This window comes from Pagrus major, chromosome 5 (genome assembly GCF_040436345.1).
Source record: "Pagrus major chromosome 5, Pma_NU_1.0".
Classification (NCBI taxonomy): domain Eukaryota; kingdom Metazoa; phylum Chordata; class Actinopteri; order Spariformes; family Sparidae; genus Pagrus; species Pagrus major.
Window position 1 is genome coordinate 4,705,241 of NC_133219.1, and position 288,358 is coordinate 4,993,598.

General features: G+C 40.6%; 4 protein-coding genes and 1 long non-coding RNA gene across 6 annotated transcripts; 2 read left to right on the forward strand and 3 right to left on the reverse strand.

Moving 5' to 3' along the window:
* Positions 1-3,223: 3,223 nt before the first annotated feature.
* On the reverse strand, positions 3,224-39,058 carry npr3 (natriuretic peptide receptor 3). Its single transcript, XM_073466606.1, has 8 exons — positions 38,132-39,058; positions 17,988-18,110; positions 15,857-16,032; positions 14,041-14,176; positions 7,259-7,353; positions 7,030-7,147; positions 6,844-6,928; positions 3,224-6,343 (listed from the first exon to the last, which is right to left on the reverse strand). The coding sequence occupies exons 1-8, from the start codon at positions 38,793-38,795 to the stop codon at positions 6,232-6,234; spliced, it is 1,509 nt and encodes a 502-aa protein (XP_073322707.1). The 5' UTR covers positions 38,796-39,058; the 3' UTR covers positions 3,224-6,231.
* Positions 39,059-46,999: 7,941 nt separating this feature from the next.
* On the reverse strand, positions 47,000-152,194 carry pdzd2 (PDZ domain containing 2). Of its 2 annotated transcripts, none has more exons than XM_073465315.1 (26): positions 151,867-152,194; positions 124,231-124,459; positions 116,674-117,146; positions 112,120-112,624; positions 105,479-105,624; positions 104,248-104,380; positions 103,531-103,683; positions 103,150-103,249; positions 77,775-77,920; positions 73,444-73,563; positions 72,665-72,779; positions 72,455-72,528; positions 71,872-72,094; positions 70,810-70,927; positions 70,446-70,578; positions 67,173-67,242; positions 66,878-66,981; positions 63,611-63,773; positions 62,442-63,337; positions 61,978-62,134; positions 55,724-58,406; positions 54,539-54,656; positions 53,667-53,768; positions 50,504-50,768; positions 49,963-50,097; positions 47,000-48,338 (listed from the first exon to the last, which is right to left on the reverse strand). In XM_073465315.1, the coding sequence occupies exons 2-26, from the start codon at positions 124,348-124,350 to the stop codon at positions 48,178-48,180; spliced, it is 7,413 nt and encodes a 2,470-aa protein (XP_073321416.1). In that variant the 5' UTR covers positions 124,351-124,459; positions 151,867-152,194; the 3' UTR covers positions 47,000-48,177. The 2 variants fall into 2 exon arrangements, with proteins under 2 accessions (XP_073321416.1, XP_073321415.1); XM_073465314.1 differs by having other exon boundaries at positions 63,611-63,776.
* Positions 152,195-152,739: 545 nt separating this feature from the next.
* golph3a (golgi phosphoprotein 3a) lies at positions 152,740-163,992 on the forward strand. Its single transcript, XM_073466083.1, has 4 exons — positions 152,740-153,148; positions 158,075-158,206; positions 158,957-159,071; positions 160,688-163,992. The coding sequence occupies exons 1-4, from the start codon at positions 152,939-152,941 to the stop codon at positions 161,110-161,112; spliced, it is 882 nt and encodes a 293-aa protein (XP_073322184.1). The 5' UTR covers positions 152,740-152,938; the 3' UTR covers positions 161,113-163,992.
* An 11,044-nt stretch (positions 163,993-175,036) lies between these two features.
* On the forward strand, positions 175,037-176,662 carry LOC140996207 (uncharacterized). The gene is made up of 2 exons (XR_012178797.1): positions 175,037-175,207; positions 176,548-176,662. It is a non-coding gene; the product is annotated as an uncharacterized lncRNA (long non-coding RNA).
* Positions 176,663-179,088: 2,426 nt separating this feature from the next.
* On the reverse strand, positions 179,089-186,936 carry LOC140996077 (E3 ubiquitin-protein ligase DTX3L). Its single transcript, XM_073466313.1, has 4 exons — positions 186,931-186,936; positions 182,591-183,583; positions 180,355-180,572; positions 179,089-180,108 (listed from the first exon to the last, which is right to left on the reverse strand). The coding sequence occupies exons 1-4, from the start codon at positions 186,934-186,936 to the stop codon at positions 180,039-180,041; spliced, it is 1,287 nt and encodes a 428-aa protein (XP_073322414.1). The 3' UTR covers positions 179,089-180,038.
* Positions 186,937-288,358: the final 101,422 nt, after the last annotated feature.

Consider the following 288,358-nt stretch of genomic DNA (forward strand, 5'->3'; position numbering starts at 1 on the left):
TATCTTTTTCCAGACAGCGTGCAGGGTGAACAGACTGTGGCTGGGTGGGTATTGTCTTTTAGTATCCTTTGGGCTCTGTACAGACATCTCACCTCACAGATATCATTGATGCTTGTGAGCAATGTTGTTTTTGGTAGTTTTAATCACCCACCACAGAGCCTTCCTGTCCCGAGCCATACACAAACCATGCCAATTCATAATGTTTACAGTCTGGATGGCTTATATCACTATCTATCAAGGCATTCTATCGATTAAATGTCATGTTACATTGTTAAAACTTAAATATGTGTAATGGCAGTGAGAGAATGATAAGGATAATGGTTAGCATTGGTGCACACTTGCTGATAGTCTTATGGGGACTGTCAAAGTGTGGCAAAACCAAGTCCACAGGAACAGCTCTGGGTTGTGCGATGACTTTGACATAGTGGCCACACTGTATGACAGCAGCATGTGACATAAACTGGATTAAAAAGCCTTTTCCCCATACAGAATCATTAGAAGAAAAGCAGCCGTAAAATGAATACGTTTAATATGATTTTATAAATGAACATTTGCATTTGTTCCAATGAAAAAGTTAACCGGAGGAGGTCTTGTGAATGTGAATCAGCCAGCTCGGCTTGAGAATAACTGCAGCACATGTTCCATGGGTCAAAAATGTGGAAGTCTCAAAAAGTTTTTGTCTCCTGTGGCTAATTTAACATCTAACAACAATTAAAAATGTGTTTCTTGACTAACACTGGCACTTTCACATGATGCTGATCAATGTGCATTGAATAATGTGCAGAAAATAAACATGGCCACTGAACAACTGTTTGAAATGGGGCACCATCTTGGAACATGGTTTTCGGTTTCTCTTCATAATGTTTTTGTTACATTGTACATATGTGTGCAAAACCTACATAAGAACAGTAAACAGAGTGGATAACGTGAGGATGCGTCGCCTGGGAGGAGTTTTACAGTTCAACTTTTGTAAATTCTATTTTTTTGATTATATGGGTTGTTTTGAAGTGATTTTATGCCTTTGTATGGTGTGTTTGCTGTGGTTTGTCTCTTAATGCCAAATATACATCCCCCCACTGAAAACCATTGATTGATCCTCACCTGTAGAGATTCTCAATCAGAATGGAACACCCAAAAGAGAGGGACGAGGAAGACAGACGCGAAAACCAACATCTGCTAGGTGGGTGACGAAGCACTGACAAAGGCACTAACCCAAGAGGCTAAAAGGCAGGTGCTACTCCTGTCTCATATTCTATATTTTAGAAATATCCACTTTGGTCTTCTCTCCAGGTCAGAGACCTTGTTCCTATCCAATGCTGGGGATGGCTTAGGAGGAGGTATTAATGCCAGTCACAGCCCTTGACTTACCTGGAGGAAGAGTCCCATAGCTGAAGACGCATTTTCATTTAATATTTACTTATTAATGTGCCATTTGTGCAAAGCATGGACACATTACATTGCACCTTTTGTGTAATATATCACCAATTTCTGAACAAAACCAGGGATTATTCCTGTTTTTGAATTTGAATTTCTTAAAAGGTGCATGCTTGTCTGCAATAGAATTAAATGTTTTAATAAAAAAGTCTAGGGCCAAGGATCAGGAATCGCCATTGTAAACCCAACTGTAGAAAATAAAAGAGACAAAAATATTTGTTCAGAGAAGTGTTTGAAATTCCTTTTGACAGTGATGCATGGTTTGGATCATTGCAACTTTGTGGAACAGATGCATGCTATTTGACAGTGGTCGCTGAAGTGGAGAGGAAAAGCACTGCTAGATTTATAATGCTGAGGTGTATTGGTTAAAATAATATCCATGAATGTGGAAATTTGCATTTCATTAGTGTACAGAGAAAACAAAACAGGTTAGCCTACACAGTCTGGGGTGCTACTGTTTTCAGAAAACTGTGTCAGAGATATCCCTGCTCCTCGCTCTCTGTGATCAATCAGTTGGAAAATGTCTGCATACAATTAAAAGTTTAACTAAAATCTAGAAGTTAAAGTCTGGTGTAACTCTGTGACTGCTGTAGATGTTTACCAGCAGTATTCATGGTTGTGTTTTTCTTTCTTTCTGAGTACGTTTTGTGTTTGGCGTTGAATACAGTTTGATTGCCCTTCTTTTTATTTCTATTCCTGCAATTGTTATACATTTCATGCTACACTGTATATGTACGCACATTTATTCACTTGTTTATTTTATGCATGTCCAAATGTGGATCTGCGCAGCAATCAGGGACTGGACTCAAATTTGTCTGCTGGAACTGTAATGGTCTGAATTAGCCTATCAAAACGTAATCAAACATAGCAAAGCACTTCATCATCTTCAACAATTAGGAGCCTGTATTGTTTTCCATCAAGATATTCATTTAGAAACTTCCAGTCACATTAAACTAAAGAGGAGATGGGTTGGTCAGGTATTTCATTCTGCATTCCAGGGAAAATCCAAGGGTGTAGCAGTTCTGATTCACAAATCTGTTACCTTTGTGTGCTGCAGTGTTATCTCTGATCCTAATGGGAGGTTTGTTTTTATGTAACAGGACAGCTTTATGGTAGTCCAGTCGTTTTTGCTAATGTATACGGTCCTAACTGGGACAATGACAGTTTTTTCTGATTACTTTTGACACAGTTGACATGTCGACACACTTTCTTATCATGGGGGGAGATCTCAACTGTTGGCTTGATTCTGTGTTGGATCGCTTATCTACTAGAACTGGTGTGCCTTTGAGGTCTTCCAAGATTATTTTTATCCTATGTATATATGTTAGCTAAATATATACACACACACATGTAAAATCATATAGTACCTATATAACCCTACACTAATGTTATATATGACCTCAAATGAGGAAAATACCATGAACTCACTGCTGAGTATAACAGAAGTGTTGGTGTAATTTGAAAACAAATGTTTATATGAAGAAACCAAATAGGATTATGTTCAATAAAATCACTATAAATTCAATAATTTAAGCAGATCAAGGTCACCATGCATCACTATGTCCTACCAGATATCAGAAGTTATTATGGTAGTACTACACAGAGCTTTAAATAAAAAAAAGTGAATGTGGTGCTTTAAAATTAATCCTCCAATATTTTTCCCAACTCACAAACTGAAGGAAGGTTTTTTACAAGTTCACTTTCTTTATTTTGTATTTAGAAAAAAAACAAAAAAACAGCTTTTCATTAAATATAGCATGAATAATGAAACCAAAATGACAGAGGTTTGCTGAAAAACAAAAGGTCACTGTGGGGCGTGAAATACCTTTTTTCATGCAGTCACTACTGTTCACAGAAAGCATTTCACACTGCCTTTATAACACAGAAATATAATTATCTATCATGAATATCACAATTATGTTTTGTGACAAGGAATATTTTTAAGAGGTTTATATTTTGGAACTTATATCTTTGGTAATGTCATTTATCAACAAATGTGTCAATAATAAGCCATTAATAAAAGCAACTTCTGTGTTCACACTCCTTCAACAGGAAACTTTCTACCAGGAAACTATCATTTTAACAACAAAAAGGAGAATAAAGGATAAGTATTTTTCATTAACTAGAGACCATCCTGCAATGGGATCACACCAGCTGCGGTACCCCTCAACATGTTCACACTCCATTACCACATTATTGCATGAGATCTGACTTTTCTCCAAACTTAGCCTTCATTTTCATCTGAACTACACACCTTTAAAGATTCATGACTGCATCTTACACGGTTGTGACGTTAGAAAAAAATCTAGACAGACAGACAAAAAGTCAGACAGACAAGGTGAAAACTATACCAGCTGCACTAAAGTGGATGGAAATAACTGGAACTGGGTTTCAGTGATCTGCAACTAAAACAAATTTGGTCCAGGGACTTAAGAGTGGGGGGGCCAATGGCGCCTTTCCAACTTTCTTCCTGCCTAGCTGGTGATGCTTTCACGATGACAGAAATCTGTCCACTGAGTCAGACAAACAGACAGACATGGCAAAATACCCCAAATCACCTCTGTGTTAGTTCACTTTACAATAGGTATCTCCGGGACCACATTTTGCCATCATGACAAACGCACACAGACTCACAAACTGAAAACATTACCAGCCGATGCTGCTGTGGCTGGTAATTGATATTTGTTTGCTTTTTTAATTATATGTTTGTCGGTTTGGTAGGTTATGCTAACATTGTACACACATAAGTAATTGGTAAGATCCCACAAAACAGTTATTTTGCGAAAAAAGAAAAGAAAGGTACAACAGGGCAACAAACGTGAGGGCTCAGAAAATCAATCAGGTCAGATGATCATTAGTGACAGAACCAAAGGCCAGAGCTGTGAAAATCAAACCCACATTGTAATAAAAAATAGTTCAATTAATTTATAGGAGGGTTGACACAATGCAACTCAAGCTGTTCTTATTGCTGGCTTATTACTGATTTATAAAGCATTAGTAAGTAGTTTATTAAGCATTAACAAAGCGTACTTTGTAAAAAATATTCCTTATCGGAAAGTAGTACCATAATTTATTATGCAGATAGCAACTGCGTTTATCAAACTGACTAATTTAAAAAAGTAATACTGTAAATGAGGCAATCTAAAGGCGTCACAGAGATGAACATTCAGGTTATGTGACCCAGTGTTTCTCATTTTAGGAACAATATGCTCAGTCAGGAATTAGGATATTTGTATGGCAGCTGGTTAGCTGACAAACCCTACAATATCAGTAGCTTAATATCAGTAGCTCATAGCCAATAGATATAGATCTAGTAGTCTGGGTGATTTTTCATAAAAGCATGAAACCTGGTATAGTCTAGGGCCCTGAACATTTTCAGAGATAGAGCCATCGCATAAACACCTCATGGCAGCCACTATTCAGTTAATGCTGAATTCAATGACACTGTGAGAGGGAAACTAAAGACCATCTAGCAATCTGAACACACCAGCCACGATGCCAATTAACATGTTGACCTGTGAGTACTCGGTAATCATGGGTCGGACCACAACCATCTTCAAACTTGACCTTGATTTTGATCTCAACTACACACCTGTAAAGTTTCATGACTGCATCTTGCACAGTTGTAATGCTATCACATTGACATAATGTATTCACAGACAGACATATCACCTGGCAAAGTACTCAAAACAGCTTCTGTGGCTATAACAGCAGGTATCATCAAGACCACATTTTGCCCTGATGACACACACACAGATGCACACGTACACACCGAATCCCAAAGTGAAAACATAACCAGCCACACTGTCATGTAATCACAGTATCTGAAAACCTTGGCCACACTTTCTAATTATATAGTGAATTAACCTTTAAATTAAACTATAAATCGAAGATTCAATTCAATATCCAATACAGTATGAACTTGGCAACTTAGCTGAAAGCAACTATAAAACCTCTTGGTCTGGCTAGAACCAATGAATATTTTCAACAGGTCTGTAAATATAATAGATAACCCATTAACTCTTCAACTGAACAATTTATGATGTAGTATACAGTATCATTGTAATCCTTGACCATCAAAACATAGAGGTAGACATAATCTTTTCTGTGTTATTGTGTTTGATTCAGGAAATATGATGCAAAATACATAACTCAGTTAGGGTGGAAAGTAAAATGGCCACCATGGCTACCATGAGGTGTTGTTGTGATGGCTCTATCTCTGAAAATGTTCAGGGCCCCAAACTGTACAGCTGTACCAAGTGTCATGCTTCTATGAAAAAAAGTGAACAATTCACCTCAAATGTGGCCCACACCATCTGGACTATACGAAGCTATATCCTTTTTTACTCAGTTAGCTCTAGCTGTATCATTTCCTGCAAGTTTTACTCTGGTATGATTGTTTACCATGCAACATTAGGCCTCTATCTGTCCTGACAAATGCAATGGAAAAGTTGACCTCACCCACCCTAGTAGTGCAGCCAAAATAGTGTTAGATACACTGTCTGTTCTGATTCATTCACAGAATTACTGAAAAATTAAAGGAAAAAAAGAAAAAAAAGAAACCCTAGATGAAATTAATGGCCAAGTTTTCAGTACACCAATACAATCACATACCTTTTTAAAGAGGAAAATCCAAGTAAGTGGTGCTTTGTGACGGTTAGAACTGTCCTGAGTTACAATAAATCAAGAAAACTTACAGGGTACAAACACAAAATGTCTCAACAGCTTGGCTCCACTGACAACCATAGCAAAGTCTTTGGTCACATTAAGATGTGACGGGACTGCTGCTGCTGCCACTTATGCTGCTGAGAGGTTTGACCGTATGGAGTCCTCTCGTAACTGACGGTGCTTCCCAGTGTCACGCTCTTCACTTTGTGTGCGACGCTCAATGGTAATCCTGTAGTTTTTTCTGTAGAGGAAAGAATCACATTGAGGAAAATAATTCTTGTTTCTCTTCACATTTATTGCTTCTTCACAAAATCTTGCTCACCAAAATCATTGAGAGAGTTATGGAGTTTTATTTATATTATGCAGAGTTTTATTACTTATTTGTTAGAGAAAATCATTACTTTTTAGTGTTAAATGACTATGAAAACAAGACCTGAAATTGTAAAGTCACTGACTTTTACAGTCAATCATGTCAAAGTTGTTTTCAAACTTAAAGTTTAAAGCAACATTATGTAACTTTTTCTAACCCCAAAATATCAGCTTCAAAATCATTTTGATGGTACAGCTTCTTGTAATGGGTGAATGGTGTCTCTGTCACAGCCACTCTGCACCTCTGTCACTCAGAGGAGGGCAGGCAGACCTGTTTAATTGACAGCTGAGCCAGCCAATAGTACTTGACAGAGAGCACTTGAATGTGACAATATCAGTATATATGAGAAGATAAATATCACTTATTGTTACCTGAAAAAGTAGAATGCTATAAGCATTGCAGATCCCAGAACAGCCCCCACTATGACTCCAGTTAAAGCTGATACTCCTAGTCCACCTGTTTGAAAGAGCAGCCATTGGTTGAAACATGTACTCCACCATACATAATGCAGATAACAGAGAAATTAATAATTTCAGTGGACATCAGTGTTAATTTACATGACTTGGCCGGTTTCTCTGCATGTGCTTTAAATCTTCCCCTCAGAGTGAAATGGTCCGTGCTGAAGGCAGGTAGCAGCTGAAAAGTTCCATTTGCACCAAAGTAGTTGGCCACCACCTGTAAGTTCATGTACCATATTATCATTCTGTTGAATTTCAACAAGCACATTTATCATCTTCTGCCTGTAGTGATAGCTCATCTTAATGTCAGAACTAAGGTTTTACTTACCTCATACGTTCCTGCCTCAACATTTGTCATAGCCATCAAAGAGAAATCTCCATTTCTGTCACCATTGACATCCATGGATACCTGGCCAGCGATACCTGTCCACCACCACCATGAAAACAATGAAAACATCAATTAGGAGTCACTTTTTGTCCAGCTGATAGTAAACTCTGACAGCTTGCTAACCCTAACCCTAATGGCTAGTACACAGAGTTTTATCCCAAGACATGTCAGACTGTAACACTCAGTACACAGATTCAAGTGTGGGAGGAGCTCATTGCTCTCAGTGTTACAATTGAAAGAAAACAATTCAGGAAGATAGATGAAAAAGGCAAGGCCAACGAAGCTGAACAAGATACTACTATGTACACACAAGCTGGTAAGAAATAAAGATGTGTACTTATTTATATATGAAATGTATATATGAACAACACACAATGTCTATATGCAAGTCAAATTGTTTCTGTAAACTGCAAACAAAAGTACAATAACGCAACGGTGCAAAGTGCTGGCATGAATATTGAATGGTTAATGTAACAGATTATTTTATATATATATATATATATATATATATATATATATATATATATATATTTTATATATTCAGGGAATGTCTATCAAGTAAATGCTAGCTGAGCCAGTGCTGCTGTAACATTACAAAAACAAAAAGCTATGGTGGCTGAGAAGGGCAAACATGCTGAAACTCAAGAAAACTCATGAAAACACAAGCAAATTAAGAAAACATCATCAATTTGCCACATGTTCAGCATTAAGGGAAAACGCACTGCAAATAAACACACCATAAGCAAATACACGAACAATACAAGAAAAATGTTTCCAATAAATGTAGAAAGTTGTTTGTGGTCCTTTAGTTCTCCTACAGTCAGGCTGACACATTAACTCGCTGGTGAATCAGAAAACAAACTAAATGTAAAACTTGATGCTGATACACTTGAGTTGAATCTGTTATCCGTCTTCACTCCGGTATGAAACTCCAGTCATGTTGTGATGCATCAGATCAGTCTGATCTGCTGAAGCGTCAGTAACTAAGGGGGCGTGTCGGACGGTAAAACACTTCTGTGTGTCCTCGCTCATCGCCCCTTAGAGATCAATCCTCGGAGCACAAATAACCACCACCACCACTGGTCCTTCGACCCGGGTGTAAATGCAAAGTGTACAATTGCACACAAAAGCCCAATCTTAGTGGGTTTAAGTGGGATTTTTGACAAGTGGAAAAGGGGGAGTAGAAAAACATCCAAATACAGAAAAATGCAAAATCAAAAACGAACAAACCTAAAAACGCATGCAACAGTAAACATGCACATTCAGTTACACGACGGAAGTGCTCCAGGCCTCTAGAGGGAGCACTCTCCGCCGACAGCAATTCTGTTAACAGAACACATGTTGTGTGGCTGATGGTGATGCAGCTGCTCACTGGCTAATAATGGCTAGCTAGCTCTCCTCTTGCAGATCTCAATATGAATTTTCAGTGCCCTCTAGGTTTAAAGGAATAGTTCACTCTAAAACAAAATTCAGTCATTATCGACTCACCCTCATGCTGATGAGAAATCCGGTGTAGGTTCTTATTCCTCAAAGTGCAGCTGAAGACCCGTGGGATTATCGTCCTGCAGCAAAAATCCATATAACCAGCGTAAGTGGTGCCCGAGACGAAAAGGTCCATAAAACTACACTTTGTAATATTCCTCCATACTGCTCGTCCGCTGCAATCCAAGTGTCCTGAAGTGGCGACATCCAGAGTTTACTCCGCGCCAGACAAGATGAACGAGACTCGCCATAGATACACACCGGTATTTACTTCCTGCTTTGAGCGACCGAGCGACACACAAACACAAGAGGGATCTGCCTGCACTAGTGATTTGAAACTGTGACACTCACAGCAGGATGTAAATACCGGTGTGTATCTATCGCGAGTCTGGTTCATCTTGTCTGGCGCGGCTTCCGTAGTGCAAACTCTGTGAGGGAGACTCGCGTGAACGCAGAGCCTGCCTCAAGGCAGATATAGCATAGTGACTGTTTAGGCTGTAAAAATGTACTAAATGACGTCGTTTCGAGTAAACTCTGGATCTCGCCACTTCAGGACACTTGGGTTGCAGCAGACGAGCAGTATGGAGGAATATTACAAAGTTTTTGTGTAGTTTTATGGACCTTTTCCTCTCGGGCACAATTGACGCTTGTTATATGGATTATTCCTGCCGGAGGGTAGCCCCACGGGTCTCCAGCTGCACTTTGAGGAATAAGAAACTACACCGGACTTCTCATCAGAATGAGGGTGAGTCGATAATGACTGAATTTCGTTCTAGAGTGAACTATTCCTTTAACACAGACTCATAGCTGTTGACTATGGTAATGATGAGCTGTGCTGTAAGTGCTTCTCTTTAAGTCCACTGTCATCTCCACAGTGTTGAATGTGTTCAGCATCAGGTTGAGCACACCAAACTACTGTTTATATACAGACTCATTGCCATCCCAGATGACCATTGTGTCATAAAGTCCTCGCTTAAGAGTGAATTAGGAAACTTCTTAGAGCAACACTGAGCAAGGAAAAGACAGAAACATTTATCTCAGTGAGGATGTGTGGCTGACCCTGTTGCTAGGTGTGACACATTCTTTTAAAAGCTGTGATTGGTTGATTAAAATAAGAAACACAAATGCACTCTTACTGATAATGGACAGAGAATGGACAGTCAATTGGCCCTATCACATAATTTAGTCTCTATTGACACATGGTGTAATAATGAATAATATTTGATGTAAGGAACTTCTCTGTAGGACCATTTGTAAGCCAGACTTTGAAAGAAGCCTACAAAATGTTTGAAAACGCAGACCTACATGCACAGTAACCTGTTTACATGTTGATAGTTTTTTATTCCTTTACATATATTAACCATGCCGATAATTTTAGTAGGCCTGCTGAATTTATTTGATATTAACAAGCATAAAAGCATTTTAAAGGGAGCGCACTGAGGAGTGCTATACTTGAAGAGGGGAACTGGATGCTCGGTAATTGTTTGTGTGAACATACTTATAATGGAAGATTGCGATATAGAAAAAGTTGTGGCATTATTGCGTTATTGTTTTGGGTTGGAGAGATGAGCGGGTCTCTTATGAGATGGACCACAAACATTCTCCCTGCACAATCTAAACTGTAGTGTTTCATTAACTCAATGTCATTCAGTGTTTGGACAATAGTTCTCCTTCCTCTTTGTTTGCCACCATCTTTTTCTTCTGCTTAAGACACTCACAAGGCTCTTAAAAGTCCTCCTCCCTACCCCGAACAGATTTTCATCTGAGAGGCTCTCTTAAGAACGGAAATGCTTTGTGAATAACTTTTTTCTTTACAAGGATCTAGTCTTAATTTTAAGGAAAAAATCGTATAAAACTTCATTAATGTAAGAATTTTTTTTCTTGCTGCTTGTCCAGGTGCTGAATGTCATTTTTCCCAAGCCTCACCTGGTGCCTCCTGTCGGTCAGGAAGATTGTGATCCACTGTCAGGTGGGATTGCACAATGAACTGGCTCAATTAAGAGCAAGGATATCTGTAATAATTGGTTGAATTGGTTGAAGTCCACAAACAACATCCCAGGCATATGTTTCTAGAGAGTCGAGGTGTTGCAGGATGTACAGCAGTCCCGTGTTGACTTGTCCACTGACCTGTTTTCCCAGTAGGAAAACTGCAGTGGGTCCATCAGGGGGCCTGTGATGTCCTTCAAGCAGGCCAACACCAGTGTCTCAAGGGATTCATGACCACAGATGTCAGGGCGACGGGCCTGGAGTCATGAGCCACTTATAAACAGCCTGCTCAAGGAAGGCATGCTGTGCTGTTATTCTTCCTCCCCATTGTATATAAAATGTACACACATGGAATGGAGGTATAGTTGTTCCACCATTAAGCCAGCAGTGTAGTAACAGAGCCAAATCGACATCTGTTTAATGACTGATGATAATGTGCAATGTGTATGCTGACAGGATAGGACCAACACAGTTACATGTGTTGTTGTGATACACATAACGCCTCTTTTACTTCTGGAATGCCAACATGCTAGAGTCCTGCGCTTACAGATGGATGTTACACATTACGATTGGTAAAACAAAAAAAAAAGCAAATCCAGGTGTGGCAGGAGGAACGGGTCATCCACTAGTTGGAAGGTTCAATCCCTGCATGTCAAAGTGTCTTCGGACAAGATACTGAACGCCAAATTGCTCCTCATGGCTGTTCCATTGATGTTTGAGTGTGTGTGAACGGTTGACCACAGAAATATTGTGGGGTGCTTTTGGATATGAAGCACTGTATCGCTCCTCATGAACAGGTCGGCACTTTGCATGGCAGCCTCCAACATCAGTGTATGAATGTGTGTGTGAATGGGTGAATGTGATGTGTGTAAAGCAGTCAGAGGTTGGTAGACAAAAAAGTGCTATATAAATAAAAGTCAATCAACCATTGCCATTTACCAATGACAGGTCTTCTTTATGACAGTCTTACTGTGTGTTTGAGAGTGCTTGAAGCAGGAGGACTCCAATGAACCTCCATGTGTAAAGATTGGAGCCAGCAGGTCAGAGCAGGCTTTCAGGCAGGAGGTGGCATGCCATCTGGATGTGGTGCCTTCCTTATCTTCTGTCTCTGAAAGAGCTGTCACACACCCTCTTCACAGATCCTGGGTGAAGGTGGGGGGTCAACGTGGAGGGGTGAGGGGGAGAAATTTGTGCTGTGATGTCTGAGTCCCAGTGGGTGAGGGTTGCGAATGGTTAGGTCTTCACAGTGACAGTGTGGGGGGATGGTTTTCTGTAGCTGGTGATGTCCAGCAGGCCACTCTACACTAAAGCAGAGTTGTTGGCTGAAAACCTAGTTTTCAGCTTTTAAGTGTAGCTTCTCTTTGCAACTGTAATCTTAGGCGCCATTAAGACAGAAGCATGGCGGCGAAAAAGTTTTAACAGATACAACTTTGGAGAATCGCAACCCGATGTCACATTGTGCTGCCAGTAGCGTAAGCGGTTGGAGTGTAACGTAATGATTCAAGTGTATCCCGCAGATCAGAGGCAGAGTAGGGCGGGTCAGTCGCGGGCAAACTAGTACAATGGCAAAATGCAACAGGAGGAACACAATGGACATTTCTTTGTGTAATGTTATGTTTCACTGATATTTGCTCATTTGGTTTTGTGCACCAGTTTAAAACCCACCGTAATGATATGCCTTGCATCCTGGTTGTTTATGATTAGTTTTAATCCGTTGATGTGGACAAACAATCAGTAGTAGTACAGGCTGGCAGTAGCAAACTACCTTGAGGTGCATTAACAGTTTAGGGGTTGTTTAAGTGTGTTTATTGTTCATATTGCCGACTTTGTTGTGCTGGAGATCCCGAGTTGGCACAGGGTGTTTAATTTTGACAATGGACCAGATGCACTATACCATTCCGCTGTCTGACTTCCTGTCTAGCTCGATCGGTTCTGTGCAGATTGACATGACTGCAGACCGCCTTCGTCAAAAACTATGTGTGTATTCTCTGTGGAGCAGAGTGGAGAGGCACTTCTGCGACGCTGCTGAAACATGCTGTGGCACAGCTGGTGGAAACACAAGCATTGTCTAGAACGGCCGCCATCTGCTCTGGGAACCATATTGTGCCCACCAAGCATCCGAGACAGGCGTGATGGAATCTGGGGGTTTAGGTTGACAATATTGCGTATTATTTTAGTTAAAATTTAAAATAACCAGGCTTGGGGAGTAACGGAATACATGTAACAGGATTATGTGACTAGGATACAAAAACAACTAACTATATTCTGGTAAAGTTACTGAAAAAAAATGTAATTAGATTACATATACACTCAGTAAAAAAAGGGATTACTAACAGGATTCCAATTATAAAATAAGGAACAATATACTAGTCTGTAACCATGCACATGCGGTCGGGGCTCCATAGTCTTCTTTGGTCTACGGGTAGTTCTTGTGGGGCTTTGGGGTATCTTGGGTCTATGTCCAGCTTCAGCTGCTGACTTGTAGGGTCTGTGGTGAAGATGTTGTCATGCTCGATGGGTGCTGGGTGGGGGCATTCTGGCTGGTGTTCTCAGACTCCACTGTACTGTACGTATTTTACAGTTTACATTTTAATTAATTAATTAATTGTTAATGACAGTGTATTGTCCCTGTATTCTATTAACAACTGTGTTTTATATACGTGTTTAACTCAAGATGGCGCTTCCTCAGTTCTTAAGGTCCTGTTTTTTATTGCCTGCTGTGAACGTATGTATGTGTGGGGGGATTGGTTTGACTGTTCTCATTGTGTAAAGCACTTTGATGTATGAAAAGTGCTATACAAATAAATATTGATTGATTGATTGATTCAGTGATTTATTGATTCATTCATTCATTGATCAATCAACACAACAGATCACACAACAACACACTCGTGTTGAGTGAAACTGAATACACAGTGTGTTTTCCTACAGAACACACACTTGTTTAAGATTAAGATCATCATATTGATATTTCTTTTTTTCTAGTCTTTATTTGCATATGCTTGGTATTGAGGTAATCCAAAAGTAACAGAAAGTAATCAAGTTACATTACTTTAATATTGTTATACTTGGATTACGTTACTGACTACATTTTTAAACAGATACTTAGTAACTGTATCTGAAAACTGTATCTTAAAATAACCCTCCCAACCCTGAAAATAACTACTTCACCACTCTAGCAACACTGATTGTAATGGTGTGGCAGTCATCACTGATTCAGTGTAAGCAGTGAGCAGCTTCAAAAGCAGAGTTACCTTCAAAAGTTCGGTTCCACATACGTGAGGTGATCTCCGTTCCATTCTTCTTTCTGTATCCATTTTTCATTGCTTCATGCAAGGCGATGGCATACAGCAAAATGGCATCATGGAAACCCTCAACAAACATGTTGACCTGAAAAGGAACATAGTCATAAAGAGGAAGTGATTGTACAGTAGCTGCCACCTTATCACTGAAATTAAACTGCATAATATAACATGCATATTATTAGCAGTAGTAGTAGTAATCATACTAGTAGTAGTGGTAGTCATACTAGTAGTACTAGTAGTGGTAGTTGTAGTGGTAGTATTAGTAGTAGTAGAAGTGGCAGTAGTACTAGTAGTGGTACCAGTGATAGATTTGGTAGTGAAAGTAGTTACTAGTAGTAGCAGTAGTGGTAGTTCTACTACTACTACTACTACTACTACTACTACTACTACTACGGGTAGTATATAATATTATAATATTTTTTTTCAGGAATTAAAATGTTTTAATTGATTTTTTCTTTGTGGCTTGTGATTTTGTTGGTTGGAGGCTTCTAGATAAAGGGTTTATTGCTGCATCAGCAACCTTTTAATGATTTAGGTGGGTCATTTTTCACTGTTCAACGATTTCCACTCAGCTTCTGTTTTTAGCTGTTGCCAAGTGTTGCTTTCAGTAGTTTTCACTAGTCATTAACAGCAGGTTACATGAGCTGTAGATAATGAGCATAGTTCCACTATTTGACAACAGGCCAAAAATTAAATTCCCTGTTGTCTGCTGCTTGTGTCCGTACTCAGCCAAGGAACCTTTCTGAGGTACATGAAACATCACTCTGGCAGATCTTCAGTCTGTTTTTTGTAGTCGAACAAGACCAACAGTCATACTATCATTGAAGATCAGCTCAGTAAAAATTATCTTGCTGATCTTTACTTAAAATCTCCAGCATTTGGATCAAGTAGCTGTTGAAAAATAAGGTTTAAAAGGTTAGATCTTTGTTAACCATACTCAATGGCCCATTCATTGATGATTTTTTTTAGAAAAGGTTTTTAACTTACTTCTAGATTCTTATGACTCAAACATAATAATTACCGGTAAGTTGAATTGTTAATTAGATCCCTATTTAGACAGACTATCCTCCCGTCCTCCCCCCAATACTATGTCAGTGAAGGCTCTAAACAATCTGATTAAATCCAGAAATTTAGTTGACGTATGGAGGGTCCAGCTCCTCACTGACAGGGACTATATCTACTATCCGCATGTTCACAAATTGTATAGCAGCATAGATTACTTTCTGGTTGTTCCCATCTAATTTCCCATGTCCAAAGTATGAAATACCACAATATATTAATTTGATCATAGCTTCTTGACAATGTCATTAAATCTTTTTCTTCCTAAACAAACTTATTCCTGGCATCTCAACCCTTCCCTACTTGAAGAAAAGAAATGTGTAGAAGATATTACTACCAAATTAAAAGACTTAATAGAAATAAATGATGATGGTGAGGTGTCGGATTCTCTGGGAAACAATATAATTAATCAATTTAAATCAATTTAATTACAGTGTTTTAAGTTGTAAACCTTTTAATTTACCATCTTCTGCATATATGTTTGTCAGTGTGCATTATAATTATAATGAGCATGATTTTTATAGAAATAAAGATTATTTTCCTGTATTATTGGAGTGGGAATACCTTCAGGTATGAACAGCACTATATAAGGGCATCATTTACTTTGTACATTAGATTGCCCCACCCACATTTTAAATGCTTCTTACGCCCATAATAAGATGTATACATGGTGGAGAAAATAATAGAGATAGACAGACATACGTACACTTCCGCAGTCTTCGCAGTCATGTAACCCAGCTTGTTTGATGGACTTTTTCATTTCCATGGAGAAGTTTTCAAACTCGGGCTTGACTGTCCTGAGCAGTGTCACAGTGTTCAGAGAAGCGTAGGCTTGTCTCGCATCGCTGTCATATTCATCCCCTCTCTTCCACGAGCCATTGCCTGAAATTCAATTTTAGAGGGACAGAACACAGTAGAATTTGCAAATATTGTAGTTAAACATTAGTGTTTGATCAAAATGTATTTTATAAATACTAATCCTTAAAGCTACACTCGGTGTATTTACAGTAAAGCATGACTGCTGAGCTAATAGGCAGCTTACAGAACAGAGGCCTTTAGAACAACAGCAAACGTAAAAAAGTCATAGATAAAACAGCAAAGCAGCAAACAAAATCAGAGGCAGCTGTTTTGGGGAAACAAACTCTAAAGAACCCTGCCCAGTTTCCCTCTGAATTAGTTATCCATCCTTGGCATTAGTGGGTTGGGAAGGTCATTGTGTACGTACGAATGTGACTGTGGTGAAGATGTTGTCATGCTCGATGGGTGCTGGGTGGGGGCATTCTGGCTGGTGTTCTCAGACTCCACTGTACTGTACGTATTTTACAGTTTACATTTTAATTAATTAATTAATTGTTAATGACAGTGTATTGTCCCTGTATTCTATTAACAACTGTGTTTTATATACGTGTTTAACTCAAGATGGCGCTTCCTCAGTTCTTAAGGTCCTGTTTTTTATTGCCTGCTGTGAACGTATGTATGTGTGGGGGGATTGGTTTGACTGTTCTCATTGTGTAAAGCACTTTGATGTATGAAAAGTGCTATACAAATAAATATTGATTGATTGATTGATTCAGTGATTTATTGATTCATTCATTCATTGATCAATCAACACAACAGATCACACAACAACACACTCGTGTTGAGTGAAACTGAATACACAGTGTGTTTTCCTACAGAACACACACTTGTTTAAGATTAAGATCATCATATTGATATTTCTTTTTTTCTAGTCTTTATTTGCATATGCTTGGTATTGAGGTAATCCAAAAGTAACAGAAAGTAATCAAGTTTGATCAAAATGTATTTTATAAATACTAATCCTTAAAGCTACACTCGGTGTATTTACAGTAAAGCATGACTGCTGAGCTAATAGGCAGCTTACAGAACAGAGGCCTTTAGAACAACAGCAAACGTAAAAAAGTCATAGATAAAACAGCAAAGCAGCAAACAAAATCAGAGGCAGCTGTTTTGGGGAAACAAACTCTAAAGAACCCTGCCCAGTTTCCCTCTGAATTAGTTATCCATCCTTGGCATTAGTGGGTTGGGAAGGTCATTGTGTACGTACGAATGTGACTTTCATGCCAGATTGTAATACAGAACATGTTAGAAAACAGTTGTTCCACAGCAGATGTAGAGCAACAATATCATTCATTTGGAGTCTTGTTTGTATCTGCCTCATATATGTCCAAATTCACTCTATTCTTAACTCCGGTTTGATCTCCAACTCTTGAGAGAAATATCTTTTACAATGATGATTGAAAAAAATAAAAGTTGAGATGCTGTGTAAAATATAAATGAAAACAGAATGCAATCATTTGCAAAATAACTGTTACTGACAACAGTGTTATGAAGTGTTTTTGATCCCATGTAGTAATCTCCTTGATACAATCATGTGCTTGACAGAGTGGTGAGAGAGCACTTACAACTACTTACTAGGTGCCAAAATAATGCAAATTGATTTTATTTATATATCTTAATATAATAATATAATATAATAATGTAATATTATCAATGATATAATAATATCTTGTATTTTAAACTGGGTAGCATTTTCACATTGATTAAACTTGGTTTAACTTTGCTTTACATTAATAAACTTTGCTTTACTAAGCAGAGATACAATTTTAATGGCACAACAGAGTTCTGTTTAATTTTAAATCTGGATTCGCTCATTTTAATCCTAGTTTTACTAAACTCTGATTAGAGCTAATCTTAGATTAAATTAATCCTTGTTGGTGCAACCCAGCCTTTGATTTTCATCATTATTTCATCATCAATTACTTTGTAAAAAACAAAAAAACCCCACACATTTAAAAGTAATGTGACATTAATGTTACCATAAGAAGTGGCATTGAAGAGTTCAACATTAAAGAACATATAACTGCCGTTGGTTAGCCGTCGTCTGTGTGCAGCCAGCATGATCTCTCGTATGTTGTCTGCTCCCATGCACATGATCACCACTGCAGGAAAATGACAGAAAAAATGCAGTTTTAGTCATCAGAGCCAGCATTTTGTTTAATTAAGAAATTACACAATCTTTATTCTGTCTCGTTGGCATAACCAATCTCATAATCACATTAAAACTGTATATTTTCAATGATCACTTATCATCTTGTTGAAGAATGTAGAATGAAAGTGGCACTGTCTATTGAAACATGAACACAGGGGTTTGTTTGATTTTAGAAAGGATATATGTGAACATGCTTCAAGCAAATAAAGTGACCAACACTTTTTTGAAATGTTATAGCCTCAATGATGAAAGACCAGAATGTAATCACAACAACAAACTACAGTTTCAGTATGTTTCCACCAACCAGTCAGGTCTGTCCAGACTCATGTAGTGAAGACTTTGAAGGAATTTAATAAGGAGGTATTAAGTGTGTTTTTTGGCAAAATAGAAGTTCTTACTATATTGACATTATAACAATAATAACAGTACATTTTATTTATAGGCGCCGTTCAAGTCTCCCAAGGACACTTTACATTTCAGCTACAAACAGTCAAAACATAAAAAAAGAAAAAAACAATACAAAACAATAATACAAGAAAGCAAACATCATCAATATATACACTACAGATAAAACACAATCATAATATGCACATTACATATTATATTGGAGATATTACATATACATATTGGAGATGTAAAAGACTGGACAGGTAGGGAGGTGCCAGGCCATTTAGAAACGTATTGACCAAAAGAAGAACCTTAAATATTATGCGGTATTTAACTTGAAGCCAGTGCAACTGTTGAAGGGTAAGTGTGATATGCTCCTAGGATCGTGAGTGGCAGAGAACTCTGCAGCTACGTTCTTGACATATTGTAGTTTTTTTAGGCCCCAGGTAGGTAAACCATAGAGTCTGGATGTGATAAATGCATGGATAAGGGACTCAACGGCAGAGTGGGAAAGAGAAGGGCATAGTCTGAAAATGGTCTTCTGTTTTGTGAAAAACAAAAGAACTGATCCAAGTTTAAAGGGGAGATTTTGCAAAATGTGGCTGGGGAGGTAATGAGGAGAGTCTCGGTTTTATCCCGATTAAGCTTGAGGTAATTGTAAGTCCTCCAAGTGTTAATTTCATGTAAGAAGGCAATCAAATTTGATGGTGGTGGAGTGTTTGATGGTTTGGTATGTATGTATAGTTGTGTGCAATCAGTTTAACAATAGAAATTCAGACTGTAGAGGATATTAATAATGAAGAGTAAAGGCCCAAAAAATTGAGGCCTGGGGGACACTGTGAGAGAGGGAAGATGTGTGAGACCTGAAGTTACTAATCAAAACAAACCGTTGTCTTTCTATATGTAGGATTTCGTTAAAGACTATGAGAGACTGTATGAAAAGCCGCAGTAAGATCAAGGAGAATAAGTATTTTGAGGTTCCCAGAGTCAGCAGCTAGGAGCAGGTCATTTGTAACCTTGGTTAGGGCAGCCTCTATACTGTGTTTTCCCTGAAACCTGATTGAAACTCCTCCCATAAGTTGTTAGTTGACATATGGGCCTGGAGCTGGCTGGCAACAGCTCACTCAAGAAGTTTTTACAAGGAATGGGAGATTGGAGATTGGTCGGAAATTGTTGTAATCCTCTAAGTCAGTTCCAGATTTTTTTTAGAGTTAGGGTAATGGCAGCTATTTTTAGACTGAATGGAACAAAACCAGATGAGATGAATTTGTTATCTTTGTCAGCAGGGTGCAGAGCACAGGTAGACAATTTTGATATGAGGAGTGGGCAGGGGTTAAGATGACATGTGGTGGTCCTGGATTTGAAGTGGCTAATTGACTAAGAAACTGCTCATCAATAGGGGAGAAAGCAGAGAAACAGCTAAGTGTAGTAGTTGGGAGGTGATGAAAACATTAAGTTGAGTGGAAATACTATTCTGCAGCTGTCGTGGGTCAAGCTAATTGTGCCTACAAAGAAGTCCATGAAGTTGCAGCACAGTTTAGTAGAAGCAGTCAGGTGAAATTGTTTAGCTAGCTGAAGTAGCTGATTTATGATGAGAAAAGGGGCTCTGGGGTTTCCTTGACCGTTAATGGTCTTTCAAACCATAATGATTAGAGAGTAGTAGGTGGCCTTTCCCTTGTTCAGGGCTTCCTTATATGTTTTAAGATGGTCTTTGTAGACTAGTGCGTGAACAGTTAAAGCAGATTTCCTGCTGATACACACAAGTTGGTAGATCACCAGGAGTAAGAGAGCCAGTGTGAGCCAGCAAATTTTAGAACAAGACATTCAAAAGAGGAATGTTGTTGTAGAGGAACAGTAATGATTTCATATATTCAGCTGTGAAGCTCTGCAAGCCCACCTCCCCATCCGGTTGTGCGTGGCTTGTCGATGTATGCGAACCCTGAGGGGGTAACTTCTTTCACTGTTATGCATTCGTTAGGTAGCTGCCAAGTTTCAGTTAAACATGGAAAGTCAATGCAGTGCTCTGAAATCATACATTTATAAAGAGTGCTTTGTTATTTAAAGATCTCATGTTAAGCAGAGCAAATTTCACATCAGCTGCGTCTCTGTGATTAGATGACTTTGTTGCATTGCATTTACAATAATTACATTTTGTGGGATTACACCTGTAGTCCTTTTCCAGGGCCAAGTACATTTAAGATGGCCCGCTTTTCTGGGTGGGAGGAAGAATAAAGTCATTCAGATTGGTTAAACAGACAGGAATATAAGATAAATTACGTGTAGAATGTGGTTTTAACAGCAGGTGAGTTCCATGCTGATGCATACTGCAAATTAGCAGATAACATTTGACTGCAATATTTGTTTGGATGGATCCCATTACTTCTGTAAAGAGAGCGATGATCCCAAAACAGGTTAAAATTGTCTATGCAGCCCATGTTGTGTAACCTGCTGGCAGACTGGAGCCAGGTGTGATGGCTGAGGAGTCTGCTAAAATGGCACCACTCCGCATCCAAGGGATGGAATTGGGCCGGATTATGAAACTAGACTTGCCAGTATTCTTTTAAAAGTCTAAAAGCAGGTTAAAACAACTATTGGTAAGCTCAATTTTACATTCACATTCATCCCACAATGGACTACGATACGTTTGACAGAAGAGAGGTGTGAGGGCAGTAGGTCCATAAATGTATCCCGTGTGTTGTGGACTGTGGCTCCGGGTAGACAGTGTGCAATTACATTAGCGAAGCCAAGTTCATCATTATAGAGTCACCAATGATTAAAATAGTGTGGGGGAAAGGGGGCGAGGAGAGGGTGCGTATGAACTGCGGGACATGACAGGGGATGCTCAGTTTCATCCTTAGGGCAGCAGGGGCCTTAACAGGATGGACCAGAGCGCCATCCACCAGGAGTGAGTAGTGGCTGGAGAGAGTTATTAGTTGAGGAGACACCTCATTCAATTGAATAATGCAGCCAGGGCATACCACCTCAGTCCAGGACAGCTGGGTCCATGAGTTGGCTTGATATGGGGTGGAGGTGTCTACTAGACCCTTGGCTCTGGTTCCAGTGGGGGCCCCTGAGTGATCAGGTGGAATTAGGATGACCCTACTATCTACTAACTAAGGTACTATCAGCCTAATACCTTTTAAAATGCTGAAGATCGCCCTCCTTTATCTTCCAAACATTATCTTTCAAAGTAATACTATACAAATTATATTTTCAATGCTGTGACTTGTTTCCTAGACACACACAAGCATGAATCTGCAAAATGGTAAACTACAGGTGTCTATTTAATTTCATGGTGATATTAGCGCTATTCTCCATATTTGTATCTACAAAAAGAGGGTCGCACTCTGGAATATGTTTTTTCATGAATTTACTTAATCATCTTGTGATGCAAATACACAAAATGTTTTCAGTCATCCAACAATCACCAGTGTGTACAAATGCAGGAATACAATGCGTTGTACAAATCAAGAGGTATATTGATTACCTGGAAACAATTATTTCTGTGTGATAACCATGAATCAAGGCTGCAAAATTAGCTTTGAGAGCAAGAATAGAAAAGAAAAATGTGGAGAGAGAGTTCTTGCCCATCTCTTACAAAGTAAAATGTTTGTTTAAGAAACTTTTCATTTTATTTAACCACTCAGGTGAGGTTAACCATGGTGAATATCCCAAAATAACTGTTCATAAACAGCATTCCTTTGAAGTTTGAAGAGTAGTTAGGTAGGCTAAAGATAGTTTAGCATTTTAAAGCCCTGATTCATGGTAAGTGCATAGAGACTACCACAACTGTTTCCAGGCAATCATTATGCTACTTGATGTTTGGTTAAAACTCATCATGAAATCAATAGAAATAAGTACATTTTAGCATGTTGCAGCCCAGATTCAGAGTCATTACATAGCGACTACCATAAGACAAACAGCCAAAATAAATAAATAAATGGCTTAATAAATAAATCAATGTTCCACTAAATGCACCAAAAATAGGTGATTGAAGAGGCGTGTCGGGAGGAGATGCCTCACCTGAAACTGATCCACATCAGGGCTTCTACTCCCTATATAACCTGGCAGCATGCAGGGCTTTTGTTTGGTTGTGTTTGGTTAGATTTATGTGCTACACTGCACTACACTTAGACACACACACACACACACACACCCATACACTTCAAACACCATTGATAATACTGACCTACATACTTTATTTTATTTTTTGTATATAGTTGTTTAGTTGGTACAATAAACTCTTTTGTTAATCAAGTGTAATCTCGGTGTGGTCTCCCATATTTTGTCTGAACCCAGAGCTGGTTCATGACAAAGTGGGGGCTCGTCAGCTAAATGGACTAGTGGTTTTTGGCTTGGTCAATTTCAGTGGGGGACTCACACAGATAGTTGTCCTGCTGTTTTGTAAGGAGAGTTTGCATCAGTCCATTGTAACCTTCAAACATTTTGTTTTTCATCAATGCTGGTCATTTATATGGCATTTTGTTTTGGAGTTATGTTCCCCTGGTAGGTTAAGACGGCGGGTTCTGTTTAGGGAACTCGCTGTGTTCTCATCGATAGTGTGGTGGTGAAAGTGGGCAGAGCTGATTCATATAATGCTTTCAGCTCAGGAAGACCACAGTGGCTTCTGGAGGGTCACTGGTTTAACCAGTTGCTTTTCTACCCACTGATTTAGAGTCTATAATAACCACTCGCAAGTAACCACTCGAAGACTAGGGTTGAGGTAGTTAGTTTGGGTGAGATAGTTGGGGGATTGAACTTTTTTGTGTGCCATTTTTTTATTTTAAGTTGGACCATGCACTGTTGACTGTCCTCTACTTTTGGGTAAGAGAACAAAATGGGATCTTTAGAAGAGTGATTCTAGTCAGACATGTAATTACTGCCAGCAGCCAGGGCACTGGAAAAATGAGTGTCCTGCTCTTAAAGCAAAAGCTAGGTTCTCAGGTAGGGCACAAGTAAAACCTGTTGCATTGGCTGCCCCTGTGACTTCTGTAGCACAGTTAGCATTTAAAACTGAGTGCCACCCTGATAGTTTGGGTCCTGCTGTAAGAGAATTTGAGGAAAAATGGTTGGTTGGTAGGTTGGTTTATTAATGGTTGGTTGGTTTGATGATGGTTGGTTGGTTGGTTTGTTGATGGTTGGTTGGTTTGATGATGGTTGGTTGGTTGGTTTGATGGTTGGTTAGTTTGATGATGGTTGGTTAGTTTGATGATGGTTGGTTGGTTTGATGATGGTTGGTTGGTTGGTTTGATGGTTGGTTAGTTTGATGATGGTTGGTTAGTTTGATGATGGTTGGTTGGTTTGATGATGGTTGGTTGGTTTGATGATGGTTGGTTGGTTGGTTTGATGATGGTTGGTTGGTTGGTTTGATGATGGTTGGTTGGTTGGTTTGATGATGGTTGGTTGGTTTGATGATGGTTGGTCAGCAGGATTACACAAAGACTAAACAGGTTGCCTCTACACTTGGGTCGGGGATGGGTCTCGGCCTAGTGTGGACCTCATTGACTTTTGGTGCTGATCTAGAGAAAGAGGCCCTGGCTTTAATTTGGGGGTTACAACATTTTGGTGTTTACACTGGTACACTGATTTTTTGCGCTTACTGCAAAATCCAGACCAATGGTTAATGAGGTGGCTGTTATTTTTGCAACCATACAATCTGGATATTCGCCACATAAAAGGCTCTGAAAATGTAATGGCTGACGGTTTATCTCATGCGTTCTAGTCAGTTATCACATGTACTTGCCTATTTTTGCCTTCATCCATCTGTCTTGGTTTGTCGTGTTCTCTTTAAATTCTTTTATAGGTATCAAGTTGCTGAGGGGTTGAGATGAGGAACTTGGAGGGATTGGTATAGGGTATGTAGAATTAAAATGGGTAATCAGTACATGTAATATGATTCGTCTTCCACAACAGAAAAGTAAACTAATGTTTTTTGGGGGGGATAGAAAGTTTGTACATATCATAGTATTTATGTCACTGTGTCGTAACGGGTTGGCGTAGTACCTGGTGGGTCTCCGCTCTTATGGGGGGGGGGGCTCCACATTAGGGCTCCTCCTCCCTGTATAACCTGGCTATCAAGTCATCTCGGTCTCTCTCTCCTTCCCAGCATGCAGGGCTTTTGTTTGGTTATGTTTGGTTAGATTTATTTGCTACACTGCACTACACTTACACACACACACACACCCATACACTTCAAACACCAGCGATAATACTGACCTACATACTTTATTTTCTTTTTGTTTATAGTTATTTAGTTTGTACAATAAACTCCTTTGTTAATCAATTGAAATCTCAGTGTGGTCTCCCATATTTTGTCTGAACCCAGAGCTGGTTCATGACAGTTGCAACCTTTACAATTACTTCATAAATGTTTTATGAACCATGTTGTTGTTTCTTGCATCCATCCATCCATCCATCCATCCATCCATCCATCTATCTATCTATCTATCTATCTATCTATCCATCTATCTATCTATCTATGTTATTTTTAGCATATAATAAGTTTAAATAAGTTTCATAAATGTAAGTAAAAATTGGCCACATTTGTCACTTATCTTCTTTTTCTGTCAGAATTTGAGTCCAATTTTCATCTATGTGCTGGTGCTGATTATCGGTCCTTTCAAAATGCAGAAAAATGCATAGATTTATACTCCAGTCTTTAAAATGTTCTCGATGTATGGGTGGGGGTGGGGGGGCAGTATTTCTAAAATCCTGGCTACAGCCCTGGAGCGGAGTGTCTCTGGATCTTTATTCACTGATGTTGGTGAAACTGGATCACACTGTATAGAGAAAATAACTTTTAGATTTACCTACAGAGTTTCCTGATGGACAGACAGCTTAAACGTTCTGTGTTGTTAGCTGTGCATTATGACATTTCAGTTGACCCTGCTTGGACAACAGGAGTGTTGGTGTTTAGCTACACTTCTAGCACAAGAGCTTAATACAGCTCGGACAAGGAGGGTTTTAGGCCCGATACGGGGGGACCCAGCAGGAAGAGTCACCTGATAAAACTGCTATAAGCTAATGGAAGCTTACACTACGGTTATCAGCAGCTAGCTGTAACTTTAACAACAGGTGATGTTCTATGTCCATCAGGAAACTTGTAAATCAGTCACAGTTCAGTCAGAGCAGCAGAAGGACATTAGAGGCCAGATCAACTAAATATTTTCTCAACTAAATACGCTGCAGGTCAACATCGTGGCCATGACAGCTGTAAGCCTCCTCAGTGATCCCGAGACTGTCTCTGATAGCATCACTTCTTTTAACCCAAGGCTGTTTCGCCTACTTCCGCCCTACTGTGCCGTGATTGGCTTTGAAAGCCTCATTTGCATAATATAAAAGAAATCCACAAAGAAATGTAAAAGGAAACCTATAATACCTCATTATCAAAAGATTATTATTCCATTGATGTAACCAAATTATTGTTTTATTGCAAATATTGTATTTTTTGCAGGTTACCATAATGTTACCAAAATATTACTATACTATTACTAAATAGTTTCGCCCCATTGCCATCTTTAAATATCTGCCTATTATTACCCTTTGTTTTTGGCACATTGTTACGTAATGTCAGTGTAATAGTAGATAGACCCATTGTTCATACCAAACTTGTACCTGATTAATTCCTCACAGGATATCACTTTATTATAAACTCTTTATTATCAAACTATTATCCCACTACTACCAGTGCTACCAGAACTTCCAGTGTCTTTACTAGGACACTGTTTTTATAGAGGATACACATTTGCATATTCTTTTACACATTTACACATGTGATTACACACACAAGGATTAAGATACAGTTACACAACTCTCAACACACATTTTAAATTTGTTTCACAACAATAATGGCTCAATAACTACGGACCGACCAACAATCCACAAACAGCATTTCCACGAGCCATGGCTGCTGCCAGTGCAGAGGCGTAACAATATGATCCATGACAGACTTCCATAGTGAAATGTTGAAAACTGAACTATGTAGATGGTCAGTTTATACATTTCCACACAGTTCCATTTAATTCTGTTGCAGTATATCTGCCTGCTACGTTCTCACATTTATGGGCTACGCAGACAAAAACGATGAAGCGAGTCTGTGCTGTTGCTCCTCCTCCCTTATGGTCACTAATACCCTCCATAATTGGAAATCTCTCTTTATCTATTCACATGCTTCCAGGTCTCAGGCACTTTGAGCAGTATAGTGAAACACTGCCAGACATCTTAACCGTGACAGAAATCCAGTAGAGCGGCTAGTGCTCCTCATTTGGAGCTGTATTTGTTGTAAACTAAACTTTCCATCATTGAAAGTACTGAAGTGAGCTAAGTGTTTGCCAAAAAATATCAAATGTAAGAATATCCCCTACTGGTTTGATATAAACTTTTCCTATGGTGTCCCAGTGATTAAAAATAAATAAACCAACCAACAAGTAGCTACACAAACAAGGATTGCAACTGAAAACACAGTAACCCCAGCGTCCCTGTTAATAAAGAAGATTCAGAGCCTTGCTGGAACATTCCTCACAACTCTGTCACTTAAACACACCTCCTGAAATATCCCTTGAGTCAGTGGGACAAACTTCACCTCAGTCCTGCCAGCACTATAGCACCCTTTAATTACACTGGGCTCTACACACACTACTAGCCCTGTGTATGCTCTGCAAGCCATTCCATGGGGTAACGTTTGCAGCCAGCAATATTTCAAAACTTCTGGATTTTCCTTTTTGCTAGGGCACTGATGCTAGTTACAAATGAACTCAAGACTGGGGCAGCACATGGTGCTGCTGTGAGTGCCCACAGTGTATTTCAAGTGTCCTGCGTTGGCCATAAACCTTTAAGTTGGAGCATATGCAAACATGGGACTGAAAAATTGTAATGCCATTACTCCAAGAACAGGGATTTATGTAGTTGGATCTGTCTGTCAGAGAGGTGAACAGGAAAAAGAAAAGAGAGTGAGGTGGAGCGAGCTCCTTTAAAGGTGAATGTGTCTCAGTGTGATGATGCCAGACCTTGACATACATGGATACATACATAATTGATTATCAAGCTGAATCAGTGCTGGATACGCTGACTGGTGATTTTCATGTTTGTTGTTCTTAACAGTATTGTTGGTTACATATTGCTGTCCTTGCCCTTTTAGGCTGGACCTTTGTGGACATTTGTGGTCATACAGTAAAGGCGAGTCATTGCCTTACAACTATGCAAAAGTCCAAGGGGAGTTCTCTCCAAACACAAAGACTTCATACAGACTCAGGATGGGAGTGCATGTCTCAGGAGGATTAGCATCAGAAATGGACCAATCACAGAAGAGGTGCTTTATTTCCCCCCCTAAGTGCTTGTTACATGTTGCAATATTGTGCAGTTAATGGTACAAAAATCTGTCGCAAATTGATGAGGGTTTTATTTTTTAATCTTATTTTTTTACCATCAACAAGTGTTGTAAAATGACTAAGAGTGTTAACAAGTATGAATTTTGTGTCGGCTGTGTTGGCTGAAAATGTTAGTGTATGTCCTTCTGAAATGTGAATGAACAGGCAGGTAATGTGTAATGCTTTCACTTCAAATGTGACACTTCAAACATCTTTTTATGTCTCTGCAAATTATTACTAAAAAAAGCATCAAAACATGGCGGTATACCAGAAGAGGAGGAATACTAAACGGATCTGAATTTTAGTGAACATGACATGTCATATCTGGAGCAGACATTTCAAGACAAGGAGATACTTGAGCTTGAAACCAATGGTCACAATGTATTTATAAGGACATCAATACAAGTGGTATCAATCACTCTGAAAATAGGGTTGATGCTAGACTCTCACTTATTAAAAATAATGAACTAATGGATGAAATGTATTCTTCACCTCCTTCTTGTCTGCTACTTTCATATAAGAACACCTTGTGTATTATTGCTTGTATAAACGTGGATAAAGGTGGCTGTGTGACAATAAAATATGAAATCAACAATAGTAAATCACATTAGATCCACTTATTCCCTCTTAAGCACTGTGTTCCCTGCTATGACATACCAAAAGCTGTTGTAATATCAATACAGCAACCCTGACATGATTATATTGCTCCCCAAGCCTGCTTTAACTGTTGAATGTTTAACATGCAAAATAACACTAAAAGCTAAATGAAGGCAACCTTAACTAGACCACATCCTGTCAGTAAAACTGTGCATCAAGAAATGCAACCACAGTCATTACTTAAGAAATGTAAGTAGGCTGAGTCTCTCCACAGGCCAAAATAATGTCATAATTTATTGTCCACTAAAAAATGCATTCTACGATAAAAAATAATAATTGTTTCCTTTCCGACCACAGTCCAGTTTAACTGAAACTGATTCTACTCTATTACATCTTGTTGTTCATCTCAGTCACAGGGCTACCTGTGATGCAATTATAAATGAACAGCCTCAGGCACTACCTTCGCCAGACGTGTTGGACAGAAGCTGATGATGTACTAACAACCGTCTTTGGGAGCCTGTATTTTCCACTAAAGATACATAGAGAGGAGCAGGCGGTGTCGATGATGGTTACTGCTGTAAGGAAAGGAGAGCTCTTTCATCCATCAGTGTTTTTTTTTTTCTTAAAGCTTATTTTTGCATTTTTCACTCGGTTAATTATAGAAATCCTTGTGAGGCCACAAACAAACCAAAAAAAGTCTGGCAGGTCAAGAAACAAGAGCAGTAAGATGATTACACAGCTTGGAAATAAACCAAAAGTTTATCAGGAATATCAAAATCCTTTCATTTGGAGCTCAAACCAAAGTTAAGCAAACAAGAAATACTATATATGTATGTATCTGTATATACTGTACATATATATATACATACTGTATATAAATACAGACATATATATATACATATATACATGTATACACATATACGTTCATATCTATAATAGATCACCATCTTGATGGTGTAAATCTGTGATCCTCCCCTCTCACTGACGTTACAGAGGGCAAAAACAACAGATGGGGGGCAGAGTGGCTGAGACAAAGATACCATTCACCCTATTACAAGACACACTACCATCAAAATGATATTGAAGCTGATATTTTAAGGTGAAACAGTTACATAATGTTACTTTAAAGTGTGTTTGCTGATGATTTAGGTTCTTACATGAGTCAACAAATTATTTTCCAATTGGCATCCCTCCAAAGCCCCTGGGTCCCCAAATAACACCTGCTGAATGTGCAGAGACTTAGCAACTGACAGATAGGAGGAACGTTCTGACACTAAGCTCTTCATCTGACTTTGTTTATCTGATATTTTATAGATCTTGTGAGTAGTAAGCGGTGGGTTCCAATAATCAATCCAATTGGCCTTCATGGAGGAAATACAGAAAATGATGCAGCAGGTAAATCAAAGGTTATAAGCCATCCACTAACTAACACAGAACTAGTATTATCATGGATGTCTCCTAGAACATGAATACCTTAATAAAAAAAACATTTCACTTTTCACAAACAAAAGTCACTAAGTGCTTTACATGGGAATAATATACAGTAAGAAAACATAAAAGACGAAGTTACCACCTGTGCCACAAACATAATGATGATATTAACTAGAGAGGGCAAGTTCTGAAGAACTTGAGGTTGTGAATGCTGGCTGTGAAAAGCTGTTTCTGACCAGCACACATTTTACTACAAGCTGATGTTTATATTATGTAGGTGAAGTGAACATTGTGGGAATAGGAGCCAGTTAAGACAAGGTTTTTAGAATGTTTTACAGCTGAGTCCTCCACTCAGGCTGTCAACATTCTGCCCCATACACACCAATGTTAAAATCTGACAATGGCTGAAAAATGATGAATTTTTGAATTGTAACTCTATGAAAAGTATCAATGATGAAAAAGTCCTAATCTTTGTGAAAAGTTTGAATGGAGTTTCTATGTGAATGTATGAAGGACTGGGAAGAGTTTGAAAATGAGTGGGTTTGAAGGGATTTATAACTAAGCTTCAAAGACAGTTGCATATTATGAAAGGTTTTAATGGGATTTGAAAGATAAATAGTCCCTTTAATGTGCACCAGATGTGAAATATTTAAACGTTTTAATGGTGTTTCTAGCTGAAAGCATGAATGAGCAGTTAACATGGTAAAAGAGGAGTGAGCTGAGTGGTTATTACATTCACAAGTTACATTTATTCCTTTTTTATATCGGCTATTTTACACATTATGAAGACAGCTGTAGCCTAAAAAAATATGTAGTGCTTAGAGGTACACATTATTTCCCGTTGATGTATTGAACACATTTTCCCATTCTGAGTTTCACATTTCATTTTTCCCCTATGCTTATTTCCATTACCATTTACAATTCAATCTTTACAAATGCTTTCAGTTTGAGCATTTCCATTTCAGCTTTTGGATTTTAAATTTTAGTTCAGATTATCATTTTGTTTTTTCAATTTACCTTTTCTTTTTAAGTTCATTTATGACATGAATACTCCTAGTTGTGAAAAATAATTCTCTTTTTAATGTATTTGTTTTACTTTTAATTTCTATTTGGACTATTTGGAAAAATATCTTCCATATAGAGGATGCTCTATCATATTTATATCTAAACAATCAGCGGACTAATGGTTACTTCTAATCATTGAAACGTGTTTGTATAGTTAACTCCGTGACATACCTGAGGTGGATGAGGAAACAAGACTTGAACTCTGAGCTTGGCAGTCTGATGAATTCAGATATCATTCAAAATCCAGCACTGGCCTTGTTTTGCTTTAAAAATGTAACTGCTGCGTCAATATCAGAAAATAACTATTTATTTCTCGAAGTAATTTATTTTTAGCAACACCACCACTAGCTCACTTCATTCCATTGCTGCTCTGTCTCTCTCTGGCTCCCTCGTTGAGGTGTGGAGTCGGTGGCAACTTCTAATAGTGTTTTAATAAAAAGTGGACCCCAAATCCTGCACAGCATGCCTCTAAATTAAGGTTTAATAATGATTAAAGCGTCATCTTCCACCCCCTTCTCATTTCTTCCAAGCAATAGCTCGGTCACTCTTCATGTTTTCACTGTCAGGGGACATCAGTGTGTGGGGAGGTGAGGCCATCAACACAGTGACCTATGTGCATTAACTAACAGCTGAGTGTCCAAAACCCGGAAGAAACTAAAAACTAAACGCTTGCGAGGATCAATTTTGAAAGTCCAATGGCCAATGTGCAAACACCACTGGACTGCCTTGACCCACCAACCACCCACACACCAGGTGTGAACCAGGTTAAGAGAGGTCTTAGTACAAATGACTGAAAATAATGTTTATAGAAGGGGGAGAGTGACCCCTTGATGATTTATGGCAATGTAGTTGCTTCTCTCCCCAAATGAATTTATAAACTAGGGAATGAATCTTTTTTCAGTATCGGGTCATTCCGTACCACCTCCTTTAGGCACATCCAGTTCAATTCATGGAATCTCTTAAAAAAAAAAATGTAAAAACCTCTATTATATTCAGCGGACCTTGCAAACTCATTTAGCTATACTACCATTACTTTATCAGTAAAGAATTTTTGAAGTTTGGCCCTTAGAGCTAAAATTCATCATTTTTGTGATTCTTAGTATGTTTATTCTCACATTATGCCTTATAAGCTTCAGTAACTGCTCATTTTTTGCTTTATTGGGTTGATTTGTCCTGAACATTCTAGAAATCCTAAGGATGATTTGCAAAACGTATTCATTTAAATTGTTGTTTCAGAAAGTTTGCAGTAATCAAAAGTCAGCAGCTAGCCCGTGGACCATCCTGCTAGTTCACCAAACTTTACAAACACAGCCAAGCAATAAGCAAACGCCTCAATTTAAGTGTATAGCCATGCCATCGATAAAAAGCATAGATTCTCGTAATTCTATTAATGCAAACTATTTCAAGATAACACATCAGCAAACTACAATTAACAAACAAACAAGCTAACAAACTAGCATGTACAAAGTTTTGCCAACTCACCAAAAAAGTGTCCAACTCCAATAAAAACCATCTTCTCTTATTTCCAAAAGTCCAGTAGATCCATTTCAGTAATACATTTAGTCCAAAACACAGTATTCCCTCATTAAAAGGTGACAAAATGTAAAAAAATGTAATAAAAAAAAAAAATGTGATTACAGATGATTTTTCATGCTCTTATAAAGCTCCCCTTATTTCACAGCAGACTCAATTAACCCTGTACACCAGTGATCCTGACATGGTAGCCGTTTCATTGACAGCTCATTTAAGCAGATAGGAGCTTCTAGGCCCGCCCACACTCTCTTTCTCCTCAGTTTTTAAAGCCAGATCATGCATTGGAAATTATGCAAGTTTATCTAGTTTTATGTGTTTCACTCTTTGATTAGGCTGTTTTTCCACCTAAGCACTTGTTTTTAGTTACAGGTGGAGTAGTAGTAGTAGTAGTAGTTGCAGTTTCAGATCATCTACAGGCTTCTTTTTTTTGCATTAAAAAATTAAAGCAAGAAAACTAAATAAATAATTCAGTGTGTTCAAACTCCTATAGATTAATGCCAGAAGTACCTACAGAACTTTTCGGCTGATAACCTATCAAAAGAGCCAAAAACCATGCCTGTACTGCAAATGGTTCAACAACAGCCTTGAATTTACTTTGGGTTAGACTGGGATAGACGTTTTAGGATAATTTTACATGAAGGTTAATAACAGTAAATCATTTTTCACCCAAGCATAGAATCGTTCATTTTCAAATATTAATATCTCCACTAGTTTTCACTTAACTACAACCAAATTTTGATTCTGTTTGGTGTTAATATAGTTCTACCACATCTACAAGTAATTTGGTCCTGTGTAAATTTTTTTTACATATTTTCCCAAATATTATCTTAACTTCCTTTAAACTTTTTTTTTATGTCAAAGTGTTAATTTTCATTGTATACTGTATAAATAATAAGTTCCACGGTCTTATATTACTCCATTATTACTTTTTCATACTTTTCACTGGATGTAATATTACATTCATTGGTTTTATTTAGTGGGCAGATATTTGTACTGTGTCAGCTTGAGCCTGTTCTTCATTGGGTTCAGGTTTGTTGCATACTAGATGTCGTCATCTCTTTGTCTGTGACAAAATGTTAAACTTGGTACCTTAGATCAAAACACGCATTACTTAGGTGCTGTGAAAGTACCGAAGTAATGCCTGAGTAAGAATGATCATGTAAACTAAAGAATATATTACTAAAGGGGATATATATTTATATATATATATATATATATATATATATATATATATACTGTATAACTGTGTCTGTATCCCCACAGATAAGTCACCTCTTCTAGGGACATGAAGGTCTGAGTTCGAATCCCTGTGTGTCCAAGTCATGATTTGCGTGCATGTGGTGCGTTTCCAAGCACTTCTTGTCAATGGAATAAGAAACAAGCATTTGGATGCTTGCAATTAGCTTTGATCCTCATTGTTGACGTTTGCTGCTATATTTAGTGTGAATAGATATATAAATCTAATTATTATTTCGATTCCATGTGATTTTTTGGCACCCTTCAACTCATGCATGCTGCTCCAAGCTACAAAAACAATTCAATTATCAAAATGTTCAGCTCTTTTAGGTCTGCTTGTATTTAACTATTTATACCTCTTGTACTGTAAAATATTAAGCTTTTTTCAACTAAATTTAACCACAGAGAATGAATGGGAGGCACATGATCACAAGGTTGACGGTTTTGAATCTCACCTCTGGCTACTATTATAACCTTTACTATGACTAGTATTACTACTACCATCGCTACTCCTACTACAGCCTTTATACTAGTACTACTTGTACTACTGCTACTACTACTACTACTACTACTACTACTACTACTACTACTACTAAACTACTGCTACAACTGCTGCTGAGTGACACTTTCCAAAATGCTGACTGCAAAATAACAACACGATAAGTGAAATTGGCAAAGAACCTAAAGAACAATGTTTTACTCTAAAGCAAAGAGGACCAGATTTGATAATGCAAAAATACCTGAGGCCCGAAACACTTCCTGTCATACTGTACATTTGGACCATGATAAAGTCATATTCAAATGCACTGCATTATAACTGTTATTTAGAATGCATTAACAATTGTAAGTTTGTTATTCTGGACCTGCCTTTGTTCAACAGGTACATAATGACATGGCATCATTTTCACATGTTAACAATCAGACACGTGTTGGCGTGCATGTGCCCCAGAAACTGGTTCAGTTCCATCTACCTCAGTATGTCTTACGCACAGGAACCATCAGGCAGACACAGCAGCTGTTCCTTTGTCACAGTAGACACTCACAGTGTCTCTACAGTGCATCTGTGCACACTCTGCGAGAGCCTCACCTTCATCTACAGCCCTCCTGAGAGGGGCTTCTCCAAGCTCTTTCATCATCTTGATGTGTCTGAGTGCCTTGAATCATTCAGTTTCTAACATGCTAGATGGCAGATGCTGCATCTAGCATGTACTATTTCTAATTAGATAGTACAGCTGGAGACATGACAGAAAATGGGGAGAGAGAGGGAACGACACATGGCTCAGAACTGAACCCGGGTTGCTGCAAACGACTTTCGTACATGGGGCACACGCTCTCCCAGATGACCGGGGCACCACGCATCTGGCACTTTTACGCACATGCCAAACTGTCATCTCTAATCCCATCATTGTGGATTAGTGGGCTGCCTGGGGGACCATTACAGTTCGTAATCACTGTCCCACCCTTCAGCAGTGGCTGTGCTGTGTGGAGGGAGTGTAATGTCAGTTGGCCACTTTTTTCAACACGATGCCTTGTCCTACCTTAGAATGCCTCGATGGGGTTGTGAGCCCTGGTGTCACAGTGGGTACTGACTACATCAGCTTCGCCCTTAACCTGTTGCAACAGTTCTAGAGGGTGAGTCTGGAGTTACGTATAATAACACCAGATTCTATGGGTGTAGACATAGCCCTCTGAGACCCAGGCCCTGAGCTCCACCGGCATTAGCTGAAGAAAATGCTGTATTTCAGGAGCAGAGCTCAGGTGACGGAGTTATTTTATACTGTAGGAGCAGATCTGAGGGGGCTGCTGCAGGGGCACAAGGGCAAGAAAGAAAATCTTCATGACTGCACATGCACGCAGGGATAAACCCCATATTGACAGCTCTTAGAGGGCCACACTTTAGACTCAAGTTAGAACACTTAACTAATGTTGTGAGATTGAACCCTGTTAATGACGGCACTGAGTAGAGTTGAAGGTCAAAGTAAAACAGACACACACAAGTGCTCCAAATCTCCTGGCTGAGGCTGCAAAACACAGTTCTGATAAACCCCTCTTTCTTTCTCTGGTTTAACTGTTTGCCACCTCAAGGCTTTAGGGTTCATTCATAATTAAAAACTGCATGTATCTCACAAACAAACACGCAATCATAAAAAAACAACAACTCAGGTGAGTGTAAGTCACCTCACCTGAGGATACAAAGGTCCTGATTCACACAATATTGGTTTAAAGGACACTATATAATTGAGCCTGGCTGGGAGATGTGGTTGAGGCCACACCCACAGGAGGGACTTCACTATTTGTTCAATGATACACATCTGAATTAACTTGATGCCTCTGAACCTGATGAAGTGCCAACCGGGGGTTGAAATGTTGCACTCCTGCTAAATGAATTACAGAAAAACTAAACTGAAAAGGAGCATTCCATAGTATTCGAGTTCTTGTGGAACAGATAGTAACTGAATACACAGGTGAATTATGCCCCAATATAGCAGGTGCTGAAGGAAACTAATGATGGCCTATTTCTCTCTGCTAATACTGCTCAGCTTCTACTGAAAAGCTTTACAATCTCTTCTGACACCTTCAAACCTCTCAGTTAAGCACCTGACATGCCTGGAATACTAATTTCTTGCCATCAGGTGCACTTTGCGGCTCTGCAGCACTTAGCATGTATAATATATGCTAATTTATACAACAGCCACTGCTGTTATATGAGGTGATGTAATCAGGAACTGCTATGACCAGAAGACTGTAGCCAACAAGCTGCTTATCAGGACTGACGAACCAATCTAGAAACAGCCCTGGCAAACATTGCTTCTCATTTGGTTTCAATTTCAAAAGGAAGAGAAGTGTCACCAAATCACCAGTGTAGCGTAGAAGTCATTTGGCTTTAACATAGCATGTACATGTGCACATTCTCATAGTTTTATACTGTACACTTAGTCCAACTATTGCTATTAAAATATGTTGCATGATAATAGGTTTGAAATTAGTTGATTATGTAAAAATCATTATTGTTAGCCGGGTCTCACTTTGTCTCCCAAAAGAAGTTGTTCTAAATGTCATCAGAATACACTGCACTTTCTATATGTCTGGGAAAGCTAATGGAACATTTTACAGTGGCTTATTATCTGCTCAAGAACATTTTAAATCTAGGTCCACATAAATGTCCCTCTAGCCCTTCTGACAGACTGCCATCCATCTTAAATATAGCACAGATTGAGAATATGACAGTGTTGAATGTATGTATGTAATAATCACTCACAGCTTTAGGCCACATATGGAGAGAGTGCATCCCACTTTGCTAATTTGCTCTTTGACTGCCAATTCTTCCAAACAATTTCAAGCATCTGACCCATGTGCTCCAGCATGCAGGACGTTACATAAGACTGTCTGAGTGATGAAGGGTGCGGGTGGAGTGAGGACAAACAAAAGCACAGATGCCCATCACCAGCTTTGTTCCTCAGTGCCAGCTCCGGCTGCATGAGCAGTCCACTGAAGCTGCTGCAGCTAACAAATGTTATTAATCTATTAATACTTTTTTTTTCAATTATTAATTCAGTCTTTGCTCTGACAGATGCCCAACTATTAACACTGCCCAAAGTGAGATCTTCACAGTGCTTACTTTGAGCAAAACAAACATTCAGTTGATTCATCGATTTTTATAACTGACAAAAAATCTATCAGAATATTCTGACAGCCAATTCATTATTTTTCAAGCAAGTACAACAAGGTCACAGGATAGATTGTGTGAACTTGAGAAGTTATTCTTGCCCACTGGGACTGAAGAGATTCTACAGTGGAAGTGACCGGATAAAATCCATGTGATGTGTTTTAGGTGACAGGGCAGTCAGAAGTGAAGCTACTACGAGGCTTCAGCAGTCTGAGTCAGAAAAAACAAGTGATTACCTTCCAAAGTTGGTCTGTTTAATGCAACATCCTCGGTGTTCACCTGCAGTGGTGACAGGTCCGGAAACAAAAAGGGAACTTGCTACTTTTGGAAGATATGCAGTTGATTTGTGTAACTCAGTCTGCTGAAGCTTCATATGAGAACAACTGCCATACGTACAACTCTTTAAATGGAGGCTACATAGAGACAAGTGAGTATTATTATAGGACACTTTGTTTATCCTTTAATTGTGAGGTTTTGCAGTTGTTCTTGTCTTCTGTGCTCCTCAGAGAAGTCTTTGGGTTTTGAAGACGTCAGCTTATGAATTTGTGATGGACATTTTCCTCTGATTTCTGACATGTTCTACACCAAACACTGTCAATAACTGTCACAATATCGACCACGAACCCAAATCAACCCCCTGACACATGACATGATCAACCATCTGACTGGTTTACACTGAAACAGTCTTACCTTCGATGTCATAAATGTTGTGGAGGATGTCTTCAGTGTCCAGGCGACCCCCCTGAGAAAAAGCATATGTTTTAATGTTAAAGTCAGCCATCAGGTGATAGACTCCCTCCAGAGTGAAGAAACAGTTCCGCTCCTCCTGGTCGTCTTCGTAGACCAGCAGCGCGCTCTTCCAGGTGAAGTGCTCAAACATCGCGGTGAAGGTCTCTGCCATTTTCACGTAGGACGGAGCGATGCGGGTCAGGTGGGAGTACTCGGTGTTCTTGTTGCTGAAGCCGGCGGCCAGGGCACCTGCTGAGATCACCGGGATGTTCCAGTGGGATGCCAGCCTCACCACCGCCGCCGCCTCGTACTCGCACACCGGACCCAGAATCAGATCTGGCTTATCGAGCCCGCACGACCTGTCCGCTAACAGAAACAGAGCATCATTAGCACAGTCGGAGTTTTCAAACTGGATGTTGAAGTGGAGCCCGGAGTACTGTCCTCCGTCTGTCTTCAGCCTCTGCTGCGCGTAACGGATCGCCGGTGCGACTCTTGTGTATGAGAAGAGGTAAGAGTTATTTTGTGGCACAAACACCAACACGTCTATCTCCTCGGTGATGGTGTTTGTCATGACTGGGTTCAGGACCACCACAAAGTACACACACAGTGTGCTGAAATATGGCATGCTGCGACTTTTCCAAAGCCCACTTCAGATAAATCAAAGTGTTGGAGAGATGTTCTTCAAATGTTTCTTTCCCCAAGTTGGCTCCACTTGGTAGTGCACATACAGCTGCCAGCAGAAAGCGCTCCGCTGTGGGTGAATGGCTTAATGGTAAATAATTATTTTTATCTTTTAAAGAAGCGAATCTGCCAAAAGGTGTGTGTTTTATTCTGCATGGAGAGTTTCTTTCGAAGACTCCTAAACCTGCTCAAAATATTCTCTCAACAGTTGATCCTGCCAAGCTCGACGATTCCTCCAGCTCAGCCAGCAGCCACCACACACGCTGGCTCCGGCCTGGAGTTTTGAAGCATCTTTTCAGGATTATTCCTGCGTCATCGGAGCGGTGCCCACCTCCTTCTTAAAGCTACACTGCTGATGGTTTCACAATGAGCCACTTCAACGCAGCACGACTTTATGCAGTTAGCGGGAATTATGGTTCTGTAGGCTTGAAACAACCACCAAAATACACAACCTCCCTGTGTGGGTTTCAAAGAATCATTTATTCAAGACGCACATCTGCCAGACACTCTGAACACCACTGTGAAAGAGCCTGCCACATGCACACTATAGACACTGAATGGCTAATGCACAAACATGGATTAGGTATATTAAAAAAATGGTTTGAATTAATGAAATAATTATGATTATGGCCATCTGTCTGTGTCTAACCCTAACCCCTGTGACATTGCCTTAAATCGGATACGCTGAAGACTTTTTCCTCCCCCGAGTCCTCATGTCCCCACAGCTTTTCAACCCAAAGTGACGCTCTTGGATATATGCTTCTATTTTTTGCCATGTGAACACTTGAACAGAGACAGTTCAACAAATAACCTCCTTGGCAGAAGAAAAGTGCTTTCAAGGTATTTAATATGCACTGTTGAATTTTGTCTCCACACAAGAACTACAGTGGTGATGGTGTCTACATACATTCTACTCCAGTTTTTTTGCAACAGAAATAACATCCATAATATACACAGCTTCCACGCATGTAAGGAGTGTGGCTAATGTGATGAAAAGACAATAATTCAGAGCTGATGGAGCGACTATTTTATATTCAAAACACAGATGTGTGATGGCGGATCTCTTGGAGGGTTAGATTTACTCTAGATTCCAGAATTGTCTCCACAAATCGATGTTAATGTTTTGAAACTCAACAGTTCACTTTTGATTTCGAGTGTGTAGAATTAACCTGCAAACATTTTCACACTGAGTTTACTGTTTATTCCTGCAACCAAGCAAAGGTGAGCCATCACACAAACTCCAAATGTTATTATGATTCTATTGAAGATGTAAAAATATGAAAAGTCCACACACTAATAATAAACCTCTTGTATTGTCTCTTTCAATGGAGGCGAAGGTATTCAGATTCTTTACTTGCCTCTAAAAGTAGCAATACAACAATGTGCACTGTATTTAATCATATTGTGTCAACAATGCATCAAATGATCGTGGTTGTGTCCAAAATCACACACTTGACTTGACTTCTTCCTACTCACTACCTGGGGACAGGGCTGGACTGGGACCAAAAAATGGCCCGGGCATTTTGGTCCCTGGCGGCCCACCATGGTTATTTACATGATATATGGATGGCGTGTGCTGGCGTGTGCTTACATATGTACTAAACTGTCTCCTCCACTCCCATTTCAACAGCATGGCTTGACTAAACAAAGAGAAAGAGAGAGAGGCAGAGATGTGTCACTAGTGTTTCTTCTCTGTTTACCAATGATTAATCATCCATTTCAGCAAAGAAATGTTTCACTAATATTATGTGATAATAATAGGCCTAATTGTAACCTGCAACACCTGCAAACTATAACTTTATGGCAAGCTAAAATAAATAACACTGTAAGTTGGACACCAAATCTACTCAAAGCATTATTTGACAACAAAGGCTATAAAGGCAGTATACATAAACACACACACACACACACACACACACACACACACACACACACACACACACTCACACACACACACACACCTAAACACACACACACACACACACACACACACACACACACACACACACGTATGTTTTAAGACTGACTTAATAAAATTAATATATTATATATTATTATATATGTATATAATTTCCTAGGTTGACCATTTGCATATAAGCCTACAAATTCCCCAGATACTGTTTAGTGTACACATCCAATAACATTTTCATTGTTGATGCCACGTTGATTCTCCTAGCATTTCAGTGGCCTCTCTGACCTCAATCTGTCCCTGCTGCTGCTGGGTCACGTCTCTCTCGTCATCATCATCCTCCTCCTCTCCCTCCTTCTCCTCCTCCGCTACCTCTCCGTCAACCACCTGTGCGCTCGCCCCCGGCGCCGGGTCTGGGACTGCTGGACCCGACCGGGCCGACCCGACGACAACCGCCGAGCTTGTGGTAGCAAACATGTTTGTAATTTTCGCACATTTTGCTGCGTCCTCTTTCAGTATTTTTTTTTTTTTCCCTTAGCTTTTCTGCTCCCCCCTTTCGTTTTTGTTTTTTTCCGTCCATTTCGACATCCACCACACTCCCTCCACCTCCAGTCAGGACAAATGATCAAGAGGGAGGGGAGGGGCGGGCCAACGAGAGCTGAGAGATTTCATTGGACTAGCCCAATGTCCTTCAAGAAAATCAACCAATGGGCCACGTTTAGTGTCTCAGATACCGTTGCGGTCGATAAAAAACTATATCCTTTTTTTTTATTTTTTTTTTTAATTATGACAGTACTGGGCCGGCCCAAATATGTGCATCGGCCCACCGGGCATTGCCCGGTATGCCAGATGGCCAGTCCAGCCCTGCCTGGGGACTTCTATATAGCTGACTATAAAGTGAGCTCATTTATGACCACTCAGATCATTTTTTCCCCTCCAGCACAATGTATGATGGTATATAATGCTTGGTTAGTGACCATCACTTGTATACTACCTTTCACGATGCATTGTGGGATACTTTGAGTCAACTGTAAAGGGTATAAATAATTTCACTATACATTCGGACGGCACTACAAAATGGTGATCTGACTATGTAGTCCACTATATAGTGGTCTGTGTGTAATGTGAGAGGGACCAATCCACAGAAAATGATTAGCAGCACACAGTTCTCCTGATCTCTGCCAACCAACTGGTATCCAGCAGCAGCAGCAGCTGAATTCAGTAGAAAAAAAGCTCTGATAAACTCACTGTGCACCACCTACTCAAAACAACACAGCAGGTAGACACAGTTCTAAACTATCTGGTGAACATTTAGCAGCTGAAGAGATATTTTCCTCAGGAGTTGGTGGACACCAAACCGGAGCTAAAAGGACAGTGAGTATTAGACTTAGAGTCATAAACTTGACTCCAAATGAGTGATATTGTTGTTCTCCGACCGCTGGCTGTTGGCTCACATGTTCACCATGACAACAACTTGTCATGCTGCCCCCAAGTGGCCAAAGAAATCAATCAATGCAGCTTCATAAAGTCAAAATCTAGAAGAAGTGAATGGGAGCATCTTTATTGTTCAGGAACAGTGGATTGTATTTAAGAGGTTGTTTTGTGTGTTAATCTGAATCTTCGAAGTGGCTGGAAAATATAGCTGTTAAATAAATGTAGTGGAGTGAAAATATAAAGAAACATTAAATGATACAATGAAAATATGACAGGACTGCACTCATATTCATTGTAATAACTTACATTCTACCACTGGTCTTGTACCAGCAGTATTCTAACTTTTTGTGAAATAATGTTGAGAGGAGTTTTGTGGAGAAAACAACAAGAAAACAATGTTTCTATACACAGAGGTTCTGTCTGACAGAGTCAGGCTTCTGTGCAGGTCCAGAATAAAAAATAACATAAACCTCAGCTCACATCCTGTACTCTAAAAGCAGCCCTGCACTTATCATGTCTCATTAACATGTGTCACTAATGACTCACCTACCAAGTCTCTCAGAAGACACATTTTGTTTGCTGGCAAGTGGTGTGGAATTTGCTGACGTATATACCAATGTTTCCACAGCTCTCATTACACTTAAAATCATTAAACCATTGCATGAAAAGGTAAAGTGTTACACGAATGTGAAGCACAATTCTGTCCTTATCTGAAATGTCCAAATTACCCCAATGAGCACAACTTGGAGATATTCTGCAATTATGGTCATTAAGCTGAACTCCACACCTTGTTGTGTAATGACATCTTTTAGCTGTGGATTTAGTTTCAGTGGCTGCTCAGACTCATCAGTGCTGGAGAACTTTCCTGGACACAAGACAACATCCTGCTGCACAATCTGTAGACTATGTATTGCTTGCTTTTATTCATTTTGTTTTCTAGCAGACTGCACTAAATATTAAAACCATTTTAATAGTTAGTGCAATCTGCATCACTATATGAACTACAAGTATCAAGATTTTTTCCAGTTTGGTGTGGAAGAACTTGACTGGCCCTGCCCCCAACCCCATCCACCACCTTTGGGATGAGCTGGAACGCTGACTGTGATCCAGACCTTATCCCCCAACATCACCTCACTAATGCTCAGGTGTCTAAATGGGAGCACATCCCTGAAGCCAGGTCCCAAACTGTGCAAGAAACTCTGACACCAGAGGAGTGGAGGCTGTGATGAACAGCAGAGAAACATCCATGGTGTGAGAATCACATGCAACTATCACAAACTGTATGACTGCAATGTCTGCATACTTTAAGCCATGTAGTAAAGCTGAGCTCATCCTTTGCTTTGTTTAGTGCTTTTAAAATCTAATTTGAATTCATCATTGAGCTGAAATAAGTTGTCAGTTAATTCATTAACTTAGAAAAATAACTACATTGATTTTGATAATCGATCAATATTTTGGTGAGACTGTGCTCCTTTTACCATTTCTTCTCTTTGTTAATTGAATGCCTTTAGTAGTTTGACTGTCAGTCAAATAATTGTGAGAAATTCTTGCATCAAAGATGACTTGTGATGCTCACTGTCATCAATTTTCATACTTTGCACACTATGTTTAATTAATGCACCGATAATACTTAAATAATTAATTAAAACCCTCTCTTGTGGCATTAATCCACACACTGTCCTTTTATAAAGAAATGTTGCAAAATGGGGGAACTTTTTTTTCTTTAACTTTATTTTCCTCATATCTTTTTAAACCATGTATACATATGAGGTTGTCCTTAGTTTAAGAAGGACAGACTCAGTTATTGGAGAGGTGCTTAGTGCAAAAGGTGGGTGAAGTGATTCTGGAGAAAGTTAGCTTGATTGTTGAGCGTCATTCCCAGGTTGTCAAATGTCAGCGTAGTGGGTGGATGGCTCAACAACACTAACAACCCAACACTGTGATGACCCGGGAATGTCTCTCAACATTCAACCATAAACAGTAACTAGACTTGAATTTATATAGCGCTTCTCAACCTGCTGTCCAGCACTTGTCACATTCACACACTCTTCAAAGATTCTGATGGCAGAGGCTGCCATGCTCATCAGAGAGCAATACAGCGCTTCCTATCCAAAGCATCCCATTCACTCAGCCACTCACACACATAGCCATCGACTCTGATGGTGTCAGAAGTTAATCATTTAGTAAAGTTTGTTGCCTTAATCTATGTGCTCCAGTATACCTCGGCTATATTTCTGATACTAGAATGCACCGGACAGGTTGTCAGCTCCATGTGAAGTGATTAAAGCTTGTTTAACTCCTTCTTCCACCACAGGGAGCAGTTTGGGTTTAGTATCTTGCCCAACAACACTTTGATGTGTAGAGATCCAGGGATCAACACACTGACTTTGTGATTGGTGGAGGACCTGCTCTACCTCCTGAGCCACAGCCTAAAAATGGTCCACATCACCAAAGTTTATCAGTTTACCTTTTGAGAGTTCATTCTCCATATTTGCTGAATTGTATGTTACAAAGGCTGCTTCAGTCCTGTTTTGCCCATTCAGACTCTCTGTCCCTCCCCTCAGCCTCTTCCCACTTCCCCAGGTCCATGCATTTCTTAGGAACTCTCCATCCACCTGCTCACCTGTTCCTCATTCAGGTGCAGCCTACAGTATTTATACCAGGTCATCTCTAGCTACGTATGGCTAGTTTGTCTATAAACTAATGAATTTCATTTCAGGTCAGCATGATCACTTACCCAGAACATTAATGCATGGAATGGAGTAAGTGTATATGCTGATCAGTCAAGGGTAGTACGCATTAATAATCATCAAATTCATCAACCAGCTCTTAGCAGCATCCTGTTTCATGGACACTTATCAGTGATAAGTGTCTGCTTGAAGCAATAACTGTGAAACTGGTCCATATGGATCTTTAACAGTGACTTTGTCTGTATCATCAGTGTATGTCAGGAATCAAGGGCTGCCTCTTAAACTAAATAACAATGCACAAGTCTATTTCATGGAAAGAACAGCAAGAACACTGCAGGAACAGCAACACACTGACTGCATTTGACATTCACAAGTTTGGGCTCTCAACTGTTTGTGTGCTTTTACTGACATCTGGTGTACATTTCATTTATTCTAATAATATAGCTGGAGGCTTGGGGAAAAAATAAGAGTGTAAATCACTGCTGGTTCAATGTGTGCTTATGAGAGAAAGCATAGCATTGACCCAATGTAAGACAAATTCTCTAATGAAAAAGCCTAACTTTCAGTGAAATGGTGCACCGAGTGGGTAGTTAGAAAAGGAACGTCCTTTTTTTAACCTATCACAGTTTTCTCATAGCAGTATGGGAAGGTTAATATCTGAATCCTTTTATTGCTCATTCAAACAAGGTTTGGAGTCACATTGATAAAACTGTGGGTACCGCAGAGTATTATATACCACTGTTGTATCTGCTGACAAGAAACTGGTGAACTGGACAGACCTGCTGGATTCTATTGGTGATATTTAAAATTTCTACTTTGAATAAAAGATAGTAGAAATTATGTTTACAACACAGATGTATTTAATAAGGAGGACAACCATTTTCAATTATTTTAGTGAAAAGTAATTTAAATATAATGAAGCATTGCTGGCTCTGAGTGTGGTGCGATGACGGTATCAGGCCTGAAAAACAAGGAAACTTCAATTCTACATCTAAAAGAGGAGGCATGTGTTTGAACTGAAGGTTATGAAAGTTACCTATAGACACACACAGTCTGATTGAAGACAATCATCAGAGTCAAACACAAATGCATAATGAAGTAGAATGGCACTCAGTAGAGTGCATACCTCTGCCAAGACCTGAGGGTCCTCTTCAATTTAAGAAAGCCTAATCCAATACCTCGTAAAACATGTTTTTAGACAATCTGCTAGATCAAGATTTTTATTTGGATCCTCATCCAAATCCATTGTACTCCATTTTATTTCATTAAGATGTATTATTCCCTGAGAGATTGACAAAAAAAAAAAATCCTGGATCTGTCCCTATGTCTGGATTCACACCAATGGGGTCTGTTCTGGGCTGAGATCCGTCCTGCATTCAAGTTTTGTGGAAATCCATTCAGCGGTTTCTGTGTAATGTGTAAAATACTGCCCTACTTAAAAAGCCTCCGGCACTACTTGGTGTGGGATTATCTTGAATGGAGAGAGGCTTCACATGCGGATTCATTTGCAGATCTTCCTTTGACCGGTCATGATTTCACACAACTCTGTCTATTGAACTGCTCCAATGGGAGTCCATTGTATTATAGAAAAAAAAAAGTTAGACAGTCTGTTTACAGCCAAAGAGTTCATTTTGACAGTAAGATGAAGTGCTTGTTAACTGGAAGAGACAGCAATGGTGTGGACAGCACTCAGTAACAGTTCAAGACAGCTGGAGTCTGCTGACATCTTGAATCTCTGTGTTCACTGATTTCATACATTCTGTATAAATCTTGCATAGGTATTATTTAACCAGGTGAAATTGCATGGTTAAAGGATAGGTTGACATAACTCAAATCTTTGAAATCTATTTTCATTCAGAGCAAGGACTCTTTTGTTTCCATCCCAATAACAGTTTTTGTTACAATACTTTTGTATACTTTTTGTTAAATACTTCAAATCAATTTACAGTGAAGGCCTGTATGTAATAAGGATCAGTGTCGTGATACTAAATTCTAAAGCTGTACGTATGTATGTATGTATGTATGTATGTATACAGGTTCACATATTGCGATCATGAGTAAGAGACATACTCATGGGAAAACAAAGTGAAGAAACCAAACTGAATCCTCTCCAGCTCAGCTGAACGTTACTCATTCAAGAGCCATTTTAATTCAGACCATTGTATTATTTTATTAATACAATTATCCCATTTTTCACACCATTTTGCTGGGCAATTTGTGCAATTGCTGCAAATATTTTCACTCAATAAAACGCTCCAGTATTGTATTATTGCATTTTGTACAACAATAGATACTGAGCTTATGTAAACAAAATATATAAAACAAACAAAAATGAGTACAAATGTAAAATGTGAAGAACACAGAACTACTCAAATGAAATGGTCATGTCAAAAATACAAATCTCAAAAGAAAAAGGACAGATCATTGTGAGAAAAATATAAATTAAGACTTATGTCATTCTTAAAATTTTTATGCAGTAACGACCAAACTTTCACTCTGAGTTACTTGATATATACCAGCCCTGATCCAAAATGTGTTTCACAAAGCTGAGAGAGACTACTTAGATCTTTTTAAGTATTAGAAATATTATCACACAGACTAGAGACCCACGGCAGACTCTATTTGGGCCCTGTACCAGTAACGGCAACTTCGTAGAGCGAAGAAGAGTTTTAATGTAAACTTCAGTTAACATTGAATTAATGCACTGATGAATTAGAAAAACCTCACAATTCCAAAATCGTGATATGTTGTAACACTTATGTAGACAGAGATAGAGTAAAAGTTTTGAAATGCTGGTGAAGACTGAAGTTTCTGCAGGACAGTTCACTTTCCAAAGCTCACAGTGAACAGATGTTGAGCCTGAACTGTCTTCAGCTACTTTTTTCCCATTTGTGGTCATTATCAGTTGTTGTCTCACAAGTTAGCATGAATGCTATAATTACAATCAGCCATATATTTTTTTACATACTAACTTTATTTTTTAAAAAAGCTGACAACCACAATGTTTTATTAAGTGTTATTTCAAAATAAATCTATTGTAAACAAACTGCACTTCTCACCTGAATCATAATTCATGGTTGAAGATATCAATAGTAAGTGGTCCACCTAGTTTGACCTATTTATAAATACAAACACATTTAACAAGGTAAAACACAAAATCTTAAAAGAAGTCTGTCAGAAAGTTTTGTTGGAAAATTCTTGTCTTCTTTTTTACTGCTTGTCCATACCCTGTTTCAGAGGGCTGTTTCACACCGGCCCTTCTCAGGAAGTTTCTATGTCTTTGTTCATTTCAGTCATGTACTGGGCTTGCGGATTAGGAGGTGGTTGGGCCCGTTGTTGGTAGATTTGATGATTTTGCAGGCATCATGGTGCATGAGGCCCTCCAGAGAACATCCGTTGATAGACAGGACCTCATCACCAACTTCAATAAGCCCAGACATTTCTGCAGCACCTCCTGTTGTAGGGGAATACAGCAATTCAGTCTTATTTAAAGACACATTCTCTGATTCACAAAATTCCTTATCAGCTTGTTATTGATACTATGGGAGTGCTTGCCCCAACCAAGCAGACAAACAAGCAAGACTGCGGGGAACAAGTGGAAATGGAGCAAAGTCTGTTCAACCTGTCATATGCACAACAGTTACAGTGAAGAAGATCTCAGGCTCCCTCAAACAGTGTTCTTACAGATATGTATAAAAGTATGTAGACTTACGAATGTATAAAGGAAAAATATGCATGTGGAACAAAATCTAATTTGAATAAATACATAAATAAGTGTGTGTGTGCGCGTGTGTGTGTGTATGTATTTATTCCAATACATATACATACACACACACACACACACACATATATATACATATATATATATACACACACACATATATATACACACATACATATATATACATATATACACATACATACATATATATATACACATACATACATATATATACACATACATATATATATGTATACACATATACACATACATATATATGTATACATATATACACATACATACATATATATACATATATACACATACATACATATATATACATATATACACATATATATATATATGTATACATATATACACATACATACATATATATACATATATACACATATATACATACGTATATACATACGTATATATATACACATATATACATATGTATATATATACACATATATACATACGTATATATATACACATATATACATACGTATATATATACACATATATACATACATATATATACATATATACATACATATATATATACACATATATACATTTTGGTTTTAAAATCCAAGAAAATGGCAAGCCGGGGCTTGCTTAACAACACACAACAACACACATAGGCTACCTGATTGGTCAACAACACAACACTTGCTCAGTGTTGTGTTGTCTTATTGGCTACCCGCCAATGTGGCAGGTAGATTGACAGTTTCACCCGCCAATCACATTTTTTTTAACGTTTTTAATGGATTTATTGATAGGACAGCTTAGAGCAATGACAGGAAAGATGACATTCAGCAAAATGTGTCCATCCTTGCTCTGCTTTGTCTTAGTCCGGTTTTTGATACCATAGACTACAACATTGTTATCAGTATCAGTATCTGTGGATGACATCCAGTTACATGTTTCCCTTAAGCCCGATGACTTACACAGGCTAAGACCACTAACCAGCTCTCTGACCAGTTTCATAACATGGATGAGCGAAAATAACCCTAAGGGAGAAATAATGTAATGAAATCTAGGTAATCTTGCCACACAAGTCAAGCCAGCAGCTAATATTCTAGGGGGGTTACTCTCTGGCCTTAGTTTCAATATATACATTGCCATTTTTACGATTACGGCCTATTTTCATTTCATCACTTTACCATTACTACCTTTGAAAAGTCAATACTATCAAATGGCAAGTTTATACAGACGAACTTGGCATTTTAAATCATAGGAGGACCACAGGTATGCTGCAGTCCACTTTAAGTAGGCCTGTCAGGACACAGAATAGTTTAATGTTAATTTAGAACCTGATAAGGTGACCTGAGGGACAAAAAAGGGTCACCTTTAAAGATGTGTTTGACAATGAGAGGCCTGTATCCGTGGCTTGAGGACTTTCCCCCCTCCAGACTGAAGCCCAGGCCAGCAGAGGATTTTTGAAGCTCCACTGTTAAAGCCCCGTCCGGAGCCACATCCACTCCTGAGAAACAACCAGAAATACATAAGTGAAATATTAACATAGTTTTTATGAGAAGTTGCAACTGCTTTCCATTGGAGCCAAGTTAACTCGCTGCCAGCGGATGACAGCTAACATTGCAACAGGAAGGACTGATTGTAATGGGCTCTCTATGTAATGCTTGCAAAAGTGAAATGATCTACAGGAGATGGACTGGTGGACTAACAGGACAAGTAGATCAGAGTTTTTGAAATGAGTTTAATTGGTGAGAAGTATAAAAGCGGAGTTACTTAACAGGTTCATGTTAACGAAGGTAAAGGTTAATGAGGTTAAACATGGAAACTGAGGAAGCTCTGTACTGTAAGTACTTCACCCTCATGCAGACAAGCAGGTTTGTCTATATTGTCACAGACGTAAGCCTAGGCCTTACCTGCGACGGCAGACTTCTTCCTGACAGAAAACATCATCTTTGGCTGACTAGCCAAGTCCTGTCTGCCAGAGACACTTAGTTCACTGTCCTTGTCTCTCCAAATGACTACTAAGGCTTGACTGGACAGCCTAGCTTGATGGAGGCAAGACACAGCCTCTCCATGGGTTTTACCCTCCAGATTTGTGCCATTTATGGATACAATTCGGTCACCTTTCTGGATTGTGCCTTCATGGCTAGCTGCACCTTTGGTGAAGACTCGATGAACCTGGACACAAAGGTACAAGTGACACCATTAACCCACTGGCAAGAACTATTAAAAAATGGCCAGTCTTGTCTCCACATTCTGTTTTCACCTTGATATTTATGTCAGTCATTCATCATTGATATTTAATTCTAAATATATTGTTTTATCAAGGAGGTGGATCTCCTGTAGCATTATAGCATCAGTTTTAAATCAAAACTTTTCAACACAGCAGAATTCTACAGTGAATGCTGTCAGATTAATGAAAGACCACAGCAGCAAAAGAGGGGGAGATGTACACATTTTCAGACATTACTGTAATAAATTTAGTATCTCAATCATTATCTCTTATGCACAAAATTAGGTTAATAAACTAGAAAACACTGTGAAAGAGTTCTTATATCAGAGCAGTCTATAAAAAACATTTCCCCCACTTGCGATGCTACCTGAGCAGAGGAGGTTTAATGAACTGATGAAAATGGACGAGCGGACTGTGAGAAGAGGGGATGAACATTCCTCCCCCTCATGAAGGTCAAGATTCAACAGCAAAATATGTTTTAAATCCATCAATTATGAAGACTGTGAATGAACAAACAGTAGTCTTTGCTGTCTTAAAATTTTAACCAAATAACTCTCTCTTTCTTCTTCCTCTTGCACACCAGGTGCCAAAATTCTCTTTCTTTAAATATCCTGTCAGGGCATAATGAAGCTGTTAGGATATTAATGTAAAAGGCAATTTACTTCTGGCGAGGTGTCAGTACTCATACTGTTTGCTTTGTTCAATGGTCACTGGAGGATGATGAGGGTTTTTTAACAGTAAATTACATACAGTTACAAATTTTGTCAGAGAAACTTATATGATTGCATCTATCTGCTGCAATTTCAGTCATAATCCTGCTGTTGTGAATGGTTACATAAAATCAAAAGATAAACATGAGCTGCAGAATTTTTAGGGAATTTTAATTTTGAATACCAAGTTATAACAGACCAGTACAATGTGTATAAAGGTGTGTGTGGTTATTCTGTAGCAGCCTAGTGTCACTCGCATTATATTTAATCAAGGCAAACACAGTGGACAGCTGTGCTTAGTGTCACTATGTGTGGCACTCTGATGAACATATGTCTCCTGCTGCCTTCAGATTGCTGCAGGGATTTAATGAATGAATGTGGCCTGCTTTACAGATGTTTCTGCTTTCACCAGATCAAGCACTTCTTTATTTGCGCTTCAAGACTTATTAAACTGTTTCTATGCTTTTGCTACAAGTGTTGAACATAACAAAAGCATATACTGTGCAGCGTCAGAGAAAATCACAGATATCAGTTAATATTTTCATACATTTTCATATAGCACACAGTGATTAGTACGATATTAACAGGGTTGGCTCCCAAACTGGCAGGAAACTACGAGCAAGAAAATTTTGCATTTTCTGAAAAGAAATGCGTGGGTTTGCTGCATCTGCTACCGTCAATCGCAGTGCGTGATGTGTATAATGATCCATGTCTTTAAGTGGTTTTAATTTGTCACAAAAAACTGCGCTCATACAGCTTTGCTACCATAGCCAGTTAAATTTGACTCGACTCTAATGCCACCTAAGGGTGAAAGACATCACATTTGACAGCAGTTTTGATGATGGTACAACCCAAAATTTGTGCAAATTGAATAATGCATTCAAGAGATACCTTGGCATTTTATCAATGGCCACAAGGTGGCGCTGTTGGCACCAACTTTAGTATGTTGCACATGTGCCCATGGAGAACTTGTGTGCCAAGTTTTATCTTTTTAAAAGGCAACAGAACTGAAGGAATGTCATGTTATGGTGTTACTGCAGTGGCCCCTGGGGGTTGAATTGTACAAAATTTTAAAGACCGGTGCAGTATGGCTATATGTACAATATTCCAGATTTGTTCCTAGTCAGATTAAGCATTTAGGGGTTACAGCCTGTCATGTGCAACAGGCCATGCCCCCAAACATTTGATAACCCATTATGGTCAAACGGTAAGTGATGTCAAAAAACGGGCACAAGTTTTTTTTCAGTATGATGAGTTAAGCACATATAGTTTATGATTTATATATTATATATTTATGAATCTACGTGACCATTGTGGGATTACTGCTTTGCTGCAGCAATCCCACAATAATAATGATTTACACTAGATTAACAAACTGTCGCAATCCCACAATAAAGATGTGATTGTGGCAGCTGTCTGAGATCCCATAACTAGAAACATATAACCAGTTTTTCTTATCTGCATTAACTGGCATTGAGATTTCTTTCCCTTTCTCTACACACTGTTCTCTATTTTCCATTGACTGAAACAGCTCAAATGTTCCATAGAGGTCCTGTGTTTATTAGCTACCTTATTAGCATCTACCAGGTGGTTCCAGTCAGTACATGTCTATGATTACAGCAAATTAATGTGTGTTTAAGTTAGATTATAAGTACATTTTGTGATGTAACTATTATGTACTGACGCTATGGATCTTGGGAGTAACAGACATCCTGTTTAAACATATTCAGTGGGCAAGGCCTGCTTTATTTTAGCTCAAAATCCAGTCTATGATTTGAGTGCTCCAACAAAACTTACAGGAGTCATCAGGCATAAGAGGAGTTGTTCAAACAAAATGTATATTTAAGGCCAAATCGCATTGACATTTAACAAATGTTACCAGAAACTGCTTTAAAGACAGTTACAGCAACCAGTAGAAACAGCAGAAATTAACATGTCAAAATATCTATTATGAAAATGTAATTGATCTAATGTACAGCATTTTCTAAGGAGGCTTTTATACGGTAAGTTGCAAGTTAAAGCTGCTACAGTATGTATACCCCACAATGGTTGTATCAAAAAAATATAATGCACATCATTATTCAGCTCGGAAAGATGTCCAGCACTGCATCTGAACAGTCTCTATATACTTACAGTTATTGACTTTTGCTCAAGGTCGACTCCACCAGCTATACTAAAACCAAGTCCTGAGCCTTCTTCTTTACTCAGGACAACAAGGTGAGTATTACCATCAACCTGCAGACAATCAATGAAAAATTCATACAGAAACTCTACAGAATGTGTTAGATATTAAATTACATGTGAAATAGGTCTTACAAATGTACACCGATCAGCCAAAATATTCATAGGACTAACAGGTGAAGTGGATAACATTCAATAACATCATCTTGTTATAATGCAATGTTCCTCTGGGAAACCTTGGATCCTAGCATTCATGTGGATGGCACTTGACATGCACCACCCATCCAAACACCACTGCAGACAGCACACCCCTCATGCAACAGCACTTCCTGATGCCAGTAGTCGGCCCCAGCAGGACATTGGGGTGACAATTCGTCCTACAACACTTGCAGGACCTCAGGGCGTCGACCTGGCCTTCAAATTCCCCTGATCACCATCAGATCTATCATCTGTGGGATGTCTCAGACAAGTCTGATCCATGAAGGCCCTGCCATGAATCAGTCTGCACTCTGACCTGTTGAGGCATGGACACAGGACCTCTGGGGGTGTCCTGTGGTGTCTGGTACCAGGGTGATGGTGGGAGAGCTTGGAAGTCCTGTAGCTTACAAGGTGGACACTTGGAGCTCTTTGTTACATGCCTTGGGTCATTCCACAGCAGTTTTTGCAGTTGCAGCAGGGTTAGGGTAGGTGGTACATGTCAAGTCGCATCCACATGAATGCCAGGACCCAAGGTTTCCCAGAAGAACATTGCATTGTAACAAGAGATCAATGTTATTCACTTCACATGTGGCTGGTTGATGTTCATATCAGCAGTATAGCATTACCTCTGAGAGAGCCTTGGCCTCCTGAAGCAGGGCCAACGTGTATGATTTAAAGGTCAGGGAGGACAGCAGTGTTTGCAGTTTACACTGACTCACCGGAGAAGTAGTCAGCTCTTTTAAACTGCAGACAAAAAAAAGCCAAATTAGATATTTCCTGTAATTTTTTCCCGTGATCACTATTTCAAACAAGACTTACCTTTGAAATCAAACATGATTCTAACAAAAGGAAACACAATAAAATTAAAAAGTGCAAATATGTGTTCAAAGATAGTTATTTGAAGTTATACTTGACTAAAGCGTTAATAGAATCAGAAAAAAGTTGATGGTCCATCGCTAAGCAATGGCAATTTGTCTTTGACATGGCTCACTTAGTTATTCATTTGATTATTGTAACCATTCTGCAACAACTATTTAAATGAACACTTCGCCTTAGTGGTTCTTGGATGGTCAGGAAATTTAAACCAAAAATATCACAAAAATTATCAAATTTAGTTCTGAGGGCCAAACCAAAATTCATAACTTAAAAAGTATTTGGAATGAAGCTATAGGATTTTTCAAGGTACCATTAATTTAATATAATTTAATAGATTTTTCTATGAGGGTTGCTTTACATCTAACTGATGGTCTGTGTGATGTCTTGTATTTTACTTGTGTGCTTGATAATCCAAGAAAATTAGAATTTGCAACACTACATGTTGGGAGTTGCTTTAGCAGAGGAGCAATGGCCATGAGCCACCTCAATAAAGGATTAGGCTTCATCATCCTTCATATTTTCGCCATCAGAGGATATTGGCCTGCCTAACTACAGTTTGGAACGGACAGGACTACTGTAGCTTTACGTGTACCTTATTTGTAAGTCACTTTGGACAAAAGTTTCTGACAAATGGATAAATGTAGATGAGTTTTAATCACCTTCATTATCACTATATTATGCCTTTGTTCTCAAAACATTACAATATTCTCTTAATATGACTTTGTTTAGTAAAACCACAAGATTATAAACATATGAGTTAATTCTCAGATTTTCTGCCACCCAAGAGGTGCAACTTCATTGCAGGCTGCCACAGTGCCATGATATGACCACTGGGGGTGCTGAGATTGGATACTTTCAATTTCTACACATAGCTGCTTCGATGTGCTGCGAATATAAAGAAATAAAAATGAGCAAGTTTTAATTGAACTACCCACCTGATGGACCAGCCAGGCTGTTGTCCATGGGTCTCTGGGGTTCCTTGAGGAGTCTCTTCAGTGGATCCAAGGTTGCCTTTGCTGACTCTGTTCACATCCACTTTTGTTGGTGTTGCAGATGATGGAACGGTCTCTGTGATTGAAGCCTTCTGAAGTCTAGTGGGATGGATGTCAGGCTCGGTTTTGTCTGCAGCTGCACCATGTCCTCTGGTAAAGTCCTCTCTGTATAGTTTTTCCAACTCAGGCATACTTAGAGCCCTGAGATGCCGCAACTTGTTGCGGGAAAGTTTGCTGTGTTTCCTCCACAATACCTGTGAGGTCTGTTGTGTAATCCCATCAGTTTTAGCCTCAGGATTGTCCTCAGTCAGGGGAGTTGTGTTACAGCTTGAATGTGGAAGCTCAAGGTTCATCAGCGCAATGCTTGACGGAGATTTACCAAGAGGAGATGGGCAAGGTGTGGTAGGAATTAGAGTCTCTGTAAAGGAACTAAAACTCTTTTGCTGTGCCTGGCAGTCAATAGAATTAACCAAGCTCATATAACCAGCAATCCTCTGGTTAAGTGAGGCTCTGTATGCCAGAGCATAGGACTGAACGTCACTGTTTTTAGTTACAGGCTTGTCAAAGTTAGCCAAGTTTTCAAATGACTTTATCTTATGCTGGACAGAGAAGGCATGGTAGTTTGCAGACAAGGCAGTGTCTGTGGCGAAGCTTCGCCTTTCCATTGTCTTTATGTACACTCTGGATGTGCTGGACTGTAGCGCCTCACTTGTGTCCACAGTAGTACGAGGTTTCGAGTCAGAACTTGTGGTTGAATGAGTTGCTTGAGTAGAACACAGTGAACTACCTACTGCGTTACTGAACATGCCATTTGTTTTTTCTACTGTGGAGCTGGCAGGAAAAGGCATTGGTGCTAATCTTGTATCTGTGCCTCTTTGCGTAGGTTTAGAGGCTTTTGAATTAACTGTTTTATTAAGTGCTAAAACTGGTGACGATGATGCAGATAAACAAGACAGTCGAACTTCTATAAAAGTTCTCTCAGTGGCAGGTGGGTGTGATTGGCCCTGTGACTTGGCTGTTGCTTTGGAGCCTAAAGTGATGTCCTTCTCTTTGGCCAGTTGAGCAGTTTTTAATGTGCCACCTGAAGGTCCAGGCTCAGATGTGACTTGCTTTCTGTCACTTACTTTGGGCAAGGCAAGACAGCTGTTCACACTAGGCTGGTTCTCTAAAAAGTGTGATATGCTTACCATTGTTGGTAATTTAGTTGACTGGCTCATGGAAGCATTGATGTATGAAGGAACGGTACTCCCACTCTCGGTAGGTGTTTGAAGAGGATCCTCCTGTGGTTTGTTCTTGCTCTTAATACTTAGGCCCTTCAGTTTGGGAGCACTAATGTTTGGTCTGTTTTGAGTTGCAAGCTGAAGTTTAAAATTATTACATGGCACACCGTCTGAATCATCAAGAAGTTTAAGGCCAGAGGTCTTCTTAAACAAGGAGGTAGAATGGGAACTTAAATGATTACTGCACTCCAAGACTTTTTCTTTGAGAGATGCTGACTCTCTTTTATCTGATCTGCCAAAACTCAAACCTGAGTTCTTTGATTCAACTGATGATGAATTAAGTGTTTGTGTATTCAAATGCTTCAATAAATTGAGGGTCAGCGAGGCATCTGCATTCAAATTTGCAGTAGAACCCTGAGTGACACTGTTGGTACCTGGTGGGGAAGGGCTACTGTAAATGCTTAGACTTCCAGGATTGGATGCCACACATTCTTTAACTTTGTCACGTGATTCAATGACACTATCAATTTGATTCTCCGCAGGGGAAACGGGTATTTTACAGTTGGAAGACTGGCACAGTTGTTCTGCAGAGAAGACCCCTAATGAGTGAGAAAGTCCTGAGCATTGGGTAGTTGTAACAGAGTTTACTATGTTTGTCAGTGAGACATCAGAGAAGACCTGTAACACATCAAAGGTCTGATCCAGGTTTGTATTTTGGCTGCTGGCATGTTGAAAATGTGAAGACCCATTTGATGATTGGTCTAACTGAGAGTGTCCGCCAGCATCAGGTTGCTGAGCATCACAGTAACAGAACTCCAGTTCCTCATCATCCGAGGACGGCTCAGGGAGACTACCACCGCCAGCCATCTTACTGACCATTACACTGCTGTCAGTGATGGAGTCACTGCTTGAATCACTTTCATCTCCTAAGGGGTACATACATTTAGAACCAACATCAGGGCTGTCCAGACTTGATCCATTGACAGAAGCAGAGCTGTTTTCCTTTAGTTGGTTTACATGTGTTGTTTCCACAGCGAGGATGGCATTGCTTTCATTTCCTGCATCCAAGCCAGAACAGTCAAGGGGACTTGACTGTGTTATGACGTGAATACTTGCCTTCTCAGACACGGTTAAAGTATTTTGGCTTGAACAGCAGGTTATGGGTTCATTACAGGATGTTTTATAGGAGGATCTAGTGTGTGTGTTTTTATCATCGTAGAAGTTTCCTTCTGATAAGATGTCATCTATATTGGTGATGGGTATTTGAAAGTCGTGGTCTGTTTGGGTTGTGTGTGTGGAAATTCCTGATTTTGCATTTAGTGTTTGTCCTTCCTCAGACGTTGCCTGAGCTGATCTGGCTGGGTTCAGTCTGGTGGAAACTGTCAAACTGGAGAGTCGATCTACAGCTGGGACCAGAAATGAAAAGTGGACAGTTTAGTCAGGACTGAATAAGAGAAACACACAAAGGCTGGGTTAATCTTTTGACATGAAACTAGAACTTTGGAATTATCGACCCAGTGGTTTGTAATGAGATATTGAAAAAAGGATTTTGAGAAAATTGAGGAAATTGTTTTTTGCAAAATTTGACACCTTTCGAGCAGGAAGACCAGGACCCTCAATTATAAAACAGACTTCGAACCAAGTGGTTATTTAGAAAACCTTACTTTGACGTGGAAATGGTGTCTAAGCAAAATCTAGACTTGAGGTAGGTTTTGTTTTTATACAGATGCTACATTACAAGGCTTGACTATAGACATTGCTGTGGTCCAAGATGCCAGCGGAGTAGATCTTTTATTGCTGTCTCTTGTATTATAGTTTAAGGTGGGGAAGACAAACAAAAATAAAATATTAATATAATATTAATAATTAATATTTTACCATATCCATTTGTAATTGGATTCCAATTAAATTAAATGCAACCCTCCACTAGCAAGTAGTAACTAGTAGATGTTGAAATTCAGGAGAAACCCCATTTGAAGATCCCAAAACAATGACATGGGAACTCTTCTCTTTTGGTGACCAAGAAACAGCGATCCACAGCATGTCTGTGTCTATGTCTATATTAAATTTACACTACTGTACTATATAATTATCAATTACTAAATTGAGACAAACAAAGCATGCAGGGAGTTAAGCTACAAGGTATATCTAGTATTGGTTAACTAAAGGTAAAATAAACTGCGAGATAGTCACCATGGATAGGAAGCCAGATGCTTGCAAGTTGCTTTGGGGACAGTGAGGGAGGGTGGACCCTACATCTTAGGTCGGCGTAAAAGGGAAAGACATGGTGGTCTATTTAAAGGGGTACTGAGTAGCAATCTGCAACTACTGGCTGGTAAACACAAGTTAAAAAAAGCATAATGATAGAAATGTACAGCCCCAATTCCTAAAAAGTTGAGATGCTGTGTAAAACATAAATAAATAATTGATAATCCTTTTTGACATACTGTATATACAGTTAAAACCAGTACAAAGACTAGAATGGCACTTGGTAGATTGCATACCTCCACCCAGGCAAAACAGTCCCCTTTTGTACTCACTCACAGATATCAGCCAGGCAGACACGATCCATGTATTACTCACAGAGAAATTAACGCAAATGTAAAAAAAACAAAACAAAAAGAAAACAGCTTTTCTTGCACTGATAAAGAAAGTGAGAAAAAAATTCCAAGATCTGTTCCTTTATCCAGATCCACACAAAAAATTAATGGGGACTATTCTGGGCCAAGACCCATCCTCCATCCAATTTAAGTGGAAATCTGTTAACCAACCAACCAACCAACCAACCAACCAACATGGGTGAAAACATAACCTCCTTAAAGGGACTTGGGGCAGGATCAAGAAATAAGACTCAATAGTGACACGACGGCTGTTGCGGCCGTTAGGGTAACTGCAGCCATCAGACAAGCCGGTGCGGGAGCGTGCATGAACTCTTCACAGCAGTGCAGCTGATGCCTTATCCCCTACACACACGAAGCAGCCGGAAGCCGGCTCGCTGTGTGTAGCGACACACAAGCGCTGCGATTTACCGTTACGGTTGATGCAGTCTGAAAGGCACAGGCGAAAGCAAAGACGGCATATTGGGGGACAGAAATATCGTCTCTGATACGGGATTGCTGTGTGTTAGCGGCTAATGTTGCTACACAGACACAAACAAACCGTTAGCCTGTGGCTACAGCCAGCTGCCAACCTGTTATCCTCCCGGATAACAGGTTGGGCTTTCGGTCCCATATATGAAGGGACATATTTCTAACTCTTCGGTTTCAGACTAAAGGACCGTGGAAAATGTGCAGTCTGTAACTATTCAGTGTTACACAGCGCTGGACTTAGTTACATGTTTGCAGCTAACGCTACTTTGTACGTTAGGTGACTCCGAGTCCTCTGTGATCTCATATGATTTTCAAATCAAGCTCTAAACATGACCTGTAATGTTTTCTTACCTGGTTACTAGGAAATGAGCCATGTCAGCATCTGTTTTCAGTCCCAATTCAAGTTGGAGCTGCCCCCATGAGTCAAACGCGTATCCGATGTGTATTCGGGTGCCAGCCCGGCTTTGGTTGTAATTTCGTTTCGACTCACGACATGCCGCTGATAAAACCTTTGTTTTCTTCTTAGTGTGACTTTTTAGTGGACTTTGTGTGGTGGTGGGTCGTTTGCTGGCTGTAGCAGAATCCATTACTACCCAAACACTAGTTTGGGTCCACCACGCTTGTCTTCTTCACGTATCCAAGTCGAAAGCCGTTGAGGACGCGCATTCAGCGTCATCTTACGTCACGTCTGCAGGACTGCGCGGGAAATTCGGACACCGAATTGCAGTACATTATGCAGCACACAGCCTGTTCAAGGCAATGGAGAGATACGTGGGTGGGCTCATTCTTTTTGGTTTTGAACGCTTCATCACCCATTAGCATTAAAAAACTTAAAATGCATGTTTACTTTTTCACAAATCCTGCCCCAAGTTCCTTTAAATAATAAATTACACGTAAATATGCTTATTCTGAATATGATAGCATCAAAATGTTTCAAACAAGTTGGGACAGGGGCAACAAAAGACTCGGAAAGTTGTGGAATGCTCCAAAAACACCTGTTTGCTATGAGACGTTGTGACCATCTGCTCTGCTTATAGATAGAACAGTGTGTTTACTTTTAGGTAATATAGAGTTGCCAAATAACCTAACTACATGTCTCTGGCCAAAGACAATTTCATTACAGTTAAAATAACTAAATTACAACTACGAAGGAAAAATCATTTTACTCGATCGTAATTATTCAAATCAGTCACGGACAAGGAGCCGGATCAATTGAAAAAGGAAAGAAAAGGGAGGTAGAAATTCAACAGGAACTTCTCATAAGACAATGAGACACTGCTCTCCTGTGCAAACTGCAGAGAGAGTGACCTGCTGAAAATCTACATGTGTCAGTTTTCCAAAGGGAAAGAAAAAGCAACTTCAACATGTAAAATGCTATTTTATGAGACAGACTGCAATATGTGTGACACATTAGCAATCGACACTTCCAAACGGCAATATATTTTCCTTGACCTACCATGATCTAACATTACAATGTTAGCTGACTAACAAGTTGCCCCTGCCGTAGATTTGTATGTCATTAGCCAGGATGGTTATTCCAGGCTGCTACTTCCTGTGTTACTTTTTGCTGTGACTCAGAGACAAGCGCTTGAAATCATTCACGTTTTCTCAAAGCTCTCTAGTTATAATAGTCACATTTATGGGAAATACAGCTGAGAAATACACTGTCATTTTCCTTTAATTGTGTATTTGTATGTGCTGCTGCATTTCCGGACAACATCGTATTACATAGCAGGAAATCTTACGTCAGACAAAACAGTTTTTACTGCGTAGTTTCTGCATCAGGACTCATTATAATGAATGTCTTAACAATAATCACAAGTAGGACTACATAACAGTCTACTTAAAACATAAAATGAGTAACTTGATGCTAAATCCAAAGCCTTACCTGAAAATGGTCTCTTAACTTCCAAAGACAGTGTCATAGGAAGGTTGAGCATGAGCTCCCAGATTTCCTGGTAGCGTGAGGAGCACACCAGTTTTTCTCCAATTTTTACAATCTCATCTCCAGGACACAGCTTGCTTGTAGATTCCTGGAGGTGTGACTAAACAAAAGAGATTAAATTTTGCTTTTCAGTGTGCAGAAGAATCAACAGTGCTCGAGCCACAGATACCACTCAATGTCAAACGATTTTAAATTCCTTAAAGCAACATTATGTATCATTTTTTACCTTGAAATGCCAGCTTCAACATCATGTTGATGGTACAGCATCTTGTAATAGGGTGAATTGTGAGGATGGCAATTTCTACATAATGTTGCTTTAACTGATTCACACTGACAGGTTTGATAAGGTCTGAAGTATCCATTCACTTATGTTGGACTGAAATGAGGCTGAAACCCAGCAGACATACCCTTTCTGCTGCACCTCCTGGCTTTAATCCAGTGATGACAACTTTCAGAGGGGATGACATAATCTCCAGGTCAAGCCCAAATGACTCATCCTCACTTCTCCACAGGGTTACAGCATGGATGGTACAGTCACCCACAGGCTCACTGGCATCTCCCTTCTTACAGTGCTGATGGGGTACCAACCCTCCAGCAGTCTTGGGGTTTCTCCCACATTGTGTGGCATCAGATGGGAGCTGTGGTGAGGCCGAGCCTGCAGACGGTTCATCAATTTTGGACTTTTGCTGCTGCAGCAGGTTTGGTGCTTCAATGCTCATCATACTTTTGACCCGTGTCACTGCTTTATGCTCGAGCTTGGGGGAGCGCTTTGACTCAAACTGTCCATCATCTTGATTTGTATAGTTTGCACTACTGATGGTCAAATTATTCAACCCAGATCTCACCCCCACTTTGTGGTCAAAGGGGCAGTGGATAGGTGTGATTGGTGACTCAGAACCAAGTGACTCAGATTTACTTGTACTACCTTCTTCACATTGTGACAAACTATCATTGAGTGGTGTTACTATATCATTGCTTCCACACCTTTGCAAATCCCCACCATCTTCACTGTCTCCATCTACATCTAAGGATGGTGTTGCAATTACAACTGCTGAATCAGTTTTGGAAATAACGGAGTCAGATTTTGTTGGCTTGTGGAAGAGCCCAGTGTTTCCAGCGTGGTCAGAGTCATCATCACTAAGCTCTTCATCAAAACGCATCATCCGTCGCTGACGGAGAAGCGGGCTGCGCACGGTGGTGGGACTAGAGACAGCAACGGGCTGGCACACTGCCTCTACATGGTGATTAAGATGGACAGCAACCTGGTCTTGTGATGCATTGCACACGGGGCCACTCTCCGCTTCTGTTAGAGATTAAAATGCAGGTAATGTGGCTTATTTGAATAGGAAACAACAATTAAAAGGTTGACAAAATACAATCTTTGGTCATCATTTGTCCTGTAGTAACTTCTTTCAGGATCTCTAATGAGTTCATTCCAGACTGACCAAATTCATATCCAACAATGACAATTTTCTGTTAATCTGGCTTCAAAGACACTTTACTATAGAGCTAGGTTTAATTCCTGCATAGGGAACCATTTCGATGTTTTATGGTATTTAAATGGGTAAAACTTTACCATGTGGCTGTGATGCGTTGTCTTCCATGGAGGTACTGCAGCCCTGCTGGTGGAGTGTCTCATCACTGTTTGAGCCCATCAGCATGGATTCAGACAGGAAAGAGTGACTAGAAACGTCCGGGGTGAAGAACTGTGATAATTCTGTCTCTGAGCTCAAAGAACCCTGCTGGAGAAATGTGAAAATGGAAGAAGACCAAATCAACTGAAAGGAAGATAAAAACCACAACTACACATTTTTGAAGGTTCTCCACCACATGCTATGCAACGGTAAATTTGGCAGCACTTTATTTGAAGGGGTGCACATAACACTGACATGACACAGTCAGAACATGAAGGGTTCTTTATGCACGTTTGACTGTTGCCATTGTGTGTGCAACTGGGGTATAGTTCAATTTTTCAGGAATAATCAAAAAAGAGATGAAATACAGTCCCTCCAGAAAAACACGATTATGCGATCGCATAATTCAACGCATAATCAGCCAAAGTCCGCACATTTATGCAGGGGCCGCATTTTTTCAAAGACGTCGCACTTTGGCCGCATAAATCGCCGATTTCCGCGCAAAATGCGCTAAATATGCGGGGCTTGCATGATTTCATAATCCCCGCATTTTCGTTGCAAAAAAGTCACATATATCTTCGCAGAAAGTTGAAAAATGTTGCGTTTACTTCACACAAGAGCAGCCATTTTCCTCCTGTTGCCTTGGGAACGTTACGAAGTGACGTCATCGGAAAGCTGCAAACCCCGCGAAGAAGATATGATGAAGTCCGCAAATCAGTCTCATTTGCCAACAAAAATAAGTGCAAAAGACCGAGCAAAGCATTTTCCCGGTGTGTTACATGACAGTGGAGGCAAATTATTTTGCACTCCGTGCAACTGCGTGTTGGACCACAGGCGGAAGTCTGAAGGCTGAAAGAATCAAGATTAAAGCTTGTAAAATAGTCAAATTGAAAACGGAATGAAACAAAGAGAGGCGTGTGTGGGTGTGAATGAGATTTCCAAGTATGTTGTGTGTGGATGTAAGTTAACGTTAGGGTTAGATAGCCAGTAGTAGTGTAATTTCGCATGCAAGATGATTTTGCCATGAAAGAATTATGTTTATTTTGCAGAAACACTACTGTTCTGCGAAAGGCTTACTGTAGCTAAATGATTCAGTATTATACTGCAGTTTGCTGTAGGTTACACTGGACTTTGTGTGTGTGTGTGTGTGTGTGTGTGTGTGTGTGTGTGTGTGTGAGTGTGTTTGTTACCAGTTGGTTAAATCATACTAGTTTCAAAAACCTTACAGTTGTAAGTATATTAGTAGTATGTAAATTTATGCTACAGTAAGAGATTGCACTTTGTGCATTGGAAGCACTTATTTTAACAGAAGATGTCTGTTTTGTATAGCTACCTCTGTAAAACAGGAAGCACACATTTTATTTTATTGTTTAATTTATTCATTTTTACAGAAGTTGTAGCGTATTCTTTTTGTAAAGCTATGGAACTTGTTTGACTCATCAACGTTTGGTAAGTTTGAGCCATGTGTTTATTAAGGTCTGAAATAAAACAAGATGAGAACTTAATTATTCCCAGAACTTTCTGTGATGTAGTATGCTTGCTTATCATAGTAAGTCTTTAGAAATGACTCTTTACATTAAGGTAGTAGCCTAGTGAGCCTAGTAACAGAGTGTTGGGGGAATCACTTTTTTTTTCTTATTCATCAAACCGCAGTTTTTGCAAGTTCCCGTAATTTTTGCAAATTCCCGCAATTTCATCGCATAAAATTGCACAAATATCCCGCATATTCCATCACATTTTTTAAGAAAACGTGCCGCATGATCAAGGATTTTTGCCCACAACAATCACAAAAAAACTCCACATTTTTCTGGAAGGACTAGAAATAATAGATTTTAGTTTCTTAATTAAAGTTTCTTAGATCACCACTCTTAAAGATGGGAAAATGATGCCAATTAATGAAATCAGTCTCATAAATGAGCAATCATGATTTTTGTTGTTTTCATTAATAATTAAAATTGTCAATATTCAAGTAAAAACTAACAAAGGCATTACTACTCAAATGTAGTTATGGTTTTAATTCAACCAGGTTCTAAAACAGACACAATGAAAGGCAGAGGGTGCAGGCCCAAAAGGGCTGGCGTGAGACGGTGTATGTGTGAAAGGGAGAAGACAAACAACTGAGAGCACTAGGCTGAAGAATCTCTACAATGAGTAGCTGGTTAAGTAGTTTGTAATGAAGTAGAGATAAAGACTACGCTGCTGAGATGTGTTAGGACCTAATCCAGCAAAGGCTGAAAAAAGGAGGAGGGAGCAGTCAATTATTATTAGAAAAGATACACAGGTTCACTTCTTCAGATAAGATACACAGATTGTCGAGTTTAGGCTAGAAAAATAAGGAGGAGCCAAGGAACTAGATGTGTAGGTGGTACTCAGTAATAAAGCATAAACAAAAAACTACAATTAAAGATTAAAGAACCACAATACTAGGGAGATGATAATTGACAAACACAGCCTCCCTTGATTTAGACTCTAATATCGCCCCCTTTAGGGGACGGTGTAAGTTTTTCCATCGCCCAGAATTTAAGAGATGCGGGAGAGCCATGATTATGTTGAACATAATGACGTGAATATATATATATATATATATGTGAATATATATATATATATATATATATATATGTGAATATATATATATATATATATATATATATATATATATATATATATATATATATATATATATATATATATATATATATATATATACACATACATATATGTGAATATATATATATATATATATATATATATATATATATATATACACACATACATATATGTGAATATATATATATATATATATATATATATATATATATATATATATATATATATATATATATATATATATATATATATATATGTGGGTTTGGTAACCAAGTTGATGGAGGAGAAGGGGACTGGGTCATACTGTGCATTAATCTGTCTCTGTTGGAACGAGACCCTTTAAAGAGAAGGTTCTGAACTAATATTTTTCATATCTGGGTCTGATTTCAAAACATCCTCAAAGTTATCAACACTGACTGTGATCCCTAACATGATCTTAGTTGCCTGTGATGTGCAAAGCCTGTCCACCTGTATTCTCTAAGATCGCCCTGTGGCGGAGGTTTATTGATTATATATTCATGGTATGGAATATAACCTTACATGAGCTTGATGCTCATAAGAAGAGTGAAGCAATAACACATGAATATTAAATGAATTCTTACTCTACTGGCAGGCTCAAGGAATCTCTTCATGGTCCAGCTGAGAGCAGGGGAGCCATCTCCTGGTCTGTCCTTCATTGTTGGGTAGGGGCTCTTACAGGATGGACCTGCAGATCACAACCATGGCAGTTAAACCCAGAGGAGATCAGATACGCAGATTAGAAAACTATTTGGGTATTTGCACATTGCTGTTGACGTTCCATTAATACTTGGTTGATCTATAGTGCTCACTTTGTGACATGGACAAATTGCTAATGTTAAAGCTAACGTTAGGAAGGTTAAATGTAAATGTAATCACCTCTGGTTTTGCTCATTTTGTCCTTGAGGGTGGATCGAGCAATGATGTGATCCATCTCCTGTTCTGACACCTGAGAGAAGACAATGATGTAGTTTCCTCACTACCACATCAACTACTAGAAATAAACACAACAGTAATGAAGGCGTTCAACATTATATTGTATGTAAAGCTGAATTGGGAAATTAATGGTTGCATATTTGGACAACATTCTACAACATCCTCAAATAATTGGAGAGAACACTGTTGCAAAAATGTAATTAAATTCCTTATTACAGCTAAAAATAAAAGAAAATATGTCTGTAGCTCAACCATGTTTGAGACCATATACAGTTTTGGGGAAATATTCATACGGCTATTATCAAAATTCTGGGCAATGATATGACTATAGGTATAGTACTGTGGTCATTTTAAAAGGGAATATTCTGATAAGACAAGGTAGATATTAGCTTGTAAAAAGGCTATTACGAACAGAGAGAACCATAAACACAAGATGGATGGCTAAAAGAGTAATGGGAGAAATAGATGATGTTTACATGTCAAAGACAAGATATGAGAATGAACTACTAAATATGTCACAGGAGGCTTTTTTTCTTTTGTTCATGTGGGACTTTCTATATTCGAAATGCAATAACAAATTAAGTATTAAAAATTAGTAGTGAAGGCATCATATGAAAATATCAAATAGAAATATTTTTAAAAAAAAAATCAAAATAATAAAAGGTACTTAGAGTATAAAATCCATGAATCATTCGTTCTTTTTTTTATATATATTAAATTGGGAAACCAAAATCGGACAATGAAAAAATTATTTGTTTATTTGTTATTTGTTTATGAATCGGATACCAAAAAACAAAATCACTTTTGTTTTTTCATACTTTGATTTTATGCTCAGATCAAAAAAAAGGGAAATGAAAAACGGGTCAGGGGCTGAACTTGATTTTGATATTTAGTTTGTCTGATTTGTTTGACCCAGAAGTTATTGACTTCTTCGTGTGTTGCACTTGATAAGCGTGCAGCAAATCCACCCACCAACAGTTCAGTGTGAAAGAAAGCCTGAATAACCAGAATCACGCAGTGATTGTAAGTCAATGAATCGACACCATGGCCACACTGGAACCATACACAAATATAATAAAAGACTTTTTTGAAACTAAAAGACTGAGACTTTTAGATACTGAGCAGGTAGAACGACAGTAAACAGGTAGGAATAGAAATAAGACTGAAAAGCAGTTTACCATGAGCAAGGACAATAAGAATGTAATTGGATTGTAAACCAATTACAGACTGTGTCACTGTATAATTCATTGTCATTTCATCTTCCCCATATTTATTAGGCTGTTCAGTCCATGAACTGACTTGAAATTGACTGAACAACGCAATCTATTGGCAGAATGCACAAAAAACAGAGTTAACAGGTTTAATGGTAACAGATGATAGCATCATGATTGGGTATGAACGGGGCATCCTGGAAAGGCTCAGTCATTCACAAGCAACGGTGGGGGGAGGTTCACTTCTTTTTCAAACACATGAATGTATAAAAGGATGTTACTAACACTTCAGAACACTGCTGTCAGTCAACAGTTTGTTTTCAAATGCTTTCACTCTGTTCTTTATTTAAGTCTTACACAGCATACAAACTTTCTGAATTGAGGTTGTATGAGTACAAACATTACACATATATATAAAACTAATTTTCACATAACCACTTCTGTGACTTTTGATGTGAAAAAGTGAGTGAGAGGTCAAGTCTGCAGCGTTATCCTATCTGTGTGACTTGTTAGGTTTGGAGAGAGATTAGGGAGGCAGTCGGGTGCCACCAGGAGGAGGATATGACAAGCAAGCTTTTCATCCCATCCTCCAGTGTGAACATCATGAACAGGTAAACAGGTACCATTGACGTGGTCAGACAACATGTTGAGGCAGATTATAGAAATAATGCTTATGTGAGCTTTAAGGGTGTCACGATTTCGATTTTAAATCGAAATCGATCGAAATTAATTCACAATCTCAAACTTCGAATTAAAAAATAGAATCGCTGATACTGCCACGCCCCCATGTCACGTCCGGTCGGCTTGCCAAGGGGAAAACACACACGTGTTGAAGTGCTGCGAGTCAACCTCCTCTAACTTAGCTACTAGCTAAGCCAGTAGCTATTAGCTACAGCCAGTCAAACGATAGCATGGTGTTACACCATTCCTGTTCGGCTCCCGGATCGTGGTCGGGAAGCGCAGGGGAGATGATTTCCTCCAGGGCCGAAGTTTATGTTTACCTTTGGGGTGAACCCCCTTTCACATGTTAAGCTGGTCGGGAAATAATACCAGGGAGCTTTGCTGTGTCTTGAGGAGCCGTCGCCTTTATTCACAGCCAAACTGCAGCCTATATTGTTCACTTTATTGCTGTCGCTACTACTGCTACTCCTTTCACTTCTCCTTCCTCCCCCATTCATTCACTGTCCGCACGTACGCACACTCCCTCACTCTCGCTCGCCCACTCACACCTTAAGCACCTTGTGTTCCACTGTTCGGAAATAGTTTGTTAAGACACTTAATTGTTCAGAGAAGACTATGGATGATATGGAAAACATGGCTGTTTTATTTTTTTGTTTGTTATGTTGTGAACTTGAATGTCTTCTGTGAAGAAGACTGTAGTTACAAAAGAGAAACTAGATGGCAGGTTATTTTGTTTAACTTTCCAGTTGACTGAAGATATAAGTTATTGTTACATTATGTTGTTAATAAATGTTTTAAATTTGACAATGTAGTACAATGCGAACAAAGGTCAGATATTATATTGCATAAAAGTCTAGTCTAAAAATGGCATAGCAACCTGTGCTTTAAAAAAAATAAATGTAAAAATCGAGAATCGAATCGAACCGAACCGAACCGTGACCTTAGAATCGAAAATGTAATAGAATCGAGGATTTGGAGAATCGTGACACCCCTAGTGAGCTTGTGTGTGGTATGACCACAATAGACTTGGTCAATAACCTCTCATCATGACAAACCCACCATCTCAACTATTACGCAGTCTGAAAGAACTGGGGAATGTATTATTTTTTTATTTATGCATTTATTTATTTATTTTTCAGTAAACCAACAAGACTATGGATTTCTTTGACATGCTGCATGTACCTTTAGGGACACTTCCTGGTGAGCTTTTGAATTCAACCTGCAAGAGTTCAGGTTGTTTGACAGATTATTCGGCTCTTATACAGTACCAGATAGATTTTGAATATCTTTTAGTCAATATAAATAACGACAGACATCTTCTTACCTTGGGATTAGGGTGCCTGCTTATAATGAGACTGACTGGTCCAGGGCCACATTCACTGAGGATGGCATAGGCCTCACTGAGAGCAGCATGACGAAGACTGACTGAATCCACCTCTAGTATCTGATCTCCTCGACTTCACAGAGAAGCACAGGTGTCAGCACAGCACTGTCAAAAGACCTCTCTTTGTACATACCCCAACATAAATGCACACATATACGCTCATATGTTAACATGATTTGACTCATAAATGATTGATTAACACACATTTCAATCAATGAGCTCATACTTCTGTATGCTGCATATTACATATTAACTTCAGCACATCGATCAGTGTCCAAGTCAAAGATGAGCCTGAAATTTTTACCTTAGCCTGCCATCCATCTTTGCCACAGATCCCAATGCCAGACTATGGATGTAGATGCCAGGAGCAGAGTTCTCCAGGGTCAGAAAGCAAACTCCGATCCCCAAACCAACACCAGGCTCTGAAAAAGTCAACATGCATCAGAAAAGCAGTGTTCTCAAAAAGTAAGTTAGCCATCACTGCAAAGTAGTACATGAACCTCTTCTAAAGTATGACAGACAAATATGTAATTCAGGAGGGAGTGTTATTACAGCCACAGAAAACAGTTAATCATATAATGTTGATGAAGGTTCTCAGTCATCAGGGTCATGGTAAATCTAAGTGCTGTATTGTAGGCAACTGGACTTGTTTCAGTTTCTTGAACACGTCTCACCTCTCATCCAAGAGGCTTCTTCAGTTCTAACTAACTGGAGGGGAGTTTGCCGGCTTTTAAACTCTGTGTGGGAGTATCCTCCGATTAGTTAGAACTGAAGAAGCCTCTTGGATGAGAGGTGAGACGTGTTCAAGAAACTGAAACAAGTCCAGAAACGTCTTCAAGACACTGAAACAAATCCAGTTGACTACGATGCAGCCTACTTAGATTTAAGCATATACTATATACCAAATACTGTATATACCAAAGTACGAGGATATATACGCCATATATATTTGGTACGAGTCTGTGTTTCTTGCTTTGGGACCCTTAGAAATTCCTTCAGCCAGCTTCTAACATTTGATGGAAAGCCTTTGAGAGAAGGATGTTGTAGCAGGAGATTAATGCATGGTGTCACATTTCTGGAATATTTGGGTGTCAATATATTTTGTGCAGAGTTGTGCACCTTTTTCACAGCTGATCACACATGTCTGTGATCAATGTTAGCTGTTTGCATCCTGGAACCTTGTTATACCATTTGTTGGCTTGACCTGTGTATGTTAAATAAAATTCCTGTAAAATTGCAATTATGTTTCTTGCTGCTTGTTTTAATACTTTTAATGAAGAGTGCACCTCAAATTTCCTTTTTCCTTGGTGCCAGGAAGAGACACCTGAGGACATCTCCAAACAGTCAAATCATGAAGTCAGCTAACCTTTGTTAAGCGTGACCTCCATAATGATGCAGTCTTTTGGACCAGGCCCAGGGCCCCGGCGGCTATCAGCCTCTTCATACCCTGAGGGGACAGGTGTGCCCCCACTGGTATTAGAGTTGGGTGAGTTGGAGCGGCTGAGCAGGGTGGGGGTTGGACAAGGTGTCAGGCTGGGACTGCGCAGACGAGTTCGAATCGTCAGTGTCACAACACCTTTTTTCAGTTGCTGTTGGAAAAATATAAATCAGTGTTAACAGTTTCAATGTTAAGGAAGTAGAGTTGAAAATAGTTTCAGCTTTTACTTGTTGAGCTTAGAATGATTTTTCCTAAAACAACTAAAAAAGTGCTTGGTTTCTTTAACAAAATATGTGATCAAGTCAGTTCACTTGTGGGCATGCAGCACTTTGAGCATTAATAGACACAAACTAGTCAAACACATTTTGAAATATGTCAAAGCGCATTTCATCTCAATCATTTTAAGTTTGACATTCTGTATGCTACAGCCTATTTTCTCCAGCTTTCCGTGTAAGATTTAACAGTTTTTAATAACACTGTTAGACAGGACATATTGTGAACAGTAGTCCACCTTGAAGGTCTGGATGGCCTGTTGGTGTGTGAGTCCTTGAAGGGACTCTCCGTTCACTTCCAGAATCTCATCTCCTACACAGGGAAGCATACATTTAGACTGAGATGGGTGTTCAGCAAAAGTGTCAATATACTGAAGATGACTGTTTCTCTTATACTAGACATTTTACTTTCCTTTACTCAGTAAAACAGAATGAAAAGGAATGGTTACCCTCTTTCAGTCTTCCATCGGCTGCTGCAGCTCCATGAGGGAAAATGGTTTTGACAAAAATCCCCATCTGACCTCGTGCCGAGTCCTGCCCACCAACAATACTGAATCCTAGGCCCTATAAAAGTTACATCACAAATAATGTCAGACAGGACTTGCCTGTGTAGTCTGTTTGCATTGATTATGTGTTTTGCTTGATGGTTAATGGCTGTGAAACAAGACGGAACAGGATACCATCCTAACTGCCAAAGGAAAGAAGCTTTTTTTTCATCTTTTTCTTTCTTTCCTTTCCATTTGAGTATATTTTCGGTTGGACCACAAAAGCGGGTCCAGCCCTACAAACACGTTTGTCTGTGTCTGAGTGAATGGTCTGTTGGTCCAGGCATTCGAGTCTTAGTGTTTCATTGGCCAGTGCCCTTGAAAAATTATTAGGTTATTATGTCACCAGGGGTGCATACAACACTCCTGATTTTCGCAGAAGTCTCAATATTTTTGGCCGGACTGCAACAGCAGGGGTCAGCGTTCCCTCTCAGATTTCGACACATCTATTCACTGTTTTTATTTGGGTGCTGTTGTATTTGCTGTATTTTCGCTACCTTTATCCCATTAGAGAGATCTGACTTTCTCATGAGGGCTGTCAACTGTGCACTGTACACACACACACACACACACACACACACACACACACACACACACACACGTTATTGTGTTCTTATGAACACTTATTCAGAGTATTTTCTCTGAGCTTTATTTATACATACATGTCAAAGGAGGGCACTCACCTTGCCCTGGCCTTTCATCAGGACTATACTGGAGATAATGGATGGCTGTGCCAGTCGCCATGGAGACTCAACTTGAATGGTACTCAGGGAGCGTGCAGATTTCTTAATTATGTGATATTCCTAAAAGAGAGATGAAATAAAAAGCAAAAAACAGTCGGACACATTACCTTGTAAAAACAACAGTTATTCATACAGCGATAATTGTTTTGTATGAGTTGCAGATTTTCGGAGGTATCAGCTGTAGGGATGTGGCATGTGGCACTTAAAGCACAAAGTTCAAACCAATGACAGACTAAATATATTTAAAAAATGAAACAGCAATGTCTTTGTTTCAGAAATCATGAACTGATTATTCAGGATAATTCACAGACCTTTTTGTGGGCCGTTCTGTGTAGGGACTGTTTTCTTTCTGCCAAACTACACTCGCCAGCCAACTGACTAAGCTATCTAACGATACAGTACATCTTAGCTGAGGTTGATGCTATTTATGTTAACCTCCTGCACTGTCATGAGCACCAGCGTCTCTGTATCACCCACACAGCCAGTGGCTGGGCTTCTGAGTGCTGTCCCCCTCTATTTTATTTCCTTTGCACAATTAACCTCTTATTAATACAGTAATTAGTGAGGCTCTCCTTGACACTGTTGTCATGACAGTCAGGGCAGAGTGAGTGACAAGGCTTTGATCAGGTTATGTGTATGTGTGTGTGTGTGTGTGTGTGTGTGTGTGTGTGTGTGTGTGTGTGTGTATAGAGGTGATAGCAGGCATCAAAATACCACATGCATCTATGTCAGTACGTGTAGCCTTCTTTTAGGATATGCGCATTTGGTTGTTTGTTTCCTACACAGAGCAAAAGCTATACTATAATATGCACTGTTACCTATCACCCTATAATATATCACCAGTGATTTGAGATCAAGTATTAGACTACTCTTCGTTCCTTCTTGGTTCAATCATTTATATTTTTGTTATTTATTTCTCTTAATGTTCTCACAAATTATTAACTGTGAATCATTCGATCCCTGAAAATATTCTAGAGGAGAGTGATAATTGATCTCAATTCACAATGTTACAGTGCTTATTGTAAAAGCTTAGCACAGATTTTTTACAGTACACAATAAAGTAAGAGCTTAAGGCAAATTTGAAGTGAGCAGTTACACAACATCATCAAATTTGCTTAGGTCATAACCCCATGAGGCCTCATTCAAATACAGCATTATACAGTCCACAGTGTTGCATTTTATAACAGAGAGCTTCAGACTGAAGAACTGGAATAGATGACGTAGATAAAAACGCAACTTTGTGAATTTATAGAAAATAATGGTCATGTGACAATCCTCAAACATTAGGGGAAGCAGCACAATGTTTTATTAAAGGAGCATGTATTAGTTTATCTTTCAGATTAAAATCTGAGTGTAACAAACATTTTTTTTTCTGATACTGAGGAGATAGAGTGGAGAAGGTGCACAGGGAAACGCTTCCTGAAGCAAATGTCAATATCCTCAGCAAGTTACAGGCAGAAGACATATGCTTATCCATAAGCAAAATATATCAATTTGACTGTCAACATACCCATTTGTACTTCCTTTAAGTGCCGTGGCATAAACATTTTTTCCAGCCTCTATAGAATAATTCAAGAAAAACTTTATTGGCAGGAAAAAAAAGAAAATTACTTATGACTTATTGAGATTGGATTCTCTTTGTTTCTTTGCATGGCAGAGTTACATCTGTCAAAATCAATATTCTGTCTCAAATAATTCCTTTTTAGATTCCACTAGCTCTGCCACCTAATTTCACTGCAGAAATGCACTCCCTCATATTGAAGTTCATGTAGGGGGAAAAGTGCGTACGAATCAAATGCTTTTTTTCCACTGGCACCTTTGGCCGTGCCGAGTCAGACCGAGCTGCACTGATTTGCTTTTCCATCACCAGTTTTACTGGGCTGAGTTGAGCCGAGCTGCGGATGCGATGGATCTGCTCCGGAGTAGGGCCAAGCAGTGGTTGCCCTTCATCAGCCAACCCGTAACAAGCACCCGTCTCACCCTAAAATCGATACCCAACTCATGTGCAGGAAACCTGAGAGAAAGACGTTTATAAAAGTCGGTGTGTTCAGCTCTCAATACTTTTGTAGCTTTTAACTGAAACTCTTTAGTTTCTCATCCTGTTTGTTTTACTGTTTCATTGTGTTCACTTTCAGCTGTTTCAGGAGTCATGTTTAGTTACTGCTGATGAAAACAAATTATTTCCTTTAAAGCTGCTTCATAATAAAAGCTTTTAAATGACAAAATAACAGAGGGCTTTTATTGTGAAGAGGTGAATGAAACGTGTTTATAACTGGATTAGTGGAGCCACTTTATTAGCGGTGACTCTTCGAACAGTATTGTGGGGATCGGGACAAGAGTGCCATTGACACACCTTAAGCAGGAAGCCTAGTTGTGATGGAAATGCAGAACCCCGCCCGCGCGAGTCAAACTGAGTAGAGCCAGGGGTAGCAGAAAAACTACTGCTACTACTCAAATTAGATCATCACGTGTTTGGAGGAGCCAGGAATCTGAGCTCCCTTGGCGGGCTACAGTGGCAGCACACAATTGCGGGGTGCAGAAACATAAACTTACAATATACCAGCATCATAACTCCTTAAAAGTATGAAAAAATATTGAAAAGATGAGGTTTCCTCAAACATCTCTGCTATGGAATAACACTCACTTTCAATCAGGTGGGCAGCCTTCTATAGTCCCCTATTGTCACCTAAACTCAACATCAACAGTGAAGGCTTATGGGGACCCTGGAATGGGCCCTTGCCAGAGCATTGTATAAATGAGTGGATTGGCCCTGAACAGTGGAACAGTAACAGTACATTCAGACCAATTCTGGGGGTGTGGCGAAATGCTGCAGTTTGGAGTGGTGGTATGGGAGTCTCACTCCGTGGTCCGTGTGTGACATGTTAGGAACCCCCGCTGATCAATTTGCACAAAGGCGAAGCTGCTATGTTGTTATGCTACTAGCATGCTGGTCCTACTAGTGATCATTTGTCCATCGGGCTGTGTTTCTGCAAAGGCTGAGTCTGTCTCTACTTTTTCACCGCAGTGATATATCTATATGTAGTTATATATACTCTATATATATTGTTGGTGCCTACAAAAGTATTCACCCCCTCAGATGTTTTCCCTTTTTATTTCTTTTATAAATGTCAAAGTTAAACAAATTTCTGCAAAGTAATGTCAATTGAATAAAAAAAAAAATATAGTATAAAATAAGTGATTGCAAGTATTAACCCCCTTTAAAGAAGGGAGAGAGGTCCAGCCAATTGGTGCAAGTATTCACACAGTTAGTGAAATGGCGATCACCTGAGTGCAGTGAATGTGTCTTAAGTGATTGTAGTATAAAGACACCTGTGTCTGGAAGGTCCAATCACTGGTTAATCAGTATTCCTGGAGACAATTACACCATGAAGACAAAAGAACTCTCCAAGCAGCTGTTGCCATATACCGTATAAGTCAGGGGATGGATACAAAAAGACTTCCAAGTCACTGAACATCCCCTGGAGTTCATTTAAATCCATCATTAAGAAATGGAAGGAACGTGGCATGTGTAAATCTGCTGGCAGGCTGTCCTCACGAACTGAGTCACTGTGCAAGAGGGAGACTGGTGAGGGAGGCCACATAGACACCTATGACTACTCTGAAGGAGTTAAAGGCTTCAACAGCTGAGCTGGGAGAGACTCTGCATACAACAACTGTTGCTTTATGGGAGAGTTGACAAGAGAGAGCCACTGTTGAAGAAAGCTCATTAGATCTGGACTAGAGTTTATCCAAAGGCATGTGGGAGACTCCAAGGTGAACTGGAAGAAGGTTCTTTGGTCTGATGAAACCAAAATGGAGCTTTTTGGCCATCAGACTCGACGCTATGTTTGGCAGACAACAAACACTGCACATCACCACAAACACACTATCCCCACTGTGAAGCATGGTGGTGACAGCATCATGCTGTGGGGATGCTTCTCAGCAGCGGGCCCTGGAAGGCTTGTAAAGCTAGAGGGTAAAATGAATGCAGCAATATATAGGGAAATTCTGGAGGACAACCTGATTCAGTCTGCAAGAGAACTACAACTTGGGAGAAGATTTATTGTCCCGCAAGACAATGGCGCTATGCATACAGCGAAAGCTACACACAAATGGTATAAAGACAATAAGGTGAATGTTCAAGTTTGAATCCCAAGCTCATCTTTTTTTCCATATTTTATTATAAAATATTTAGTTCAGGGTACAATATATGCTCTTGTACATCTTTATACCTTTAGTTGCGTTAAGAACGAACTGAGGCATTCACTAACCTGTCTCACTCCAGTAGTATCAAGTTGTTGAGGTAAGGAGTGTTTGCGTCGGCCAGGGGGAGGCTTCTCCATCACACAGCTGCTTACACCATTCCCCACAAACAGCTCATCATCCTCGCCCACTGATTCCAGGCGACTATTCTCCCCTGAGACAGGAAAAACATTCTTCTGAACAAAGGCAGTGATTTCAGTTTTTCATTGTTCCAAATAACTTATATCACATATTACAAGGTACAAGGTAATTAATTCGTCATTATATAACACAGGGTTGCATAAAGCAATAAAAGTTCATTAACTCGTTCATGCAACACAAATTACAGAAATAAAATACAGTTATTTAAATACAAATGTATATAAACATAGTAGATCTTTTAAATCTGTGTCAGGGTGTATGTGGCTAAACAGCAGCAATATGGTGGTGATAATATGGTCGACATCTTCATATCAAAAGTTCGATATCTGGGAAACACTGTCCAGCTTTGAGAGAGTCCACCTATCCTCATCCTGCTGTAGTCAGCTCAGAACATGGTCCACCCTATTGAGTGCAAAAGCTTGATCTGAGATGTTGTAGTGGAGACAGGTCTCTGTGGGCACACAACAATCTCTGATTTCACGTTGTTTCGCCAGCCAGAGTCCCAATTTGTCCATTTCCTTTTACTGCAACCAGACCTTAGCCAGGAGCAGCCTTATCCCTTGTTCTTTATATGACAATTGTAGTTACCTCCTATTTTTAGGGCCCGAGCAGGGAACCTGCGAGGTCCCTATTGTTTTTCGAATGATTATTATTATTATTAGGGCCCGAGCAGGGAACCTGCGAGGTCCCTATTGTTTTTCGAATGATTATTATTATTATTATTATTATTATTATTATTATTTTATTCCTTCGTCCAAAATGATCGCATTTTTCACTGCCTGAATGTGAATGAAAAGTCGATTTTATTTGGCAAAGTCATTAGGCTTGGCGAAAAATTTTATAATCTGTTGTTGTTGTGAACGTGCACCAGTAGGTGGCGCTATTATCAAGGAAAGTACGTTTTGGCTAATAACTCCCACATACTTTGTCGCACCTTCAAAAACCTTATATCCACGCGTTCAGTGAATTGTGCTGAATCTCCGGATATAGGCCACGCCCATTTCTGGTTGGCGTTTTTTTCACTAGCTCGCGAAATGTCGCAAACCTACTTTTTCGAACTCCTCCCAGGCAATTTCACCAAATTGCACCAAACTTTGCACACAGCATCTGTGGACCCTCCTGACAAAAAGTTATTAAAAGAATTTTGATATTCCAAGAAATACTCAAGTTATTAAATAACAAGTTCTTGCAGATTTTGTTCCAAACAGGAAGTGTTGCATATCTCTACATTGGTTTGTCCAAATGACGTCAACCTCAGGATCCTACTTCCTCATGAGGCCCTAAGGCTCTGTGCTAAATTTTGGTTGATGACCACTAGGTGGCGCTCTTTAAATTGAACTATTTTATATCTTGACATCGGTTGGTCGGATTAACACAAAACTTGGTACAGTCATTGCCAATGGCCTCCTGAGGATAGCTGACACAGGGGTGACTGATCTGACACTAGGTGGCGCTTTGGTGGCAGTTTCTTTTTATATTTGGCACTGTGCCCACACCATAACAGTTATGGATATGAAATTGACAGGGGTGGTATAGACCGGCCCCTGTAACTCACACACCAAAAATGACCAGCAGGGGGCGCTATCATCAACACAAACCGTTTTTGCCTAATAACTCCCACATAATATGGTGCACATTGTTAAACCTTATATCTACGTGTTCCCTGAATTCAGGTGGTCTGTGTGATGTAGGCCACGCCCACTTTCTTGCCAGAACTCAATTGGCAAATTCGCCAAATGTCGCAAACCTACTTTTTTGAACTCCTCCAAGGCAATTTCACCAATTTGCACAAAACTTTGCACACAGCATCTGTGGACCCTTCTGACAAAAAGTTATTAAAAGAATTTTGATATGCCAAAGAATACTCAAGTTATTAAATAACAACTTCCTGTGGATTCGGTTCAAAACAGGAAGTGTTGCATATCTCGACATTGGTGTGTTCAAATGACGTGAAACTCAGGATAGTACTTCCCCATGAGCCCCTAAGGCTCTGTGCAAAATCTTAGCCCATGACCACTAGGTGGCGCTATTTAAATTGAAGTATTTTATATCTCGACATTGGTTGGTTGGATTAACACAAAACTTGGTACACTGATTGCCAATGGCCTCCTGAGGACAGCTGACGAAGGTGTTACCGATCTGACAATAGGTGGCGCTCTGGTGGCAATTTCATTTTATATTTGGCACTGTGCCCTCACCTTAACACTTATGGATATGAAGTTCATAGGGGTGGTATAGACTGGCCCCTGTAACTCACAAACCAAAAAAGATCAGCAGGCGGCGCTATTATCAAGAAAAAACGTTTTTTGCTAATTACTCCCACTTGATATGGTGCACATTGTTAAACATTATATCTATATGTTCCCTGAATACAGCCGAACTTTGTGATGTAGGTCACGGCCATTTCTGCCTACTGTTTTTTTTCGGTAGTTCGCGAAATGTTGAAGACCTACTTTTTCTAAGTCCTCTCAGGCTATTTCATTGATTTGCACCAAACTTTGCACGCAGCACCTCTGGACCCTCCTGACAGAAAGTTATTGAAAGAACTGTGATAGTGTAAAGAATGCGCAAAATATAGAACAACAATTTCCTGCACTTTATGGTCAAACATACAGTCTTGCATATCTTTACCAAATGTACTCCCATTCTTACAAAAGTTTTGCTGATTGTCTATCATGGCTTGATGATGGTTTCATCAACATTTTGTGGAAATCAGCCAATAGGTGGCGCTCTTATTGCTAAATGATGTAAGAATAGCTTCATTTTCGCTTTTACATTTAGCATGTGGAGCATTTGACATGGTAGACATCCAAGCCTACATAGCTCTGTTGATTCTAGACGGAACAAACTTGATACAACCTGGTTGAAGCGAGAAGTGGACACAAGTGTGGAGCAGTACAGAAAGGTTCTTTATTTGAACAAAACTGAATTCACAGCTGATGGTTTGAGGTCAATGGTGCTGGAGAGCTGTGTGGTGTCTAACTACTCAGACGACTACAAGAAAGGTTGAGTGTTGCAGAGGTGCTGAGGAATCAATGCGCTGGAGCATAGTCACACATTGTTCAGTGCTCAGATGGAGACTGTACATAAAGCAAGTCACAGTTTGTCGTTGTACTGGAAAACACAGGTAAACTAGAGTAAGCCTAGAAAACACTATTTACACAGCCCTATACCATGTGTAGTTCACAAAATCCTGTGGCAGCAGCTACAGTGAGGAATAGGGCTTTTAAGCAAGCAGTGATTATCATGCAGCTGCAAGTGCGTGAGTGTGATGCTACCTGAGACTGTAAACTCTGCCCTGCCTTCTAGTGCAGCTCTGCAAGCAAACACAACAGACAAGCACAAGAACACAACACAGACACTGCAACCATAGCTTGTCCAAAGATGTTTATTATTATTATAATTGTGTTTGAATGATTTTTCTTTGTAGTTATGTAAGGGGCAATTTCATGTTGATTTTCTGTTATGGACTTTAGTCACACTGGTTATACATTTTATTCAGTAAAGTACGGCCGTTCATGTAAATGCCAAAACAATCAGCACGACACCGCAGGGAATTGAACCCCATCCCAGTAAACCAGGAGTACCATTACCAGTGCCTTTTGCTTTTTGAGGCTACATGAAAGGTAAAGCAAAACCTGCATTAGCAAAAGTATATGACTAGCAACAATTGATATTATGCAATTACTGCAGTATAGTCAGTGCTATATATCTGCTTTAATGTTTTCAATAAAATGTTTGACCTATAAAACTCCAAATGTGTATCATTGACATTAGTGATTAGAATTATTATTACTATTTGTTATAAAATGTTCTACTTTAAAATGCTGTTGTAATGCAGGAAACAAAACCCATTTTATACCTAACATTTGTTTTTGGGTTATTTTTTTTTTTGCAATATTTTATATTGAACACACAATATAGAACTTCAGCGAACTCCTAAGGAAACATGCATATATAAATAACTAAACATTATGAAGATTTTTTTTTTTTGTTTTTTGTATTTTTCTTGAACACACAATATGGACTTACTCAAAACTCATAAGGAAAGATAAATAACTAAACATTCTGAAGAAGGTTTTTATTTTTATACATATTAAAACACACAACATACAATTCATAAAATGAAACATGCATATATAAATAACTACAATATAAACTTTATCAACAATTATTTTTTGGTCTTTTTATATTACTAGTGCTATTTCTGCTCTTGTCCCCAACTATTCTTCTAGGTCCTAGATGTGAAACAACACATGATCCCCTCATGGTCACTGAAATAAGTTGGCACCACTGATGATTCAACAATATAATGTGTTGTTTTCACATACACATGATCAATTAGTGTGCCGTTTTCTGTAGTTGGTTGTTTCACAAATTGAACAAACCCTTTGTTTGTCATAAATTTGGCAACTGACGATGATTTCAAAATGTTGTCATTGAAATCTCCTATGACAGCAATTGTGTCACTTTGTGGATTCAGCCAATCAACTAGTTTGCCTACATTTTGTTTAAACAAAGTCATGGGATAAGATTGTGGTCTGTAAATTACTGCCATCAATATGCTGTATGTAGTGCAGTGGTAAACCAAACATTCTAAATTTACATTTGGTACCTGAAGAACATTACATGCCAAATTGTTTGCACTATAAAGGCCAACTCCACCATGTTGTTGGCCTTGAATTTCTGACAATATTGGGTTGCTGCTACTGTAGGACAAGTTCCTTGACTGATTATGAAAGATATAACCGTCCATCTTTACAGTTTCAAATGACGCAATTGCAGGCAGCCATGTTTCTGTAACAGCAATGCAGTTAAGCTGCAAATGCTGTGTACACAATGTTAAATCAGATACATGTTGCGTCAAATTCTGCACATTCATCAAAAACACAGTAAACGTCTGCTTATTGAATATGTGCCTTGTAATATTGGTGACCATGAAGGGAGGCATTTTTTCAATTGCTTCTTTAATTTTATCCTGACAATAGATGGCTTTCTCCTTAAAATCCCTAATCACTAACCCTGACAAATTTCTAACTCGACTTAAAGCTACATACGCCTGTCCAGCTGCAAAAATCTTGTCAAGCGACACTACCGCTTGATCTACTGTAAGGCCTTGTACTTTATGAACAGTACAAGCCCAGGCAAGCTTCAGTGGAAATTGTCTTCGCATTCCACCTTTTGTAGTTACTCTATCTTCTTCTGGTTCAATGCCTGTGGAACCCATATCTACTGCAGAGGCAAATGCACAGCGCTTCCTCTTCTGTATGCCTACCCTATTGTCATCAAATTTCACATACACCGTTTGTGGAAACCGCCTTTCGTCATTCTCTGGATAAACTATGTGTGTCACAGTGCCACATACCCCATTAACTAGACCGTCCGCTACATCCAAGTTTTTAAACAGCATTACACGGGCATCTTTCCCTAAAAGCAGTGTCTCATCCAGACATGTGTCGTATGCTCTGGTATGATGTCCACTTATCAACTCCAGCTTGCCTGTTTTCTTACTATTAACATAATCCAGAGCCTCTATCCTAACATAATCTGGACAACTTTCAAACAACTGCTTGACATTATGCTCATTTACTTGTTTATTTGTTGAAAATATGTGCAAATTTGAGTTGAGTTCACCACTTTCACAACGTTTTAACATTTCTATGTCACTCTCCAACATCGGGGTACCTTTTGAACGAATTCTAACTCTGTTCAACAGGTCTGCAAATACCTGATCTTTTTGACGAACAACAGTTTTTAATTCTGCAACCTTAAACAACTGAGACCACAAATTAACGCCTTCGCTGTCTAAGTACAGAGCTCTCCCTTTCACTGGAGGAAGCTGATAAAAATCTCCAACTGCAATTACACTCACATTTCCAAACGGGGAATAGTCACCAGATTGTTTAATTTGTCTTAATCTCCCATGGACATAGGCTAATAGTTTGTGATCGACCATGGAGATTTCATCTATTATCACAATTTGCAAGCTACTGTATTTAGCACGTAAAGAATTCAGCTTCTCCTCACCCAATGGAGTGTAAGGTAAGCGTACATCTTTACCAATGCTAAGTGCACTGTGAACAGTAGTTGCATTTATATTATGCGCCGCTATCCCCGTTGGAGCTGTTAGTAGAAGGCAAATGTCGTCTGGATTGTGACACGCTCTCGACAACAACCTCATTGCTTCGTATTGTATAGCTCTGATCAAATGGCTCTTACCTGTCCCCGCACCACCTGTAATAAACACATGTATTGGATTTGGCTTTGCTCCATTTACCATCTCTAAGCACCACTGCCTAATCTGATAAAAAATACACATTTGTGTCTCATTCAAAGACCTAACTAAAGCCAGACCATCATGTCTGCAGAGGACATTGTTCCTCTTTTCTAAATGTACAACATCTTTATTGTTTACTGCTAAATCTGGAATGCTATCTACGTGTTCGTCCACTATCTGCTCAGTCTCTCTACGTTCCTCTATACACTCTAAGCGCTCCAATTCCTGCTCTGGGCACAGCTCGCACCAGGCATCTTCCACAACACCATCACTATTGATTGAAATTTGAATATCATCCAACTCGTCTGCATCTCTTTCATAAATGCGTCTATTCTGATCAACAATCACTTTAACCAAATGTAGCAGTTTATCACCTAATCTCACATGACCATGACTATAAAACTGCTCAAACGTCTCAAACCCTGCTGGTTTGAGCTGGCTGTCCTTACAATACGGCAGGAACAACTGCAAAATGCTTTGATGGAACAATTCCGGATTTTTAGTCTCTGAAAAGCGCACGTAACGAATAACAGCAGGCTGCGAACGTGTTCTTTTCACAACAAAACCACAATTATTGTTCAATTTAACCCTATTGACACACCTTTCATTTTTACTCAGAACACGATACTCTGATGCAAATGTTGCCAAACACATGTCATTAAATGTATTGTCCTTTGGCCTATTCTTGTACCTGTCAACAGTGTTCCTCATCCACATATCTTCATCGTTAAGATCATGTGATGATGCTTTCTGTTTTAACACACTTAAAGGCAAACTCATTCTAACTACGTTCTCCCCTACTGGCACAAACACAACTTTTCTAGAGCACTCCTTAAGATGCATGTTTGTCAATCTGTACACTGCCTCTTGAGCACAAACATCCCTGTTGTGTAAATACACACTTCCTAAATTTTTCAATGCATCTTTAGCATTACTATTACCCTCTTTAGCTGCTTCCCTCTGAGCATTTCCTAACAACAACCCCATCTCCTTTTCTGCCTTGGAGATGTACGATATAATGTACACTACACAAGCATAGGCATCAACAACATATTGGATGTCAATATTAGCATTCCAGCATTTTAAAAGTGGTTTGCTATACTGATTTATCCAAACCTCATTTGCCTGCCTCTTCAAAACAACATGCGTCTTCCTGCCAACACGATTGTACGCAGCTTCAAAAACACTTTGATTTAATCCTAAATGTCTAAACAACTGTTCCACACTATCAAAATTGGCATTGTCATCTGAAAGAGCTGTTTTAATTTTTGTCATAATGGCGAGTGCAATCTCTTTTTTCATGGTCTCTGGTTCGTTCTGCTTCTCATTTGTGCATGCGCAGCTGTCCAATTTCTGTGCTTCATCTACCTTACATTTACAAGATTTTGTGTTGCCCTGTTCACCAACTTGACGTGAAATAAAAGTTTTTGCGGACGGCGGCTTAGGAAAATTGAAACGACAAACAGTTTTATTCTTTTTACAAGATTTTGAATGTCGTTTTGAATGTTGTTGCACAGATGTCACAATGTCCAATAATGTTTCATCCTGTGCTGGTAATTCACATGTCACATAGTGATCAATAAATTTAACAACCTCTTCATCTGTGTTTTTATCGATTATTGGAGCATTTTCTATCCAAAACAGGCAGTGAACATGTGGTGATCCACGCTGCTGGAATTCCACCCTATAAAAATAGTCCTTTATTTTGCCAATAGGATTAGACGGAGACATGAGCACCTCTCTTAAAAAACAATGCCAGCGAAAATCAAACATTGTGGCTGCAGTGACTGGATTGCCGCGCAATAGTTTACACCTATCTGCCCATTCTAACTGTTCAGCTGTTTCTATTCTACCTGCCTGTTTCAAAATACTATTGAGGAGATTTTTCCACCGCATGTCAGCTGAAGAAAACGAACAAAACCAGGTGGGGACACCCAGCTGACGAACACAGGCCAACAAATCACGCTGAGCCGCCTGCCAAAAAGATGGGGTACCTCGAATAGGTTTAAGAAAACGAAACCCATCATCAAACTGCAACAACTTCTTCAAAGATTCTTCGTCATTCAACACATTTCTGCTAATTTTTTGAGATCTAGCACCTCCTCTGCCCTTCCGCAGTGCTATTGATACATTTGACACGACCTGTTCTACCTCAGATAAGTACTGAGCAAAAAAGATGTACTCAACATTTTGTGCAAATCTACCATCAGCATGTAAAATCCTGTTATTAAAATAACGCGACAAAGTTAAACGATGCTGTCTACTATCACAATATGTACCAAGTCCACCAGGAAATAACACCGGGAAGCATTTTGCTTCATTTGTATGATCAGACAACAACCTGACAGGAGAGTTCCCTTCTGCTGGAGCCAAATTCAATATATCATCAAAATATTGATCCAGTGTTTCCTGACCAATATCTACAGGCATAAGACAAGTGTCTTGGAACATGCAATGTTGTTGTCTATCATGCAAAAGCTCATCTTCCCCAACATCTGCAGATGCTTCACCACCACCATTACAATCACTATCAGGTTCCCTACAAAAGTGGTTTATCCACGCTTCATTAAACTCTACATCTTTATAATGGACATTTGTGTGTTTTAAATATTGCAAGGCCTGCCTTACGCGCGCAGTATCAACAAATTGATACTCATAATGTCCTTTATAAGTTAGCTTGCGCTTCAACTTTACTGGCAACAAAGATCCTTCCATTTCTGTACGTGGCAGCAAATTGCTCGTCTGCACAATATTTGCAGGAACACACGTGACAGGTCCATGTACTCCATTTTGCCCACCTTTAGGCAATGCCAACATCTTCATAAATGGAATATGCAACGCGATCAAATGTTGCTCTAAACTATTCAAACACGCCAATTCTGGTGGAATGGGACAAAGTGCCAAATTATTCAATGCACATTCAGGTGGCACTACACCTTTACTAATCTTAGAATGACACGTGTAACAGATCCACAGCTCTCCTTTACCTGTATCCAACCATTTACACGGCAATACGCAGTCTTCATTACATTTATGTAAATACTCTTCACTAATACATTTATCTGCAATTAAACTTATTTCTTTCGTTTTACTATAATTATCTGTTTTACATTTCAAAACCTGATTCTTAAACAACCCTCTGTGGCATACACAGCACACATAATCTGGCCCATCTTTAACTTTGTCCCAAAACTGTTCTCTAACATAATCAAACTCCTCTGCCTTTTCTTTAATTTTTTCCCTCTTCAATTTGTTTCCTGCTATAACACGCTTCTTATGCTCAGGACTTCCATGATATTTCCTTTTACTCATAGCTTTTACATGCTGTCTTTGCATTTCACTTTCACTATATTTCCTTTTACTCATCTCCTTAACTTTATGCTTGTGCACTTCACTTTCACTATATTTCCTTTTACTCATCTCCTTAACTTTATGCTTATGCACTTCATTTTCCTTATATTTCCTTTTACTCATCTCCTTCACTTTATGTTTATGAACTTCACTTTCCTTATATTTCCTTTTACTCATCTCCTTAAGTTTGTGCTTATGAACTTCACTTTCCTTATATTTTCTTTTACTCATCTCCTTAAGTTTATGCTTATGAGCTTCACTTTCCTTATATTTTCTTTTACTCATCTCCTTAAGTTTGTGCTTATGTGCTTCACTTTCCTTATATTTCCTTTTACTCATCTCCTTAAGTTTGTGCTTATGTGCTTCACTTTCCTTATATTTCCTTTTACTCATCTCCTTAAGTTTATGCTTATGAACTTCACTTTCCTTATATTTTTTTTTACTCATCTCCTTAAGTTTATGCTTATGCACTTCACTTTCCTTATATTTCCTTTTACTCATCTCCTTAAGTTTATGCTTATATATTACATTTTCTCTATATTTCCTTTTGATCATTTCAATAAATTTGTGCTTATAAACTTTGTTGTCCATATATTTCCTTTTCTTAGTTTCAATGACTTTCAGCCTATGAAACACATTTGTTTTATATTTTCCTTTAACAATTTCCTTGACTTTCTCCCTATGCAGATCATTTTCCTGGTACTTTATTTTTCGTTTTAAGTTCTTTTGACCTTTCAAATACTGAGAAGAATTCACATTAGTTGGCTTAAATGTGAACAAAGTCTGCTGTTGCGTAGACACAGTAATGTCCTGCTGTTCTATACCAATATCTTCAATATCGATAACTTCTTCAGCTACACAACCTAAAGCTACAACTGGACTTAAACTCTTAGCACAAACACTACTCTCTCTACTTTGCAATCTCAAATTGTACCCTCCGAAACGAGACATCCTCACTTTGCAATACCTATAACAACTCTGCATCTGAGGCCGCATGACACAAACAACAGTCTCATAATGGTTACCGTTACAGTTCTCTAAATACACTGCCTGATTGGACAAGTGCCTATTCTTGCAACTGTATTCAAGCCAGCGATCCCCACAATATGTGAAAATATTCACTCCTAAACAATCTGCTGCTGCTTGAATCTCTACTTCAGTGGCCCAACTACCAAGACAGTGCATTCTTGATCTACTCAGATAATCTGACATTGAGGAATACTCAGGACGCAAAGTATATGCTAGAGGACTGGCACGTAATTGCTTAAACACAGCTAATCTAATTTTTCTATGATTGTTCTCTGTGCCACACACAGCTTGACTAACCGCTCTAAAGAAACAATTACCATCACCAACTATTTTCTCGTTCTTACAAGGAGCCCCTAATGCACCAACCTCTGTTGATGCCAGATCAAGTTTCTCCGACTCTACGTTCAACTGTTTGCACAAAGCTTGAGCAACGTGACTACGCAGCGGATTGAACTCAAAACTTTTACTTATCACATCACTGACAAATACAACGTCTGAATTAACCACATTCACGTCCCTGCTTTTCAACTTTTTCGATCCATGATTACCTACTGAAATCTTGCGTTTCACACTTCTCTTACTGTTGTTGTCAAGTGCTACCTGTTCAGTTGACACACTAAGTCCTGGCTGAACAGGTAACCTACAAACAAACTCAACCTCTCTTCTTTCCTCATTTGCACTTTGACTTTTGTGAGTGACACAAACACCAGCAATCTCAAACAGCTTTGGAGCATTCATTGCACTGGTAAATTTACATATGTGATCAAACACACGATCAAGGCAACTAAAATAAACAACAACACTAAACCCGTTAACATCTACCATGCCATCTGCATCGCGTGCATGAGAATCAACAACGGCATACTGCCCATCTCGACCAATGATACCACACGTGGTGCCACTCACAGTCAGAAAGCATGTGTCATATTGGCTAAACATCTTTCCCAAACCATTCCTGAGAGTGGTGTACACACCTGCATCAACAAGCTGTCCCTGAACAACATCAACGTCACCAGAAACATACTCACCATACTCAAACTGAAATTTCTCTCCATCAATAATGGACTCTTTGGGCAAATCTGGAACACACAGCAATTCAGAACTCCCGCTGATGGAATTACTTTCACGCAACGACGTGTAGAGTTCGTCCCCTAACTCTACAACCTTATCCAGATCGCCAGACTGCCACAAAAACACAGTATCGATGCTGTGTTTGGCTAAAGCTACCAAACTGACAGCCATACACTGGAGCCCTCCGTGTTGGAACCGAGCGTCCCCTTGGTGAAAACTTCCCCTGATTGATCTTACGTCAGTCTCTGGCTTGACCGAAATGATGTCCTCAAGCTCTGCTGCAACACTGACGTCAACAGTCTCGCCTGGAAACAATGGAACACTCTCCCTGTCGCCATGTACTGGACACAACATGACAGAAATGCCATAGACGGCATACCACTTTGCACCTAAAGAGTCCTTCAAACAACTGATATGAAGCATCAAGTCATTAAGGCACGTGTTAAAGACAACCACAGACGTGCCAATACTTGATGCCATCCCAGATGCATCACGTGTGCCACAATCAACAACCACAAAGTACTCGTTATGAAGAACAATGGCACTAACCGCACCTTCAAGGTTCAACAGACACGTGCCGTGGTTTAACAAATGCTCTTGCAGCTTCTCGTACATCAAAGTGTCTTCCTCCAGCCAATTAAAATCACTACATGCTGGGGGAGGAATCGCTACCTGCCACTGCCTGCCAAACACATTGTGCTGTTGAATCAACTTGCACAACTCCTGTTCAGTGCCGCTCTTTTGCCTAGCTTCAATGTAACTGGCCAGTTTGCCACCTTCTACACTTATGCTATCAATATCTGTCCCTTTCCACGTACACACTGGAGAAATGACATGTTGCATAACTGCTGCAACACCACATGCCATGGACGTATTTATGTCATAAGTGACAGGTGCACTTCTGACATTACTACCAGGAACAACAGACTGCAAGGTCTCTGCACACCTGCAAGAAATAGGGTTAACGTCACCATTACCTTTGTTGGATCTTGGTGTGGGCGAGACACCAAGATCGACGACAGGCTGTAGGTCCCCTCCCTGCGCAGCGACAACATTGGCAACAGCAGCGGTGGCAACCTAAAAGAAAACAAAAACACCATGAAATGATCTGGATAAATAAACTATACTACTATTATAAAAAGGTAGTAGACACACATTTTGCACAAACTGTACTAACCTCCCCCCTGGCGTCCACTTTCACATGAGCAGTTGCAGGCGGTGGCACGGGTTTCACCACGGGCAAAGCTCTCGCCGGGACCTAGAGAACATTTTTTCCAATGATTATCCAATTATTGCCATAATACTGCAGACATGCACAAAAAACAATCTTAATAACTCAAATATTTAACAAAATCAAGACAAACCTTCTGGCTCGCAGAAGTTCGACGATGTTCCACTTTTGGACGCTAATGGAAGAAAAACAATATACACTTTATTAAGCCATATTTGAGCAAAACCCATTGTGGACCATATTGTGCAATTTTGCATGTTGTTGTGAGTGTATCAGGAAAAAGGAGATACTAAAAAGACTTCAACAAACCAACATATACAACTTGTAGCAATATACCTTTGAGCTTCGTGGAACAGCAGTTGAATCAGGGGTAGGAAAATGGGACGGAACAGCAGCATCCATCGCAACCAACACAGAACTGCTGAACCAAACAGGGTTTGGCTCAATGTAGCACTGACGTAGTGCACTTGCATCAACCTGTAAAATACATATACAGAATGAATGCTTTGTCAAAACGCCATCATCTAAACAACAATCGTGTCTAAAACAGCCTATGTCACATTTATCATAACATACCTGCTGCTGAACCATCCTCTCTGCACCAAAGGACTGCTCAAGTTCCTCAGGTGCTCTCCTCTGTAATGACAAAATAAGATATTTTGTATTAAACACCCTGTCAACCATTACAGAGGTCAGCTGATAAATATTACATCAAACACAGCACTATAATGTGTAAACAATTACCTTCCCACCCTTGCCAACAGTTGTCCACCCTGAGGGGTTTGATGGACGAGGTATGGTGACCTGTCCCGTGACAACCACCTTGGGGACGACTTGCCTACGAGGCGGCGACGTTCTGGGAGCAACCTGTACCTTCAGTGTTGGAGGCTGCAGTTGTTCAAACGCAGCCGTCCACAGCAGCCCGGCTAGAATGGGCATGCCGTCACTATCGCTGAGATGAACCTGTGAAAAGAACAAAAAGGAAAAGATTAAATGATATGGATCTACAATAAATATGTCATTCAACTACGGAGAAACTTTAGATGACACTAGATGTTGTACTTACACCATCTCTGCTCCACAGCTCACGGCACTTCATGGGGAAATGCTCAGCAGTAGGGAAGTACCTGACACCTAATAAAGATAAACAAAATACATTATTGTAATGTCTATTAAATTTAAAGGAACAATTATGGAAATTATAATATTCATTCAAACAGTCTGCCTAATAACAAATGATGCATTGTACATGGAACTGTTGTCAAACTACTGTTTTAAAGCTTACCCATACGTGCTGACACACGGCGGAACTCTTGACGCATGAAGTCCTGGTGAAGGACTTCAGCGGCCAAACGAGGTGGGAAATCCACGACACACACCTGTAGACCAAACTGGTTGTTAATAACTATTACATTTTACTGAAAATGCCATAACTAATAATATAAACATACATTATTCTGTACCTTCATACAACTACATTAACTATGGTAATATATCAATAAATACAATAGACAACAACGTACGTTACACCATCGCTCGCAGGCAGCGTGCAGGAGCTTAGCGAAGTCTGCCCCTGCCTCATCGATGGTCCTGCTGGATGTCAGGTTGTTGCTGGGTGCCAAGACCAGGACTGCGTCAGGAGACCGAGGAATAGCAGCATGCAGCAACTCAGTCCTCAGCTCTCTCGCACAGCCCCCAGGCGTGGACATGATGCCAAAGGAGAGGGAGCCCTGTGGCATCGGGACAAAGCCATCTGCGATAGCACGCAGATGGGAATCTCCTACAAGAAGAACAAACTGGAAAAAAGATCGGATTGTTATTGATTGAAATTCACTAATCATTACAAGTCCTCTTTTCTTCTTATTATTATAATAATTCTTGTTATTATTATTATTATTATTATTATTATTATTATTATTATACCTTCTCGTCAGGGAGTTGGCACGGAATGACCAACTTGTGCTGTCGTCCAGTCAGTGACGACGTTGGCCATGCTCGCACAGGATTGCGGTAACCAGTGCCGTGCTCTAATAATACACAGAGAAAAAAAAGACACCAAGATACAGTTAATGAAAGCTTACAAATCATCATCACAAATCATGTAAATGCAACAGACCTTGCCACTAGGCAAATATATACACCATTCACATACAACAACAAATTGTACATACCAGCGTCAGAAACATTGGCAGACTGCTGCGGTTCCACGTCAACCGTTCGCCGTTCTGCCATGCGTCTTTTGGCTGCCTCCGAACGACGAAAAGACTTGCCCCGTGGCATCTAATAACATGAAAACAATTGATTAATATTGGCATTACAACTCATCTTTAGCCTACAATAAGTAAACATATACATCTCAACACACATGTAACAAGCAAGCAATGCTGGAATAAGAAGAACTATAACTGTTACTTTAAATATTCATACACACAGAAAAAAACTACACTAAAAAATTGATAGTTTAATTTAACTCTTGTATTATGTTTGATTGCTCCCCCTACCTCTTTGTTTGTTGTTCCTGGTAAAATTGGACTATTCTGGTCTAACTGCTCTTACATTAACATTACAAAAAACATCATTCAAACATAATCAGCACCAACTTCTATTTAACACCTTTTAATGGTGTAAATAATGTATCCAGTTAACAATGAATATTAATAGCTGCAAGGAACATCGAAACATAACACTGAAAATCGAAAAAAAACATCAAAACAGAGATTACATTCACAGAACATCAGAAAATGAATATGAAAAATAATCTTTGTGTGTGTGAGTCAGTTAAATGACTTCACTAAGTGAGTAACTGAGTGAGTTGACTGAATGACTGAGTGAGGACACTGAAATAATCTAATACTTATTCATTCCCTGTAATACTCATTTTTGACCAGGAAAACACAGAATGTATGTCCATGTACCCATTTTACAACATCATTCTCCCAAATACATAGGTAGATTCATGTAAACAATAATTACTAAGACGCTTTTTACACCTACTGTACTGTCGTTCTACACTTTGATTATATTGCTAATAGGAGAAGACTAGAGTGCCGATCAGTAAGTTGCTGCCGCGAAGTTCAAAACTATACTCCAGCCAATCATGGCACAAAACGCCTCGAAGTAGAAATTTACTCCCGACAACCACCGCGCGACAACGCCAGCGAAATTTGAAATATAGTCGCACAAATCGCAACGCAATAAAGGAGTTGTTCACAAGTGCGTAGATGTAACACTTGAAAAACCTTTGATATTAAAATAATTGAACATTGTCTAAAGACCGACATTGCTAATAGCACGTAGCTAAATAAGCAAACAAACCAAAGCACTCATATGCTACAAAACATGTGGTTATAATCTGTGCTTACAACCAACCACCTCTCCTATAACTACAGGACAGCTGTTTCCAGTAACTACACAAGACAAAGCTCGGTAACATTTATGTTATTTAGAATAAAACATCCAAATGTTTTCGCTGCCGAGCAATGCTAATCAACGTTGTTAACTAGCTATCTCGTTACAACAAACCAGCCAAAAGTGTGAATAACAGCACTATTATACTCATTTCCAAACCACATACACGTAATTTACCTTACTGAAGTTACTAGTACTGTAGATACTTCAGAAATACACATTCAAAATTACAGGTCGATGAAGCAACTAGCATACACGTTAGCTCGTATCGCGGCACAAAGAAGTCTTCTCTGTGCCGCGATGACAAACAGCGGCCTTAATCTAAATCAACTCACCGTGTTAACCAAGTTGAGATGCCTTGAACAATGCTGCTGTCTTAATCCAAAAGGTCCTGTAACTCTTAGTGTAGGTGTTGAAAAATCTTTAGAGCCGGAGTAGATGAATCTGCACAGGACGAGATGAAGATAACAGACGAGTCGAGTCAAGAGGTCATGAACCTGGTGGGGCAGCTCAGGACGTCTGCCCTTTTTTATACATTGTTGTGGGTGGAGCTTAATGAGCGACAACAAGTGGGAGGAGGAACACTCTGGAGGAATGAGGACGTAAGTGAACAAAGGCAACAGAGAGACACAGAGAAACATAGTGGGACAGAAAGAGAAACGCTACAATAACAGAGACCATGAAAGATAACAAACAAAATATAATAAAGTGCTCACGTTTACTTAGTGCAAACTTTTGCGCATTTGTGTCTTAAGTAATCCATTCATGTTAAAATAACTGACAAAGACGTTAAAACGTTGCATCTCTGACGTCACGTTTTTCCCACTACGTAATTGGTTAATGCAACCAAATCCATTTCAAAAGTTTAACAAAACCACCTCAGCTACTTTTCCCGTCGTTTTCCATAAACAACTGATATAACACATTGTTAGGAGACTATGGCTGCCAGCTGGACATATTACCGCGAAAAAGACACATTCCCTTAAATGCCACTTAATTCTTCATTTAGAAATATTAAATATCTGTCTAACAATTGCCACATTCCAAAAGCCAACGTCAATAAAGATATTATTCACATGACATTATAACAACGTCCATAGAATGACAAAAAGTCAATAAATAAATGTTCAAATTAAGAGTAGGACGCCAAAGAAACACACACATCTTTATCATGATATGAACCATAACGCCTGTTTTGCAGCAGAAGCGCCGACTAGGTCGCTTTTTAACACCGGAGATGCTTAACTGAACGCGTACAAACAATAGCGAATAACTAACCAAACACTGCTGCGACGATAATGCTGTCTCTAAATGAAAAGGACGACAATCTGTCTAGTACACTGTGTTTCAGACATTGTGCAGTAAAGTAATTTCTCTCAACACGTGATTGGTTGATGCGCTCAAACCATTTCAAAACATGATTCAAATCCAACTCCGCTGTTTTTCCGCAGCGCTTTCCATAATCTAAACATATTATACATTGTTGGAACACTATGGCTATCATGTCAGCATAATACCGTCACAAGGATATAGATCACCATAACTACCACCTAATTCTTCAGTCTGAAATATTAAACATTTGACACAGTGCCAACATCACAGTACTTACGTTAACACAATGTATCGCTGCTACACACTGGCGATTGAAAACACGCCAAAAAAGACGAACAAATAACAGATGACATATTTCACATAATTTAACATTGACACATATCCCCACTAAATGCACGCAAATTAACATGCCAACCCCGTGTTGTTATTACTGGAAAACCACAATGTGTTGACAATAATAAATCACACATTTTCCTACTGACATTATACTTTTATGTTTGACTTTAAATTAATTATATTACCACAATGACTACATTAAAATACTACTAGAAAAGTCATAGAGCATCATTACCACCTTTCATTATTGCACTAGTTAACATTCCTACCTCCACCACTATGTGCAATAATACCATTTCTAATTCTCCTTATATTTATATTTCCCGTACCTTCATTAAAACATTTCTCATTAACTTTAAACTAAACTTGTTTGTTGACCCCTGTACGTATTGACCGTCTGTCAACTTGGTCTTATACTTTTTGTATGTCTACCTGCTACTGTAACAAGTACATTTCCCTAATATGACATGACCAAAAGTCAAAAATCTAAACTTAACTGGTGCTAAAAAACATTGCACCAAATATCTCAACATAAAACACTTTCTTGAACTAATATCAACTTCACTTTATACTTCAAACAATGCTTACTTCCCCATTCAATTATTTTTACTTTTTGATTACAAAACAAACCACCTCTCACATGCTGCACTAAAACATCACAAAAATTCTGGTTCACCTTTTACACACAAAGAGAACTACTAACAGACACTAACACACGTGGAACACTTCAAACACTGTAAGATAATGATTGTTTGCTGTTTCATAACTTATGTCAAGTTCAAACACACTAAACACCATACAATTTTACACAAAGAACACAACACACACAGTTACACACTAAACACAAACTTTATTAAATATTTACACAGAAACAAAACAATAAATACACATGATAATAACTTTTTAACTGGCGCCAGGAGTACTTGCTCCAATGTCAGGCTCAGCCTCTTCAGGGTCTGCTACTACAACAAACAACATAAACACACAGGCAACTAAGTTATTACACTTACATTACACTCCCACATAAACGCACAGACAAAATATCACCAACTACCACATTTAAAACTTACCATTCACACCAGCCGCTACCAGTTCTGCATCACTTAGTTCTGCAAATAACCACAATTACCACTCTGTTACACAAACTCTTCCAATTATTGCCACACATAATTTCCATATACTTGTAGTAATTACTGACACAACAGCTATACTTACCATCTGAAAGAGGCACAGGCTCTGGCGCTGAAACCTGAAGTTGTGCCTTCAACTGCGAAATGGTCTGCTCTTGCTCCTCCACAACCCGTCGCAGCAAGGCCACCTGCTGCCCAGCCGCACTGCTCCTCTTCAAAAATTTCGTACATAACGAAATTGTTTGATGTCCCATCCTCACACACTGAGAGTATCTCTCCTGAGGTGTCACATCTGGATCCATGGACGTATACTGACACATACACAACATACACCAGTTACCTCACAATACTCACAACTACAAAAACTCAAACACATTACATGACACCACTCTCACCAAATGCTCATGAACTACTTACACAAAGGAGCTGAAAGTCCTGCCTCAGCTGGACAAGCTCGAAGTCCTGCACTTCGGCAAACTTCATGGGTGAAGTCGGGAGACTCATTTTCTATGAAAACACACATCCCGTTGACACTTATTACATATCACTTCATCACACACTAACAACACCAACATTAATATTACTTGTAAAACACACATTTGAGTGTGCGTGTTGACACAACGCTAACATTGCACATCATTGTTGCCGTTAGCCACAATGCTAGCTTACCAGCTTAACTTTAAACATCACTAAACACTTTCAATACACTGTCCGAACGGTATAACGACATAGCGACACAACCATCTGTGGTGCTCACACTTATGTTGTGTTGTTAACGTGTAATATCGTCATATTAACTATTGTCGAACAAGTCAACCACATATGAGATACTCACCTTTCCTTCCGCAGACAAAACAACCGGAAAGAAGAGTTACCGTGGACTTTATAGCCCGCTAATGTATGGGAGGAGACATTCTCCAAACAACCTATCATAATCTCTAAGTCCATGGAGCCATCGTTGACTGACAATCACGTCGCACTTCACGTAACAACAACAGGAAGACACACGTAGCAAATGTAACATTGTCATAATTATACATGTCGTTCACTCGACAAAATACAGACAAATGTCACACAAAACAACGAGCCGAGCCAAAACAAAATAACGTAGCAAATCGTACTGTCTGTAGCAACTTATGTCAGTAAACAAATAACACTTATACGTCGAAAATGTCATTCAGCTATGTCAATTCGACAGACTCCTAATAACACTTCTGGCGGAAAAACAAACGTTAATCCCTAGCAAATAACTCTAACTCACCAAATCGTTATCGCGGGTCCGCGCCTCATTCCCTAACTGCATTTCACTGAAGTTTGCCCAAAAACACAGCCCCCTACCCGCGAAAGAATGAATCAAACAACATCACGTTTACTCAAAACGACTATGTGATTGTGTAATTTAACCCCTAAATCGTCCCTTTCTCACTTTCCATGACGTTTGATGAATGACGAAGTCAAACACAACACATTATAACACCATCTACATAATAATAAACAGTCCACAACTATATCTTCACATTATCAGGAAAATACCAAATAATCACCTTAAAAGAACATACACGTCATCGCTATGACGTGTGCCGTGACGCCTCTATTAAAACAAAAACGCCGTACACCTGTGAGTATTACACTGTGGTTTGTCTTTTACGCTGGAGATGGAGGCCGTGTTACACAAACTATAACAAACAATTAGCAAACTCAACTGAGTCCCAATTTAAAAAGGGTTAGACTGAACTATAGTGTCATTACTGTAATATGAAGTGTTGACAACTACTTGTTTTTCTAACACTCAAAACAATGCGTCAAAACCAACACACACAAAAACCCAAACACAACACAAATACACACACACACACACACTTTCTGCCACACATATCACAGGCCTGATGTAAGTACCTCATCACATTTCTAATACAAATGTTACTGTTGTCAGCTGTGTTACATGTATCATATTTAGCTAAACACCATTCCATAGCATCACCCACTTGAAATAAAAAGCCTGCCTCTTGTCCATCACTCACACTTCATTATATAACACATTCCATACAAATTACATATAACTGCAAAAAGATATGTTAACATGCAACAACAAACACCACTATTAACAGGCATATGACACAAATAACAACTTCATAATAAACAAAACCACAACTTACTTACAGTTTCTTCTCATTACAAACAAGATCATTTGTAAACGTCTGTAAAAACCAAATCATGTGTCATCTTAACTTAGACACTATATAAAACAAAAATTCACTACAAATCTTAACAATTCTATGATAACACAATAAATGTATTTTTCTAAACCAATACATTTTACAATCACAATCATGAAAACACTAAAAAAAATCCCAACTAACATTAACAATAACAACATTGGAGTCCTCTCAATTTTCTCTCCAGACCCATTATAACATCTTCCATGCAGAACAACAAATGTCAAAGCCTTTTCACAGAAGCTTTAAATGTATTAGCAATGTACAGCAGGTAAATGTGCTGACAGTATGAAACACTGTCATCTGATAAATCTTTACTACCTTGATTGACATGCATGAGCCTAAAGCCAGCACGTCACTCTAGAGTAAATACAATAAACTCAAAAAATCAAACACTACAGTTAATGTATCTCATTGGAATCAATCACTAAACACCTGAAACAACCCAAATGCTTATAGGTAGAAAGACACGCCATTTGTTCTCATAATTACTTGCAATGACCTCTCACTGCTCTCTCCTCTCTGCAACACTCCCTTTCTGCTGAAAGGCAAACAACTCACTGTTTCACACGTCCAGGTTCAGGTCATGCTGTGTATAGACAACAGGCCAACAGTTCAATAACTGTGAACAACTTTGACAATACTACTTTAAAGACCGTTTAAGCTCCGCTCAAACATTTTGCTAAACCTGTGTTGACAACTTAAATGATATTTGTCTTAAATTTTCTCCAGGAAAAACATGCACACCCCAACACCAACATGTCACAACAGCAACATGCCTTGACAGTAACATGCCCCAACACCAGCATGCCCCAACCGCACCATGCCACATGAGCAGCACACGCCGACCCGTGTCGCCTGCGAGGGCCCGTTCATTGCTGCTTGCAGCTTTAATTATTATTATTATTATTATTATTATTTTATTCCTTCGTCCAAAATGATCGCATTTTTCACTGCCTGAATGTGAATGAAAAGTCGATTTTATTTGGCAAAGTCATTAGGCTTGGCGAAAAATTTTATAATCTGTTGTTGTTGTGAACGTGCACCACTAGGTGGCGCTATTATCAAGGAAAGTACGTTTTGGCTAATAACTCCCACATACTTTGTCGCACCTTCAAAAACCTTATATCCACGCGTTCAGTGAATTGTGCTGAATCTCCTGATATAGGCCACGCCCATTTCTGCCTGGCGTTTTTTTTCACTAGCTCGCGAAATGTCGCAAACCTACTTTTTCGAACTCCTCCCAGGCAATTTCACCAATTTGCACCAAACTTTGCACACAGCATCTGTGGACCCTCCTGACAAAAAGTTATTAAAAGAATTTTGATATTCCAAGAAATACTCAAGTTATTAAATAACAACTTCCTGCAGATTTCGTTCCAAACAGGAAGTGTTGCATATCTCCACATTGGTTTGTCCAAATGACGTCAACCTCAGGATCCTACTTCCTCATGAGGCCCTAAGGCTCTGTGCTAAATTTTGGTTGATGACCACTAGGTGGCGCTCTTTAAATTGAACTATTTTATATCTCGACATCGGTTGGTCGGATTAACACGAAACTTGGTACAGTCATTGCCAATGCCCTCCTGAGGACAGCTGACAAAGGGGTTACCGATCTGACACTAGGTGGCGCTCTGGTGGCAGTTTCATTTTAGATTTGGCACTGTGCCCACACCATAACACTTATGGATATGAAATTCATAGGGGTGGTATAGACTGGCCCCTGTAACTCACACACCAAAAATGACCAGCAGGTGGCGCTATTATCAAGAAAAAATGTTTTTTGCTAATTACTCCCACATAATATGGTGCACATTGTTAAACATTATATCTATATGTTCCCTGAATACAGCCGAACCGTGTGATGTAGGCCACGCCCACGTTCGCACTGAATTTCCATTCGCAAATTCGCCAAATGTCGCAAACCTACTTTTTCGAACTCCTCCCAGGCAATTTCTCCGATTTGCACCAAACTTTGCACGCAGCATCTGTGGACCCTCCTGACAAAAAGTTATTAAAAGAAATGTGCTAGTCCACAGAATGCCCAAATTATAAAACAACAATTTCCTGCACATTGTGGTCAAACAGACATTCTTGTGTATCTTGATGAAATACAGTCCGATTAACACAAAACTTTTCCCAGTTGTGTTCCATGACACGATGAGCATTTCTACAAAATTTCGTGCAAATCGACCAATAGGTGGCGCTTTTATTGCTAAATGACAAAACAGCAGCTTCACTGCCTTCAGTTTTGTTTCCTCTACGCAAGTTGTTGCATGAACAAGCCTCAACAGCAGCAAGCCCACACAGCAGCATGTAACGACAGCAGCATGCCCCGACAGCAGCATGTCCCGACAGCAGCACGCCCCGACGCGCGTGGACTGCGAGGGCCCGTTCATCGCTGCTTGCAGCTTTAATTTACATTTTATTTGTAGGTATATTTATCTGTCTTATTACAATTTTTATTTGTGCTTACCCATTTGCTACTTTGTCTTTGTGCTGCTACAACACTTTAATTTCCCCTCTGGGGATCACTAAAGGATTATCTTATCTTATCTTATCTTAAACCAAGCTGGATAAGCATGGCTCTTATTCCGACTCTTTTCTTCCTGGGATGGTCCAGCCCATCAGGATAATATCACATATAGTGTTACATCCATAAACTTTTACTTCAATGTACATTGTACTGTGACGATAATTTACAGAATACTAGGGTCCAAATTGAACTTTGGGAACACACCTTGTACTTGTTGGAGCGCCCCTACAGAAATATTGCTTCCATCACATCGTCAGCCATCATCTGTGCTACCATTTGCACCTCTGCAGGTAACCAATAACATGGTTACCTCCCCTTCTCTCAGAAAATCCATAAATTCAAGGGACAGTACCATCCTTCACCTCATCCCTACCAAACACCTTTATGACACTGGATGGCATTGCATCACAACCCCACCTGCCTCAGCCCCTGCTATAAACCATGCAGTTTTAATTTCAATCCATCCGGTGTGTTCAGCCTCTTTCAGTGGCACACAGCCTGCCTTTGCTAGTTTTAGACTGTTGCATTTTCATGCCCAGTGCCTAGATTGTGTAAATAGCAAATGTACCTGTGCGTCCCTGGGCGTGTTGGTCTTTAAATGAAGTGTGGTCAGGTGCACTGATGGCACATTGCTATCTTTAGGCAGCAGAAAGTGGCTGCCCCATGGACCAAAAAAAGCAAGTTTAAAGTCAATGGTGCAGTGTTTTTCTGACAGTAAGATGCACCTACACAGGCAGATTCACAACACTTGTACACTCTAATCCTATGATTAGAGAGGCTGCTATCAGTCATTTCAAATGTTTCCATGCATGCAGTAATGTCACTGTCACAAATATCATTGCGCATTTAAGCAGCAAAACTAAAAGTTATAGTTATAAAGTTGGAAGGACAGAGGAAACACTCCAAAGGAAACAGAATGAAACTTTTAGCTTCTGAAAACACCATCCAGTCCTGCCTTCTAAGGGATACACTTGCAACTGTATCCTGACACTGCATCCTGGATCTTGGACTACCTCACAGGCTGGCCGCAGTATGTCTGAGAGTCTGGAGGCTGCGACAAAGAGGACGATGAATCAAAACCATCCTAGGTAACTCCTCTCACCCCCTCTACGATGAGCTGTGGCAGCTCATTCAGCTGCTGGTTCATTTTACCCCACTTCAGACGCTCCCTTGTAACTGCTGCCATCGGACTGTACAACAATAATGGAAAACAGCAGACTATAACAACACTTGGACTACCTAGCTTAGAGATACTGTCGAAGCATTTTTTCTATTCTAAAAACACTTTGGTGTTAGTGAATAACCTGTTCCTGGGAAGTACCAACCTTGGGATCGGTTGCAAAGCTTTACAGGTGTGGGACTGCAGCAGGATCCTTTGGGTGCCTCTCCCTGACTTTGTTCTTCTAGTTTTTCCAGGTTAGTCAGCTATAAGGACAAAATACACAGACGATATGTATTTCATTAATTTTCATGAATAGATTGCCTTTCATTTGATAACATTTAACCTTTACTAGTACAGGACTTATTTCAGCTGTTACGGCTGTAACCATGACCTCTGCCCAAATAGCTAACTACCTTCCAGTTGGTCACTAATTCTAAGACAGGCTGCTGCTATTGATAGGAGCAGTTTAACATGTAAGTGCTACAGTGAAACACACATACAAAAACAGGCACATGAACGTATTGTACATATTATCTATGTGTACCAGGTAAGGGTTATGCAGGCTGGTGCTGCAGTTGGAGGTCTGGGGTGAAGGAGGGGGAGCAGTCTGAGACAGAAAGGACGAGGAATTGCAGGTGCTGACTAGGTCTGGCAGACTGGTGGATGGGAAGCGCTCGAAACCCACGTCTGATTCCTCCTGCAGGAACGGAAGGAACGTTATGAGTGAGAGTGAGAGTGAGAGTGAGAGTGAGAGTATGTCTTGAGCGAGTCAATGAAAAAGCAAGTCAATGTAATTTCCCCAAACTCTAAACTCCCCCATCTAAGATTTGGCCAAAGTTCTCTGTTTTATGGTTCTTCTCTTTCAGTTAACTCAGTGGCTGTCCACATGCATCCAGAACAAAAAACTCAAACCAAAGTGAGTCAGATTACTTTCCACAGTAAAGGAACGAGCAAGTTGCTGTTCCTGAGCTATGGTGATAAATAATATTATGATGTCACAGTGTCAAAGTTTTTATCTTCTGGATACAAAATGTCATCACTTCATCATTTTATCCTATTAGACTTTTGTGTCATTTTTTTTTTTGGAATCATCATATGACTTGTGTTATGTGCAAAATGTGTTTTGTGCCATCACATTGACCTTGACCTCTGACAACCAAATTCTAATCAGTTCATCCTTGAGTCCAACTGGACTTTTGTGCCAAATTTGAAGAAATGTGTTTCTGGGGTATGGCCTCCACATACCCCAGTGTGCACTTACCCTGCTGGCCACCACTAGCTGGACCAGACCAGTAGTGGAGCGAAGGATAGTAACAGCCTCCTGATGAGTAAGACCCACCAGAGACTGACCATTAATCATCAGCAACTCATCACCAGCCTGAAGACGACCGTCCCTGAAACACACATATATTCAAGCACAAGCATTTACATATGCTGTCCACTTATACACACACACACACACACACACACACACACACACACACACACACACACACACACACACACACACACGTGAAAATTCTGCCCGAGTGCTCTGTACTAAAATCTCTCTAATTTTGTTCTGATTTCCTTTATTAGCATACAAGTTAGCAGAGGTAATGTTCAGATGTTTTGCTGTGGTTTGCTAGAGATTGGGAGCTGCAGTTGCATCATTCCTCAGGGATATTCATTTTAAAATTGTAATTTTCTTTAAAAATCTTTAATTTACGCTGTGTGCCAACTTAATTTACTCAGACCCAGCAACATATATACTTACACATCTGAACAAATATTTCAAGTGTTCCCTTTATTATGATACCTTGATTATTCAAATGTCCTTGTAGTTGAAAAAAAAATATCGAGCAGAGACACAAACTAGAGGCTAGTTCTTAACAGGTTAAGTAGTAAAAATATTGCATACACATCAATAACCGAAAACCTAATTCTATTATGATCTGTTAATACATTTTATTATTTATCATAATTTCGCTATCCAGATCAACCAGACAAACTAACAAACAAGACTGAAAACATAAGCTTCTTGGTGAGGGAAAAAAAAAAAATCAGGCCCATGAATTTAGTAAAATAGCAAATGTAGGCCTTAATTTCTTTATTTGTGCTAAGCACAGTACAGTTTATAAAAAGTATAACAGTCACTGCAATGCAACTAAATGTGAACAGCTGGTTTTGTCAGTTAAAGACAGAAAAACATTTGTATTTGTGGTAAATACAGTATTTTGTTGTGTGGGTGAGTGTGTACAAAGCATTGAATTCCTAAAAGAAAAAATGTGTCAGTGCTCAGCAAATTATTCCTTTCATAAAAGGTTTGAAACATAATATCAGTTACACACAAGAAAAAAACTTTATATATAATTTTGAAATACTTGATAAGTCAACCAGGAACAGATTATTATTGTGCTGTATGGAGGTTCAAACATGCTCTGCGGAGTTCAGGTAGAGATAATGGAGTATCAGCTGCACCTGATTTTTTCTGGACATCATTAGGACTGTACCTGTGAATGGCGCCCCCCTCCTCTACATGAGCAATGATGATGCCGTGAGGAGAGCGCTTGGAGCCCCGCCCCCCTGTTATCTGTATGCCCAACCCCTCCTGGCCCTTCACCATATGCATCTTCCAGATGTAGTTGCCCTCTCTGGCCTACAAAAGAGCACAAACAAACATAATGTATTAGACAGGGTTGAGTTACAGTCAAATATAATATATAATACACATTATCAAAAAGCTAAAATTAAAACAACCACTTTATGAGTTTTATACAGAGCACTTGTCCTCATTGCACTGTATGCCCTGATGAAGATTCCTCTGGGTCAAAATGTGTTGGTTTATACATGATACAATGAGAACTTTTATAATTATTATCACATTGCATCGGATTCCTTGTCAGACTGCCAACTAATTCGATGGACTTTTGGTGCTGCCAAAAAAAGGGTGACCTACACCCAATACTTTGACTGAATGCATCCTGTGTAGGCAATGATGTAGGTGTGAAGCTGCAATGGCTGCTTTGCTCATCACCCAGCCTACACCCCGTGTAAACATCAAGTAAGAACCACAGCTTGTGGTGTAGACCAGATCTTATGTGGTGCTGACAGAGAAAAACCTGCTCCAGGAAATAGTTTCTGTTAAGTTACCTCTTAACTCAAAAATGTGTTGCTGCAAGGAATCCATTAATCAATTAAGCCAGAATTCCAACATTTACCTCATCATTTTATACATTTTCAGTCACACAGCCACTTTAACTATAATCCAATATTGCCATTAAATGATCCCAGAAGTATTGTAATTATTGCTGAGGTGTGCTTAAAACACTCTATTATGTGGTAAATACTAATGAAACACAAATGTTGCAACACTAAAGATGTCTGTATCAGTTTGTTACCACTGAGCCTAAGTTGGGTATATATATCGGCTCAATTCTGCTCAGTGGAGTAGATATGACAATAGCCCTTTTTACACAAAGATCCAACAATACTGCCACAACAAGTATCCACTGAACCACACACTGAACTAAACAAAGCCAGCATAATGCTGCCCCAGAGTCTGATTTAAAATAGCATGCCGTCATTCTGGAAGGGTAGAGGTGGAAGAGGTGTGTTGTGTACGCACACAACAGTGCGTGAAACAGTGTCTCGTCCTGCCATCTAAGGCGTAATGGGGCTAATGTGATGTCGTCTTTTAAGTGCCCAACACTATAAAGTCCCCACAGACTGAATCCTACTGATTTTAGTAATCCAATGTCTGGATCTTATGTTGGGATTTTACTGTAAATGTTATCACTTTGGTGACCCCCAAACTTTTGGTGACTTTTCCTGTAGTACCACCAGTAGGACCATGTTTTTACTTATTCTGCGAAATATCTACTAGATCAACTGGGACAAAGTTTTGTACAGATGAATCCTTTTCAAACCTGGTGTTCCCCTGACTCAAGCATCATCATTAGGTTGCCAGTTTTGCTTTAGAGAGAAAAGTAAGCCAAAAATATTTTTATCTAGCTTGACCAACAGGTCAAACATTTAATTCGGCCAATATTTCTCTATATAACCAAATACCTGCAAGACTTATAACATTCCCATTAAATGTTAAAGGGTTATTTGTCTGTCAATTAACAACACCAGGGTAGTAAGACGAGATGAGATTAAGGCCCTTTAAGCTACATAAGAGAAACAAAAAAAACAAAAAAATATTCTATAGAATGGAGTATGGAGGATGAATTGAGGAGTCTCACAGCCTGAGGACAGAAGCTGCTCGGTAGTCCGGTGGTATGGCAGCAGATACTTCTGTATCTTTTGCCAGATGGCAGCAGGGTAGACAGATTGTGGCGGGTGTTGTCTTTTAGTATCCTGTTGTCTTTTAGTATATTAAGTATATCAAGGCTCAGCTGTACTTTATGTTTTGCTAATTAGCAGAACATCAGCATTTTAGTCACTGTAAGCCTCAAAGAGCCACTAGCATGGCAAGATCTACCACGCTGTGCTGGCCGTTGTGCTTGTGCAATTAAAATAGGGCCCTAATTCTTGAACTTCTGCACTGCCACTGCTCACAGCTTAATCAGCCATTTTAATGACTTGTGAGCCTAGAAGGATTTATATAACAGTGGACATCTTCATCTAGGGCACAAACATGCTAGCTACAGACATTAATCTTCATTTACAATCCCTGTGATGTGCTGGGACAATACACCAGCTGTCTGTCTCAATCCTCTGACCCACATGCCAAACCACTATCCCATTACTCTCTCTGGTTTCCTCATACCAGTTGTTGCAGGGTGATGATCCTATTTATCCTCTAAAACATCTCTACGCAAATCTAACTGCTGAACACCGGGCTGCTACACCTGCACCAGGACACTGTAATGTAAAATATTTGAAAATTCTTATCTTTATAAGTAATGCAGGTGTTTTTGTGACAGATTGGTATAACAACTGTATGTCAATTTATCTCTTTAGTTCACCAGATGTCATTCTGTTTCTAGAGCTACATAATAATCTTTACTGAAACATTATTTAGGGTTAATTAATGTGATATCCATCACCCACGACACAAGCTTGACATACCTTAACAAAAACTAAAACCCCTTTCATAAAGCAGTAGATCATTAGTGAACGTAGATAGCATAATGGAGTATGCAATCTAAGTTCAATAATGATCATATAAAAGTCAAATTTTGTCTTCTATACCATGGGTGTATTTACTTAGCTGGATATGGCCAGTAATCCTTGCTGCTAATTTGCCCCAGAGACCAACTGCAGTACTGCAGAACCATAGATCAACTTAATTAAAGAGATGTGTAAAACACTTCACAGGACATTTCAAACTGCATTTATTGCAACTACTTCAAACCACTAAGATTTAATAATTGTAGTGAAATCCAGCTCAGCAAAATTACAGGTACACTCAAACAAACATGATTCCTCCCCACTTAGCAGCTACAAACCTATCAGTATGATGCAATCCAGAAGGGATAGTTTTCCCACTCCCACGGAAGGACGAGCTTAACGCCTCAAGATGATTTATAATAAAGTTTTGGTGAGATTATCTGGGGCCAAAAGGACAATTGACACCCACAGGACGGAGATGGGGTCTGTCCAACAGTCCGGAAGAATTGGACCTCATCTTTGATTGGTATTGACTGTTTGTTTAATGTCTTTGGACCCTAACATCAAACAGATTGTAAGTAACACTTCAGTGTGAAGTCCCTTTTCGGTAACAGCCCCGAGACAAACACATGGGACTTTGAAGACCCCCTTTTCTTTACAGTGGAGCCTGACAGATAACAGCAGGGGCTGTAAATCTTCCTGCATACCAAACTGACTGAACATTAAATGCTTCTAACTTTGCAGCACCCTTTAAAATCAGTACGAAGTAACTTTTTTCATTAATTTCTCGTTTCGTTTCTTTGTTTCCTTCTCTTTTTGTTTATGCACTCCCAGTTCACATATTGCTTGTTTTTAATATTTTGGTTTGGTCATGGTGGATGACACAGTTGGTGCACCAACATAAACTCCGAAAGAGCTCGAGGAAAGCAACACCAAGCAAGAAAGAAGGCCTCAAAGTGCCGTGGGAGGAGATCAATCAGAGACTTGCCAATCTGCAGAGGGCGGAGAGCATCCGGAAGTGCAGGAAGAGGAAGGAGAAGGAACAAGCTAACTTCTTCAAGAACCCCTTCAAGTATGCCAGAAAGCTGCTGGAGGAAGCAAAGAACGGGGGGCTGGAGATAAACAGAGAACTGGAAGTAGACATCAGTATAGTCCAACCCCACCCTTGTCTCAGTTGAACACCCTCCCAATCCAAGCTCAGCAAAGTCAGAGAGGTTGTGAAAAAAGGCCAGAGCCTCAGCAGCCCCAGGTCCATATGGGATACGCTACAAGTTCTACAAGAACTGTCCAGCAGTACTAAAGACATGCATGTCATCTGGCTTGACCTAGCCAACACAGCAGCTATGCCACAGAGTTCTTCTACATTCCTGACATCAGCAGCAGCCTGGTCTTCAACTACTTCAAGGACCTACAGATAGGCTTCATCCTCCAAGGCTTCACAACCAGTTGGCAGCAGTTGGAGGTAGGCATCGCCATGGGATGCTCAATGCCCCTCATCCTCTTTGTGGCTGCCTTTGAGGTAATACTCTCTGGAACAAGACAGATGGTGGAAGGAATCAGATTGCCGTCAGACCAGAAGCTAAAAAAACGGTCTCTTCAAAAAGAACATCCTACAGCTGCCACTACAATCAATAAGCATGGGCTACAGGTAGTAAAAATCCAGGATAGTGCTGGAGATGAGGGAGTCCTCTGACCAGTCAGTAAGGAAATCAGACGTCCAGGTTCACACTGGTCGAAAGCCCAAGCTGAAGTTGACCTGTTGATTATGAGACTACAATACAAAGAGATCACCCGTAGAGCCCAGGCTGGAAGGACTGGTCTCGATTCTGGTTCAAGGCTAACAGGAAAGAGAGTAAGGAACAGGTGGTGTCTGAGGTGACAGGTGTGGAGGATGAGCACTTTAAGATCAAGGCTCTAGCACAAGGGCGATAGGGGGGCTGGACAATGTGGGAATTTTTCTTTGTCAAGGAAGGAGGGGGCAACACAAGCATGACACCAAACGTTCCGCCAAGATCAGTTCTTGCCACCTGGGACTGCACAATGGGAGTTGATCTCAGCAGGAAGTTCCAGTTCCCTAGGGAAATTACCACCACAGGCCTTGGCCCAGACATAGTGATGTTGTCCAGTGATACCAAGACTGTGCTAACGGTCCCGTGGGTGGAGGGCATAGAGGCTGCCGCAGAGAGGAAAAGGCTTAAGTACTCCAATCTTGCCGCAGAGTACAAGGAAGCTGGCTGGAGAACCATCATTTACACTGTAGAGGTATGATGCCGTGGTTTTGTTGGAACATTGGTTGTTCACCTCATAACACTTATTATGAGGACTAGCTGCATGGGGTGGCAGGGAGACAGCCTTGTCACTGACATGCCACCAAGTTTAAAGGGGGTACCGGAGGAGTTGTGTCAGGCAATAATGCCATAGCAGATCACACCTATCTGTATATTCAATATTTGAAATACGGGTGCCAGGTTAGGAATGCTGGTTAGTTGCATGCAACACTCTGAGTCTATATGAACTTAACTTAACCAACATCAACTGAGCGGTGTGTCAAAGTCAAATACCAATAAACTGACCACACAGAGGTCACATTAACACTCAAACAGTCCAGTATAGATTTAAGACGTGCATTTCGTTAACAATTAACAAAAATATAAACAGTTCTGTGCTTAGCCGTGCTATATCATGCTGTATGCTATCTAGGCCTATTTCACATTACCAGTCCTTGAGGACAAAGATGCTGGCGGTTCCTTAGCTGATGAGCCAGGCTGAAAAAGGTTGTGTTTTCAATGATGAACAGTGCCGTCCTGCTGTGCAGTGTTCTTTGAGAAATTGGAGGAAACTGGTCACTCCCATAGGTCCTTGCAAAGTTAGTAGCTCTGTACACACTTGTTTTCCTCTTGCTTGCAGAGTTAGCTGGAAGATTTTTGTGTCATACCTGCTGGCTAGACTTCTAGACAGGACCTTGTGGTGCTGCCATAGACACAAGTTCTGTGGGCTTGCCAGAGCTGCAGTAGACAGCTCTCAGCAGCTGTTGAATCCTACCTGCTTAAAGGTGTGTCTTAAACTAATGACACGCTTGTCTTGCTCCTCACAGTACTATCGAAGAATGACCACTAATAGAGGGGCTTAGGTGGTTACAAACACGTTTTATATACCCTAACAATGAAAGCCCCCAATTATTTGGTAATTTAAAAGCTTTTATAATGAAGCAGCATTACAGGAAATTTTGTGTTTTCAGCAGCAGTAACTAAACATGACTCCTGTTACAGGTGAAAGCGAACACGATGAAACAGTAAAACACAGCAAATGTTTTAGTACAAACAGGATGAGAGAAACTAAAGAGATTCAGTCAGAAGCTACAAAAGTAATGAGAGCTGAACACACTGACTTCATCTTTCTCTAAGGTTTCCTGCACAGACATGAGTTGAGTATCAATTTGCAAAACAACTGTTTGAGGGGGAGACGGGTGCTTGTTATGGGTTGGCTGCAGTATTGAGACATCACCGCAGCCCACTAGGAGGTGGGGCGTGCGCGGCTTGGCTCAACTTAGAGCAAATCAACACGACATTGACTCAATACGGCCAAAAGTGCTGGTGGAACAACGCCAACACAGCTCAAGTCATCGACCTGACCTTCGAAACCCCCAGATGCCAATCCAATTAAGCATCCATGGGACATGCCAGATCAAGTCCAATCCATGGATGCCTCTGCCATGACAGGTGGTATTTGGTCTGCAACAGTGTTTGTGTGGATAGTGCGAGCCAAGCGGCCTCCACGCGTATACCAGAACTGAAGGTTTCCCAACAGAACATTGTATTGTAATGAGATGATCAACAGTATTCACTTCACCTGTTAGTTGCTGTATGAAAGTATTGTGATGCTGCCCATATACCTAAACCATTACTCTCAATTCAGAATAAAGTCCCTTGTCTTCAGAAAAAAGGTGGAAAATAGAAAGTGAGTAGTATAACCTCTCACTTGTCCTAGTGTAATTCTGCATTAAATCAGAGCCCTTTGTGTCAACAGTGTGTCTTACCTGGCTTAAGGGTTCACTGCTGAAAGAATCGATTTTGCTTTCTAACAGCTGACTATGACACCTTGCAGGCAGGGTGGCAGTGCCTCCACTGTGTAGACTTGTTCCCATCTGAGAAAAGGTTCCTGGGCTTTCCTTTGTGGGTGTAAGTGTGGAGAGGATGCAGCCTGAGTCTTCACCTTGAGTACTGATTTCTGCATCAGTAGAAATAGAGGAGTTGTCACCAATATAATAGCTCTGGAGTTCTGAGTCAGCACTGTCCCTGTTGTCTTGATTAAAGGGCGAACGTGATATGACACCAAACTTGCGTGTGCGTTTGCAGTTTGCTGAGCTGTCAGAGCACTCAGAGGCAGCTCTGTCCTGCAGCTGGTCTTCACAGCTCTCACTGCTGACAGGACTATTGACACTGCCATTGACATTATGGGGAGGGGGAGGAGCCTTTCGCTTGACTCGTCGCAGCATGATCAGGTAGATACAGCCTCCACTCCAGCACTGGTCAGCCAGGTAACTATAAGAAAAGCATTAAAGGGATAATGCTGTGATTACACATTGGGTCAAATATCATAATAAAATTACAGTCCTTACATCCATAGGTTAACATTTCCACCTCAGTGGGTGAGGTAATCTTGACATACAATACTGTACTACTACACAGTAAAAAACTGAGACTGGGGTTAAATAAAATGTAATAAGTAAATGATAGTAGTCTTTACATAAGACTGAAGTTTGGAATCCCATTGAGCTGATTTTTAAAAAAATTAATTTTTTATTAATATCTTGAATCAAGTCGTATTTGTGTAACTTTCATATATAAGACTGATTTATTTGATGCGATTATCTTGCCTCATTAATTAATCAATAGATTAATTGATCAATAGAGGTGGAGCCCCTTCTAACAAGTGCTTAATAATATGTCATATATGTGGTGAGAACGCTATGTTATTTGGTGCCCCATGTGAGGTGATTAAACCACCATTTCTGAAATAAAGGAAAAAGCATTTAATATTTGGAACTGTCCATTACAGGATGCCTGTCACAAAATCAAAATTTTCACTCCCCAGATAAAGAAAATGACTCTGTTGCTGACTGTATGTCCATCCATCCATCCATCCATCCATCCATCATCTCCCGCTTATCCGGGGTTGGGTCGCAGAGGCAGCAGGCTTAGAAGGGTATTCCAGACCTTCTTCTCCCCATCAATGCTTTCCAGCTCCTCCTTGAGTATCCTGAGGCGTTCCCAGGCCAGATGGGACATATAGTCCCTCTGGTGGGTTCTGAGTCTTCCCTGGGGTCTCCTCCCAGTTGGTTGTGCTTGGTACACCTCCCAAGGAAGGCGCCCAGGAGGCATCCTAACAAGATGCCCGAACCACCTCAGCTGGCTCCTTTCGACGTGAAGGAGCAGTGGCTCTACTACGAGCTACCATGGATGACGGAACTCCTCACCCTAGCTCTAAGTCTGACTCCAGCCACCCTACGGAGGAAACTCATTTCGGCCACTTGTATCCGCAATCTCGCTCTTTCGGTCACTACCCACAGCTCATGTCCATAGGTGAGGGTCGGAACGTAGATAGACTGGTAAATTGAAAGCTTCGCCTTCTGGCTCAGCTCCCTCTTCACCACGACAGTCCGGAGCAGCACCTCCATCTCACACTCCATTTTCTCATCACTCATGAACAAGACCCTGAGATACTTAAACTCCTTTGCCTGGGGCAGGAGCTCTCCCCCCAACCGGAGGGCATCCTGACCACTTCACACTCGGCTGCAAACCGCCCCAGTGCCTGCTGGAGGTCACAGGCCGAAGAAGCTAACAAAACCACTTCATCTGCAAAGAGGAGCAATACAATTTTGAGGTTTCCAAACCGGACAGTTTCCTCCCCACGGCTGCACCTCGAGATCCTGTCATTGAAAATCACAAACAGGATCGGAGACAAGGGACAACCCTGGTGGAGTCCAATGCCCACTGGAAACAGGCTTGACTTAGTGCCAAGTATATGGACATAGCTCTCACTTTGGTCATACAGGGACTGGATAGCCCATAGCAAAGGGCCCGGTAACTCATACTCTTGCAGTACCCCCCACAGTACTCCCCGGGGGAACCCGGTCGCAGGCATCCTCTAAGTCCACAAAAAACATCGAAATTGTTTGTGCAAACTCCCATTGTTCCCCTTGAATCCAAGGCTTCGACAATTGGCCGCAGCTTCCTTTCCAGCACCCTGGAGTAAACTTTCCCAGGGAGGCTGAGCAGTAATTGGTGCACACCCTCTGGTCCCCTTTCTTAAAGATGGGAACCACCACCCCAGTCTGCCACTCCATAGGTACTGTTCCAGACCTCCACACGACACTGACGAGGCGTGTCAACCAAGACAGCCCAAAAATGTCCAGAGCCTTCAGCATCTCAGGGCGAATCTCGTCCACCCCTGGCGCCTTGCCACTGGGCAGCTTCTTGACTACCGCAGCGACCTCTGCCAGTGCTATGGATGAGTATTTCCCTGAGTCTTCAGACTCTGCCTCCACCTCAGAGGATGTGTTAGTTGGATTCAGGAGCTCCTCAAAGTGCTCTTTCCACTGCTCGACAATATCCCCAGTCCGGATCAAAAGTTCTCCTCCATAGCCTCCCTGAACTCCTCCCACACCCTGGTTTTTGCTTCAGGAACCGCTGAGGCTGCAGCCCTTCTGGCCTCTCGGTACCCATCTGCTGCTTCAGAAGAGGGCCAATGAGCCTGAAAGGCCTCCTTCTTCAGCTTGACGGCCTCCCTCACCACCAGTGTTCACCAATGGGTTCTTGGGTTACAACGGAGGCTTGAAACATAGTCCACCTGGATTCCAAGTCCCCAACCTCCCCTGGAATGCGCAAAAAGTTCTTCCGGAGATGGGAGTTGAAGACCCGATGGACCAGGGCCTCCACCAGACGTTCCCAGTTCACCCTCACAACTCGTTTGCCAACAGGTGGTGATCAGTTGACAGCTCTGCTCCTCTTTTCACCCGAGTGTCCAAGACATACGGCCGCAGATCAGATGATGCGACCACAAAGTCGATCATTGACCTTTGTCTTAAGGTGGCCTGCTACCAAGTACCCTTATGGACCACCTTATGCTCAAAAATGGTGTTCATTATGGCCAGTCCGTGACTAGAACAGAAATCCAATAACAAAGCACCACTTGGGTTCAGATCAGGCAGGCCATTCCTCCCAATCACCTCCCTACAGGTTTCTCCAACGTTACCCACGTGAGCATTGAGTTTTTATGGGTATTCTGAGCTGCCGTTTGGTGCGTAAGCACAAACGACAGTCAGAGCCTTCCCCCCAGTGGCTTTCAGACACACAGAGGCGACCCTCTTGTTCCCCAGGGAGAACTCCAACACTGCAGCGCTCAGCCGGGGGCTTGTGTGAATCTTGCTCAAGGATACTTCGACATGCAACCGGGGAGCTGGGAAATCGAACCAGGGACCTTCCGATTAGCTATGGCATGATGGCTTTGAGCATGAAACTGTGTTGAGCAATGGTCTGAAACCACTGAAAGATGATTTTGCATGTTAAAGGGTAGGTTGCATGGCTCCGTCTTGGCTCTTTTTATATACACATATACATATACATATATATATATATATATATACATATACATATACATATATATACACACATATATATACATATACATATATATACACACATATATATACATATATACACATATATACACATATACATATATATATACATATATATACACATATACACATATATATATATACATATATATACACATATATATACATATATACATATATATATACATATATACATATATATACATATACACACACACATATATATATATATATATATATATATATATATATATATATATATATATATATATATAAATAAATAAATATTTCGTTCTCTCTGTCTTCTTTCATTTTATGTCTGAGAGGAAGACACAGGAAAACCCAGAATACTGACTCTGTCCCTTATAGACCTCGATTAGGCTAGAGATAAGGATTCATTGAAACCATTTTTTTTTTTTTTTAATTATACATGATAAAAACCCTGATGTATATATCTCAATAGAATAATAAACTCAATCTGTCTTTTTCTTTAGTATGTGGCCCAACAGGAAAATTAGTTCTCCAACCAAATGTTAGTGATAGAGATTTTATTAATGAAAAAATAAATTGGAATTAATGTTAACACTTTGAAATAACATAATGCAAAAAGAAAGTTAAATTGTATGAAGGCTCATATGTGATGTAACCATTTTTTTCCCAGAAGTACCTGTAAACAAACATTGTGATTTGGGCTATAGAATCGGACTGTGCAAACTATATTTCTTTGTAAGCTATCGCCCGGTGCCAGGCGGGATTCTCCTGCGGGCCTTGAGTCTGAATCATGTGATTTACAGGATTGTGATGAAGTACAATGATTTGTCAGGTTTTCAATTTACAGGATTTTTTGAAAATTGCATTGTGCTTACATTATATAAAGTAGTTTATCATTGCAATAATGTCCCCCTTCAAATGACTGGTTCATGGTTTCTGTTTTTATTGAAGTACTCTTACCTGGCTCCACTGACATCTACTCCCACCATCAGCTGCCCATTCAGTGACAGCAGTTCATCTCTCAACTTGATCCCCCCACAGTGGGCTGCAGGGCTCCTCTTCTTCACCTCTGTCACCCAGATGCATCCTACATCCATGATGGGGCCCTGGTCCCTCCTCCTCCTAGGGCCTCCCTTCTTTCTTCTGCCAGGGTCCCCAAAAATAGGGATGTTCCCAAAGCTGAGGCCAAACTCAGTGGTATCTCCCTCATCTTTACTGAGGGAAACGGCATGAACCTCGACATCTAACCCCTCTTTGCAGGAGGACAGGCTGGCTAATGGAGTTGTGTCACCCTCCATGAAGTTGAACTTAATGTACTCCACCAACTTCTGAATGGCAGCCAGACACAGGGACATGTCCTCAACATTAAGACTGTTAAAACTGCTTCTACTGCACACACTATCCCCTTCTCCATTCTGGCAGGAGTCCACAAGCTGGAGAAAGAAGAAGAAGAATGACAAATCAGTGAACAAACTGGGATAATAACATCAGATAATAAGGCTTTAACAACTATGCTTGCGTATTTGTTTTAACATTTTGAAACATTGCATGGTTTTCCATTCATGGTTTGATTTCTACCAGAATACTCATTTCATTTTAAACATTTATATTCAAGACTTATGCAGGGTGTGTTCCTGCAACACATTTTAGTAACATTTTTCAGTCGTCTGACACTCATCGGCTGACATAGGAGGTGTTATGTTTTCCTTTTAACCAATGCAGCTATCTACATTGACAGTTACATATGTTGAACATTTGTTTGAACTGTATTTTTTGCAATTTCACAAAGTTAGTCATTGTCACCAACAAGACATAAGAGAGACAAACTGAGTGACATAAATGTATATTGTGCAAATACTTGAAGGATAAGGAAAGCAACAGTCTATGTTTTTGCCACCACAAATCCTATGAAAACACCTAAACCAACAATGTGTTGTTCTGTTTCTCAATCACAGCCTGACTGATACTTGCGTTTTGGGGCCCATGCTGATACTGATATTTATTAATCAATAATCCCTCAAATGTGGTCATCAATCACTTGTGACAAAGTGACACAGATTTAACAATTTATTGCAACAAATGGAAAAACAGTTACAGTATTCAATGCAGATGGCTCCATTCCTAAGATGCTACCAGGTTTAGCTAGCATGCCAAGCCAAAATAGAGAATGCAACGCAGAAAATCCCCAAAACAACGGACTCTCACGCCAAGCTTAGAATAAAGACCATGCTAACCATCAGCCAGACAATCGAAAAATGTGTAGCAGCCTAGCCTGCTACAGTCTTAAGAAATCCTAATATTAAGAATAAAGATGCAAGCATGGAGTCCCTCTTAAAAAAGGTAATTCTACCGTCATGTGAATTATCTAAGTGAAGCGAAAGCCTACTGCGGACCTCGGCTATCGTGCTAATAATAAACATGGTGCATTTGAAGTGGTTGGCCAGTATGACCTCACTTGGGATGCAAACGAGAAGCAGTCATGATGAGGATTATTGTCTGTTTGTAACCATCAGTGCTCATAGCATTTTGAGTTGACTTTACTTAATTTACTCTCCGCAAACGTAACATCTGTCACATGGGAGCAATTCTAAATTCCTGGAATTTAAATCAAGACAGGGAGTCTGCAACTTTATTATTCAGGCTATGTAAGTGCACCATTTGGAAAGTGAAATTACATGTCTCAGATGACCACATTAGATTAACAATTCTATCAATAAATGAGATAGAAGAGCGTTCTTTATTAATGATATTAACAGTTGCCTTATTGTTACAGAACACTATGATTTGTTGCCTAGACCATAGGTTGCCCCAGAGAATGCATGCATCAGCAATTTACTTTACTTCCAAGAGTGCAGTAGATTGTAAATCTGAGGGAAGAGCAAGCAATTCTTCTGGCCAAATGTCAACAAATCATTGATCTTTGTAGATACCTCAAAACCAGTAGAAAGAGTTTTAGACAGGTCTAACAATCTACACTGGAATGATGTACCTTGGGAAGGATCTGCCTCTCACTGCAAAGATAAATTGGCCAAATTAAGACATCTGTTGTGTTTAGTTATAGGCACTGCATGAAACACACCTTAAGGGCTTCTTGAATACAAATCAACTTCTCAAAAGGGAGTGATACTTCAGTGTTTCCCACAGAATGGCTGTGTATTTGTGGCAGGGCATCAGTATTTGATGACCTGAGAATTAGACTCAAAAATCAACTATCTTTCCTCAGAATCGATTTAAAGAGCTTTCCTACATTACATAGCGTTGCTTTAATTGTCTAACTTGCTTGCGTAGCCTTTCTGATTTTTCTCTCCTTTCTGTTTTTCTCTCTACGAGCAACTGTATCTGCTCTTTCCATCAGCAGTAGGGTTAAAAACTTGCCCAAAAAAAACACATCCTGTATTTAGCATTTTTTCCCCCGTGATTCCGTTGCCATAACAGCAGCTGAGCCACCTGTGGAGTAGGCTTGATAATTATGTAGCTGATCAAAACCAACGTGCACTGAACTGCATTGCAACAACCAGGTACACCAAGTTTTTACAAAAAAAAAAAAAAGAAAAAAAAAGAAAAGCTAAAATGGGTCACCAATTGTACTTTGTCTTAACATACCTGGGCTTAAGTTAAATCTGTGTGTGGGAAACACTGTGGCAGCATTTGGTTACTGTCCAATGTGATGCCTAGAATTCAATCACTTTCAGAGGGCCATGGGTTGAGACACCCAATTTTAAAAATCTGTAAGTGTATCTAATGCATTGATCTAGTTTGGACTGAAGATAATTCCCCATGATGAAATCTTAGAGTTAAGGAACGAATGGCAACTTGCAATTATTAATTAGCAGAAGGTTAGTCTGACCCAAAAAATACTTTATTTTGCCCTTTGACGGTGAAGAGGTGCCACTGCGAGGAATAAAAGAAGATGAAGATGATAGATGACGGTGTATGAGGCTTATAATACTGACTACTTAATATTTCTGAGTTGCTTTGTCAATAGGATTTATGCAAAATTCCGGCCCCGATCATCAAGCCCTTCTCAACCTTTTTAGCCAATAACTTATCAACTATTTCTGGTTCTGTTAAAGCAGACTGGAGGCTATTACAGTCATTGGACACTTTTGAAAGAAAAGTTAAGCCCGCAAGAAAACATTAAAATAAACCAGTCATTGAAATGTATTGACAAAACAACAATTTGATGCTTTTTCCAAGCTCTGAGAAGCTGACAGGTGTGGAATAACTTCTTATTCACAAGCTGAGTGTGGTGGGGACACAGACCTGGGGGGGCTGTCTCTGCAATAACTGCAAGCATGTATCAATCTACAATTAGAGAATCTACATATGTTTTTCATTAAAATCAACGCAAAGATCATTCTGAAGAATTTTATTCTTGGAAGTCCCCTTTTCACTGCTCAATATTTCATTTTTTAGAGAGACGTGGGGAGACTGTCTAGGCTGAGATTGCCTCTAAGTTTTTGGCAGAGGCTCACTTTTTGGCAGAGGCTCACTGTAGAAGGCCTGATGCCCTGTCAAGTGTCTGCTTGAGAGTGAGATCAACAATGGACCTGTCCAGTCGTTGAATTCATTTTTGGATGTACAATGCTGCCTTTGTTGAGAAAGATTTGTGGTAATAGAAAAAATGAGAGCAACCATAAGACATTGGGAAAAAGAACATGTGCTCAGTTCACATCTACAGTCTGGAAAGTCTTCACATAAAGCAATGTCAAACTGATTTTTAGACTAGACTTAGTCTGGGATCACTTAACAACAGTTAACAAAACACAAGATACTTAAGCTAAAGTATCAGTATATTTTCTCGAGCTAAAGAAAATGATGCAGTTACAAATACTATAACACTAACGTCTTTGTGATAGAAACTATAGATGTATGATAACATTGTCCTCAGAAGGCTACTGTGGATGACAGCAGATGAGAGGAGGAGAGAGGGTATAAAGCACAAGAGTGTCTGCTCTAATTGGCTACAGCTCATCCCTGGCTCCCTGACCCTTTTGTGACTCAACCAGATATTTTGCTTGCTAGATATCCAGCGAGCACTGACAAAGCGTCAGTTCCTGGATCGCATCTTTGAACAATTCACACATACCGATCGTCGCTCACTGAAGTGCGCGCCGAACTGCCTCTGATCTGGGGGTTTTTGTCAGCGATCTCCAAAAGAGGGCGAAGACTTACTACACTGCTAAAATCCTCACAAAATGTACTTAAAACATATGCTGCTTGGTTGACTCTTGACCATCCTGATCAATTTTCTCTCAGCAGCAGGTGATAGTTTGTGTTTTCTTCCTGATCATGGCAGTGACGATATGTTTTTGCATATTTGTCATGCATTATTTCAACTAGGTCCTCAACTTAAGGTACCTCCATCTTCAGCCATGTTTTTTAGTTATAGTTTTCTTAACTGCAAGTGACATTACTCTAAACATATATTTGTCTCCAAAGTTTGTGAGTCTAATGTTCATTTTCCACAAGTGTAACACTTGTGAGAAATGTGAGTGGGAATTTTACCCCAATATTTTTTCCATACAATTTATTAGCTCTTGCAAGAAAAGGCTAATAGAGCAGCAGCCCCAAAAAACAGGGAAGTGCCCCTACCGACTTAACACATGCCTTTAAACACGGCGTGATTTTGGACAGAGCTGAACTCTGCGGTTCTGAATTTGGTGTGTGTGTGACCACATCATGCACGTCTGACAGCTTGGAGATTGAGTTAACTCCAACTATACAGTATGTTCATCAGAGCGTGTGCATGTATGTGTGTGGGTGTGTGTCTAGGTTAACAGAGAGGAGAGGCACTGGTGGTGATTAGTGTGTGTCCATCTACCTCATTAACCCAGCTCGTTTCTTCAGTGTGGATGAATAAGGTTGGCGCTAGTGTCCTATCAGCCGGTTAACGATGGCTGTTCTCGGCATTGTAGCAGAGGAGGAAGCAGAGTCGATGTTAGTGAAGAAAGCTGGGTGAGGAAAGCTGGGGGAAGAAAGCCGGGCTCGGTGGCGGTCCGTTTCTCTCTGAAGGAAATTCCTCACTTCTGCAGGGATGAAGGCTGGGTTGCGTAGCGTCTCCTCTGGATTCGAAACGTGTTTAGTAAACACAAAGCAGTCTGTGGCTCATCCAGCGAGGTTGGAGACTGGGGCCTAGGTGAAGGTAACTGCCGCTCAGGAGAAAGCTGGCCCTTTCAGCAATGTGTTACGATGGAACTGTGGTGGTCGTAGGTGTGTAGCTGTACTTAAACTCTCCTAACATTATGGCTGCTCTGCTGGAAATGTGGTGCGTTCAGGTGCACTTTCATCCAATGGGAGAAGACTGTTTTGTATCTGGAGAAACATAACACCCGGGTTTTGACTTACTTGACTGTAGGGTTTATGCACACTTTTCTTTGTTTCAGGATTTGTTTGTGCGTGGAGGCTGCATGTTAGGCTTTTAGTTTTACATGCAGGCTTCTATATTGTTAGTACCATGTGGTGAGGTACAAACAACAACTTTCAACATAGCTGAGTGAGAGGGATTGCACAGATTAACAGATTTTATTTGTGCAACTTAATAAAAGCTCTTAAAAACAAGGGAGAGCTAACCTTCCTTTAGTTTAGTTGGGTAACTGCAAGGTTCTGCATCTAGTCCTTGGTCTTCTCCCTTGTGTAGCGTAACTTAAGAAGGCCTACAAGTATTGTAATTAGGGCGCCAAATAAAACATTAATTATATCAAATTTATAAAAGATACCTCAGGGTTTTCAGCCTCAATAAGTGGGCACACCACAAAAGGTCCAAAGAATAGAGTTAAATAATAATCAAAAGAATGTCCACTTCCAGTTTAAATTTCAGTAATTATTAATCAAATCAAAATTTCAGGACAAAATAAATTCGACTCTTATTAACATAATCAACATACTTCAGCACAGTTCATAATTGTTCCTGGGTCATATAAGAAAACATATCAGAAATAACATAAATCAATTCATCCAAATTAAATATCCTTCTTGTGAATGTAAATCATCAGGTAAATGTCCAGCAATGTAGGGTGAATGGGAATTGATAAAATCTTTGGCTGTTACGGCCACTGGCAGGGTCTGGAAAAGATAGAAATAACCTTGGAAGAAAAATTATTTTAATCCCCTCCATTTTTGAGGCAATATTCATTAAAGGATTTAGATTCCATCTTCCAATATCAGATTTTATTCTGGAGAGTAAGGGATCATAATTAATGGATTCTAGTTGACCTAAGTCCTTTGATAGATTGACTCCAAGATTATTTATTGATAATTCCTCACCGATTTCATATCTTTCCCTGATTACTTGGTCTGGGGTATAATTAAAAAGGTAAGAACCTGTGTTTCATGTATTCATTCAATATGTAGCCCAACGATCAAACATACTCTGTAAGAGTTGACATGAGTTCAAGGAAGGATAAAGAAGGTCTGGACATGTCAAGACATCATTCATGAAAAGCGCTATCTTCTGCACTCCTCCCTCCATTTCTAGAAATTTTATATTTTCATCCTGTTTTATCCATAGGCTCAGAGGTTCCAAATATTATCCCATTTATTTTGATTCTAGCCGTTGGTTTGTTAAGTATGTACAGCCTGTATGGTGCTGATAAACATCTCATGGAAATGAAACTGCTCCAACAACCTTTGAAAGAAAGTCATGCCAGACAGAGTCGAAAGTCTTGTCAGGTTTGGTGAAGGTAGAGTTTGCATCCACAGAGGATAAAATTTGTCTTCTTCACCAAAAGCATAAACTAAAGGACCACTCTAGTTACTGAAAAGTATATCTACGTTTAACCAAATCACACACTGATCGAGTTGAACTTGCTAAGACTGCTAAGGAACACTGCTAAGGGAAATCCCACCAGTAAAAATGAAGTGGTCAGCTTACAAGAAGGGAGAATATGGAAATATGGACTGAAATGAGAAATGATTGAGGCAACCACATACGCATAAGCATATGATAGGTTGTTTAAATGAGCCAGGGAGGAAGCACACATGGGATCTGTCAGTTAGGTTATTGGCTGTTTGTGTGTCACTCGTAGCACGCTGCATTATTGACAGGCTTTTTATGTCACAGGCATTATGTGCATTCCATTGGTTTGAATTTAATGCATACAGGTGAAACTATCCAGCATTTTATCAAACTATTTTCTTATAGCTATCGATGACATGTCTATTGCCAATACATATTGCAATCATCTTAGATTTAAATCTCTCTCTCTCTCTCTGTCTCTCTCTTTCGGTCTCTCTCTCTGTGTGTCTCTCTCTCTCTCTCTCTCTCTCTCTCTCTGTCTCTCTCTCTGTGTCTGTCTCCCTCTGTCTCTCGATCTCTCTCGAAATGTAATTACACTACTTTTATTGCATGAAGTACTAGGCTACAATTGAGCCAATAACAATTATAATAGCTCATAGTAATTTTCAGTGTTCCTACAAAAATTAAGTTTGGAAAATACTTACTTTTAGCTGTTACATTTTTAAGGTTGGGCCATTTAATATTTAAGTAGAAACATGGGGGTGAACTGGATTAAGTACCTTATTACCACAATCGTCCTTGTTCAGGTCGTTGTCCTGCTGTGATCTTGTTGTCTGAGCCCCGGGCCAGTCCTCCAGTAGTTGAAGGATGCTGAGGGCGTTTTCCTGAGTGATAGGCATTCTGGCATTCTGGTGCTGTTGGGGGTCCCTCACCAACAGCCACTCTGATGCTTCCAACAGTCAGTACAGGTACAGGCACGAATGTGGGCCGATAGCCCCAAATCCATCTCTGTAAGAGAAATTATAGAATGTGAGATAAAAAAGTAAAGGAAAATAAAAAAGGACTAGTTGTTATTCTTCTTACCTTGCCAATCTGAGCTTCATAGCTATGTTAACTGATAATGTATTACAATTAAAGCCTTTTTAAGTTTAACAGGGAACTCAGCAGGGTTGCTCTTTGAGCCCCTTATTTTTGATTTTGGCATTTGAGCTTTTATTTTCATAGCGTTTAGTAGCCAACAGATATCAGGTGTGTCGAGACACGGGACTGAGCGTAAGTCGGGCTTTTCCATACACATGTGCTGACTTTGCTTGACTTGGATTGACTCAGCTTGTCAGTCCAGCGTGGCAGGAGTTTGCTGTTTTCTCCCTCCTTGCAGTATTATAGAAAAATTGCTCTGCTAATGCGATAATAAACACATCTAATTTCCCAGAAATTCTTCATAATAAAAGTCCCCTGGTAATAGGTCATACAGTTTAAAAGCTTTTATTATGAAGCAGCAAAACCAGGAAATTTCACCAGCAGTAACTGAATATTTCTGACATAACAAGACTCTGGTTGAAAGAGTGGACAGACCATGGTGTTGCAAAATGGAGTGATATACTTCCTAAAGATCCCTTTAACCCTGTACAAATCTCCAACTTTATCAGCAACAAAGCACCCCAGACCATCACATTTTCTCCACCATGCTTGTCAGATGACATCAAGCACTCCTTTGGCATTTTTTCATTGTTCTGCATCTCACAAATGTTCTTCTGTGATCACAGACTTTGTCTGTCCATAACACTTTTTCCAGTCTTCCTCTGTCCAGTGTGTTCCTATGCCCATCTTAATCTTATCTTTTACTGGTCAATGTCAGATTTGGCTTTTTCTTTGGTACCCTGGAGTCACCTCCACACTGTTGATTTTGAGACTGGTGTTATGAAGCTGCCATTTGGGGAATTGTGAGGTGCCCGTTTTTCAGACTACAGACTCCGATGTGCTTCCTCTTGCTCAGTTGTGCACCAGGGCCTTCCACTTCTCTATCTATTCTGGTCAGAGCCAGTTTGCTCTGTTCTTTGAAGAGAGTAGTACACACTGTTGTATGACATCTTTAGTTTCTTGGCAAAGTCTCACATTGAATAACCTCAATTTCTGAGAACGAGAATAGACTGATGAGTGACAAACTTGGATTAGCCAACACAATGTGTTTATGGACTACAGGTGCGATGGTTGCTGAAAATGGTCTCTGTACACCTATGGAGACATTTCATTAAAAATCCTTTTCCAGCTAAAATAGTATTTTACCACATTAGTAATGTATTGGCCAAAGTTGGGCCCATGGGCCATGGTTGGCCCGCCATAATGGTATACAGTATTTGGCCCACCAGATGTATCTACTGAAAAAAAATTCAGTTAATTTATAAAAATAAATATACATCACAGTTTTATTTTTTGTGAGGTAAAAATGCTCTTTATACATGTAGGATCCTTAATCATATATATTTTTTCTTTTAAATCTAAGGGAACTTGGGATTAATTTAGCATCTTAACAATACAAAAGGTGTTTAGTTTTGGCCTGTCGCCCACCATTAAAATTCAGTTTCGACCCTCCAAGGGGAAAAGGTTTGGGTACCTCTGGTCTAGACTGTATTTCTGACCAGTTTAATGTCATTTTATCTAAAAAATGTTGCTTTTCTTTCAGAAACAAGGACATTTCTAAGTGACCCCAAACTCTTGAGTGGTAGTGTATATCTTTCACAATTCAATCTGGGATGTAATTCTAAGAATAGTACTCAAGGGGTTTGTTTTGTATATTGTTGCCCTTTGATCTTTTGATCTCTTGTTGTCAATTTAAACTTATTCAGGAAAAATATAATAAAAGAGATTTGCAGAGTAATCTAGTTTAACAAAAATTTCATTGGATAAGTCACAGCTTCAAAACAACATGTATTTTTTTAGTATAATGTTTTTAGAGAAATACAGAAACTGTTGCAGACAGGCACATAGAACCAACTGGGTTTCAGGGGAGAGATATATAAATGAATGTTATTATATGTGTGGCATGATTATAATATATTTTGTCTCTGACATGATCAAAACATCAACTGCAGGTAATCTGACTAACTACTTCGGATTTACCACAAAACCTTTTGTGGTTAGTCATACGTGGTCAGAAGTATATGTGTGAGTCAAAGTTGTTGTTATTCTGCAGTTTCTATTGTAATTCAACATGCATGTTGGAGACTAGGGTTGGTCGATAATTTGTATTGCAATATTGTCCAAATGTGGTTACTTGAGATGACCAATTGACAATCCGATCACCATAGGGCAGTGAGATTAGGGGGTGGGGGGCAGGAGAGTTACATCACAGTACATCCAAGGAAATCTTGTATGGATGACTTGAGCTCAGCCACCTCACAAATGGTTAAAACTACAAACAAGCACAATTAGGACAATAACCAAAATAAACCACCATGTTCTGAACAAACAGTAACAATTAGAAGTTACACCTGTGAAACACAGTTGAGACACATGATGTCATGAAGTCATGGAATTAAAGGTGGGATAACTGATGAGGCTTCCCAAGTACTTTAGAGCAGTGTTTTCTGTGGGAGAGAGGCGCTCCTGTTGCTGCAGACTTTGGGCTTTTTAGCTTCAAGACCTGAAGTAAAGGAAAAAAAAAACTGAGCGAAGCATAAAACAGTATGCCCCCTTCACGGAGCACAGACGTTTTGGTGAGAAGGGCACATGGAGAACTGAGATGCTGGGTGTCAGACCAAAGGAAAAGAGACAGCAAACTAGTTTGTAAATAAGGATTTAAAATTCACTCATCACTCAGGCTGATTAACTGGCCTCAGTGGGCGGACATGCCCAATTCTCTAAGAAGGGCTCCTCTCTGAAGTGAGGAATCTGGTTTAACCCTTCATCTACACCCTTAACTACAGACAGAGAGCGAAGTGTAGCCACATCTGTGGCAGATATAGACAAAAACGCAGGCTACCATGAGACCACACTTTAATGACTATGCAGAGCTTGGGCTTCAAATAAACTGTTGGGCTTTGTGGTACCATATGTCTCTACTATTCCTGTAGATTCTAACCAAAGGAAAACAGGGCCTGCCCTGTGCTGGCCCTAGCTGAACCATGGGCTGGAAGAGGAGGTGTCGGTTTACAAGTACGTAGTGGAGGTGAGAAGTTGAATCTCAGGAGGACGAAGCTTTTGTAAATGTAATGTCGGGAGGTAAGGACAGCATTACAATACCATAATAGATGAATAAAGGGAGAGTGTCTGGGAGATGAATTAGAGCTTTTCTGGGCTTAACGAAACATGTAATACTCAACTGATTTTCGACTTCAGTTCAGTTTTCTCAGTATGGTTAGCCTGTTAGCACATTTACACTGAAACTAGCATGTGAAAGGGTTTTTAAAATGTGAGTTAACCTGCTAAACATAGGTGATTAGGGTTGGGTACCGTTCACATTTGAACCAATACCAGTTCCGATACCCCTACCTGGAATTCAATACCGGTACCGAGCAGTACCTTTTTTTGGTACTTTAATCTGTACCAACAATAACAACAATAAAAGGTTTTTCTGTTCTAACCAGCTAAATCATTCACTTGTAGAGTCGATATATCATGAGCCATTTTTCTAGTAACAATGCACATCACATCAGTCAGTCGTAAGTTTTATTTCAGTGGCGTCTTGCTATATTGCATATGAATCTGTAAAATAAAATACTTTTTGAAGTTAACTGCTACATTTAGCTGTTCCTGCTCATCAACCTAGTGCTATAATGAACAAATGTAATAGAAAACACCAAGATGTATATGTGCTGCTCTCTACTGGCATGCAACGTCTCCACTAGTGGTGGCTGTATTTCAAACCGAATGGGGATTTTGAGTTTGCGTTTTAACCCCTTGAGCTTCTTGTAGTAGAAGTTTTGACGCTACAGCAGCAGATTGAGTTAATTATGTGAAATCTGCAGTTATAATTTAGTTTCCAAAGCATATGAAATACTGTATATGCCTGTACATATGAGCACACGTATAATTGTATTTTACGCATGTGAATTAAAACATATTGTTTGTAAATATCCTTTAATCATGGTAGTGATGCTAACCCCCATTAGCGCGTTAGTGGGAATTCTTATCGTGTGTTAGCATCAAGCTAGCGGGCTGACTGCTTGTTATATAATATCGTTTCAGGAATCAAAGAAAGCATGCTGTAATAATTCCTCGTATACTGTATGCAGTTGACATACTGTTGGTTTCATAACCAGGTTTCGAACATACTAATAAACATACTGTTGTAGTCAACTAAACTTTTTTTTGAGGTTTGGGGAGACGTCTCACTCTGCATCCCTCTCTATAATGTTATTGTAAAGATGCCACTCAGGTACCGAAATTTGGCACCGATTGATTTCATGTGAATTGCTACTCGGTAGTACTGACCTAATTTGGTCGTTACAGGAGTCCGGTAGTACAGGAGTCCAGTACCCAACCCTATAGGTGATTAACTCACACACCAGGGAACAGTAGAAAGCAGCAGATCATATACCTCATTGTAATACATCCAGAAGCGTTAAACTTGTTTTGTACCGATCAGGCAGCTGTCAGGCACTGAAGCCAATCCAGTGGACACTTTTATAATATTTTTCACTTCAGTCTCTCTTTCAAACTCAGCACAGACTGATCGATGTTCAAGTGCTAATCGAATCGAGACGAATGGAAAAGTATGAACAAGCAAGTGGCCTTTAATTCATCACATGTCAAAGCATTGCGCTTGAAGAGTGGCAAATATTACTTGTTCACCCAGCTGTTGTGTTCACATTACAGCCGATCTGAGGTGGAGACATGAATACCCATGACTACTGCAGAGTCAATTGACCCTTGTGTGAATGCCGATTGTACACATTCTCATTGAAGACAAAAGCCAGATGATAGTGGGTATTAGTGGGTTTTTGAACTAGTGTAAAAGCGGTATTTGTGGCTCTACAAGAGCTTTGTAAAATCTGAGAAAATTACTCTGATGATGTAATCTGACAGAGATGCTAAAAAGATGTTTTAAGGAAGATTTAGGATCCAGTGTATTTGGAGGCAATTGGCGACTTTTTAAAATTTATTTATTTATTTATTTCCTGTATTTCATGCCTTTATTCAACAGCTAAAATTGATGACAATGAGGGAGAAATGAGGGAAAGGAGAGATAGGGAATGAAATGCCATAAAGCTCCTTTTGCAGTTCATACTCAGCAATATAAACCCAAGGCCACCAGGGTGCCATTCATTTAAATGTGTCTCTCAAAAGGTCCCTAAGCTTCACCCTTTGTAGAAGTGCAATACTTAAGACTACATGGAATAGCCCTGTAATATAATTACAGCTAATCATGTCTGTTGTCTCACTGTTCAGAATCTTCTCTAACATTCCTCAGCATCTTGACTGCATGAGCCAAGGAAATTTTGTAGTACACATGCACATGAATCTTTTACTAAACAAAAGGGGCGAGAACAGATAAACTACTGTTAACCAATCACATAGTTCAGAAAACTGAAAACTGTTTGTGCCAGCTGCACTGGGACTGGCAATCCTAATGTGGGTGTGTGCAGAAAATTCAGCTGACTATTCAGCTTTGTGCATCACCACAGAACGCAGGCAAACTATTCTCCTATGCTTTATTTAGAGAACCACTGGGAAGGACACAGACTGAGTTGGCAAAAAAAACCTGGACTAAAAGCCAAGAGGATATAAAATACAATCAAGAGTGCCTATAAAATTACTATAAATTAAAAACATATGTACAAATACATAGTAAATACAAGCCTGATTCCAAAAAAGTTTGGATGCTGTATTAAACCTGGATACAACATAATGTGTCAATTTGCTAATGCTTTTTGTTGTATGCAATTGAAAACAATGAAAAGTGCCTGTAAACTAAGTTTGTTGCTACATCTACAAAGATAAGCTGTGGCTCTACCATAAAAGCGAAAGCCATTTATCAACTAGGGTGCTGCTGTGAAAAAATAGCCCACCACCTAAGTAGCCTGGGACAACACTGGTAATACCCGGTACACAGGTTTTTTACAAGACAAAGGCATTTTACTTGTGAAACACGAGTTGACTTTCACAATGATGGAGGCTAGTCACAGGAAATGCTATGTATATATCACTCCCACAGAGTTTAAAAGCCTGCAACTCCCCTCCAGTTAGTTAGAACTGAAGAAGCCTCTTGGATGAGAGGTGAAACGTCTTTCAGAAACTGAAACAAGTCCAGTTGCCTACGATACAGTACTTAGATTTACCATGACCTGGATGACTGAGAACCTTCATCAACAATACACAGCACTTACCATTACCATTCATCAAAAATGCGTCTAAAGGGCAAAACAACTGTCATTATTGGCATTTATTGACAGTCGGTCAATCTTAAATATGTCAGGGAATAGTTTACAGCCTGTGGAAGTAACGTTAATGGAACAAGAAGGAACTGTTAGATGAAGTAACCAATTCCTTTTCCCTCGTTAACGTTATCAGATTCCCTATTAGCACTGGGTTTAAATCCAAAATATTGCCAAATAGGCGCTTTTGCTTTTCAATTTGAAAACAAATCCTCTGCCATTATCTTGTCAGTCAACTGTCCTTGCACGATAAGTGAAATGTCACTGAAATGCTACTCTGTGCAGCGACGCTGCTGATGGTGCTGCTGCACAGAGCAGACCCTGGTTAGTTGTAGCATCGATTGTCCAACAAAGTATTGACTTCTAAAGAAGCAAAACCACGGTTGGTGTGGTTTACGAGTAATGTAAACAGTCTATGCCCAACCACCATGTGACCGTTGTGCACGTAACCTAATATCATCAAACGACTTCTCTGGTCCTGGGCTCATCTGAGATGAACTGACTCAGTCTGGAAATGTGTGCTGTGGCCTGATGAGTCCACATTTCAAAATGTTTTTGGAATCATGGACATCATGTCCTCCAGGTAAAGAGGAAAAGGACCATCCAGATTTTTACCAGAACAAAGCTTAAATGGTATGGGCTGTGTTAGTGCCCACAGCATGGGTAACTTGCAATTACGCCCATACACAATACACCTGAAACCATCAGAATGATGTGGGACTTTTTCAGAATTTCCTCACCAACATTTTGACTGATAAAGGCATTTTGAGTTCAAACAGACAAAAATACCAGTTTTTTTTTTTACATTTGATGTCATTCTATCTACTTGTGAGAAGGTATGTGAAAAACCACATATCCCCAGGGGCAAAATCAGTAAGTAACGTTCTCTGGGAATACAAAGATCAAATCCCCAGGGTTCCAAGCCCTACTTGCCAACAATGTGTTAATTCATGCAAGTGGTGTGTTTTCAAGTGCAGCTTGTAAATTATAGTAAAAAATTATTCAAATGCTTGCATTGCATTTTTTTAATGTCCAATCATAAAAAATCTTAGTACACATCTTCAGTAGAGACGTGGAAATGTCTTAATTATAAGATGCATCGTGTTGTGGGCGTGGAAGATTCTGCATTCATGCAGAGACAGAGCACAATCAGGAGACTGCAGCCTATGTTGATTGTTGATTTTCTAGCCTCGGCTGGAGGCAAAACTTCGCTGTCATGCTTTGAATTGTTGGCAGACATTAGGCTAACGTCACTTAGGCCTTTGTTAGGAGATATGTCGGAGGGAGGCAGAGATCAGCAGCGTATGATAAAAAGACCCTCCCAGTATTTTGAAAGCAGACATATTGGGGCATATGTCAATGATTACAAACTTGTTGGGAAGGGCCAACTAAACAGAACACACGCTTTTGTGCTTCACAACAATTCCCCTAAAAAATACAAGTGTTGTCACCAACTCTGCAGTAGAGTCATGTGAGATGTTTGCCACATTCAATGAGTGCCCTGTCTAAGAGCTGCGATGTGAAAATGATATTTTTGTAGATTACAGCAAACTTGTAATGCATTGTAGACTGATTTGTTTTGATTTGGTAATTTTTATGTACTGAGGTGGGTCACACAAAGACTGGTATTGAAAAGATGCAGTTTTCATAATATTGTAGACTTTTGTAGTCAGATTACTGAAAGGAAGTTCTGTATAAAGAGGGAATTTAGATTTATCTTACTACTTGTATTAAACGACGTGAAAGTAGGCCGTGTCAGTAATATAGAAAAATAAATGATGTGTTCAAATCTTTGACAGGCAAATTGTGATTGAATCGAATAGTGAGGCCAGTGAAGTCACTCCTTTAATCTTGTTTAGGAATAGGCCTCCCAAAGCATTTTGACCCCAATCAGTAGGGGACGTCACAAATGTGAAAATTTTATGTGGGCTGCATGGATTTGTCCGACCTAGGGACATGAATCAGTCGATGCATGAAATTTGGTAGCGATTGATTAAAGTGGGCATGACTTATTACAAAAGATCTAAATGTACAGACATGTCACATTCCAAAAGGTCAATTTTTTTTTTTATTCAGAATTCTGTCACTATTTTTTCAATATGCAAAATCTATTAACGTATTTCCACAGGTCTTCATTCAGATATTACCAAAATTGACACACATTCTATTGATATTAGATCACACATTTCAAATGGTGTTCTGATATGTCAAATGGTGGGGCCGTGGTGACATTCAGCGTCTTACTGAAATTAGTCCTGCATGCACAACATTTCCTACTTTGGTTGATGTTTGATCAAACTTCACCAAATTATTTGACAATACACCTGAAACCAGCAGAGTAATGTATGAGATGTTGAAACAGACAAAAGTACCCTAGTTTTGCAAATGTGTCAGAAGGCGTGTGGAAGACCACAGGTGTGGTCAAATAGTCTTTTGTGCTTATGAAGGTTCCTAACCAGAATTAGTTGAGATCCGGTCATGATAAGAGCTGTTCAAATTCTCTAAATGCTAAGGAAAGGTGCTTCAAAGCTTCCTTTCACATCTCATTTAGCATGGTCTCGTTTAGCATGGTCCAGTGTATGACCATCCTTTACGAAACAAAAGGAGATAATTCCGTCCCACAATTCCTCGAGGCAGCAACATTAAAATCGGCCCATCATTCGACTGTTCACCAAAACAAATGATCAGCTTTTCACATTACACATCAGCCTATATCAGCTCTAACAACAAAGCACAACCAATTCAACCTTTCAAGGTGTTTAGTTGTGTGGTGGTTTCTTAAACTATTACACACATAGACTTATAATCAGATCATAATCAGAAAGAAAAAGCATCACCATGAGTATCTCTATTAACATGTGATTTGTGCACAAGGAACAGCTGATAAAATTCATTGATAAGAGAGTTTATAACTACAGCTTTTAGTTTTGCTGTTTAAATGTTACATTACGTTACATTTCCATGAACGTGAAATGTTTAAAATAACTGAAAGCAGCCTCTCAAATCATAAAATCAGAGTGTATGAACTGTGTGAACCCGCCTGTGTAGGTGCATCTAATGCATCCTTTAAATATCAGGAAACAGACTGCACCTTTGACTTCAGACCAGCTTTTTGTTGGTCTAAGACGCTGTCGCTTTCTGCTGCCTCAAGATAGCAATCCTCCATCAGTGCACCTGACCACACCTCTCTTTAAGACCAACACGCCCAGGGGCGCACAGGTGGGCACAAGTACATTTGATATTTATACAACGTGGGAGCTGGGTGTGAAAATGACAACTGTCTCAGCCTGAAACTGTTGCTGCTGTGTTGCTGCAGCCCCCTCAGCACAACAGATGAAGTAGTGTTCTTCACCTGGTTATGTTTATATAGCCTGGATTAAAGAACGGAGTAAGAACAAATTCATCAAAGATTTGCATTTAGTATTCCATCTTCAGAACATTGTAGTTTCACCATGGCAGACCGACATCAATAACATCAGCCAACACATAATTATGTAGCCCAGAGTAAGTGCAGTTGGATTCCTGAAGTCCTTATGAAATGCCCTTCACGTCTTTCCTTGACCTGATGTTTTCCATCGTGGTTAAGAAAAAGTGGGTAGGAAAGGACATAGGAAGTGTCTACATCACCTTACATCTCCCCAGTAAACTGCTTCTATTCGAGAACGACTTATTTCTTTTGGCCAAAATTATGCTCAGTAATTCTTGAAAGTGTAATCAAAAGATACTGGAAAATCAAGGACACTGAAAAGCAACTTGAAGCCACTCGAGCTTAGCTTTATCTTGTTATCTCTTTATCTGTTTTACTTTATTACACACAGTAGACCAACTGCAGCGTGTAACTGCTGAGTCATGCTTGATCCCACCTGCAGAGGAAGAGCTGATTCTATCCCTGAGAAGTGAGCTGAATGTGAGAGAAAACCACCAGCCACTGCCCAGAGAAAGTCGCCTTTCACTGGCAGGGGAACCTATTACCAGCTTCATAATTTGTCAACAAGTGGTGGGAGTTGAGTTCAGTGAATTCAATGCCCTTTTGTTTTTCCCCAGTGATTTTGGTCCAGTTCAAATCAACCTTGTGTGTTTACATACAACCTCGTGGATGATTACAGAGATGCTTTTTCTCAGACTCAAAGGTCCTGTGACAGACTTAGGGCTCCATCTGGCACTAAGAGCGCAAGTGTCACTGTGAGTTTCAGACTGACACAGTTGTCATTTTCACACCCAGCCCACATTGTGTAAATAGTAAATGTGTTTGTGCTCACCTGTGTACCCCTGAGCATGTTGGTCTTAAAATGAGATGTGGTCAGGTGCATTGATGGCGCAATGCTATCTTTAGGCAGCAGAAAGTGACTGTGCCCTAGAGCAACAGAAAGCTAGTCAAAAGTCAATGGTACAGTATTTTTCCTGCTCTTTAAAGAGTGCATTGTTCAGATAGTAAGATGCTCCTACACAGGCAGGTTCACAACACGTGTACACTCTTCATTGTTTTTAGGATTAGAGAGGTTGCTTTCAGTCATTTTAAACATTTCCATGGGCAGAGTGATGTCATTTTAACAAACACATTTAAAAAGCAAGCAGGTGTGAATGGTTGTTAAGCTGTCTGGGGAGGGAAGACAACTAAACAACCATTCACACCTGGGCTCACCTAGCCCTAACAACCCACTAGTGGCCCTAACGACTCTGAAACTCAGCACTCACACGTGTCCTTAACAGCTCTGTAAGGACACTCCCACACAGAGTTTAAAAGCCTGCAGCTCCTCCAGTTAGTTAGAACTGAGGAAGCCTCTTGGATGAGAGGTGAAACATCTTCAACAAACTAAAACAAGTCCAGCTGCCAACGATACAGCACTTAGAACAACAGCTTTTAGTTTTGATTTTTAAATGTGTTTTAAAAAGAATTACCATGACCTGGATGACTGAGAACCTTGATCAACAAAACTAAAAGCTGTCGATTCCAAGTTGAAAGGACAGAGGAAACTCTGAAGCCTCTGAAATAAATATTTTAATAGTGCTGTCAAAAGAGTTAATTTAGATTAATTACAGAAAGAATAATGCGTGAAAAAATAACAGAAATTAATTGCACTCTATGAAGCTCCTTGACCTTACTTCACTGAACACCGTCAACAGCAACTTTGCAAACATAATGGAGGCAATAACTAAATGCTGCTGAGCATACTGAATGGAAAAGTCCCACTGCAGCCAGTGTTTCTAACTGTCAAATGGTTAACATTCTTTCTCAAACTGAGAATGGGCTGTGGTTAATAGTCAGACGCTAAACCATCGCTACCACCGACTGTCGCTCTCCACTCACTCACTACAAACTGCCCTGTTCCTAAAGGAGCCATGCCACCCTTAAACACCAGAATCTAAGCTTGGTGGATGACACAAAAGTCCCAGATTCTACAGTAGTCCATTCCATTTTAGCAACAGCTTAATATTAATAGTTTCAGCACAAAATTAAGTTATTTGTCAAAAATGATGAAACATTGTCAGGAAAGATCATAAAAATACCAAAACACACTGGAGTGGGGCTTCAGAAAACGCCCAGATGGAACTGTTGACAGGAGCACTGTTCTGTGCAACTTATGCAGCAAGGAATTTTCTAACCATCTGAGTATTACAAGCTCAAAATATCACCTCCTTTTAAAGTTTAGAATGTCCATTTATTCATTGATTCTACCAAAATACATTTGCATTTAAATATTTTAAAATGCTTACAGCAAATATTGGCACAATGTGACTAGTTTCGATTGATTTATCACAATGCTTGTAATGAATTAGATCAATGAGAGCTTGACAGCCCTAATTTTTAGACAGCTCTAATGGCGCTCAGGAGGATGGATGCAAACAATTTTCCTGTACAAATCTGGACTGTATGTGAATTTTCATATGTAGAAAAACACAGAACATTAATTAACATGAAATCCTGACCGATCCCCTCGACATGTCCGGAGATTAACGTAATCAGTGAATTTAAGCTGTTGCACCTCTTGCATAATGTGCAGTATGGCTTATTTAATGGAGAGATGCACTTATTGTTTAATCTGCTGGAGGATTGCTGCAATTAATGTAATTAATATTTTCCTCATGCAAGATGTGTTTAACCCACCTGGATCCCACCTGCTATTAATCAGAATGATCATTTTTATGACTCATCATGCCTGATTCAAGCATCACTATTAAACACACAGACGTGCAGCAGTGCTCAGCTAAATATCAGTGTATTTGTTCATATGCAGTCAAATTTAGTTGTTAATTGGACAGACAATTGGGAAGCTGGAGAAGCAGAGGGTCCCACGGCCACAGACCACATACCTGTCTCAGAGAAGACGAGCGCCCCTATTTAAATATCAATGCACCTGGTCCTGGCACACCTGGCTCATTAAAGGGACTAGCAGAGGACACTCTGATTGGTTTAATTTTAGGTACGCCCAAAACACACCCATGACTAATTGGGAGTCTAAATACTACCCCTTAGCACCGTGCACCTCACTTTGTGCCTAGATTATCTGCTGTTTAACTAGCAAATGGGAGTTGGACACAACCTAAACGCACTTGAGCCATGGACCATGTGCCATAGATCGTTTAAATAGGGCACAGAAAAACATGTCATGTTCACCATATTAATTAATTACCAAGCCATAACCATCTGTCTGCATCAGTTTTTTCACATTCTTTTGATAATGTTAGTTTATTTTCTAAAAATGTTTTTAAGTGAAATTCTGTCCTTATCTCACAAATTCCCCTTTTAAGTAAACACTACAGCTCGTATCCTGAATTTGGAATGGGGGTTGGTTTGCAAAACTTTCTCAATACTGTGGCACTGCTAAAATTGAGCTAAGTAAGTTACAGTATAATGTAAACTTATCGACAAACGCCACACGTAAAGATTATAAAACAGCAGTCTTATTTTGACCGGCTGTCGGAGGTTCAGCAGTTTGGTCGACTTTTGCGGATTTTGGCTCTGCTGTCAGTCATTAGTTGACATTACCAGGATTATTACGCATGTCCAACTGTAGCAATGACTGTTAGATACTGTGTACAGTCAGTAAATCATGAAATTCTTGCAGCAGGTATGAACAAGGAGCCGCTCCAACTTCTACCCCATGAAGAAACAACCAAGGCCTGCAGAGCTGGATCCTGCTGCATCAAGCCTTGGACCGAAAAACGGTGACAAGTAAGTCTAAAATGGCTGAACATCTCACTTATTGTACTTATTGTATTATAAGCCATGTGTCCTGTGAAAACCAAGTGGCTGTCTGATGAACACGTTTTTTTCGGCACTCCATGTTTCCGCTATGTGACAATATAAAATAGTTAGCGTTGTACACAACTGTTCTTTACTTTCTTCCTGAAAGAGGGCACTAAGCACTGTGGATTCCAGAATTCCAGTCCAGCCACCCCCAGTGATGAATGACCTCCCTGCCCTTTATTCTCACCTGCAGCTGGTCTCATCAACAAGCCCCCCCAGTGGATGTCTGTCTCTGTACATTACATCAGCTGACATCCTTGACCACCATCCCATGACATATATTCTCTACACTGTGAACTTTTACACATCCCATGATAAAGGGCTTTGCACAAAACTATATAACATTGTGAGTCTAATACACACATGCTTGCTATAGTATTTGTTAAAGTATTTTCTTATATTTTTATTGTAGTTTTTGTATTCTATATTCATGTTCTTTATGGTTTCAGTAATTAGCCTTCATTTTGAATGCAGCTTTTGTAGAGGGGCATTTTAGTGTTCACTATTGCAATGACATTTTTGTAAAATTTGCAAATGTTGTAATACATTTCAAAACATGAAAGGCTTTTTGTGTTGACAAAAACTGAAATGAAACATTCCAACCTGCTGGAAAGACTTTTGTCCCAGCTTTACTCAAATGTGGATTATAATGGTTGTTTAGTATGCCTGCTTACACAGACCTGTGTTTGTTACACCAACAGAATGAGCTGTTGCAACAATGCAGCTGAGGGTGAATGTATGGGTGAATAGACACATAAATAGTTGTAATTATATTGGTCTTTACCATTTTAACAACTTGCAACAATGAATTTGCGTAGAAACAAATTAAATATATAAAATAAATGACAAAACTGGTTTGAACTAACTCCTCTATTTTCGAAGCAGGTGGCTGAGACTTACAAAAAGCTTCTTTAAAGTACTAGAGAAAAGCTGAGACTTTAACTTTACCTTATTTCTAATACTAGTTAAATAGATTTTTAGTTCTTTTCAGAATTTAGTTCTTTTTAAAAGCCTAAGAGAAAAAAAACTAAACAACTGTTCCTAAAGGTGTGATATTTCACATCATCTCTACTTAAAAAATTTGTTGATGGAAAAACCTTGTAATTATTGGTAATGTTCACACTGCTGTTCTACACTAGCCAAGAAAAGACACACTCAACTGTCATGTTAAAACCTTGTTATATTTATCTTTTAATAAAAGTTCAAGTTTTACGCCCTCCATGTCGGGTTGAGTCCCAGAGGTGACCAACATCATATTGAAGTATCAATATTTGTCAAGGTATTGTATCAAAGTTACAAAATCTAGTGTTGTGATAACACTACAAGCCAGTGGCCTTAACTTCAACACACGTCATATCATCGCGCCTGACAAGGGGAGATTAACGTGTTCACCTGGGTGTTGTGTTTTATCACAGCTGTTGGTGGAGGCGGATAAATACCCGTAACTATTTCAGAGTCAATTGATGCAGGAGTAAATGGCGATTTTTCTCTGGCGGGAATGAGTCTGCCTAAAATTAAGAGACCATCTGGTGACCTGGGGCGAACTGAACAACTTGCAGCTCATTGCTCTGACAGTGGACAGTAGACAGTGGAGATGGTTACAGATTTCAGGAAGAGCCAAACCCCACTCAGTCCATCACCTTGTGTGACTCCTCAGTTGAAGAAGACAAACTATGTCTCCAACTGTGAGACCCACTGTAACTGAAGTTTTAAAACATTTTAAAAGTTAAGCTTGGACTGATACCCTTACTTCCAAATTCAATACTATCAAAATAAATAGCAGCTGTCCTCATCTTAATCAGTAAGGACAGCCACTTTTGGAGTGAGCCTCCTACCTCAGCACACAGCACTTTATATCTTTATCTTTCTGATTTAGTCCTAATCAGTACCTGGTGCTCTTTTAAATGTAGCTCCTACTGTGTTTTTATGTTGATGTGTTTTAATGTTTCTTGTTTTGACTGTGATGTTGTGTTTAATGTAATTTTTTGCACATGCAAGCAAAGACAAATGTCTGCCGTTTGCACACAAAAGGTAGACAATGTAGTATTAACTATTACTATTTCTATACCGACTCAGAATCTCATTTTAAAACCGATTATCAATTGAATGCACTATTCTACTCTTTTTCTCCAGGATATTGTGCTCCAAACCATTCACAACCAAAGTCCACTGAAATACAATGTGAAACATAACTGTCAGATAAGATGAAGTGAATTTAACAGTCTCTTGCCTGTTTTAGAAGAACAAAATGAGCAGGAGGAGGAGTGGTCAATCATTGAGTTGTGATGTCATAGCTTTGCAAATTGTGTTGGCATTATTCCCGGTACATCATCATTAATATTGCTCCAGGACAGCAACAAAGAACAATCAGAAGCAAGCCATCATGGCCGGTTGTTTTTGATCACTTTCTGTTGCTTGAAAACTGAAATGCTACGGTTTTAATTTCACTGCTTTGTCCTGGATGGACAGTTACCTGTCCAGGGGAAGGCACAGAGTGTTCTTTAACTACAGCGTTTCTGATAGCAAAGAATTACGATGTGCAGTTCCACAGGGTAGTTGCTTAGGACCCCTACTATCTCTACTACTATCCTTACCAACAGTCTCCCATTAGTATTAGATAAAGCAAGAATAGGTAGGTATACGCTACAACAATGTATATTACAGCATTAACATATCAAGAATGAATTGATGTGCTGAGTACTAAGTTCAAAACAGCGGTTGAGTGGGTAAAGAAAACAAAATTTATGGTACGTGGATGTAGACATACTGTATGGTCGTAAGGTAAATCCTTAATAAAGCTTTTAATTTGGTGAAAAGCCAGTAGAAATGGCTATGTTGGAAGGCAGACTTAGGTGGACTGAACAGATTGATAATATCACAACTATAATGGTAAAAAGCACTGCCATAACCAGGAAATGTTATCGGTACGCAACATCTAGCCCTGTGAACCAAGCGGTCCAGTCTTTAGTGTTTGTACATCTTGAGTACTGTCCAGTCATTTGGTCATCTGCACGCAGCTAAGAAAGACCTAAAAAAACATGCCAGATTAGCTCTCAGTTGTTTAGTGCACACAAATGTCCCTCAAATGCATAAAACTGACCCATGACTTGCTGGAGAGAACAGATTAATAAAGCTAGTCTTCTGATTTTCTTCAGGAATGTCTATCATCTAGGTAGGTAGGTAGGTAGGTAGGTAGGTAGGGAGCTAGAGAGGTAGACAGGTAGGTAGGGAGGTAGGGAGGTAGAGAGGTAGAGAGTTAGGTAGGGAGGTAGGGAGGTAGGGAGGTAGAACATAGTACCCATTCACTGCAAAAGGAAGATTTTGACACATGCGGTCATATAGAGTCACGAAGAGCATGCAATGCAAGCCAAACTTTTATCTCACTCATAATCTACTGAAATAACGCATCAATGTGTTTGTGTTAAGTGATGGGTAGTTGTTGGGTAGCTAGCAATACCGTTATTGTTGTAACCAAACTCCTAGGAGAGATCACATCACAATCAGTGAATTTACAAGAGAGATGTAATACTCTCTCTGTTTCTCTGCAGAGCATGTGGCAGCAGGTGGGACCCCTGGAGTGAGGGGAGATTGTCCACAAGTTAATAGGTCGCTGATGGCTTCATTCTCACGGACAGATAAAAGACATTGAGAAAAAAATGCTTAAACACGTTGCCACATATACTTGGGCAGCCATTAATATACCAGTCTGTGTGGTAAACACTGCTAATTGTGACATCTGGACTTCAGGATTTGAACTTTCAATGATAGTGAGTGTATGTAAGTGAGGTCTTTTCATATAAGCTTTAAATTACAATCTTCAGACACAGACAGAGAAGAAGGAACGGCAAACAGATTTAGTGCATCAACAGTAAAATAACAACAGTATTATGATGACATTTCCAGTAATGACCTAAATCCCTCTAAATGGAGCCCTTCCCCCTCTGCACATAATCTCTGGCTCACTGCTTGTAACAGATTTAAAGACCTACAGACCTACACTCTTTGGGGCAGCAGTAGCTCACTGGCAGTAATGAGGATTTGGCTTCGGAACAGCACAGACCATAGCACGGGGTGTGGACTGGAAGCTTGAGAGGTTCCAGTTAACCTCCCGGGCACCGTAAGGTCGCCAGTGACCCTTGAGCAAGGGACAAAGCAAACTAGACAGGGCACCTAACTATATAGCAGCCCCATCACTGTTATATTTCTCTCAATAAATGCATGTCTATAGGTCCGGTGTGACGTGGATTTCGGACCAGTGTGTGAACAGACTACATTTCCACCAAGGGGATAGATAGCAAAGAAATTAAAAGCTGATTACCCATCTATATACACACACATATACACACACACACATATATACGTATACATATATATATATAATATATATATATATATATATATATATATATATATATATATATACATATATATATACACATATACATATATACATATATACATACACACACATATATATACATATACATACACACATACATATACATACACATATGTGTGTGTATATATATGTGTATATATATATATATATATATATATATATATATATATATATATATATATATATATATATATATATATATATATATATATATATATATATATATATATAAGGAAGAGGGAAGGGGACATTTTGGAATAAACAGATAAATTTAGGGAGTAGTAGGATGTGATGAGGTAGTAGTTTCCAGAATTGAGTCAATTTATTTGAGCAATCTTGTTCACCTCAGGGACAATTTTAAGATGTGAATATGTGAAATTCTCTGTTGGGTTGAAAGTAGAAGCATTAACTATTCTTCCTGTCTGATCATTAAGTAACATTGTAGATGATTTTGAATAATTAACTTTGTATCCAGATATTGTATTGAACATTGTATTGCAGTGACGCTATTACTGTCATTGATATGTAAAAAAAAAAAGTAGTGATTGCTTGGGCTGAATTTTCTATTCGTACACATGCTCTTAATTACGTTTTACAGCTCACATATATATATTTTTAGTTGCAAATGCAAGTAAAATGCTTGCACTGTCGAGCCCTGCACTCAGCCAGACCAAATGCTACCACAAGTGGTGTGAGCTCCCCTGAAAGACAGGGAGGGCCAGCTTAACTAACCCAGCCAGAGAGACGCGTAGTTGGCCCACCTTAACTAAATGCCTGCTCTGTTTACTTGAAAAATACCAATGTAAACTAATTTTCTGCAATTAGTAAAAACATAATTTTTTGTGATCTTCTTTTCTGCATTGCGGCCCACCATGCAAAAATGGCACTTTACTGTATGTTAAAGATTGTTAACTGGAATGAAGTGTTTATCTTCATATCAATCCAATAACCTCAACTGCGTAAAGAGTGAAAAGTCAAAGAGTGCCAATGTTTAAAGTGCTTGATACACTCAATATAATAAATCGATCTATACTAGGTGTAGTACAGGCAGTGTTGCCAACTTAGTGACTTTGTCGCTATATTTAGCGAGTTTTCAGACCCCTCTAGTGACTCTTTTTCAAAAAAGCGAGACTTTATTTGGAGACTTGTGGAGACTCTGACGTGAAAGCACGTATCGTTCAACGAGCAGCGGGTGCTGCCGTGGGACCGTCCCAAAGCACTCACAGGCGGCCCACTCCTCACGCAACAGTCCCTCCCAGCTGCCGTCAGAGCAGGAGAAGTTCACCCCTCATGTCCAGACTGCAAGTTGCGCATGCGCATGCGCAAAGCCGCCGCTGACTGATTTTATCTATCCCATGACATTATTCCTCTCTCCTACAGCGTCCATTACAATTAATGCATATGGCCAGTTATGCAAATTAGGTGATGACGTCATTTAGCGACTTCTAGCGACTTTTAGGACAGCCAGTAGTGACTTTCCTTACTGAGGAGTTGGCAACAGTGAGTACAGGTTCAGAGTTAGTTGACTGACGGGACACACCAACACTAGATTCAGAGTTGGAAATACACTTTCCAGTATTTGAACTACAGTGCAGACCAGATTCTCTATACCAGACAGAGTGACAGCTGGGGGGGGTGGGGGGGCTGTGCACCTTTGCTGCTCACTTAAATTTGTATTATCTCACTCAAGCACTATCTCAAAAGCAGAAAGAGATTGTAAATTATAAGTTGTTTCAATTAAAAAAAAAACACAGTTTCCTCTTTAATTTATTGCAACACCAAGTTTGATTCAAGTTTGATTCAAGTTTGATTCAACACATTTAAAAAAAAAAAACAACAACAACAACAACAACAACCACACACACACACACACACACACCTGACCACCACGACCCAGTCAGCCCTCCCTAACAAGTCTTCAGTGAACTTCCCCTCCGGAAAACAGCATCACTCTCTGGGATAGAGAGCCAGACAGGGTTCGCTATATACTGATGGTGATTGATGTGATTTCCAAAAACAAACAGAAAAAAATAAATGAACAGGATCTCAATCACAACACAATATAACAGCATCCATAAGATTATAAAGAGTCTGTGGAGTGAATTTAAGATTTCCAAATGCAAACTAGGTGGAAACATGCAAAAGAAAACAAAAAAAACAAGGACAACTTCAAGTATCTATCATTCGAAGCTCAGGATGTTATTTTCCTTGTTTTAGTACACTGGAAATCATTTTAAAATGATAAACTCCCAGGTGCTATAGTGAAATATAGTATGAGTACTCTGGGGTCTAGAGGATTAAACAACAAAGTAATATTAAATAAGAACTTTTAAATTAAAACTTAAGTGCAAAGAAGGAATTGCAAACTTAACAGACTAGCCTACAATATTAGGTGCAGCTTGTCTGTCAATAGGTCCCCACCTCATCTTCTGCGTGTTGCGTCCGCTACCACGACAGCGCAGCGTCCACTTTCTTTTAAAAATATAAGCCCGATGATGTGGCAACAGCTGTTCGATATTCAATATTGTGAAAAATGTATCATATGATGGGAAATATCGCAATATTCGATAATATTCAAGATCAGCCCAAGCCTACCTATAGCTCTTCATCCTAAAGTTCATTCTTGTTCTATAACTCCCGCAGACTGTATATAACTACTCCCTAAAATATCTGAAGTTGATCCACCGTCACCAAAGGCCAAAAATGACAATTGTTTTGCTCTGTAGACACATTTTTGATGGATGTCAGCTAAACTCACTGAACACATTGCATTTCTTGTGACTAGCTTACTTCAAAATAAAATGTTTCACCGGTTAAATGCTTCTAATGTGAAGCTGCTTCTGTAGGAAATGTTCGGTTTGCATAAACAAGTTAATTAATATAGCTCTCTGCAGATAGAGAGTGTCTTTTCCTGTCAAACACAGGTGTACCAGAAATTACTGGTGTTATCACGATCTTATTCATTGGTGGGAAAACATTAGACTATGGAATTGCAGAAACCCTACTGTCTACACGTCTAGTTGGTCTTGGAAAATATTTTTTATACGTTTTTCATACGTTTTTCAATCTGACCTGCTGAATATCAGCCACACTGGTGTGACCGATTAAAATGTTTGGTTGACTGTACAGATTTTTGGTGGTATGTGTGACCAAAGTTGCACCCTGCAGCCCTGAAGGACATGTAAGTTTACTGAGATTCATCTTTGGATATAGCCATTAGATTTTGATCTGATGCCTTGACATTAAACATAGTGTTTATTCAGACTAAAAATGTAATCACACAGTGCTGCCTTGGTGTGGGAATGCTGTTATAGGTAGCTGTTGGTAGAATGTATTACAAACTTTAAAAATGTTCTATCTTACAGTTAGAAGGACAGGGATTAGTCCCCCACTCTTTGTTCCATGTTTCCAGCTGACCTACACTACCTACATCCCTCCCCTCCCCCTCTAAAGTACTCTTCTTCTAAGCGCCATATGGCCAAAGATTAGAAAAGGCCCCATTTCAGTACATCCGAAATGTCACACTGTTACAGAATAAAAAGGAGGAAACAATACTTATGTGGTCCACTGTACACTTCAATCAGCTGGTAACACTGACTTTTCAAACATGTTTTAAAACATTTTAAATGGACGATTATTGTCCCACCGATCTCCCTGCCTCTTGTTGTCCAGCAGACTACCAGGGCCACGAAAATCTCTTCAGCGTGACTGACATGTTATTATTTCCTAAATATATGTTCAGTGGTTGCCTGATTATAATGGGCTGACTTTGTGTTTTTACAACGGTTGGTTTGTAAAAACAAACAGCCAGTGGCAGAGCAGATACCGGGGGATTGTGAGCCATAGTTTCCCCACCGGTAAACACACCACCTGGCTGTCTCTTGCAGCGAACAGCAGCTCCGGACAATGAATAAAGAGGTTGGTGTGTTGGTGTGAAGAGGTTGGAAAACAGACATTAACAAAGCGTCTGTGTGAGCTAACATTTTTAGTCAAGCATTGAGAACAAAACCAAGGAAGCCAACCAATCAGAGGTGGAGTAGGGTGGGTCTTGGGAGAACGAGACTGTCTTCTTGAGAAGTACCATTGCGCCCTCTGCTGTTCAAACAAAAACAAGGAGAGAAAGCAGAACGCATTCATACCTATTTCCCTCGTTATATCCATGAGCTTCACCAGAGAAAAGAAAAACACACGACAGGTTGGGGTAAGTATTGTCACAGACCCGATATGATATCATAGCATATTTTTATCGCAATGTCGCAAAATTCGGGATATTGTTACATTCCTAATGTAAAGCACCAAAAATGTTCAAAATATATCGTACACTTAAACGGATATATATATTTTTAGCTGTGCCTTCTTTTAGGTGGCTAAAATACATCTTGCTGTCGGTGCAGTAGCAGTAACAGTACACTGCTCTGCTTCCCTGTCAGTGCTACACACTGCTTCTCCACACAGAGGGAGAACTGACGGTCATCTACTGCAGGTAATACACTGACTAGGGGGAGGTACCTCACACAACCCCAAATCAAAAGACTCGAAATATCTTTTTAAGGTGGACAGTTAAAGCAACGGTATGTAATGTTAATGTGCCAAGCTCACTGAAGTGATTCTAAAGAAGGACAGTTGATTTTGATTCTAAAGGATAGTAGATCTTTGAGTCTCGTTCTTTCTATTTCTATTTCCTAAAATACAGATACATGCACGGTTTAGTTAGAGTTTGTAAAGTTGTTTCTTACCCAAATGTTTCCTCAAAAGATTTCTTGTTTGCCAGCTGTTGTTTAAGCGGATAATCATCGCCCAGATGACACTCGCGTTTTGCCTTGTGCATAATCTTTATAAAGTAGTGCAGAGTTTTCCCTGGAAGCTAGGTTACCTTTTAGGTTCCTTGAGCTGATTTTGGGCAGTGTTGTGGTGAACGTGGTTGAAGCATTTGCTTGGGAACATGTCTGTGGGTTCAGGAGGGTTGCTGGCTCACTAGTCACTCTCCTGACCTTGTGGTCTTTAATGCATAAATACCCACCACAACTAGCTGCGTGAGGACTGGGGGGGAGCTTAGTTAGTGCGGTTGTAGATAGATAGCAGGGAAACTCCAAACTCCAAAGATGATTATTCCTCTTTTATGTGCAGGTGAAGTTGCTGTGTTTGTGGGTTGTGTGTATGTAAAGTGTATTTGCTCGGTAGGTCATAATAAATATTTGAAATGTCTGATGTGGAGGCATTCATTTCCGCTCCATCTCAGGAGGCCCTGGATGCATGTACTAAAGAGCTGCTGCTCATTATTCACTAGAGGTTGTTGGACACAGGCTTGATCAAGCTAGGCATGTTGAGTAAAAGTAGTTCTAAAGGGAGAACAGGGAGCTTTCTACACATACAAATTTGCTACCAAAGTCAGCCAAATTTGATCTGTACTGTAGCGCAACCTATACCTGAATGACATTACATTTTACAGCAGTGTTGGTGATTGATGTCTGATGGCACTACCCAAAATTTTGTGTTTCAATCGTGTTAAGAAGATAACAGCGGCATTTTATTAATGGCCACAAGGTGGCCACAAGGTTTGCAGCTGCATTTTGAAAAATAGCTGACCAGTTTCATACTTTGTATTCTAACCTCAATGCTTGATTCAACCTAAAAATTTTACTAACATTATCATTTGTTTGCCCCAGTAGATGACCACGCCATCTTCTCTGCCGACTATTGCTAGCTTCCAAACTGGCAAAATTGAGCTAACTAGCTAGCAGGTCTACTAGCTTCCAAATTGATTAACTGCTTCTATCAACCACACAGCGACTGTGGATTTTCAAGTTTACTTTATTTAACAACATAGCCGTAGCCATGAAGAACCGGTACTCCGTCCCATTTTCCATGCTTAATAAACTCATTGAATTGTTAGCTAAAATTAAAATACCTGCTGTTGATTGGTGGTTCCAGGGCATAAACATGGGCTTCGCATATGGAGATCTGGTTAAGTATGTGCCAGGGTTATACAGGAAAGTTACTCAAGCAAATGATCCACAGCATTTCAGTAACATTACGCATGCAACAGGTGGTGCTGCCTGTAAAGCAATTTTCATGTTAAGTCTCATAAGTTCATAGTTGTAAATTTGTCGATATACATCTCCTACTCTGCTCACCCAGGCAGTAGAGTTATGCTCAGGGTCACAGGCTTCTGTGTGTGCCGAGGTTCCTTTTCCCCTCCCTACATCATATCTCAGCTATAGTGGAAGGGAGGAACAGTTGTATCAAGCAGCTGGGGCAATAAGGTGTGCTGTCTCCCAGAAAATCAAGGTAACATTCTTATTCCTCTAGCATCTAATCATCACTTTATCTCATATGAGACACATTGGCTCCAGGACAGACCTCCATATTCTCTCATTAATTACAACGTGACATAGGTAAGCCAGTTTCCACAGAGTATTTTGTAGCGGCTATGATATATTTGGGGTTCATGCATAACCTCATATGGATATTCTTTGTCAGGGTCAATAGACACTAACCAGGAAGTGTCCTTCAGGACTCGCATGGCATTATGCTGTGTTCAGACCAAACGCGCCACAAATTATTCACGCAACTAGATTACATACAAAGTCAAGGAATAATGATCACAAGTGACAATCGCGAGTTGAAAATATTGAACTCAAGTGAAATTTTCGCATGACGCTGTGTTGCGAAAGTCTATCGCTGTTGACGTTCACGCTGACGTCACGACGTTCACGTCACTGAAGTCTAGAATTGAACATGAACAACAATGGAGGAGAGGACAATAATCACTAATCGTGGCTGTTTACGGACACCCAGAGCTGTACGAAAACACATCTATTTGTACCGAGACAATATAAATATGGAGCTGCCGTGGAGGAAAGTGAGCAAGAAAGTCAGACTACCTGGTAAGTTTTGAAAATACGTCTCAGTACAGCATAGCTCTGATTGATCCGAACTCCATTCAGGGAACAAGCATTTTAAAAATTATTTTGCTTGTCATCTAGCTGACAGACCTGACGAAGCATGAATTCAGGCTTTTACAAGGCGACATTATGATGTTGTTATCCTTTTGATCCATTTATTGCAGTCAGATCACAGAGAAATCTCTTCATTTTGGGTTCAAACCAAATCGCTTTGCGGTTATTTTTAATCGCGTTATTCACGCGAGTAACGCAATGCCGATATTTTCGTCGTGATTGGTCTGAACACGGCATTACATTGTGTAACTACATGTACTGTTGAGCCCATTCTCCTTGATCAAGCTTCATTAAATGCTTCAATGTAAGGCATCACATCTCGCAAATCTCCTTTCTCATCTGGGTTGACCAGCTGAACGAAAATTCATCAACACTGTCCACCCACTCCGTATCTCGGGGATCCGATGGCCGCTCTTCTAAACTAACTTAAGTTTGTATTTGACTCACTCTTTTCCTCACTAACTCGAAAGTGTAAGCCATTGTATTTCTGGGAATCTCCTCAAAATAACTTTCAGCTTAGTCTTCAGCCATATTAGGCTAAATTCACATTCACTGACTACTGTTTTCCTGTGCCAGCTTTCCAGCTAACCATCCTCATGACATAGCCAGAGAAGCATCATGCTGTGGGGATGCTTCTCACCAGCAGGCCCTGGAAGGCTTGTAACCTGGAAGACAACCTGATTCAGTCTGCAAGAGAACTACCACTTGGGAGAAGATTTATTTTCCAGCAAGACAATGACCCGAAGCCTACCGCAAAACCTACACAGTAATGGTTTAAAGGTGCTATTTGTAAGAAAAGTAGATTTTTTAGTCTCATTCCCAACTTGTCAAATACTGACACATTGGGATTGTAGGTCGGACCAACCGCCATCCCAGTGCATCCGTTTTTGACGAGTTGGGAAACCCCTAGCGTCAGAATTTGAGGAGTTGGGAATGAGACTCAAAATCAACTTTTCTTATAAATAGGTCCTTTAAAGACAACAAGATGAATGTTCTGTAGTGGCCGAGCCAAAGCCCAGACCTCAATCCAAGAGAATTTGTGGCTGGACTTGAAAGGGCTGTTTTGCAAAGAAGAATGGAGTAAAATTGCAGTGTCCAGATGTGCAAGCCTGATTGAGACCTATCCACACAGACTTGGTGCTGTAATTGCTGCCAAAGGTGCATTTACTAAATACTGACTTAAAGGGGGTTAATACTTATATGCTTTTTTTTGTGGATTACACTTAAGAAGAGAAGATAGTTACTAATAGAGGTTAAAAGTGAAAATGATTTGACCAGATATATCTAAATAAATATTTTACAACATTTGCTGAGCTAAGAACTGGAATAATACCATTATCATACTATTATGATACTATTTCTATGGTAGATAGTGGTTCCAAAAGAGAGTGATTTTTTAATGTATTTCTTTTGACTGGTATAAAAATAACAGTCTGATTCCATCATGATGGCAGACATCTCCAAACCCGGGCATAGAAACCACAAGAGGTAATTAATAAGATATGTGACAAAGACTTAAATCACAAATGTATGATTCTCTGTAAATGTGCTCAATCTAGGCATTAATGTTTTCATGTACATAATGTTAAGTGATGTCCTGTTTACTAAGAACTCTCTGGATGTAAAAAGCTATTAAATGATTTCATAGTGAAGTCATTTTGAAGCTGTAGCCAGAGGAGGATGAGAAAAAACACTAACAGGAGTAACAGAGAGCAAATATGTCCTCAGCTGGAAAGCAGCCGTTATACCAATCTAGAGGCAATTCATCTCATCTGAATAATGACTGTGACAAAAAGGCCTGACAGACAGATCATGGACACAGTCAGGAGGATGGAGGAAAAATAAAATGATATATCTGATGTGCGTTCCACTTTTAAATGTCTGTGAAATTGGTGCAAGTATGCTATTCAGTTTTATTTATAGAATTAAAAAAACTATGCCAACACAAGAGATTAGAAATAGAAAGCTTCTCATATGAAAGCATGACTCGCCACAGGGCTGTTTGGTGCATTTTAAATGAATCAAGATGTGGTCAGAAGGAAGTCCAGGCAAATACATCACAAGTTGTTTTAGTGTAAATAGCTTTTTAAATATTTAATTCGCGCGTTTAAATTTGAACACATTTTAGTCTGTGGTCAGGAAAAGAGCCACCCGTTCTGAAACTGGCTGGAAGCAGCCAGACTCCGTTTTGGGTCGATGGGCGAGTTGATTTGTGTCTTTTGCGTCGTGACTGTAGTAAGTTTCTAACCCAGTGTTGTCCATGATGTCTCCATGTGAAGACACACTGACAGGACAACTGTCGGCTGCATTAGCTTATCACTGTCGTCCTGTATCCCGAGTGGTCTGTATGTTTCAGAAAGTCTCAGATTGTAACTTAATTTCCACTGAACTATACAGCAGAGCAGGCTTCACTGTAACGTTAGTTAACTCACCTTTGGGTTACAGGATCATGGAGTTCGAAGGCGTTCAAAGCGTTACTATAAGTCCGTGTTTGTTCGGGTTTTTTACGAATGAGCTGATACTGACGTTAGTCCTCCAAAGTTGCAAATTCACCATTTATCAAAGCGTAAATCCGTGTAAAAAATCAAAGCAGCGCAGGCTACATTTACGCTCAGCCTGGAAAAAGTGTCTTCAGACTTCGAAAGTCAATTCAACAGATATCCACTGCAGGAAACCCGAGCACAGAAGCCAACGTGTTGTTCAGCTGTAGTCACTAATGTGCGGCGGTGTTTTTCTCCAAAGGTGAGGATGGTAGCCTTGGCTTTGGGGAGTTGATTGAGTTGATGAGCTTCCATTCGGCTGCCTGCTGTAGTCTGCGGGCTGCGGGCTGAGGGCGGAGTCAACATGTCCACAGTTTGTTGAGACGGCTGTTTTGCCTGACCCCGCCCCCAGGCTCTGCTGCTGCCACACTCCCGTACACGGCCATGTGACGTCGTGGACCAAAGCATCCGATCAAATGCGAGATCTACAATGAATCCTTCATTCAATGAAGCAAAAATGTCATTTCTAGATCGCGTGTAGTTCGTTTTGCTTGTTGAAGTTACTGCTTATTTGATGATGAAAAGGAGTGAGGCAGGCTATCGCTGTTATTCAGTAGATCCTTATTAAATGTGAGTGCACCGATGGGTAACACGATGGCTTCAGTTTAACAGTAAGAGTGTCGTCGTGTGTTTATGAAATTAGCTGATGTGGCATTCAACCGAACCGAAGTTACTTTGATATTGTTTGTGGGTATTCAGGTTAACTCGGCCTCTACCTGCTGGATAAGTTCGGTACCACATTCACCACACGGCGCCATATTAGATAGACATTACGTTGCTGCGGACGAAGTGGAGGAAAGCTAACAGTTCTGTGGATGACAAGGGTACTCAGGCTGCCGTACTCAAGCCTCAAAGCACTCGTTGTAACCGCTATATGGTTGACAAGTAACTGAGTCAAACATCTCGGGCAGTGCAGTCCGAGGCGTGTTGTTTTCGTCGTTGTTTAGCTAAGTTGCCTGCAGACATGACTTCCCTGACTGTGCGGAGTTCGGGCCTCGTGCAGAGGCGGACCGAAGCCTCGCGCAACGCCGCTGACAAAGACCGTCCATCCGGCCAGGAGGACCTGGAGCCCCGGCGGGGAGACGAACTGGACGATGACGATACCGGAGATTCCAAAGAAACACGTCTCACCTTGATGGAAGAGGTGCTGTTGTTAGGACTGAAGGACCGAGAGGTAATGGCAGACATATTATTGTCTTCAACGCTGTAAAATTAAGGTAATACTTAACACTATGGGCTGTAAGCTATGCTAACGTTAGCTATATTTTCCTACCCGACATAGCTTTAGTTCACGGTAGCATCCTTGTTTGCTGTAAGGCTAGCTAAAGCTAACAACAAAGGTGGGCCTCATTGCTGCACGCCGAGCTGATTAATGTGTAATTGGCGACAAACGGTTATGTTCGGACGCGATCTGTTATATTATGTCAGCAGTGGACTTCAGAGAATAAGATGTTGTCTTGTAACATTTGTCTCTGTCTGGACACTACTAACGTCAAGCTAACAGAACACAGAAAACGATTTCTAACGATGATGGGTTGATGATTTGTAGTCATAATTTAGTTTCCAGGAATAATGTTGGAACTATTAATCTGCTGCTAAAGGGTCATTCTGCAAACTGACCCTGATTGATCAGTAGACTCCTGCCAGAGCGGTGCAGGGTCACTTCATATCAACTCAACTGGGGCCTCACACTTCACATCATTGGATTTTCTTGAAAAGAATCCTTTTGAAACGTCTGTTAAATTCATGGGACCTTGCAAAAATCCTACAGCTGTATTCCAAATAGTATACAAGTTATGATTTTTTAAAGTTAATGTCATATTATTTTTCATTCTGTGTATGTGTATCCTAAACCTCAACAATCACTATTTTTTTCCACTGGATAGGATTGAAATTTGTTCTGAGCATCCACGAAAAGCTGAGGAAACTTGACAACATGTGTCGTCTATGTAGTTGTTGCTATATGGGTACAGTAATTTACCAGAGCGAAGAATTTTCATTTTTTAAAAATCATATCTCCACTAGTTTTAACTTTCAACCACTTTTTGTTTCTGTGTAGTATTTATGTAGTCCTGTCACTTCTAGAAGTAATTTGGTCCTGCATAATTAATGTTATAATGGTAAATATAGCTTCAGAAAGTGCTGCATCGTATGTTGTTTTGGTTGTTTACAGTTTTTGAAATGATTTGAACCAACCACTTAATTGTTATATACATAGTTATTATCAGTTAAACTTCAGGGATATCAGTCTGTCTGTTTAGGAAGCACAAGGGATTGTGAATCAGTTTCACCTGCTTTGGTGCAAATGAAAGTGACAACAGGTGAAGTGGAGAGACAAAAGCAGGACAACTCCCCAAAATGGTTTTGTATGTGGTGGTATTTGCTCTCCTGTTCCTTCCTGACTGATTCTTCTCTAGTTTTGTGTTCTGCTAGTGTCCTTATCACTACTGGTAGCATGAGGTGGTACCTGCAGCCCAATCATGTTGCACAGGTAGTCCAGCTCCTCCAGGATGGCACATTCATACATGGGTTGCAAAAAGGTTTGCTGTGTCTCCCAGCACAGTCTCAATAGCATGAAGGAGATACCAGGAGACTGGCTGTTACACAAGGAGAGATGGACAGTACTGGTATTTGCTCCTTTGTTAGAGGAGGAACAGGAGGAGCACTGCCAGAGCATGAGGGCCCAACATCCTCTAGTGGGACCTGTGCTCACAGCCCAGCACCATGCAGCTCGATTGGCATTCACAAGAGAACACCAGAATTGGCAGGTCCGTCATTGGCGTCCCTGTTCTCTTCACAGATGAGAGCAGGTTCACACTGAGCTCATGTGACAGGTGTGAAAGAGTCTGTGGTGGTGACGTTATGCTGCCTGTAACATCATCCAGCATGACTGGTTTGGCGGTGGGTCACTGATGGTCTGGGGAGGCATATCCTTGGAGGGTCGCACAGACCTCCATGTCATAGCCAACGGTACCTTGACTGCTGTTAGGTACCGGGATGAAATCCTTAGAGACCGTCAGACCTCCATGGCAAGTTTTTCCTCACTCGAATCGAGGGTCTAAGGACAGAGGATGTTGTTCACTGTACAGATTGTAAAGCCCATTGAGGCAATGTGATTGTGTTTTTGGGCTATATAAATAAAATTGATTTGATCTGAGACCTTACACTGGTGCAGTGGGCCCTGGGTTCCTCCTGGTGCAGGATAGTGACCGGCCTCATGTGGCCAGAGTGTGTAGGCAGTTCCTGGATGACGGAGGCATTGATGCCATGTGCTGGCTGTAATTAGGGGAACCCCTGACCTAAATCTAATTGAGCGCCTATGGGATGTTATGTATCGGTGCATGTATCGCCACAGACTGTCCAGGAGCTCACTGATGCCCCAATCCAGGTCTGTGAGAAGATCCCCCAGGACACCATCCGCCCGACACATCAGGAGCATGCCCAGACATTGTCTGGAGTGCATATAGGCTGTGTGTGTGTGTCTGTCTGTGTGTCTGTGTGTGTGTGTGTGTGTGTGTGTGTGTGTGTTTGAACAATTAAGTGGCTGGTTGAATTCATTTAAAAAAATGTAGACAACCAAAACAAATATGTGACCAGTTTACTGGAACTCCCTAATAGGGATTATGGCTGCCTTAATTGTGAAATTTTAGTGGATGACCGATTGTTATACAAAGTATGTCAAATTAAATCGATCCATGTTGTTAATTTCAGTGGCTGCTTTTTGAAATGACGTGGTCATTGGCAAAGGAGTGTGGATAAACAGTTTCTTAATAGTTTCTCAGCTCTGGCTCTACTACACATATTTTTTAAAAATAGATTGTTGTAAAACTGATGTGTAGGCTCGCCAAATGTGATGAAAAAGTCTCTTAAGAGTTTATGTAGAAGGATACTTAGGTTTATTTTCAAAAGTTAATATGCAACAATCATGCTTCCATCCAAGCAGATGTTAATTACCTTAAATGCTGGTGCACTTAACATACAGTACACAAGCCTCACTTTATTTATCTTTTGATTTAAAAATAATTGCACCCAAAGTTGTGCCAATTTTCCCCCAACCGTGGTATTGTCTATTGATATTTTTCAAGATATTTATAGCGAAGGTAGAAATTCCTGTATCGTCACAAAACTAATCCACATTGATTTTAGCAAGTCTCAACAGCAGAAAACCACATTAAATGTGATTTTTGCAAATCGAAAACAAACTACATTTGGAGGTGGCTTGAAATGTGATTCACATCGGATTTCTACAGATGCGTCTTAGTCCGGGGGCTCTGGCCACTCATGTTGGCTTTCAAAGCCTCTTTTGTGTCACTAGCAGTGTGACACACAACAGCGATGTGAAATCCAGAGAGACGGAGTTCATGTGTGCGGCTGAGAAAAATCCAGGCTGCTACTAGCAGACAACACAGAGAAACAGTCTGTGGAGTCATGCTGAAATAAATTGTCTGCTTCGTAACTTGACTATGTGATCGTTTGGAGAGCAAGAAGATTGATCACGATTGCATGTTGGAAAGCTGCATCACCAGAGTATGGAGAAACTGTGCAGCCACTCAACCCCTGAAAATATTTTTATTAATCATTCATTTAATCCTTCTGTACTGAATTTTGACTGACACATTTCAAGCGTACAACACACACAGATACAGGGCTTCAGAGAGATGCAGGCTACTCTTCATGACGATGTATACCTGAGTACACCTAACCAGCATTTTTGCATTCTCCGCTAAGAAGTATCAACCCCTTCACCTACAAACTGACCCAGTAAGGCAATAAAACAGATGTTGCCTGTTATTTCATTCCTAAACCCACACAGAACATGCACAGCACGGCATGATCACAGCATTGCTGGTTGTTTTTAAGTAGTGAAGTGCAGCTCACATTAATATTATTAGGTTAATGATAGCTACAGTCTAGGTTGCTTTCCTGTTGGGCAAGGCAAGATATTGAAAATGACATCATTATATGACACTATATATCAGGTTACATGTTGGATATTGTTATTAGGGGTCAACCAATGTGTTTGGTTTTTTTTAGGACCGATACGGATTATTAATTATCAAGGAAACGGATAACTGATATTTGGAACCAATATGCATTTACAGTAAATATGAACATTTTAGTGTCAGAATTTTGAATATGAGACACCACAAACTTCAACATAAATGCCTCTAAGCATTTTTTAAGTTAAAATAGAACGTTGGATTATCTGGATTATAATTATCAGAATCATCAATCATTAAAAGAATCATCATCATCACTTTAATGTCTCAATAGGTATACAGCTCATAATGATTTCCTTTTATACTGCTGGATAGCATAATCTAACAGTAGAAAAATGTATTCATTGATTTTTATTTTGCATTAATCTGAATCTGCAAAGTAGCTAGTACTAAAGTTATAAAATACTTTTAGTGAAGTAAAAAGTACAGTATTTGCCTTTTTTATAATGTAGTGAATAGAAGTATAAAGTAGACAAAGCAGCCCCTCCATCTACCAGCAGTAGGACACCTGCAGACACCTGAGCAGAAGGAGGAGGACGGACTGGATTCTTCTAGTATCACGAGTTTGGCATGAGTCTGAAGAAAAGGAAACAATTAAAAGATGGCACCGTTAACTTACTGGTGCCTTGCAGCTGCACTTATTCTTTGAGCATGAAGACGGTCAGCTGACACTGGTACTGGAGGTAACTCTGACAGCGTCACAGATGTAGGGTTTATTTTCTTCTTCAAAGATCCTTTATTGATTTCTTTGAGAAGAGGGATTACTTGTGGGGGAATAACTAAAAGGAAGTGCTTACATTGCCAGAGATTGTTTATTGATTTGCTGTACTTTTTGTTAAACTGTGGAATCTTATTTTTTGGTGACTATCATTTGAACTTGCTTAACCCTAACCTGCAAAAGGCTACTAGGATGATGTCCACCTGTCACTGTAAAATACACCTATCTTTTTAAAGAAGAATTGAAAAATGTAAATGACAGCTGTCATCGGTCAGTCTGGGCCCACTGAGGCCACTTGTTAGTACATTATATATGAGACTGTTGTAATTGCACGCTTGCTTCTTGACAAACTGAAAAACTGTTATGTGTTTCCATGACGTAGGGCTACACCTCGTTCTGGAATGACTGCATTTCATCGGGGCTGCGAGGGTGCATGCTGATTGAACTGGCCCTGCGAGGACGCCTTCAGCTTGAGGCTTGCGGCATGAGGAGGAAAGGTCTGCTGGCCAGGAAGGTATGATATACATTTCTTCATATGCTTTTACTACATAAATAGTCCAGAGAAGCTTTTTTCCACCTGTCTCACCCTGCTGGTATTATTATTGCTTTAACTGATATTGGAGGGGGCATGGGCTTGTAGCATCAGCTTGTACAGTAACTGCACAGCTATTTGCAAAAGGCAGGCCCACCTCCCACCAACCTCATAATACCTTTACACACGTAACCTCTTAAATGATCATTCATCATTACAGTCTACATACAAGTGAAGTGCCAAATATAAGTGAATGTGGGCATTGGCTTTGGGGTAAAGTAGTTGTCTGTTTATTTTCATAACGTCCACTGATCAATAGAAAATGAACAACTGTTTTTCTATTTAAATCAAGCATCAGAGGCCCTGCAACCTCATGTTGTAGCTTCTGCAATACGAGGATGTTCCCCTTTTCTCTCTACTATGTCATTGTAAACTAAATTGGGTTATGGACAGTGGGTAGGATAAAACAAAACATTTAAAGATGGGATTCTAGTTTTATAACAATTAACCAATTATATTCAAACAATTAACCAGAAAAAGTCATCTCCAAAACACACACTATCCAAATTAACTGTCAGCACTTTCAGTGTTTGATGTAATAGTGAACACTGGTCAGTGATGTGAGCAGAGTCTTGATGATTTTTTTAAAGGTCATTTCTGTATCTATTTCAGTGACTACTCTGGTAACTACACCTTGTAACCGGCTACTATCATTCTAAATTAAATTTGCAGGTGATTTGTAAGTCAGATGCCCCAACAGGTGACGTGCTTCTGGATGAAGCCCTAAAACACATCAAAGACACCCAACCACCAGAGACTGTGCAGAGCTGGATCGAACTTCTCAGTGGTAAGTTCAGCTACTTAATTGACACCACTGGTGGTGTATGTGTACAAGGGGTGGCGAGGGTCTTGCTCAAGTAAGTAGAGGAAATCCTCACCAGCTGACCAATGTATCAACACTACACTACACTACTACTACTGCACTAATCGCCAACTTTTATCACCCAGCTGAGAAGTCTTACTGTCACCAGCAAATTCCAAAATTAGCACCTGTCACTCACCAAATGCAAGGAAAAATCTCTCTCTCTCGTCACTGCAGCACCAAGATGACTGACCATATTTTGTTTTGCATCAACTCTGCAACCTGGTGGTGACATGTAACGTATGAACGTCAGTAAATGTATAGCATATTTTGATGGCCACTCATTATTAGCTTGGGTATATGAACTTTATAAGGTATACAGATATATTTATAACGCCATATAGAATGAGACAATACTGTTGGTACCGATATAGTTTGATGTTTCTTCCATCATGCCATGAATCTCTGCGGGGATTATATTTTTCCCAGGATGGGGGTCGTGTGTGACCCCTATCATCCACTAGGTGACCATTCTGCAAGAATGATAATCATGATTCCATGTACAGCATTGCTTGTTTCAGTGTTGACATCTACCCGATGCTTGCTGTTCTAATCATTGAGCTGACATACTCCAGTAAACACAAAAGTTCCTCATTTGTATGCTTTACTCGTGTGAGTGTGTGAATTGGTCTAGATATGAAGCGTCACTAGTGAGGAAAAATACAACTTAAGTTACAAGATGGAGTCCTCTTTGTTTCTGTTTACTGACAAGTGTGTGACAGTGCAAAATAATATCACGTTAGTTTTTAAAGTTACAAGGAGCCCTTCACTTGTATGCTTTATTGCTGGTGTGTTAATTGGCCAAGATATCTCCTCCTCTCCTCTCCTCTCCTCTCCTCTCCAGCAGCAGTCAAATTTCAGCAGTGGAGATGCGCCGCTGCTATTTGTGTATCGGGGAAACACTGGAGTGACAGTGTGTTATAGGCCTATATTTTGCACATTCTATACAAACATATTGTCTGCCATGAATGTTGATTTTGCAGTAGCACACACGCAATACAGCTTTGCGTTTAGTTAGACGGAGCCGCTTGTTTGTGTAAGGTGAGGGTTTATTTGTGAGGTGAATCAATAATGCATCACTATTCTACTAGTCTCGCATTCTGACACATTCGGTGTGCACGTGGGGCGGCGAAACCTGGCACTAAAATGGCGAAATCCCCCCCAAAAGAAAAGGTTACAGCTTGTGTCCGTGCATGCCGTGGTACGGGTAGAGTCAGACTTACTCTGCGACCGGAGTGACAATGCCAGAACCCTTTTTACGGTTAGTTATTTCTGCTTTAGTAAAAAACCTCATTGCAGTTTCTTTTGACGTCCCATCTTTAACACGTCAGGAAACTCTTAGATCACAGGGAAAATCTTCCATGAAGAAATGATGCCAATGGATACCAACTGTAGGGGACATGTAAATCTGGCCTATGGCTAGTGTGTGAAGAGTCTTAGATGATAATGACATGGTTCTTTCTGTTGTTGTAGATGTAGATGAGCATGTCCCTTTTTTGTGACCACATTAATCGTCTTTTGTTTTACTGCCTTGTCTTTAGGAGAGACGTGGAACCCCCTGAAGCTTCATTATCAACTGCGGAATGTCCGTGAACGGCTGGCAAAAAACCTGGTTGAAAAAGGCGTCCTCACCACTGAGAAGCAGAACTTTCTGCTGTTTGATATGACCACACATCCTCTGACTAACAACAACATCAAGCAGCGCCTTATCAAGAAGGTCCAGGAGGCCGTACTGGACAAGTGGGTAAATGACCCTCATCGAATGGACAAGCGCCTGCTTGCACTCATCTTCTTAGCCCATTCCTCTGATGTCCTGGAAAATGCCTTTGCCCCACTGCTAGATGACCAATACGACCTGGCCATGAAGCGAGTGCGGCAGCTGCTGGAACTGGAGCCTGAGGGGGAGAGCATGAAGGCTAACGCCAACGAGCTGTTATGGGCTGTGGTTGCCGCCTTCACCAAATGAGAAGACCATAAAGAGGACAGAAAGCAATTGTGGCATTCAAGTGGCATTGTACGTTGAGGTAGGAATCAGAGTACTGACCCCAACACAGAGACTTGACTGAAATACAGTTTTGCCCTACCTGGACTTTTGGAATGGGCTGTCTTTTTTTCCTCCCCCCTCTCCCTCATTTTCTTTACTTCCAGATAAGTGTTCCTTCGTGGCCCTGCTTCCCCCCATGTGTTATTCATGTGTTCACTTTTGCTAAAAAATTATAACTCTCATGGAACTTTGAATGATGTGGTTAATGATGATATGGGTGAGGCTGAAATCAAGATTTTAATTCGTATCCTCTTTCGTTTGTATTGGGTATGTCTTCGAAACTGCTTCTACCAAAACCGAGGCACAGCATGGCACAGGTTACTCAAGGTACCATCCTGATACACCAGAGTATACAACAACAAACAATGATGTACAGGGACAAATCCATGTACAAGGCAGTGACATGAAGGGTTATTTGGTCATTCCGGCAAGTCCTTAAATGGATGGATCTTCTACGATATGTGATTGAAGTGTATGGATATGATGTATTTTTGTGTCATAACATTCTTTCACTTTCATATCTACTACTGAAAGACAAGAAATGTGGTCAGATCAGAAAGTCCACTACCTAGTACTGAATGCTGTCAACACTAAGAACTAATTTCCAAAGTTGTCGCCTCTTAACCCACCTCATTCATCTATTATCTATATACCTGCTGCTGTGCAGGGACACGGGGCTGGAGACTGTCCCAGCTGACACTGGCCAGGGGGAGGGGAACACCCTGGACATGTCACTAGTATACCACATGGCTGACACAAAGGGACAGAGAACATTCACACCTGCAGATGAGTTAGAGTTTCCGGTTCACCTGACCTGCATGTCTTTGGACTGTGGGAGAAAACGCTTGCAGGCACTTGGAGAAAATGCAAACTCCACACAGAAAGGCCCCGAACTGCCTGCTGGATTCAAACTGAGGATTCCCTGGCTGTGAGTTGAAGGCACTAACTACTGAGCCACCTTGCAGCCTGACATCCCATCCCTTCTGGCCTAAACTTGTGTGGAAGATCATTCTTTGCTTTGACATGCATTGAAGCTATATACAGCCCCTGGACGATAGTGCTGACTTGTATGACTTTCCTTATCAGTAACTTCAACCTCAGCCCCATTGAACATGCTAAATATTAATGAGCCTTTCTGAAATGAGTGAAGAAAGGTCATACTGTTTTTAGATATCATCTGACCAGTAGATTTGTTATTTGTTGTGAAACATGAATTTTGGTTAAGGACTCAGACTGGGATTTTATTTCATTCAGATGCACTGTCAACATGTGTGCATGTCTAATATGAACCAGTTTAAATTTAGGATTCCAGTCTGTAATATCTGAATGGTAACAGGTGAGTGCAAACATATCAGTCTGGGTTCAGTGTCATTATTTCCCATTTTTGCTTGATAACAAATGGCTCTTAAAAAATGTGTAATTTAGACTGCAACAGAAATTCTGCTGCTGTGGCAAAACACCTGTTGAGGATCAGACTGAAATCTTTAAGTGGTGGGAAGAAACTCAGGAACGCACACCTAGTCAATGCCAGCTATCTATGTTTGTAAAATTTGACTAGAGATATAGTTTTCTCTTAGTAGTGAATTTAAATATAATCCCAATTTAAGTCATCCATGATGTTTAATGCAGAATCAGTGCATTTATGATGGTTGTCTTCTCAGCTTTAAAGTACACGTCTGCCACCTGGACTTGATTTAGAAAAAGTAAAGACCTTCTTGTCATTTAGTCAAGACATTTAGTGAAATACACTTATGTGAAGTCTTCTCCAGTGAATGGACAGATTTGGGTTGTTTAAAGTCCATTTAAGACTGAATCTGCCACCAAAGCGCCCTCAAACATGAAAAAAGTCATTTAATATGATATGTTGTCTATATTTAAACATACAGTAACAGAAAATCACGAGGCTCTCAATCATATTCCAGACTTGTTCCACTGTAGTGGATTCATAGATTTAAAATCGATAATAATCTTTAATGCGAGCGTGCAGCAAATGCATGTGCGGACAGCCTTACTTTGCAGTTTCTTGTGAGTGCTCTCAAAATGGATCCATTGTATTTAGAAGACTTTTTAAAAAATAATCTGATGGATCTAACAAGCTCTCCAAAGTGTTACCAGCAGAATGAAAAGATGGGCTCATATTCCAGATGTATACCACGAGGATCAGGAATCATTTTCCTACACTTTGTCAAACTTCTGTCAGTTATGTTTCAGCTGCAATCTTACAAAACTCTGGACATTGTGCTCTAAAACGTTCAACAAATCCTGTTCACAATGAACTATACCTTCCCACATTTGTTTAACTGTTCCTTTTTTTAACACAACTACTCCACCTCCAACAACACGTTGCCACTAGGCTGCTGGCAATTTAGAGTTTCCAGTTCACCTTACCTGCAAGTTTTTGGACTGTGTGAGAAAATCGTGGCAGGCACCGCGGGGAAATAAAAACTTGACACAGAAAGGCCCCCAGCTGCCTGCTTGATTCACAGAGGATACTCATGTGACAGCACTTTCACTGAGCCACCGTGCCAGCCGACAGTCCATCCCTTCTGGCCAAGTCTTGTTAAACTTGTTAAATTTTTCTTCTGTTATAACACATTTTGCTATTCAACCTCATGAATCTTGTGAAAGACATTGCTTTGTTCCAGAGAGCCTCCTTATGATACAGTATGTAGCAAAGGGCTGAGAGTGATTAGTCTGTGATGATTGAAGAAGAGAGGAGGTGACCGAGGAGTTTTCACCTCAAACTGTGGAGTGAATATGAGAGATTATGTTGTCTAAATAAAGGGACCTCTAGTCTGTGTACTTTCCTTGACCCTGGAAAATAAACCAAGAGCTTGTAAGTGCCTAATCATACAACTGATTTTAATGTTTTACATTTGATGCCTTTGATGATGATTTCTTTTTCCCATGTGAGGTCATAGACTATAGTCTATGTGCAGTTGTTTAAGTAAAGTGTTTGCTGAGTTTCAGTAGCAACTTTTTTACCAGCTGGACACGTTCATTTCATTGGGGGTTAAAAATGAACAAGGCTGTAGTCTACTGAGAATAATTCAACCCTGAACAGCCACACTCACCCTGCCATATGATGACTCTCCATAAGTTTTAATTCTGCTTTTGTGTAACACACTGAATCCCACTGAATGTAGAAATTATGGAAACAAATCTTGACAAATTGACCATTTAATTGCAAATATAAAGTACAAGATAAGTGATTGCATATTAGCCTGTGTTAATGTGACACTAAGTTAAAATGAATTCAGGTTTTTGACAAGTCATTTAGATATATATACCAGGGGCCAAATGCATACAACTGTATATACAGGTGTAGAAATCTGTACACACAAAACAGGAAACTTCACTTTTCGTCAGAATGATAAAGCCCCGCACACATCTGTTCACTTGCGCCTTTTCCTCATACTTACTCATACCTCATCCTCATATCACATACACGTGCACAAGCCGTCTGACCATCTCCAGGAGTTTAAAAAGTGGTCTGATTTCAAGCGAGAGGCCAAGAAGCACATCTCTGCACAGTGAAGGTCCCTGGAAACTCACTCTCGCTTTAATTGCGCATCTGCAGTGTCCTCTAGCAACAGCAAAGTAGCTATCGTGTCATTTGGCACAGCCATTACGCACAGCTACAGCCCTTATAGTATATAGTGCTGTTTAAAAGGACCTGATCACACCTGGAGTTATTCTTACTTCCCAGTAAAACAGGAAAATAATCTATTTATATAAAGAAAGTGCTACACCTATGATAAATATGGTTATTTACATAAAGATCATGTCATTATAAATATAATGCATACTGGCAAAAATAACTGTAATCATAGTGAAGGTATTTTAAATAAAATGTCACCCAGATTTAAACTCTTCTAATCCTTTTATGCCAACTCGCAACATCATACTAATCAAACTGAAAAGACTGTGCATGGTGTTAAAGATGTGCTCCAGTCCACACAGCCTCACCCACTGTGGAGTTGTGTACATTTGGAAATTTGTGTGGAAAGTGGCGTAAGTGCACTTCATGTGTAGGCATGGTTTACACATTCGGCCCCAGGTCGTTGGGTAATTACGCTATAGACTAAAGAATTATAGCAAAGTAAACCTAAACATTCCAAACAGTTGTGACACTTGTTCAGTGTCAGCAGACAGTACAGTAAGGAGAAATAAATGATGCGGCAGTAAATCTGCCTAGATTTGGCTGGTGTGGTGAATAATTGCAAAAGAAACTCAAAACTCGCATTACACAAAACATTTTCTGTACCCGAGCAGTGTCAACAGTTTTCATAGTTTTTACAGTTAGAGGGACTGTTACTGGAATGACAGGTACCTGTTGATTCTTTGGATGTCATTCGTCAGTGCTGTTAGCAGCACAAACTACATTTGCATGGGTTTAGAGCAAAAAAAAAAAAAATTGTTGACAAATATCTCCAAATCTGGAAAAATTCAACCAATACTATCTGCATGGATGGATGCCATCAGAGGGAAGAGAGAAGAAATGATTTTATAACTAACCCATTATCTTCAGTGATCATCCTTGCACACTGAGTAACATAGTATTAACACACACACACACACACACACACACACACACACACACACACACACTTAATTTCAGATGGGGGTACAACCAGCAAACAGATGAAGGCTGTGTAGTGTCAGTCATGCCCTGGCTCTTTCTACTCACTGTACCGGGTACAGGAGGTGTGTTATCCATGTGTCCACCTAAAACCAACTCTAATACCATGACACAATTTGATCGAATCAATGACAAAAACCTGCAAGAAATAATTGAAACATTTGAAATCTTCATCCTGCTGCCTTGATATTTTACCAGCAGGGTTCTTCAAAAAAGTTTCAGACTGCATGACTCCAGATTTGCTACAGATTGTCAACATGTCTCTTCTCTCAGGTGTCTTCCCCCTGTTTTGATGTCTTCCAATCGGAATTTCGACCACATCACAGCACTGAGACCACTCTAGTCAAGGTCCTCAATGACATTCATTTAATCACAGACAATGGCAAAATTTCAGTCTTAGTATTACTGGATCTCAGTGCTGTGTTTGACACGGTCGACCACAACATACTACTGGACTGACTGGAAAACTGGTTGGGACTCTCTGGTACAGCACTAAACTGGTTTAAATCCTATCTAAATGATAGAGACTACTTTGTGTCTATAGGTAATTACAGATCTGAGCAGATGAAAATGACAAGGGGGTACTCCAGGGCTCCATTCTGGGGCCTCTACTATTCAACATTTACATGCTTCCTCTGGCTCAGATAATGGAAAACAACAAAATATGTTACCATAGTTATGCAGATGACACACAACTTTACATAACCATATCACCAGGGGACTATAATCCCATACAAACACTGAGTAGATGCGTTGAACAAATCAATGATTGGATGTGTCAGAGTCTTCTTCAGTTAAACAAAGATAAGACTGAAATAATTGTTTTTGGAGCCAAGGAAGAAGGACTAACAGTCTCTGCTCAGCTTCAATCTGTAATGTTGAAAACTACAAACCGAGCCAGAAACCTTGGTGTAATCATGGACTCACATCTGAATTTCAGCAGCCACATTGAGTCAATTACAAAGTCAGCCTACTATCACCTTAAGAATATATCCAGGATAGAAGGACTAATGTCTCGGCAGGATTTGGAAAAACTTATCCATGCATTTATCTTCAGCAGACTTGACTACTGTAACGGTGTCTTTACAGGACTAAAAAATCCACCAGACAGCTGCAGCTGATTCAGAACGCTGCTGCTCGAGTCCTAACAAGAACCAAAAAAGTAGATCACATCACTTCAGTTCTCAGATTTTACACCGGCTTCCTGTCAGTCAAAGAATAGATTTCAAAATCCTGTTGTTGGTTTATAAAGCACTGAATGGTTTCGGGCCAAAATACATTTCTGATCTGCTGCCACGTTATGAACCATCCAGACCTCTGAGGTCGACAGGTACAGGTCTGCTTTCAGTCCCTAGAGTAAAAACTAAACATGGAGAAGCAGCATTCAGTTATTATGCGCCACATATCTGGAACAAACTCCCTGAAAACTGCAGGTCTAATCCAACTCTCACCTCTTTTAAATCAAGGCTGAAGACCTTTATGTTTGCCACTGCCTTTCACTGAAGCAATTTTAAGGCTTTGAACTGCACTGTGACTTTTATTTTTTATTCTTGTCTCTTTTAAACCTATTCTATTTTAGCCTACTTTCCTATTTCTTAACTTGTTTTAATGTTTTGTTTTAATGTATTTTAAATGCAATTTTTAATTTCTTTTTAATGTAATTTTTATGCCCCTGTAAAGCACTTTGAGTTGCCTTGTGTCTGAATTGTGCTATACAAATAAACTTGACTTGCCTGCCTTACTCGTTCTACACATCTCAGCTTTCACCTTCACTGTAGTGGGTCATAACCACAATACTGTAGAAGTACGTCGGCCTAAGTCATTTTTTAAAATGTTGTCATTACCTCTCTGGTAACTCAGCCATTAGCTTTGCAAAGTTGATGCTGTTTTATAATCATGTGGATGCTGTTATAAAGTGCGATTGAAAACCTGACCCGCTATGGATCATGGAAAGTGACAAAGTCTTTTGCTCTTAATTACATAATCACATTATCACCATCAGTAAATAGCGGACCCTGTCTGGCTCTCACTCCCAGAGAGGTACGCTGTTTACTGGGAGGAAGTTCACTTAAGTCTCGGTCGGGAGGGCTGACCATCGGGGGACTTTTCCTCATTAAATTTGGTGATTTTCTTTTACATAAGTTGCCACAGACAGTAACTACAACAACACAATAGTGGAAGTCGACAAAGACATGGTGAGTTGAAGTGTATTGCTCTAAATCGTGTCATATAATTGCCGCCATTCAACCAGGCTCTCACATGTCTTTTCATGTAGTTATATTTTTAAAAAGTAGGATGCTAATGCTAGGTAACATTACGCATTGTGTCTTATGAGCTGGTTGATTTTACAAGACAGCTACGCTGCCATCAACAGTAAATACTTTCTGCATGTAGCTCCTAATTATTGAAATCGGAATACTGAATAATATGGAGGATAGCAAGCGTTAGAGAACAAGAATTACCGTTCACGGCTCACATTACCAGCTGCCTCTAGACGGTGGACCTGTCCTGATGAAGCAGCTGTACCGCTGAGTGTCCGGCCTACTGAAGGGACCGCAGCCACATGGTGCCGGCTTCGTTTCCCATTCTGGATGCCATCAAACGTAGTAACAAATTCACTTTCAAGAGATAGACGTGGAGGCTAAACAAAACAAATGAAATCATATGTCCTGTAGCACCCTCAAGGATAAGTCATGGTTAAAAACTGGGTTTAATGCATCCAAACCAACCTGTGAGAACTGGGTAAAAGACAGAAAAATAATAAAGACTACAATAAATGAAATGCATGTATGAATGTCTTGTGTTCACACTTAATGTCCCACATAGCCATACAACAGTTAGGATATCACACAATATAAGCTAGCATACATATTTCACAGCAAGTTGAAGCTTGCTTTTAAGTTATTAATTCACTTAGGAAAAGTTCTTCTGCACTTAAAGATTACATACACACATAGCATTACTCACTCAAAATACATCAAGTCATGCCTTAATTTCCCTCGGGACAAATAAAGTAATCATGAATTTTAAATCAGTCTGTTGTGTTTAGTATTAATTATATTGCTACTTTTCATCCCATATCTGGAAATGGAAATCCCTTCTCTTGTTTAACCGATCAAAATGTCTCAGCACTTCCTCATATAATATTGTAGCGACCCTGCAGTAATGTTACTGTCGTAATGTGTTCTGTGTTTTAAAGTTCGGTGATTTCTGACTGTCTGTGAACGTGTTTGGTATAGACAGGTATGTGGTTGGATGAGTAAGGAAGGGGGCGGGGTGAGTGTAGGAAGTGAGTGTGGGTTTGGAGAGGGGAGTGAGAGAGCTCATGTTGGAGGAGAGCTGTAAGACAAACTCAGCGCTGTTGTTATTTTGGCGTAGTTACGGCCGACAGTAACTGTTGCGTTTCTAATAAATAAGAAAGGTGAGACCAACTCCTCGTCATTCTTCTGACGTCCTGTCGGACGCTACATTGGTGTCAGAAGTAAAAACCGCCGGAGTTTGACTTGCTACCGTCCACCGCGGCTAGCCCTGACTCGGCCAACTCTGCGGTCAGCTTGCAGTATGGCTGCGCGGCGGGAAGAGGCCGACGCTCGTCCGAGAGTCAAGGAAGAGGTGATGGATGGTGCTTATGGTGTGTGGTCGGGACGTGAGGCGGAGTTTGACCGTGTTTCTTCGGAGCACGTTGCTCGCCTGAAACAGACGGCCAGGAGGCTAGCTGCCGATGCCGGCTTCGGCTCGAGCACCGGGAAGAGCGCCGGCGGGAGAACGCGCGCCGAGGACAAGACAGGGCCGGATGTAAACAAAGATGGCGGCGCCCGCTGTAACCACATCCAAGTGAAGACGCCGAAATACTCCGGTAAGGCGGACTGGGAGGCCTTTCATGCCCAATTTGAACTCTTAGCAAGGGCTGCAGGCTGGTCAGAGGACAGTAAAGCACTCCAGCTGGCCCTGTGCCTTACAGATGAAGCTTTGACATGCTTGCTGCTGCTTAGCCCAGCTGAAAGGGACGACTATGGGGCTTTAGTTGGTGCGCTGCGGCGGCGTTTTGGACAATGCAACCAACCCGGCGTCCTACGCTCAGAGCTATCAAACAAGCAGAGACAAGCCGGGGAGCCGCTCCGTGGGTTGGCTAATGACATTGAGACTATGGTGAGGAGAGCATATGCCCACATGCCCACCGACGTTCAAAGCGAGCTGGCCAGGGACCAGTTCATCCGAGCCATAACTCCTAGGGAACTGCGCATACAGACACAGCTAGCGCACCCCCGTACTCTGCAGGAGGCACTGGAGCTGGCCTTGGAGAGGGAGGTCGTAGGTGAAGCTTCACAGAGCGACCACGTCGGGGGCAGCCCTGTTGTGAGAACTGCGGTGCAGGAGGGTCCGGGCCAAGAGAAGCCGGCATGGGCAGACGAGTTAACTGAACTCATCCGTGCTGTGTCACTGCAATCACAGCGCAGCACCAACCGTCCTCGCCGAGGCCCTCCTGTGTGTTGGACCTGTGGCCAGCCTGGCCATATCAGCGTGCGGTGCCCCAAGCAGGCTGGTGTTCAGGGAAACGCCCCGGGGTCTGTGTAAAGGGGACGACGCAGACCCTTGCCCCTGTGTCCCACCATGCCTCGCCTCCTCTGGATGGAGCCCAGCTGTACAGACGGGGGAGCGGGGCTCCACTCCCCCCAGAAGCAGATGACACCGCTGAGTCAGCGAGGGTGGTGGGCTGGACCCACGTGGGAGGTTTTTGCCATGTCCCCATCACCCTGGCAGGCGCTCCATGCACAGCCCTTGTCGACACTGGCTCCACAGCAACACTGATGAGACCTGACGTGGTCCCAGCAGGGATACAGTTGGAACCTACTGTGGTAAAGCTGCGAACAGTGACTGGTGAGTTAGCCCCTATGCTTGGAAGAGGGGTGGTGGCTGTACAAGTTGGGGGGCTGTCAGTGAACTTTAGGGTGTGGGTTGCAGCAGTGCAGGACCCCTGCATATTAGGACTGGACTTCCTGCGGGCCGCCTGCTGTGTATTAGATCTGGGGAAGAACACACTGGCCTTTCCACGGGGACCCACAGTTGAAATGGTGCACCCCACACAGGCCCAAAGACCAAACCCACCTACCTCGCGAGCAGCAGAAGCACGTCATGGGCCAGACCCCCCACCCCAAGCTTCCCCCCCTACACCCTTTCCCCCCACACACCATACCCCAGTTGATGTGCAGCCCCCTGCCCTTGACCAGCAACCCACGGCTGGTGGGGTTGACAGACTGACAGCAGTACGAGAGATATGGAAACGCAGCTGTGATCATTTGGAACCGGGACAGCAGGAGGAGCTGTGGCGGTTGTTGCTGGACTTTAAGGACATTTTTGCCCTAACAGAAGAGGAAGTGGGCCTGACACACCTTGTGCAGCACGAAATTGACACCGGAGATGCACGGCCCATCAAGACACGCCCCCGCCGCCTTCCCCTGGCGCACCAGGCAGCTGCTGACAGCGCTATTGATGAGATGCAGAAGGCTGGCATCATTGAGCCATCTGACAGCCCATGGGCCTCGGGGGTTGTGATGGTCAATAAGAAAAAGAGTTCAAAGATGAGGTTCTGTGTCGACTACAGGCCACTAAACAGTGTGACCAAGAAAGACTCGTACCCACTGCCCCGCATCGACGAGTCCCTGGACTTGGTGTCCGGCTCATCCTGGTTCTCCTCATTAGACCTGCGCAGTGGGTATTGGCAGGTGCCCCTCAGCCCCTCAGCCAGACCAAAGACTGCTTTCTGTACCGGCAGAGGATTGTGGCAGTTTCGAGTCCTCAGTTTCGGCCTATGCAACGCCCCAGCCACGTTTGAACGGCTGATGGAGAAGGTGCTGGGTGACATCCCCCGACAGGAATGTCTGGTCTACTTAGACGACATACTGGTCCATGGGGGCTCCTTCCATGCAGCCTTGGGGGCCCTGCGGCACGTTCTACAGAGGATATCGGCGGCTGGTCTGAAACTCCACCCAGATAAGTGCTGCTTCATGAGAAAAGAGCTGGAGTTTCTGGGACACAGGGTTGGGGGAGAAGGCATTAGCACGTTGGAGGAGAAAGTGCAGGCAGTGAGGGACTGGCCGGTCCCCACCAACCTGCGAGAGCTGAAGAGCTTCATTGGACTGGCATCCTACTACAGGCGGTTTGTGCGTGGCTTCTCATGCATAGCTGCGCCCCTCTTCCGCCTGCAGCAGAAAGACAGTGATTTTTCGTGGACACCTGAGTGCGAGCAGGCCTTCAGCTTGTTGAAGAAAGCCTTGACAGAGTCTCCCATCCTCATCCCTCCGGACCCCAACCTGCCGTTCGTCCTGGACACGGACGCCAGCGATGTTGGGATGGGAGCGGTGTTGAGCCAGGTGGGGGCGGAGGGGGAGAAAGTGGTGGCGTACTTCAGTAAAACTTTCAACAAAGCTGAACGGCGCTATTGTGTGACACGCAGAGAACTTCTTGCTATTGTGAGAGCTATAAGCCACTTCAAGTACTATTTGTGCGGTCTGCCCTTCACTGTCCGAACTGACCACTCTGCCCTCCAGTGGTTAATGTCCTTCAAAGAGCCCGAAGGGCAGATTGCACGCTGGCTGGAAGAACTGGCGCCGTACGTCTTCAAAGTGGAGTACAGGGCTGGAACTCGCCATGCCAATGCTGACGCCATGTCCCGGCGCCCCTGTACTCTCTACGGCTGCCGATACTGTGAAAAGAGGGAGGTCCGTGAGAAAGAGCTGCGTGTAGAGGAGCAAGGCCACATGCATGAGGGAGAAGGGCCTGTCTGCAGAGAGATGCAGGTTGTCGACTCACCTGAATGGAGACTGCAGCAGGAGCAAGATGCTGATCTGCACCCAGTGCTGCAGTGGGTGGAGTCAGGACAAAAGCCACAGTGGAATGAGGTCGCTGGGTGCTCGCCTGCCACTAAAGGACTGTTCGCAAAGTTCGGGGCTCTCCGGGTAAAAGATGGAGTGCTCGAGAGAGCCTGGAAAGAGCCAGCTACAGGAGAAGAGAGGTGGCAGGTAGTGGTACCCAGAGCACTGAGAGAGACGGTGCTAAAAGCCTCTCATGGAACCACGGGGGCAGGACACTTTGGAGTCTCAAAAACCCTGCGTCGCATCCGGCAAGGTTTTTACTGGGGTCAGCTTAGGAGAGATGTTGAGGACTTTTGTCGCCGCTGTGACCTCTGCACAGCACACAAAGGTCCCCTGGATCAGTCCCGCGCTCAGCTTCAGCAGCTGGCAGTGGGGGCCCCGATGGAGAGGGTAGCAGTGGACATAATGGGCCCGTTTCCCCGCACAGACAGGGGCAACCGTTATGTTCTAGCCGCCATGGACTATTTTACAAAATGGCCAGAGGCGTATGCCATACCAGATCAGGAGGCAGGGACTGTTGCAGATGCTCTGGTTGAGGGCATGTTTGCCAGGTTTGGGGCTGCTGAGGTCATTCACAGCGACCAAGGAAGAAACTTTGAGTCAGGCGTGTTTTCTGCTATGTGTGAGCGCCTAGGCATGCAGAAGACGCGAACTACTCCTTTACACCCGCAGAGTGACGGACTCGTCGAACGATTTAACAGAACCCTGGCAAAACAACTCGCCATCCTCACTGCAGAACATCAACGTGACTGGGACATGCACCTGCCTCTCGTCTTATTGGCCTACAGGTCAGCGGTGCAGGAGTCCACCTCATGCACACCTGCCCTGCTCATGTTGGGACGAGAGCTGCGGACGCCGGCAGAAATGGCTTTTGGCCGACCCCCAGACTCACCGGCAGTGCCACCAGGACCAGAATACGCCAGAAGGCTCCAGGACCGAATGGAGTCAGCTCATGTCTTCGCTCGTGACCAGTTGCAGAAAGCGGGCATGAGACAGAAAAGAAACTATGACATGAGGGCTAAAGGGAGAGACTTTAAGGCTGGAGACCTTGTATGGGTGTACAGTCCAAGGAGAAAGAAGGGCCGGTGCCCAAAACTGGACAGTCACTGGGTGGGGCCTTGTGAGGTATTGGAGAAGCTGGGTGAGGTGGTATACAGGCTGCCGCTGCCCCCTAGGGGGAGACTAGTGGTCCTCCACAGGGACAGATTGGCCCCATACAGAGGTGATGCACGTCCACCTCAGCGCCCAGGACCCTCAACACCTTCTCAGAGAAACAAGACAGCCACACCCCCACGTTTACTGACTGTTTCCCCTGTCAACTCCCCACATTCCCCCCCCCTAAACTCACCCCCTGCTCATCAGCAGGTTGTTCCAGGACTGCAGGTGCAGCCGCTTTTGTTCACTCCAAAGCGGCCTCAGAGACAGAGACGGCCCCCAGGCCACCTCAGGGATTTTTTATGTGATCCCTCGGGGCGAGGGTCTTTGTAAGGGGGGGGCAGTGTAGCGACCCTGCAGTAATGTTACTGTCGTAATGTGTTCTGTGTTTTAAAGTTCGGTGATTTCTGACTGTCTGTGAACGTGTTTGGTATAGACAGGTATGTGGTTGGATGAGTAAGGAAGGGGGCGGGGTGAGTGTAGGAAGTGAGTGTGGGTTTGGAGAGGGGAGTGAGAGAGCTCATGTTGGAGGAGAGCTGTAAGACAAACTCAGCGCTGTTGTTATTTTGGCGTAGTTACGGCCGACAGTAACTGTTGCGTTTCTAATAAATAAGAAAGGTGAGACCAACTCCTCGTCATTCTTCTGACGTCCTGTCGGACGCTACAATATCGATCAAACAAAATATGAACAACTGACATGCATGATGTTGTGCATATTTGTAATAGTAGCCTACTGCAAGTTTACTTTTTTTGTCTTTTACCATGAAATGTAATTGTATACAATAAAATAAGTGTATAATTTTCTGTCATGGATTAAATCTTCACTGCTAGAAGAAAAGAGCAGACTCTTATTTTGTGTCTCTGTGATGTCATTATTATATATTATGAATATGAATCACTGAATATAAAAACGATTCATCAGAATCAGTTAAATGTAAACGTTAGCGCAGAAAACCCAAAAAGTCTTAACTTCTACTTGTATTTGTTTACAGGACAGACTTGCCACATCCAATATGGCGGACGCGCTACTGTATCGCGGCAACGGGCCAACACAGTCACTGTGGCGCCTACGTATGTGTGTGTATATTATATATATGTATGTGTATGCAGACACAGCAGACACCTCCATATGCGCATGCGCAAAGGACACCTCCATAGGAGCATGTGCAAAAGTGATGTCAGCAGCAGAATGGATCCCTTTCATGTCCTTTTTATATTCTCCTGCAGCCGCAGCAGTGATTTCATCAACACAACTTTATAACTGTATTTAGTGATTTTTGGTGGGACTGTCTCAACATGTGTGGCTGTATGGCGTTCTGACGGACAGATATTATTATTCGTTGCTCAGGTAAGTTAACAAGCTATTAGCCATTAGCAGTTAGCACAGCCGTTCAGTTCAGATGGACTTTAAGCAGTGATGGTGGAGGGACAGCTGTGGCACTGAGCAAACATCCCAGCGGGTTCAGTAGCAGTGGGAAACATCTCACCGAGCAGCATGGAGCTCCTCCTGTCACCAGACACATTACCCAGTCTGTATTACGGACAAAGTCGATGAAAAGACGCAGATGGACGCAAATTCACATCTATTCGCTTCAGGCAGCGAGAAAAGCGCGAACACGTGAAGTGTGCGTGAGGTGAAAACATTGAACTCAACAGGAGCAGAGAGACAAAAGCAGGGAGACAAGAGCAGGGAGACAGGAGCAGAGAGACAGGAGAGACAAAATCAGGGAGACAAGAGCAGGGAGACAGGAGCAGAGAGACAGGAGCAGGGAGACAAGAGCAGGGAGACAAGAGCACAGAGACAAGAGCAGGGAGACAAGAGCAGGGAGACAGGAGCAGAGAGACAAGAGCAGGGAGACAAGAGCAGGGAGACAGGAGCAGAGAGACAGGAGCAGGGAGACAAGAGCAGGGAGACAGGAGCAGGGAGACAAGAGCAGGGAGACAGGAGCAGGGAGACAAGAGCAGGGAGACAGGAACAGGGAGACAAGAGCAGGGAGACAGGAGCAGGGAGACTAGCAGTGAGACAAGAGCAGGGAGACAAGAGCAGGGAGACAGGAACAGGGAGACAGGAGCAGGGAGACTAGCAGTGAGACAAGAGCAGGGAGACAGGAGCAGGGAGACAAGAGCAGGGAGACAGGAGCAGGGAGACAAGAGCAGGGAGACTAGCAGTGAGACAAGAGCAGGGAGACAGGAGCAGGGAGACAAGAGCAGGGAGACAGGAGCAGGGAGACAAGAGCAGGGAGACAGGAGCAGGGAGACAGGAGCAGGGAGACAAGAGCAGGGAGACAGGAACAGGGAGACAGGAGCAGGGAGACTAGCAGTGAGACAAGAGCAGGGAGACAAGAGCAGGGAGACAGGAGCAGAGAGACAGGAGCAGGGAGACAGGAGCAGAGAGACAGGAGCAGGGAGACTAGCAGGGAGACAAGAGCAGGGAGACAGGAACAGGGAGACAAGAGCAGGGAGACAGGAACAGGGAGACAAGAGCAGGGCAGCCTTTGTTTTAAAAAGCGTCTAGCTGCCAGGCCAGTGAGAGCTCTGTAAAGCATCACAGATCTTGTTAGTGGGTAAGTAATAGTGTGACTGGCTATCTTTTAAAGAATTACTGAGACTTGAGATGTTATTAAAGATTAGTGTGGTCAATCTCTTGAATAAAGTGCACTTTAATGACCGGATCATTTGTTTTTTCAGATCACCATCAAAATCCTGGAGGCCCAAGAACAAACCAAGAGATCACCATGGCCACAAGGAGACAGTTTTAACCCTTCCATTATGTTTTTAATAAAGTTTGTTTCATTAGTTTAAACTGTGTTTTATTCTTTTGTCTTTAATTATATACATGCAACCACCAAGCCACATGCCCTGTATGTTCAAATACACTGTACAGTACTTGGCCAATACAGGTGTTCTGATTCTGAATGCTGTGTTCCTTACTGATGTTCTTAAGTGTAAACTTGGGTCACACTTTAATTACAGTTTGTAGGTTTAATTAGCTGGAGTCAGCCTGACCCAAACATATAAGATAAATGTCTATTGTATTACCCCACCATGAATGTGACCCCCAATAACTAACACTATAAATGACTGTAGCTACACCATTTTCACGACCTTTTTATAACATTTTTACCAAATTAAACGTAATTAACTTCATAGTCACTATTTGAATGGTAATTCCATTAAATTCTGACTTTTCATTTGTTTATTTAGGAAGTCATGGTGAGACAGCGGCTGTCTGTAGAGGGGTGACGTAAAACAAGAAGAGAATACCAAAAAAACCAAAAAGTTTCTAAAGACAAAGCTTTGAAGAATAAACTTTAGGGGATAGTAACAGAGATAAACAAACTGAAATGCATTGGCAAAAAGAGCAAACTAGAAATAAAACTGGAGCTCATCTTGTGACAGGATCACATCAGCAGCACCGTCAGCTCCATGTCATCAATGTCAGCTCCATGTCAGCACCGTCAGATGGAAGGTTTTTGGTTTTAAATTAATTTGTTCAATCTCTTCTGGGGTGTAGTCGATTTAAATTATTAAAGTAAGTCTCTCTTTAAAATTAAAAATGTTTTAATGTCCAAAATTCTTATTTTGTATATTAAATGCTAATGATGAAAGTTAGATGACGAAGAGTGTCTAAAGGAGAACGTGAAAGTACAAAAAATAAACAAAAGTGAATATTCCACATTTAATAGAATATACAGTATGTGTACTTATGGTATAGACATAATGGTTTGTAAGCTCTGAATCTATGTAAGCCTAAATAAATAGGAATAATTAGCTTTTAATGGTGTCTGATGGTGTTGACAAAAACCTAACAATGAGAGGAAAAAAGTGTATTCAATGAAAAAAGTACAAACTCAGGAGGTTGTATCGAAATATTGGATGATGGCTGAGACCTGGTTCCATCAACATATAACTTTAGATTTCTTTACTTAAACTTTTCCTTTTCAAAATTGAATCCTGTTTTATTCAAACTCCAGAATCAGTGAGAGGATGCAGTAACAGGGATGAGGGCCTGTTTTTCATCAGTAACTCACACAGTCTTTGCTTATTTACTTTTCAATACATTGTTTTTAAGAAACATTTTAATAAATATATTTGATGAAAGTATTGTAAAGGTTTTAAATAATTGCTGTCTACTTAAAGATTTGTTTGAATTAACTTAATATTTGTAACATTACATAAAGATTTCAAGGAATTGGCGACTTTTTGAATACTTATTGAATTAACTTTCAATTGGCCCATTTTTAAAATCTATGCACTGATTGCAAACTTCTCAACTTAAAATAACTGTTCACTGCTCACCATATACAGTATATGAGATATTATTAAGCACTGGATAGAATGGGCACTACCTCCATTGATTAATTGATCTATTTATTAATTAATAAGGAAATCAATCACATCAAATGAATCAGTCTTATACCTGAAAGTTGTAAATTCTGATTACATTGACCTCTATCTCTGTCATAAAGGAAAAGACAAATACAATGACTTAATAGATAGATAGATAGATAGATAGATAGATAGATAGATAGATAGATAGATAGATAGATAGATAGATAGATAGATACTTTATTTATCCCGAGGGGAAATTTAGATTGATTTATTGAACTATACTTAGGGACATGGATGATGAATAAGACCACTAAACACAAATACTGATGTACATACTGTATATACAACTCAAGTGGAGGAATGATAAGGCATGAAGGAACTGTAAATGTAGTCAAACTATTGCCAACAGAATGAATGAATCAATGAAATGTTATCAAAAACTATTCAAAAACGCAGAAAGGGGAATGCATGAAGATGGTCATTTCCTACTTTTCTGCGGTGATGGATGGCTGATGATGAGCCGAACTTCCTGGAAAGTGCAGTGGTGGTGAGCAGACTCGGTGGTCGGCGGGGGCAACAGAGACAGCCAGATAATGACAGTAGTGTACAGTAGGCTCTGAAGCAGCTGGTCTCACTTCTTCAGGGTGATGAATCCTCAGATAGGCCTTGTCCAAGCCTATCTGAGGCCACAGAGTCTGGATGCATTCAGCCAAAAAGTCTTCAAAAGTGAAACTCCATAAAACAAGGAGGTTTACAAAATAAATGATTATTCATATAGCAAACAGCAGGCTTTGCTTGTGGCATTGAGGAATCTGTGCAGTCTTATATATATATATATATATGTATATACACATATACATATACATATATACGTATACGTGTATATATATACATATTTACACATTCAAGTAGATAGTTCTGAATGGAAGGAGAAGAAAGACAGAGGAAACAACTGTAGTGAGGAATGTGGTATATGGACGATGTCCATGTTTTGGACTGAGAAGAGCTGGACATGTACAGAAAGCTGTTAATAACCCATTTCACAACAGTTCTGTTAAATATCTTCAACCACACAAAAAAACCCTAAAAGGTTGTCACAGTTTGCCATTTTTGCATGGTTGCCATACTTCAAGTAGGTGACTGACCCTCCTCTAGACCACTGGACAGTTAGAGAAAAGAACCAATCACACAGCGGAATGAGTGTCCCTGCAGGAGACAGGTTTAGTGACCTAGGAAAGTTAGCCAAGCTCAGCTGGGTTTCAGGCAAGGTCTGCATCCTTCAAGGCATTCACTTTATGTTGAGGTCTGTGGGTAACTTGCACAGCTGAAAGGCTGATACTAAGACAGCCCAGTCAGCTCTTTGAGTCACCACTAAATCAGACTGCCTTCACATCATGAGGTTTAAAAACATTCATCAAATAAAAATGGACTGTTTATATGAAGCAATTTTTCCATATTAACTGATTTCAAACAAGGTCATTTCAAACACGAATGACACAAAATAAAAACAATAATTGGAATTACAAACGAAGAAAAACCTTCTATTGTTCCCTAATGTGAGTTGGTATTAGAAAAAGAAGGACAGAATATGTACCGACAGTGCTAACCACTGTACCACCATGCTACATGTTCATATCATTCATTTGTACATTAAAATAACATGAATGATCCCTCTTGATTTGTAGTCCTTTGTGCCATAAATCATACAGTACATCTTTTTATAGCACAAGTCGCAAGTGGCGGTGGCCAACAATTGAATCATGGGGGTCAAGTAGTGTTGCGTGTGTGTTGTGCGAATTGTCATCTTAGCTCTGACACTACACAGTTGACTAACTCATTTGACTGACTCATTTAATTCCTTTGACTGTCAGTTCATCTCGAACTCGGCTGAGATAATCAGGATCTGGGTATCCATAGCTGCAAACACAAGGACAGAAATTCAGTGACTTCACATGGACAGTTTCATAGTCACAATGAAAATCCATATCACACATCCTGCTGAATGGTTTAGTGGCATAATGGTTTATGTCTGTGACTTGAACACAATCATAATTATAGTTTCTAATGTGGATATGATTACCTGATGGAAACTGGAGCAGGGACATTCTAATGGTATGTAATGCACATCAGTACAGTTAAATTTAACCAAATAAAAGTCCTTACTGTGTTGGCCCTCCATGTGTCGAGGTTTTGTGATGAATGTCATTCCATGTCACAATATTGTTCCTGCCACTCGTGGTGGACCGACCAACAGTGAAGATGAGTCTCTGCTCAAAGGCTTGCTTCAGCAGTTTCAGGATGCTTCTGCCCTCTGGGGAGTCAGGGAGATATGCTGTACGGGATGCACCTTCATATGGCTGACCAGGGTTCGGATGCTCCTCCTGCAGACACACAGTCGAGGTTTCCCTGCTTAATGTGTCCATTTTCAAGTGACTGGGGGTCCACAGCTTTTGGGCAACAGTAGCTTTTTTTGTGACAAATTATTTATTGCATTCTTTAAAAGGACATCACATAACATACACAGACGCACACTCACACTCACACAAAAGCCAGAAAAAAATGATGATGTCAATCCTGAGGAGGCAGGAAAGTTGTGCTGCTTCAATTCCTTCTACATAAAGCAAAGATAATGCTTCTGAGAACAGAATCAATTCAGAAAATCTAATTATTTTCCACAGAATCCTGAGTTAAAACTTTAATATCTCCCTCTACAAAAAGAGCACTGCTGGGCAGCGCCAGGCCACAAGGAATCATTTTGAATGAATTTTGGGTGTAACTGATGTTTGGGTGTACCTGACAAGAGAGCTGTATTCCTCCAAATCATGTGCCAATTGAGACCTACATTAGGAGACTAAATATCTAGACTACAGTAGAACAGAGTAGTACACTTTAAAGTGAACAACTTAAAGGGACAATTCACCACAAAACATGCTGGCCTCTTGTTTCAGGTAAACTGGTGAACTTGGCCCATAATACAGCAGCAGTATGTGAACGATCTGGTCTTAACCGAATCTTCCACTTGCACTGCTCCATATCGTCATGCAGGGCGTGTTATTTATTTCATTTATTTCTGTTCAGCAAAAATAAAGGAATCGGTCTTGCTGTTTCAATAGTTTTGGAGGGGACTGTATATATGAGAGACATGCTTTTTAGTTGCAATTTTCTGCTATACTAATAATGTATTCTTCTATTTGTTTAGGTTTTTACTGACCATCTCGCTGCTGTCTTTATGACTTGTGATATAGTGTCTTATTTGGAGGTACCTGTACAAATCATTTGATGGGAGCATAAATTGTTCCTGAAGTTGGGAAAAGGATTTGATTTTGTTCTGTCAAATAATTAGTAAAAATATAATTAGTTAATTGTGCTAAAACCTTTGTTGGCCCATTTAAACCAACTGTCCCAGGTAGAAAGAGGAAATCTTATATTGCCTACAATTGGCATAGCTCTTGAAATTGACTCCAGTCCCCTGAGCATTTTTTTCCAACTGTCGTCCAAACCTTCAGAGTATGTTTTATCTATTCATTTTCAAATGTATTTCTATTGACAGAATTAATAATATTATGAAAGGCAATACTGATACTGGTCTGTCTGGGTCCACCCTATTTCCTCATCATTTCTTATCCATGCCAGTAATAGCCCAATAATAGTATTTAAATTGGGCAAGCCCAGGCCTCCCTTATCTTTCAACAGAAAAAGAGTCTTAAGTCTTATCCTGGGGCTCTTTTTCTGTCAGATAAATTTAGAAACTAGTTTATTTTATATATTTGAGATTGTAACTCTTATAGGTAGGGACTGAAATGAAAAAGAGAAGTCGAGGAAGCAGATTCATTTTTTATCCACAACAGAATAGAGACGTAACTTGTCACCGAGAAGGTGGGAGATAGAGAGGGCCCTAATGTTCAGTTCAACAGTTCTAATAAAGTGTTACATTTAAAAGAAGAAATAAAAACATTTAAAATATGATTATAGATGACTATGTTGTACTTATCCAGCTTTCATATATGTAATGTAAAAAATATATTTTTTAATATCGGCCGATTAATCAGCTATCAGCTTTTTCCTTCTCCCAACTATCGTTATTATATCGGCCTTAAAAAAACACTATCGGTCGACCTCTGGTCTGAGTGATCAGATCTCAAATACATCCGTAATGCGTCTTGGGGATGTTCACTCCTGTCCACTTATGATCAGCTCACTCAGGAAGGCTTGAACAGGGACTGTTGATCCCAGTAGATCCCTGATGTCCCTCTGTCATCATGTAACCAAAGGTCCTAACATGCCTAAAGACTGTCAGCAAAGCTTGTAAATCAACCTTGAGTTGCATTATTTTGTCAAATACTGTTTGAAAAGTCTAAAGTGACATTGGAATTGTTGAGTGTCATATCTGTAGCCTTACCTTTTGGATGCCACTTGGAATATCATAATGGATGATTATTGTTCCATAGTTCTCATATCCAGGCAAAGATGAAGAAGTTTTGGTGACATTCATTTTACCTCCATCAGGTTGTGTACCTTTCATAATGCCATATATCTTTCCACATGTTGGGCATACTGGCTTGTAGTCAAACGCTTGTTTCAGACAGTCTCTGCAGAATGAATGCTTGCACTGTAGAGTCTTTTTCTCTGTTTTTAATATGGGTTCCATACAGATTGGACATGCTTCTTCTTCAGGATCGTTACTGTGTGAAGGACCAGATGTGCTGTTTGGAGTGTCTGCCAGACATTTGTTGGGACGCTTGCTTGAGCTTTTTGTATTTTGTAAAAGAAACTCTTTCAATTTAACAATGTGCACAAAAGGCCCAGTCACTGTTTCTTCATTTCTGTTGCGGCTGGGTTTAAAAAGGAGATGTGGAAATCTCCTCTGCAGGTCTTTGTGGTCATGTGGACTTACAGAGACAGAAGTAACCTGCAGGTCGGAAGCAGTTCTCTGGTAGAATGTGATGAATTGCTGTCTGACAAAGTCAGCACGGACAGGGTGTATAGACACATGCCGTGGTCTGAAAGTCACCTGTACTGTGCTACTTGGGTTACTGTGCACTGTTCCAAGGCCAGGCTGTGTTTCAATGACAAAAGTGTTCCCACAAATTTTGTCAAGCTGTTCTGCACACCTTTGCTCAATGTAGAGCATAACAACAGCAGATACATCCACAGATTTGACAGCAGTTAATGCCTGTTCATCCTGATGACTGATTTGTGCATGTGTGGCAGGAATGTATTGACGCCTCATTGGTGACAGAAGGATATAAAGGTTCTCCAGTTCTTCATAGGTTCCTCTCACTTTGTAGCAGGAACCTTTTTTCTTTGGACTATGTGAATGAAGAATCTTCATTAATCTACCAGGGTCTTTGAAATCAGCTTCATCAATGGTGATGGTGATGTCTCTGAAAAACTGCAACAAGACATGACAGCTACAGTTAGCTATTAGGCACATACCTACATCTCAGTGCAATATTCCACACATTTCTATTTAGAAATTTGGATGAAATCTTTTCTCTGGTAGTAATGCAGCAATGTGATTTTTAGCGCTAGTACATTATAATGGGGATTAGGCTGTGTTGAGTTTCTGAGTTGGAAATGAAGAAAAACTGAGCGGGTAAAGGGTCAATTTTATCAGATTTTTTGCAGCATTTTGGTATGTAGCAGCCTGAACCCAGTGTTGTCAGAATCGAACGACACCAAATAGCCCAATCAGAACTACAAGCCCAGCTATTCTCTATAAGAGCCCAATCGTTCTCTGAACTAAGTTGAATGAACTAAAGATTTATAACGTTAAGTTACTGTTTTTACTTACATAAGCCTGTAAGTAAAACATAGTCGAAGGCAGTGTGGAGATCGCTCTTAATTAGCTGTGGCAGAGTGTAACTTTAACCAGAGGTGCAGGTATATGGCATAGAACACATATTTTTTAGTCGGCATTGCGTGTAACCACTTCTAAATCCCCTTTCATGCGATATTCGCTACATTGTTTGAGGGAACTGCATACTTGTGGACGCAACCGTCACTGATGCTAATGTAGCTCCTCATTTTTTTAAATTTTGACAATCTAAGGTTAAATCTTAAGGTTGTAAGGACTATGGCTGTTGGTAGCTGTAGTTGATTTTGTTCAAATAAGCCAAATTGTATTTTTACGCGTTACTGTTCTTCAGACGATGAGGCTAAGATAGCTAATATGTGCTAACAGCAGTTGCCACTTGTTGCCATAGCAATGGCAAGTATCACATAATGTGAATACTGTAGAGTGCAGATTCAGGCTACATTGTAAATACAGATAAGATCCCTTGTATTCAGCACAGTATGCATGATTTTAGTAGTTAGTAAAGTAAACCGATAGAAAAGAATTCCTTTTGATTTATTAGAATAAATAATTCTTTGGGATAATTTGGGATACTGTGATTTTGATACAATACTGTGATTGTTGCCATATATTATTGTCAATTTCTTTATTTTTTATTTCTGTCATTATTATAATAACTAACTGATGAAAAAAACTACTAAGCGGTCATTTGAATGTGTATAAGTGGGCCCTATATGTTTTGTAAATGCAATTTTAAGCCTAGTTATTGATCTTGGTGTGGACGGCTGTGTACGGTCGCTTGTCCGCAGATTGCAGCGCCGGAGGTTTGATCACTGGCTCCTCCAAATGTAGCCTTCTTTATTCAGTGCCTTGTTAGATTAGTCAGCCGTGCACACAGTTATTATTACTGTTTTTGTCTGTATTTTCACATCTCTACTCTACCTGCTATTCAAGCTCACCACAGAGGAATGTTTTTTTAAAAAAAAAGATAAAACAAAAATTTGTAGTGTTACAAAGACTCTTGAAAGCAACGTTACAGGACCAAACAACAGTACTGTGGTAACTGGTAGTGTCTTTGGCAACTTATATGAGGAAAAAAATACTGAATTTATACGTGGAAAACTGTCCATCATCCTGTCTGTCCTACCGACTCAGCAGAGCCAGAGCCTGCAGTTTAATGGCAGTGATTATGTGATGCGATTTAGAGCAAAAAACTTTAACTCACAATTTCCCTGTCGCTTTCCACTATTGTGTCATTGTAGTTACTGTCTCTGGAAACGTATATACTGAAAAAACCCCCACCAAATTTAATGAGCAAAAATCACCGTGACGATCAGCCCTCCCGACCGAGTCTTCAGTGAACTTCCCTCAGAAAACAACCTCCCTCTCAGCGAGTGAGAGCCAGACAGGGTCTGCTGTTTACTGATGGTGGTTATGTAATGTAATTTAAAGCTAAAAACTTCTCTTTGTTACTTTCTATGACGCATGGTTGGTCAGGGTCTCAATTACAACACTTTATAACAGCATCCATCTAATTATAAACAGTTGGAGGATACATGTTTAGATTTACAGGCGGAAACCAGGACAACACGTTCAAGAACAACCACGCAGATCTCAACGTTATGATGTGTACCATCACGCCACTTTTGGTTCTGCAACGTGGGCATGCTGTGTTAAATGACACACTGGAGTGGCGGTGCACCATTCATGTGGCGATAGTGTGTAATCTCTGTGTGAAAAGGGCGATACAAACACTGCCAAACATGTGTGTGCCAACAAGCCAACACACATTTTCTCACTTTTCCAACCATTCAAACTATATTAAACTATTTTCTGCTCATTCATTGTTAAAGCCAGACACTGTTTAAATATTAATGTTGCCCATCTTTGATACATTATGAAACGTATTCAACTTTTCAGTCCCGTTCACAGTAATTGACTTGTTCCCACTGTTACTCCTTCAGCGACTTCTCAATGCAAATTCAAGCCAACAATGTAGGTTAGCTTCCAGCCAAGAGTATATTTCAAATCCTTCATTCTCACCCCACTATTATAACTCCTCATACTCTTAAAATACTACTTCAGATATGTTAATGCCACCAATTCACTTTGCCGTCAGCTTTTCAACAAACCTTTTCATATATTATTAGCATTACTCAAAGTTTGCCTTCTCTGGTTATTTTTTGTCGTTCTCTTCGTCCATTTTAGTTATCTCCAACCCCCCCCCACAACCCACGCACGCACGCACGCACGCACGCACACACACACACACACACACACACACACACACACACACATAAACAATTGTACTGTTTGCACGTACTGTCTGTCTCCCACATCGTGTTTTTCTGTTATGTCTCTCACTTTTTGTGCTGCATCACTTGATAAAAAAAGAAACTCTCTCTGGTGTATTTGTTTGGAACAGCAAGCTTTTATTTTGAAGTTTTGAGGTTAAGGCACCCAGACCGGAGGTTTTATTGAATACTTCTCTGCTCTCTGTCCAAACTCAAAGATGTTTATGTATTTTGCTTTTGGGAACTAATCGATCGAGATTAAATCGAAACAATTTCCTCCGTCTTTTTCAACTAAACGACACCAGCAGCTGTAAAGCATGCAGAGTGTAATGTCTGCTGCTGGAGTCTCTTCATCACAGACATGGGAGATGTTGTCTTCATTGTCAAACAGCTGATGAGAATGTACTTGACTCGGGCAGAAATGTTCAGGGCTGATGTGTTAAGACGCTCTTTGTGTACTTCCTCATTCTGACTAAAACGAGCCTACGGATGTCTCTGGGTTTGAACACTGTTGGAAACACTTGGGATAATGTAAGAACACCACTCAACGAAATCTAAAACTCAAACCTAGTCCCGCTTTCATGGATCACAATCCTTTAGCCTTAATAAGCTTATTAAGTTTTCAATGTGAATATATGTGGGACCTACCTCCATTCTGCAGTCCTGGTCTGTCTGCCTCTAGTTTCACTTTCGGGTTCACGCTGTCTTCAGTGTTCACTCCGTGTCTTTTAGCGACCCCTGTCGGTGACCCACTAAATAACAGCCAACATTTTTCATTTTCAATAAAAAACCTTTATTTAACACATTGAGCTTGAGTTATTACTGTTGAACACAGCTCGTAGTTATTCCAAGCAGCATAAGGAATAATGGCAAAGACATACACAAACACAACAGACAAAACATCTGAAAAAAAGTAAATGAACTTTAAGAGGGTTTAAATCAATAAGTAACTCAAGTCATTTAGAAAGTCTTTAGCTTTTGATTGAATTTTTTAAATGCCAAAAAACTTGGAGCAACTTCAGAAATCTACATTTGTGAGTATAAAGTGACTTATAATTGAAATATAATGACACAAAAATTCAATGTCTGGCTTTTGCGTCAAAACGTTCAAAGCAGGTATCACATTGTGTGTAACTAACCACTCATGCACTCTGTCCCAAACAAGCTTCACAGCATTTGAGATGTAGAAAAGATGTAGGGGAATTATAATTCAGACTATGGGGACATATTGATATTGGTAAACCATCAATAAAAGTTATGAACACAGCTGCTTTTAATCATTAGACCAGCAATTTCATTTCATAGTCTAAATTATAGCATCAATAAAAGCTCTTGTTGATCAGGCAGGTGAGGGTCCTTGTTCAGCACGATGACGTTTAATGTCCCCGACAATTTCTGAGCTCTCATTTAGACACTTGTTAGCAACAACCGTTTTTAAGACACATACGCTCTTTATCATTCAGTTGTGGGACATTAAGTGATGTATTTTATGTCATAGACTAAAAAGTTTTAATATCTTAAGCCTGTGGAAACCACAGACCTTATTTTAGGCATAACTGAAAAAACTCTGTGACTTTGAGACGAGGGAACCGGAAGAGCAAAAACGCTAACTGATTTCCTGGACTCATTACTAAATCACTTTATAACATCTGATAACTACAGCACTCTATGCACTAGCCTGAGAGTCCAAGGAACCTAAAAAAGAAGGAAAGGTCATTACATCTCTGTTCTTGCTTTGGTTCCAGACTGTGGTAACAGCAGTATTGAAGCCAATGGGAGACGTATGGAGAAACACACTTCATCAGGTATGGCTTCTGATTGTGGTGGGGTATACTCCCCTAGCAACGAGCAAGGTGCTGGTGAATGCAGCCTGGACTCAACTCCTCCCCCAACAAATTCCCTAATCAGGGCCAAGCTATAAGGCACCTGTGTGCCATTGTCCTGCCTCTGCTTGCTGCGGCTGGCGGTGTTTGGTGTCCCAGCGGCATCCATGTTTGCTCCTTACCAGAGCATTTTCTCTTTGTCTGGTGCATGAGTGGTGAGTAGGCTTAGTTTTAAAATGTATTTTAACATGCAGTGAACTAAGCTAATTTTAGTTTCCCCTTTTTCAGGTTCACCTGCAAAATAACACTGCTGTTTTGCCCACAGTTGCCACAGTGCCTTTTTAGTTTTGTGTTTTAAACCAACTGGGTTACCTTACTTTACTTTGTTGTTTGCTACCTTGTTTATTCGATTACTTGTTTTTCTTACCATTTGTTTAGTTTTCCTAAGCAGAGTGCCATATTGTTGGGAGGCTCGGCACCCGTGGTGAGGTCCCTTCACTTTTTTGTATGTGAGTAAACACACGGGTATGCACTATTGACTGCACCGTTTGCTGTGCTGCACTGAAGGTGAGTAGTGGTAGCACCCCTGGACACTGCCTGTGTAGTCTGCCGCTCCACATATGGCCTCAGCTTAGTTTTCCTTTTTTTATACTTGTGGTTGGGCTGAATTTTGATACAAGTACACTGATTCTTAATATTTTGTATTGAGGCCTTTTTTAAAAAAGATATTTGTAATAAAATAATTTCATACTTTACTGATTTTAAGAGTTTTTCCTTTACTCATTAACCTGCCTCCAGAAAATGAAAGACCACATGTCAGATTAGGTTATTGACTTTTTAAAAAAAAAATTTATTGACACATTGATTGTTCCTTGAATTTGTGTAGGAAGGCTTCTGTTCGTGCTGCTGCAGTCTCAGCAGTGGAAATCGGAGTTAAGGTTCAGGCAACCAGCTAATTCAGGCTTGTTTGGTTTAAAGCAGACTTTTGTTGGACACACTGTTGTGCATTTTCAGGGGGTTGTTGGCAAATTCTCATTCAAAGCTGGCGTTTCTTCAGAATTTACTTGGACCTTCCAAAGGGATTTAAGAGTTTAATAACAGTTGGGTAACATAATATCAAGCAGAGTCTTGGTTAAAATGAATATGGGATTTCAGCTCATTATCTCCATCCACACAAATGCTTGTTGGATTTTTTTTTTTTATATATATCTATCCTTCAAGATTCTATGTGTTTGAGTAACTCTAAAATTACACAAAACAAAAGGAGCGTATCCACGCTAACACATTAGAACTGCATTTTAAAAACAAGAATTGACTCTGCCTTTTTTATCCTATTTTTGGCTTTATTGAACAAATATACACACAGACAGGCAATGCCAATATTCTCGCCATTGATAATCATGAGTTTACACTATCCTCCCGTGGTTTGGGTAAATCCCCGCAGCTTCAGTTTTCTGAGCCAGGAACTGCATCTGCTCTCCACTGACTGTAAAAGCATGAAGGGAAATGCCTGGCTCAGATTTTGGATTAACAAAGCGTTTCTCTACTTGCTTCAGTTTTGCTTAATTTGAGACATTTTGATTTATTTAGTCTGGTTAAGCACTCAGTTTTCTGTTATCAGAATAAATGTAGTGTGGGTGATGGTGACTTTAATTGGGCAGAGAGGGTGAATACATTCATATTACAGATTGCTCTCATTGGCGTGCATAGTGTGATCATTCTAGTCTACAATATGACAGTGATTGTTAGGCTGAAGAGTCTTAAAATAACATCTGGACTATAACAGCAGGACTGTAAACATTATTTTGTTTTTTAAATACTTGTTTAAAAATGACTAAATTTACCTTGTATTGTCTTTTATTTCTTTCATCTCTGTATTTTGACCATTTTAATTCATGTTTTCAGCAGTCAAGCCTAGGCTGAAACTGAAAGGATAGCATGCCTTACATGGGAATTCTAGTTTATTTTCATGTAAAATAATTGCTACGGACCTTAAACCACGATGATCACAGAGCGCCTTTATGGCAGTTTTTATCCACGCTGTCTTAACAGAGTAGCATCATTAAAAAAAAAAATAGTTTAAATCAGGACCAAACTGGAAGTCGAAATGTGACCTGGTGACAGGTATGAATAACTATGGAGATATAGCCAATATTCTTGCTGTTGTTCTTGTTTGCTTATGAGGTCATAGAGGGGAGTCAGTATTAAACTGAGACTGTTTCACAGGCAGCTGAAATGTCCTTGTTGTTCGTCAAGCAAAATATCTGCAGCCTTGTTCCACTGCTGGTTCTGCAAATACACTCACCAGTTTCCTAATGTTTCCTTTCACCCCAGCTAAGAGTTTTGAATGAATTGGAAATGTACAGATTAATCAAAACAACCTTTCACAAAAAACAGCTGGAATGGTATGTTCAACCTCATTTCACTTTGTTTTCCAGAAAGCAAGTCAAGAAAATCAAGCCAAAGATTTCTGTCATCTGCACATGAAATCCACATAAGATATCACAGTGATGTTAAAGAAATGCCGATTTATTTTTTTTGCATGAAAATCAACTTAAAAGCTTCTAAAACCTGGCCTCTGCAGATGAAGCTTGTGAAGAGCACATGAAGGCAGCAGTGTGTCCAGCAGAGGTCAGTGACGCTCCACACATGAGCGCTCTCGGTTCGTCAGTACAGCCTCAGCTGTGATGCTGCTGGACATCATGTGACCTCCCTGGTAAGAACAGCTGGGGGTTCTATCAGCACGTTGTGTGTACTGAACTGTGCGTCTTCCTGTATTGTCGTTAATTTGCCTCTCAGCTGGCAGAGCAGGCTGTACAGGGAGCTCATTGGGTCTTGAGAGGCGGCTGTCCTGTTGCTGTCTCTCCGCCGACTTTCCATCAGGGATCGGAGGTGAAGTCGGTCCAGCCGGTACAGACTCTCAGCAGTCCCGACCTACATAGGCTACAGTATGTACGGACAGAGAGCAGCAGTCACACACAGTATAAACAGATGACTGGATCAAGAAGTGAAGCTTTAAGATCGCTGTAATTTGCCTCTCATGCTGTTTACATACTTACTACGCTGTTCTACCTGTTCTGTTCTGTTCTACCTGTTCTGTTCTGTTCTACCTGTTCTGTTCTGTTCTACCTGTTCTGTTCTGTTCTACCTGTTCTGTTCTGTTCTACCTGTTCTGTGCCTGTGGACTCTTGAACAGTATTTGCCAAACTGGTGTTCTGTTTAAACCCAGTCCGCAGCGTTTGGACCGGCTGGATGTGTGAAGTGAAAATATCTCTGAACAGCGGAAGATCATAAATAAGCTATAAGAGAGAGGAAAAAAAGATATAGAATATAATATGAGAAGATGGTGAACACGTGCTGTTATATTTCTTTTGTTTTGTGCTGAATTATTACAGACAAGAGAAACATCTGTGCGACAAATAAGCGCATTCAGCAACGTGTTCAGGACTCGAGGCTAAAACAAAAGGTATCGCAATTTGTTTCTAAATTATGAATTAATAATGAATTATTAAAATTGGCTAATGATTAATTTTATTTAAAAATATTCATCAGAATTGTCCTTTATTCGTAAGGCCTATTTAAATGAATATTCTAACATGGTGTTTCATATAGGCCTTTAACCGGGCGGGGGATGTTCGCTATGACCCGATTTTGTGGGTCTCGTGTATCAACATGTTGTCGCCCTCAGTCTGTAGATAACATCCTCACTGAGCTTTAACAGCAGTCAGAGCATCACGCGGCTCAGATTGACAAGGTTTAGACATCTGTCAAATTCGCCCAATAGAATATACTTTAGTAATATTGAAAATCGCTCTGTGAGAGAGGATTATATCCAGTTTCTAATCTGATCAGAGAAGTCAGATGGAAGCAAAACACCGCCTGCAAAGCGCCATGGATAGCACGCAGAGATCAATATGTGACAGTTTTTCATCGCCGTGCTTTAAGGAGCAGGCCTGCAGCAGGACGGACACAATCTTCTGTCATTTTGTTGAATCAATTCTGAATGGAAATGTATTGAATGTGTTGAATCGCGGCGCAGTAAATGGCCTTTACATCAGCGGTGCAGTCGGCGGGTGATACCGTGTCAGAGCTGCCTGTCAAACAGCATCATCCTCCGGGCTGAAGGTCGGCTGCGTGTCGCTGCGGTCCGGTGGAAGCTGCAGGTGACCCCTCCTCACTGCTGCCTGTATTCTGCTGCCTGTCCGCTTCATCATCCTCTGTGAGCGCGCAGAAAAATGACATGCAGCCATCGAGCTTTAAACAAAATCATATTCTTACTCCCTGAAAAATATTGTTCTGTGAACTTCTCTTGTTCATTTCAGCGGCTGATCTGTGGATCTAACGCTGCTGTGGGCTGCAATACGTGTATGAGGGCAAAATGTCATTTATTGTTTAACATTAGTGTACAGTTGTACACTGCCTGTGACGGATGTCTAGTAAGATATATGGATCATAGTTTTGGGGGTATAAATAAATGACACGTTTCATTAAAATGAATAGTTCTTTGTAAAACACAAGCACCATTTGACTAACACGAGTTTAACGTGTTTGACGTGCTCTGGACTATGTTCGCTCTCTGTAAATAAGGAGCTGTACTGCACTGGAAATGACTGTAATATTCATGTTATTTATTTTGCTCACCAGCTGTGCTCTCTGTCATTTCTGTTAACTTTGGTCTGGAGCTGCAAATGACGTTCTGCAGTAGTTTACAATATCGATTTAGTATTTACTCTTTCCATCCTCCTTATAATAATTTAGGTGGTTGTTGAGCCCAATTCAAATATATTTAAGCCATTGTACGTGTATTGGCTAAATCCTCTGCTTTGAATTTGTGGCTGCAAGCAGCAGCCATTATTCTGAAGTGTGGCTGTGCTCTTTCTCTCAGAGTTGCTCATTAACTCATACTCATAGAGTACTAATTGATGTTGTATGGGTGTTTGTTTGCAGTGTGGGCCACATGAGTGCTTGTACATGTTTTTCAAACTTCGTGCCCTCCCACCAAATCACATGGCCATGCTAGAATCACAAATCAGACAGAGGCTGACTCCAGATCTGCTGTGTGACATGAAGCCCATCACTTCCTGGACTGAAGCACTGATAGGCCTGTGCAATATGCCTTGTTTATGGTATTTACTGAGTTAAATTCCAACTGAAATTTATTTTTTGTCACAAATAATGTTAACCTTTCACTGTTATTAAAAGGAAAAAAATGTATTATGATGTGACACAAATGCTCTTTTTGCTCTCTGTGGCTTTAGGGGCGTATCACTGTCTGTGTTTGATTGAGAGCAGCTGGAAGGCTGGGCCCCAGCAGGGGAACCAGAGACAAAGTAAACAAGGAGCGATATAGATTATGAGCCATGGGCAGACAGTGTGTTGGCAGGGGTGCTTTTTCTTTTTTTTCTTTATAATTCAGATGCATTAAAATGTATTTCATTTCTAATACTAGTGCTTTAGTTTATGGGTAAGGATGTAAATAACATATACAGAACTACCATTATTAGTATTATTTATGTTACACGAGCACATGCGGCATCTTTTATTTAAAGTCGAGGTTCTTCCCCCCCTTGTTCACGTAGGGATATTTTTTTCCTCCTTTCTCCCTCCTCCACCACAGCCAGTGCAATGCAGCAGTTATGCAGTAGAAATACTTAAGAAGAATTATAAGATGTATGATAGTAAATACTACTAGTACTAATACTACTACTGCTACTGATGATAACAAAAAGAACAATTAAAAAATCACCAAAAATTAGCACAAAATTCAAACTGGCCAGCTTCCTGTTGGGGTTAGGTCATTGCACCAGAGACTTTTTTGTACGTCTAGTGGTGATGCACATGTGTACTACATCTCACACATGTACATGAAAGCATTCCTGGGCTGCATTTTAGGGAGGGCTACCATGTAATTTTTTGCCCTGCCCATCACTGAAACCCATAAAATATGTAAATTCCCACCACGATTGAATTTTGTGCAAAGTTTCAAGTTTGTGATAAGGCCCTCAAAATAGCAATTTATTTTGGGGAAAGAAAGAATAATTCCTTGCATTTTAAGAGGGTCTTTGCATACCTCGGACATGTCGTGTGTTTCTGACACTGTGGGAAAGGGGTCAATGTGACATCCTATGGCCACTGTGTGGCACTAGAGAACACTAAGTAATTACATGTTAGGTCGAAGTATATCAAGACAAGACAGCACTATGAAGACTTTGTGTTAATCAAAGAATTATTGTCACAGAAGACTTATTTCCTGTTGATAGTAGGTGGCGCAATGACTATACCTCCTAATTTTCATGTAGAGGTGTTATGAGTGGGAATCTGATCCAAAAGTGAAATTTGGTAAAGATTGGACCATGTACACAGAAGTTATAACAACGTCTTGATTCATGGAAAATAATGCCTTGCAACTGCATCGGAATCCAACTAGAACCCACAATCTTTACCGTATAGCAGCATCAAGGGGTTACAGATTTTCTGAAAAAATTTGAGATGGATTTTGGTCAACCTTCTAGCAGGAGTACATGGAAGTAGAGAAACATCTCAATTCCTGTTGTCACTAGGGGGCACTATGACTGTAACTGAATATTGACATAAGTGTATGTTCAGGTGTGAAGTTTGGAGCGGATTTGAACATGTTCAGTGGAGTAACAGCAATTTTGTATATCGCGATGACACATTGTCTTTCGTGGCCCCGCCGTGGCAACACCCTTCAACGAAAACTCACAATCTTCAATCGTGAGAAAGAGTTTTCTCACCATATTTGAGCTGGACGGGGTAATCCGGCTAGGAGGGGGACCTCAGTGTTTAAAAATGACATTTTCTGCTGTCACTAGGAAGCACTATGACTGTAACTGAATATTTGCATATGAATGTGTTCAGACCGGGACTTTTATCAAACGTGTGAAGTTTGGTGCGAAATTCACACATGTAAGTGAAAGTAGTCCCAGGGGCTGAGGTTTAGGGGGTACCAGCGAGCCATTTTCCCCCGTCCATTGCCAAAACCCATTATACACTTACATTTCCACCACATTTGAATTTTGTGAGTTTCGTGATCTTTTCAATTCTGCCACTCTGCTGATGTTGATTTCCTCCTGATATGAACTCTCATCGTTGTTTACAATGAGGCTCGATAAATGTGGTGTCAGTAGAGTTCTCTTGATATCTGGGAGTGCAGACATGGGTGTGACCACATGGCGCTGGGGGGCTCTGGTGTAGAGCCCTAATCTAAAAGAGGTGTGACTGCCAATCCGAACTCTTTGGGGTCTGCTTGTGAGGAAGTCCAATATCCAGTTGCGGAGTGTGTTACTCTAGAGTGTTTAGTTTTCCTGTTTAGCATCATGGTGAGATTGTGTTGAGTCCTGAGCTGAAGTCAACAAACAGCATCCTGATGTAGCTCTTCTTATTCTCCAGGTATGTGAAGAGGGAAGGGCAGTAGATCCTCTGTGGATCTGTTGGTTCTGAAAGCATACAGATGAGGGTCCAGGCCAGCCGGGATGTTGTCTTTGATGTGCACAGCACAGTCATCAAGACTAGACACAGCAGACTTTTTAGTTACAGGAACAATGATGGCTGTCTTGAAGCAGGAGGGAACAGTCTCAGTGAGATGTTAAAAATGTCTGTGATAACATCAGCTAGCTGACTGGAACATGTTTTTAGTACTCAGCCAGGCATATTATCTGGACCAGCAGCCTAATTTATATTCACTCTCAGCAGGATTTTTCTCACATCCGCTGTGGTTATTGACAGTGTCCGGTCCTCTGGAGGCAGAGAAGACTTCACAGCTGAGTCTTTGTGGAGGAAATCAAATGCATAAAATGTGTTCAGCTCGTCCGGCAGCATGTCCCCACACATGATGGAGGCGCTCCTGCTTTTGTAGCCTGTGACATTTTGATTCGGCTGCCACATATCTTTTGTGCTCTTGGTGTTGAGGTCCTTCTCCACTCTGCCAGGAATATTTGTATACACATGGTCCAGGATATTCCTTCCTCTGTATGTACACAGCAACAACAGAAACACTGGTGAATTCTCTACGGGCAGATAATATGGGTGACATCTCATCTTCAGAAATTCAACATCTTGTGAGCACTGTCCTGTGTCCTGTTGGCTCTGAACACGGTTTGCCCATGAAGAGCAATAGCTTGATCCGGGATGTTAGGGGTTAACCAAGTCTCTGTGATGCGCACAGCAGTCTCTGATTTCCTGTTGCTGAGTGAGCCTGAGTCGCACCTCATCAACTTTATTCTCCTGCAACTGGAAATTAGTCAGCTCTTGGTCCAAGTCGGGTTAGCTCTGATGCCTGGCTGCAGCATCTGCATACACCGCCGTGTCATAGCAACACACTAGCAATGGTAGCAGTGAGCAGTAAAACAACAACAACAATAACAATAATAATACAAAATACAATCAATAATTATTGTTGCATTTAAAAAAAATAAAAATAAAAAATAATCATTGCCACCAATGACCTGAAGTCACAACAACATCAACAACAGCTCATATTAATCACAGCATCACCACAAAAACCCTAATGGTAAAAGTTATAGTGTGTATAGAGAATAGGCTATTTATTACAATGAGAAAAAATATGTGTTAGGGAGTATCAGGTGTGTAGATAAGTGTTGTGCTGTGTATGTCAATCACAGAGTAATGGGGATTGGCAGCTTTCTAGAAGTGATGAATCCAGCTCATGGTAATTCTGAGTGCTGTATGTAGGCAACTGGACGTGTTTCAGTTTCTTGAAGATGTTTCACTTGTCATCCAAGAGGCATCTTCAGTTCTAACTAACTGGAGGAGTAAAAGAATCCATCTATGTCAAACTGGAACGACCGTCTTTGAACAGAGGAGGTGGCCTACGACATTACTTATCACCCACCTACAATGCTGTACTGAGTTCCCTCCCCAGACAGCTTAACAACCTTTCACACCTGGGCTCACCTATCACTAGCAACCCACATGAAGGCGGGTTGGGTCAATGACCCACAAGTGGCCCTAACCACTCTGAAACTCAGAGCTCACACGTGTCCTTGATGACTCTGTAAGGACACTCCCACACTCTGTAAGGACACTCTCACACTCTGTAAGGACACTCCCACCCACTGTAAGGACACTCCCACACTCTATAAGGACACTCCCACACTCTGTAAGGACATTCCCACACTCTATAAGGACACTCTCACACTCTGTAAGGACACTCTCACACTCTGTAAGGACACTCCCACACTCTGTAAGGACACTCCCACACACTGTAAGGACACTCCCACACTCTGTAAGGACATTCCCACACTCTATAAGGACACTCTCACACTCTGTAAGGACACTCCCACACTCTGTAAGGACACCCTCACACTCTGTAAGGACACCCTCACACTCTGTAAGGACACTCCCACACTCTGTAAGGACACTCTCACACACTGTAAGGACACTCTCCCACTCTGTAAGGACACTCCCACACTCTGTAAGGACACTCCCACACTCTCTAAGGACACTCCCACACTCTGTAAGGACACTCTCACACTCTGTAAGGACACTCCCACACTCTGTAAGGACACTCCCACACTCTGTAAGGACACTCCCACATTCTGTAAGGACACTCCCACACAGAGTTTAAAAGCCTGCAACTCCCCTCCAGTTAGTTAGAACTGAAGAAGCCTCTTGGATGGGATGTGAAACGTCTTCAAGAACCTGAAACAAGTCAAGTTGCTACGATATAGCACTTTTACATTTTATTAAAATGTATTTTTATTAACATGACATTTATTAATTTCTTAATTTTTAATTTTTTGCTTTGTTGCTGAAATACGTATTGCCTATAGCAGAAATGAATTCATCAGCTTTGGGGAAGAAACAGAGGTTTTGGATTAAGAACAGCATATTTTGAGACGACCACTGCCACCTCTGACCTGACCAGCCAGACTGCCCCATGAAGATCAGGAAGGGAAATGAAAAATGAATTGGACAATATAGGACTCAGAGACAGTTGTGCCCACATCTTTACAGAACACACCATCCTAAATCAAGCTGTTGCACTTAAAGCTGGGGTTGGTAATTCTTTTCAGAAGTATTTTTTATTATATTTGTAGAGAATCTCTTAACACCCAGACAGCAATCAAAATATAAACCACCTGGAAACAAAAAGAAAAAAATCTATGGTCTGTGGCAGCGACAGTGCTGTAACAACCTCATCAAATCAATTTTAGCGGCCCCGGAGATATTGTAAGGACAGCCTACCTTACTGTCAATCTGTCCTTACCTGCCCACCCTGCGCTGACGCCGCCTATCACTCATTGTGCGTGACCGGAGTCTACACAGTACACTGCTGGGGGGGGGTTTACTGGCTGGATACTTTCAAAATCTAGCCTGGGCTTTACGGTTTTTCCATCTTACCAACCCCAGCTTTAAAGGCAGACTGTGTTCCAAGCCAATAGAGCACAGGACGAGGAGATGTGGACTGTGTTTACATCATTGATGCTTGGTGCTCACATGCAGTCAAAGTTGATGGGCTGTCTCCCTGAGTTTTAATGTGAAGCCGCTGATCATATTATCAGCATCTGACACTGATTACATTCATCCTGGAGCACATTTAAAAAGGAATTGCTAACTGCAGTCACATGATGAACACTCGGACAATTCTATGAATGATAACCATGGTTTCAACTCTTCGAGATTCAAGATAACTTCAACATAACATCCAACAGAAGTAACAAATCAAGACTCAAACTGCTTACATAAACAAATTAGCTGGTTGATAATAAACTGGATTATCTAGCCTGGTAACAGCATGTAAACCTGAATTGATGAAGGATTTGAGGTTTGTACTCTGAAGCAGGATTTTGGGTTTGCAAGGTCATTTCAGATTTGACCTATAGTTTCATAGTTACGATGGTGGTTTACTTCTCACCGGGATACATCGCCACCATAACTTAAACATACATAACCTGCTCAGGAGCAGTTTGAGATAACAAATCAACACATGTGAAAGCAATGCCAGCCAAGCATTGATTGGATTAGTCTATCATTCATTCATTGGAGATCCTGTGGAGCTTGGTGTGCAGATCATAAGAGGGCCCCTCCTGTCTTCATGTAATTGTTTTTCCCATTGGCTGCAAGCAATGTCAAAGCCATTTCATTGTGCTTTCAAATACCAATGTCATCATACAACAGAGATTGATTGAAGCACTAGTGCTTGTTATAAGATACGAAAGTAAGCATACTTACCGCTGTGAATAATTTTTTAATATATATTTTTTATTTGCCTCCAAGTCCGTTTGAAACCACCGGGGTTGGAATACACAAACATAACAATAGTCAGATGTGCTTGTGCCCTAATTTTGGAGCAGTGATACTACAAGCCTATTAAATTTCTCATTCTTTGTCAGCAGCAGAGGTGGGTAGTAACACACTACATTTGGATACAATGGCGTTACTAATGCTGCTACTTTCATTTGTTATTTTATGCATTCATGCACATTCCGTTACAAAGAAGGTGGTCAGCTGGTCCCAGGTCTGCTGGTGCTCTGTTTATCAATCCTACCTCAGCCACGATTTTCAAATTGCGCTAACTGCTAATACTTATGGATGAATTAACAGCGCAGTGGGCTGCAGTTGTATGAAGTCAGTAGAACATCAGAGAACCACTGGTCATGCTTATTGGTGTAAACCTGATGAAAAGACAAATTACTTTACACATGTTTTAACCTCAGGGGGTCTTCTTCTGTAGTTTTATTGTCTTACAAGATACTTATAATAGTGTATAATAATGTAATATTTTGTGATCATACTTGAGAGATACAGACTGGGAATACTGTCCTGTTATAAATGTGGCAGATTATCTAATCGGAAGATGATGATTTTATTGTGTCACAAATAATAAATGTTCACTTCTTTACCTGATGAATCTGTGGTTGAAAGGATTCCAGTCAGATCCACAACAGTTCAGACTTGGGGAAAAGACCGACAAGTGTCCCAGTGTTTTTCGTCTTTTTTATTTTCTAAGTTACTTACCACTCAGGTAACTATTATTATTATTATTATTATTCTTATTCTTATTATTATTTTAATGACTAACTTTAGTTCTACTCGAGTAACTGTTGATGAAAAGTAACCAAACTCTTATTTGAGATGAAAGCCTCATACGTAATAAAGTTGTTGCTGTTTATCTCAGTACAATCTAAAAGTCCACAGGATAATCCACAACTCAAACTGCATGGTCCACAACACGGTTGGAAAAGTGCCCTTAAGTGTCAACAGTCTGTCCTAAAGGGACTAGTGTATGTCTTAGAGTAACAGATAAATAAAATTAAAAATAGTAAATAAAAATAGAAAGACTCATATAAGTAAATATCAACCTGTAAATAATGGCAAATAATATTTGACCTCAAATTGAATGTGGTTCTTACAGGTATTGCACATAATACAGTTGCCAGTTGGTTTGTTGATACTCAGGACTTTGTGCCTGACATGTGATCTGCAGGAGCCTTTTAGTCAACCAAATGTGTTCAACTTGTCAATTCAAATCCATTGAATTGGTCTTACTGTGACATGACATTTTGAGTATGATGGGTATGAATGACAACAGAACTACAGAAATTAAACCCATGTTTACTTCTTTGATATTACTTTATGCATATACTATATCATGCACAATCTAAGTTTAACTTAGCTTGTAGACTCCATCTAGTTTTGACACTGAACAGACTTCTCATCACTTACGCCGGGGTTTCCCCCAGCCTGAAGAGAAGTCATCCTTCATTCGAACTAAGCCTCTGTCTGAGGAAACTTAAAGTCATCACTTAAAGGTGGCAAAATGACAATCTGACAGATGCCATGTTTAGACTACTGGCCTGTATGCACTGATGCACATACATTTCCTTAACAGGCAGAAGATACAGTTACTAATGGACCTCTGTCAGGTAACTGCTTTAGCAAAGACCAAGGAGATAGTTACCATGGAAACAGAAATAAATTAAGCCCCTTAAACGAGCAGGGGGCTGTACTTGTCCTTTATGCTCTTCTTGTTTCCCCTCTAAAAGGCACAAAATTTATGAAGGTCTAATAGAGGAAGTAACTTTTCAAACAACATTTGACGTTTTGGGCTCAGATAGTGTATAAAGATGCCAAGATTGACAAATTGAAAAACAGCCAGTGCAGACCTTGAGGAAGACCTCAAACATGGCACAGCACTCTCTGCCATTTTTCATCTCAACAAACACTGAGAGTTCAAGAGCCCTTTAGAAACTGCAACAGATAAAATCGGAAGTTTTGAGAACAGTATAAATAGCTCTCATTATCATGTCCATGCTCACTACCAAAAGGGCAAATAGTGTTTTGTGTGAGAGAACATTGTTTACATGAAAGCTGTCAGCTGCTGGTGTTAATCATCTCTCTGTAGGCAGCAGGTGAGGCATATTTGAATGCGGGAATGTGCCGTGGTGTTTCTTACAATGTCAAGATGGAGTGAAATCTCTTCACAAATATACATCTGCTTATTAAACAAAGTTAATATACACCTGTGATCTCGCTGGATTTGTGAGATCACAGGTACATAATCTTGCAAATCCATATTGCCAGGCTTCAAGTTATACGATTGTGGCCGGTCAAAAAATGATTGGACCAGTCAGCCTCCTTTGAGGAAACAGAGGCGGCAGCTATGGGCGAGAAGCAACTGCTGGCTTGTAAACAATGGCCGCCCCCTCAGAGGTTAGTGTGGCTCCTGCTATGGCAGCAATTTTATCAGAACTGGACAAAATGTCTTCATTAAAAGACGAGCAAAGAATAGTACTGAAGGCTTTTCTTGATAGAAAAGATGTTTTTGCTGTTCTCCCCACTGGCACTGGATAGAGTAGCAAAAACTTGTAGTCGCATAAAAGTACTGTTACTTTTCATAAACAGTTACTGGAGTCTAACTAAAGGTAGTCATTAAAATAACTACTTGAGTATGTACAAAAGTGCTAACTAAAAAAGTTACCTGAGTAGTGAGTAACTTAAAAAAATAAAAGCACTGGGACACTTCTGTCTTTTCCCCAAGTCTGATCTGTTATGAATCTGACTGGAATCCTTTCAACCACAGATTCATCAGGTAAAGAAGTGAACAGACACCGTTTTTTATTTGTGACACAATAAAATCATCATCTCCGATAATCTGCCACATTTACACCAGGACAATATTCCCAGTCTGTATCTCTCAAATATGATCACAAAATATTACATATTATACACTATTATAAAACAATTTGGCAAATAGATCAGCAAATCTTGTGTATAATAGACTCTCCGTTATGTCAAAAAGTAAATATAGTGTTCACATGTTGATGATTCCAGTACAGATGTCTCAATGCCCATCACAGCCCCCCATATCCAGGTCTGTCCAATCACATGAAGACAATAAGACTACAGAAGTGGTTAAAGGGACCTGTTTAGGTGAATTAGGAGATAATGCTGTGCCTGTGATCTTTCATCATTATATGTCCTTTCACCTCATGAAGAAAACCGCCTTTGGTTAAAACATTATATCAGTCATGTCCACATTAAAAAAAGTAGTTCATCTACTTGGTTACACCAATAGGCAAATGCATGGCACCCAGCGCCAACGCACCGTTAGCTTGAATATTGATATTAGGGCAGAAATCAGGAACAGTAGCAATAGCAGAATGATGTGGAGGCCTGAACCGTTGCCTCCATGAAGTCCATTAATTCCAGATAATGGACACCTCAAAGGGCCTTATCCCGCTTATACCATGGTCACTTGCCAAAGAAAAAAACACTAAGATAATTTGCGTATATTTTCATGTGTTTTGCAATCAAAGTATAAATTTGGAGGGTTTGACTAATAGCTAGCTGAAACAGTCATTACAAACAATCCCATAAGGTTCTTATGTAATGGAAATGTTCCCTACTCCAGTAAACAGGGCTTCGATACGACTTAGCAGTGGGAGATAAACTAGTCTGCTCAGCTCATTCAATCCTTTGTCTCGGCTGTAAGCCAGATAGCTAACGTAATGCTAGCAAGATTCAAAGTAAATAACATTGCGTATGGTCGATGAACAGTTAGTATAATTTCACAGCATGCTAAACAAGACAAGCTAGCTAACCAGCCACATTTCATGAAGAAATGAGCGGCCAGCTGCTGCCTGACGTAATGAGTTAAATAGTGAATAGGATGTGTGAGAAGCTCTTGATACAGTGCGTTCAGAGGGACAGTGTAGCAGCTGTAGTGAGGAGTAAACTCACATAGAGTCGAACAGGGTTACTCACCTCTTTATGAGTTGTTCATTACTTGTTATGGACAGTTTGGCCAGCAGACACTTAGGTTACCAACTCCTTAATTTACTACAGCACTCAGTGTAGGCCTCATGTTGCAGCTTGTGTGTTACAAGTGCCACCCTGTGGTGTTCAGAGGATGATGCACTGAAGGATTACTCTTCCTGTTGTAAATAAGATGTTCAGATTTTTCTTTTTATTTCATTTATTTCAATCGTTGAGGTGTCTGCAGCCAGCTGATGCCGATGCCACTCATTTAGATACAGGCGTATACATTTAGAAAAGTAAACAGGCGGTTTCACTGGAACTGCTTGAGGAGTGAGGTGAGGTGACAAATCAATTTTATTTATACAGCCCAAGAGATCACATTGGCTCAGTGGGCTTTGCAGTCTGTACAGTGAGCGACATCCTCTGTCCTTGGACCCTCGATTCAAGTGAGGCAACCAGGGCTACTTTTTGATGCCTTGGTGAAACACATCGAAGAAATGCTGTGGCCAAGATCTTGAAAACTTTGGGAGTCAACTACCACACATGTCCCTCTATTGCAGTTTTTCTACACATTCGCAGGTAGTGCCAAGGACATGGTACGGTATTCAGGAAGCCTGGGGATGACAAATGGGAGTATACTGTTCTGCAGCTTAAAGGCGTTTTATTTATCAGCAGCATGGCTCTTTAGTGAAACCATCTTGTCATCCCAGCTGCTGTTTGGAGGCACGGGACAAACTTCCCTGATCCCCAAGGACAGAACAAAGCGTTCATACCTGGACTCTGAGTTTCCTACCTCGCCCTCTGGCATCCTTATACAATAGGCTACTACAAGTGCTAACAGGGCTGAATATACATCATCAAAGCATCAAACTTAATGCTAGGGCTGGCAGTATAGCTTTAAAAAAAGTAGCAAAATAAAATTTTCATTTCTGTTGATATTCATAATTATTGATCATTTTTAATAGGGTATAAGAAAAATATTGATACATTGAATAGGGCTGGCTGATATGGATAAAATCAAGTATCAAGATATTTTTAACTAAATTCCTCAATATCGATATTGCTTTACTGTTGGAACGACTATTAGTGCTTTCACAAAATATGAACATAATGAAAATTTGTATTAATAATCATCACTTATGTGGATATAATGACAAAGTGGTTAAAGGCAGATATTAGAACAATACATTAGAACAGAAAATTACACAACTTTACTGTAATTCAACCTCAGAAAACATTACACAATATAACAACATCCAAAATCTAAGATGATATCTAATCTCATATCACAAACAATATAATGTTGAATTATACACCAGCCACATCTAATGATATTTATCCATTTTTGATACTTTTTAAATCAAGCTTGTTCTTCTTAATATTTACTCCTTTTATACATTTCCTTTACAATTATTTTTTTCTAAAGATATAAAAATTCAGTCTATTATTTATATTTGTTCAATTGAGCTTGAATTGTGAATTGAAAAGTACAATAATAAATCAATAAAAAAACAACAGGTTTATTGGCACATACACATGTATTTACACAATAAGTCTAACAGTACTTCTTTACAGTTTCAGTACATTTCCATTATCATTTCAGGTTGTGGTAACATATTTCCATTACAGGGGACAACTGTGTAACTATCCAAGTTTATCTGAAAAAAAAAAGAAACCATGGTGGTGATACGTGCAATATAAATGGTATGGTCTTAAAAGCAGATGCAGTATTTATTCTTCAGACAAATATTTCAACAAATACTTTCAACATCTTATTCTGTTTTCATCAATGTTGACTTGGATTAAGAATAAACTGTAAAAAAAAATAATAATAATAAAAAAATCTGTGTGCCAGCCTCTCTGGGTTCATCTGGCCAAAGGTTCCACCTTTGAGGCATCCCCACTCCATCTGACATTCTGCTCTTCACAATCCTTTCTTGCAACTCAGGGATGTATGCGTAGGGTTTTTTGTTAAATTTCAGGGCATTCATGATGTATCTTCTGGCAATCTTCTTGTCCAGCCTCCTGAAGCTGTAATTACACAACTTTTTTAGCCATTCACTTTTGATTATTCAAAAGCACTGACTCTCTTGAAAATGTGTGGAAATATTTCAAGTGTAAAATGTACATCTCTTTCCCTTCTGCAGTTTTCATGGTTGGTCTGTTCAATGGAAGTTGTACAGCAAGCAAAACTCTAGCCTCACAAACTAGGGGACAGAAAGCATAGTAAGGTAAAAAAACAAACAAAACATAAATAGTGGGTCATTATATGGGTTAGTTGCAGCAACCTGGCCGTTTGGGGCACCACCCATGCCGAATAATTATAAAATGAATGTGGACTGCAACAAAACTACCTAAATGACTAAATGCTCTAGCTTTTCAAACTTTTTATACACAGATATGGTCATAATGATGGTCAAAAATGTGGAGAATGTATACTAAAACACAACACATCTAATGGAGTTATGACAACTGAACTGTTATCTTTGTTGAAGGCCCTGAATTTCTGTGGCTTCTGCCATGACATCCAGATGCTCATCACTGTAAAGACTAACCACAGCATGTTCTATAAATCACACAAATGAAGAAACAACAGAAAAACATACATTTTGAAAGAAAGAAACTTTTATCAGCAACTTTTTGTTGGTATACTAATAAAACATATTGAGAAAGCAACGTCACAATTATTGCTTGTGTTTGTCATGTTCTAAAGCTATCAAACGAAAAATGTACTGGTAGTCTAAATTACCTGTGCAGCAGAAACCATGCAACTTTGGCATCACTCTGAAAACCTTTGTCACTCACAGGGTTGGGGGGGTTGTCACAGTGCCTGCTGTGGAAGTCAGGGATTTTGTTTGTCTTGTCTGTTTTCCTCCTCCGTTCTCCTTCACCTGCTCCTGCCCTGTGTGTGTCTGTGTCCGTGGGCGTGGCGACCGCTTCCCGCTTCCTGCTGCAGCAGAGATACGCAGTGAAATGTGTCACTATGTTTTCTAGTGTTTTTGCTACAGTGTTTTTCCTGAGACTGTACCACAGCTCATGCTTGTTTTTTTTCTCCTCCTCCATGTTCAGATTCTCCAGCGTCTCTCTGCTTGGCTCTCAGCATCTCTGGAAATTCTCTCCATCGCCTCCAGTCCATGCCGCCCAGCCTGCCTGCCCTCCTCACTCATTGCTTACTACAGTCTGTTAAATAAACCCTCTTGGACTGATTCTCTGCCTCTAGTCTCTGCATTCTGGATCCAAACAAAAACCCCAACCATAACAAGGGTTACTGTAAAAGTGTATTCCAATACTAATTACCTGTTAAAAAAAATGTGTAAAGAAATCCAAGTATCACAATATTAGTAATATAATATAAAATAGTAATAAATATATAAGTAATGTAACTTGATTACTTTCTGTTACTTTTGGATTACCTCAACACTGAACATATGCAAATAAAGACAAGGATATATATATCAATAGGATGACTTTTATTTGTGTATTTGATTTCACTCAAAACCAGAGTGAGGTTGTGTGAGACTTGTTAAGTGTTGCCATGTGTGAGCATGTGCATGGTTACGGAATGGTGTGTCATTCTTTATTTTAAAATTATTTTAAAATAACTGTCGTTACGTAATGACAGGAGTGATTTGCATAGGCCGATAACACTCCCCCCTCTCTCCGGAGATATCCGAGAGGGGGGCGTTCATCCCCGAGGTGAAGGTCGGTGTGTCCAGCGGTAAGATAGCAGTGTTTCGCAATGTCGTTGCTCAGAGCTAGACACGCAAATTGCTCTGTTGTTGGTTGTAAAAATCAACATAAGTGCCTATATTCTGTCCCAGCTACAGAAGAACAGAAGAGACAGTGGTTGCGCTTCATTTTTAACGACAACGTGCCGGCTACGGTTCCTGTAAGTCTGTTTGTGTGTGCTAACCACTTCACATCGGACTGCTTCAGTAACGAGGGTCAGTACAAAGCTGGCTTTGCCTCGACACTGACCCTCGTAAAAGGATCAGTCCCAACCATACGGGACCCAGCAACTGCACCCGAGCCACAGGTAAGTGTCGCCACGTTCTGATAGTATTTACAGTTGCCTACGAGTATGGTGAAGTCAGCCTGAAATTGGCTAACTAGTTAGCTCCGCTTTGGTCCGCTATGCAATGGCGTTTGAAGCAAGTTTAATGTTAATAATATTACGAGGGAGCTTGGTTGTCACAGTAAAAAGTCTGGAAACGTGCAGACTGGAGACAGAGACCATGCGAACAAACACAGCTTTCGCTAGCTGTTTTTAGATGTTACCTGTTGCAGGTCAGTGGGGGATGGGAGCCGGGTGGTTGTGTTGGGGAGTCCTGCTGCAGCCGCAGAGTCTGTATTTTTCTGAGCCTCTCCTTCTGGGTCCGATTCTGGGTCAAACTGGTGTGGTTGAACGACAGCATCTCAGCGAGCCATAGCCATGTTTACATCCACCGTAAACATTAGCGTATGCTACCGCTAGCGTGAGCGGCATCCTCTCCCTGAGAGGGGCGTGTAGCAGGACGGAGCTCATTAGCATTAAAGGTGCAGGCACAGAAACAGCCTGCTCTCAGTAGAGCTCACTTGAGAGACTTTTAGACAGCTGAAATTCAGGACCATGGATGGGTTTGGGGCAATACATTTCAAATACAGTGTTGTTGGACCTCTGACAACTGTGTGAAATTGATGAAAAACAGTATAATATGGGACCTTTAAAACTTTAGGTTTCTTTATGTTGCAGCTTTACATTTCTTTAAGTTCAGTGTTCTATTTCTCTCTTGTCACAATGCTGTGCTTATGCTCTGGTTAGGTTTAGGCACAAAGACCACTTGGTTAAGGTTAAGTAAACATAATGTTTTGGCTCAGGGCCATTTCTAATTATTTGTGGGCCGTATGCAAAATGTTGTTTGGGGCCACCTATTTTGTGATACTGCGAGGAGGGGATTCCAAATCCTTTTTTGTCCATAGTGAAATGGGTATTTGTTGACAGACATGTGGGGTATATAAATAAAGAGGCAATTTCCAAACTAATTTAAAATTCAATCAATAGCATAACTAGTATCATAGGATGTATATAGCTTTTTATTTAATCGATGCAGCATATAGCATATAGATGCAGCATATACAGCATATAGCAGGCCTTCTCTGCTAACTGTCTTTAAAGACACTCACTGTTTGATTTGGCAGTTTGTATTGCTCACATACAAATTCCAGATGAGAACAGAGTGAATGCCAGCGGATGTGACCTAGTGGTGAAGCATTATCTTTTTAATCGTCTAAGAAATGTCAGGCTACTTCTCAGTGTCCTTTGTCAGCATTTCCATGTAATTAAGATGAGAAGAGAATCTTAAACTGTGAAAACAATATCACAGCGTCTACCTGCAGAAGCTCTGTATCTCTGTTGGAAAAAGCAGCAGAGGTGACCGCGACTCCTCAAAAATGTAACATACTGCATATTATTGGTCAGCTTTGGTTGTTACATAGTACTATATGTTATTTTAGTTTGTAATCAAGGCCATTAACCAAATCATCTTCTTTTCAACTATTGAACAAATTTGTAATCTGTGATATATATATAAATATATATATGTCATAATTTCCTCATTACTATGTTCCAAGTATTTCTTTTGTTTGTTGTCGAGAAGTAGATATATACTTCTGTATGGTCTGATATGTCGCTAACCACTATATCATAATCTATAATGGCTGTAGTGACAAGCTGTCATTAGCAAGGGGATGCTCACCTCGACAACGCTCAGCTCCCCCCAATGAACATGGCTGGACACCAGACTAGGACTGAACACTGCCAATGTGACTCAGAACGACGATGACTGCGGTCACCTCCTAATTCCTTTTCTCAACCATGTTTCCTTAACAGATTGAAAACATCATGAGGTCAAGGAAAGGAGAAAGGAAAATCCAAAAATATTTAGGAAAAGACAACTGCTGCTGCTGCTGTGCACTTACACTAGGCTACATAATTAAGTCATGCAACGGCAGATGACATGGATCTGCTATGTTGAAATCTGAAGATGGACTGCTCTAAGCACATCTTTAATAAATCACCCCATACGTTCTTATTGTGCTGTTTAATTGATATTGCTATATGAACATGACAACCAGGGTGTTGTCAACTGAGTGTAATATGTAAAGTGTAATGCAGACTTGCAGCATAGAAGAGAGGGATATGAACGAGTGGATAAGGGAGTGTAATGACAGAAGGTCAACGCGATATAAAAACTTTGATCATACAGCAAATAACATGACAAAACAGATTGATCAGTGTTATATACACTTGTCCCCTCTAAACATCTGTGTCCTCACTGCACTGTAGTATTATGAACTATATTAAACATCTGTATCCTCACTGTGCTGCAGTATTATAAATTATATGTAACATCTGTATCCTTACTGTATACTAATGCTGCTACCATGCTACTGCTAAAATATTTGGTAAAATTATGCAAGATAAGCAGAACGTGTCAACTATTACTATAATATACTGCATTACTATACTATAATTTTCTTACGTTTCAACAGTGCCTGATTCAAAACATCTGGATAAAAAACAATGCTTCTTCTTTCTGATTATGATCTTATTATAAGCCTGTACATATAACAGCCACACAATTAAACAACTTAAAACTGTCATGGCTGGTAAGTGAGCAACATGGGTTGGACCCAAACTCAGAAGAAAGGTGAAGCAGCAGGATAGCTATAGTGATATTTTAATAAAGGCTTAAGTGGAGATTGGTTGGCAGGCAGGCAGACAGGTTCACAGGAAAATGAACAGACTGGCAGGTTCATAAAAAAGTCCCAATAACTGATACACAAGGGAGACCGGGAATGAACTGGCAAAGAGTGTCTGTGAGGTGAGTGAAGAAGAAGAGGTGCAGGTGGAAAGAGGCAGATAAACACAGATAAGCTTGGAAAAAAACTAGAAAAAAGGCAGGGCTAATAAGGCTGATGAAGGGCAGGTGTGAAAGCAGGCTGGGGAGGAGCACAGGAACACAAGAGGAAACAGAAAACTGATAAACAGGGCAAAAATGCCACAAAACCCAAGAAAACAAATAAAACACATAGAAGGATACAGATGAAAATACAATGACAGGACCATGACTAGGGAATGACCAAGGCGAAAGCAGCAGCCCTCTGGACACCAGGCTGGAAGACGGCAGTGAAGGCGGAAGCCTCTGGAGGCTGGTGGCAAAGAAAGAACCCCTCTGAAGGCCTGGCAGGTGGCCAACTGCGAACCCAGAACTCCTCTGGAGGCCGGCAATCAGGCTTGATACAAGGACCAGTGTCTGCAGTTTGGAGTGCAACACCAGAGATTAGTAGCTGGAGACCAGAGCAGCAGGACTGGAGGACAGCAACAGGACAGCAGCACTGAAGGCCGAAGACCTGAACCAGGGTGTAGATAAGAGACTGGGCACCAGGGTTGGGAGGACTGGCGGCAGGTCAGCAGGGATGGATGACTGAGGATCTGGAACAGTTGTGAACCCAGGACCAGGAGGGGCATCGACCGACCAAGGAACTGATGAGACGTCGACTCAGACCCCCGATGCCAGATATGCCATAAATATATATATATATATATATATATATATATATATATATATATATATATATATATATATATATATATATACTGCTCTATGCGATAGATTGAACAATGTTATTAATTTCTCTTTGCAGAACCACACAACACATCCACCCACACCTGCCCATGTTCTCATACTGTTGCTCAAGCTCATTAAAGGTTTGAAAGGAGACAAATTGTCTGCGTCCGTGCTTAACAGATACACCTGGGGCGAAGGAAGAATCAGAACTAGTCAGACAGAAACAGTCCTTTGTTCTAGCCCTCACGAACAAGCTCCAAACTCATATTCCTGAAACATGTACTGAAATACTGTGGCCTGTAAACACTCATCAATTGACTCGTTATCTCAACAATATAGTGAAATGTTATGATGATAAACAAATTAATGAATATCTTTTTGCTAAATTAAGTTAAAAGCCTGTAGGTAATAGCAGTACCAGTGATATAAGGATTTGGAGTTGTAGATTTTGAGTCCAAGAGTATTGGTTGTCTTGTTTTCCAGTAACCAAACATAGCGACTAGAGACATATTCAAATGATTTCAACTTGTATTCATTAATGGCAGACTACTCTCATTGAAGACATCATGATAACTTAAAAAACAACAACATAAAAAACAAACACGAAATAATGACCTCTGACTATCAGAAGCCTGGATGCTGTTAGAATCATACAAATGGAGGTGAAGAACCAGATTTCTTATGTTCTGTATAAACATATCTTGAAATAATATTGTCAAAACCAGGATACTAGACTGAGGCCAGTAGTATAAACATAATCTTTGTTAGCTTTGAAATAATGACCTGAGTGTGTTGTGCTCACTCAATTCTTTTCTTTGTTTTGTTGGTAATATAATTCTGTAGAATTGTAAATATTTGGAAATCTGTGGTTGTTTTACTCTAAAGGTCTTATGACTAAAACAAGTTACATTTCCAAGTGCAGACGGTGTTTTTTCTTTTCAGTTAATAAGTTATCCTTAAAGTGGATAACAGATTACAAGTTTATTTCAAAGCTTCAATAAAACAGCATGACATTTTTAGCAGCATTAGTATAGAATGTCTTCAAGCTAGCAATAGCCCCTTCCTGGCTCCTCAGCTTTGTTCAGCCGCTTTGACTTTACTCAGCTTGTGAATAAGCTTGCCCTCAGTAACAGTGAAGTCTGCTCCTGAGGAGGAGAAAGCAGCCTTGGCCAGCCGCCCTCAGCCTTTCACATGGCCATGTTGCTGTGATCCCTAACTGGATGCAGCCAAGCAAGACACTGCATCTATTCAGCAGGGAGCCAGGCTTTTGATTTGGTTCATGGGGATCACTTCTAACTGCAGACAAGCATTAACACTGAGTGGGTCATCATCTTTGACTTCATCAACCAATGATAGGGGAGCAGCGGCGCACCGGTTTTAAAATGAGCTGAAGTAAAAAGGGTCTCCGTGCCACCAGCGCCCAGCTGAATCAGAATGTTGTCTTTTATTCCAAACCCATTAGCAACCTCCCGACACATGCTATAATAAATATACACATTTATTTTGGTCAAAATGGGATGAAAACAGCACTTCAAAGCTCTTGGAGATTGAAGTAGCAATTTGGATGTTTCATTTTTTTTTTTCTCTTTCATTGCATTGGTGTGGTTTTGGTCATGAGGAGACCTATTCACAAAGCCTGGGATTGTCCATTCAGAAAGATGATTCTTTAATGAAGAGATATCATTTCTATTAATGTACAGGCTTGTGAGGGTGAGCTCCTGTGTGTGTGTGTGTTTGTGTGTGTCTGTGTGTGTGTGTAGGATTCAGCCCCTTGCCAGTCAAAAGAGACTGAAAGAGGCTAATGGAGCTTTAGGCTGCTAGACTCACATTATGAACAAATTTCACCATGACTTAGTAAAACAACAACAACAAAAATGTAAAAACTTCTTCCCAAAAAGTGCTTAACTGTGTTGAGTGTAGAAATTGTTTTCAGTATGCATGGAATCAATACTAAAAGAATTTAGTCACACATGAAAAACATTAAAATAAGCACAAATCGCATCTCATGAAAGCAACATGCCATTAAAAATCCTCCATATTTAAAAAAAATCAAAATTGACCATTTGATAAATGATAAATTATCGGACAATAGCACCCAATGACATCCAATGATTTGTTAATCCATCCATCCATCCATAACATTTTTGCTGCTTGTATGAGTGGGGCTGGGAGAAGCATTTTCCCTTAAAATGGAGTATCAAGGACACGGCTACCATGTTGGTTATAGAGTGAGTACACCACCGCTTTTGCATGATCGCTGCTTGGATGTACAAGTATAATTCTGGTTGCAGCCACTGCGGCAGATGTTGTTCAATTATGATATGTTCCAGTTAATTCAGGTGAAGCTACACAGAGAAAGACGGTTTTGTTTTTGTCTTACTGATAATCAGTTGTATGAACAGGCTGCAAAGTGCCTCTTTAGCAACTGAATTTATTGTACAGTTGAACATCAGGGATATTAAGGACTGACTTTGTTTTATAATATAATTTATTTTGTACCTGACAATTTGGGCATGAAGCTCCACTCTACAGGTGCATCATACTGTTGTACCCACGGCACTTTTCCAAGGTGATTTTGAAGCAGCGCCTTTACCAATAAATCTTGGTGAAAGGTGTTCTTTAATTCAACAGTAGTATCATAGTATCACCATATGACAACTGACCTACTTTTTCACTTTTATGTAATATTCCAGTACTCTTTCCATGCTGCATTTAAGCAGTCCCAGATGCTGAGTTCTGGTGTACAACAGCCATTTTAACAGGATCAGGGTGATGTTAGCGTATGTAGCTTCCAGTCCCAGTGGGTCTAATTCAACACTTGTTTGTGGCACAGAAGCACCTGGAGACCAGCAGTCTGATGTTTGACATGCTGTTGCCCATGGCTGCTTTCCAGCTCAGCATCAGCCGGGGATCAGCAGCAGGCCCACGCGACCTGAAACTTTAATGCCGACACAATGCTACCAGGATCCTACTCATCCCCCATCCTGATGTGCTGTGGGACTTCCTTCCAAGACCTGTGTGGTGCAAGTCATGATGGTGTGTGTGGTGGGGGTGGTGGTGGGTCCCATCTTAGCCCTCATCAGAGGGACATGGAAATGAACACAAGGGACAAATTTTCAGATGTCGCAACAAGATATGACAACCCCCCACCCCCACAAGCACACACACACACACGCACGCACACACACACACACACACACACACACACACACACACAGCTTCTGCTTCTGCTGTACACACACCCTGCTTCCAGCTTCTGCCTGACTTCCTCCACCACACCACTGGCACTCTGTGAGCAGCATACATGTTAATTATTGAGCACCTGAAGAGCAACACAGCTCTCAGCCTTATGCTGTCTGGTTGTTTAAAATAGCTCCTCACACACTCTTTGTGCAGCACACACACTGTTTACACCAAATCAGATATGATGCGGCAATTTCACCACGTCACTTTGTTCATTGTCGGTCAGAGTGGAAGCAGCAGCTTCCCCAATTATCAACCTTTTAATTTGTTACCCCTGGATTTTGGAATTCTGATGAAATATCATATCACAAATCTCCTCTCAGCATATATACTCTGCATGCCACGTAAGTGGAGTATAATGAAAGATTACCATGTTAGGTGCACAGACCACAGGGATTCAAAGTACGTAGTGAGCAGTAGAATTCAGCAGTAGACTTCAGTCCATAGGTAGAAAACACTCGTTTCAAGATTCGATACCCTCAAGTAAGATCAGACTACATCAGGGCTTGCAGTGCAAGATAAAATACTGTATAATATGAAAACTAGACAATACTGATAATGTTGCTTGTTCTTATAATAATACCAATGATCTAGCTCAAAAGGTATTTCATCCACAGTCAGGAAGGCAACATGAATGTGCGATATCATGGCAATTTTATACATTTCTTAAAATGATTTAATGACAAATACCAAACACAAAAGCGCATGCAAGAGAAAAACAGTCAAAAATACATACAAACGCAACAGAGCAACCCTTGAAAACAGAATCTTGAACTCATGTCAAACTCAGGGTAATTAGGAAAGCAAAAGAGCAGTTGCCTTTAGTTTTACGTTTGGTATATTTCGGTTTAATCAGTGATAATGTTAACTGGTGACCCCCTACACTGTCCTTTTTGGACAGATGCAAGCTTGCTAGTAGTTGTGGTGAAGAGTTAACAACACAACAATGCCATTGCAAAGAAAGCAGCAGGCTACAATTAACGCTGCTCTTTGTATTAATGTTAGTGGGAATCTGATTCAGTGTGAACTAACAAGATTGAGGTTACATTAACTAGCTCAGTATTAGATCTTGTGTTTCGTTGCTCTGATTGTAGGTCTATCCAATTGTGTCCAGAGACATGTTAGTCTGTGCTTGTTGACAATGCCCTCTGAAAATCAAAAAGGACCTAAGAGATTCCAGACTGATTTGCTTTTGCAAATTGGTCTGGGGAAGTTAGGCTAGTTGTATTGGGAGCAAAGTAGGTTAGTAAATTTGAAACACTACAAGATATATAGGTGAACAGGAGCACAAAGTTGGATTTGATGCTGTTGATCTTGTTGGCAAAAAATGTATGAATATAATTCACAATCTTCAGTTCAGGTGGCAGAGATAGCAGTGGGAGCAGGTTGTACAAGCCAATAGATTGTGCTAAATAGAGCTTTAATAGTAAGAACTAATCCTGAGAAGTAAGCTGTTTTATGCTTTTAGCATCTAATCAAGCAAGGTCAAAAGCTTCATGCATAGAAATATCAACATTTGTCTTTTTGCCTCTGTGCTTAGCCCTCCTGCAGTTTTTCTTACAGTTAAATGTAGCATCATATATCCATGTGTATGATTTGGTGGCTGCTACTGACCTGGTCTAAATAGGTGCAATGACATCTGTCACCAAGGAACACAGGTTCTTAAAGCAACACCATGCAACTTTCTGGAGAAAGATAGCTAATTGTTGAGTCTCCATCCATCCATCCATCAATCCACCCACCCACCCATATCCTGTGAAGGGTCATGGGGAGCTGGAGCTGATCCTAGCATTGGGCAAGAGGATGGGTACATATTAGACAGGTTGCCAGCTCATCACAGTGCTGAGCCTCAGTATTTGATGACCTGGGAATGAGACTCAACAGTGATACTCACACTATCTTTCTGTTCCTGTATCTTCTGTTCCTTTAACATAATTGACCAGATCATTATTGTTAGCAGGCTGAAATTAACTACTATATAATCAGAATAAACACATTCAACTTTAGACTTATTATTAAAAATGCAAGAACATACTGTTCAGATCGGATTTTTTTTGGGAGGAGGGTGCATTGGGATGCAGTAGATAGGGTTTTAAAACTTGACTTTAAACATAAGCATCTCAGAGCTCTGAAAGTTATTGGCAGTGATTTGTTTGTTTACAGTTTACAATTGTCAGTAGAACTCACATGAGCTCTACAAGTGAACTGTGACCAAGTATAAAGCCTGAGGAGTCTTACTGTGGGAGATAGATAAAACCAGACTTTCCATAGTGCTTTGGGAAATTAAAAAGATTGGTCAAAAATGTATGTTAAAATGTTGATCTGTAATTAGTTTCTCTGTTGGTTTCGACCAGAGTATGGATGCTAACATTTAAAAAATATTCCATATTATATTGTAGCATATCAACTTTGGTATCAGTCATTTTTCAGTTTATGTGGTGTAATTGATGCATAAGTTAACTGTCAATTTTAATTTCTGTGTGTTGTGTTGAGAATGTTTTCTTTAGAAAATGTATTTTTACTCCAAGGAAGGGTCAGGTCCATACACCTGACACTGCCAACACCCCCTTAAAAAAAGCCTGTGATATCCAAACGATAGAACCATACAAATGAACAGGGCATAGACCACGTAGTTGCTTTTTGTGCATGGCTTCAACACTCATCCCACCAAAGAGGGCTGTTGACACTGCCAAACTGTGCGTAGAGTGCACATGGACCAAGTGGTAGGTTCTCTTCCCGCCTACCTGTATGCTTGGGATATGCATTTGTAAAGTCAACCACCAAGGAAGTTCTTGGACAGAGCTTTCCTGGCCACTCCATCACCATAGCACACCAACAGCTGTGACATGGTGGTCACAACGAAGCAGCAAGCAGCCCGAGTAAACTCATAGGCTACACGACTCACCCACCCTTTAGCCAAAGTCAGTGCAAGCAGCAAAGCTGTGTTGAATGATGATGCTTTCAGGCAGGAACACTTCAGATGCTAACAGGGATCCTTCACCAAAGCCTTGAGCACCAAAGGCAGTTCCCAATGAGGGGCAGTGGCTCCCCCTTCCCTGCAGGAAGCGTTTCACAAGGGGATGGGCAAGGACAGGTCTGTCAACTAACCCCATATGGCAGGGAGAAAACATCTACTGTATACACTTTCATAGTCACATAAGATAGAACACCACACAGAGTTCAGGTAAGTTCTCCAGTGGAACCACCAATTTGGCTGCTGCCATGAGCCCCAGCACCTGCCTGACAGTCAGTGCTCTCACTGTAGCACTTCACCGCAGTTTGTGAACTGCCTGCAGGATAGCTGTCTGTTCGGGCTCTGCCAGAAAAGTCCAAAGCCTGGTTGAATCATGGACTACGCCCAGATGCTCTGCCTGTTGTTGTGGCTGGTCTTCTTGTTGTTTGAAACACCTGACTGGGCTGTGTGGAACATTGCCCATTGTTTGGCATCCATAGATCTACTGCCAGGAAGTAGCCAAACAGCAGATGCAGGAGAAAATGACTGAGATTTTGTCAAGCTTTTGTTTTTTGGCATTGACAATCCACAATGAATTATGCCTATGCCCAATATGCCTAGGTATTGCATTGCAGAGCTATCCACTGCTGAACAGCCAGGGACGGGCCATCCCACCTTGTAATACCAGCACCTGTTGCGAGAGGCCATAGTGAGTCACTGTAGCCTCTAGTCTGCCTCAGGAGAGGATAAAGAAGTCAAGCTGGCTGGAGGGAATGGCTACCACGTAGAAGTTTACAGCCTCAGTTAGTTATTTAGTAACCACAAAGATGCAGAATCTCTGGAAAATAACTTTTATCATCATCTCAAACAACAGCTTTCGGAAAGAAACCACGTCCATGGCCAAGAAAAGAAGCAAAGTAAAAAGAAGCTAAACAAGAGTAAATATTGCCGGAGCTTTCCCTCGCTGGAGACAGCTGTGGGAGTAAAAAGCTGAACTTGCAAGGTATCTTTAAGCTGATAAATACATTATCACCGCAGCAAAGGCTCGCCATTTCTCCGCCTTTGTTTGTTTACACTGAACCAAGCAGCGCCACTGCAGATCCAAAAGAGGCTTGACGGTACACATCATGACGTTGACAGGTGTGGGGTTTTTTCCAAGGTGTTTCCCCCAGTGTCCACCTGTTAATCTAAACATATATCTGCTGACTGTTTATAGACAGAGACAGTAACTACAACAACACAACAGTGGAAGGTGACAAAAACATGTGAGTTAAAGTTTTTTGCTCTGAATCGTCACTTAATCACCACCATTCAACTGTGGGAGCCGCCTGGCTCTGCTGCCGGGGACAGACGCTGTTTTTCAGGTTGAAATGTGCTGAAGAGTCAGTAGGACAGACAGGATGACAGACACTTTTCCACGTATAAATTCAATATATGTTTCCTCATATAACTTGCCAAAGACACTACCAGTTACCACATTACTGTTGTTTGGTCCCGTAACATTGCTTTGTGGGTTAAAGTGTGCAACATTGTGGGAGGATCTGTTTAGCTGTCAGACGTGAACACCATCAGATTGACAGACCCCTGATCTGCGCCTCCGGCTTATCCATTCACACAGACGCCGTCTCGCCTCTGCTGCGGCTCTGACACTACATCCAGAGGTGCATCAGAGCCGCAGCGAAACTGTTCCCCCTCTCCACATCTGAAACTTTCACACAGACGGCGATGCGGAGAATTGGCGCATGATTCCCGCACTGAAAGGGTAGTGTGAATGGGGCTAGTTATAATGTTGACCACTTCACCACATTGTAACTAATTGGCATTACTAACCAGGCAAGATTTGAGGTTGGAAAATTTTGCTATATATTTTGAGGACAATACAAGGTTTACTACATGTGTCCGACTGTAGCAACAACACTGTTAGATATTGTGTACCATTACCAAATCATGAAATTCTCGCACCAAGTATGAAGAAGGAGCAGCTGCTGTTTCTACCCCTATCATCTGAGTGAAATTATGAAGAAATCTTGTCTGTAATATTAATCATTGTGACGAAAGATTACAAAAATACCAATGTTTTGACAGGAGCACTGTTCTGTGCAACTTATGCAACAAGGAATTTTCTAACCATCTGAGTATTACAAGCTCAAAATATCACCTCCTTTTAAAGTTTAGAATGTCCATTTATTCATTGACTCAGTTATCTACCAAAAAACATTTGCCTTGAAATATTTTTAAATGCTTGTGGCAAATATTGGCATATGCGAGTAATTTCAATTAATTGATCACAAAGCTTGTAATTAATTAGTTTAATTTTTAATCGCTTGACAGCCCTAAAATTAAATAACAAAAAAGGTTTGAACTTAACATTAAGAAGGGGTGAAATACTGCCCCCCATTCGTTTGAAGCAAGTAGCTTCAGGCTAAGGTAAAGCCTCCTGTAAGGAGAATTACAAACAGGTTCTTTAATGTTCTTAATAAGATGCTTTTGATTTTTTGCCAACCCCCAGTGTAGATGATTATCCCCCCGTGATTGATGGTGATAGACCGATGATGCATCCAATCACCTGTCTAGTATTTTTGAAAGGGCCTGCCCTTTTCCACACAGTTTCTAGTGGTGCATTCCAAATGGTTCAGCATATCAAACCATTTTGTGCACCAGTTAGAAGGTTTGTATTCCATGGAACATTTTCAAGCAATTTCAGGCTCCAGCTAGCTGTCATCACAGTGGAGCAACACTGCATAAGCAGTGCTTGTGCATGGCGGTACATCTTGCTTTTTGTTTCGGCATCCATGTAAACAGGTTAGGGCAGACACACTTCCTGGCATGCAAGGCTGCAGCTGCGCATCATCTTGATACAAAGTCTCGGCTATTTTTACTGCGACATGCCCAGTGCTCAGCAAAAATAGAACTGAAAACATATCGACATCATACAATTATTCCACTACAGTTTTAATGGCTGTATCTGTAGAATATTTCACAGACATGAAGAGAATAAAAAAAACAGGTGAAGGGCAGTGTTTTTCCTGTGCACTCTTTGTCTTTATCTCCCTCCCACCATCTCTTTCTTCCTCCCCCTAAAACTTTTTTTAATTGATAATTATCAAAGGCAAACTCCGTGTTTCAAGACAGGGCTGGCAGAAGCCGCTGCAGCAGCAACGCTGCCTGTGTGGACATGCGAGTTAGCCGCAGCAGTTCACGTATTACAAAAGCAGGAAGTGTGTTCCACAGGTTAGAAATGCTTCCACTGCTGCTGGGGTCTCATCTTAGGAAGTACTCTGAAGTCCACGCAGGACAGTGGCTGCAGGAAGGTCCTCGGCACAGTCTTGTCCGATACAGTAGAAGTGTGGCATGGTCAGCAGACTGGTAAGGGGCTCCCATCTTGTCGACGTTATAGGGTCCCAATTAAATATAATAGGAGATACCTCAACAGATATAAAAAAAACTCATTCATCCCCATACAGATGTTTCTCCTTTCATATGACCTGTTTGCTGCTGCATTACCGCAGTGACGCCACGGCGGTAAAAGGGAGGGGGAGGGGGAGGGGGGTTGCACTTGATAACTGTAGATGCTAGGTGGCAGCAGAGTGCATGAATCCTGATGATGACAGTAAAATCCTGATGACAGGATTTTACTTTGTACCCCGTTTGACCTGAATGTGCTGGCGCTGTATTCCGGCTGGTTGACTCCACAGGAAGCAGCTGTATATAGTCTAACGCAATGTTAATATGATTGTATCAGTGAATCTCCTAAACTCAGGCCATAAGGTGGGGGAATGATAAGGGGGAGGGGTGGAATGAATTTGGCACTCACTGTATTGTTTGCACTTGTGTTATGTATTTGTGTCTTGTGTCTGTCTATGTATGTACTGTATTATATGTATTTTTATGTGGCAGCCTTTTGTCAAGGACAAATCTCACACAGACAAATAAATGAGTCTTGAATCATGAGGGTGGGTTTAATCACATGGTGAAAATGTTCTCTTCAGCCCTGTTATCCGAGAAATCATTGGTCTGAGTTGAGCATTATTGTCCATTGTGTCTCTTGCAGGGATAACAGGTGTGGCTACTGGATTTTATTTTCTCAGTCATTTCGGCACACACAGTATAAACATACAGTACAAATATACAGAGATTTTACCTACCAAATATGGTTCTCTTGTCAAACTCTACTTGGCGTGAATTGTTGATTTGCCTATCATTGAATCAAATATTATTAAATAATATAATACTCAAGTTCAGCATCCCTTGTGCTCACTTCTTAACACAGGACTTACCGATGTTAATAATTTATTGCCTTGAGGTGTAGAGGCAAGAAAGTACGCAGGTTTTGAACTTTTGAACTTCTCTCCTAGGTTTTTTTCAAACAACTTCCATCTCATTTTGTTTAGAATCAAAAGCAAAGCTAGAAACACCTTTGAGGAGAGGCCGTCTCAAAATGTTTGCCTTTATCCACATTTGAAGGATCGTCATGTTTTGCCCCTCTCTATGATGGTAGGCTATTTGTACGCCTTTAAGTGTGTCTGTTCCAAACAAGGTAATAATACTTTTGCTTTCAGATGTGGTTGGACAACACTTTGTACAAATGATTTTGTTTCAAGTGTACCTCTGCCTTAACAACCCTTCTTAGGGCCAGGAAAAGGCTCCTGATAAGAGCCTGTAGCATCTGGTGTTTCTAGGAAAAACATTCGTAGCGAAACTTCCTGGATAAATAAAGACTAAATAATAAACATGTTTCTGTAATAAAAAATACAAATAAAAAAAACCCACCTCCCTAATCTCAACAATGCATCATGTGTCTCAAACAAACGTAAATACAAGTGCAAAAGTAATGGCCACGCCTACATGCTTCCCAGAGAGACACACATTTCACCTTTGTTTCACCTCATCTCACATTCTTTTAAAAAAAAACATTTTTTTAAAATTAAGAGTAGGTTGAAACCTAGTTTATGCTGGACAGTGTGGACAGAGTGAGGCAGATAAGAACTCAGTAGTGACTCGGTCCGCTTGATTCCGCACCAAATGCCAACCTTTGGTGCGGTCCCTCTGGTGAGAACGCGAACCTGGACCAACTCAGGTATAAACGAAATGTATAAACAGCATAACAGATTCTGCAGCCTAGAAATCTAGACCCTAGCGGTCTGGCTTGTCAGGCTATAGCCTACCTTGTGGGTCTTTGGAAAGGGGCTTGTCTCATCATCACCATGACAGCACTTGTGAAAATAGCGTGTCTCCTCTCCCTGAAATGACGCGCTATACGTCTTCGGCGAATCCAGTACATCCGCAGATTGTTCTCCAGCCGCAGCCGCGACTCATTCTGAAATTGGATATTTTGCCAGAAATGGCTGATATTGACAATATAAAAAGCAAGGACCAGTGCAAGCAACAGTGTACGAACTTGTCGCTCCATTGTGAAAGTCCAAATTGGCGCTTATTTCTACCGGAAGATGACGAAACGTCATTCAGACCAATTTTGGTCCGTTTGCATGTGTGAACGCGGACCACACCGCAGTCTGTATGCTACAATGTAACAATTTTACTGCCTGGTGCGGACCAAATAATCGAACTAGCGGTGTGAAAGCGCCCTCAGACAGGTAGAATCCAAGTTGATATCTGGCTTTCTTTTTTTCCACCACAGGATGTTCAGCTTTCAGTTTACTAGTTTACATTTGTTCTTCCAAATACTTGATTTCTGTCAACCCATTCACCAAAATAAATGTTAGCAATGTGCACTGCTACAAAGCTCCCGAGGTCATGTCGAAAGCACCAGACTTTCATGTTTATGGGGCTGGTCCTGCGTTGTCAGCAGAAAAGATTGCAGCAGATCAGGAAAAAAAGCTCATCATCTGAAGGTGTGCTCTATAGCTGTGTTTGCTTCCAGTGGGGAAGTAAAATAAGCTTGTACAACTAATTGACATTTTCATAAATACGGTGATATAATGTTTATGGGGATACTGTTGTCTATGATAACAAAGACCATGATTGTGATGTACAGAGGTCCATGTCTAAAGACACAGACACCATTGTTTGTGGGCTTTTTTTGTGTGTGTGTTTGTGTGTGTGTGTTATTTGTGTTTGATTTATGCTGGATGTTTGTTTCCAGGATAATTTTGTGTACTTGTGTTTGTGTGTGTCTCTGAGGGTGGTGCTGTCTTTCTCATGTTTTAACTGGATATGACACTCAGTCTGTTCCAATCAATGTTTTCAGGAGGAGCTGCTCTAGTGAGATCTCAGCAGATACTTCAGACAAGACAATGCTTTTTTGATTTAGTGCATGTGGTTTTTATTTTAATTTTTTGTTCTTCTTAACAGTACATATGTATGTATGTAGAGTATGTGAGAGAGTATGTATATATGCATAGGTTTAGAGTGGGAAAAGCGGCATCATGCCTGCAGCATCCAAATAAAAGAGGATCTTTAATGTTGCATTTAGAGTAAATCAGACAGGCAGAGAAACAGGCAGACGCTCCCCAGTGACCTGGATGGGGAGTCACAAGAGAATACCCATACGAGCAGCTCTCTGCTAAATGCACTCTCATATTAATATTTTATAACCACCCATAATGCTGCTGAAGAAAAAAAGAGGAGAGATCCAGGAGGAGGAGGAGGAGGAGAAGACGTACATCAATTTACCCAAGGTCCTCGCTCCAGGAACTTGAAATAGAGGGACATTTCGACATTAGATGAAATGGTTCATTGTGCTGGCTTCTCAGGAGCATATACAGTAAACCACCACTTCGCCCTCTCCCTTTCTCACTCTCACACACACAATATATAGCCATGCATTATCTGTCACAGCTCAGTGAAGAGTTGAGCCACACCTTGGTGTGGGCAGGAAAACACTTGCCCGCTTTAAAGTGCAGAAAAGTCATTGTTCAAATTTGTGGTACTGATGTTTGTTTTCTCATGATCAGGAAAAATTGCATGATCTAGACATACCTTACTGCTTTCTTGTGGTGAGTGATGTAAATGATTCTGAAGTGGTAATCATATGTCTACACTCAGCAGAGATACAGAACTCCTGGTTGTTCACATTAAACATAATCAGTTGTAGCAAATTACTCCAGAATAATTACTATTTGCACTTATGTCTGGCCTTGTAGCATCCAATAATGTAATAATTTCCTGAAAATGTAATTATGGCTGAAGATTTAATGACGTTTGCACTTGCCTTGATCAAAAATGTTATGGATAATTTAATATCTTATTACATTATTTTACTATTTTAATAATTTAGTATTTTACTATATAATTTACTATATTTTCAGGTGGGTAATTTTTTTCCCTCTCAAAATTGGTAATGTAATACTAAAATGTGCAAGTATAGAACATTTATAATAATGTTATTGTCATGTTAGCCCACTGAAAAAACTGACATTTGACACTGCTTTCATGTTTGGAAATGTAAACTCTAAGCTTTATGTAGAATTTAAAATTCAAAGCAGATGGCAAGTGGTATGTTATCAGGCAAAGATGCATTAAACTAAAATCCCTGTCAGTGGGAAATAAACCCACCCTACCCATGCTGAATGGTCATTGTGCAAGGATTACCATTAACCAGAGTGGATTTTAGATTAAAAACCATCATAAAATGACAAAAGCTGCAGAAGATGGCTAACGTCACACAAGCGAGTGATGGCAGCTAAACAGTCAATTCAATCTCTATGAACTGAACTTTATTCTTATTGAATGAAGCATCTCCTTTGCCTCGTAAGGATTCATCAATACTTATGTTTATAACCTTTAAATTAAGTGTGACTGAATTGTTTTGTTGGATCGTGGTTGTTTTCATGAGGCAGTGAAATCCATAGTATAGAGAGTGAAGAGGAAGGCTCAAAGGAACAGTTACCTGGGTCTCAACAGCTTATCTGTCTTGGAATTCTGGGTTAAGGTTAGGGTTAGTGAACACTTTTAAAACATTTCTTAGGGAAATTAATTATATTATTGAGTGCTACAGGAAGATTTTTGTGGTCATTGTGATTGCAGCAAATGAGCAGCTGTAAAATGTTCTATAGATACTCTTTTTTTTTGTCTAAACAAAAGCAGGAAAAGCATCCATACACTCATGTGTGCAAAACTCATTCAAATCAGGAATTAAGAAACAAATATTGCTGTGTGTGGATGTGTATATATTTTTCATTCATTTCATTAAGAGTACATCGAGCAATGTCTGCACGTACACAGGTATTTTTAAAAACAGGGTTTTAAAACAAAAACAATCTTCATCCATACTACACACCTGAAAACGGATATCACATGACCATCGACATACACTATAGATATGCACATGTAGACAGGAAGCAGATTGTATACTCAGAAAATACTTTGATATACACATTTATTTTACTTCTAAAGGTGTTGATAACATTTAGCCATTAAATGTGGCATTCCATCTCCCTCTACCCCCTAATGCTAACGTTGCTAATGCTGACATTGCCAATGATAAAGTCGCTAATGTTGACATTGCTAACACTACTAGCTAGCTAACGTTGGGCAGTGCAGTGTGCTGGGTGAATACTGTAGAAATCAGCCATTTTTATGTTTTTTTTCACCAACTGCCAAGACTCTTGATGAACACAGATAACAAGTGATTCCAATGCCGTCATACTGTTGGCTCACAAACCTTGTTAGAAGCTGCAACTAATTCTTACACAGAGGTAAACAAAACAATAATTTTGGACCCAACAAACAAAAATGAAAATTAATTTGTGAATTAAACTAAAATTATTTACAATTAATAATAATGATTTTAAGGAAAAGAGATGTATTATTATTATTATTGTTATGCACCGTTCTACAAGCTCTGTTAATGTTTTATATATAAAAAAAAGATTTGTCTAAATGACGTGTTGTTATTTACAATGACCTTTAAGTTTCTATAGCCTATGTTACAGGTACCAGGGCAATTTCTCATGAAAACAGGATAAAAAGGATGGGATGTGAGTGCTCATTACAGAATCCTCCTGGATAATGCTATTTTATTAAAACATTGTCATCAGCTGTTTTTGTCTCTTTTCCATTATTGTATTTCATTGTGCATTTGTATATTTCGAAATATAGACAATAAAACATCAATTCTGTCAATGTACAAACTCAAATAACCCACAAAATCACATTATTAATCTAGTTCATGATAAAACAATGTTATTATTTTTTTTAATTAACTATATATATATATATATATATATATATATATATATATATATATATATATATATATATATATATATATATATATATATATATATATTTATATATATATATTTCCAAAAGTAAACATATCTTATGTCTAATTTTTAAAAAATTTTTAATTAAAACCCCCAAATACTCACTGGCTCCGTACATGTGAGTGGTTTGTGGTTTGAGTTGCCTGAACAGAACTATAAAACATTGATCAATCTTCAGTTATTTGGAGCTCCACTGTATGAAAAAAAATCAATATGTTGACATATTAACATGAAAAATATCTCCTTGTAAAATGTCTGTATAAATGTATATGTTCATTTATTAATATATTTTCAGTCAGAATTAGATGTAAACAGTTTTTAGGGAACAGGGTTACCCAGTGATGTCCCTGTAAATGGTTACTTTAATCTAGTATTACTTTTTACATATGTTAATGTTTTTTCCAAAGTATAAGTGATACCAAACTTCAAACCAAGGACACCACTTTTTGTTTCAGCAAAGCCCAGCTCTGTATCTGGATGCTGGGATTTCTAATAATAAAGCTGCGATAATTAAAGCCAATTTATTAATAATGGTAATTATAGCAAAAGCCAATGCTAAAACGAATGTGAGGCTGCTTGATAAGATCCACGCCAGCTAAACAAAAGTTAGTCTGGTCCTCTCAATGTGTTGGCCCTCCATTCATAACCTTGCTGCAGTTACTTTTACACATGTTTCATGTGAAATTCATTAGCATATCATTGACTGTGACCGTAATTGTTTAATGAGTCGTTAATAACTAACACAGTAATTAGCATCAGTGGCATAATTATGTGTAGTGGGTACAGCATTTTGTTTGGAATAATTATCACCATTGACAGCTTTTTTTTCACAAACAAGCACAACCCTGAGAGGCGGTGGAGGGTGTACACAAACTGCTGCTGGAAACACAAACAGCACACCCCGTCAGAGAAGCAACATGACAAAACAACACACAAACAAAACAACAGTCACAAACATGCTGAGCCCAGCTCACGGCCAGAGGTAGGACTTCACAAATACAGAAGTCATTAGTCCAAATTCTGCAAACCCTACAGCTACTGTACGGTTTTATTTCTGTACAATCCATCATTCATTTAAAAGCAGCAGTGTCTCTGAGTCATCTCCACACTGCAAACAAACAACAACTCAGATGGTTAAAAAGCCCTTAATGTATGCAATTTCATCAAATTCACAAATAATCAGTATAAGAAAATTCTATGGCAACTAAAAATTATAGAGGGTAAACTGCTCCTATCCTGCCATATTTGCCTAATAAATAAAAACATATATATGTTCTCACGTGTTATATGCATATATTTTCAGTGGCTATGGTGCTTTCTGCATTTCTGTAGTTTTTCAGTACTGTAGTTGACGCTTTCTTATTAGATTTAATGACGGGAAAAGGAACTTCCACCAACCAAAGGTCAGTCACTGTATCCCTATTTATTTTTGCATAAAAGAAAAAATACTAAGAAAAAACATCAAACATCTATGACATATATTCAATTCTAGTCCAATGTAGTCTGTGTATTAAAACACCTGTCCATAATTTTTGGATTAATAGCAGCGTTGTTGGTTACTGGGAGCTGCATCATGTTCACAGTGATGTAGAAAAAGTAGCTGAAAACATTGGGAGGGAAGCATTGTGCAGCCTTGTTTATTTCAAGAGACCTGATACTCTGTGTGCCATGTGAATGTAAAATTTATTACCTGCCCACAAAAACATTTCTGGGAAAATAAAGACATTTAGTGAAGAAAAGCCCTACTGTAAATGGATGAACACAAACACCAGGATGTTGGCTGAGCAGACAAAAACACTAGAAACATTCTATAAAACCCACAGCACTTCAGCACAGTCTGTCTTCTATCCACCTCCTCTCCTCTGAAACACAATTATGTGACCATTGGCAAACACTGATGCCAAACACAGCCATTTTTCCTCCTTGCCACCAGATGGTTCCATTGAGAATAGATGCACGGTCACTGTTTGTCTTCTACTTAGAGCTGGGGTCGTAATGGAGTTGCTAATGATTATAAAACACCTGCTCTGAAAATAAAACAAACACTGGCCAGGACGTAGACCTAAATACCTATGTGATCAGGTTGAAAAGGTGCTGGGCTCGTGCTCGGCTGGTACTTATCCAGGGACACAAACCCTCAGCAGATGTCCCACCTATAGTGGTAAGAGGCTGCAATCTCTTCCACAAAAACCAGACACACACACACACACACACACACACACACATCCTCACAGTCAGTCTCCATAATAACTAATTGGCTGTTTGCTCAATGGGTAGAAAGGCTTTTTTCCACAAAGGGGTCATGTCTGTGATGGTCTGTGGTCTCTTAAAATGCCAGGCTAGGGTTTCATGTGGTTTGGAGGTTATCAGTGCCCCAGAGCTGCCTTACAATAGACATGTTTGTACAGTGGTATGACAAGCACGACATGGCTGGCGTGAGGGGACACAACTTGTAACAACAAGCAGAAAGGTTGAGCAATAAAGTGCCATGCAGCAACCAACAATTTCATATCCACTCATCTATTTATTGTTTTTCTATTGATGGGTTAATAACGGCATGTTCTGCATGTTCTCATAGCCAGCAACGCCTCCATCATTTAAAAAAAAAAAATTCAATTATATTGTATTCACATAACTGAAGACTTGTGATTTATCTCAGTATACCAGCTTTGTCTGACAGCTTTTGGAATTGTGTTTAGATGAGAAACAGAAAAGTCTTCCATCTTTGACTTAAACTCCTCAGTTATACATTTTAACATGGCTGTATATCTATGGTAAACAAATATATATTATATAATATCATATAAAATGCACAGATATATTTTAAAGGCACAATATCAAATTAATGAATGTCTATTAAAACACAGACTACACAAGGTAAACACAAAATACAAACAAATAGAGTCATATAAACAAACAATAATAAAAACATTATGGGTACTGTCAAAGAGTAACAACACCAAGCTCAAGCTGGAAGGAGTATTTCACGAAACGTACTTTAAGGTGTCAGTCTGTAATACATACATAATATAATGTTTTTTTCCCTCATCACAAGTATTACTTTCACACACACTCTGTTATCAAACAGTTAACTGAGTGAATACATTGGGAACATTTCACAGATATGTTTTGGTGGTTACTTTTTGTTATGGTGGCTGTGCAGTGTCCGCTCATGATCTCAGTATTTCCCAAAACTTGGCCCTACTATTGACCCATATATATATGTAAGTACATTATTTAGTGATATATTGTTTTCAATAGCCTTACTTTGATTCATTGAGACAGAAATGTATGTAATTTAATTTTCTATATTCATATGTATCTATTGACTACATAGACAACTCAACATTAACTTTGTCTCAATTTATTGATTTTTACCAAGAATATGCTCTGATTAGGATCTCTGATACTGCTTTACCACCAAAATTAGCAGATCTACGCAACTTTTTTAAAAGCAGGTACACCCACTAATAATTGGCTATTGACCCCATTCCCTATGGAGAAGGCTATTGACCTCTGATTTTTATCTGAAGCGTTACGTTGTACGTCACTGATGTCACGTTCACATCATGAATGCGCCGGAAACAGTTGTAACAGAAGAGAAAACAACAATAGATCCATTGTGAAAGAAGTGTCTGTTATACGGTGGATAAATTCTTTTGAGCGTCATAACCCCTGTGAAATGACTCGTTTCACTGTCATAATTTGATCCATTCGGACAGTCTAGAAGAGCTGCATAATTAAATGATTTAATCCTCATTCAAGTTAGCCGGGCGCTTAACTGGAAGTTAGCTGGCTCGGTCTGCGATCCAGGTAGTCGAGCTGTTTTGGCTTCAGATCACCACTGAGCAGCTTTCATAGGAATGAACGGGGCTCTGCCTCCAACACTGAGTCCAGTAATAAAACGTCCTTAATAGACTGCATCCCAAATTTCTCCTTCTTTACGTGCCACCACCAGGTGCAGATAATGTGTCATCAATTCGTGCGCGGAATTTAGTGTGTTCACCCGGGTCTTAAGTTTAGATCAAAGCTGAGCCGAGGTGATAAAAACCTGTGTCTACTACAGAGTCAACTGACCTGGGTGTAAATGCAGAGTTTACACATTCCCACTGCACACAAAAGCCTGATTTTAGCAGAATTAAATGGGATTTTTGACCAGTGGAAAAGGGATACAATTTTACTTAAATTTAAATTTTGACCCTACACAGGATCAGCAGGTATAAAGACTGGATGGATAGATGGATGAATGGATGGAAAATGATATGAGATCATTTAAAATGATCAGTGTATGACATTAATCTCGTAGAATATCTTTTGTGGTTGAAAACAAAGACTTCAGGGTGTCTGTATCCATGAAGCATACAGATTAACAGGCAGCAAATCTGCATCTGGGTGGGGGTGAGGTGGTGCTGCAGCCTCCCCTCCCCTCTGGTCTTCAACATCTCAATCATGTCTTGTGGGCCCCGCCCCTTTGTATCAGCCCCCTGAAAGTGATGGAAATCCTTTCACTGGCTGCCTGACCTCTAGTAATCCTGTTTCACAGACCAGCTCCCTGCTGAAGCCAACACAATGGCAGGCGCTCAGCCTCCTCCCAGTCGATATTCTGACAGACTTGATTGAGCAAATTAGTATCCTTTGGTAAGGGCATGACCAAAGACCTTTTCAACACCCTACCAGAATCAATAAAGACCAGTGAACAGCATGTGTCTTTCTTTTTTTGTCCTTTTACTTCCCTTCCTTGCCACTGTGTGTGACTCCTATCCAGGGTTCGAGCTCCTATGTGTGCTTCCTACAAGCTGCCTCCAATACTGGGTGGAGATCAAAGGTTAAAATGACTGATGGTGTGTGTAATCAGGATTTTACCCCTGCTTGTAGTAAAAGAGTTGTTACATGACGGATGAATGAGGCTGATGAGTTGCCAGAAATAAAAAAAAAGACAAAATAAGACGCAAAATAAAAATTTTAGATTATTTTGGGGTCCAGGCAACTGCAAAATATGTTGTGCATATTTTTTGCCTGAAGTTTCTTTAAAGGTCTGATGATTGTATTTACTTATTATCAACAGAAATTTTAATGTATTGTGTGTGTAGTCCTCTGTGCCATAGAGCTTTACTAATGTAGAAAACACATCAATGAGCTGTGCTGATGTGTTGGTAGCGTGGGATCATGGAAGTTGTTGCCTTCACTGTTAAACAGAATGCACAAAAAAGTCTATGAATAATCACGCTCAAGAGAGCAATACAAATAACAGTAAACAATGAGTGGCTAGCTAGCTGGCTGTAGTTTACAGACGGGGTGGGTCGAGAGAGAAAGGGAGAAGGGGAGAGGATAGAGAGAGCAAAAGAAAACAGAATATACAGGAGCACAATGCAAGTTCCACAAAGAGATGTAACAACAACAACAACAACAATACTACTACTACTAATAATAATAACTATCAAACTTGGCAGGCTCGTTGCTGAGAACCCAGGGGAGTGCAGTGCTGAATTTGGTGCAATTTGGACAAACAACACTTTCAATATTAGGAGAGTTTATATAAACAGGGAACATCACTCTGTGGAGCAGTGGGGGAGGGGCTTAGAGCTTAACTCAAGTCACACACAACACACAACAGTCAGAGTAACAAGTGAGTCACAGTGATCTCACATGGCGTGCCCTAAAAATGAAGAAACCAAGAAAAGTAGGCAGTGAAAACAGAGCTTACAATAGGCCCTGATCTCAGTCAATATGCCCCCAGTTTGGAGAGGCAGCGGGAGTACTGGTGTAGGCAGCTAAGCAATACCACAATACTAACAGTAAGTTGCCACAGTTACCTGTATCCAGGTTTTAATGTAACGTCCTTGTATGTGAGTGCTGCAGCCCTTTGCTCATCCAGCCATCTAAATACGCCAGATTTTTTAAAACCAAGATCCATGCATTATTCCCTGAAAAAAGTTACGAAAATGCTGAATAACATCTCACAATGTTGAAGAAAGTGAAAAAAACATTCCTGGATCCATCCCTTTACCTGGATCCGCACCAAAAGTTAATGGAGTCCATTCTGGGCCGAAACCCATCCTTTTCCAGGTTTTTTGAAAGTCTGTTCAGCAGTAATGTAATCCTGTATAATCCTGCTGATCTACCAACCAACAAATAAACGGACACTGGCAAAAACATAACCCCCTGGGTGGAGGTATTAAAGACAACTAGTTTCAGCTGAACCTGATTGTGATTCCTGCTCTATTGTGTTAACATTGCTGTGATAATTCTGTGTCCCACAGACGTCTGATAAAGCATCAAACAGCTGCCTGCACATCAGTCTCATCTCCTTTCCTCTGTATAGCCAATCCATTTTAGCCTGCGGGAAATTTTTACTTGAAAGCAAGTTTTCCTCATCAATATTGTTCTACTTGGCAGATATTTATCTCTCTACCATTTTAAGTAACATTAATTATATTGAGTTTATGTAACCAACCACCCTTTCAGCATTACCAACAAGCTAAAATTGTTCATTTTTAAGTGTAGTGCATGCATAATTTTACACTGGTTTATAAATAGCACTTTATCAGTGAAGCCACGACACTGTTGCAAAAACATTTCAGTGTTAATTAACATTCCCAACCATACAAAATGCCTTGGTTATCATGTGCAGCCAAAAGGTCTTCTTTTATATAAGATGGTAAGGTGATACAATGCAGCAAAGAACAAAACATGATTTTGATGATGTATTGGCAAAAATATTTTTATTATTGTGGTAAAAAAGAAGAAAGAAGTGGGACAGTTGTCATAATGTCAACTACTTTTAGTGCTGGTGCATAAAAAAAAAAAAATCAGAATATAACAACATGTGCAACAACAAAGCATAAAACTACATACAGCAGCATGAATTATACACTGGACAGGGTACTGCTTGTTCATGTGGAAACAAATTGAATCACGTGATTCAATACTTTTAATGTAGGTGCAAGTGATATTTTTCTTTTGACTGCATTTGCATGTTTTATCCAATTCTCTACATATTTACATGACTGTTCACCCCTTCCCAGAGCATGCTGAAGTTTGTTCTGATTTTTGTTTTTAAACATTTAAACATAAAATGTGCACCTGAACAATAATATCAAGACATAAAAAATAGAATACAGAAAATTATAGTGCAAAAAGCCCACACTGCTCTCCTGTATTAGTACTGAATGTTGGTATTGGATGTACATTGTGCACTTCAGAATGGACCAATGGGAACATAACTGTCTGAAAAAAAAGATATTTAAATCAGTTCATGATCTGGGTATTGAAAAACTGATCCTGGTAAAACACGCACTGTCTTTAGGTAAAGAGGCCATGGTAAAACTGATATGCTTAAACTAGTTCTCAAAACTAGTGATGGTTTCAGGGGGACCAATTACACATACTTTATGCTCCCTGACACATTTATTGCAACAAAATACTCCCCTCATGCTGTTCAGCTCTTTTGCCCCTTGAGGAATGTTGTCCAATTGTCAATATTCAATAATCACCAGCAGGACCCTGCAGATGGCTGTCTGTTCAGGCTAATGTTAGGACACTCCACAGAAAGTCTGTCAGTCTTTCCTCTGATGAGCATCATGTTTAAACCTGCAGCCCCAACAAGCTCTGCCCTCAAAATTGACAGCTAAACCAGTGACAAACTACACATGTGCCAGGACCTCAAGATAAAAGGGTATCATTTCCAGTGAGGAAGCGATTATTGTTTTGGTTTGATTTTCTTACTGAAGTTTCTCTCAGGAGAACATGTTGATATACCCTCATCTGAGTCATCTTCAATTATTACTGTGCTCTCCAATAACTAAGCTTAATGGGCAGCTGCGAGTGGTGGAGTGAGTGCTCTGGGAACAACCAAACAGATTTGCATTAGAATGCGTTCAATGTAAACCTTTTTAAATTATTTTTCTCAACAATTTTTTTGCACGGCAACTATGGTATGGTTAAGGTTGGGGAAAAAACACAAAGGTTAACTGTTGGATTGTGACAGAAGACACGCACCTTCATTTTTCACTTCGTTATATGGGCTATTCTACAGAATTGGTTCAAACATAAAATGCCTGGAGGCTAATGACATTACATACTTTAACTCGTGATTTTGTTGGATTCTAAAATAATCGATTGCTTGTATGTGAAAACTTTTTTTAAAGATAATTGATCTATATTTCTAAAAAAAAAAAAAATGCAAAAAAATAAATAAATCCTCAAGGCCATGCACAGGGTGTGTTCTCTACATGAGGTTAGGTACATGGCTCAACAGTGGTGTTCCTGATATCGCAATAAAGCTAAGAAAAAAAAAGTGTTAATTCCACCGGGTGGAAAGAACAGCTAATGACGCTGGTTTGTGCATTTGTTTGACAATGGCTCGGTCCATGGACACTGCTACAAGAGCCACTACTGTGCTAAGCTAGAGTACCTTGCACATAAACTGGGATGCCAGAAGAGAAAGGAGAAGAAGAAGAGGGAGCTGGCAAATGCTTCTTACCTTTAGACCTCTTTTCAGTCCGAAAGATGCTCCCAGTGAGGCTGAAGAGGCAAAGGATAGGGTAACATTACTGGCCAGGAGGTAGCTAGCATCAGTGAAGGAGCGACCACCACCTGAGAGAAAGAGGATGGTGTCAGTGAAAGAGATGCTTTGCATGTGTTTATGTAGGAGAGAGCACACACATGCGTTGATATGAGTATAGCAGATTTGAGGAGGGCCCATTCATTACTGTGTGCAGGCCTGTTAGACAGTGTGACCTTAAACTGAACAGGTGGAATATGTGGATTAAAAGACGGATTCCAACACAGACGTATGTAATGTACGTGTGCACTGTTGCACTTGGCCAATTCCTGTGCATATGGTGAATGCCACTGGGTCTGATATTTGTTAAGACAAGCAGCAGGACATTGACAGTGTTTAGTGGCTGTTCTTTGTCATAACAGATAAATGACACCTTTCCCTCTGAGCAGCCGGCCTCTGTGAACTCTGTCTGCTCTGATAAAGAATCAATAGCGTTACTGCTTCTCACAGGAGGCTGCTTATAGACCGATCACTGGAGACAGCTATGATGTTTATGTCGGTATTAGGCTTAAGTAAACAAGCTGTCATTACTGCCTTTGTAAACCAGCATTGTGCTGGTAATCCGTCCATCTATCTATCCATCTGTCCATGTTGTGCTGCCTGTTTGGGCCATGGTTGCAACAGGCTTAAGGTAACCCAGAGATTCTTCCCTCCAACCTAAGGTTTTTTCAGTCCAGAATGTATAATACCTCCATTGTGATTTTGGTCTGCCCTAGGGTCTACACCACGTGGACATGGAAATGGACATGGACACCAAAAAAAAAACCTCCCGAGGTAGCCATCCAGATACCCCAACCATCATAACTGAATCATTTCAGCCAGAAGGAGTTATGCTTGAGCTCTCCAAGCTCCCTACTGCGTTTTACTGGCAGGTGTTTCTATTATTTTGTCCACCCCATTTATATCAGTGAGGGTAGCCTAAATAACAGACACACTTCTCTGTATAGTGTAAAAACAGATGAAAAGCAACATGCCTCCTCCAAAAATGATCATGGAGTTAAATTAACACCTCTCAATAAACAATTTAGACACAAATTGTATATGATAACCTTCATGAAGGGAGGATTTATTACAGGACAGGACTTCATGACTGGATGACTACTGACTACTGAGTGTATGGAAAGTGAGTAAGTGAAACTTTAAGTATATTATCACCTTTCTAAACCCTGGTCACAAAGTGCTGTACATTATCAACAATATAAAATAGTAAAAGAGAAATCACAAATTCCAAGCACAGAGCATACTCAAAATATAATCAGTACATACAAAGACAGTAAACAGAGTAAACCATAAAATCATAAAAAAGCTAGCTTATAAAAGTGGGTTTTGAGTTTTTTTTTTAAAAACAGTCGACAGACTTAGCTAATCTGATGGGAAGGGGGAGACTGCTACACATTCTGTGTGCCAGCACCTCAAAAGAGCAGTTCCCTTTGGTTTTAAGTTTAGCATGTGGCATAGCCAAGAGCTTCTCAATGGATGACCTGAGAGCCTCGCTGCTGCATTTTGAAAAAGCTAAAGGGAATTGTAGAAATTGACAGATTCCATTCTCTAGCAGACATTTTGGATAAGCAACATTCAACCAGTATTTCCTTGGCCCCACCATGCTATGTAGATGAATCGTATTCCCTAGTGTAGCATGGTTAGGGCCCTTGGCTGCTCTGTATTTGCTTCATGAATAAAGCTGAAAAGCTGATAAGTGCCTGGGGACCTTCTACATGTGTCAGTGGCAAAGGTCAAGCACCTATTGTTTACTGGGAGCACTTTTTCTTACAAACTGGGCCTGAGTGAACAGCACTGCTCAGAAGGCTATGGACCAAAACCAATGTAATAATTGATTAAGGCACTACAAACAAATTTCAACCAGCAATGTGAATGGCCTCAAACTTTACCTTGGCTTTTGGTGAATTCTAAAATAATAAAGTGCTCCTCTGTATGTGACGATCTTTTAAAGGTTATTAGTCTATGCTCTGCTAAGCATACTTTAAAAAAAAAAAAAAACATGTAAAAAAATGTGCCGCTTCCTCTGGGTAGAGCAGCAGATGACCGCGGTAAGATGGAGATGAACAAAGTTTGGTTTGTGGTAACTGCTACAGTCACTGAGTATGTCAAGTGTAAACCTTTCTATCTGCCCAGAGAGTTTTATTACATTTATTCCCCCAGATGCTAATGCTACACTTGCTATGAGAGAATTCCATGCTGCCATTGACAAACAACAAACTATATGTCCGGAGGCAGCCTTTATTCTTGCCAATGACTTTAACCATTCTAACCTTAAGACTGTCTTCTCAAAATTTAATCAACATGTCTTGACCATGTTGGACCATGTTTACACCAACAAGACTGAGACCTACAAAGCTGTCCCAAACCTCCACCTTGGACAGCCTGACCACCTGTGATGTTACCAGCCAAGAAGTAGACAGTGAAGTGTAAGAAAGAGGATGATGTTAATTAAAGTCATTAGACCATTACCAAGACCATACTGAGCAAGAGGAAGCACCTGGTGACAGTGGTTAGGAAAAACAGCCTTTTATTTACAACCAGTAGTAAAGGATTTTGTATGTATATATATATATATATATATATATATATATATATATATATATATATATATATATATATATAAATTGTGAGGACTGGACTAAACAACCAGGCAGCAGAGCCTAAGCTTCGTGTTGTATTTGATTATTTTCTACATTTTAAAGTCTCCGCAATTTTTCATGTATGGTCATGTTATTCATGAGATAACCTCTTAATTGCTCTGTCAAAGTGCACCATATTGACACATTTCATTTTAAAATGTGCCAAAAAAAAAATTGGGGGGGAATATGCCCCCGGACCCCTAGTGCGAGGTCCACCCACCATAGTCTCATGAAATACTGTGGGAAACACTGCATTTACACAGAAGTTTGTGTTTCATGGCGTATAATTCCTTGCAAGTGCATCAGCATCAAATGAGAGCACAGAATATTCACCGTATACCATCATCAAGGCCTTTAGGATTTTCTGACCAAATTTTAAGTGGTCAACCTGCTAAGCAGGAGGATTAGGAGTACATAGAAGTAAAAAAAAACCTGTTATATCCTGTTGCGAATAGATGGCGCCATGACTGTAAGGGTGTTAACGTCTTCAGGCCAGGACTCTTATCAAACGTGTGAAGTCTGGGACAGATTTGACCTTGTATAGTGGAGTTAAATCAACTTCCTGCATCAAGGTGAATCATTGACCTTCGCCGTGCTGCCATGGCTGAAAACTCAACAAAAACTCACAATCTTCACAATACAGCTTCCTGAAGGTCATAAGTGTTTTCTCAGCTAGGAGGAGGAGTACCTCAAAAATGTCATTTCCTGCTGTCACAAGGGGGCGCTGTTACTGTTAGCGAATATTGGCATGTAAATGTGTTCAGGCCAGGACATTAACCAGTTGTGTAAGTTTGGTACAGATCTGACCATTTACAGTGTAGTTACAACAACTTCGTGTTATGGCGAATTATCGACCTTTCCCATGTTGCCACAGTCACATCGTTAAACAAAACCTGAGCCTTTAATAACTTTGCAGTGGGTGTTTACAGTTGATCAGGTTAAAGCTGTCAGAGGGGTGTTCATTAAAATACAACATGAGCGAATCACCCAAAAAATGAGCAGAAAAATTCAAAATGGCTGATTTCCTCTTGAGTTGAGGTAGTGGCACCAAGAGACTTTTTTGCAGATGTAGGTTCAATGGATATGTGCACCAAATGTCATGCATGTATGTCAAACTAGCCGCGGGAGCTGTTTTAAGAAGTACAGAAAAATGCCAATGTAAAATAACATTAAATCAAACCCTGTCCATAAGCAGCATTTCCAGAAATAAAAGAAAAAATAAAGAATAGGAGGCATCCTGTGAAACTGCCACCTCCCTTTAGAGGGTCAAGAGTTTGGGCACTTCCCTTTCTGAAGGAGGGCAGCCAAGTGAGAGGAGCTTAAATCCGAGATTCATTATTGAACTCTGAATAGTCTGTTGCAACAGTTAATAAAACTATGCAACAAGTTTTTGTGTGATTGTTACAGACAGCCTTTCTTTCTTTATGACCAGTTAGGACATACAGTATTTGTTGTCAGAAAAGGATCTAGATTATCAAAATCTTACCCCACAATTCAATTTTCTACATTTAAAAAAATTAGTTCTGGTGATGGTCGGTTTGGGGTCCACACTGCACTGGGTTTCTATTTTTTTAATTCAACCCTGTAAAGTAGGAGTCTAAAAAATCAGGTGGTGACCTTGGGTCCATTTTCTGAGGGGCAGCGTGCAGTGCCAGTGAATGGCTAGACGCAGCGGGGCTTGCAGGCACCTGGCCGGACGGCCCAGGCGCTCCACAATGCTGTCTGGGGGGTAATTACCACAAGGTATTCTTTAAAAAGACCAGATGGGGATGAGGTCCCACCCCACCCCATTATTTACAACAGAACCCCATTCAATGACATACTTAATCCACCCACCGGTTAGCTCTTTCAGAGTCTGCTGTTGTTGTGCTTGTTCCTTTATGCTAATTCAGTCTCACCCCACACCTCCCTAAAAAACAGAGAGAGGGAGAGCGAGAGCGAAAGTGAGAAAGACTTAAGTGCCTCAAGGGACTCAAAAAGCATTATTCATTTTCAAATCGTTTCCGCCACAGCAAGTACAGTAACATTTGTACCTCCCCTCCTCTCGTCTGTCTCTGTGCTGAAGTGCTGCTCATCTCTTTGAGGAAGACTCGCTGAGGGGAAGCTGAGCGTCAGTGAGGAAAATAAAGGGGGAAGGGCAAGAGACCTAGGCGGAGACAGAGAGAGCGGCCTTTGTAGACAAGGTCAAGTCAGGGTTCAGGGTTCATGGTGGCACCAGCTGAAATTTGGGGGTGGGGGGGTTTGTTTTGTGGGCACATATCTGTTTTGTTTCCAGCTGGACTGCTCTCCCCTCCCTTCCCTGTGCTACCCCAATCTAGTTAACCAGGAGCCCCCCATTTCCAGCATCCCCAGAGAATACATAATCAGATCCTCCCTCTTTTTTATAGCTGTGTACTCTCATGCTCTTCGCAGGCAAATGTTTCATTAGAGTCTGTTGACTGGTGCTGTGACATGTTTTCATCATGTTTTCAGTATTTGCATATGTAATAGATATGTTTAAATGAACAGAGAAAAGGACAGACAATTGCAAGAGTGCTTAAATACGAACGAAAAGTATGGTTTAAGCCAATAGGACATTTTTTTAAAAATAACTACAATACAGGAAAGAAAAGTTTGTGATTTTTGATTCGGTTAATACAGTTTATTTACTTAAGTGTCCCGCCATCATCTTTACTACAGCAAACAGAGTAATGTAACATACCTCTATAAAAATGACGTAAACATCTAAAACAACAGCTCCAGTACGGTTATCACATCTCAAAAGAAGCACAGAAAAAAACTGCACCAAAAAAAGACCAGAAAATAACTCCTATGATGCAAAATAACTTGCATGACTTTTGTCTAGATACAACTTTTTAAAAAGGTTCATTATTCAACATTCATCCTCACTAGATGTCAAGAAGCAACTATTTGCTATGAAAATATATGGTGAAGTAAAGATGTCCTGAGCAGAGAGTGACGTCACACTCCCTCACTGTGATATTATTATTATTATTATTATTATTATTATTATTATGATTGAGCTTTTATGTTTTTTGTTTTCGAGCCAGTTTGGCCGTGTGTGCATGTTAGTGCATGTGAGCTCCTCCCATTGAAACCGTTTGACCGCCTCATTTATAGACACAGCAAGTAAGGTTGTATGTGTGTCTTGACTTATACCACTTTTGGGGACAAAAACCTGATTCAAGACTGCATTAGCATTAAATAGGTATACCTACCCTTCAACACTTCTGGAGTAGCCCAGTTCTGCAGGGAAAACTGTACTTCTGTGGACTTCCGCAGGAGAACCGCTGACTTGGGCAACTAAGTGCTTCCATGCAAATGCAGTCTTGACTCCAGTGTTTCACTCCAAAAGTGGCATAAGTCAGTACACACGCACACACTTGAAATGCAACTCTGCTAGTTACTGAAGCAAATAAAAGCCAATATGTAAGACCTCTCGCTTGTCTAATGTAATTGGACACTGGACATGGACCACAAAAGGGTAACATTATTCCTTCCTCTGTGCTGCTGAGAACGTTGGGGGTGGATAGGGCAGGGCTTGTTTTTCTTATTACAATCTAAAAGTAAAACTGAGGCATTATGATAATTTCAGGTAAATAAAGATAATCACTGAACCTACTTTAGTAATATAAAACCATTTATAATAAACACGTCCAATAATTGACTTATCGTGGTTTATAGCCGTATCAACCCCAATGTTGAATGATAAGTGTCTACCTTAGATTTCAGTACACATATAGGCCCAATCCCATTTCCAAGTTTTAACCCTAGCCCTTGTTTTCGAGTGAACCCCTTGCCCTTCAGAGTTACAAGGGGTAGTGGTTGAAATTCCCCCTATGAAATGGGACAACCCTTCAAGATCCTCATACATTATCAGTTACACTACGACTGGACATTTCCAACATGGTATCTTCCGCTGTGGTGAATTCACTCGTGTTACTGTGTCATTAAATAAAAAAAGAACACTGCTCCGTTACTGGCCGCTAATGTTAGCGATGCTTTATAGGATAACATTAGCAACCCATGGTCCTACCCTGCCAGTCATCACTGATAGCAGAGGAGCGGTACCAAATGCAACAACTTCGCTGCTTGACTTAATTTAAATTTTGGGTGTCAAATGCCATCAAAGAGGGGGGTGCAACCTGGAAATATGTCAAAACCTGGGACTGTCAGGAGGCTGGGAACCACCGGCTGGTGGTTGGCCGGGCCACCGGAGCTGGGGCAGCAGTGAAGACGAGCACCTGGGCAGCGGTGAAAAACAGCAGACCAGGGAGCCGGATGTCAGGGATTCAGGATGGGGTCGGGGGCCTCGCTTTCTTGAGAGAGGCACCTTGTAGGCTAGGTGGGTTCCATAGAAAGGAGACACTTGCTGACGAGAGGCTAGTAGGTGGGTGGCTAGCAGACAGTTTACTCACACAAGTGGGACCCACCCACATGTCCTGAAACCATACTAAATGCTTAATCAGCTCCAGTAATTCGTCTGCCAGGTCCATACTTGGTCAGTTCATTCTGTTATGCTTTGTGAAAAAGGTAAAGACCCAAACACAGAAACACATGGGAGGCAGGCAGGATTAAGACACAAAAAGGTGAGCTTTAATATCTAAAGCTGAAATAACCAAAAACCAAGAAGAGCAAACACCAAAAAACAAAGTAGCAACACAAAAGGCTAAACAAAGTACAAAGCATGAGCAAAGTACAAATCAATAGCAAAGGTCAAACCAGATATCGTGAGCGCTAAGCAGAAACATAAAGTCAGGAACAAAAACCAGAAAACATACCACGGGGAGACACCTGAAGTCACACAGGTGAGAAACACAGGGAGGTAAAACAGGAGCAAACTGAGAAAGACATCAGGGAGCACACAGACTAAAGACACAGTGCTGATTAACAAACAAGACACAGGTGAACACAGAAAAAGGGTGGGAAATCACACAATGTAAGGAGCTGAAAAGCAACACACAACACATGAGGGCACAATTTCAAAATAAAACAGGAAATAACAGAATCACAAATCCAGGATCATGACAATGTAATGGGTTTGCTTGTGCATCAAAGGGTTAACCATCCTTTAATTTAATTAGTTTCTTCTAACTCCTCCTATACACTTCTTGCAAAAGGAACATTCAGTCTATAATCAGTACCGTTTTGATTGTTGACCTGGTGGTAAATTCTCAAACTGCAGTTATCAGTAAAGTAAAGAATTTAGTGCCAAGGTCATTCTCTCTGCATGTATTTGAAAACTGTAAATAACCTGTGAGATTAAAAGTGCCTGTAAGAAGGATGGGGAACACTTAGCAGTTTGGAAAATAAAATGACAGTGAACACAAAGACTGCAGCAGATAACAGATCAGAGCATCCACAGTAGAATTTAGCTGGTTCTTCTTCTCTCTAGCCAGGCTATTTGTATTCTGATGATGAATATTTTATTGTTTTCCAAGTGCTGTTTTAAAATCAAGCCATAAATGAATATCCATAGTCAGCATTGCTCTTGACTAGCATTGTATTGTCTGCCAAGTCACTGAGTGCCTTTCAAAAAAGACTTTTATATTAAAATCAGGGAGGTTGGGATGAAAGGCAGAAACGCAACAATATCCTGCAAATTTTATCCTTTGTATGAGAGGGATTACTCCATTAGGGAAATTTATGGAAATGCAGCTGATTTTAATTTGTTGAACTTTCATTTATGTAGCAATATGGTTTTAAAACCTGTTCAAAAGTATGTGATTTATTTGGAATTAAGATAAGCAGAGGCAGTTATGCATTTTGATGGGTAATTTTGTGTTCATACAAAGTAGCAAACCTTTTGGCAGCAGCTATCTTCACATAACAAGGCTCACCCTTAAGTGATGCGCTGTCCGAGTAGCTACTGCTGTATGGATGAGAAAGATGAAAATCTGAGCTCTGATTACACCAAATGCTAAAATTCAACAGCAGGTCTACTGGCTTTTATACTATCACTGCAGTTACAAGTTGTCCCAGTTGTGAATCAATTTTTTAATGAAAAAATGAGCTGTAAAATAAATACATTGAAATACTGCATATTGGTGTAGGAAAATGCAGTTTATTGAGTTAATTTAAATAACAAACAACAATTATATCCTATTAGCCTGCAGTTTTAATGATAGCAAACAAATCACTTCATGAGTTTCTTTTAATTAAGATGGAAAAGCTTGTGACCAGTTTGGTTTAAAGATTTCCGTGTAAGTGCCAAACAAATGTAATAATAATAATTACTACGACTACTACTACTGCTACTGCTAATTATAATAATAAAAAACAATAATAATGGGTTATAGAAAGGGTTTGAGGAATATGTAGTGCGAAAGGAGATGACACTTTATTGGCTGTTTTGTCCTGCTGTGCAGGCTAACTTCATTCTGACTTGACATGATCGGTACTAAAATCGCTGATTTCGGTCCTCTACCTTCATTCAGAGTTTTAGACCATATTAATGACCATAATTTCCTGATGGTCTGAGTTTGCCCACTGGGACTTAATTTGTTATTATTTTGTCCAACTATTCTCCAGTGGAGTTTTGGAAACAGATGATCCAACTTTCAAAACTGCCTCTGCTCACATGTCTTAATTCATACTAGTATCAGGTATTGGGAACACTGAAAAAATAATGTACATGCCCCAGATTTTAGCATTAGGGTTGATAGTGTGAACATGTTCTTACTGTTTAGAATACTGTAGAGCTGGTCATAAGTACTTACAATCACAAACTGAACAGTTAGGGGTGAATCTAACCAGTCACATGGGCACAGAGAGGACAGAGATCATTTTGTAGCTAGATCACCTCTGACCTCACTTTAGGAGAAAGATAAACACCCTGAGTTGTATTTAAATAAAACAGAGAACTGACATCAGAATTTCCAGTATGACGTGTTTGGAGAAGTATGGTACGACCAACTGAATGATAACTGTATCATTAAAAGTAAGTGGTCTACTGGCCATTATATAAAATGAGGTATATTCAGACAAGTGAGGAGTGTTTATTGAGGGCGCCATGCTAAATATTTTTAGATAATCTGTATTACTATAAAACCAGGGTGTTTTTAAAAAAATATTAATACTCCTATTGGCAAGATGTTAATGCATTTGCCTTCAACTTATTGTTCAGTAGTTTGCTTAAGAGCAGCATTAAAAGTTCAAGAAGCTGTCGAGTTAACATTTTCCTTTTCACCATGTCCATTTTTTCTCACTACGTATTTGTCTGTTGTTTGATTTTTGCACAAAGGAACTCATCAGTGTAACACCGTCCAACAGCCAACTCTCTCATGAACATAACTCAGCCAAGACTTTCTAGAGCAGTTTGCACCTCAACTGTGGTGTGCAGCAAAGAGGACAGTGAGTGAGCAAGATGTGTTGTTGGCCCACATTGATTGTGTATCAGCAGGGTCCAGAATAAAAAAGTACATCTCTGAAGGCTATATCTGCCACACTGGCTGGTAAATGTTTCTACCAAAATAGCCATGTAATTGAAAAGTATGCCGAGTCTATGCTACATTTTGGGTTCATTTACAGGCACGCTGCTTCCGTCCTCTGCTGTCTGGGTCTGAGTTTGACACACACACACACACACATACACACGCACACACACACACACACACACACACACACACACTACATTCAAGTGCACCTCGTAAACTCGTAAAATCCATTGTTGAAATACACGCCTACAACTGTCATTGTTTTCTAACTTCTTTCATCTTTCATTAAAGCATTTTATTATTTTTAGATGCTAAAATCATCACAAAAGCCCATATCTAACCTATATATGCACAAGCTGATATAGATGTACACCTGTACATACATGCACAAAACTTAATCTATATACTCACAAACGCACACATATCGAGGCAAGCAGGCACATACACATATACACACCTAAATGTCAACAATTTAGATGACAAGAGATTCAACAGCTGGACCTCAAGATCTTTCCCGTGGCACAATGAGAGAGCTCTAAAGTGTAAATATCTATTTATTGTTTATTGACAGTGAGTGTGGTAGTTTCCACCTTTGCAGCAGTTAGGCTTAGGGACCTCAGAATTGTCATTGTCATAACAAGAGGCAAAATGCTATCTCCTTATTATGAATTTCTGATAAAGATGTGGTTTTCATCACATACCTCCCAATATTAACACTATAACCCTGAATACATTCAGAGAGACATAACTCAACATTGTTGCTTTGCTGAATATTGTATTCCGAGTCCTGCTTTCCACTTCACTACCCCCAACCCAAACAGCCGACAGGGAGGGAGGGAGGGAGGGAGGAGAGAGGACAGATTTCTAATACCCCACCCCCACCCCCCTTCAACTACCAGCAGGGCACCCGCTCATGTCCAGCCTCCCCAACAGGGTGTTTACCCTGCCGCCTACTTTATCAGTAAATAAATAATGGCAACATAAAGTGCAGTATGGAACAGAAGCTGAGATTGGATAACAGTCGGGGAGGCGTGGTGGACAGTAAAATATTAATGATGCTGATTACTTTCTGCGGAGGTGACACAGGCTTCCTGAAATGCTCCATGACAGAGACAGGCTCTGTTGTGGATGAGCTGCAGTGAGTCAGAATACATCGTTGTAGAGATCTGAAAAGACATCGCAGAGAAACGTTGAAAAATGTCAGAAAGAATATCAGCATACACATAATGTCACAAACTAAACTGAATAAGTATATTATTATTATTTATTATCTTTATTTTAATTTATATTATTATTATTATTACAGCTCAATTGCATTTTTGAACTCATTGTATACGACTCAGATATGGGTCTTGGGTATGGCTGTGGTTAAATGGCTGAATAGCATCCCCACAAAATTTTCACCTTTCATGAGTTTGTTTGAGCCCGTTTCACCAACACCTATGAAATTTGGTTCGCATATGGTTGGTATTTCTTTCGATGTCTTGCCATAAAACAGGAAGTCATAACTCAAGCATATTTTGTCCAGTTTATGTTTGATAACAGTCCCAGTCTGAAGACATCTACATGCCAATATTCAGTTATAGTCATATCGGTTATATTAAGTCACAGGCATATACTCTTACAAATTACTAGTAGCAGGTAAACCAGATCTACCTCGTAAAGTCTGAAGGCCTTGATCGTGCTAAATAATGAAGCGTGGGAGTTTTTGTATGCATCGCTATTGCTATGATGTTGCAATTCTGCCAACATATGTTGTAAACTGAGTATACTCCACAATACACATGCTTGATAAGAGTCCCAGCCTGAAGACATCTACATGCAAATACATACATACAGAATCATGTCATTGCGCCCCGAATACTGGCAACAGGAAGTAAGACTTGTGTGACAATTATCATTTGATTTACATGAAATGTCTGATGTTTATGTAGTGGGTAGGTGTGGGTCCTGAACTCTGTTATTTTAAGAGTACCGAGCGAATTATGTCGGTACTACGGAGAAACGATTCATAATAAATCAATCGGTGCCAAATTTCGGTACCTGAGTGGGCATCTTTACAGTCATGTTATAGAGAAAGACAGAGTGAGACGTCTCCCCAAAACTCAGACACTGACTGTGTCCAAAATTCCTTACCCACATTCTGTTTAGTTTGACCCAAACCTTGGTATGAAACCAATAGTATGTGAACGACATACTGTCTACGAGGAAATATTACAGTACGCATTGTTTGAGTTCTGAATCGACTTCATATAAAAAGCAATTACAGTAATGAGCAGGAATATATAAATGTAGCATTTTACTTCAAAAAGTATTATATTAGTATTATATGCAGTGTAGATGCAACTAACATAAAACTTAGAAAGACTGTCTGACGTGTTGTGCACTGTGACTGGAATTATGATTCATGTTATATTGACTCTAGCAGTGAATGATTCAACTGGTTAGAATTGAAATTACTTTTTTATTAAAGTACCGAAAAAAGGTACCGTTGGGTACCGGTACTGAATTTCAGGTACTGGTATCGGAATTGGTTCAAATGTGAACGTTACCAAATCCTAGCAGAGGGTGTTCTCAAGTGTCACATAGTGGACACAGGAAGTAACATTGTACTCCTTTGTACACTGTAAAAAAAAAACCCAGCAGTGTCGTGTTCAGCGACAAGGTGCTGCTGCCGCACAGCCCGACATGCGCAAGAATGCTCGGACTCATTCAGTTCAGTTCAGAGGTGTTGTCATGTCCTCTTTTGGGGCGAGCTCTCTGTTGTTGGGCGTTGTTACAGAAGCAAACAGTTGTCTTTGTTTTTCTTTACCTTATTTGTCAGTGATAATGTTAGAGAAAAAGTATTGGGATGGATTCATGGATATCAATCAATTCAGAATATTCCTCAAAGGTTGCCGAAATAATGGCACTCACACACACATCCACATACACACACACACACACACACACACACACAACTTTTCTATTCAAAACACAGCTGATTGCAGGATTCACATCAATGAAATAATGTCTCTATGTGTGGCTATGTGAGGTTAATAATTGTAATATGATGATGGTGAAACAAAGGAAACTTTGTTTTAGTGCCACACCACTAGACTACAGAGCAGCTTCTTTCCTCAGGCTGTGATGCTCCTCATTCACTCAATTTGTCCTCAGCACTCCAGATATGACTTATCTGGATACAGTTAGTCATGTCGGCACCTGGATAAGTTAGAATTCAACAATTATGGATTTTCCATGGTTTCAAGGAGATTGTTTACACAGATATAGACTAATAAAGATAACATGCATTATGTAAGAAAGTGAAAAAATCTACTGGCAGACTTCAAGTCAATTCAATTTTTTTTGTACATCCCAAAATCACAGTTACATTGCCGCATTGGGCTTTGCAATCTATACAGTGAAAGGACATCATCTGTCCTTAGACCCTTGATTCGGAGAAGGAAAAAATATTTTTTTAAATGGAAGAAATCTCAGGAAGAGCCACAGAGCAGCGATCCCTCTGAGGATGGATAAACATGCAATAGATGTTGCGTGTACAGAACAGAACAACACAATCACAAAGTACACATTTACAATGACATATATGATACAAGTACATTATATAAAATATAATTGACGAATGTGGATCCAGGAGGACGAGGATGAGGCATCGCCAAGCGGTGCCCGAGCCAGACAAACATCCTCTTTGGAAGACAGGCCACACAAGATAACTAGCAAGAGGATATAGATATTGATAACAAGACTAAAAGATGTACAAATATAAGATTGTATACTGAGCAAATCACAAATGAGCGAAAACACAAGTAAACAACGACAAGAAGACTTAAAGATAATCCATTAACAGTATAGTAACATAGTATCTGTTAGTTCTTTTTTTTGTTCTCATGCCTAAAACATGTGTGCTGGATCACTGTGCAACAATTATCTAACCAAATCTGGCTGTCAAGTATTCATAAAATTAATCTAATTAATTACAAGGTTTGTGATTCATTAATCAAAATTAATCACACATACCAATATTTGCTGTAATCATTTAAAAATATGGGTTTGGTAGAGTGAGTCAATAAATAAACGGACATTCTAAACTTTAAAAGGAGCGTCACAGTGTACTTTAAAAGTACACTGTGATGAACTGCACAAAACAGTGCTCCTGTCAACAGTTCCATTTTAGACACATAATTTAATTTCGTGCTTAAAAAATTAGGCTGTTGCTAAAATGGAATGGACTACGAGTGCAGTTTGTAGTGAGTGAGTGGAGAGCTCAGAGCAGACAGCTGTTAGCCACTGGAGCAGATGGAAAGTTAGCAGTGAAGTTGTCTAGTGACAGTAAATGTACAGTACAGGTTACAGTTAATAAACTCTGCAGCTCCTCAATACACATGAAGACCTCAAGTTTGAGAGACAGCTGTCACTATCACTGCTAATATCCATGCTATTGCTGTCCATGCTAATGATGTTAAACATGGCAGTCTGGTAGTGATGGTTCAACATCTGACTATTAACCCCACCCCATTCTCTGTTTGAGAAAGAATGTTAACTGTTAGACAGGAAGAAACCCTGGCTGGAGTGGGACTTTGTCATTCAGTATGCTCAGCAGCATTATTTATCATGTTTACAAAGATACTGTGGAATGTGTTCAGTGACGTAATGTCAAGAGGCATCATAGAGCGTGATTAATCTGTGTTATTTTTTCTGTAATAAAAAAAAGCCATAATTATAATACCATCCTAAAATAAATGCAAATTAATGGCAGCCTGGTGGGAAGAACATGTATACAAAAATCTATAACACAACAGTTTTCTTTGATAATGATTAAAAATATGTTTGACTGTGGTTAACAGGAAACATACAGTGAAGTCAGAAGTCCTAGACAAGCAGCCTCAGTATGAATATCACTTAAGCTGAGGGTGCTAGTGTGGAGGAGGTCCCTACATTTCATTGTGCGTCACAAGTAGTTTTAGTAGTCAGTAGACCTTGTTCAGGGCCTGCTGGAGTCTCCAGATGCCTGCTGAAAAGAGAAACACAATGTAGACAAGCCCCCTGACAGAACAGGGCCCCTCTGAATTATCACCCCACTCCTCCTGGCTAATTAAAATTTTGCTTGTAACTTATGTCAGCCATTTGAAGGCTGACAATTCCCTAACCTCCCCCTCATTTTAATTTGTGGCACGTGTGCATAAATTATTAGAAAGGGGAGTAGCACTGATGCTGGGCACAAACTGAATCACATTTTTAACCACTATAAATGCTCTGCCTCTCCCTGGGTGGGTCTGGCTGGGTTTAGAGGTCCTCACTCCGCCGAAGACAACTTGATTGATAAATGTCAGGGAAGATTTGTCAAAGCAACTAGACTGCCCCCAGTGGGACATCAATATGGCTCATTTAGACTCCCACCAGGCTTAGACTAGAGAGGATATACTAGAGAGACAGGCAAGTCCCATGCAGCCACTGCTGCTACTCTGTGTACTCAACTACTTTGCACCATGAAATGGCTACCTCCAGTATGGAGTACGGTGTGAGTGTATGTGTGTGTGTAACCTAGACTACTTTCAGGTAAACATTTTAGACTCAAGACCAGTTAACTGAAGTAGTGCAATTGTAGACAAAAGCAGTGCTTTAAGTGGGCCGGTGCTCACTGGTATGCAGTACTGGCACTTTGACAATTTACTCTATGGTGTACAGTGACTTTTTCTGTGTACCGGCACTTCTCACAACCTGCCGGTACTCTTTTCTGCCCGCCCCACCTTCCGCAAGCTAATCTGGCTAGGAAACACACTGATACTCCCTCAGAAATAGGGTCCCTACTGTCTTTGATTGTGTTTTTACTATGTATTCATTGGAGAGAAGCCGTCCCTGCAGAGCATCACACAAATCTCTGGTCCTTCATTGTTGCAGTAGATGCAACAGCTTTTCCAGGAACACATAAAAGACTTTATACTGTGAAGTTATGAGCACTGGACAAAACCATGTCCCCAATTGGAAAATAGCTGATTTTGGGGTCAGTGGTCAAGGTTAGGGTTAGACAAATAGTGTTTACAGTTAGGGTTAGGTCTCCAAAAAAATGAAAGTAAGTCTTATGTGATTTCCCCAAAAGTGACCTAAGTGTGTGTGTGTATGTGTGTGTGTGTGTTTTTGTGGCAGAGAGAGAGAACAATGGCGAGAAATCCTGCTAAAAGTGCGAGAGATTGTGTGTGTGTGTGTGTGTGTGACTGAAAGACTGCAGGGAAGTGTGTTTATGTGTGTGAGGCTAGAGTGCTCAAGAGGAGGAGTGAGGGTGATCCAGGGTTCAGCATGTGATTGGCTCGGCTCAGCTGGAGGAGCTTTTAGTCCATTTCCCAGCAGCCTCTAGGACAGATGCACTGCCCTGAGCCATAATCTGTGTCTCGCTTCAAATGACAAATGGCACAGTGTAGAATATTGCATTATATATTAAGTACCAGCAGTCAGTAAGTTATAGGATGCTGCTGCTGCCTGCAGCACTTGTCGCTCACTAAGTAGACTCTGTTTTACAACAGTCAGTTAGACCCAGACCATAACCTGCTACTGAATTCTGTCTTGTTTAGATAATTCATTTGTCTTTGGACATGCAGAAAAAATAAACACACGTTTAAAAATGTTTTTCTTAAATGTTTAGCCTTTTAAAGACTGACTCAGTTTAACAATTTTTATTATAATCTAAGTATTGTTCATTAGAATGGCATAAAATATACTAACACTCGTAAACATATATACTGGGGTCATCTGTAGTTGAATTATTGTTTCATGTAAATTGTTTCTCTGGAAATAAAGCCTTTTCCAATCTGCCAGAAATAGTGTTCTTCAGGGAAACAATAAATTACTAAATTTACAAAATACTGCTAGTATTTAGCATTTGGTTGTATTTGTGTATTGCATGAACATATTTCAAGACATAGGGTAGCCTACAAATATGCCATGCATAATTTATGTACAGTTACCCCAGTTTATCTCAAAGAATACTGACCTCTATTTCCTACTGTGTGCTTAAAAGTAGTAACGGTCCTGAGTATTATACTAAAAAAATTACATGTTGCACAATGACAGCAATGACATTTTAGCAAAGCGATGTCATTTAAAGTCCATGATTAATTTTCCACTCCTTTGAACCACATCTCACTGTCTTCATCAGCCAACTGAACTGGCTCACAGAACAAGACCCATCCTTGAACAGAGACAGGGTTACAGTCTCCCCCCATATATGATGGAATTAGATTACATTTTTATTGCCACTGGCACATGCACAGGGCGGTACAGGTACATTTGCACAGTCTTGTGCAAATCTTGCAAAGTCAACTTGTAAAAAGAAAGGCAATTAGAGAAGCATCATAAAAGAAGAAAACACTGACTCTTATAAAAACAAGTGCACATTGAATGATGTAAAAATGAAATGAAATAATGAACACATTTATATTTAAAAAAAACATGAATTGTTTTACTGAAATATTGCACAATGCAGTGGAAAAATACTTTGTATGGCAGAGATAAACACACAGAAAGTCTGTAAAGTATGTGTGTTGTGAAGTGTTAATTGTCCATAGTGTGAACGAGGTGGGGGATGTGGTATTTCCTTCCAGCCTTGATGTCCTTTGCACACACTGACAGTGGCTGGAGAAAAACTGTTGCGCAAGCGTGCCTTGTGAGTAGTGATGCTCTCAGGCCTGTGCTGTCTCAGGTTGTATCCTGAAGTCTTCCACTTGAACAGAGAGCAACCTGGGTGGTGTTGCTCAAAGAGAATGCCATATGCCTTCTCCTGCACTGTTGTGTGTGCAGTGTGTCCATGGGGGGACAGCAGTGATGCTGCTGGTGAGAATGCTCTCAATGAGTCCTCTATAGGCCTGGATTAGGAGCTCTTTCACAGCGCCTGATAAAGTAAAGCTGCTGCTGCTCTGCTTATGACCACTGGTTATCGACTGACTGAAGTTCTGAATGATGACATCATATGATGACATTTAAGTCATCACCCTACCCCAACTACTGATGAAAACCATGAAATTTGGTTGAAAAAGATTATATTGTCAAACTACACTGTTCCATTGCAGTTTTAAACTCAAACAAACATTTTTGACATGGAGCAACTGTTCTTCATCAGGTACACTTTTAATATAGTTGTTGTTTTGCAGAGATTAAGATGTAGTAACATATGCTTTTTGCTGTATCTGAATATGTTAACCTTACAGTTGCTGGGCTTTAATATCGGCAATTTATATTTAAAATTAGTGAGTAAGAGAGAAAGAGAGAGACTAAGGGACCACTTCTTGACTCACCATAGACAGAAATGGCAGCCTAAAGGCATTACACCATCATTAGATTAGTAACACTGCCACATGGAGAAATGTAGCAGCCAACTGGTGGTCAGTGGTGGACTGCTGCCTCTGTCTGACTAATGGGAAGTGACAAACAGAGGCCAAGCTGCTACTTACATCTTGGCATAGTTTTTTGTTAAGATCTACATTAAGATCTTAATGTTAATATCTATTTTCGTTAAGACTGCTTCAGTCTTTATGGTAAACTAGACTAACCATGTCCTGAGGCAAATTCAATTTAAAGTAGCAATATAGATCTGTGTTGCCAAAGCATTTCAAATCACATAACAAATAATAGAATAAACCAACAGATCAGTAAATCATACAAATACTTAACAATAATCAATTAAAACATGTGCAACAATAAATACATAATGAGAGAGTAAACACATAACTAATTTTACTACTATTTGTATTCACTCAGATATTGAGTTGAATTTTTTATTTCAGTTCTCCACCTATCAGTGTGTTCTCTCTTAAACTTGAAGTCAATGCACTTAGCCTCGGCCCATTGTGTGTAACTGCCATTGGTCTGGCATTGGACCACGTCATGAAGCTCCAATGCCAGGAGACCCAGGGCTTAGTACTTCACTCAGTTCTGGTCTGCTTGGTAAGTGCAGCAACAATTTTTACACTCTTGTTTAAATTTGTATGTGAAGAGGGAACAGCCCCATAGTTCTGCCCTACAGGCACTGTTTGGCAAAGATGATCTTTTTTTAGCAAAGTTCAATTGAAATTTCTCGACTAGGTTCTGGTCTCACATTGTTAAAGTTGGGTATGTTATTGGACCCATACTTTACTCCCATACAACAGAATTGGGCATAAGACTTAATTGAATATTTTTAGCCAAATTCTTAGTGGGATGTTTTTTCCTTCAGATTGTGTTTGAATTGAATATACTACCCTTTAAGCTTTTCTATATAATTCCTTTATTGCTGGGCCAAATCTCCTGTAAGAGCTAATCTGCACATCAAGGTAGTTGTAGGTGGTGCTGTGTTTCAAAATATGGCCTCTGTAGGTGAATTGATATTTTTTGTCTTGGAATCTGGCTTTCTTCTGGAATATCATGACTGAGGTCTTGTCTGAATTAACCGACTTTTCCCAGTTTTGGCCATACTGTTCTAACAGGGCTACACTTTGCTATAGTCCTGTTTAGTTTTTATGTTCCGGTGACCATTGAAAGTGAAATTATGTTCTCTCCCCATTCATTTCGATAGGGGCCTGGTCTCGTTAGCCCGATTGCTGCCAAATGGCAAGACTTACCTAGAAGGACTTTGGTGTCAACAAGAAAAACTGTAGTGGCAAGGTGTAAGGGCAGGGCAGCAAAAATGTTCCTCCTTTGTTTATTTTATTATAATAATGTATTATTTTATACGCATTATACTATATTAACCAGATGTCTCTAGCCCACAGCACAATAAAATGTAATGCAGATTGCAATGCTGATTGATATTTTAGATGTTTCTTACAACACTTAACTGCTATTAGTTTACCATTTCGGTACAGCTACTTCACTTAAAGCAATTGCTGTTCATTTACAGCCACTTTTCAACACTAATATACTGTATGTAGTTAGTTAATTAGTTGTGCATTGTGTGCTGGTCCGTTTAAAGCAACACAGTCACTAAATGGTAGGCTTATGTTTTAAATTACAGTACTCTTCAGTATTTTTTGGAAATTTGGAAATTGCTATAGCAATGGCGGCACATGAAGATGCAGTTGCCAGTTGCTCCTGCAAATTATGCTACATTTTTGTTTTTTAATTTTATTGTTGAAACACATATAACCTGACTGCCGTCGTTCAAGTTCTGCTAGCTAGCTAGCTTAGCTAGGTTTGTTTTTAGTCTTTCTTCAGGTGTTGTCATATCTTCAGTGGCTATATTCTAGACCATTGGCTAAAATACAACCAGAATGGCGCTGTGTGGCTCTTGTGAACTAGACATCTTCAAGCTGAAATTGAACAATTCTTGCCTGAAGTAGACCTGGATAAGTGGCATAAGCTGATCCTGGGGATTTCCACCTTTGTAGAGGCCCAGTCGAAGGGTATCTCCATCCTAACCTCCGTTAACCTTAGTGGCAACAATCAGGTCGGGTCCCACCCGCTCCGGTCTGTGGGAATGATACTACAACTCTCCCTTGGTCAGGCTTGATGGAAGCTGGGGGTGAACTGGCTCCTGCATCAGTTTTTCACCTGAGGGAAGACATCTGGCTCAGTCTCAGAGCAAAACCAAATAAGCAGGCTGGGGCCCTGGAGTCTGGTGAAGAGCAGAAGATCCTGTCGCTCTTTCACTACTCAAACCCCTTAAGTTCTGTAAGTTGAAAATAAGCTTCAGGCTTTGGAAAACCCCGGCTGTCCACCCTCTCCCACTGTTGCCAACTCCTCAGTAAGGAAAGTTGCTATTGGCTGTCCTAAAAGTCTTAAGAAGTCTCTAAATGATGTCACCTAATTTGCATAACTGGCCATGTGCATTTAATTGTAATGGATGCTATAGGAGAGAGGAATAACGTTGTGGGAGAGATAAAAAAAACACCCTTAATATGTTTAGAACTACAAATGAACTTATTTTAGTGCAGTGATTTATTTTGGACAAAGAAAATTTTACATTTACATCCAGCCCTGACTATAAGCCAGGGTGGGATCAGCCAGCGGCGCGACTCGCAGTCTGGACGCGAGGGGTGAACTTCTCCTGCTCTGACTGCAGCTGGGAGGGACTGTTGCGCGAGGACTGGGCCGCCTGTGAGTGCTTTGGGACGGTCCCACGGCAGCACCCGCTGCTTGTTGAACGATACGTGCTTTCACGTCAGAGTCTCCACAAGTCTCCAAATACACCAGAAAAAGTTGCTAGATTTGTCGCTAGTCGCTTTTTTGAAAGGGGTCTGAAAACTCGCTAAATATAGCGACACAGTCGCTAAGTTGGCAACATCCCCTCTCCAACTCCAAATGAAGGCTCACGGGATTGGGTTGGGACCCTAGCGACATGTCCCGAAACCAATATCGCTCATAACATTGGCTTTGTGTTTTCTTGCTAATGTGTGATAGGCTGGCTCACTGTGGGCTGACTATAGAAGATAGCTACACCCTGGTTGAATTTATTTGCGCCACAGCTGTGCATCTGGGGATAAATAATGTCAGAAGAACGTCTCCTATTGATTCAGTAAGTCACAGTAGCCTACTTTGTGATGTGCTCTATCAAAATCAGTCGGATGTCGCAACGGCACATTTGTAGATAAAAGTGGAATTATGTCAACATCTTGATTTTTGGTCATTTGGGGGTTTTGTTTGATTTTAAATAAGACTTGGTTTTCAGAATTTGAAACTCTTATCACCAGATTCAGATGGTAAATAAAAGCTAGAGCGAATCATTATCAACTGCAATCTGGTCCTACTCAGAACTCTCCCTTCCTTGCGCTCTGTCTCCATGAGAATATGAATGAAAAGCTTAGCATTATATTAACAAGGCAGGGATTGGTTCTTGACTTTCATAATATTAAGATCTTGTTGTCATATATGATGTCCTCTGTCCCCACCTATATGAGTACCAAACCTACGTCCTTGAGCTAAGGTGCAACACAGTTAGCGGCTCCATCCTCCCCTATAGCAGCTGCAAAAAGGGCTTTCCCGACAGTGGTATCGAGCAAGGCTACGATTAACTACAAAGCTGCAACAATGTCTGCTCTCGCCGAAGGAAACCCAGTCGGCTCCGGACCCCTGGGAACCCCCAGCTGGACCAGTACTCGGGCTAAACCATACATTGCCTGAACCATGAACAACTGCCATTGAAGCTCATCAATGACTTCATTAGCCTCATGAACGTGTTGCAAGTGACAGGCAAACACTACGTAATTTCTGGCCTCTCTCCCCTCCATGCTTTGGTGACATCAAGTTCAGCTGTTTATGCGAGCTCCACATCTGGAATAAAGCATATTGCACTTCTAAAAACATTATATATGTGGACAACTTTACTTCATTTCATAAAAGAACTGAACTTTTTAAAACTGACCACCCTCACCCAAACTACTCTGCTGTCAATGATCACTGATCTTCCTCGCCAGCAAAAAATAATGATGAACCTTGCCCTGACATGATACATTTGGCTTTGCTGAACCTAAGATCTCTTGCAAGCAAGTCCTGTTTAATGATTTTATCACAGATCATTAACATGATTTTATGTTTTTAACTGAAAATTTGAATATCTTTTGGCTTCATTAAATAGTCAGATGTCATAAAAGATTATGTTACAAAGCTGAGCGTAAATGGCATAAAACCAAACTCCAGATTCACTATGACCTCTAAAAAGACAGTATCCGCAATCGTTATTTAGAGTTGAAAAATGCATGGTAGTCAATCCTCTCTCAGATTATTAATTCAGAAAACAATAATATGCGCACACTGTTTGCCACTATGAAGAAACTACTAATGTATTAAGTATTAATGCTAATTCCACAAGGTCATGTAATGACTCTGCTTATTATCTCTCTGAAAAAAATTCAAAAGAGTAGGCAAACTATCAGTGCTTCCTCACTTAAGTCAAATACTACGCCTCAGCTTTCAACCAGAACTTCTATGGTTACAATGACTAATTTTGGTGTTATAAACCTCACAACTCTTGAAGATGTTGTTTTTAATCTCAAATCCTCCATATGCTGCCTTCACACGCTAGCTTAAGAGTTTTATTAAAAAAGGTTTTTAATTGCCTGGCAACAGATCCATTACACATAATCTAAACTTCACTCCCTTCAGGTGTCTTCCCCAGAGTCCTCAAAACTGCAGTAATCAAGCTACTTTTTAAAAAAGGCTAATCTGGATGCATCAGTACTAAGTAACTATAGGCCCATTTCAGATCAGTAATTCTTCAGTAAAATTATTGAACAAAGTCATCTTTAGACAACTGAGCAACTCTCTGGCAGTAAACTACTACCTTGACATTTTCCAATTTGGAGTTAGGCCCCACCACAGTCCAGAGACTGCTCTCATTAAGGTTCTAAATGACATTATCCTCACAGCTGATTCTGGTAGAGTCTCAGTCCTTGTGTTATTGGACCTCACTCCTGCATTTGATAGAGTTGATCAAAGTATATTATTGACATATTAGTTTGGTCTCTCTGGCATGGTCCTCCATTGCTCCAAGTCTTTCCTTCATGACAGAGACTATTTTGTATCAATTGGCAGCTGTAGTTCAGAGCGTATGCCAACAGCATGGGATCCCCCAAGGGTTGGTTCTCGGATCACTGTTATCTAATAATTAGATACTCCATTAACATAAGTTTCTTATCACATGTACGCAGATGACACACAAACATATATAGCAATGTCATCAAACAACTCTAATGAGGACAAAACTGAGGTAATTGTTTTTGGGACCAATGAAGAAAGACTAAAATCTGTACTGCTGTTTGTAAGAATAATTGATTTTGGATTCTCATTCTCAAATTTGTCAAATAATGCCGCTTTGGGATTTTAGGACAGGTTGGCTGCCATCCTAAAGCGTCTATGATAATAGAAAAAAACAAAGCTAGACACTGTGTTGTTCTCCTGGACTCTGATCGCAATTTTAAAAGTCACATTAAATCAAAAATGAAATCAGCCTCTACCACCTCAAAAATACTGCGAGGATCAGGGATATGATTTCTTCTCCAAGGCAGAGGATCTATCTCAATGTGTGTATCCATCCCTTTCTTTATTTGTAAATTATTCTACAACCCAGAAGTTAACCTTTTTTTCTAGATTTTATATGGAATAATAAATCACGCAAGATTAAAATAACTATACTCTCCAATAGGAAAGTAGGTCATCTTGAAGTGTACTTTTTTTTTATCAGCAGTTCATGCAAGCCAAAGCTTACTTTCAGCACCCGTGTCAACCAATTTGGTTGTTTAGACAGAGTGCACTGCACCCCAGAATATGTATATTTTTGACCCGGCAGATTTAGTCTCATTTTCAGAGGACCTATAATAAATTCATATTCGAACCAAACTTCATGAATGTCATCACAGAAAAATGAGAGCTGTAGAAATCATTGGAACTCAAGTCTGTCTGTCTGTGTATGTTCTGTACAAGTGTATGTAAACTTTTGAAAATGACTGTAGATCTGTTGGTGTTTTTTTAATACATAAATGTACTTTTGTATTATCTTTATTTTATGTCCTTCATGTATTTTTATTTTGCTAAGACCTGTATGTACTGCTGTTCTGTTCACCGAAATTATTCTTAAATTGTTCTCTTTCTCAATGTCAAAAGCACTATTAGATTCAAAGTGAAGTAGAAGGTTTCTGTTTACTGCTGATCTTTACATTACACTGGTGCATTTCATCAGAGCTCTGATCCTGCGTCCTCGTTATGACCCCACCACAATAGGATGGCCTGCATCACAGCTCCCTTCCAAACAATTAGGCACAGTTGTTGTCACCTTAGTCTGAAAGGGCACTCCAGAATCTGGGGTGGACAGACAAGCAGAGGCTTTCTCATTGAGGGTCCCAGTAGGTGGATAAAGTGGGCAGACATGCCTAGAAAACACCTGACCTACATGAAGGGCACCTCTGGTCACATGCATTACAGAGCTCTCAGCAGACTTGTCTGTGAAAACCTCTAGAAACCCGCAGGGAGCACAGCTTCTGTTTCTTCAGGAAAAATGGATACCTACCTGAAAGAAATCTACCTACTCGTACAAAGGACAAAGTAATATTTATTAAATAAAATAATTTAATACGTCTTGTCTAATAAGTTTCATGTAAACTTAATTGGTATTGACTGTTTAATAGTAATATACAATGAAATTGATTACATAATTTATTATTTATGTACGATTAAGCTTTATTCCTTCTCCTCAGCAACATCTTCCCACTGACACATGGAAGATTGTGTTTTCCTAAAGCAGGCGGGATATGTAATCTCTCCAGCATGTTTCGGGTCAACCATTATCACTAAAAATCAGAAATGCAAAGGTCGCCATTCTTTAGCTTTGCCTCAAGACACAGAATATGAGACATTGCACAACCTTGACAGCAATGTTGGCTGAAACATACATCTTTATTGTTTTATCATTTTACTGTTTTATTGTTCCATTGATTCAACTGTACATTGTCTTCTGCCTGCAAACTCTGTAGAATTACAAACTACATATCATTGCCAGTCTTTGCATTCAACATTCAGGTTTGCAAGCTCACTTTCACAAACTTTGAGGCAAAAATATTTACGCACGTGTGCATGCATATGGACTTTTGACTGGTTTACTGCTTTTTTGTACACATGGTGGTGCAAAAGAAAAAAGGTCAGCACAACACAGTTGGCTAGTCAACATTGTCAACGGTGACAGCACTCAGCAGTGCTCTCGTCCAGGATAGCGGTATGATGAAGGCCGCCTCAACGGCTCTGCGGTTCTGGTACAGATGCAATCCCCTCAAACTTCCCATTCCTTCATGACAAGGCCCTAACCGATCCAAGTCCGTGCTGGGACCTGGTAAAGTCCTTGACTGGAAAGAGATCCTCCACGATGTCAACGTTGTTTTTTTTATTGTTTGTTATTGTAGTGATATAAATGTAATGTCTCATGTTGTTAGATTACTGCTAGACAGAAGCTCCAGGTGCATGCAGAAAGAGTGCTAACCTTTTTTTGCTGCACTGAAAATGTTGTTCTTGAAAGACTAAACGCCATCAAATATTTATTGAAGCAGAATCATTTGTTGGTTAACATTTTTTGTGAATTTTGGAAATTATTACATCAATCTTTTTTCAGCCACGCTAGTTATATAGCAACAATTTCAAAAATATTTGTGTCTTTCTACCGTATAGACAGCCCACTTTTATGCAAGGGCTATCTTTGCAGCGGTTATGTACTTCTTTAATTAAAAGTACCATTGCCATTGACGTTTATGATCGGAGAAGGCGTGGAAAGTGGTTAAGTTTAGCTGAAAGGTGCCTTTTTTTCCATCGAATAAAAAACATTATAAGCAGAATTACACAAAAACTACAGAACCGAAACTTGGATTAAATATGAGTCTCTGCCCAGACTAGACCCCATTCAGTTTTGGTGCAGATCCAGATAGAGGGACGGATCCAGGCACTGCTTTTTTTTTTTTAAAAACTTTCTTGAAAAGACATCGGATTTGACCCTCCATTATCATGACCTCAGCCTGCCTGACTTTTTTGACAACCTGCACCACATCAGGGGGGGTATGAAGAGAAGGCCCTCTGTTGGGCCCCTCAGTGACAGCCAGTCAGTGACAGTCCACTCTCCAGGACTGATGTAGGTTCTACAGGAAGAGGTGGTGGTTGAACTGACATCAAAGCAGAGTGTGTATCCTGGCTGGTGGTCAAACCCTCCAGGTTGGTAGGGATGGCAGGAGATCTATGAGTCAGAGAAGGTGTTGGAGCTGGCACAGCAGCAGAATCTGGTTCTCGATGAGATGTTGGCTGCTCTGCCGGTTCATCCAAAACAATGACAGAAGGTCTAGCAGGGGTCTAATGAGCAGGTGGAAGGGGAACAGCAGATTGTGGTTCTTTGCCAGAAGAACTAGTGGAGGAGTAATCACTAGTGATGTACGAGTCATGAACGAATCGTTCGAAACTCGAGATTCTTTTTACTGACTCTGGAGTTACGAGTCATTGTCTCCATTAACTCGTTCACTGACTGCCAGCTAACTGCAAAGAGGACACATGCCACACAACTGTTATTCTAACTGCAATTGCGTAAATGTATCAAGCTAGCTCACAGCTCACTCGCTCTCCCTCCCAGCTTGTAGAGCCCCTCCCTTACCCGTGAAATCGTTGCTCCGCACCATTCAGGACTCGGTAGCTGCAACTCGTAGCTCACAGCTCACTCACTCTCCCTCCCAGCTCGTAGAGCCCCTCCCTTACCAGTGAAACTCGCTGCTCCGCATCGTTCAGGACTCGGTAGCTGCAACTCGTAGCTCACAGCTCACTCGCTCTCCCTCCCAGCTCGTAGAGCCCCTCCCTTACCCGTGAAACTCGTTGCTCCGCACCGTTCAGGACTCGGTAGCTGCAACTCGTAGCTCACAGCTAACTCGCTCTCCGTCCCAGCTCATAGAGCCCCTCCCTTACCCGTGAAACTCGTTGCTCCGCACCTTTCAGGACTCAGTTGCTGCAACTCGTAGCTCACAGCTAACTCACAGAAAACCTGATTCACTTTAGTGAGTGACTCATACAAACTCGAGTCAGTAAAAGGAATCGAGTAAACCATCACTAGTAATCACTGCATAATCCGGCTTCTGATCGGTTAAGTGTCCTACTCCAGACCAGGCTCATTATCCACATCGTCAGCATGGTTGGCCATGACCTCTGCATCATTGACCACATCTATTGGTTGGGTACAGTGTACAAAGTGTCTGTAGGAAACAACTGCCTCACATTGTGCTGTACAGACAAGACCATATTGTCTCAGACAATGTGCAAGAAGGTGACCTTAAGGAGCAGGGTGGACAGAGCAGTGGACGCTCGATCAAGAACAACATTTGTGACACAATCAACCATTATCTGAGTTTCTGTGAGGGCATATTGAGGAGGGGTCTTTGAGGACGCACCCAGAGGCCTTATAGGAACATGGAAGCCACCTCCATCACCACCTCTTGTTGGCCCAATAGTTTGGAGCTGGGAGCCTCCTAATGCTGCTCTATCAGTCTCCTGGCATACTTCTGTGCCTGGCAGATGATCCTGAGATGTTGAAAAGAAGGAGGCATGGCCTAGTGAGTTAAGGAGCATTCTGGCTTCAAACTAAATGTGTCTCATTGCATGCTGGTGTTCATCTCCCACACCAGCTTGAGAGGACACTTGGCGTCATCATCATCATCATCATCATCATCATCATCATCATCATCATCATCATCATCAAATACTCCAATTCAAGCCCCCAGAGCTGCACTCTCAGTGTACTCTTGCAATTTTCCACCAGCAGGTCAGTCATGTGTTTTTACAGTAACCTCAAATGGGAGCTGCTTTGTCTGTTGAAGCCTCAAAAATTCAGCAACCAGTGCAATCCTACATTTATAAGACTTCATGTGCCAGCAGATCTGCAGGGCATGCTCATATATGGTTGTTTTGCACAACACACTGATGGCTCTCTTTGCCTCTGCTTCCTTCAATAAATGGAAATGGCAATGTTTTTTTCTTTATATCACATAGGGGTGTCACCAATAACCAGTATTGACAATAATCGTAATATTAAAAAAAATCGTGTTAATAAGTTGTTTCTGTTTCTTTCTGTTCTTGCTTTGTTATTATAGGTGGTGGTAATGCGCTCTAACATTGGTTGCCAACCACCATACAATGAAAAAAAGAAGAAGAAAAGCTGCATTAACAGTTGACTGTTAGCTAGCTAGTGTGTGGCATGGATCTGGTGTCTGGCTGCTACTTATTGATTTACTACTGCTGTGCAAAATCATGTCGAAACATAACCTCTCTCTCCACACTCACATAACAAATCTCTTTAATTTGACAAAAAACAGACAAAATATACAATAATACAAAGTTAAGATGAATTTGACACTCACTTCCCAATGATAAACAATAAAAAGTTTGACCACAAATGTTACCTAACCTAAATCGTGTGATTTTTATTGTAAACATGGCAACAAAGGTCCCATAACTTCAACAAACAAGTGAGAATATGATATACTGAAGTAATCATTTTAACCCAGACTGTGATACAGTATTTCCCTTTGACATTTTATGACAGGAGTTCTTGGAACTTTTTAAATGTTTGTCACAAGTCAGGATACAAAGGAATGTAAAATGACCTCACCTCATTTTGTTCACAATATAGATTCTTTCATCTTCAGCTACACCTCTATATCTTCTAGTTTCAATATGTCATGGCAATATACCTTATCAATATATCTTACCCATGGACAGAACACTCTTTTGCCCCCTTTAATTACTCTTATTTTTTACATTTTTGTATTTTTTTTTTTTGTTGTTTTATTTATTTTGAGAAAACTTTTCCCAAATCCACATTCCTGTAGTAAATCATATACTGTATATATCAGATCACAATTCACCGGCAGTAGAAAAGGAGCTCAAACCCATATCTTCATTAATCTTCAGAGCAGGTTAGTTATATTAGTAAAAGGATTGGTTATTGTTAAACTGAGCTCTTTAAGCATAACTGCATCCATACAAAATATATCCTGTGCTACATGGTTTAAGAGACTTTTTTCATTGTCATATAACCTCTGATTCAGTGGCACTGAAGAGCTGGCTCTGTGTTTGCAAGACAAATATTTAGGCATTCAAGTGAAAAACATTGTGCAATTGACAGCTACAGAATCAATAAAGCAGTGGTTAATTTCCACTACTTCAGCTGGGTTGTTTTTATTTATCTTATTCTATTAATTGAATTGACAGAGACAGTTTTCATTGATCAATAGAAGAAAAAAAAAGTGAATGAGCAATATGTTCTCTAATCCTGAAAACTACTCACCAGCTTCTGTTTTGGAGTATTTGTTTGGACATATGACCGTCATATTTGATCATATGAGTATGATTCCCAAGCACAAGCGCAGTTAATATTTTAATCATGTATTTATATGTTTGTCTCAAACAGAAGTTAATCATGCAACTTCTCAAGGCTTTATTTTCATGTGTGTTCAGTACATAGATTTACTTGTTGGGGGATGAACTTCTTCACCTCAAATATCAAATATCTGCTTGCGGAAACATGTGAGTCAATGAAATGCAAATATGCTCATGTTGTTTAATATTTCCTCTGACTCCGTTATTTTGTTTTTTAACTCTCTGTCTGCACCCAAGTGGTAATGTGTTGCATTGCTTGTGGTTATCTTGCACCTACATTTCAGATAATATCTGATCTGTTTTAAAATCTAGCATAAAGCATTAAGGACTGACAGAGCTAGATGAAAGACTTACTATAAGCAGCAATAGCAGCCAGATAGAGCCAAAAATAGGCAGGGCACATAAGATCAACATGTTGGCAATGCAACTATCTACACATAAGAACAATACTATGCATGATTTTACTTTGATATATGGATGTGAAGAAAAATATTTTTTCTTTTGCTATTTTGACTCAGCCGGTTACTGATCTTGGCCTCAGCAGTGACTAAAGCTGTGACACATAACTGTTCGAAAGATCATATTCTGGACTGGAGCACAGTTTCCCTTAACTCCTGTGGTAGCAACAACTGTTTTCAAAGTGGCCTGTTGGGTGGCTTACTGATTCTGTACAGCACAAAGTCTACATTGTTTACTTTTGTTGGCACCCTTTAAATTCTTTTGAGTAACTGTATGCCACACTTCTCCAATGCAGGGATCTTTCTGTTGAGAATGTGAATTTGTGTTGTTGTTATTTTGAGTAATTGATGAGTAGACAGAGATGACAGGTTACAGTTAGCTTTTGGGACAGCATGCTTGGATGACTCCATTATGTCATTTGCTCTGCGGGGCCTATAACGATGGAGACTGACTGCAGTTATCTGAGCTTGAACTGTAGTGGCAGGCATGCATTCCTCGCCATCACTGAAGCTATGAGGACGTTTTGACAATGCATCTGCGTAAATGTTCTGTTTTCCAGTGTGAAACTTCAAGCTCGATGCTGTCGATAGTTCAGCTAACCAGCAATGCCCTGTTGCATCCAACTTAACTGTTGTGAGAACATATGTCAATTTATGTTAAATTGCTGTCTGTATAGTCCATACAGGTAATCATGCAGCTTACTTGTGACAACCCACTTTAAAGCCCAAAACGAAAGTTTATGGGTGGGATAATTCTTCTCTGACTGAGTGAAATTTCTGCTCACAAATGCAATCGGTGCAAACCACCTCCATGGTCCTGAATCAGGACACCTCCCAAACCTTCTCTGCTCACATCAACATGCAGCACATAAGGCAGTCCTGGGTCTGTGAATGCCAAGACAGGTGCCTCTGTAAGGCTCCTTTTCAGTCTCAAAAGCTCTATCACGGCCTTTATCTGACCTGGATCCAAAAGCTGAAACCATGCCTTGTTTTTTTTCCAGTCCTTTGTTTTTGACCTCTTTGCCATTTTTTTCAGTTTTTGCCCTTTTTACAATGCAGCCCTGCAGCAATTGGTTGAGTAGATTACAGACTCTGGAGAAATCTTTTACAAACCTTCTGTAATACCCACAGAAGCCAAAGAATGAACAGAGAGCAGTGATGTTCTCAGGACGTTGCCAAGACTTACAGCTTCAATCTTCGAAGACACAATGTGTCAGAGGTAGGTTACAGAGGGACAGCAGAACTGACATTTGTCCAACAACAGCTTTAACCCTTCCTCTTTCAGTCGGTCCAGCACTTTAAGAAGGCACTGTTCATATTCTTCCAATGTTTCCCAAAAACAAAAAAAAATCAAGGTACACCAATACCTCCAGGAGGTTCATATCACCCACAGTCCACTGGGCAGATGAAGGCAGTTTTTTCTTTGTCTGCTGTACTTATAAGGATCTGATAGTAGCCTCTTCTGAGCTCAAGCATGGTGAACCACTGGCTACCACTGAGGCAGGACAGCGCATCTTCAACATGCTGTCAAGAATCATTCTCCCATAGTCCACACACATGCATAGGGGCTCCTGGACTCAGAAATGATTCCAGGCATTTTGAGGTCATTAATGTGTTTCCTCACATTTTCTACATCTCTAGGAGTAAACATGAGGTAAACATCTCGAGCACTTCCTCCTTTACATGAACTATATCCAGCACATCCACCGGATACATGCGAGCAATGGGCATTCCTGGCTTTAGTGACATCTAATGACTAGACATATTCTCACAGTGATGACAACAATTGACAACATTGGGCTTTTAAATAACTGGCATTACAAGCAGCTCTTCAGGAAAAACTCCCTCCACTGGGCATTCCTTGAAGACAGTCTGAGTAGTGAGACTTCCTGAAACTTTGAAATACTGGTGAGAGTTGCAACTCCCCTAGGTGATAGAGTGAAAGGCTTGGCAAGGGCGAACCAGACTTTTCCTCTCTTCATCTCCGGGAAAGTCTGGGAAAGTATGCTGACGGTCTCTCAACTTCTTGCTCACCATGAGATCAGCTGCACTCTCTGTGGTACCAAAAAGCTGTTTCAAGGGCTTTTACATAGTCACTGGCAGTAAAGTAGATATCACACACTCTTAATGATGGAACAACGTCTGCTGCTGGCCCTTTAAGACTGTCAGTATTTCTGTTTTTTCTGTTTCTCTCAGGTCATTGCAACTCATCTAGCATGTGTATCATTTGTTCAGCCCAGGTATTATATTCCTCTTCACCATGGGGAGTAGTGATGGTATACTCAATTCCTTTTACTGACTTATGTCACACCGCGGTGAGGGGTGTCTCGTCTGGGGATTTTTGTCTTGTGAATTTCATGTTTTATTTTGAAAAGTAACTCTCCTCTCGTTTCAGGTCACTTGCCCTTCCTCTTGTGTCACCGGTCTGACGTCTCCCCTGATCCCTGATTGTTTTCACCTGGTCCCCAATTACCCTCTTGTGCTTAAAGTCTGCGTCTGCATGTTGTCCTGTGCCAGAGTATCATGTTCGTTCGTGTGTCTCCAGCTCCCATGGTCCATGTCTACGTCAAGTGTTCTTCTACAGAGTCTAAGTTGGTATTCTTGTTTTTCTTTCCTCCTCTTAAGAAGAGTGATTTTGAGTTGTAGTTTTTTTTTCTAAGCAGTATTAAGATAGCCTTGATTTATAGCCTTTTTCTTTTCCCTCTGTTGAGTGGTTTTTTGTTCATAGTATTTATTTTTTGTTTCCTAGATTTAGAGTAGAATAAAGTTTTGTAAATTCCTGAACCTCCCTTGTGTGGAGCGCTTTATGTTGTTTGAGATTTCATAGCTAAGAATCCTCGAAAGAGTAGATTAGTTTATTCAGGTTTTTGTTTCCTCTTCGGAGTGATTTTCTGTTATTTATTGTTTTGTTCTCCCTGTTAATTACCTAGAGAAGTTGAAGTTGATAGCCGGTTTTGTTTATCACTCGTTTCTTAAGAGCCGTGAAGCAATTCAAAGAAATAAAACCTGCTTGATCTGCATAACCCTCTGCATCTGAGTCCTTCTTTAAGTCCAGGCCTGACAGTATACTCTGGCCAGTATGGACTCAGCAGAGGCGGAACAACTGACAGGGCTCTTGCAAGCTCAGGAAGCCCGCATCTCCCGACAGGAAGAGTTCCAGACGGCTATGGCTGCGCATATGGGTCAACTCACGTCCCAACTACACGAGCTGGTTTCGCAATTTCCTCGACCCACCACCCCGGCTCCCGTAGCTGCTCCGCCCATGCCTCATGCCGGAGCAGGAAGTAAGTTGGCTCCACCAGCGCAGTATTCAGGTGAACCAGGACTATGTAAAACTTTTCTCATAGACTGCTCAATTCACTTCGAATTAACCCCCCATGCTTTCCCTACTGATCGGTCGAAGATCGCGTTCATGATCTCGCACCTGACTGGGCGAGCCAAAGCCTGGGCATCGGCAGAGTGGGGCCGGTGCTCTCCGATCTGCAGCTCCCACACAGATTTCCAGGCGGCATTAAAACGCACCTTTGATCCCGTGACGGACGACCGGGAGAAAGCACAGGAGCTGAGTGGGCTGAGACAAGGCAGCGACTCTGTGTGTGACTACGCCATCCGTTTCCGCACTCTTTCGGCAGAAAGCGGGTGGAACTCCACGGCTCTCTATGATGTGTTTTTGAAGGGGCTGGCAGCCCCGATCCAAGATCTCCTGGTTCCTCTAGATTTACCCGCAGGCTTGGACGATCTTATCGCTCTCGCAATCCGGACGGACAACCGACTCAGACAGCTCAGACGACACCGGAGCGACAGGACTGTGATGACCGGAGGAGCCCCGCCCTCGCAAACACAAGGCTGGCCAGCTCTCCACCGCTCCCCGTCGGAGCCGCGTAATAACTCCCCCGCGGAGGAAGAAGGGGACCCCATGCAGCTGGGCAGAGCCAGACTGACACCAGAGGAGCGACGGAGACGGCAACTAGAAGGAAGGTGCTTCTACTGCGGGGAGGCGGGTCACCTCGTCATAACCTGCCCAGCCAAGCGACCCAAGACGGTGAGTCAAATCACGGCTTCAGGCCCCGTCACACGCACTCTCACCAAAGTGAAGTTATTGCATCACACTGTCACCAATCTTGGGGCACTCATAGACTCAGGAGCCGATGAGAGTTTGATGGACTGGGGGCTAGCCGAAGAAATGGACATAAGATCAGAACTTTTAGCTAAGCCCATCAGGGCTCGAGCTCTAGATGGGAAAGAACTGTTTTCCATCACTCACATCACTGAACCTCTCCACATGCAGATTAAGGACCACAGGGAGCATATTCGCTTCTATTTATTCAAAGCCTCCACTCACACACTGATCTTGGGACAACCGTGGCTTTTTCGCCACAACCCCCAGGTAGACTGGAGGACTGGAGAAATCCTAGGATGGGGGGAGGATTGTATTAAAGACTGTCTTTTTAGTCTAGCCCAGAGCAGTAAGGTAGCTGAGGTTAACCTGTTTTCTGTCAACCCTGCCACAGAAGCCGAATATCCGGACTTAAACTCGGTGCCTTCCTGCTACCATCAGCTCCGTGAGGTTTTTAGTAAGACCAAAGCCATGTCTCTTCCTCCACACCGGCCATACGACTGCGCCATTGACCTTCTTCCAGGTTCCACCATACCCAAGGGCCGCCTGTACTCAGTCTCCGGACCGGAGAGAGAGGCCATGAGAGAATATCTCACCACCTCCATAAAGGCAGGGCTAATCCGTCCCTCGTCGTCGCCAGCAGGTGCCGGATTCTTTTTTGTGGACAAAAAGGATGGGTCCCTAAGACCGTGCATAGACTATAGTCCTCTCAATGACATTACAATAAAGAACCGTTACCCTCTCCCTCTCATGTCTTCTGTTTTTGACCAACTCCAGCAGGCCAAGGTGTTCACCAAGTTAGACCTCCGCAATGCCTATCACCTGATTCGCATAAGAGAGGGGGACGAGTGGAAAACTGGATTCAACACCCCTAGTGGCCACTATGAGTATCTGGTCATGCCATTCGGACTCACCAACGCCCCTGCCGTTTTTCAAGCCATGATTAATGATGTATTGAGAGATTTCCTTGACCTTTTTGTCTACGTGTATTTAGACGACATTTTAATTTACTCCCCAGACATTGACACACACCAAGACCACGTGACCAGAGTTCTGAAAAGACTGTTAGAGAACAATCTGTATGTCAAAGCAGAGAAAAGTGTGTTTCATGCCGACACCGTCTCCTTCCTGGGCTTCATTGTAGCCCCTGGGAGAGTACAGATGGACCCGGCTAAAATTAGCGCTGTAGCTGAGTGGCCTACACCAGATAGCCGCAAGAAGGTTCAGCAGTTCTTGGGATTTGCTAACTTTTACAGGCGGTTTATCAGAGGCTTTAGCGCAATAGCTGCTCCCCTCCATGCTCTTACCTCCACCCAGGTGCAGTCCCGCTGGTCGCCAGAGGCAGAGAGGGCTTTCCAGGACCTCAAGAAGCGTTTCACTTCTGCTCCCATCCTCACCATGCCAGATCCACAACGCCAGTTTGTAGTAGAAGTGGACGCCTCCAATCAAGGGGTTGGGGCCATTCTCTCTCAACGTTCGGAACAGGATGGGAAGATGCACCCCTGCGCCTTCCTGTCGCGTCGACTGTCCAAGGCTGAACGGAACTATGATGTCGGTAATCGGGAGCTGTTGGCGGTGAAACTCGCCCTAGAGGAGTGGAGACATTGGCTGGAGGGGGCCAACCATCCATTCATAGTCTGGACGGACCATAAGAATTTAGAATATATCAGAAAAGCTAAGAGACTCAATTCTCGCCAGGCCAGGTGGGCGCTGTTCTTTAACCGCTTTTCCTTTTCCCTCTCTTACAGGCCGGGGTCCCGGAACGTCAAGCCAGACGTCCTCTCTCGACTATTCGACCCCGCGCCTGTTGCCAAGGAGCCTGAGACCATCCTTCCACTAACCCGTGTGGTTGGAGCGGTGACTTGGCAGATAGAAGATGAGGTGAAGCAGGCTAATGGTGGAGACCCGTCACCTAGTGGGTGCCCAGATAATCGCTTGTTTGTCCCCGTTGAGTTGCGCCCACAGGTGATCCACTGGGCTCATACCTCACTGCTTTCATGCCATCCGGGAGTTCGGAGGACGATGTTCGCCATCTCTCGGCGGTTCTGGTGGCCATCCATGGAGCCGGAGGTTCGGGAGTACGTGGAGGCATGTTCGGTCTGTGCTCGAAACAAGACGTCCTCCGGGACCCGCATGGGCCTACTGCAGCCACTCCCTATCCCCTCCAGACCGTGGTCCGACATATCCATGGACTTCGTCACGGGGCTCCCGGTATCCCAAGGTAATACCACGGTCCTCACAGTAGTGGACCGGTTTACCAAAATGGTCAGATTCATTGCCCTGCCTAAGCTGCCCTCCGCCAAGGAGATGGCAGAAATCATGATGACCAGTGTTTTCAGGGTTCATGGATTCCCTAAGGACATCGTCTCTGACCGGGGGCCCCAGTTCGTGTCCCGGTTCTGGAGGGAGTTTTGCGGGCTCATTGGAGCTAAGGCCAGCCTGACCTCGGGCTACCACCCGGAGGCCAACGGCCAGACCGAACGCCTAAATCAACAACTGGAAACCGGCCTCCGGTGCCTGGTCTCCCAGAACCCCTCAACATGGAGCAAACACCTGGTCTGGGTTGAGTATGCACATAATTCATTGCCAACATCTGCCACAGGTTTCTCTCCCTTTAAATGTGCTTATGGTTTTCAACCCCCAGTCTTTCCAGACAATGAGTTGGAGGTATCGGTCCCCTCCGCCCATGCCATGGTCCGACGTTGCCGCCGCATCTGGGCAGCAGCCCGCCAGGTGCTGATCCGACAGGGAGATCGGGTCAAGAAGGCGGCAGACCGAAAGAGACGGCCAGCTCCCGCATATCAGCCTGGACAGAGAGTGTGGCTTTCAGCCAAGGACTTGCACCTGAAGGTTCCCTCCAAGAAGCTGGCACCACGGTTCGTGGGCCCGTTTCCTGTCACCAGAGTCATTGGCCCCGCAGCAGTACGCCTCCGTCTGCCCCGGTCCCTCCGCGTACACCCGACCTTCCATGTCAGCCAGGTGAAACCATTCAAAGAAAGCCCTATGGTTCCGGCCGCCACGCCCCCCCCGCCACCCGAGGTAGTCGATGGGGGCCCGGTGTACAAGGTTAAGCAGCTGTTGGCGGTACGCAACCGGGGCCGGGGCAGACAGTACCTAGTGGACTGGGTAGGTTACGGACCGGAGGAGAGACAGTGGGTCCCCTCTCGACACATCATGGACCCCACCCTCATTGATGATTTTCATAGAGACCATTCTGAACAGTCTGGGCCGTCAGGAGTCGGCCCTAGAGGGAGGGGTACTGTCACACCGCGGTGAGGGGTGTCTCGTCTGGGGATTTTTGTCTTGTGAATTTCATGTTTTATTTTGAAAAGTAACTCTCCTCTCGTTTCAGGTCACTTGCCCTTCCTCTTGTGTCACCGGTCTGACGTCTCCCCTGATCCCTGATTGTTTTCACCTGGTCCCCAATTACCCTCTTGTGCTTAAAGTCTGCGTCTGCATGTTGTCCTGTGCCAGAGTATCATGTTCGTTCGTGTGTCTCCAGCTCCCATGGTCCATGTCTACGTCAAGTGTTCTTCTACAGAGTCTAAGTTGGTATTCTTGTTTTTCTTTCCTCCTCTTAAGAAGAGTGATTTTGAGTTGTAGTTTTTTTTTCTAAGCAGTATTAAGATAGCCTTGATTTATAGCCTTTTTCTTTTCCCTCTGTTGAGTGGTTTTTTGTTCATAGTATTTATTTTTTGTTTCCTAGATTTAGAGTAGAATAAAGTTTTGTAAATTCCTGAACCTCCCTTGTGTGGAGCGCTTTATGTTGTTTGAGATTTCATAGCTAAGAATCCTCGAAAGAGTAGATTAGTTTATTCAGGTTTTTGTTTCCTCTTCGGAGTGATTTTCTGTTATTTATTGTTTTGTTCTCCCTGTTAATTACCTAGAGAAGTTGAAGTTGATAGCCGGTTTTGTTTATCACTCGTTTCTTAAGAGCCGTGAAGCAATTCAAAGAAATAAAACCTGCTTGATCTGCATAACCCTCTGCATCTGAGTCCTTCTTTAAGTCCAGGCCTGACAACTTAAGTTTGTATGAGTCACTCACTAAAGTGAATCGGGTTTTCGAGTCACTTGAGTCACTTGAGTCAGTCACCCAGAGTGTGCGCCACGGAATGCGAGTTTCTCAGGTAAGGGAGGGGCTCTATGAGCTGGGAGGGAGAGCGAGTTAGCTGTGAGCTGCGAGTTAGCTGTGAGCTACGAGTTGCAGCTACCGAGTCCTGAACGGTGCGGAGCAACGAGTTTCACGGGTAAGGGAGGGGCTCTACGAGCTGGGAGGGAGAGCGAGTTAGCTGTGAGCTACGAGTTGCAGCTACCGAGTCCTGAACGGTGCGGAGCAACGAGTTTCATAGGTAAGGGAGGGGCTTTACGAGCTGGGAGGGAGAGCGAGTTAGCTGTGAGCTGCCTGTGAACTGCGAGTCTGAGATGCTGAGTCCTGAACGGTGCGGAGCAGCGAGTTTCACGGGTAAGGGAGGGGCTCCACGAGCTGGGAGGGAGAGCGAGTGAGCTGTGAGCTAGCTTGATACATTTACGCAATTGCAGTTAGAATAACAGTTGTGTGGCATGTCTCCTCTTTGCAGTTAGCTGGCGGTAGCAGCGGTGAGTCAGTGAATGAGTTAATGGAGACAATGACTCGTAACTCCCGAGTCATTAAAAAGAATTTCGAGTTTTGAACGATTCGTTCATGACTCGCACATCACTAATGGGGAGAATAGGCGGTGCTTATGATAAACCTGTCCATCTGTAGGCATGCTGTGACGCTTGCCAACTAATGAGGAGATAGCATTCACTAGCTCTGTATTCAGGTCTCGGTTGGTGGGCGGAGCAGGGTTAAGCAAGCCTGTGATGTTAGCTAAAGTTTTCTCTTTGTTGGCTAGGAATGACAATAACTTGGCCTGGAAATCAAATTCACAAAGGACTTGATCACTTGTGTCAGTTACAATAACCAGCAATGGTCCTATCTGCAACTGTTCAGGTATGTCAACTGAAGTCACGTCATTAGCTGTATCAACTAATACTAGTTTCCTTTAGTCAGTGTGTCCTATCCACCTGGCTAGGGTGCAGAGTGGCCAAGTTAACTTTTTATTTTAGCATTACTGTCAATGTGAGCAAGGAACTCACATGCACTGTGTTATAACCACACTTAAACAATGGCCCTTAATTTATAACCATAAACCACAATACCATCACATGAATTACATGACTGATAAACATGAATAAATGTCAATACACAAAGATTTAGTGCAATAATAGAAAATTATTAAACAACCCAGATAAAATGAAATAAAAATAAGGGTTTTGTTACTCTGGGGCAGCTGTAGCTCAGTGGGTAGAGCAGGTAACCAGCGATCAGAAGGTCGCTGGTTCAAATCCCGGCTCCCCTGGGCGGAACTGAGCTACATGTCGAAGTATCCTTGAGCAAGATACTGAACCCCAAAATTGCTCCTGATGTGCAGATGGCACCTTAAGTGGCAGCCTCTGCCATCAGAAAGGGCCCTGTGATGAGCTGGCGACTCATCCAGAGGTGTACCCTGGCCTTCGCCCATAGAGTAACTGGGATTGGCTCCAGTAACCCCCGCAACCCCCTGAAAGGGGGATAAGAACCCCGCGACCCTCACGGAAAAAGCGGCAGATAATGAGATGAGTTGAGATGAGGTTTTGTTACTCAGTTTATGGTACCATAATGTTGGCACACGTGACTGAGGTCATTTGAATCCCTTTCCAATTAGTATTCACTGTTCCTTGGACCCTCTGTCCAGCAGCTGCTGAGCGATGAGGAAAACCCATCGTGAGGCTTGGTCCATGTACAAAAAACAGTTTTCTCTGGCAGCAAGTCCTGAGCACCTCTACTGCAGCAGCATGTGTGACAGGACCTGAGGCACACTATCAATAAGATTCACAACCTCTATAAATTTCCTGTCTGTTGACCACCATGTCCTTTCCCCTCCAGTCTTCGCCAGTTCATTGTGAATCCATCCATGACCTGCCACACTCACCAGCCCGTCCAGTCACGCCCAGCCTTGCCTGTTGTCTCGTCAGAACCCCTGCTCTGGACTATCAGCTTTGGACTTTCTGGGCGCTACTGCTGCCTCATTTTGAACTCCTTGATTTTTTTCCATTAAAGTCATTTTCTTCTAACTCCTGTCTCTGGTGTCTGCACTGTGGGTCCAGTTTTGAATACTGCTAAAGTATAACAGAGCAAAATGGCCACAATAGACCCTGCAGGCACTAAACAGGAAGATCAGAACCCCATACACCATGCACTCTCCAGTCAGGGAGCTCTGCTCGGGCAGCATGAGCAACTCTTAAATGCTATGTTTGAAAGTAACCGGAACATGGCACAGCAAGTATCTGAGTTAGCCAGACAAATCTCTGTACTCACCTCTCCCTCTTCACCTGCAGTGCCAGCACCACAATCACCATCTGGTTCAGCTCCACAACCTTCTCCCATTGACTCCTACACTACCGATCCAGAACCTTTTCATGGAGACCTGGATAAATGCCATGGATTCCTGCTCCAGTGTGACCTAGTGTTCGGGCAGCGTCCCCTCACCTTCGCCAATGACTCCTCAAAGGTACACTATGTTATGGGCTTGCTAAGGGGAAGAGCTCTAGCTTGGGCAGAAGCAGTAAATTCAAGCAATGGGGTCAGCTCACTCACCTTTTTTCATTTCAAGGCAAGATTCAAGGCTGTTTTTGACCACCCTAATCCTGTCGGCAATGCTGTTAGCCGCCTGCTACGTCTCCATCAGGGGTCCCGCACTGTGGCTGATTACTCAGTTAAGGTCTGGACCTTAGCTGCTGATGCTAATTGGAACGAGGCAGCGTTGCAGGAAGTTTTTGTAAAGGAGCTTAATGAGAGTCTGAAAGATGAACTTGCCTGCCGTGATGAACCCACTGACCTCTATTCTCTTGTTTCCCTTGCCATCTGTTCGGACAATCGCCTCCGAGAGCGTCGCCAGGAGAGGGCGGCCTGCTTCTCTGCTTTGCCTGCACGCACACCCCCCAGAGCTGCCAGACCGGTTACCCAGTCAGGTGACTCAGCCCAGCCTCCAGCTCTCCAAACTCACACAAGCTGAGTGTCTGCGCAGGATTCAAGCCAGCGAGTGCCTGTACTGTGGTAAGCCTGGTCACTTCCCTGCACACTGTCCCGTTCAACCAAAAGGTCTGGCTCATCAATAGCAGTGGGGGTACTGATGAGCCAGAAACTCAGAACTGTTCCAGCCCCACACAAGTCCCGGTTACACATCCAGGCCACTCTCTGCATGGATAGACGGTTTCTCCCTTTACTCGCCCTCCTTGATTCGGGGGCTGAGGGTAACTTTCTGGACCACCAACTTGCTGTCCAAGCTGGAGTTGAGCTGGAACTGCTGGAAGACCCAATAACAGCTCTGGCCGTTAATGGTAGCCTCCTGGCAAAGGTAACCCACAAGAAATCACCACGAAACCATCACGTTTCATGTAAACAATGCTCCTGATACCCCCCTGGTTTTGGGTCACCCCTAGTTAGCTCAACATAATCCCCACATCGACTGGTCTGCTGGGAGAATAATTGACTGGAGTAACATCTGTCATTCTGTCTGCCTGTCCAACGTCCATCCTTAATATCATGACCTCCGGGAGGTTTTCTGCAAAGACCGGGCCCTGTCCTTGCCACCACACCGCCCCTATGATTGTGCTATTGACGTACTACTGGGAGCTCCGCTCTCCTCTGTCTCACCCTGAGAGGGGAGCCATGGAGAAGTACATCTCGGACTCCCTGGCAGCCGGTATATTTCCGAGGTTTGAATAATACAACAGTTAAAAACAAGTACTCATTACCCTTGATCAGTTCTGCCTTCCACCATTTTTTCCAAGCTCGACTTACGAAATGCCTACCATTTTGTTCGTATCAGGGAAGGAGATGAATGGAAAACAGCCTTCCACACCCCCATTGGCCATTTTGAATACCTGGTTATGCCCTTTTGTCTCACCAATGCCCCAGCTGTTTTTCAGGCCCTAGTAAATGACATTCTTAGAGACTGTCTTAACCACTTCATCTTTGTGTACCTGGACGACATTCTGATTTTTTTCCAGATCCCTTGAAGACCATGTTGCTCATGTCCGATTGGTGCTCACTCGGCTTCTGGAGAATAAATTCTTTGTAAAGGCAGAAAAATGAGTTCCATGTTGACACTGTGAGTTTCCATGGTTACATCATTCAGAGTGGTCAAGGCCGACCCCGAGAAGATCTGCGCTGTGGAGGAGTGGCCGACGCCCACCAGTCGGAAGGAACTACAGCACTTCCTGGGGTTTGCCAATTTCTACCGATGCCTCATCCGTGACTACAGTAAGGTTGCTTCACCCCTCACCAAACTTACCTCTGTCAAAGTTCCGTTCTGTTGGTCTTCAGATGCTGAAAGGGCATTTTCATTGCTAAAGTCTGTTCACTTCTGCTCCAGTCCTGACCCAACCTGATCCCAGTAAGCGGTTCATAGTTGAAGTTGACACTGGGGTTGGGAGCGGTTCTGTCACAGGTTACCGGTCCAGCAAAAAAGCTTCACCCCTGTGCTTTTTTCTCCCGCCTGCTGAACACAATTATGACGTTGGAAACTTGTCACGCCCTCCACTTCTAGGGCTAGATAGTGGCAGCCTCTCTTTCCTTTTTTCCCCTCTCTCTCTCTCTCTCTGGCAGGCTGGAGCATGATGCAGGTACAGGGCGGACAGGTACAGCCACTCCGCAATCAGCGGATTGATCCGTGCGGCAGGGAGGGGAGCGATCTCATTCATTCACCTGCCGCCATAAAGACCAGACGCTTTCCACAACCCGACACCGGACCGTAACTCGATTACCAGTCAGTGTTGATGTTACTCTGCTCTAACCCGTTTTCCTTGAGAACTATTTCTGATCCCTGTCTCCGTCTCTGTCTTCAGTTTTCCTTCCCCGCCTGCACTCCCGGACCCGCCTGCTCTCCTGTTTCCTCCGCCGTGGCTTCACCCAGCTCTCCGGATCCCCACACCGGCTCTCCCCAGGAAGCCGCACCTGTCTGCCGCATCTCCACCTGGCCACACCGCATCATCTCCGCCTGCCTTCCCCCCTCCAGCCCCGCAGCCAGAGGCCACCCAGCTCACTCTCTCTCGTCTGGTCTGGTAGTAGTAAATTCCCGTTCCTGTCTCGTTATTTTTGTAGACAGCGCTTTTTGTTAGTATTTAGCTGCCCCTGCTTTTCCGTTTTTGTGTAGTGTTTCCGAGTGTGTTTAGTTTCCTTTTCTTTTGGTGGTGCGGGTTTGAATTAGTCCCCGCCAGCCCTTTGGATGAATTGTCACTCCTTCCGTGGTTCCAGTTTTGTGTTTGTGCAGCCTTAAATGAATTTCCTTGGTTCTGAATTCGTCCCAGCCTGGTGTCTCTTTGTCGTGCACTTGAGCCTCAGTTTCTGAACCGTGACAAAACTGCGAATTGCTGGCTGTCAAGCTCGCTCCCGAAGAGTGGAGACACTGGCTGGAGGGGTCAGAGAAACCATTTGTGGTATGGGCCGACCATAAAAATTTGCGTTCAGTCTGCCAAAAGACTCAACTCTCAGCAGGCTAGATGGGTTCTATTCTTCAGCAGATTCAACTTCACTCTGTCCTACCGCCCTGGATCCCTGAATGTAAAGCCTGATGCCCTGTCCCGCCAGTTCTCCTCCGAGGAAACTAACTCTGTCTTGAACACCCATCTTGCCCCCAGAACAAGTCATCGACATGCTTACCTGGGAGATCAAGGAGACGGTTAGAGAGGCCCAGCAACGACAACCTGATCCAGGTAATGGCCCTGCTTACTGTCTTTTTGTTCCCAACAGTGTATGCTCCCAGGTACTGCAGTGGGTTCACACCTCAAGTTTTGCCTGCCATCCTGGGGTCAACTGCACCCTCTCTCTCCTCAAGAGGCATTTCTGGTGGCCCACCATGGAGAACGACACCAAGCAATTTGTGGCAGCATGTTCCGTTTGTACTAGAGGCAAGGCATCCCACCATCCTCCAGCTGGCTTACTCCATCCGTTACCTGTCTCTGGAAGACCCTGGACCCACATAGCCTTGGATTTCGTCACCAGCCTTCCTGTCTCTAAAGGTAACACAGCCATACTCACCATCGTCGACAGATTCTCCAAAGCAGCCCATTTTGTTGCACTCACTAAACTACCATCTGCTTTTGAAACCGCTGAGCTCTTAATCATGATGTCAGGATTCATGGAATTCCCTCTGACATAGTCTCTGACTGCGGCCCACAGTTCATTTCCCAAGTTTGGTGTGCTTTCTGCAAGGCCTTGGGAGCCTCTGTCAGTATGTTATCAGGTTTCCACCTCCAGACCAACGGCCAGACTGAGAGGACCAACCAGGACCTGGAGACCACCCTACGCTGTGTGGCAGCCACAAACCCAAACAGCTGGAGGTCTCATCTGCCTTGGGTTGAGTATTCTAACAATTCATTAACCGGTTCAGCCACGGGTTTGTCCCCCTTTGAAGCCTCCTTAGGCTATCAGCCCCCACTGTTCCCTAAACAAGAGGTTGGCTGGCAGTACCTTCGGTCCAACGCCACATTCAAAGGTGCAGAGAGATCTGGAAAAAGACCCAGGCAGCATTGCTTCGGACTAAAGATAAAAACCAACGCCAATCAACACAGAGATCCTGCCCCGCAATACAAACCAGGTCAGTCAGTTTGGTTATCCTCCAAAAATATCCCACTGCGCATTGAGTCCAGGAAGCTCTTGCCTCACTACATTGGCCCCTTTGTCATTGACAAAGTCATAAACCCCTCTGCTGACTGAATCTCCCTAGAAGCATGAAGATTCATCCTACTTTTCATGTCTCTCAGCTCAAGCCTGTTCATTCCAGTACTCTGTATCTTCTGCTTCCTAAAAATAATCAGTGTATAAAACACCTACGCAGCTATGATTAATAATCTGACAAATGTTTACTACTGATAACAAACTCAAAAGTTGGATTAATTTAAAACTGTGCAGCAACTGTCAGTAGACAGTAAACAGTGTGTAGTATGGTTCAATTCAGTACATAATGTCAGTAGACAATGACAGTTAACAGTGTGCAGTACTACCAGCCAGAGATGTTCACAAGTCTTTTTTTGCAAGTCCAAGTCAAGTCTTAAGTCTTTGGTCATGAGTCCAAGTCAAGTCTCAAGTCTCTAGAAAATAAAAGTCTTATGTCTCTTCTGGTTGTAATGAGCCTTCTGTCATCTGCTGCTATCCAGTCTACTAAGAATACTGCACAGCTATATCTAAGACATTCAAAGCATTTACTGTATTGTTATCACTGCTTTATCTATTAGCATACAGTATCACTACTGATTAGTTGTTTGTTATATGATCACTTTAAACAGGCTATTGCAATGCAATATGAAGAAAACACACAATGAATGCTTTCCTTTATAGGAAACTGTATTCTTCTAACATGACCATACAGTTACAGTATATCTTGCCCCCTATTGTGCAGGCTCAGTGGGACTGTCACACTGCGGTGAGGGATGTCTCGTCCTGGGTTTTTTTTTTGTCTTGTGAATTTCATGTTTTATTTTGAAAAGTAACTCTCCTCTCGTTTCAGGTTGCTTGCCCTTCCTCATGTGTCACCGGTCTGACGTCTCCCCTGATCCCTGATTGTTTCCACCTGTTTCCCATTACCCTCATGTGTCTTATAGTCCGCGTCTCCCTTTGTCCTGTGCCAGAGTGTCTTGTTGTCTCCACTCTGCATCTGAGTCCTCATTCTAGCCCAGGCCTGACAGGGACCATAATAAGAACAATTATAGAAAATGTTACACCTCACCCAGTCAAAGACATTGTAATTAACATCATTCCAATTAGTGCAAAACATCACTTTAGCTAAATGCAAACAATTTATTATTATACTTATTATTATTATTTACGTCATACTAGTTTGATTTTATTCATATTTATCTTATTTATTCTATTTATAAGGCCAGTTTAGGAGTAACCAGGAGACATTTCACTGCATGTTACTCTGTGACTTCTGTATGTGACAAATAAAGTAATCTTGTAATCTTGTAAATCTAACATTATTAGTAATGCAATAATAACTAATCAGTCAATCTCAGTTATAGTTAGCTACATCTGCTGGACACAAAATTAACACCATTCAGATGCTGGTAAATCATGCAAGTGGCTGGTACTGTGTGCTGCACTCACCAGCCAAAATAACAATGGTAATCTATTGAGTGGCTGGTAAAATTTCAACATTCACTAGTCTAGCCATTTTGCCAGTGGATATTCTGCAACTGTATTGTTTAATTACACTGGGTCTCTAATGACACATTCCTCTATCCTCTCACTCAAAGTCAGTGTAATGGTAACCTTGTAAACCTATAACATTAACGTTAAGTGGTCAACAATTAACCTGTAACCTGCCTGTAAGCCGACAGTATAACTATGTATTTTTCTACAGTTAATGTTAGCCAGTAGATGGTGGCAGCGGAACGTGTAGATGATTAACGTTATCCGACCTTTTTTTTTTTTTTTTTACGTCATGTCAACGCCACTCAATGCAAACAAGTGCGACAAGCAAACTAACATTCACTCATCTATTCAAATATTCAGTTACAAAGCTAGTAGCAAGCTAAGTGAACGTTACATAGCTGATGCTGAGCTAACCGTCCATATGCGCTAATGTGACTGACCTATCTGGGTGAAAATTTGATGTGGTGGATCCAGCATCCTTGATTCGGGTACTGCAGACTTTGCAGTCAGTGCTCCTTTTGTTGGTGCCGTCCTGTTTGAAGTTTTTATAACCAAATGTAATCACAAATGGTACAGCAGCAGCTGCAGGTGTGCCGCTGGTCGCCATAGTCGTCATCCGAGGTACTAGTGCGTGAGGCCGCGAGGTGCGCACCCGATGCGTAATATGATTACCATAGTTACCATGAAAAAAAGGAAGGAATCACATTAAGCTCTTCAGACGTTTCAGAGTTTCCTCAATATTAATACGACAAAAAAGAAAACATAATGATTGTTCACGAGTCCCAAAACACGAGTCCGAGTCGAGTCTGAAGTCCCCATCTCTGCTACCAGCAGTCACAGAATAAAGCTAATGATAGCAACACGTTCAAAAATAGACAGGTCTTGAGTCCTTAGCAATACAATTGGCTACAGATGCCATGATTACCTTAGATCTCGCCGAGAAAAAGTGTTTAATCCCTGTGTCTTTGTCTCAATTCAGTTTATAAAAACAAACTGAACAGACTGAACAAACTGGTTAGGAGGGCCAGCTTCTGGACTGTCCGCTGGATTCCATAGAGGTGGTGGGTGAGAGGAGGATGTTAGCCAAGCTGACGTCAATCATTGACAACACCTCTCACCCCCTGCACCAGACTGTGGAAGCCTTGAGCAGCTCTTTCAGCAGCGGACTCTTACACCCACTGTGTAAGAAGGAGTGCTACCGCAGAGGGTTAGGGTTAGGGTTAGGGTTAACCTAATGTACCTAACCTACCAATGCTTCACACAAAGAGGGGTAACATAAAATACCGCCTTATCTATATTGCTCCTGACCATTTTAGCATGTGTGGAACTATTTGTCCCTCAATTGCCCAAGGGCCTTTGTGCACAGCACTTTATAGTAAGCAGGTTTAACTCATGGGTAGGACAAGCCTCTTTACTGAACCCTCAGTTTTGCTGCACTCAAGGGTGTCCTGGTAACAAATATTTCAATGCAGGGAGATTCACCACAGGAATTAAACATAATTGCCCACTGTGGCAGTAGGGGAGATTTTACTAGTTCTGGCTGCTCCTAAAAGTATGGGAGCACAAAATTTACTACATCACTGTTAATAGTGATGGTTCGCACCATAGTCTGTCACTCACACAGCTGAACACAGATCAGCCAACTATAAACTCTCACCCAAACAATATATGTTATGAATTAAAACTTTACAAAGCTCCATGTAAAATTTAAATCAAACTTGCTCCAGCGAGCAGGCACAATTTGAGACTGCAGGAAGCTAATCTGATGGCAAAGGGAGTAACGAACTCAGCTGAAAGACTAAAATTCGTAGTATGGTCACCGACTCACATAATAAGGCCTTATTGGACTTAGGAAATGGAGAATTTGTTTGACTCTGCTTTGAAACTTTTAGTTGTGACTATCTCATTTAAAAAGAGGAAAAGACTGTCTAAGCACCATAACCAACAACAGCAGCAGCAGCAGTAGCAACTGCAAAGCGAGATTAATGGGTTAGTGAGATATGTTGAGTACAAACCCAGACTGTTCAGTGTCACAAAGATGGCTATCTTTTAAGCTGGTTAGATCACCCTGGTAGCGTGTGCTGCAGAAGTGGTTTGAAATCTGCTCAAAAGCTCCTTTCACTAATCAGCTCCTTTGGAAATAGAGTCAACAGCAGCACCAATTGCAAACTCAGAAAGCCAAACCACTCTAGAAATTATGACAACAAAGTTAGATACCAAATTCCATGCAAAGAATTGTGTTGCTGCTTGCAAACAAAACAATAGGTGCCATCTGAGGGGGTCAAAGGACAGCAGAGCTGACCTGGATACTCTTTGTAACAATATATCTGATGACTTTTTATAATCACACCAAAATTAAATTATTGTATTGAAATAGAAGCAGAAATCTCAGAGACAGATGTCTCAAAATCTGGAAAAATTGAAACCCTGTTCGCAGGACTGGTTACCTTGTGAGTTACATGAGAAGAGACGATTTTTGTAATTTGAGTACTGATCTTTTTGAGGACAAAAAGAAAATAAATGTATGTCTTATGTCTCTGGAACTCCAAATTATTAGGAACACTTGAACCATCCAAGAGGTAATTACTAGAATTATGTCAGAGAGGTGCTGATTCAGTGCTGTGAAATTTTTGTGGCCTTCCTATTTTTCTTTTATATTATATATATTTTATATATATTTTACTTTTTTTCCCTATTTTTATTCCTATTTCTTGCATCGAATTTTGCTGAATAACAAGATTTTTCTGTAATTTTGTTCTCCCACATTTCCAAACATCTAAATAAATATATATCTGATTTTATCTAACACAAGCAAACAAAGATTTGCCATAGCAAATAGCAGCGGCAATAGCAGTAAACATTCAGCAGGCCGATGAACTCTTGTACTTGAACTTATACTGAAATACCATAATAAGATACTAGTGGCAACAAAGTCATCAAAGTTTAGTGTAAAAGTAATGGTACCATCAGCTATAACTGATGCTGAGACTTGAGTGTAGAAAAATACACCAAATAGATGGACAACATCTTGCTACCCTTGAGGTAGTTATTTATCATAATATAAAATCAGGAATAGATAAATACTTTTACTGTCCATCTCTCATGAAGATAAAATATAAGTAGTAAATATAACACTGTTTTCAGAGAGGTTTTTTTTTGTTTCAGTGGTTGTCAGATAACTGAGACACAGAAGTTGGCTGAAAAGACAGGAAGTGAAGCATCCGACTCCGCCCAGTCTAATTTTGTTTGCTGTCATACCGAGCCCCACTGCAATTATCAAACTGAATGGTGCAGACCATAATTGCTTTGTTTTTCAATTATTTCACAAGGAACTAGTAATTTACTTCATTCTATTAAAATATGCCAATTAGACATTATAATTACAGTTTTCACTGTATCACTTTTTGCTGTCACTGAAAATATGTAATACTGCTATTAGGGGAGAGACATGGGGACACTTTAATATTGCCCATGCAGATTCATTGCTGCATTGTTTTATCTGCCTGAATTTCACTGAAATCATTCACTTAATAGCTAAAAAGAAATAAACAAGACTGTGGTTGAAAGGGTGAAATACTGCTACACTCACTACAAGCAGATGCTGTATTGCAAGGTTGGATATTAAGACTGTGCTCTCAGTGAACATTTGATACCTTCTGTATCAACAGTTTTGTATCTTGCTAGATATTTTAATTATATTTCCTAATCATATTAATGAAAAACATAATCTGGGATAACAAAAACGAAGTTGTTGTTATAAATCACGGTGAAGAAAGTTTAGTCTGTGTGTCACCACTGATGCTCTGATACCAAGTTGTATCTAACTATCAGCCATTTAGGTGAAACCTGGCTGATTTTCAACCAGCTTTGTATGATTACAATATTGGTAGTATATGTAAATGAACATGGGTAAACTCCACATTTTTTTACTGGCAAAAAAGATTTTAAGGTTGTTGCATCAACATCACTAATTGTTGTTCTGCATCCACAAACACAAAGAGTGTAGTCGGAACGAGAGTTGCCGCACTCTCTCTCTCTCCCTTGTCTCACCAAACTGTGATCAAACTGTTTAAACTAGGCAGAGCTGATAAACTATAAACCAAGATTATGTTAGTACACTGCCTGAAACTTTTTCAGAAACATATTTTTGGCATATTTTTTACTGTTTTGTTGCAATAAAGCCAGATCTTGAGCCACATTGTGTCCTGTAATGTGAAAACTGAGGCTGAAAAAACCCTATGCCCGAGCATGAACTGTGCGAGGACCCTATTGAAATTCAAGGAATTATTATTTTCTTTCCTTTTTTCTTTCTTTCTTTCTTTTGAGGGCCTAAACATGCTCAAAATCTCATGAAACTTTAGGCAAAATTCAAAAGTGGTGAAATTTAAGTATTTTATGGGTTTAAGCATGGGCGGGACATAATGGCTCGCTAGCGCCCCCAAAATGCAGCCCCTGAGACTACTCTTATGGTCGAAGCTGCACAAAACTTTACACGTTTAGTAAGAGTCCTGCCCTAAACACAATTTGGGGTGGCTGTAGTTTAGGCGGTAGAGCGTTGAAGTATCCTTGAGCAAGATACTGAACCCCAAATTGCTCCTGATGAGCAGTAGGTACCTCGCATGGCTGCCTCTGCCATCAGTGTATGAATCTGTGTGTGAATGGGTGAATGTGACAAGTGTTGTAAAGTCAGTAGACTGGAAAAGCGCTATAGAAATGCAAGTCCATTTACCATTAATATGCAAATATTGAGTTACAATCATAATGCTCACTAGTGGCTGCAGGGAATGACATATTTTAAACAGTAATGTACTTTTCCTGGCTGGATGACCAAATCTGCCTCAAACATGGTGAGAAAATAGGGAAGACCTTGATGATGCTGTAGTGAGAACATTCTGAGTTTTCGTTTAAAGGGTGTGGCCGTGGCAGCATCCCGAATGCAGATATGACGCCATGAAACAGGAAATTGCTGTAACTCCACTGTACATGGTTAAATCTGCCCCAAACTTCACGTTAGTTAAGTTAGTTCCGGCCTGAAGACATTGACATGCCAAGATTCTGTTACAGTAGCTCCATCTTATATTTTTCTACACTTCTTACAACAGCCCTGTGGCTAGTCTGATGGATACACATGAATTTGGATGCACATATCTATCACACCTACATCTACAAAACAGTCTCTTGGTGCCACTGCCTCAACCCAACAGGAAGTTAGCCATTCCAAATGTTTCTGCTCATTTTGTGTTGTTTTCGTCAAACTACTGTTACAGCTTTAACCTGATTGACTTTAAATTTTCACTGGGCAATCTTAACACCTTTGTGATGAAAAGTTATGAAAAGCTTGAATCTGCCCCAAACTTCATATGTTTGATAATTGTCCAGGCCTGAAGACAGTAACATGCAAATATTCAGCTACGAAAGTCTTGATTCAGACAAATGATTTTAAATTCAAATGATGCACACTGTAACCAGGGTTATTGTGTACATGTTGGCTATATGATATTGAAGAATTCTGACTGAAAGCTGGCTGTGTGCTCAGGATTGCTGAGATGAAGCGTTTGTGCACCAAAAGGAAAATGCTGCACGTGCATCTTGTCTCAACCGCTGCTGTATGATCAACACTGCCCTTTGTGGTGTACTATCAGCAAGGAAGGTGTCGGTGCATGACATTGATCTATAGGAGACAAAAATATTGTGATTATTATCGCCTAGACGCTAGGTGCTGCGCCCTCTCTCTGGGGGGCCGCCTGCTGCCATAGACACTTGCTCCTCATTGGGAACAATTGAAAAAGCTGAAAAAAAAAAAATGCTCTGTGGACACATGCCCTTAATTGTTCTGATTTATTTTCTCAAACAACTTTGTTTTTTAAACCAGCCTTCTTATTTTGTGTCTCTCACCAAAAGTGAATGTCAGAGCTGTGAGATCGTTGAGTTGATCCAGGTGTGAGTGTCAGATTGAAGTGGGGACACCAAACTTTCACACCAAATACGACCATACGCATTCTCTCAGCGGCTCAGTAACACCACAGCACTTCCTTGGAGGTGCCTGTTCTGTTATTGTAAGTGATGCATTAGGGGAAATTCTGGATTAATGAACATATAAATATTTGGATCATTCTTGGAGTGAGGTGGCAGTAGGAATAAACATTATCCTTATGGTTAAACCTTTTAGCGGTGGACTAATAATGAGATCTCACTGCTGGGTATGAGAATGCAAACTTTAATGGACGCCAGGCAAAGCTCTCTATTTGACTCTACATAACATTTATGTATGGATGATGACTTTGGGAAACAGGTCTGGTCAGACGGGGGTTGATAGTGAAACCTTTATTTCAGGTGGGAAGAAACACTGTACACTGTAAAAAGTAATGGAATCAACTATTCTTTTCTCAATTTAATGTAAATATACTACATAGTTCCATAACTCCTGCTTCTCCTTGTAACAGCTGCTACTCTCTGTATATACTTTAATGGTTTTCTCTACAATTAAGAAAAGTCCCCAACTGGATTAAAGTGAAAGGTATCTACATCTCTCACTTCACAGTTGTCCTCCTCCAAGCTGCCTTTGTTAAAGGTCCAATATTATACTGTTTTTCATCAATTTCACACAGCTGTCAGAGGTCCAACAACACTGTATTCGAAATGTATTGCCCCAAACCCATCCGTGGTCCTGAATTTCAGCTGTCTAAAAGTCGCTCA

Bases quoted from the DNA above. Each gene is read 5' to 3' on its own strand.
- npr3 (XM_073466606.1), bottom strand. From the start codon at position 38,795: ATGCCATATTTCAGCACACTGTGTGTGTACTTTGTGGTGGTCCTGAAC. The intron at 7,354-14,040 runs GTAACTCTGCTT...GGTGGTGGACAG, and splicing joins GTGGAACCGAACTTTTGAAG to GTATCGCTGGCCAGGTATCC. The intron at 6,929-7,029 runs GTAAATTAACAC...TCTTTCAAACAG, and splicing joins AGAGAAACCGGCCAAGTCAT to GTGGACTAGGAGTATCAGCT.
- pdzd2 (XM_073465314.1), bottom strand. From the start codon at position 124,350: ATGCCTATCACTCAGGAAAACGCCCTCAGCATCCTTCAACTACTGGAG. The intron at 58,407-61,977 runs GTAAGGCTTTGG...TTCTGGTCCCAG, and splicing joins AGTTAAGAGACCATTTTCAG to CTGTAGATCGACTCTCCAGT. The intron at 50,098-50,503 runs GTAAGGCCTAGG...GTTGTTTCTCAG, and splicing joins GAAGAAGTCTGCCGTCGCAG to GAGTGGATGTGGCTCCGGAC.
- golph3a (XM_073466083.1), top strand. From the start codon at position 152,939: ATGACTTCCCTGACTGTGCGGAGTTCGGGCCTCGTGCAGAGGCGGACC. The intron at 153,149-158,074 runs GTAATGGCAGAC...TCCATGACGTAG, and splicing joins TAGGACTGAAGGACCGAGAG to GGCTACACCTCGTTCTGGAA. The intron at 159,072-160,687 runs GTAAGTTCAGCT...CCTTGTCTTTAG, and splicing joins CTGGATCGAACTTCTCAGTG to GAGAGACGTGGAACCCCCTG.
- LOC140996077 (XM_073466313.1), bottom strand. The intron at 180,573-182,590 runs GTAAGGCTACAG...GTGTGTCTGCAG, and splicing joins TTCCAAGTGGCATCCAAAAG to GAGGAGCATCCGAACCCTGG. The intron at 180,109-180,354 runs GTAAGGACTTTT...TTGTGTTTGCAG, and splicing joins ACACATGGAGGGCCAACACA to CTATGGATACCCAGATCCTG.